Below are 227,220 nucleotides of genomic sequence, written 5' to 3' on the forward strand. Positions count from 1 at the left end.
ATCAGGGACAGAGAAGCCAAATGAAAAAAAAAGCGCATGCAGGAAAGGTGGTGTGAGCCACATCTCTGGTTTATAGTTCATGACATCTGAAGAGGAGACTGGAGCACACTTTGTCACTTAGGTGTTAAGATTACCATAAAGATACACACCATGAGTACACCCCTATAGTGACATATCCTCACACCATTTACCACAAGCAAGAAATTCTTTCCTCTCACCGAAATAAGAAACTGCTTATGTCACCTGGGGGATCCAAAGCCAAATGTTTGAAATACCCCATATACCTGAACTAGTCCTCTGCACAAAAGCACAGATACTTATAGAGTGTCCTATATGTTGACTTGTTTAGTATACAAAACATTTTATAATCTTTAAGATATTTAAGTTTTTCATTTTAGTTTAATTTCTGCACAGTTTTTTCTTAAATTCATGTGTAATTAATTATTTTATTCCGGAATATTTTTGTGATCACACCATGGTGGGTCTGTGTGACAGCATTTCAAGACACTGTATCAGAATCAGAAAAATGTATTAATCCCGAAGGAAATTGCTTATTCTATGTACAATGTATGTATAAGACATACAACCTTGTACAATGTGCGTACAATGTATGTATAAGAAATACAACAAGTGCACAGAGAGACCAAGAGACAGACATACATTTAAATAAGATAAAAATAAGCACTAAAAATAAGTATGTAGTAATGTAGTAATGCAACTGGATTAATTAATGGATCATTACAGTTTTTTGTATCGCTTAAGCACTATTTTTTAAAACCCAATTAGCAAAACACTACAGATCCTTTGAATAATTAAACACTCTTGTAAAAACTATACACTTATGGTTAAAAAACACACATTACCATAAGAAACACGTTTCACATTTACCGTACTCTGTTTGCACGAGTTACACTCCGCTGTGATAAATCTAAAACACTTCTACTTCCCTATGATTAGAGGAGGCTGCCCTCCAATGTTGCACACTGAAGAAACTCATTTATTTCTCAACATGCCCAAAATGTTAACATGGAGATCCGTAGTACTGTAACAACATGTCACTTTACGTATTGTACTGTAAGTTTACTGTTCCAAAAAAAAAAACTAGACATTGTCTCTTCGCCTTGCTGGATCCTGCCAGAGAATTTCATCAACATTGCAGGCAATGTTGTCATTAGCAAGACACCTTGGAAAGAAACGTTTTGAATGACGAATCCATCCTTGTATTGCTGCTACCTCCATCTGGTCACTGGCCTCCTCCATGGCTTGGATGAGGGGGTACCTCAGCCTGGAGATGGCGATCATATACCTTCCACCGCCATGCCGAGAAAAATTCTTCTATAGGGTTGAGGAATGGAGAGTATGGTGGAAGATATAGGACGGTGAAATATGGATGTTGCTGTAACCAGTTCACAGAGTGTTATATGTACTCACAGTCCAGTGTCCCTCAGCGCCAGGTCGTGGTTGACAACGTGGTCAACCAGTGTTGCATGGATCTCATTTGTCAGATTCGGTCCTGTTTGAGCACCTTCTTGTCTTCATCGTCCTCTGTTGATACATCTTCCTCCCCTTCCTCCTCCTCCTTCTTGTCCTCGTCCTCCTCCTCCTCGTCCTCCTCTTACTCTTTCTCTGACTCTTTCCATTTTGCTTGAAGACCGATGAACAGCGGCTCTTTATAGTGCTTACACACCTGATGTGTGCACATCTGATGACTGTGTAGAACCGATTGGTTGGACGGTGCGGTAATTTGACAAACAGTGCTTTGGTGTTGCAAGGAAGTGACTTCATAATAGATAGTGTAATGTACGTTAAGTGCATTTAGTGTTTTGCAAATCACTGTCTGTAGAGTTTTGCAACAAGTGTGAGGTTGACAATGTGCAAATATGGGCTGCTGTTTTGCTTCTTGAATGTAGGGTTTTGCTAATGGTGTACTACTTTTCATTTTAGTGTGTAAGCAATCCAAAAAAACTGTAATGCAACTGCAATGCAACATTTTATTTCAAAGATTTTATTCTTCATTGTGAATCCGAAAAGAGACATAATTATTAGTGATTTTAACATTCACATTGATGTGCCACAGGGGGCACTGGTTGTTTTAGCTGGTAAGAAAACAGGCCTGTAATAGGAAGGTTGACGGTTCAAATCCTGAACCATCAAGGTGCAACAGAGCAAAAGTACCTACCACCCTACTACCAACCACACATGATCCATATGTTCATGTGGCATCAGCAGCACAATCATTTAGTGAATCCTGTACCAGTTGTTCCTTTAATCCACACAGTGTACTGTCACTTTCTCAGCTCTCCATTTACAATCGTTCTTGTCAGAAGGATGAGGACGTATCAGGAGGTTTGTTTTGCCTTGATTGGAAAATTTAAACCCCTTTGTGCCCTTTCTAACCTGAGTGCCCCGGTTGTGTTGCATTTTACCCTCGACACTGCCGCTCAGTTTTTGGATCACTACTGTTCTCTCTACCTCAGATTTTTAAGTCTTAAAAAATATGTTGGCTTCTACATATAAATTAAACACTTCAATTATGTACATGTTACCTCTTGTGCTTCTGTGTTCCTTTGGTCTAAACTGAATGTTGGGTAATCTATTTCTGCCACTCCATGTCTGGTTCCTCACCTTAGCAACTAACTAGCGCACCCATTCATAGTTTTTAGATAGTTAGACGCAGTGACTGTATGTGCGTGCATTCAGCCCCATCCTGTTAGTTTCACCACTGGATATGATATATTTTGCGTGGAAAACCTACTTTTCAAACTTGACCGAAGTTTTTTTCAAATTTAAAGATGCAGCATTTTATTGTACCGTGACTCAGACAAACACTGAAGTGTCACTTAGCACATCGCTGATCCCCACCTTTACATTACCAACTATTGTTCTTGTTATCGGCATCCCGTACATTGTTAAATTGAATAACTAATCAGTTACATAATGTCATTATACAAGCAACACACTGGCCTCAAGTCTCATCCACACTTTTCTAACTGTTTTTAAATTGTCGTCTTAATTGCCACTTTGACCCAAATTCTGTCTGGAAGAGGGCCAGTTTACAACCTGGTAGTGATTCTTTCTTTCCAGTTGTCACCATTACAGGGGATAGCCAGGTTATTCTCATGAGAATGTTTGGTGACACAAGCCAAGCCTAAAATAAATCTAAAGTGAAGTGATTGTCACATGTGATGCACAGCAGCACAGCACACGGTGAACACAGTTAAATTTGTCCTCTGCGTTTAACCCATCAGCTTAAGTGAGCAGTGGGCAGCCATGACAAGCACCCAGGGAGCAGTGTGTGGGGACTGCTTTGCTCAGTGGCACCTTGGCGGATCGGGATTCGAACCAGAAACCTTCTGATTACGGGGCCGCTTCCTTAACCACTAGGCCACCACTGCCCCTCTAATACCAATTCATGGACTGTACTTGGTCTCTGTGAGCAGATTAAGTTCATTCTCGTTTGATCTGCAGAGCACATTTTCATACACAGTGCTTGTTGAAAGTTGTTCACATACGCAAGATGCAGCAGCAGTTAAAAATGAAGCCAAAACTATAGTGCAAAAAGGAAAAAAGGTTAAACGCAGCAAAAAATGAAACTCACACGGGACTTTTCTTTCCTTCTTCTTTTTTTAGACACACAACTGTGTCGTTTTAGTGAGTGAGGGGCAATCCTTTTCTCACTGGCGGGTAGATGGTGTGATGATACGGGGTCACAGGGGAATGTTTGACAGGCGTATCGCTCATCAAATCTCTTGACACCTAGAGTCTCTCGACACTTATGAGTATGAATCAAGTGCCTCCTTTTTCTGCCGAGTAAGTTACGCATCTCGTACTCCACACTTGCCCGCATTATGCACAGGAAAATGTGTATAAGGTTCTGGCGCCGGGGGGGGTTTATTTCGACCAGAAATCAAAGCAATACCTTTATTCAGCGCAAAGACTATTACCCATTCTCACACAACACTATCAGAACGGTTTACATTTACATTTACATTTACAGCATTTATCAGATGCCCTTATCCAGAGCGACTTACAATCAGTAGTTACAGGGACAGTCCCCCCCGGAGACACTCAGGGTTAAGTGTCATGCTCAGGGACACAATGGTAGTGGGATTTGAACCTGAGTCTTCTGGTTCATAGGCGAGTGTGGTAATGATCTGTAATAACAGATTATAATCCACAGTGCTGAGGTTGTGCGAACTTTCACTTTCCACAAAATCCATTCAGTTAGCGGGTGATAAAATCACATTTTAAATAAATCTGGAATGTTTTGGAGAGCTGGCCACACAGTCTTCATACTCCTGAGGTTGTGGGTTCAAATTTGAGTCTCTGCCTTGCTGGTCGGTGTGGTTTTCCATTGGGTGCTCTGGTTTCCTTCCAATGCCTTTGCACTATGCCCACTGTGAGGATTGGTGACTGCTCTAAAGTAAAAGTGTGCTCATGAGTGTGTGTGTGTGTTCACTGCATTGGAGTGAGTAACCAGGACCCCTTGCACTGGTGTCCTAGTTAGGATTAATCTGATATGTTAGTGAGAGGGTGAGAGAGGTGTCCAGCATGTACTCATAGCCATGTGCTGCAGTTGTTATGGACAGGCCTGCATCAGTCTCATCCTCTTCAGGGAGCTGAGACGTCTGGGCGAAAGATGTGTGTACACGGGTGTCCATCACATGCCCTTTCATTAATGTCATCCAGACTCAGAGCAGCAAAAGATAAGAATTTTACAAAGTTCTGTAAGGGGGAACTGCTGCAGTTTTGTTTTGTTTCCAACAGATGGCACCCCAGTGCTATGACCAGTGGGCCACATCTTTCATCTTTTTTTTTTACAATCCACATGCAGTGGATCGTTGGGTGTTAGTAGCCTAGTAGCCTGTTCAAACCCCACTTACTACCATTGTGTCCCTGAGCAAGACACTTAACCCTTAGTGTCTCCATGGGGGACTGTCCCTGTAACTACTGGTTGTAAGTCGCTCTGGATCTGGGGGTCTGCATAATACTGTAAATATAATGTATATGCATGCTTTGCACATGTACACTTTTCTATTAATAATACGATGACATTTGTTCAGCTGTTGTGAATGTTGTGCTGTGTATCTTTATCTCAACATCAAAAAGTGGCAATCGTGCCGCTGAGCTACTAATGAACAAATTTTCCTATTTTGAAAATCAAATTTTCCATATCATTCATATTTCACTGCACACCTTCATATAACCCTTCCGAGTAAGTCAATGACATGCTGAGTAATATTAGTCTACAAAAGCACCTTTCGTCTGGATGAGAGGCAGGAAGTTACAGTTTTGCAGCATCTAAAGATAAAGATCAGTCTGTGCATGCATCTTCATCTCAGCCTCATGCAGGTTATTACTGTAACGGCATATCTGTCAGCATGCTTATGCTTTAATGCCATTTTGAGGGGGGTCTCATTGATCTGAGATTACTGGTAGCTGCTCTGGTTATTAGTTTGCCAAGTGCCGTCGTCCAGGCTGGGTTGGAGTAGCTGGGAAGATTGAGTCTCTTTCCAGAGTTGGGTTCTTTGTGCTCTGTTGCTCTTTCCACTCCAAACTGGTTTTCTATAAATTTGACCTCATGGGTTTCTGTAGAATAAGATCCACCTACTGACGGATGTGAAATTGCTAAGTCAAGATAAGATCTCCTGCGTGTGTGTCTATGTGAAATACTTGTAGAAAGAGTATTTTGGTCACTCGCCCTTTGTCGCTACAACATCAGAACCCATGTCAAAATAACATAATGTAAAGGGATTCATTCTTTGTTTTATTTTTATGATTGTGGAGCCCCATCAGTGACATAATCATCATTTTTTAAGTTATTGCATTGTATGTAATGTGTATTGTGTAATATTTCATTTTTTGCTTATTTTCCAAATTATTGCTCTGAATCAGTGAAATCAGTGAAAACTCCCTTTCATATCTATAAACAAATAGTGGGTATTGTAATTAGACCAGGAAATGACATGAAACAGTCTGGCTCCCTCTGCTGTCTCTTCTTCCATGACAGTGGGACTCACGTATTCCATTTTTCTGTTTTTTTTCTGTTTTTACTGTTTGCTTTCTAATCATTGCATATACAGGTATATTTAATTGAAAAAATACATTTAAAGCAAGCGACCTGCATCCTTACTAAGGTCATCTTCTGCTTGCCATGTGTTCTCCATGGCTGGACCCACCTCCTCCTCCACCATTTCCGGTCTGCTCACACCATCCGAACTCTTTTGTTCCCTGTGGATTTTTAGACCGGATGCTGTACGCTTTACTTTCTTCATGTTTCATTTTTCTTTTTCTCCTGTTTTAATAAATCATTTTATTATATTTACTGCCCCTTACAAATTGTATGCATATAGAACGCTTTGGTCAGCCACGGATTGCTTTAACAGTGCTGAATAAATAAAATAACTAACTAACTAGCTGCAGAAGGTTACAGCGCCCTCTTGTGCAAGAGGAGGACAGCTGCAGATTCAGGCTTCAAGACGAATGAGAGACCATGCCAGCCGTGCCAGTTTCCCAGTCCTGCTCCACGTTTCTTATGCCCTACCACCTTCATTTTCAGACCTTTTTAAAAGACCAGAGGCTAATTGAGGTCACATAAAAAAAAATTGCAGCAAAAAAAAAAAAAACTTTTGACCCCTGACCCCTGGCAAAACTGTCTGCAATGGGAAAGTGATCATCCAGACTCTAGAGGGTGGCAGTGTGCCACTGTGAAAAGAAAAGGTTCACTAACATACTGAACCCAGTCATAGTACACTTTAATAAGCATGTATTTCCCAGCAGAGGTAAAGACTTTTGTTAAATTAATTAATACAACAAAGAACTTTCATACACTGTGTAGTATGAATTTTACTCACTGAATTTAACACTGATTAAACTCAGTGAGGCTACATAAGTAAAATTTGTATTGCTGCATGTTCGAGTATGAAACAACATGAAGTTGATACACTGAATATATTTTTCATGTATTAAATGAATATCATCATGTGTATTAAATATCCTTAAAGCTGGGAAACAATGGAAAGCATTCAAACTGAACACACGATGCTGGAGCCCAGATTCAAACTCATGACATTTACAGAATTTATCAGACACCTTTATCCAGAGCGACTTACAATCAGTAGTTACAGGGACAGTCTCCCTGGAGCAATTTAGGGTTAAGTGTCTTGCTCAGGGACACAATGGTAATAAGTGGGATTTGAACCCGGGTCTTCTGGTTCATAGGCGAGTGTGTTACCCACTAGGCTACTACCACCCACTCATGACCTGGGAGGTGTGAGGTCACATCGCTAACCACTGCACTACAGCCAAATCAATTGTTATTCCCAGTGATAATATTAGGTGTGTAAAAAAAATCAACCTGTGACATTTGACCTCTCGTCAGGTTGCCGACTCAGCACTGTGTATTTTTGGAATGAAAGATCTGCTAACGAAAAATCTCTGGAATTAAAAGTGAGAACCCTTCAGATCATTTCTCATGAGTCATGACTGTGGTCAGCCGAGATAGCAAGCTGCTGATAACGGCAGACATCGTATCATGTAAAGAATCCATGTATAAAGAGGACTTTTAGTGGGAAAATCCAAAGATAATTCAGATTTGATGTTCAAATAAAGAAAAGGGTTACTGAGAGATCCAGATAAATTATAAAAAGTTGTATTGGCTCTGAATGTAACCTTGAAATATTTTTTTTTAACTTAAAATCATCATCAGACTGGAATGTTACAAAGTCACAGGTTCAGAGAGAAGTTATTCATGGGTTCTCTTCATTTAGATGGAAATAGTCGGTCATGTCATAGTCATTGTGTCACGTTGGGGTGTTTGAAACCAGATGATGGATGGATTTGACAATGTTGACCCCTTAAAGTCATTAAGGTGACCCCTACACTCGCCAGGTTCCAGACTGAAGCTGAAATTGATGCTTGAAGAAAAGCTAATAGAGATGGAATTAAACTCTTGGATTAATCATATCTATTATGGTGGGTGATCCTCCAACATAATATTATTATTTTATTCGTGAAAATGTGATGCATGATGAAGTCCTGCCCCTTTATGGGAACAGTGTAGGTTTATCATTCTCAATTATTGCGTCAAGCAAAACATGAAAAGCCCTTAATTGGGTCTGACGGAGGTAGTGGTTTCTGTATCTCTTCATATCTTGAAGGTCTTTGCTCTGAGACACATGAACGAATGAGTCAGCAGTTGGGGACATCCTGCACCTTCATAAGGATGCACGCCTCAGACCTTCAGAATAAAGCTTCTGCTGGAGACCTCCTCACACCGCGGCCGAAACAGTTATTGAGATGATGAGAGCTGCAGTTTTCTTCTTGGCGTTTGTGCTGGTGGACATGGCTCCTACTAACAAAAGGGTCTGTCCTCAGCACCAGAGGCGCATCGCTCTCCGGGAGATCATTCATGAGACGGAGAACCCTCCAAAAGTGAGATCTGAGTGATTGAGAGAAGTTCAGATCAGAGGGGTTGCAGATGAAGGGACACTAACTGCTTGTCTTTTTCCCTCAGGGGGTGACCAAGCTGCTGAACACCACGTTCGTTCATAAGGTCATTGATGTATACAGCTGCCAGGTAAGGACCACTCATCAAAACTTCAGATTAAAGAGTTCTTATGATGAGTCCTTGTACTTTACCAATGTTTCTGCATACTGGTTATGTATTTCGGGAGTGGAGAACTTGATCTTCTGAGGGACAATCTGAATGTAGGTCCATAATATACCGATATAAAAGCATAAAAATGTCCATGGATCAGATCCAATGAGAACCTAGAGTATAATTTGATCTTTTAGCATCATAGAAACTTTTCTTTAGAGCTTGTACATGATCAAGGTTACGTAGAAAGAAAATAATAAATCACACATTCTATCATAACAGCCTGAAGACTTCTGCAAAGCCAGGAAAGTCATGACCGAGGCAATCCATAAGAAATTCCACAGATGGGCTCTGCCAAGACTGCTTAGCGATTTTGGGGTAAGAAATCACCATGAGATGAAATCATTAAAGAAAAGCATGACGATGACAATATGATGTCAATAGAAATGTCTCCCGTTTCCAGCAGAATAACTGCACTTACGCGAAACAGAATTCCTACACGCTGAACAGCCTCCTGTTGGACATCAAGCACTGCGCTCAGATGATGTACACCAGTCTAAACAGAACCACAGTGTAACATTTCTGATTTCAATTAGTTATTTATTTGCTTTATTTATATTATTTATTGTAAAATGTACTGTTATGCGCTGAATAAAGATTCAGTTGTAACTGAAACCGTTTCATAAATGCAATAAAAAGCATTGGTCAAATAATTTAATAAGTTACAGGCATACACAGGAAAGCACAGTTAAATGTAAACATATTTGAAAATATAATATAAACAAGGTAAAATGTCACATTATGACTACAGTGCATCATACAGTTAAAAAAAAAAAAAAAAAAAAACTGCCTAAAACTTCCTTAATGGCACTAAAAGAGGAATCTGCAGCATGCATTCCGCTTCCCAGAAAATCAAACTCAGTGAAAATGTGCAGTCGTCTCCATCAAAATCTACACGTCCACCCCCTTTCGGTCCATGTCCCCGCAAACAAGCAAATGACGAACGGGAGCCGCGGATTCAGCAGGCCGTCGCTCGCGTGTTCATTAGCCACCCACTCCCCATTGTACTGGCTTATTAATGTTAATTAACAGGTAAATACATCGCTTAAACGTTCCAGAAAGTAACTGTTCAGACTTAAGTCAGTGCTCCTCCGTTTTTACAGAAAACCTTTCACTGAAGCAGAGATTCGATCACGGCCTCTGGCTTCGATGACCTCTTCCTATCAGAAAAGGAAAAGAGCAAATCTCAGTGTGTTTAAACATCGATCGGCGTCACGATCGCGCAGCAGCGGTCTGATCGTGACAGATTGCTGCTTTATCTTTTCTTCTCTGAAAGTACCTGCGGCTAGTCTTCGGACGGGATTTTCCACTTTTGGACGTCCTGGGCCTCTCCAGTTTCATGAGAGACTGTCTCATGCTCTCTTCTGTGTAGGCAAGGTAGACGTGGGAAAGGTCCACCTCAAAGGGCTTCATCCGTGAGTAGAAATAAAAGAAAAGTGCAGAGCCACTGTCAGGATGGGGCTTAAACTAAACGTTCTGCTTCCACCCGGGAAGACTGTAGGCCACTCACGTCTTTTTCCTTTTTGTCCGGGACGGGCGTTTGCTTCCTCATATTGTTCCCAGTGTACGCCACACATTTCTAAAGAAGGAGATATTAAATTAAGTGCATTTTACAAAATGCACCATCCATATGAGTGTGCTGCTAAAGGGTCTGACTTCTCAAAACTGCAACTAGATTAAAACCAGTCTACTAGTGCACATCTCCAATAAACTAAAGCGTTTGGTAACAGTTGTGTGCAATGGTTGGCTTGAAAAATTCGGAATACTGCGGTGGCAGTGAGTCCGAACCAGTAAATAGTGAGGGTTGATTTTTCTGATTTGGAACAGGCTGATCTTCTGTAAAAATACCACACGGAGCTTGGTGCGATTGCACTTCAAACTGCGATCCATCAACACTTTGCTGCAAGTGACTGACATCTATACGGGATCACTTACCAGTTGCCACTCCCCAATGTCTTCATTCCAGTGTACATAGTTTTCAATCATCTCCTGCCAGGTCAAGCACACACAGTAACTCATCTAACAAGAGCGGCTATCAGAAATGCAATGGATCCTGGATTGGACTCTTCTCCTTGATCACGTGTGAACGCTAATCTCCAAATCGTCCGGAGTGGATGTTAAAGATACACCACAAGCACACACCTGGTACTCCTGAGGAATGAAGTTGTCAATGATGAGCATCTGCAGGCGGAGCTCGCGGCTCAGGTGGCGGATGTTCTCCAGCAGGCCCTCGATTTCCCTGTGGTGCTCCTGCTGCAGGTCCGCCATCTGAGCCAGAGCAAGCGGAGGAGATGGAGGAAGAAAGAAGAGTTAAATCAGCTGTGAACAGAAACACAAGGGCCAACTAGAGCAACAATTACAATTTTGAAACTCTGGAACAAGCAACTGTGTCAGTTGTCCAATCACTGTGCAAAAGGCGGAAAACCACATTCAGTCCCACGTACCTCTGATTTGGCAGCCATCAGCATGGTCCACACTTTCTTCAGCTTCTTCGTCTTCCCCTGCGCCTCCTCCTGCAGGCTTGTGTACTTCTCCTCGATGTCCAGGCGCTCTTGCTGCATCACAAGTCAAAACAAAGAGTCTGAACTATGCTCTGAGCTCTCTGCTCTCTCGGGTGCCCTTATACATTTTTACATTTTACATTTACATTAGACGCCCTTATCCAGACGTACAATCAGTAGTTACAGGGACAGTCCCATCCTGGAGCAAATTAGGGTTAAGTGTCTTGCTCAGGGACACAATTGTAGTAAGTGGGATTCGACCCATTTGACCCCCCCATATACAGCAGAAGACACAATAAGGTGCACATAATGTAGGAAAAACATTTTTTTTGTTATCATCACAAAAGCTACATACAGCTCAACAATATTAAATTGAACCTAATCCTTCATGGTGGGTTTATACAGCAGGTACATGGGATCTGGCAAAGGGTAAAAGACAGTATTCTGTGTGTCATAGTTGAGGTTAAAGTGCTGCTTCCTTCGTCCTCACCTCCTTCTCCTCCAGCTCTTTACGCAGCTGCTCGGCCCTCTTCCTGCGCTCCTCCAATTCTTTGTTGGACTCTTCCAGAAGTTTCTCCTGCTCCTCCGCTTTGGCCAGAAGGTCCACGCCTCCAACGATGACCTTCTTCTCTAAAGCCGAGAGCTTCTCCAGCAGAAGCTGGTGCTCCTGTCTGTCAGCAGCAACATCCAACTGTCATTTCTACTCAGGCCTGCAGAACTGCACCCACCATTACCGTTCGGCTTCCAGGATGACTGGGTCGCCATCGTGCAGGTCCTCAGCGGTTTACAGAGCACCAGATTACAGATTACCGCAGCAGTCCACATGAACCTTTCCACCTCAAACAGGAAGCTAAAAATCCTACTTCATGTTTCTTTGTGCTGGTAATCTAACACTGAAAGTCATTTTGAAGTCATGATTCTTCAATTAGTTATGATCACCACACTTACTGAGCCTTGAGCAGGTCCTTCTCCCTCTTCTCCAGCTCGGCTCGGGCCTTGTTCCTCTCCTCCTCCTCCATGTCCAGTTTGGCCTCCAGAGCCTTACGCTCCTCTTCGATCTTCGCCTGCATCTCCACCATCTTATCAGGGGACACCTTCTTCTTACCTTCAAGCACAAACAGCACTAAGAGTTAACAAAAAAAAAAAAAAAAAAGTGCCTTCTTTCTTCTTTATGATTTAAAAACTATATAACTTGTAGGATGAAGTGCTGTTCTTTTCTTTTTTCTTTCCTAGACATCACTCTGTACATTTTACTTTTTAAAAATAAATGCATGGAGTTGCTTCTTACATGATGATAACTCCAAAATGAAACAGTGCCTTGCAATTCACCCCATTTGACCTTTTACTTAGTTTGTTACATTCCATCCTGTAAGCGAAATGTTCTTTTAATGCGATTTTATGTTTTGGATCAATTAAAAAGATAAACTAACTGAATTGAAGGATTGAACAAAACTGAAAATTGGTATGTGCATATGTTTGACCTCCTTTGCTCATAAACTCTGGTTTTCTGGTGTAACCATATGCCTTCAAAGGCAATTAGTGAAATAAATTCCACCTATATGCAACCTAAGGGTCGCATGCTCTGTCAGTTAAAAAAAAAAGGCCCCAGAGGATGCAACACCATGAAAACCAAGTTATTAAAAACCATATCCAAAATATTTGATGATCCCAGAGCCCCATCAAATCTATCATCTTCAAATGAGAAAAATATGGTACCACAACAAACCGGCCAAGAGAAGGTCGCCCACCAAAAGTCAGAAACCGAAAACAGGAGGCACCACAGAAACCAAAAGGTGACACTGAAGGAGTTGCTGAGGTCCACAGCAGATATTGGAGTCTCTGCCCATAGGACAACAATAAGCTGTACACTCCATAGAGCTGGGCTTTATGGAAGTGTGGCCAGAAAAAAGGTGTTAAATCAATGTACACATAAATCAACCCCAAGCTCATAGAGACAGACTGGCAGATTTTAAAGTGATGTGATTGTCACATGTGATACACAGCAGCATAGCACACGGTGCCCACAGTGAAATTTGTCCTCTGCATTTAACCCATCACCCTGAGTGAGCAGTGGGCAGCCATGACAGGCGCCCGGGGAGCAGTGTGTGGGGACGGTGCTTTGCTCTGTGGCACCTCAGTGGCACCTTGGCGGATCAGGATTTGAACCAGCAACCTTCTGATTACAGGGCCACTTCCTTAACCGCTAGGCCACCACTGCCCCCTGACATAATTACTGCAAAAGGTGGCTCTAAAGTACTGACTGGACTGTTTGAGCGTTTACACCATTTCATTTACAGAACATGCCTAAAACGAAAAATGGCAAGGGGGGTGAATACTTCAGCAAGGCATTGTTGCACCTCTGCACTTTACACCTCATTGCTGCAGTTATGCTCATGCTGATATACGGACTACCTCTTCATGTTGCACTGAAACCAAGAATAAGAAAAATGTCGAGATTTACAAACTGTACTATCATTACTGTTATTTATTTGCAGTCTGTAAACATGTATATATCACTGATCACTTTTTAACACTTAATTTTTAGCTAAAATGTATATTTTGTGTCCTATTTATTTATATATTGTATTCCATGTGCCGCATCTATTTTTATGTTGCACTGTGTAAACTGGAGCCACGTCTTCTCGTCTCTCTGTATATCTGTACAATATATAGAAGAGATGACCAATTTTACTTTGACTTTGACTGTAAATGCCCCTGGTGTCCTGGTTTTTAGAAGTAATATACACATAGCTGTAACCATGAAGGGTGTACAGATGAATACACTGAGCAGGGTCTACATCAGCGAAATCATCTAAGAGGCTCATTGGGGAGGGGGGTTGTGGAGATTCTCACACCAACCTCTTTGGTCTGGAGATATGAGCATTTCAGACAGGCAGCATTTTGCAAAGAGAAGACACGCGTGTTGACACATGTTATGGTTACTGGAAAATACTGTTCTAGAAGAATCACAGATAACCAGTCAAGAGCTGAGACAACTTTCCTGTGCGTTTTCGAAATCTACACACTGCCAAAATGTCATCCGGATTTAAATGAGGCAAGATGCTTTGATTGGCTGATTACTGCAGTCATTCATTCATTTCAGATGGCAAAGTTCAGCCTGAAACTGCATGCCAGCAAGATCACGGAAGGGATGCCACTGCATTTCAGCAGAGCCACGCCACCAAAAATCTCTACAAACCAAGATAATCAAGGGAGAAATTTATTTGCACGATGACTCTTCAGTTCATCAGGTTCCTTCTTCTGACAGGGACTCTACAGAGCTTTTTAATGTAGCGCTTGAGCGCTGTTAGCTGCCTGAAGACCCTAGATAATGAAGATAGTGGAACACCTACACGGCTCTTCTGAAACTTTCTGGTGACGAATATTTTTATAACCGTCATGACCCAATTTTAGCCTGTGAGAACTACACTACCAGTCAAATGTTTGGACGCACCTAGTCTTGCATTTTTTTTAGAAAAAAATGAATAAAACTAAATACAGGACTGTAAAATAAGACACACAAAATTAGCAAACAAGGCAAAATGCTGAACAGTCGAGACTCCAAATTATGGGAGCTTTTGCTGTGGTGGCAGGATTTCACACTCCTCTGCACCACCTTAAGTTGGACAACGGGGACGGTTTATATACTATATACCTCTTATCATTCACTCATGTTAATGAGCATCTACTTAAGCGGCTTTTGATGATGACAACAGTGAACAAAGCAGCCATGAAGGTAAAAAGAGGCGACACTGAACAAACAGATTCATCAAACATACTTCACTTTCTCCTGATACAACAAATACTAAATATGTTTCTTGCCTTGAATTCTTCAAAAGGGCTCCATCTTATTCTCCATAACCTCCACAGAGTACATGCGTCCAAACTTTTGACTGGTGGTGTGTGTGGTGTTATAATGTTCATTTAAGGAAATGCACCGAAAAGCAGAATATTTCAAATGATGTTTCATGCAACTGGACACTATACAAGTGGACTTGACTGCCAACTAAATCAAAGCAATTCTATCAGAATTAACTGAAGTTCTCTCTGACATTAATAAAAAATGATTCACTACAGGGCCTGACCACTGACACGTCGCACATGCAGTGAGCCATGCAGAGAGGAGGGATGCAGTGTCAGGCGATTGCCTGAATAGGAAAGATGACTCTGGCCGCCACCACATCACTCATTACGGTACCTAGAAAATTCTACACACGGCTCTTTGTGGAAATGTGAAAAAATGGATGTCTTATCAGACATCTGCTTCCATGACTAGAAATGGCCAGATATACACGAGATATGTCCTTTTATTTAATAGGAACCAATTGATTGGTTCAGTAAAAAGACATCAAAACTCCAGTCCATACACTGCTCGTGTTGTAAATGGCTCTGGTAGCTGGAAATGTCTGTTAATGATGGAATTTCACACATGTGAAAAGGAACTTTATCAGCAACAATTAGTCTTAAGCTTCAATGGAATGATGCTGTGTTCGTTGACCTTAGTCTGTCTAAACAAGGTGTACATGTACAAGATGTGATGGAGAATAGAAAGGCAGATCGCGTTCACAGCGTGCCTGGCCGATCCGTACACATAGGAAGGGCCGGAGGTTGTGGGCTACAGGCCAACACTCCCTGTCATTAGTTGGGAATTTGTCCTCAATGTGAGGCTTTACAGGACAGGCAGAGACAGGCCAAACAAACACACCACAGATGGGGCCTGAGATGCGCTTATCGCACCTAAGTGGCTTTGAGGGTTTCGGTGACGGAGTGCCAGTGATGCAGGTCTGACGTCACGTGTTTGATCTCCGCTACCACAGGAAATGCTTCTTTGAAAATCTGAGAATTAATAGCTAATAGGTGGCAGAGGTGTGTGAAACTGCAAACTTAATAAAGCACCTCTGTGTTTCCTGCGACGCTCCCCTCCCTCTCCAACATCGTCACTTCCTTCGTCCATGTCCTCAGACCCGCTGCCCTCAGAGCCAGAGATCTCCTCCCCTGGACACAAGGTTATGACACAACATGGACATACAAACCAAGCTACAAATACCCAAAATCAAGATAAATTAACATGACGCTTTAATTTGAAATACCCTCTTCCAGCTTTTTCTTGAGCTCCTCGATTTCCTTCTGGAACTGTCGCAGCAGTGCGTCCTTCGGGTCCTCATTGATCCGGGCCTTATTCTTGATGTTCTTTGCACGGTTAGCATAACGCAGGGTGCTGATGGTCTCGTCATAATTATAGTCCGCTGGCCCAATGTTTGCGCACTAGCATTAAAAAAAAAAAAAAAAAAATGAGAGAGAGAGCGAACTACTTTATAAAGAATATTGGTCAGCATCTTGAAAATTATTACTGAGCAAAACACCGTCCCCACACACTGCTCCCCGGGTGCCTATCATGGCTGCCCTCTGCTCACCAAGGGTGATGTTTAACTTGCTGAGTAACTTGCCAAAACATCATGGCCTTACCATCATGGTCTTGGAGTTGCCACCCAGGGAGTCCTGCAGAAGTCGGGTGAGCTTGGAGTTTCTGTAGGGCACATGGGTGCTCTTCCCATCCACCAGTGCAGAGATGACGTTCCCCAGGGTGGACAGGGACAGGTTGATCTTTGTCGCCTCTTTCAGGCGCTGCCCTGTGGCCCCGGTCTTCCCTTGCCTCTCAGAGCCCTGGACACATTCGACCCATTAAGCCACTTCAACATTTTCTGGAACCAATGGTATTTAATACTACCACCATTTACACACACAATGACAGGCATGAAAGGATAGGATAATAGTAAAAGAAATGCATTTCTGGGGTGTTTTTTTTTCCCGCCACTGGTGAACATTAAAGTCTGACACGTGTGTATTCTGATACAGATTTTCTAAGTAATTATTCCTATATTTGAGCAGTTAAAAACACATAGAATGATGAAATATTCATTATAATTAGTAAATTATGAAATCTTGTATATGTCATACTTGCATAGTGCACTTGTATCTGTGCACATTGTGATGTAATGGAGTTCACTGCATGTAACCCTCCATTCCAAGAAAGGGGAACCATTTCTGTTTCCTCTGACATCACTGATAACAAACACGAGTGGAAAAGATCAGAGTGTGTGTCTTACTGCAAGATCGACCAGGTGCAGTTTTCCCATCCGTACGTGTTGGTTCCCATCAACGCCCTTCTCGCTGCATTCTATGGTGATGGTGAAGATGGCGTGAGAGCGAGAGCTGTGCTCGTTCATGTTGGTGGCACCAACAGAACCTGGGAAGGGGGAAAAAAATCCGAATAAGCTCTATGATGCCCCCCCCCCAGACACCAGATCTGAGAACTTACGGTTCTTGTGTCCCAGTGTCATGATTCGGTCCATGTCATCTGCATTGTTCACCACATAACCAGAGAGATCTTTGATGTAAACTCCTACATCTGGCCTTTCTTTGACCTATTGCAATAAGAAACTATTTCAAATTAACTATAAAATGTAATAATTAGAATCTGAACACACAATATGCAATATAATCAAATTTAATGCACTAAAAGCTAAGAGGTCTGACGATGAAGTGCTAGGAAGACACCACATCAAAGTGTCCCTCTAAAGATCGTTCAAGATGTCATCTCACACCCACCTCTAATCTCTGCATCTGGTCCTTTCCAAGGAGATCCCTCACTTCTTCATTGTATATCTCCAAATATGAAACCCTGACTAAGAACCTGGCAGGACATGACCGCATATGCATGGTTATTCCTCCCACATGTTATTCAATTTCATATAACGTGCGGTGATGACCCTATTAGTCTCACCTCGTATCACCCTCCGCTTTGGCAATGTGACCAAAGACATGGGCAAAAGAGTTTGGGATGATTCCTCTGAGCTCAGGCACCGCCCGGACTCCCTCCATGGTGAACGTCTTTCCTGTGCCTGTCTGCCCATAAGCGAATATTGTTCCTGTCGAGGAGAAAAAAAAAAAAAAAAAAAAAAAAAAAACCCGCAGATGAACAGAAGCGGGGACGGGGAATCAAACCACAACAGCACAAAATCAACGCACCGTTGTAACCTTCCAATACGGAGTCCACGATGGGCCTGGCCGTCAGATTGTACACGTCTAGCTGTTTGCTGTCCGGCCCGAAGACGGTGTCGAAGGTGAAGGTTTTGGGCAGCTCGTTGGGGGTCTCGTGTTTGTTGACCGTTATTGTCCCCCTCATCTCGTCCACGGCCACGGCCAGCTTGTGTCCCATCATCTTTTCTTTCTGGTTAAGGGGCCTGCATCGCACCACCACTTTGACATTGTCACTGACCTCCGCCCTCTCGGGCTTCTCTATTTTGTTACTCTGTTAAAAACAAAAAAGCAAAAATTAATTATAAGTAATAAAAAAAAAAAAAAAAGGATTCACAGCCATTCGATCGATAACCTCCATTGAGCCATTAGTACCATTTATTTAACTGGGAGGGTGACGGTGTAAAAATAACACTTTGGTGAAGTACTGTACAACACAAACGCAGCAGTCTGCAAAACACCAGAAGTAAAAACGTCACTTCAACACCACAAATGTTGAGAGGAGAAAAAAAAACACAAAAAAAGACTGTTCAGTTCTGTCGGTCCTCGGTGTTTACACGGATCATAGCCGCGCCGAGCGCTAGCCGGCCAGCTAGCCGGCCACTCCGTCCCTTCGTTCAAGTATTTCGGTCATCGCAGCGCACAAGCCAGGAGGTACGAATGGGGGGAGAAAACACGCTCTATTTCGCTGCACGTCCGCTTGGTGGGCGAGCCCGAACCCCACGGCGTGGATCGGTGGCAGACAGCCGCAGCTAGCCAGCCGTCGCCATGGCGTCTCGGCCCGTCGTCAGGGAGGAGCCGCCGATGCCCGTTCTTCTTTTTCCCTTTTGGTGCGGAGTCGGTGACTTACCGGCATTTTGTCAACGAATCGCCACGCGCGAATTCCCGACTGAATTCCCAGTTAAACGCGGAGCCGTTCCGTCGGTCCGTCCATAACCCGAATCCCGGATCCCGGTATCGACTCCCGAAACTGGGCGGCGCGTCAGATGGGAATGTTCAGGAATCCGGCGCGGCGCAGCGCCTCCACTCGCCCCGTCACCAGCGTACGAGCATTTGCAAGGAAAGGGGTCGTCACGTTACGGTACAAATATGCACATTTATAGCGCGGGACAGCTACACTGAACTCTCCTGTTATGTTGTGGGTGCCATGAAATAAAATGTTTCCTCGTTATATTGTGCATACAGATGCCTCCTATACATAAAGAATGTATACAGTACAGGCGAAAAAGTGTGGACACACCTTCTCATTCTATGTGTTTTCTTTATTTTAATGACGTTGGTAGATTCTCACTGAAGGCCTCAAAACTATGGATGAACACATGTGGAGTTATGTACTTAACAAAAAAGGTGAAATAACTGAAAACATGTTTTATATTCTAGTTTCTTTGCTCTGATTACTGCTCTGCACTCTCTTGGCATTCTCTCGATGAGCTTCAAGATGTCGTCACCTGAAATGGTTCTCCAACAGTCTTGAAGGAGTTCCCAGAGGTGTTTAGCACTTGTTGGCCCCTTTGCCTTCACTCTGCGGTCCAGCTCACCCCAAACCATCCTGACTGGGTTCAGGTCCGGTGACTGTGGAGGTCAGGTCTCCACTTTTTGTTAAGTACGTAACTCCACATGTGTTCACTCATAGTTTTGATGCCTTCAGTGAGAATCTACCAACGTAAATGGTCATGAAAATAAAGTAAACATATTGAATGAGAAGGTGTGTCCAAACATTTGGCCTGTACTGTACATTCACATAGCCATTCACTCAGCTTTAATACATTCGATTTAGAGTCGCCAATTCAAGATGATGCTTGAAATAAATGCCGTCCATCTGGACAATCTGTTCATCTGGACAATAAACCTACTACTAAGCTCACCTAAATATTTTTTATTACATGATCTAATATTTCACTTCCTGAAAATGTTTCACACAGTTGTTAATTTGTGTTTGTTTTCATGCTGACCCACAAAATGATAATCAATAGGTCATCATTAGAAGTCACATTTATTGTAACATTTACTACACATAAAAAGCCACCATTTAACCAGGGTGCACAAGACTGACAGACCAGACAACAAATGGAACTGAAACTTACAGGCTGGAGCTCTTCTCACAATATTCACACATTAAATCCTTTAAATACATTTCTGTTGAATTTGAACCATTCATAGTTTTGTTCTCTTACAGTTTTCATTGATTTCTCCCTAATATATATATTATAAACCCACCCAACTCACTCTGTTTAAAAAGTCTGCATAATGTTCCTTTAAGTTCATGTCACGTGCTAAAAAAATCTACTGCTTTCTGCACCTTAGAACAGGTCATTACAAAGCAACGTATGTACTGTACACAACCTAATCCAGCCCGGAATTCATACAAATGCGTTTTATTTCAAAACAAGCAAAAAAAAAAAAGTGTCAAAGTAACTTCAGGTTTCTCAAGACGCTGTTCTGAAACAACCCCGTCCTGCCCGTGCTCTCCTGCATCACCAGAACCCGTCCATCCTGGCGAGGCTTCTGGACCAGGACCATCTCTCCGTCCACGAGACTCATCTCTGCATCTGTCTTAGCAGCGTAGCCAATCACAACCCTGTATCTGGAAGATAAATGGAATGAGAGCTGTGAGCACTTCACCGTTTCGTACAGCTCGCATATATATATAAAACACTTTTCACCGACCTGCCAGGGCTGGGCGGGGGGCCGGCAGAGGCTGGAGTTTTAATACTGAACGCGCCGCCGTTTGAGGTAGCGTGCTCGTGCCCGGGGCTCCTTCTCTGCGCAACTGCCTTGGTGTCTTTGAGCACAGAGCTGTTCCCGTCTCGGCCCAAGATGGCAGAGGGGTTCCACAGTTCGAGGATGGCTGGGCCAGATGACGACGCGGGGAACAGCGGACCCCCAGAAGTCGGCGAGGTTGCCCATGTTCCTGTCTGAGGTGCTTCGTCGGTGATGAACCTCACCGACTTCGCAGGCTATTGAAGAAATTGAAATTGAAGACTGGTTAATAAAGCACTTTCGAAGGAGGTAACACGGTGGTGACTTGAGCGTTTTATACCTTGTCTATGTTGTTCTTGTGTGAATCAGGCTTGACCAGAATGGACTGAGGGGCTGCCAACGGCTCTCTAGGACCCAGGTCCCAGTCCACTGCCTGGTAGCCTCCAGCGGAGGGCGCTAATGGATCTGTTGTCCAGCCCTGCTGCCGGACAGGGTTTGTGAAGATGCCGTTCCTCCTTCGGGGAAGGACTGGCGACCGGCCGTAGCCATAAATCTGCCCCAGATCCTGAGTTGCGGGCTGCGGGCTGGTGGTCAGGTTTTGGGATCGATACGCTCCCCGCTGAACTGAACCTGGGGAGTTAAAAAAAATCAGGCACCGTATGGCATCTCAAAACATTTACATTTACAGCATTTATCAGACGCCCTTATCCAGAGCGACTTACAATCAGTAGTTACAGGGACAGTCCCCCCCTGGAGCAACTTAGGGTTAAGTGTCTTGCTCAGGTACACAATGGTAGTAAGTGGGATTTGAACCTGGGTCTTCTGGTTCATAGGCGAGAGTGTTACCCACTAGGCTACTACCACCCTGTAGACCATTAAATGTGAGAAAATATTTATTTATTTGCTTGTACTTTTTATGATTTTGGCCTCTGGCACCAATTCCCAATTAAAAGCATGTGTGCAACTGTATTTTTAATTTTATTTTACCAGATAGAACATGCCCCTGCCCCTTTCCCTGTTGTCACAGCAGCTATAAAGTTGATTCATGCAATTAGTCTCCAAATAGTCTCTACTATAACGTTGCTCCTGACACAAAATTATGTCCCCCTTTTTTTAGCCATGAGCACCTGGCCACCTGGCTTCTGGTTCTGTTACGGCCCTGAAAAGAGATTTTAGTTTGCTTCGGATTTAACAGAGAACGGGAAATTGCACTCACCCCTGTGTGAGGGATGGAAGGCGCGTCTCACCGTGTCCCATCTCTGCTTGCTCCACAGCTGCGTCGTCCTCGTGGCAGATGACGACGCGGGCTGGGAGGATGTCATGCCGATGGGCGGAGCCTGTCCAGCTGCAGGCGCTGTTCCTGCTGTATTTACTCTGTCAAGAACCACGGCCTGAGCCTTGTGGGATCCGTGTCTTTTTCCAGAGCCAGTGCTTAGTACAGCAGATGGAGGTTTGGTCTCTAGAAATTTTGCTGATGTTCTGCACAAAAATTATTTGAATTTTGGAAAGAGACTTCAGATACAGTATTAGAGAACAGATATAGAAGACCGATATGAAAGCAAAAAAAAAAAAAAGACCTTTAATCTTAAATCTTGCTATCATTTCAAAAATGAAGTCTGGAAAGAGACTCAAGCGATAATTGTACACTCACTTTAACTTTCATGCGCCACCTAAGTGAATTGTGCTTCCATTGCTTCGCATTGATTGTGGCAAAAAAATGTAGTCCACAGCATCCCATCCAATCAAATCCATTTATGTAATTTTCTCGATAGCAAACACCTTAACAAATTAGTTGTACTTTTTTATTATTATTATTTTTATTTTTTTTTATTGCGGGTTAAGTCTCTGTGCGGGGTCACAGAGCTACGCATACGTGAGTGTACAGACAATGCAGTAAACAGTAAATGCAGAAGCATTACCAGTATTAATTAAATATTTTAAATTAATCACAGTTCACTTTCCAATATTTCCTTCTTCACTAGCTCTCTTTAAATACGTATTATTGTTATGTATTTATTAGCTCTTATTTATTACCAGCAGATCTCATGTGACAATGGTGCTCACCTGAGGACAGGGGTGACATAGTTGCTGGGCAGGATGCCCACCTTGCCAGTCCTCAATGACAGGCCCCGCAGCCAGCCCTCCTTGAACTTGCCATAAACACCCACCATTTCGCCCTTCTTCAGCTCCAGCTCTTCAACACGGTGCGGCTTGTAAGAGTAAAGGGCTGCACACCTGCGGCACAGTTCAGAGCATCACACACACACACACACACACACCAGTACACTAAAGCTCCAACCCCCACAGATGAGACACTCACACACTAATGGAGAGGTGTTGCATGGAGGATAGTCGGTCCAGTGGCACAGCGTCCTGGGGGTTGATAAGCGCCATGGTGATGGTCGGTGGTGTCTCACTGCTCATCCTCCTGTCGGCCTATCACAATCAAAGAAATGTTTTAAATGAACGTCTCAGACAAACTTCTCAAAAACCCAACAGCCTACTTTCAGTGATTGTATTGATGGGATATATTCTTCAAATGGCTTATGAAGCCTGAAAGCTGCTTTCAAGCAGTTGTGCTGCAATGTGATGAGCCGCAGACAATGAGAATATTACAAATATTCGCATAACTTTTTTTTCCCCTTTTGCCACTGTGGTTACATAATGCAGAATTAACTGTCTCTGACAGGCACACATACACACACCATGTCAGCGCTGAGTAAGTGCGTGGCAGCCCCACCGCCGCCTGCTCCGAGGTGTGGTTGTAAGCTGTGAAGACGCGGTGTGGGATAATGATGCATAATTGCAGAAGGTGAAAATAGCCGCAGAGTCATCGGTGCTTTTCTGTGACTCAGGCATCGTCCTCGGTGTAAATTACAGGATGGCGTGATGAGCGCCACCGCCGGTCAGGTGTAGTAAAGAGGGAATGTCATCAGCACGGGGTCGGGTGGAAAAAAAGAGAAGTCTTCACTGGCTTTAAAATAACTATTAGTGTCTCATCACCACCCACCGCTGCCCCGCCCACTTTCTGAGCCTTCTAAGCCTGCCTGAGGGTAGTCATTTAAAACCAAATATATAAATAAGAGCAACCAAAACGCCATCATGTAAATGCATCATTTACAGTTGCTTGATATAGTTTATGGTGTTGCTATGAGATTTCATTTTAAAACGATGCATGTTTTCATGTTATTATTGTGTTACTGAAAGTTATAAAATACTGCAAGTTGCATATGCGACCGTGAATATCACATGAATGTGGGTGGGACGTATTAGGCAGCAAGAAGAGCAGAGACAATTGATGGCTACACAGCTGGGCCGTAGGATTGCCAACACTGTTCACTGTTGGGACCTACAAAAAGTGGTCCGAGAAAGGAAAAGTGCTGAGCCGGTGACAGGATCACTGATGCATGGTGGGAACACAAGTTGAAATGCTGGTTCTGACGGGAAAGTAAAAGAACCCTCAGGTGTTGTGTGCAGGGCTACGTATGCCCAGACCGGTCTGGGTTCTCATTCTAACCTTGGCTCCTGCCAATGGTGTTGGTTTTACTTTAAGTCTTCCTATCCACCTAAACATGGTCCCTGGCCACGCACGCCCATGAAAATGTCTACACCCACAATAGTGTGTCTGAGGTGTTGACTTGGGCCTCCAAGTTCTGTGAATCTTAATCCAAACAAGCATCTGTGGGAACTTCTTGAAAAACAAGTCTGACTCATGGAAGCACCACCTTACAACTTTCAGGATTTAAAGGACCTGTTTCTGACGGCTTGCTGCCAAGTGGAGTCCATGCAACAAAAGGTCAGGGTTACTTATGTGGAAAAGGGGAGGACCTACTTAGCATATATAATGTTATGGCTATTCAGTTTATAAATATATATTTTCAAGAAAAGAATGGTGGTGGTTTATTTTAGGGTGCACCGTGTGAATTTTGAATGCTAAAAAAGAAACCTTTAAAGGCTCAGCTGGAACGCTACAGACCCTGAACCGCAGCAGCACCTCGCGCTTGTTAAAACTCGGGGCGCCAGCGCCGCCTCCACTGGATGAAGCGCCGATGTTTTAATGATGCGACCTCGCTTTCTATTAATGGCACAGCTGATCCAACAGACATCGGGTGGGGTGGCGGCGGGCGGGCGGGCGGGCGGGGCGGGTGCGGAGCGAGAATCAGCGAGAGATTAAAAAAAAAAAAAGACCGCAAGAGAGCCGCTGCTCAGCCGGGAGGAATGAAGCTGCCTACTGGAGGAGAGGGACACTGTTACATAATCCCCACAATATGAGTCATGATGAGAAGGCACAGAGGAGGAGGCTTAAAAAAAAAGTACCAAATGAAGCATTAAATAAAAAAAAAAACAGGATAATTGTTGCGTTTTGTGTTGACAATTTTGGCACAGAGTAAGTTAAGATATTTGTCGCCTCATCATCGTTAAAATCACAAGCCAGGAATAAAAGCTCCTGTCCCTTCCCACAAGCTAAACACGAGACTCGTAAACGTAAAAAAAACACCCCGCAGCAAGCATCTTCCTACCTGGAGGTACAACAAGGAGCTTCCCGCTGTCGCATCCCACAGCAAAATCCTCTCAGGCTTCTATCTCCCCTGCTCCTGAGCCACGGTGTCAGACTAATAACCGTCCAGGCAGACATGCAGGCAGGCGGTCCCTCCCATCCCCACAAACGCTCGTCCTGACTCCCGCCCAGTGTTAAAGGGAACAACAGTAGTGACGCCGTCCCCGTCCTCCCCAAAAACCAGGTCCTCTGTGACTCATCCGTCGTCATCCAAACACAACCACCTCTTTCACGTCCTGCTAACATCAACTAAGCGCCTCAACAACGTAATAACAACGTTATTAACGATGATAAACACACGGACGCACCCCTCCTAAACACCTCGCTCACCTGAGGCCGGTTCCTGTGACTTCCTCGGGAGTGACGTTTGAGGAGAGGAGCCGCCCTGGTCGTGGCCGCGGGCACAGCGCCGACTCCGGGAGTTTGCTGACTGCGGGTGTGGCCGGGCGGCGCGACAGGTCCGTTCCGGCTGTTGGGAGAGGCGGCGTTGGGGGTCCGCGAGGAGACAGCGGGCCGGCTGCCTGCGTTCGCTCCGGCCCGCTCGCCGCCGCCGACTGCGGTCTGTGGGTGAGACTCTGACGCGTCGCTCCCTCTTCGCCTCTCCAGGAGCCTGCGAGCCACGGAGTTTGGCTAAAAGACACACACACACACACACACACACACACACAGACTAAGCGGGGAGAGTTCCAGAAAGAAGAAAGAAAGCTCTCGGCTGCTTCACCTGACGCCCCGTGCTCCCCCTTGTCTAAAAGTCGGGCTGCTTTTTTGACAGTGATGCGCCGCAGCGTTTCTGCGGCTTCTCGCCTCGCCGGCCAGCGCTGAGGCGGCGCGGGCGACCGAGCTTACACGGGAGAGAGAGGGAGGGATGGGAAGAGGAGACAGGCGGGGTCTCTTTTCCGATATAAATCCAGAGCTGGAGTAAAAGGGGCTAAATCAGCCCGACCGTCCGGCACCGGCAGCGAGACGGTCATTCCGGCCTAATTTAACGGCCGGAGAGCCGGGCAATACGCCCTCGTGCATTATGGATGACGGCGAGGAAGAGTGAAAGATTAGCTCTTGGTGTTTCGGTTTCCAGGGGACGTGAACGTCCAAAGAAAGGAGGCTTGAAAGAGAGACTGACCTCTGTGTACTGCAGGGGAAATATCCCCACTTTGTGTCCCAGCCTCCCCTCAATCCAGTCTCCGTCCACTTTCCTGATCACGGTGATGACGTCCCCCTGTGTGGGAGAGACGGGTTAAAAACATTTCTCTGCAGGACTCCCCCCCCCGCAAGCCCTGCCCCCCTTCCAACAAACACTTAAGCACAACTTCCCCTAATGGAGGTTGTGCAAGAGGCGCGTTGCGTAACGCTGCCCGCTACCCCTCACTCGCAGCGGGACGACCGCCAGACGTAAGGTCAGCGGTGGCTGAAAGCAGAGAGTCTTTGTTGCGGCCGCAGAATGGAGCCAGAATGTCCAGGCCCCGCCCGGAGAACCACGCGCGGCCAGGGACTGGTCATGTGGCGCCGTGGCGGCCCTGTCACAGCTTTACCCTTTACAGGCCTGAAAGCCACAGCGAGGTCACGTCTCGCTTATCACGTTAACAAAAAAGATTACAGCGTTGACGGAGGAGGACCAACCTTCAGGAAGGTCAGGCAGTCTTTGCTGTCCAAGTCTTTCGAGTCAAAGTCAAACATGGCCCTGCAAAGGGGCGGCAGCTCGGGTGTCTGCTCCAGTGATTGCGTCGCGTTGGCGGAATCGAACTTGTCGGCTTCGCCGGAATCAGCGTAATTCCAGCTGTCGTCGGCCCCACTGATGTATGGCTTCCTGTTCAGCTCCTCTGGGTCCGAAATCTCTCCCGGGTTGTTCACGTACCTGAAGAACACCTGTAAAAAAAATGTGTCCCAGAAAAAGAGTGGGCCTAAATTTCCTGACCACCCATCCACATAAAATTCACCCGCGCACACACACACACACACACACACAGCTGAAAGATGTTCATAAGATGATATTTACATCATAACAATATTACATATCTATTACAGTTGTCTGGGTTATTTGTCAGACATGACAGACCATGTATAATTTTACTCATTTTAAGCAGTTATATTTTTAAAGCAGTAATATTATAAGTTGTCATCCTATTCGTAATCACAATTTATCACATATTCAATAGCTTGACTGGGTCATTTGCACAAATGAGGAAGTAGACATCTTAATACATATGGGCAAGCTGACAATTTTTTACATTTCATTTTTGTGGCTAATGGGAGACAGAAAAGGTAATCAAATGTATTCATGCACTTTGCAGACAGTGAGTGATAAATTAAGCAAATTAAATTACTGAAATCTAAATCTGCTGGTGTCGCTTTGGATAAAAGCGTCTGCTAAATAAAGTAAAGTAAAGTAAAGTAAAACCAGGGCAAATGTGACTCTGTTTCTCTTGGTGCCGGTCCCAAGCCCGGGTTAAGGGGGAGGTTTGCGTCAGGAAGGTCATCCGGTGTCCTTTTGCCGAACCCATTATGCGAACAACCTGACCGGTTGATCCACTGTGGTGACTCCTAATTGGAGCAGCCAGAAGGAGATCAAACTGAACGTTTACGTTTCTACATCGTGATTGAGTAGTTTCCCCATTATAATTATGATAACTATGTTTTTTTACGATGTCAGGGTCTAGACAAGAAAACACTCCCCCAATTTTTGTTTTAATCATTCTCGAAAAGGAAAAGTATATTTAAACCAATGTGGCCCGCACTTTTTGTGAGCCCACGAGCCAAGAGTTACACAAAAAATACTTTTCACTCTTCACTCGGGCACCATTTTACCATCTCTGCTCCCACCCTTGCCACCTCCTCAACAGCAATCAGTCCACCCACTTCCCCTACCTTCACATTTATCACGCCAATAAAACTTGAACTTTACTCTGCTTTTCTCGCTGCTCCGTGGGAATGTAGTGGTGGAGGAAAATGACATTTTTCTCGCAGGGTGGAGGGACTTCGCTGAAATATTTAGAATGTTTTGTCAGTGCTGGTTTAGTTTTTAGTTTACTGCTGGACTGAAAGGGCCGCGGTTGGCACTGTTCCCTTCAGGGAAAGACGACATAATGGACACAATGTCCAGCAGACAACACCGCTCGGCAAATCCGAGTACAGGCGGCGCAGGATCAGTTTCAACCAAATCCCAGGATTCACAGGGCACGAGATCCATTTCCCATCACTATTAATAAATTATTTTTTCGAAAAGCCACCTTCTACTTTTACTGCACGTTATCTGTACTTTAGTTTTCTGCTCTGAAACATGTATGTAATATTTTAAAGATGAGCAATATTGTGTAAATGTCCCCTAATGTTGTATTAGTTGGTGTGATTATTATTGTGGAATCCTTTGTATGTGCGGAGCTTTTCGGGGACCTGCTGCGTGATATTTGACGTTTAAAACCGCACCGGCTCCCGCGTGTGCGTCCTCGGCCCGGGCTCCGTGTCCGTGCGGTCGGCGTATCTGCTCCAGCCGTATCTGGGGCTGCGACACAGACCCTCCAGCAGCCTGGCCAGCAGCAGGTTGGTGGGCAGCTCCTCCACGGGGCAGCCCGCGGGGGTCCGACACTCCGGGCACCGCAGCGGCGGGCTCTGCCGCGCCTCCTCGGCCCGCAGGCAGGGTCTGCAGAAGGTGTGCTGGCACGGCAGGACCTTGGCCGCCGCGCCCAGCGGTCCCAGGCACAGCGGGCATTCCAGCAAGTCCAGCAGTGTCAGGTCGTCCATTCCTTCAGCATCTCATTCGGCCGCGGGACGGCAAAACGCGGCCATTGTTCTGTTAAAGCGCGCCAGCGGTTCCGACGACAGGCTAATGGACCATCACCGGCAGAAAATAATAAGAATAATAATACAAAAACAGAAACAACATCGCAACCTTTATACAGTAAAACGTAGGCCGCCACTTCCGTAAAGTTTTCGCACCTGCTTTCTTCTCACCTGTCAGCGCGGCACCAGGGTTGCCAGGTCATGCGAGAGAAATGTGTCCAGCAGAAGTCCGCATACAAATGAAGACCCTACACCATTCCTGCGTTTAGTAAAATTTATTAATTATGGTTATATGACTAATACATCTAGCTAGCGTGCAAATATGCCACGACATTTTCCCAACCATGTACACTCTGACTGTGAACGTAAAGCCCAAAGTTTAGTAAAATCAGCGGACTTGGCAACACAAGGCAGTTCGGTTCCACCAGCATAAGATAGGATACTTCTGTGTGAAAAAGGTATTATACTGATTATGCTAAGGTATTTTTATTATTAAAGATACTAATAAAAATAATACCACAATATTGGTTTTCACTGTTGTGAAATTGTAAATAATGATTGTTATAATAGTACTCAATCACTCTGAAAATCTGCAACTGAGAGTGAAAGAATTTTAAACAACTCAACATAGTCTAAATAATTTAGGACGCACGTCAGCCTTCTATGTGACACAAAGACCTTTGGTTCCCTCTAGCGGTGAATATTTGTCATCACACACAAACGTCTCAAGTATTAAAGCCATTGAATGCTTGTAAATATTTATTTTACAGTAATTTTACTTTAATAAATCAATAACAGTGCAGCCAGAAAACATTTTTCAAGCCCAAGTATTTGATTTTCCTGCACCCCAACAGACTCAAAGACTGCAAATGAATTATTTATCTAGATTGGGTCTGGACACTTGCTTGGATTTTTTTTTAAGAAGCATTAATGTTTAATGTATTTTGCAGATCTCTTGAAAAATATAACAGTTTGTATTGGTTTAATTTCATGCATGACCTTTTACAGTACCTGCAGGATTGTAATTACATAATGGCAAACCATGTGAACAGACACCGGGTTATTAGTATTACAGCATCTAACGTCAGAAGCCAATTTCCAGATGATTGCATTTCTCTGACAGCATTTGCTGCCTGTAAACCTCTCATCTCTCAATGTTTGTGATCAATAGAGGGATATTAGAGAGGCTGATTGCCTTACTAGCATACTGTGTGTGCGTGCGTGTGTGTGTGTGTGTATGTGTTTTAAGATCAATTGATGTTAATGGAGTCCATGAACTCAGTTTGCTATTTGATTACTTGAAACAGTTCTAATGCTGCCATTAAAGGGGTCTCTCCGCTACAGAGATAATATGTGGGTTTAGCTCAGTCTAGACGATAATGTGCTGATAGCATGATACAGATGCTCGGTAATCTTAAAAAGAAGAGCACTTGAGTGTGGAAGGATTACCCTTCAAATATTTGAATACAACTCTGCAAGGGATGTCGTTGTCTTATTAAATAGAATGAAGAAGTGTCTATAGCACCAAGCCTGTACGTTTTTTTCAGACTTTTTTGAGTCCTGTTTCTGATTGCAGCATGTGAATGAGCAATTAATAATTTTGAGATTAAATATGAGCAAGGCAGGGTAATTAACTGCTTCCAAGGAAGTTTTCTTTGTCTTTATTACTCGCTGCCATTTCCTGCAGTGCTAATTGGCAGCACACATGGCATTATTGTCAGAAGTTATGAATATCCAAAGTCATGCCTCTGAGAAGATCAAGTACACATTACAGGCCATGAGCTACCCTGCCAAACAAGAATAACCCGAAAGTCCACTTTGTGTTTGCAGTGGCACAATTTAATTTTCTCTCTGTCTCAAAGTAAAGGATTTTTTATTAATTTGTTATTGCACAAATTGTCAGTTTGGATCATCTTAATTATCGTTGTCTTTGGGGCTTGAATCTAATTTGAAAAGCACATGTGTGCTGGGTTAGCAGCAGGTGGTCTGCTGTCAAATGTCCTTAACACCCATCTGCGCAGCACCTGTGCACCAACACTGCATGTGAGCTGCGAAGGGCTTTTTTACTGCATTCGCAAGTCTGTCTCCACAGCAAATAATTACATTTATACACACACACTAACATACCCCTTTCAAAGTGGTGTCAATTTTGAGCATTTTAGATGCATGTGTTTAGATCACGTGTCTAGGTGCCATAGTATGTTTTGTGACATCACTGCCTATTTTCACTCAGTGGTTTAGGCAGTCATTCCTAATATCTTTATGATTATTATTATTATAAACAAAAATTGTATACAATGTGTAAGATCAAAAGCAATTCATTGTGTTTAATTCCATGTAAACAGAAGATGAAGTGCAGAAACATTCAGCAGGCTAACCAGAAGATCTTGGCACAGAGCTGGGACAGGACTGATTGGGTTAAAGCTTTAAAAGCAATAAGAAGAGACATACAAGCAGGAAGGCAGCAATCAACTACATTTATTCTATTTCCATGAGGGTAGTGAAATGCTCTGTTTTTAAATGTGTGTGTGTGTGTGTGTGTGTGTGTGTGTGTGTGTGTGTGTGTTCTACAACTGGGAAGTATTATGACTGAAAGGGCAGAATCAGTAATAACAGTACTACCAGAACAACACTATGTTTCTAATATAATCTCAATATGTCCTCCCACTCAAATGAACTAAAAACGTTATATGTATCTAATAAAGAAGGGACCAAGACTCAGTCCTTGTAGCACTTCACATAAAATACCAAAACATTCTGTAACAACCCGACAATGCTCAACTGCGTCAGATTTGTCTGTTTACACTTTATTCCAGTTCCTCAGATTTGACCCCTCCCGCATTTACTGCATTGCCACATCTGTCAGCTTTTCTCTAATATGGTACATTATCCCTTGGAGATCATGGGTCACTGGTAGTTTGACTTGGTGTGTAAATCCTGAAGCTGGGGGGTGTGCGTACTGTGTACACTCTTTGTGTCGTACATGGAAGAAAGTGTAGATATATTCATTTATTATAGTGCAGTGATGAATGTTACTTATTGCTTTGAGTTATAGTGCTTATGTATAGCAGATGCAATCCTAATGGCTTAATGGGAACAAACAATTGAGTTTTAAATGGATTTAGTTGCCGGGAGAGGTATTCAGGGAGATATCAAGGGGATGTATGCATAAAAGCCTAAATATAGGACACATGTACTTCTTCCTCTGTGAGTGGCCTCTGCTCTCACTCTCTCTGAAAATAAGCTCACCATGGGTCAGGTAAAGGCAGGCCTGACCCCTCTCCTCTCATATTCTTCCTTGGTCTAGGCAAATTAGCCTGCAAAATTAGAAAACCCACCCACAATTAGCGCCGCACCAAACTGCTTTTAGCAGTGATTAATCTCCCTTGATCCCCCTCCTGCCTTAAATCCATCGATTTCCGATGAGTCCCAGTCTCCCTCCTGAGGTGCTTGAAAATGCAAAGGCGGGGGAATAAGACCTTCCCGAGATCACTTTACCCTGCCGTTAATTCCGGCAGGTGCCATTCGGTGTGTTCACAAGAGGACACAAGATGAGTGAAGCTAGCTGTCCACACAATTTCATGCCTGTGAAGTGGGCAGATGCGCCAGAATACTAACATGCCCTGTGCGCCCTAGTGATGAAATGCATAAGTATTCTGCATGCGCATGAGCTAAATAAACTGTCCCCTCCATTATTTCCCAAGACGCGCCACAAAGGGCGGCTCGCCCCACGGATGCACAGCCCCTGTGTGTTTGTGGAGGATGAAAGTGATGCACATCTGAAATGGCGCTGCCTGTGTTTGCCTCTCTTATCTCCAGCGGAACAAACCGGCCCCAGTCGGCGCTTTGATGTGCCTCTGCTCGTCTAATTCTCATTCCAACAAAGGCACATTTGTTTATTTCTGTCCGCTTTCCCCGTTTCATCCCTGCACATGCATCTCTTTTTTGAATTTACTTTATTTATTTATCTGTCTCCTATTAAAACCTGTGTCTTGCTGCCGTTCCCAAGCCTGGGTAAATGGGGAGGGTGTGCCAGGTCAGTTGTGTGGATAACCAGACTGGCTGATCTGCTGTTGTGACCCCCTAACAGGAGCAGCCGAAGGAAGAAGAAGAATGTGTCTGTCTCCTATTTGAATCTATGAAACTGATGTGTAAGTGAGACATGTTATTACCTTACTGAAAGTGTGCAGAAATGAGCGAGGTTTTCTCCGTAAGACTTCATGACTTTGTGTAAAAGAATAAGAAATCCCACTGCAGCCGCTTAACAGCCCTCTGGGTGTGAGCATCCCTGATGAGGCTGGAAAAAAGAATAGATAGATTCTATATGCAGTACAGGCCAAAAGTTTGGACAAACTTCTCATTCATGTGTTTTCTTTATTTTCATGACCATTTACATTGGTAGATTCTCACTGAAGGCATCCAAACTATGAATGAACACGATGAACTTCAAGAGGTCATCACCTGAAATGGTTTTCCAACAGTCTTGAAGGAGTTCCCAGAGGTGTTTAACACTTGTTGGCCCCTTTGCCTTCACTCTGCAGTCCAGCTCACCCCAAACCATCTCGACTGGGTTCAGGTCCGGTGACTGTGGAAGCCAGGTCTCAACTTTTTGTTAAGTACATAACTCCACATGTGTTCATTCATAGTTTTGATGCCTTCAGTGAGAATCTACCAATGTAAATGGTCATGAAAATAAAGAAAACACATTGAATGAGAAGGTGTGTCCAGACTTTGGGCCTCTATTGTAGATATATAGATAAATAGCATGTAGATTCTTGGTTTTTGACATTTCTTTCTGTCATTTTGTTATCTGCTAGCAATGATAAACACAAAGTGATGAATTAATGGAATCTAAATCTACCTTCATCTCTGAGGGCTTGCAGAGGCATTAAACAATAGCCTGTAAAAAAAATGGGATTTCTGTGATCAAAGACATATGGAACATTGTGCTGGTCTTATTAGGTTGCCGTTAATTTTGGAATAACATTTGGAATGATCTCTACCCACCTTTTAAACCAGCGTAAATTTGAAACCCACCCTAAAACCTATTGAAGAAACCAATTAGAAGAAGAAAACAAAGTAGTGAAGAAACCAATCTGCCATTATGATGGGTTAAGTACTCATGGCAATATTTGGCAACACCACATACAAGACTTGAGGGGTGTAGTAATTATTTATGTCTGGGTGACATAACAACAATAAAGAGGTTAATTTCTCCCGTTGAAGAAGAATAAGACTATCAAGTGCTTCTCTCTTGTTTTTTATCTCAGAATTTATGTAAATCCAGCCCCACCCACTAGGTCCATGTGAAAGATTTTTGACTCATCTCTCACCCGCTGTTCTTCATCGCCATGCGAGTTGTGAGACACGTTTCAGGATGATCTGAGGGCTTCTCTGCATGAATCACAGAACATGGAGAAGTGTCACTGACGGATCAGACTTCGGTCATCGCTGCAACAGCGATGCGCCTGGTTAGAAAAATGTCATGGGCACCCCGGGGGGTTTTCTTAAGGGTCACTTGCTGCCTCTGTCGAAGATATCCGTCTTTTTCCTTTGGATGGCCTCACCTCTTCATCTTCTCCCTCCCTGATAGGAGAGACACGCACCGGTGGAAGAGCTTTTTTCTTATTTCCTCGCGAATGTTTGTCCTCTGTGTGACCAGGTACTTTTACCCTGTGGCCGGCGCTCCCTCTAATCCCGGCAGCGGTCGAGTCGAGCTGCAGGGAAACCACGTAATCAGGAGGAGGCTGTAATTGATCCCCTGAGCTACAGAGGCCCAGGATGATAACCAGCTTATTGATACAGAAGACACCAGAGCCTTGTCTCGGCTCATTAAGTCCATTCCAGACGTATGTCTTCACCTCAGGCCGGTTTGCATCTCCATCACTGGGACGCCCCGGATGAACGAATCAGTGAGAAGCTTAAAATGCAGCACATCTGTACCAGGGGGCGAACAACATGCCGCGAGGGAATTCAATTAGGATCAAGGTATTTCTTCAACTAATTCCTTTAAGCGGACTGAGAAGGGAGAGGAGAGCATTTCCATTCGCCGGCTAATCACGTCAGTTTGGGATTTTTCTAAAGCTGCGCAGTGCAGCTGAGTGACAAATGACGTCTCGGTGTTTGCACCGAGGTAAATATCATCAGTTTGGAGACGTCTTTTTTTTTTTTTTAACCTCTGAGGCCTGGATAATAACTCACATCAGGGGGCTAAATGAAACTCACCGGGGTAGCTGAAGAGCAATTTACTCATCCTCTCATACCTGTGACACGTCAACCAATGGAGATTAATGAGAAGGCACTGATTGTCAAACCGACTGTGGAAAAAAAAAAATGAAGAGAAGCGCAGCGTTTATAATGAATGGACCGGCCTAATGATCACAGTCATTTTTACCAGCAGTTCTCAGCAGCAAACAGGAATGCTGCATATTCCCTCCAGCAGAACAGGATAGGATTTACTTACTCGCATTGAACATTAAACATTAATTGAACATGACGTGTGTCTGATGTGTCATCCATGGGGCTTCTACACTTGGTGATTAATATCTATGCAGCACCGCAGATAAATAAAATGGAAAAATAGGTATATTATTAAAAGTGACCACTCCGCAGGTGTCAGCTTTGTAACCAGTTTTATGTGTTTTATGTTTAAATGTCACCGTGACATTTAAACATGGGCGCTGATTAGGCATTCGTCATTAGAGCCTTGTGAAAGGAAAGCGATGGCAGCAGGACAGGGCTGCTGCATTAACGTGGTCACCTTGTGTTTGTGTTTCTGGTTTTGCTACTGACGTTAAGACACACGTCTACTGGTCAGTTTTTTCGTTCTCCCGTTTTCTGCTCTTTTGTGCCCTCGTGCCATTTTTGTGTTCTTAATAAATCGCTTTTTGTTACCCTGATGTCCTGCCTCTGCGCTTGACCCTCTCACCGAACCCAAGGCGTGACAGTCAGATTGGTGATCAAATATAACAGAAAGCATCACATGCTGGGTAGAGTGCACCAAGTCCAAGGGGACACGTAACCATGATGGGCATTCCTGGAAATGGATTTTGTGTCGACCAACCAGACAAGCAGTGAGTGAGTCGTGAACCAACTTACCCATCTGCATGGTTGAATCACAAATGGGAGTTGTAGTGTCAGATCCAGGAACAGCCAAAGAATGGATAAAACATTTCAGATTAAAGTACACTTAAATGCAAAATAAATACAAATGCAGACAAAATAAGATCTATACTGATGCCCATAATCTGATCTATAGTTTGATCTATGGATGAAGGATTTATTTTTACTTTATTATTTGAACAGTGATGATGGCATTGTTGTTATTGTGATGCTATTCTAAATTGGCGTGATATCATATTATAATGCTTTTTTATAAATGCTTTTTTGGTCCTCCTTTTTATAACATGAAAGATTTCAAAACTTATCAACACAGAACATGTGAACATTCGCATTCAGTGTTTTGCTCTGTGTATCTGTAACAGGCCAAGTAATATGATACTGCATGGTCACATGACCCTGCAAGAAGATTTATTTAATTGAACCTGCGTTGTTCAATAGCCCCGGAGTCAAATGAAAAGTTCTATTTCAGGACTGAGATTACATCCCTGCTCCGGAGCCATGATGTCTTAACAAAGCTTCCTATTTGCTGTGCCTCCAAGAGCCCCATCTCAACCTTTGCGGTGTTCCTTACCAAAACGAATTACTGAAGCTTCATAAAACAATCGCACCTCAAGGTGTGGCTCTCAGCACGCTCCTCTAATTGCACACTAATTCTACACCTCAGAAGGGTGATTACATTAAACGGAGCTTTATTAAGTAACTTGCAGATGTATACATTGTCCGATTGCATACATTGATAAAGAGTGGCAGAATTAATATAAAATATATCACAGGCTCCTATTAGAACAGAATTAGGCTGAAAAAAAAATCCACTCGTGAATTGATGGGACTGAACAGTGTGCAGCTGGATCACAGAATTGAGAATTATATTCTTCATAATTCAATACTTACCCAACGTGACGGACTTGCAAATCATCATGGAGAGAAAGGTTAAAGGTCAAAATGCTGGTGGCAAGTAGTTCATTTAAGTTATAAATAGTACAGTTTATAGTGCATGAGAGATCTGATATTTACACAATTAAATACATTAATAACTTTAAAACAGCCACTGGGGACGCAAGCCTGGTTAAATGGGGAGGGTTATGTCTAGAGGGGCATTCGGCGTAAAAATTTTGCCAAAATCAATTGTGGGGACAACCACCCACTGTGCCGACACCTAAAGGGGTAAGGCAAAGGAAAAAGAAGGAGAAATACATTGTTTTTGGTGTATTTGTGTGGTCATAGTTGTGCTGATGTGAAGACTTTACCTCCATTCTGATCCTGTCTCAACCAATCAGATGTTCCCAGCTAATGTAAGAGATGATTTTCTGTAAGTCAATAATAATAATAACTGACCTGTCACCTGGGCCAAAGGCCATGATTCACCTGAAATAATAATAAAATGATTTATTTCACCAGTGACCACATTTTCTGCCCTTCCTGCCCTGACCGTGTATGTTCAGTAGCCCTGTGGACCACCTGTACAGTTCAGATGAGTCACATGACCTCTTTGGGCCACTGTAAAATGAAATGCGATGAAACCTTATGAAACATCCAATTGCAAATAGAAGACTGGGAGAAATATAAAGAGGATAAAAGAAACAAGAAAATCTGAAAAGTGACATGTAGGTGGCAAGTGGGACGATCTCAGAAAAAGAAATTTAGACTGACACCACAGAAATCGCATTCTGGTCACTCAGAAATGACAGAAAAGCTCAGACAGCCGCACTTCTTCAGATTTCATATATATTTTTTCATTATAGCAAACTCTGCAGCGAGCGAGCGGACTGTCCCCTCTGCTATTCTCGGCTTCTACTGATTTTGAATCACATGCCCATAGAAGTGCAGCAGCAGCTCCAGGACTCGACGTTTGATTCATGGCCCACATTTCTGCCCATATTTGATACTCTTCTGTAAATCAGCTTCTCGAAACAACGCTCTGTTGGTACAGGCCGCTGTGGAAGCTGTGATTAGCAGCGCCTGAGCGTGATTCATGGCTGAAAGGGAGGCAGCAATGAAGGACTTCTGTAGTTTCAGAGGTTGGGCTCACAAGGTGATTTGGATAATGAGAAAGACCATTGGGTCAGAAGACTAACAGCACTGCACAGACTCGCTCCCAGCACTCCTACAAATCATGAATAGAGCCCGTTTCTGATTTTTTTTTTTTTTGTAAGCTTATACAAAATATAATATTTGCCCTTTTCCTCAGCTGCAAAGACCGCAGTAACATACTTTAACCAGATCCTACATCAAATGCCACGCCATTCAGTGGCAATGTTTACTGATATGGTGCACTTTTCTACTGGACTACGGTTAAGCTTCACTTGTTGTTTAAAAGTAATTGAACTAAAGGATATAAAAAAATTAAAATAAAAACCACCCAATCTGGCCACACTGGCTATCAGACAGAGCAGCTTCTTGAAACAGGCAGTTTCTCCTCAAATGACGCAGTCCGTGCTTTTTAAAATCTTTTTGCACTACAGTTGCACTTGTCTATTGTCTGGCCTTGTTTTTGTGTCATGTCTTCATTAAGTGTTGTGTCATTGTTCCACAGAAACATTATCAACTATTCTGTGTTTATGTGTATGGATGGGCTGAGAACAGTATTGACTCTTGAACTGGCCAGACCCATGACTAAATGTGTCTCTCTGTCCATCACCATCACTCACTTCCGACCTAATGACTTCACCAGACAGCGGAGATGGATATGGATGTGTTGGAATGGTGCCAATGTGCTTCTGCCAACGCCCACTGACCTTATCCCCCAGCAGCTTCCAGCACCTTTTTCCCAGTCAAGCCGGAAGTTAAGATCTCATTATGGGCTTTTTCACATGCCTCTCTGGCGCCGCTCTCCTCACTAAAAACCTCCAGGGATGAGGGGGAGTGCCGGGGACGAGGCCGAGTCGGACAGCTCTGCTGAGCCCAGAGAAAAGATAAAACAGATGTAGACACTGTGAGAGCCACTGTTCAGTTCAGAGGAAAAGGTGTCTCAGCATGTCCACAAAGTGGCAATAAAAGTCAGCAACGTTCAGAGGGGAGATTTGTCCCCGTCCTTACTACGACAAAATCGCTTTCTAACTCTATTCTCCTGGCAGATGCACTTCAGGCTTACTTAGCAGTGCAGCTTAACAGAATAAGGCCAGATAAAAGACACAGCACGGCTCAAAATGGCACTAATTGGCCGGAGCGTTTCTGAATCCTTCCCAGAAGGTTCTCCAGCAGTAGCCTGCATGAACCGGGACCCTGCGCTGGAGCATTTGCAGCTCATTTAATCAGCCTGGTGGGAAAAGAAATAAATAAATGGGCCTGCTGCACAGAAAGATTTTCTACTTTCGAACAAACTGAAGGGAAGGCCACTTGGATTTTGCCGTTAATTATCCGCCCTGCTAATCTCCCACGTCTCCTGCAGGCACTGAGCAAGACGGCGTCTTTGCAGAAAAACCCTGATATTTCAGGAAAGATGCCGTTAGCCAGGATTTAAAAAAGAGAAATGCTCTGGAAATAAATCTATTACATAATGGCACCTTTATGCAGTTGTTGATGACTGTCAGGCATCCGATGCATGCCTTTTGTCAGGCTTTTCATTAGGACAATGACAAGGGATCTTAGCGATGGTACGTGTAGGAGTGCTTGAGCATGAACTTTACACCAAATATTACATTTTAAATCAAATTACATTCGAAAAATCGTTCCATTGTGTTTACGAGCTTCGTGTATCTTTATATACGTAGAGTTTTGCTTCTCTGTAGTACTCTGTAGTAATGAATTGTGGAGTCATTGCAGTAAATAGTTTCCCCATCACATTTGTGTTCAGGATTTGGGGGGGCAGGGCATAAATCATGCATTCGTGTAATTTTTACTATATTGAATTTGTGTCAGTGGCCACTATGTGTTTTGTTTCATTAATTACTGAGAGCCTAAGTGTAGGTAATGATAGTTGTAATGGCAGTTGTAATAGAGACTTGAGAAAGGGGCATGGTTTCACCTCCACTTCACCTCCAGAGTTACACAAAAGATGTCCACTATTGATTGAAAAGGCCATTTAGAAGGCAGGTCCTGAACCTGGTGCTCCTCACATCGATCCATTTAGTAATTAAAAGTTGATGCTTTAAGGGGAATATTCTGGTTTGAGTTCTGGCAATAGGTCAGCAAGAAAAGGGAAGTCAGTTCTTTTGTTCCAGAAATATTCAACATGCTTATAATTAGTATTCTTGCGGCATTTTAGTCAGTTTGTGAGTCAACGTGGGCCGGGGCGCTCTGCCATCACACAACAAAGGGAGACGCAAAGTCGACGGAAATCCAACAGTTCCTCTTCTCATCTGGAATTGTTGCTACACACAGCCTCTGCATTTCAGGACAGTTCTGTGAGACTTTCATCCTCCCATCCATCTCATGAATACAGGATTCTGCACTAATCGTCTTGAGCAGTTTGTGTCTGTGATGTGCAATGTGTTTTCTGCATGTTTACTGGGTAGTACGGGGAGCACTGGAAAGGAATGGAATCTGAAATCTTTAAAAGAGAAATCAGAAGAGACGCTGCTCCTTTTGCTCCATAATTGTAACTTTGACTGTCATTTACCTCTCATGCGGCAGATTTCTCCCTGTATGGGATGGTCTTATGACTCTGCGTCTCTGTCACAGCGGCTGAAATATGGCAACACTGCAGATTTTCACTTTGCCTAAAAATAGGCTCCTCTAAAAATGGCCCGGGTGATGCATACATCTCTGGCTGCACTTCCTGTGAAAAAGTGATACAGCGAAGCCTCAACGGAGGTGGAATTTCCAGAGTCAATTCATCCAGCCTGCTGCAGAGAGGGAGGATTTTTTGCTTGGAGAAAGCGCTTAAAACTATAGAAGGACCTGAGAATGGAACCTTGCCATAAAATATTAATTCCCTATCTGCTGCTGTAGTTCATTTGAGCAGATTTCAGATTTTATGTTGTTGTTTTTTTTATGTTAGTTTTACAGTATACGCACCAGATACCCAGCATGCCTGATCCAGCTTATAAAAAGTTGACTATATATATATAAAGTCTTACTACACACACACACAGAGAGATACACAGATTCAATTTTTAAATTGTTTATTTAGATGTTACATTTGTGCAAATGTTTCATTGTTTTGTGTGTGTGTGTGTGTGTGTGTGTGTGTGTGTGTGTGTGTGTGTGTGTGTGTGTGTGCAGGGAAGTTTCAGTTGAACATGTGTTAGTATAGAAGGCCTTGCCAACTGGTTCATAATTAAATAAATAAGTTAACTGCCAGCATTCAGGTTCTCAGTCATTTGTGTCCCTATAACTAAATTTGATTTAATTCGATTTCTGTATCTTACATTTTAATATTCTTACTCAAAAAAGGTAATGCGGCCACTTATTTCTAATCGCTTCTTTACAGTGAGGATGTTAACACACATGATTTCTGGCTCTCCGAAAAATACTACACAACATCACCATCATACAAAAGAGCTTCTGTCAGTCAGACATGTACATCTTTTTTTTTTTTTTTTTACTGAAATCACATATAGATCCTTTTTTTTTTGAGCGCGAATTCAACAGGAAGCTGCACTGGAGCTTCTGACATGTGGACGGAATGCAGTCACAGATCCTGATCTGACAAAAGAGCTTCACTACTGAAAAGTTGTTTAGCTCAGAGAACAGCAACATTACCAACGCACATTAGATGCAGAGCGATGCGGTGAAACTAGTAGCGCCGCTACATTAACGGCTTGAAACGTCGCATTCGTTGGTCAGTGAAGAGTTTCAAAGATCTTGTGGGATCTTGTGAACAAGAAAGGGCTGCTCGCCAGGTAACTGTGGCTGTGAGAAGAGAAATTGCTTCATGAACGCCCTCCACATTAAGCACTTTCCCTTGCAGATTTGTCACAAAAGAGGTCAATCACACTATATTCCATTCTCAATAATATGATATTGCCTTAAGAAGGACACCAATTAGACATCAGTGCATGACAGACAGGTGATGTGTTTCAGCGTGACTGGTTTTATATTGTCACGTGCTGTATCACATACACACACGTCTGCTTATTGTGAACTTGGCGGGACCAGCGTCCATAAATTAAACCCCACTGTGTATTACGTCCTAGTGAAAAACATGCATGTCCTGTTGCTCACACTTCCCACTTCCACGGTGATGTTTTTTGTAAGACAGGAGGTCTATTCAGGGTCGAATGTAGAACCATAAATCCAGTGTCTGGTGGCCTGTTTTAATGGGTAGCGAAGGTCATGAGTGCTGGGACTTCAAGGGCAGTCGTTGTGCTTTCAGACCAGAAGATTAAAGACCCTCTTGATGTCCTGTAAGAGACATTTTGTAGATAATGGGGCATCTTTGTGAGCAAATCACAGTCCATAGATAAGACTGGAAACAATCTGTAAAAATACGCCTTGTGTCTGAGGTTTATCTCACAGCTTGTATTTCCTCAGCAGCTCCGACTGCCACATGTTCTTCCTCTCTGGGAAACGCTCGGGGATCTTGATGCGCCGGAAGTCCTGGATGCATTTCTGCAGCTCCTGCTCCACGGTCAGCTTCTCCTTGGGGACTTTCCTCTTCCTGGTCCCCACGTCTCGAGGACCGGCAGTCCGAGCACGGAGCAGGTCCGTCCGACGCCGCATCTCGGGCTGATGCATCATCTGGGCAGGGCCTTTCTTCACTGGCCTGCCCAGGGTCTGGGCGTTGAGGTGGCGGCCCGCCGGACTGCAGATGACCGTGCCCTGCGGTGAGCTGGCCTCAGAGTGGGTCTCCGAGCAGGAGGTGGACACCTCGTTGAAGGACGTGCCGCTCTCTCCCTCGCGTTCGCTTTTGTGGCTCTTGCAGCAGCAGTCGCAGTGCGAGGAGGACCAGCCAGAAGGACCACCTGAGACGCGAACAGACACAGGGTGAGGAGTACAGAAGAACAAGTCAGGAAATCCCGGGAGATTCACTGCACAGAGAACCGGTTTTGGGGTCAGGGAGCTTCACAGACTTGTAAATGCTGTGCAACACCCATGCCACGAAACAACAAGCGCTGCACCCAGACAGTGTGTGGGTGTGTGTGCAACTTCAGAGGTTTCAAGCATAAAACCTTTTCTTTGAGGAATGTCTACCATGCCTGGCATATTAAAACTAGCTTTGTTCTGATCTCAGCTGATCTCCAATTTAATTTGTCCGTCCCTTTAAAGGGGGATTAAGCCTCAGATTAAATGAGAAAATATGTATTTCCGACATCAGCTGTATGACATTTAGTTTGGTACGCTAACACAATCTCATCAAAGGAAGTCCTTAAAAAAATGATCAAAGCTAAAATCTGACTTTAAGTTTAAGCAGCATTGATCTGCATTGTGCGGCCCACAAAGCCACGTAGCATAGTCCTGGTCTGGATCTGATAACATGGCCTGAACACCATTTTTTGTTCTGAAAGCATTATTAATTAAATAACGCACTCATAAACATACAAAAGGACGTCACCTTTCAACAAGCTTCTGGACAAAAGCACTGTGTCAGCATTATAAAAATTATATTTTAAGAATTACACTTCAAGGTTTTTGCACAGCAGACAAAATTTATTCATGCAAACAAGGAATCTGTCTTGTGAGATCACATTTCTTCACATATTAACAGTATAAGGAAAATATATGACCAATAATCATAATCATACAATAATCACCTGTTGTAATACTGGTAGTATCCTAGTGGATGATGAACCAGAAGACCACAAAGTTCAAACCCCACTTTGTGTCCCCTAGCAAGACACCTCACCCTGAGTGTCTCGAGGGGGACTGTCCCTGTAAATACTGAATGTAAGTCGCTCTGGATAAGGGCATCTGATAAATTCCATAAATTTAAAATGAAGTTGGATTTGGATGGTGCAATTTCAGTTTTTGTGTTGGGTCAGGAGAGTGAAACCACGGCGTAAAGTCTTTTCCATCAAATCCCAGGTCGTGGCCAATCCATGTGTGAAAATGAAGTCTGATGCGCCATGAACCGTTCTTTCACAATTAGAGCCTGGTGAATCGCGACACTGTCATCTAGAAATAGAAAATTGTTGTCTGTCAGTGTTTTCAAGTAGTTTTTGTATATGGGGTGGTAGCCTAGTCAGTAACACACTCGCCTATGAACCAGAAGACCCAGGTTCCCTGAGCAAGACACTTAACTCTGAGTGTTATTATTGTAAGTTACAACATTATGAAATTATTCAACAATACAACATTATTGCCACATATTTACTGACTGAAATGCTGAAAAATATTAATACTGCACTATTCAACAAATCAAATGTTCTTGTCTGTTTTGCTCATGCATGTAGTATGTAAATTTTTTTGTGTTAATTCATAGTTTTGATCCCTTCAGTAAGACTCTACCAACGTCATTGGTCATGAAAATAAAGAAAACACTTGAGAAGGTGTGTCCAAACGTTTGGCCCGTACTGTGTGACTTTTTTTTGGTTATAAAGACTCAACCCTGCCTGGAACCTGGTGACTTCATTTATTAAAATGTAACAAATGTATTAATATTTTGGTTCCTTTTAAGAGTGTGCAGTTTATATCTGGTCAAACCCTTGAGCAATTCTGCTCTTCATTTTGCACAGCGAGGTTTTCAGAATTCTGCAGACTGGAGAAGCGGGTGTGAAGGCGACCGGGAGGGACCCTCTTCACGTCTAATTACCACAGCCGAGGCTTGGAGAGAAGGGCATCTGAGGGCTAATGTGAGGTTGTGCCTGGGCAACACTCATCGCTCTAATATGGCTGAAAAATGTGGGCATTACCCCGACCGCTGGAGCTAGAATATATCCAGATCAGCAAATCGCTCTCCCTCTCCTGTGTTAAGGCTATTATTTGTGGGGCATTCTGGCATTTTCAGCATGTTTAATAGTTGTCATAGTCTCAGTGCTACACACAGTATATCAGCAAAGGGCCGTTTGTCCTATTATACTGCATATATATATATGTCTCAAATCTGGCACAGGAATAGTTCTGCTTTCACCTCGGAGCATTACAGACATCAATTTATACTGAGAAGAGTTCAATAGGATGTGCCATAATGAGCTCACTGATGGCTGACTGATTGCACTGGGCTGATTGGTGGAGAGTATTACAGCTTTTTAATGGCTAATCCATGAGTGTGAGGACCTGAGATCCAGCAGAACAATTTCCCTTACAAAGAAATTAATTCAACTTCCACTTCTCAGCAGTCCCACGCTCTTACACACACTACCTCTCTGCATCAGCCTGCACAAATGAGGACAGAAGCCTTTTAAAGAGCAGGGTGGGGTTCAGTGGGTCTTTGTGTATGAGAGGTCGACACCAGCTATAGTAGCAAAAAAGCTGTAAGGTCTCTATACACAAAGAGGTGGCGCCCCAACCTGAATCTGTCGTTAGACGCCCTTCCCAGGTTTAGCAAGGACAATATGCAACAGGACAAAAACGAGGTCATGAGAGCAGCAGTTTTCACTCTATTTAAACATAAGCTCTAAACGTGAACGTTTAAAATCGATGTACCAAAGCCCCACCCACGCAACAGCCTTTAGGATGCTTACTCACACTGCACTGTGGGAATAGTCAAATAAATCTCTACTGAAACTGAATGTGCTCCAGGGCTTAGCAAAGTGACATCTAAAATGAGATTTTCACACATTATCTTTTCAGAGGCTATAGCATTAATATTAATAATAAACAGCTGATCATGATCAATGCAAACAAATTTGAATGAAATGAGGACTCGCTAAAATATGATGAGAAAGATTATGGAGCATGGGGAAGCAATTATTAAAAATTATAACAAATTTGGACCACTGTATTGAATGAATTAATGAAATTGATGCAAAATATGCAGCGGTGGGCTAGTGCCCCTCCCTGGGTGAGACCCCATCCTGCGCCTGATATCCTGGGATGGGCTCAAACTGCCATGACCCTGATTAGGATTTAATCCTTATGGATAGTCAGTGAGTGAGAAAGCGAAATACAGTTAATTTTGTGATTGTATTTAGGCCATAACACAATATTCAAATATCTGCCAATATTAATAAACCCTTGTGTGCCCACTCTGTACTGTATCTTTGTGTTTGTGCTTTATGGAGCAGGGTGAAGCTGCCTCACCATTAAGACTGCAGATTGATACACCTACACACTTACACTCTCATGATTCACAAAGAAAAAAGAATAAGAAACCCACTTTGTACTCTTCATATTGAACTCGGCTATTCTCCAGCCCAGCCACCCCATCCCACCACCGTTCTTCTCTCTCAAATCTCAAATGCATTTTCCTATTAAGCGTCCCAGTTTACTGGATGTCATGCATAAAAAGCAACTGGAAGAATAATCTGTTGTGTTTGCTGAAGTGAGTCGGCACAAAACATCCTTAACCACACAGATTTTGTGGCCTTATTTATATGCACATGGCTTTATTCCAGATATATATTTAATTCACTGAAACATACAGCGACAAAGCAAACTCTAACCGGTTGTTCTTCTTAGCCTGGGCGTGTACAGATCCAAGTCTTTGCAATAAAGGACCAAAAACAGATCTGTGCACACAGACGAGCCTGCAAACTGATACCATCTCCACGCTGCAGGCTGGCCGCAGCCTGCTATGCAGTCTAGCTATTTTCTCCCCAGCGTTGCACACATCTGGGTCTCTGTTTTACTCCCCTGTACTGCAGGGAGAACACAGAGGCAGCACAAGCACCATCAATTTGCAGCGATAAAAATAGTGTTCGCTCAGTACAGGTGCAGCAGCAACTTTCAGCACTGCCTTGTCTCAGAATCACACTTATCCCCCCAAAAAAAATTCAACCTGCAAGCCTTTCAATCACTCTCCCTTAGAATTATTCTAAATGGAGCTCTCAAAATACAGCCCAACTAAATTGTATGATTGTACATTTCTAGAGTATTAATGTTATATAGTATTTATTGGTACATTTGGGAGGTCTGACTTTAAAACAGTAATAATGGAGAATAATTTCTATAAACTTCTCCTACATGCAAGGTCCCCAAGGACCTTCAGTATGACCCAGTTGTAACAGAACTACACAACAGCACTTTTAGTTTTTGCTCCTGGGCTCCCCCTACAGGTGCAAGATGCCTCCGTAGAGACCCACCTCACGAACATGGCCGTTATTACAGCGGCATGAAGCAGATGGCGGGTCATTAAAGCCTAACATAAAGCTAGGGTTGAAAGGAATGAGGCCCACAGAGACCACTTATGTACGGGGCCCAGAGTTCTGTACTACACCCCTGGATATGAACACTCATTCGTTGGTGAGCTTTTGCCACCCAGGAAATCTTCAAATCACAGTGAGATAGCCATGGGATTAAGAGTTGGATTATAGTGATTTTGCGAGAAAACTGTGAGGATGCGGGTTTATCTCGCAGTGGTTTGCGCTGTATGTTTGAGAATGAAAATAAATGGCAATGAAGGTGACAAGCAAAAAGGAAAGGTAACAAAACCCAACCATGGACCGCTAATATTAATTATAGTAATACTATTTTATAATAAACACATTTTAAACCCTTTTAGGTGACATTGGATTAAAATGACGACCTCTTGTTGACGCCATATTAAAAAGGATCTTGTCTTTGCACTAGAGCTCTTAAAACCTAGTAAATTATTTTTGGCACTGACAAGGTCTAATTCAAGCGCATGTTCAAATAAAAATGTTGATTTATGTCTAAAAAAAGTACTGGGTCCCTAATCTCTGCCTTATCCTCATTATTTAAGCCATTTACTCACAACCGCCTCAGGAGGTGCATTGTTGCATCCCTTTTAATTCACAAATTAGGCCAGCCCGTCCTTCGAGGGCAATAGCATTTAAAATTACTGTCTTTGCACAATCATGGCACACAACCAGGAGCTTTCCAGGGTTCAGGTCAAAATGCACACCGACCCTACGGTGGTCGTCGTCTAGTTGTTATGGTGCCTGTAAAAATCTGCATGTACTTACGGACGTGCCAATTTTATCCTGAATCAACAGCAGTTGCAATCAGGCTGCATAATGAGGAAGGCTGGGCTCTTGGCAACCAACATTTGAACTGCGTCGGGGTGACTGAGGGTCCTGCCAGGCTGTATTTATTAAAAACTTGTTGTCCTAAATACAAGGACAAGTGCTTTCAGAGCCGAGCCGATGCTGCACCGGCAATAATTGCAACAATCCTGGCGCCTGAGTGGCACCTGAAGGATAAGAGCGTTGACCTCTTCTTCTAAGCCACACCCAACTCTCCGTGTAGCACCACCCCCAGCATGGAAAAAAGATGATGGATAGTGAAAAAGGCATGGTTGTTCCAGGGATCCCAGGAGGGCCTGTTATAACCAAAAATGAATTCCTTGAAGAGATGGCGCGAACAGCTCTCTGTCAAGTGCAGACCGAGGCGAGGACACTCGAGTGGAGAGAACTGCTTGGAATCCACGGCACAACTTTATACAGGTCGCTCCTGCATTTGTCTTGGAGACACAGTACTGCAGGCCTGCGTGATAATATTCACAATCTACTGGTCTTTTAATAAACCTTGTTCTAGATAAGTAGGGTTACACATTATTGTGAATTACTGTGATTATTGCTGATTTGCATGCCACACCGTGTGCATCCCAAGGGGCTGAAAAGTTTGAGGCAGCGTTGAACATAGTACCACATCATTGCAACATCACCCCACACTATATGAGCAGGGTACCATCCCCACACACAGCTCCCTGGTCGCCTTTCATGGCTGCCCACTGCTCACTGAGGGTGATGGGTAAAATGCAACATTTTGTAGGCTGTGTTTGCTGTGCATCAAAATGACAATAATAATCACTATTTCAGAAGACTTAATCAATATTAAGTCCCTTGAACTACACCTTTTTGGAAAAATGCACAGCAGTGTTTAAGTAAAGACTCTAGAAAGTATTGCTTTTTTGCAGCGTTATCTCCTGTTGAGACCGGAGTTTCTCACGGCTCCACGCCAGCCTCTCTCACGTTCACTGCGCCACATGCAGTGCAGAAAGCACCCAGACCTTGGTGAAAAAAAGCAATGGTTACAAGCCATTACTACAAAATGCACGGCCATTCCCACTATTCCTCTTGCAACTGCGCTGGTTTCCGCTCTTGTGCATTAGCCAGTTCCACGCAGCATCCATCTCCTGTCAGCCATGCCGCTCCACCCAGACGACGAGAGAGCAATGCGTCCAGCCTCGGGTCGGCCTTATCTCAGCCCCTATTATGTTGACAGGATTGATTTCCTCTCCCCAGCTGTCATCGCGTTGCCATTGTGCCGACTCCATTATGGCCACAAATCATCGCATTTGCAGGCATAATAAAAACTGCAAATACATATTAACCTCTGAGACGGCATGGGGACAAGCATCATTTTGTGCGCCGGCTGCATTCTGACAGGCTGTGTTGTATTTGCTTTTGTGCTTCTGTAAATGGAATTGCCCGGGTCACTGCAATGATTTCTGTTGTAGCACACAGACGCACACACATAATACATCTTTATGGGTGTATATGGAAGTTATAATCTGTTTTCTGAATATGTAGCCATTCATGACATTTATAAGCAGGTCTACTCTGACCTAGAAGGAAACTCTAACCCAGTTTGATCATTTAATATATGATTCTGCCTCTATTACCCAAAACCCTTCATTGATTATCATTCAAGATTCTCGGGCGCATTAGATAGAACGTACTATTTAGAACCATCTGATAGCTTTTTAATTAAAAGCATTCAAGCAGACCCGCAAGGTAATTAGCACTGCAGAACCAGTCCCAAATGTGTAAAAAAATAAGGTTAAAGCCATTAATCATTTGATGATGATGGGTTTTCATGTCAGTCTTAAAAGCAGCAAATTGTTTGTCTTTCAGCAACTGTCATTGCCTTGGGACCTTCATTTTTGTCTCATCAAATAAAACACTCAGACCCGCTATTTCTCTTTCCCATAAGGAGTGGTACACCTTTTTCTATTTTCTTAAAAAGGAAAAAATACCCACTGGCCTGAGAAACATTTATTTGGACCACAAGATCCAACCAGAAGCTGTGGATGAGGCACAGTACAGGCCAAAAGTTTGGACACACCTTCTCATTCAATGTTTTCTTTATATTCATGAGCATTTACATTGGTAGATTTTTACTGAAGACCTCGAAACTATGAATGTACACATGTGGAGTTATGTACTTCACAAAAAAGGTGAAATACCTGAAAACATGTTTTATATTCTAGTTTCTTCAACATAGCCGCCCTTTGCTCTGATTACTGCTTTGCACACTCTTGGCATTCTCTCGATGAGCTTCAAGAAGTCGTCACCTGAGGTGGTTTTTCAACAGTCTTGAAGGAGTTCCCAGAGGTGTTTAGCCCTTTGCGTCCACTCTGCGGTCCAGCTCACCCCAACCCATCCCGAATGGGTTCAGGTCCGGTGACTGTGGAGGCCAGGTCTCCACTTTTTGTTAAGTACATAACTCCACATGTGTGGAGTTTGATGCCTTCAGTGAGAATCTACCAATGTAAATGGTCATGAAAACTCAATGAATGAGAAGGTTTGTCCAAACTTTTGGCCTGTACTGTATTTGAACTGCTCAACGCTTGAGACTCCGCTGTACATTTACATTTACAGCATTTACCAGACACACTTATCCAGATTGACTTATAAACATTGAATATAGAAAGTTTCCATAAGAGCTCTTTTAGTCCAAATATTTTCTAAACACAAAAGGTTTTCAGTTTGCATTTAGTGCATCTAGTGGAGGTTCATTCCACCACATAGGAGCCAAGACAGTCTAGATGATTGCTTTCCTTGAACCATGAGAGATGGAGGTACCAGTGGAGCAGTGCTGGAGGATCAGCAAGATTGCAGTACAAAGTGAGGAGTGATGAGACAATCCTGAGGTAGGAGGGTGCCGACCCTTCCTTGAATTTGTAAGCAAGCATCAGTAATTTGAATCTGATGCATGCAGCTACAGGAAGTCAGTGGAGGGAATGTAGAAGTGGAGTTGTGTGGGAGTCATGCAGCAGCTTTCTGGATCAGCTGAAGAGGTCGAGTAGCACTAAGAGGAAGACCAGCCAGAAGTGAGTTACAGTGGTGGAGTTTGGCGATGACCTGAGACTGAACAAGTATCTGAGTAGTCTGAGTTGACAGAAATAGACAAATCCTCCTAATGTTGTAGGGAAGGAATCGATATGAATGAGAGACATTGGAAATGTGAGACAAGTGAGAGAGGAAATTGTCACTGGTTACCCCCAGGTTGCAGCTTGTGTAGTGATAGAAGGAGAGATAGCCTAAGGCAGTGGTGGCCTATTTGGGCAGTGGTGGCCTCGCGGTTAAGGAAGCGGCCCCGTAATCAGAAGGTTGTCGGTACGAATCCCGATCTGCCACGGTGCCACTGAGCAAAGCACCGTCCCCACACATTGCTCCCCGACGCCTGTCCTGGATGCCCACTGCTCACTAAGGGTGATAGGTTAAATACAGAGGACACATTTCACTGTGTGCATTCACTTGTGGTGTACTGCTGTGTATCACAATGTCAATTTTTTTTGAAGAATTGCCCAGGGAGATGTTAAGGTACTGTTGTGGGGAGGAATCAGCAGGGATGGATAGCAGTTCTGTTTTGCTGGGGTTGAGTTTCAGGTGATGTGCTGCCATCCAGGATGAGATGTCAGACAGGCAAGCAGAGATTTTGGTGGACACGTTTACACGTTTGGTGTCATCTGCCCAGCAGTGATAGGATAACCAATGGAAACATATAACCTCACCAAGAGATTTGGTGCAAAGAGAGAACAGAATGGGGCCAAGTACTGAGCTTCAAGAAGAGGGACAAGGTAAGAGGGATAAGTACAGCGAGGGCCAAACTGTCTTGAGCTGTTAGTGCAGCAAAGCGTGCACACAGGCAGAAAATCCACAGCCACTTCCAGGACTGCTCGTCCAGGCCGTCACAAACTACAGAACCACAACCTCAGCCTGTGACAGTGACGGCTCCCTACCGGATGCGCTGAATGACTTTTGTGCAAGATTTGACACACAGAACAATGTGACTGCGAGGAAAACCAACCCTCCTCCCAGTGATCAGGTGCTGTGTCTAACCACGGCAGGCGTGAGGAAAACTTTTTGCAGAGTTAACTCACAAAATGCTGCTGGACCAGACAACATCACTGGAAGATGCTCAGAGAATGTGCAGACCAGCTGGCAGATGTTCTCACTGACATCTCTAGCATCTCACTGATCATTGTCCTTGTTCCAGCATGTCTAGGCCATCTCTCCTTCTAGATTTCCAAGATGGCGCCGGTGACGTCGGCTGCCGTCGCGACTGCTCCTACCAAGTTTAGTTTGTTTTTGTTTTTTAAACCTTCTTTCAACAACCCTACACCGGCAAATCTACCACCATGGAACGCATTAAATACAGTAGAGACACTCTTGTTTCTATTAGTATACAATGCAATTACAATACGAAGACTTTGACTGCTTTTCCGGATCCTAGCTGGCCGAGTGAAATCCTGAGGAAGAACAAAGGATACGACGCGAAGCGGGGGAAACGAGCCGACGTCAGGAACAGACTGAGGGCCCGTGCACACAGCACACCTCTGCCTGGCATCCTGCTCGCCAACGTCCAGTCACTGGAGAACAAGCTCGATGACCTCAGGGCCAGGGTAAGGTTCCAGAGAGACATCCGGGACTGCAACCTCCTCTGCTTCACCGAGACATGGCTGAACCCAGCGGTGCCGGACCACGCCATCCAGCCGCCGAGTTCTTCTCGGTCCACAGCATTGACAGTACACGCGACTCGGGGAAGACACGGGGAGGCGGAGTGTGTTTGATGTGTTAAATAACAACTGGTGCAATTCCGTTGTCCCCCTCACACACTCGTGCTCGCCGAATCTGGAACTATTGTCCATCAAGTGGGGAAACTGGAGTCGCAACTCGAACAGAGTGACTCTAGGAGCCTGTGGCGGGGACTAAGGACAATAACGGACTATAAAGCACCAACATCCGGTCCGACGAACGCGGACGTGTCTCTGGCAGACGAGCTAAATACATTCTATGCTCGCTTCGAGGCTGCAGCTAAAGGCGCTAGCAATGCTACGGTTAGCGGCTCCAACAGCTGCAGACAGGAGGACACTGCCAGCACCGAGAACGCATTTGTCATCACCGAGCCAGACGTGAGGAGAGCCTTCAAGAGAGTGAACACCAGGAAGGCAGCAGGACCAGACGGCATCTCGGGGAGAATCCTCAGAGCCTGCGCAGACCAGCTAGCACCTGTGTTTACAGAGATATTCAGCCTCTCTCTATCTCAGTCGGTGATCCCCACATGCTTCAAGGAGTCCATCATTGTTCCGGTCCCCAAGAAAACCCATCCTGCCTCCCTCAACGACTACCGCCCTGCAGCCCTCACCTCAGTAGTGATGAAGATCTTTGAACGGCTGGTCAGAGACTTCATCATTTCTTCAATTCCAGATACACTCGACCCACTACAGGAATAATCCCTTCCACACTCACCACCAAGCTGGAGCACCTGGGACTCAGCTCATCTCTCTGTCAGTGGATCTCCAACTTCCTAACCAGGAGACCACAGGCAGTAAGGATGGGTGGACATGTCTCAGCCTCCATCACCCTCAGCACTGGAGCCCCCCAGGGCTGCGTTTTGAGCCCCCTGCTGTACTCCCTGTACACATTCGACTGTACAGCCACTACTAACTCCACCACCATCATCAAGTTTGCTGACGACACTGTCGTGGTGGGCCTGATCTCTGACAACAACAAGACGGCCTACCTGGAGGAGGTTGGAAATTTGGTGAACTGGTGCCAGAGGAACAATCTCCACCTGAACGTCAGCAAGACAAAGGAGTTAATAGTGGACTTCAGTACAAAGCAGGAGAGGACCTACCAGACCCCTGTTATCAACAGGAGCCCAGTGGAGAGAGTGGACAGCTTCCGTTACCTGAGTGTTAACATCACGCAGGACCTGTCAGGGTCCTGTCACATCAACACCGTGGTAAAAAAGGCCCGGCAGCGTCTCTACCACCTCAGATGCCTGAGAGACTTCAGACTGCCCTTCAAGGTGCTCAGGAACTTCTACTCATGCACCATAGAGAGCCTCCTGACAGGAAATATCTCAACTTGGAACTTGGTTCGGGAACAGCACTATGAAGGACAGGCGAGCCCTACAGAGGGTGGTTCGATCAGCCGAACGAATCATCCATACCAAGCTCCCTGACCTTCAATCTATCTACAGCAAACAGTGCTGTACCAGGGCCAGGAAGATAGTGAAGGACATCACCCACCCCAACAATGGACTCTTCTCTCTGCTGCGATCAGGGAAGCGCTATCGTTCCCTGAAGTCCAACACAGAGAGAATGAGGAGGAACTTCTTCCCGCAGGCTGTCCAAGCTCTCAACAACAACAGTACATAGAACTCCAGCACTTTCACTTTCACCTCCAATCACTCCGGACTCTTTTGCACAAAATCACTTTGCACAAAATCACTCTGCGCTTTTTACTTTACTGCTCTTTTTTTTAATGGCTCTTTTTCTCTTTTCTTAACACATTGTCTTTAACTCCTTTGCACACCTTCACCCTACCAGTTACACATATTTTATGTTAAAGACGTAAAAGTGTAATATTTGGTTATGTTTGCAATATTTGCATATTGGTTCATTGTATACTTGCAACATTTGCAATAAAACATTTCACTGCATATCATACCGTGTATGACTATGTATGTGACAAATAACATTTGAATTTGAATTTGATTTGAATTTGTCTCAAGGCCACCGTCTTCAGTGTCGTGTCTCAATGACTGCCGTACCGTTGAACTTAGACCCATCATGATGAAGTGCTTCGAGAGACTTGTCATGAAACATATGAAGACCCTGCTGCCCTCCACCCATCTGGACAAAAACAATAAGGACAAATGTACATGAATGCTGTTCATAAACATCAGCTCAGCATTCAATACAATCATTCCTCAGCACCTGGTCGAGAAGCTGAGCCTGCTGGGCCTGAACACCTCCCTCTGCAACTGGATCTTGGACTTCCTGACTGAGAGACCTCAGTCTGTCCGGATCGGGAACACTGGAGCTCCTCAGGGCTGTGTGCTCAGTCCAATGCTGTTCACCCTGCTGACATATGACTGTGCAGTGATTCACAGCTCCAACCACACCATCAAGTTTGCTGATGACACAACTGTGGTGGGTCTCATCAGCAAGAACAGAGAGGAGGTGCAACGACGGACGTACTGGTGTAAGGTCAACTATCGGTTTCTGAACGTGGACAAAATTAATGAGATGATTGTTGACTTCAGAAGAGAACAGAGGGACCAATCTCCACTGTGTTCCTCGGTGTTCATCTAGAGGAGAACCTCTCCTGGGCTCTCAACACCGGCTCAACAGCCAAGAAAGCCCAGCAGCTACTTCCTATGCAGGCTGAGAAAAGCCCATTTGCCACCACCCATTTTACCACCGCATTAGCAGCTGGTTGTACTCGTGGTCTTCAGGCTTGGATCGTTGCCCAGGAGTTTGGACACCAGTGGTGACACCAACTTCTGTAGAGGACTATTGAGAGCATTGTTACATGAAGCACCGGAGAAACGTTTTGTTTCACCATGTACTGTCTAAGATGTATGTAGCTGAAATGACAATAAAGCTCACTTCAATTTAATCTCCAGGGTACAATGAGCGTGCAATAGGTGTTAGTGCTGGGTTGGTAATCGTTCGTCCAAGAAAAACAGTTCGACGAGTGTAGCGGTAAGGTTGTTAAGAAAAAATGATCTAAGATCTGTCCTTGTTCAGAGGCACCCTACCCATTTATGGGTTTTGCATTTTTACATAGTAAAACAAAACTGAAGACACATGACTATGAAATGACACACATTAATATTATTATTATGTAAAAAAAAAAAAACTGAGCAAAAAGTTAAACATTTGCAACAATGTGAACAAAGGAGTCATGAAGGTAAAAAAGAGGTGACTCTGAAAAAACTGATTCATCAAAAATACTTAATTTCTACACAAATACTAAACACGTTTCTTGCATTGGATTTTTCAAAATGGCTCCGTCTTAGTGTCCATAACCTCCTCAGGGTAGGTGCGTCCAAACTTTTGACTGATAGTGTACATTCAGATTCATGCTGGGTCAGGACATGATCCGATGTAGGGATTATTACACTGATCCAATCATCAGCAGCCCATACGTCCTCAGGCCCCAGACCCGCACTGTCGCCCTCCTCTCTGACCTACCACCTGAGCTTTCCTTCAGGTTTCCACTGGGACTCGTTTGGAATAATGAACAAAGTGGTTTCAATTTCACCCTAAAAATGACAGAAATTACTGCTATAACATATACATATACAAATGCTGTCACACTCGTTTGACATGGCGAGGCAGGTGATCAGGAATGATGAAAAGACATGACAATAAAGAAGGATGTATATGCACGAAGTCACAAAACCGGGGTTTAATACTTGATGAACAGAACAGGGAAGACATCCTGTGACACTTAACACGTAACACTTAACAATGACTCCATGGTGAACAGACAAGAACAGGGCAGCTTTATACAATCAGACACAGGTGCACACGATCAGGAAACATGGAACATCAGGAATCAGGAAACAGGACAAACATAAATCTCCGGTCTGGATCCCGGAGTAACCCCTTCCAGAACGTCATATACATACATGTATATATATATGTAGAATAGCGGTTGTCAAAATAATGAAAAAAACTTTCTGAAAATAATGAGAAAGCTTTGCTGAATAAATAATAATATATTTAAATAATGACTAGGAAAGTCAAAATAATGTGAAACTGTCTCAAAATAATGACTTGGTCCCTCTAAATAATGAGAAAGTCTCTTGAAATAATGTCTGAGTGTTGCAAAAAAATAAGGACCACCCAACAAAAATCTCATTAGGAGATGGTGATCAAATACTTGTCATTTAGTATTATAGATTTTGTGTAGATTTGGGACTATAATCAGTATTATTTATTAGCAGTATATAATACCACATGTAAAGATTTTTATTTTCAGAAGAGTCTTTTTAAAATTCAAAGATATGTGTATAAAAGTGCATTTTCATCCAGCCCCATGGTTTGACGGTCTAGCAGAATCAATATTCTCAGTGATTGAGATGTTATAAGATATAACTGACTGCTTGGATGATCCTGCACATTCCAGCATTACTCACTGTGTGGACATCCATAAACCTCTTCAAGACCAAAATGGTCTGGCTTCACAGAGGACGAAGCCAGAGGTCACCCACAGCTGGACAGCACCTCAGTGACAGCAGCTCTGTTGAGAACTCCCCACTGTTACTGAGCATCATGGTGTTGCATTCATCCATCATGAGCTGCTTTGCAAGGTTCTCCGCACCACTGCATTCCCTCTGCCCTTCACCTGGATCCCTCCCATCCAAATAAAAAGGGGAGCTGCTCATTGATTTCAGTTTAGTAGCCCAAACAAGCTGAGAGGGAAGCTGAGCCTGCTGGGTTTAGCATCTTCCTTTTGAAGAATTTGCTCCTCCTCCTTTCTCCTCCTGTCTGGTAGTACGTTCCACAGTACATCCATGACTGTTCTTAAATAGTCAACATCTTTCTAAGATACAATCATCATATGTCTACAATACAGGCCAAAGGTTTAGACACACCTTCTCATTCAATGTGTTTTCTTTGTTTTCATGACCATTTACATTACATGATTACTGCTTTGCACACTCTTGGCATTCTCTCGATGAGCTTCAAGAGGTCGTCACCTGAAATGGTTTTCCAACAGTCTTGAAGGAGTTCCCAGAGGTGTTTAGCACTTGTTGGTCCAGCTCACCCCAAACCATCTGGATTGGGTTCAGGTCCAGTCACTGTGGAGGCCAGGTCTCCACTTATTGTTAAGTACATAACTCCACATGTGTTCATTCATAGTTTTGATGCCTTCAGTGAGAATCTACCAAAATAAATGGTCATGAAAATAAAGAAAACTCATTGAATGAGAAGGTGTGTTCAAACTTTTGGTCTGTACTGTAGACATCTGATTATTCTATCTTAGAGAGATGTTGTGCAATTAATCGACCATTTAAGAATCGTTATCGTTATATATTTTATCGTGATCGTGGACAACACGTCAGAATTCGGCGTTATCCCGATATTTTCTGAGATTCCAAGGGCTAGGAGGAGCACAACGAACCTAAAAGGAAAAGTTCCGTGCAACTTACGGTAAAAGACGTACTCGGTGTAGCTGCACCAGGTCTGCTCGTCCGCGTGGCGAGCCGCCAGCGACGCGGCCAGGGAGGAGTTGCACGCCGCGACGTGGAAGCCGCTCTCGGCCAGCATCTCGAACGCCCGCTCCGGGTGGCGGAACTTCAGGCTGAGGCGGGACGCGTAGCGCCCGGGTGCGCGGCGGTCCGCGTCTCGGCCCTCGGCCAGCGCGTCCCCGAACACCTCCTTTGCCAGGGCGAGCCTGCCGCAAACGTAGATCTTGGCGGCTCCGCGGGACTTGGAGCCGTTGCATCCCACCGTGATGAAGCCGTAGCGGGTGTCGCGGGGGTCCAGGTAAGACGCGGGGTACAGGTCGCTCACCTGGGACGCGTCGTCCGGATCCTGGTCGTCGGCGGTCGCCAGGATCCGGACCAGCTCCGGCAGCTGGAAGAACTCCGCCTCCCGCTTCAGCCGGCCCTTCTCGGGGAAGTGGTCGGGCAGGACGACGTGCTTGTCGCGGAGGAAGTCCAAGACGTAGCGGAACAGAAAGCCGTCCCGGTCGATGAAGTAGCGCCCTTTCAGGTCCCGGGCCAGGTCGTTGGGGTGCTCCTTCTTGGGGGAGAACAGCTTCCCGAGCAGGGAGCCGGGGACGCTGGTGAGGGTGGCGTGGCGGGTGTAGTACACCTGGCCCCCCACGTTCAGCTCAACCACGTCGCACGGCGCCTGGTGCGTCCTGCAGTTCTCCGTCAGGGCCATGGTCGCACCTCATCTGAGCCGATGGGGGGGTCTACCGGGCTCCCCGAAAGCGCGCGCGCTCCGAATGCCCAGGGCGCGCGGAGAGCCGGTCGCGCGTCATGCTTTCCACGCGTGGCATTTCATACTCAACAACAACAACAACAAAAAACAGTCTCAGAGAGAGAGAGAGAGAGAGAGACCCGACGGAGAACGGGAGAAGCCGGCTGGTCCGGAATCCGTCCCGGGCTGCGCGGTGGCTACGGTGCGCGCCGCGCCGCGCATCTGCCGGGAGAGGAGCGACTGTGATCCTGTAGGGCAAGGGGAGAGAGAGAGAGGGAGAGAGAGAGAGAGAATATACCCTGCCCTGGATTAAATTCTTACATCATCTTAAAGGCAAACCACTTCCAAACAACATGATCTTATTCGGAGCATCAGTAAACACTTTTATTTATTCTGGGATTTTTTTCTTTTTCTCATAATGAAAATGAAGCACTGAATTCGATTTACTTAAATTGCTTAAAAAGGGGGCTGAGGTACATTTTATAATACATTTTATCAGAGGAGCCGAGGGTCACATATGACACCTCTAATGGCAAACCTCTGTCAAAATTATAGACTGATATGACGTTTGCCAAGAACTGATACTGCTGCTGATTTCAGATCTTTCAGCACCATGGACAGCCGAGAAGGTGCGGAGTGCCCGGTTCTAATCATAAAATCCCCTTCCGGAATGTTTGTACCCGTAGGGCCGCATCTTTTGGGCCATGATATACCTCATAACACAATTGACCTGCCTCCACCTTCAATGACAGGCGGGAGGTTACCTTTACAGATACATCTGGAAAGTGCGGATCAGCATTCACTCAGTGAGACAGTAGCATAATGCAATTAATAATCTAACAATCTAATCTGTGAAGTGAATGCGGGCAATTTTTGGTCGTGTTGCAGACATGTTAGTTTTTGCTTTAATTATTTAGAAAAAGGAAAGCTGACTTTGTTCATGTAAATATTGCACTGGCCACTGCATCTCAAAACTTTAAATAATGCAAAGATTGGCCTTGGATAAGCTTCATAAGACTTTTTGCTGTAGAGGCATGTAACAACAATCTAGGACCTTGGTGCAAAAGACTCTAAACAATTGCCCGAACTATTAATCAATACTTCGCTGATAAATATTTCCTTTTGTCCGAATAGATCAAATAATCTGTAATATGTAAATATGTTACTTTGGGAGGGACGTAAATGACATCAAACAAAAACAATTAAAACACAAAATCTGACAAGATGGAAAGAAAAAAAACGTACACAGGTGTAAATAATTGCAAGTAAATGTGTTAATGAGGTATTACTGTGTTAATTGCGTTTTTTTTTTTTGCTGCTGCTGCAGTGTCGCCGCGTCGCCAACAGGCGTCGCCACGTGGTGTAAACAAGGAGCGGTGGTGGGTTATGTTGCCAAATCCGCATTTCATTACCGAACCCCCCACCCCCCTCACACACACACACACACACACACACACGAGATAAAGTTGCTTACAAGTATCGTCAGTCTCGGAGGACATTTGTTTTATGTAGATAACGCAGACGTTTATTTGGACTTGCTAGTCAGCAATATATATTTTTTTTTCTTTAACAGCTGCACGCAACCAGTCGAACTCCTCGCCTGATGCAAGTAAGCAGCGTCTCTATTTGTTTCTATCCTGCTTCGCTTGCAATCCAAACCGACGTGCGTGAAGATTCTCAGTCATCCAGGTGAATTTGTCTGAAAGTTGCGTCGTGGCAACTGGACTTTCTTTCTTTAATATAGAGACGTTTCATTCTGCACAATCTTTGTGTAATCTTTGTCAAAGTCAAGTTGCCATGACTCCACTTTCAGACGATCCAAACCCACGTTTTCTGTGTGTCCTTCTTGTTTTCCACGTTAGCTTATTTTCCCCGCGCGATCTGGCAACCATAGCTTCCAACCATGGATATCTACTGTAATCTCCATTTTGTGTGTGTGTGTGTGTGTTTATGACAGGTCATAGCCTGTTTCCCCCCTGCTAAAGACGGCGCTGCGTTCTTCCGACCACCCTGCGTGCGATGTTCATCGGAACCCGTCGTCTGCGTCCGCCGAGTGGGGTAACGCGGATCTCCGTTTCGCGCCGCGCAGACTACCCGCCGGAGTAGCGCGTGGGGCAGAGCGCGCAGCCACGAACCCGCCGCGCAAAACATGTCCGATCGCGCCTTCGACGACGCAGACAGCTCGGCGGTCGATCGGTAGGTACTCTCGCCCCCTCGCGTTTCGTCGGCGCGAACGACGACGTCGCACTTTTATTTTCTCGCGACGATTTATTTTTTTTGGTTTGTTTTTTTTGTTTTGTTTTTTATTGCGCTAGCTGGCTAACGGCTAACGCGACACCCGGAGCGGCTACGCGCCGCGCCTATTTTACCGCGACCCCTGACACCGGCGCTCGCCTACGCCGCGCCGAGCTGTGTTTACTCTTAACCTCTGCGTTGACCATAAAGGGGGCGCGGACCGTCGTAGTAGCGGACTGGCTCCCAGCACAAGGCCGAGGCCTGCTGCGGCTAATGTTAGCATCTGGGTGCGAGCAGGCCACGGCGGCGCCAAAACAAGCGCGTGAGCGGAGGCCCGGCGACCCCGTGGACTCCAGCGTTACACCGGCGTCGTAACACGGCGGCCACTCCGCTAGTACTGCTACTTTACTAATACCGGGGGGGGGGGCAGGTTCGGTGTTACGTGTCACTGGGTTTTCACAAACTATACTCAGTGTTGTGCATTGCGGCCGGAAGAGTGTCGCACAAGCATCTGACGCGAGTAGCGACACGGTCCCGGTGCGCAAATGCACGTGAATTCGTGTTGCATTTCCGTGACACTGGAGGTGGAGGTTGCGCCGAAACGTGACGTCATGGAGGGGCGGGGGGATGGAAGGCACTTTGACCTTTAGGCTTATTGAAAGGACCTGGGTCGCACTCAGGGAAATCATAGTTGTGTCCACTGCTTGATGCTTTTGAACGTTCCAAATAAACAGAAAGTAATGGGCATTTTGTAGCAAGGTCACGTATTTAGCATACACCTCTCTTACTGGTTGCATTAATTAGGATCAGTAATCCGGATTAAATTGATTTACAGTGCTTTTTTTATATTGTCATTGTTTGGATATTTGCTGAATGTGTGTGTTTCTCATACTTGTTAAATCATTGAAACAGCTCACAGAGATGGATCAAGGGGGAGTGAAGGGCAGCAAGAAGGATGAACACCTGATCGCCTTGGACTACAGCGATAGCCCATCTGAGGGAGTCCTGCGGGTGCGGGCGCGCACCATCATGTCCGTCGCCCCCACTTCTCTGGTCCCCTCCCCCAACCCCCTGCTGCAGCCTGTCTCAGGGGACATCGCCAATGGACTTAGCAACACCCCGCCCGAGGAGCTGACAGCAGTGGGCCTCTATGGGGACGATCAGGACTTCAGAATGGGGGGAAAGGAGCCGAGGGGCCAGGTGGGCTTCCAGCAGCCATCTTTGGGCATGATCACGCTGGACGATAGCTTCTCTCGCCTGGAAGCGAGCATTGCAGATCTCAACCGTAACTCTCCATCTGTAGACTCCATCATTGGTGGCGCAGATCCCAGTTTGTTCACATTAAAAACAGAGGAGTTTAAAGAGGAGATCGATCTTGATCAGGACTCCTTCGGGCCCATTGTGAAAGATGTGGATGTTGGCAACCACAAGCTCTTCCATGAGAACACCATGGACCTCCTGAAGGAATTTGAGCTGGAGGGGTCACCATCTGATTTCTACGTAGGGGACGACGAGTTCCTGTCACTGGCAGACGTCCTACCAGACGTCAACTCAGAGAGGGATCCAAAGCTGCCAGGGGCCAGTGTCACGAATGGTGCCCATCAAGAGCAGACAAGCTCCTCTTCCAGCAACCTAACCACCAGCATCACCACTGTCTCCATCAACCCCGTGGTGGTGAAAGTGGAGAAGGACGCCCTCCTCCAGCTTTGCACTCCAGGTGTCATCAAGCAGGATAGTGGCAGCAGTGGGAGGAGCTACTGTAAATTGGGTGTTTCAGAGCTCTCCAGGCCCATTACCACGCCCATCTCCATCTGCGGCGTCAGCTCCTCCAGCGGACAGAGCTTCCATTTTGGAGGCACCACAACCTCACCACTGGCCGCCAGTTCCCCGCACAAAGACCAGAAGCCAGTGTTCGACATCTACCCCCAGCTTGGCTCGTCCAGCGATGCCTGGAATCGCACACAGTGCTACAGTGACGCCGGCAAGGGCCTTCAAGACATTGCTGGCTCTCAGACATTCTTCGTCAGGTAAGATGACATCACGAAGGTCACAGCGACACCAGTGCCTACTTAATTGGTTGTTCATTTCAGTAACTTCTGCAAAAGCTTTCTCAAATGACCCAGGGTTTCATATATTAAACAATAAGTTGACTCTAAATGCAAAGACATCACTGTAGTAGTTACAGAGCAAAACATTATTTTGGTCTTGCAGAATTTTGATTAATGAAATGATTTGCACTCGATTCATTCTTATTTTCCGTTTTTTATTAACTAGAGCATACCCCAAATGCACAGTGATATTGAAATGGGACTTCTATGTTTCTATTATTGGAGTATTAAATTGGATAGTGGGAGGGAGGAAAAGAAAAAAAATGCATACATACTTGGATAAAAACCCTAGATAAAAAAGTGGTTTGCAGAATACATTTTATGCAATGGTAGAAACTGTCCTACCAACCTCAACAGTATTGCAGAATAAACAGTACAGTATTATCATCATCCTGGACTGCATATTTCAACATTTGACTGGATTCTCTCCTAGTGATTATCCTGTGATTTCTTTTAGGAAAACTCTGTTCTGTAATTTGAGCCCCAAAAAATGGCCCAACGGTGGATTGTTCTGTATTACGTGTCTTTGGTTTGGTCTGAGGTAGCGTGACATGCAGAGCACAGGAAATTAACCAAGATGAAACCGAAACAAGCCTGTGTCAAAATCGCCCACGTTTATTTTGTGCTGAGAGTCGGGGTGGGTGCCAGCTTAAGTGAGCTGTTTCTGTCATTGCGATACACAGCAAGCACAGCACACGGTGACAACAAAATGTGTCCTCTTTCTAAACTCCAGAGTCCACCTCAAACAGAAAGTGTGGTAGAAAATGTCCACCACACTTTGGAATAGTGTACATCTTTTAAAATGAAAGTGATTGTTTTTGTCATTGTGATACGCGGTGACACAACAAAACGTGTCCTCTGCTTTCTGTCACCCCTAGTGAGCAGTGGGCAGCCATGACAGGTGCCCGGGGAGCAGGCCGTGGGGACGGTACCAAGGGCACTTTAGTCGCACTTTTGTGGTTTGCTAGGCCACCATTCAATGGCAAGAATAAAGCTGATGTAACTCTGAGGCAGAGGTGGGTAGATTGGCCAAAACTTGTACTTAAGGACAAGTAGCATTACTCAAAAATTATACTCTAGTACGAGTAAAAAGTAGTCATCCAAAACGGGGCCCTAGAGTGTGACCAATTTCTCAATGGTGCGACTTAAAAAAAAAATTGGTGCGACCAGCTGTTCGAGGGGAATTTTTTTTCTGAAAACTCAGCGCGCTTCGTGCAACAAACACGTATTAAGGTCAGTGTCGGATTCTAAACCAATCAGAGATCATGTAGGGCGGGGCCAGCCTCTCATTGGTCCTGGTCCAGAGATTCCTGTGCTGACCCAAGCCCGACAAGTACAGCTTTTTGAAAGCTCGAACCCGACATTGTGGCAGCGGATGCTGGCCAACATGACTGTACCAACATGCTTTGCATATGTTACAAGCCTTTTATAAATTTTTTAACATAATTTTTCACACCTCAGACTTTGCTTTCGTAATCGGCAGAAGCTAGCGTCTGTATCACCGCCTCAGAGTCCATTTTAACGCTAATCAAAATGTGTATTCAACGCGTAACGCGTCCATAAACACGTAATAAAGCGCGTCACCTGGCTGCGCATTTACCGCCCGAGTAAAATGATCAAAACTAGACATTACATGCAGCAGTAAACGTACTTGCCCGGTCTCCCCTCTCCCCGCTGCTTGTTTGAATTTCAGTTCAGTGAATCACTTTCTTGTGGAATTGCGCTTCAAATAAACAACTTTTTGTTACCCAGATTGATATTTAATCATTTACAATTCAATATTGCCTATGTGCACAGTGATTTTGAACGGACAAGAAGCAAACCTGTACAACTGTGTTATTACATGTTTAGCCATAGAAAATTTGGTGCTAATTGGGGTATTTCATTATGAAAGCACGCTTTATAGTAATGAATGCACCAAATCTGAACACACAAACGATCCTATATATGTTAATTCTATGCATATATTAAATAAAACAGCTAAACACTAATTCCTTCCTGAAATTGTATAATCGTCTACTTAGTTTATGACAGTGTTTATCAAATGTTCAAAGGGTCTGTATGAAAGACTGGGATTCTGTATTCTTATTGTAAACCGTGTCTGAGCTACTTTTCACGTCGACATCTCCATATCTCTGCCTGACCCCTAACCGCATGTATGCATGGAACCGATCAGGCAAGTGGACGCATTGAATATCTTATTAAAATATGTACTCAAGTAAAGGTAAAAAGTATGGCTTTTACCTTTAAAGTGTAAACCTGCACTGAGTAATAAAAACGTTACTCAAGTAAATATAACTCGTTACTACCCACCTCTGCTCTCGGCATAATGACAGCTCTGCAGCCATACAGGAAATATCTGCATTGTGGAAGGTGCTGAGGTCGTTCTGGGCGTCTCCCTTTCGGCGTCCCTGTTGCATTTTGCCAAAAATAAACCGCAGCGGGGGACCCCTTGAGCCACCGTACTACAGTAGAGGTGGACAGAAGGAAGGAGAAGGGGGGGTCATGCAATAACAATGCCATAAGAGGAAGCAGTGGGGGTAAACATACATTCTCAGTGAAGCACACTGCTCTGTTTATCTGAAACAATAGGTTATGAAATCTGACTTTTATTGATAGCTTCCCTTTCATTTTTTTTTTTTTTTTTATTTCTAATCGAGAAAAGGACTGTTGATTAACAGATTACGGCCTAGACGGTGAGTTAGAGCCGACAGGGAAGCTGCGCGTCGAATACCATTTTTCTTTTTAGCGGATGGACACCAGGGACAGATGGCTGAAAGAGATGTCCTGTTGCAGCCCGGGGTTTAATTATCTCAGGCTTTGTGGCGAGGTTCTCAGAGGACGTGGCTTTTGAAAGTGCACCTCTCTGCCCGTGTGACCTTTAGCACCAAGCAGTGAATTTGCGCTTCTTCATTTTCACTTTCCACACCCGATATCCACTGCAGACTATGTTGTCACGCACGTGCTGGCCCCTGGTTTTTTGGGGCCACCTCGGAGACTCAAGATATCCGGATTCACAGCGATATTACGACCGTGTTTTTCCCTGGCCACAGCCCACCCACCCCCCCTTTTGAATGTATTTTTAACGCAAAGACAAGCAAGTTCAGCTGGACTTTTGTGAGGGACCGGGGACACACATTAAACGTCAGCGTTTGGACCACTGCTAATAAAGTAATAATCCGGATTTACTCAGTCGCATAACACGTACCCTCGCGATCCGGCCGCAAGCCGGTATGTTGTGTAGCGTGAGCTGCACTGCATTTCAGCAGCTGTGAGAGTTGCGTAGTGTGAATTGAGCCTTTGCGGTGGTTTGAACAGCTTGTTGAACAGTTGCTAGTTTTTTTTTTTTTTTTATTAAAAAAACAGCAGATTACATCCCACCAGAAAATAAATTAGGCTGCCAATTCCACCATCGTATTTACCAACGGCCATGTCCCTGTGAGCATGTTACGGAATTTGCACCCTGCTTCGTGACTTTGATTATGATAAATCGTTTGAAAAGTGTACGGGTGGATGTGAAGCCCTGCCCGCCAACAAAACAAACTGCAGCAAGGCGCCACGGTCCCACCCAAGAGTTGTGTCGAGACGCGTTGCGCCAGCCGGGCCTTTTTCCTGCACTGAAGCGCCAGATCAATTCCTACATAGCTGCCTACGGTTGGGCTTGGACCGGTGGTTTTCGGCAGAGGTCGCCTCCGGCCCGCTCAGCCTGGTTTGCGTTACGTCCTCAGATGGCAGGCGCAGGTACGCGAGGGCTTGGAAGACGTCCTGGAATGCGGGGCCCGTAGACTTGTGGGCACCGGTGCCAGGAAGAGGATGGCACCGAATGGATTGTCTGGAAGCAGCATAGAAATTTATATTAATATTGTTAATTTTTTGTTAATATTATTGCTATTATCAATGTATATCATAAGTATATAAGTGTATCACTTTGACAATTCTATATTTAAAATGTGTGTGTGTGTGTGTGTATATATATAAATATAGAGAGAGAGAGAGTTGTAATGAATCCAGCATTTCACAGAATGAAATCCTGGGAAATGATTGAGTTGCCTCCTCCTCCTCCTCCTCCTCCTCCACCTCCACCCCCCCCTCTTCGTGCAGATTAGCTGCTTTAGCGTGCAGGCGAGCCCGCGCCGCTCCAGCACAGGCCTGACCTACTTTCTGTTCTGCACCACAGCTGGGCCGCGGCGAACGGCGCGCCATTTCCTCGGCTCTAACCCACTGCCAGCCCATCTCTGCCTCCTCCTCCCTCCCTCCCTCCCTCCCTCCCCGCGGACGAAAATCACCCCTGCTTATACCCAAACATGCATGTCACCCGTGACGCGTAGGCGTCATTTTCACAGCAGAGAAGCGCGTGGGAGGAAGTGTGTTGTGTGGGCGCCCCAATCACAGCCCTCTCCAGCGCATGAAAATGCGTGTGGTCCACTTCTCTGATTTAAATAAAAGCGTGCTGTTCAGACACCCAAATTCTTCTCTTTCATCCCCGGGGAAGAGTCACTGCCCGCTCTCACGTTGCACTGTCAGCAGACGAGACTGTTTGATAGGCAGCACTTTTAAATGAATTACAGTCTTGTAGCAGTTCTGCTGTGATGGGATTCAATGGATGAGCAGTAGTGCATTTTGAGATTACGGGACACGTACACCGAACTTGTTCCAAATGGAAATGCAACGGCTGCTTATTGTGCAAACATAATATGCTGTGCACTTCTCACAAATATTTATCTACATGTCGTGCAAACTGTGGCGATATTAAAGCAGAGATCCAAACTTCTCACGCAGTGGCTCAGTTGCACTTCCTCAATGCTTCTCACGCACTTAACAGCAATGTTGGGCACCTTGCCTAAAAAAAGGTAATTAGTTTTAGTTACTAGTTACTTATTTAATAAAGTAACTGAGTAAGCAGGGAAAGTAACATTAAATGTTAAATATGTTAAAAAAAAAAAAAAGAAGAAGAAGAAATTGGACGGCGTGGCTCCTACTACCACGTTCTTGGCCGCTGGTTTTGACAAAGCGTGAGACGATGAGAGGAACTTCGTCAGATCTGAAATGCTCGTTTTCCGATGTGGGTGAAGTTCCTTAGTTCCATTTAATATAAACATTCTTACTTTTCATTCCAACGGGGGTATTGCGAGTATTTCCACTGTAAAAATGCTACCGTGTCTCTCCTGTGCATGTGTGTACCACTTGCTTTATATGAAATGTAAAAAAAAATTGAGTGGTCATATATATGAGCCCCTATACGCTTTCAAAACACACCTACAGTAATGAACCAATCAGCTTTGAAATCACACCTGTGCAGTCAATAATCTTCCTTACAACATTCAATCAGCAAGGAACAGGGCACATGAACACACGAGGGTCCACTGTTACTCATCATGCCAAAGACGAACAAAGGAGACCAAGTCTGTAAGAAACCAACCTGGCCGTGGCCACAAGTGCCCGATTTCAAGAACTATGGAGAGGAGAGGAACCTGGAGTGGAAAATAGATGTCAGCGAGGAGGCCCAGACATCTGCCAAGATGATTGTTGCTGACCTGCTGGTCTGGAGTCAAGCTGGAGTGAAGGAATACATTTGTGATGGCACTTCGTCATGGTTGGCTTCATGGCCGTCATCTCAGAAGAACCCTTTCACTCAAAGAGCTGCACATCAGAGCCTGACTGGGGTTTGCTCGGCACCGTTGGAAAGTTAAAGACGAGTTTTGGAAGTCTCTGCTTTGGTCTGATGAGACTAAACTGGAGCGGTTTGGACGCATGGATGTTGCTTATGTTTGGCGAAAAAAAGGGAGAGTTCTTCAACCCCAGGAACACAGCGGCTGTGGGCATCCTGCTGCATTCAGTGTATGCATTGTTCTGGGAGGGAATAGACTAAAAATGTTCAGAATCAGTGCAGCAGCACAACCGTTTTAATACTAAGGGTATGTGCAGCACATTAGAGAGACGTCTTACAGCAATAATCATCATCATGAAAACAATGTTCACAATGTGGGCATTAAGGAGTAAAGCACCTCCGCGCGCGTGTTTGTGTACATGTTTTTTTTTTTATCCATTTCAGGCACACGGAGTGTTTATGAACTCCTCCATCTTTAGCCTTCGCGTTTACCGCACATTCCCACTGTCCGCGGGGTCACTGACCGAACGTCAGGGGTTTCGCTCTTAACCCCCTGCTGTTCGAGCTTGTGCAGAGCAATCCTGCTGTCACGGTTTCCCTTGGCAACTGAGCGCCCCCCCGTCAGTTTCAGGGTAGCATGATGGGTCTTACATTTACCGTGTGGGCGTCCTAAGTGAGTATTGTAATTTGACCCAGATATGTCAGGCTGACTTTATTTTTTGTTGTGTGTGACTGGAAGCAAGTTAACCTGAACATGGCAATCCTGGATTTGAGCTTCATCTCGAGGTTTGGAATTTCAAAATTAAAGTACCTCAATCCAAATTTGATTTAAATTCATCAGCATCACCCACGGGGTTACTGGGCCTTTGGTGGAGGCAACAGACCAAACCAACAGACCAGCAGCTTTTACTTTCAGCCGAAGTGCAAGTGCAACCGAGGGCCCTTCCATCCTGAGCCTCTGCTGCTCTGAGTCGCCGTCAACCGCTAATCCCAACCAGACTCGACCCCCCCCCCCCACCCCGCTGCACCGCTGGCTGGCTCCCAGGGCCAGCGAATGAAAGCGGTCTTGTGCTTATATAACTGCACAGAAATGGACTAGAGGGGAGGAGGAAGAGGCACCATTAAGAACGGTTGGCTGTGGCTTTTTAGGTTTTTGATGTCATTATTTTTAAGCAGCAGGCTTCCGTAGGCGTCTTCGCATGTAAGCCACCCGTACTGTCCGAGAGTCTACGCTGCGCGTGGGCGTCCTCATCGGTGCCTGGCTGGCGGTGGCGGTGCAGCTCAGCGCTGCCCCCTTGCTGCAGCCTCCAGCTCTGTGGAGTCGGTGATCATGGTGTAATTCAAAATGCTTTACAAATATGAGACAAAGACAAATACAGGATCAATTTTATAGAAAAACTATGGAATTAAAACTGTTGGCATCAGTAAGGTTTTGTGTCTAGATTTGTATCCTCAGACTTGTCTGAGTGGATGTGTGGGGGTTCTGAGATGATTTTTCCTGCCCACTTCTTGAAGTGTGCTGATCCTTGTGGCAGGCAGGAGAGTTTCCCTTCAGTTTGATGCAAATGCTGAATAAAATCAAATTATTTCCTTGAATTTGAACCATTGGTTTTAATCAGATGAAACTTTCTGCCAACAGGCCTGAAACCAACACTACCACAACCACAGCAACAGGAAAGACCACACACAAGACCTGCCTGGTCTGCTCAGATGAGGCCTCTGGATGCCACTACGGGGTTCTCACCTGTGGCAGCTGCAAGGTCTTCTTCAAGAGGGCCGTGGAGGGTAAAAAGAACCCACCTTAACGTTTTCATAAATTATCTGAATGCAATCGCCTCATTTCTTGACCCGTTTTTGCATTTTTTCGCCATCACAGGGCAGCACAACTACCTGTGTGCAGGCAGAAATGACTGCATCATAGACAAGATCCGTCGGAAAAACTGCCCGGCCTGCCGCTTCCGCAAGTGTCTAATGGCAGGCATGAATCTAGAGGGTGAGTAAGTTTTACTTTGTTTTTTTTTTACTGGAAAACTGGAAGCTGTGAGTGTAAAACACACCCTCTGCCACCTCACAGCGCGAAAAGCCAAGAAGATGAACCGGGTCAACCAGAAGATGAAGGGCGTGCAGCAGCCGGCTATAAACGAGATTGCGCCCCCGCAGATGCCCGAGACGCGAGCGATCGTGCCCAAGGTGCTGCCACAGCTGGTGCCCACCATGCTGTCACTGCTGAAGGCCATCGAGCCCGACACCATCTTCGCGGGCTACGACAGCACCCTGCCCGACACTTCCACACGCCTCATGACCACCCTTAACCGACTGGGAGGGCGACAGCTCATCTCGGCCGTCAAGTGGGCCAAGGCCCTGCCCGGTACGCGCCGTTTACCTTCAGTGCCTTGAGTCAAGTCCACATGCCCGAGAGGGGGGTGCGCTGTGTATGCAACACACTTTTAACACACAACTCGTTGGCCCCTGGGCCCAGATATATAAAAAGCTTGTGCGACCCTGATCATCATTGTGTCCATGGGTGCAGTCTTAATTGTATTTTATCTTAAGTAATATATTATTACTTGATATGTAAATTTTCCTTCCAAATATACATACAATTTTTTGGCCTTGGCAATGATACCTGACTAAGATTACCTGTACTGCAGCAAGCCACAAGGAGGTGACTGCAATATTTTCTGTTTCTTATTTCAGGGCTGCACGGTTTGGGGACAAAGTGATATTGCGATTACTTAGTTCAATATTGCGATATGTGATTGAAATATCATAAATGGCACTTGCTTACGTATCTATAAAAACTCACATAAAAATACTCATTACGAAACCTTTCATAAGGCTGCAAATGTTAATTCACAATTCTGCATCTTAATAAAAATAAATAATAAATAAAGCAATAAGAATTTTCTCAAAAACTGGTACATTTTAAGAAAAATGTGCTAAATATAGTATATAGGAACTGCTGGATATAAATGGGATGTTTTATGTGCTCATACTAATTTGTCATGTTGTTCACCATCGTCCGACTCCATATCCATTCCCACCTCGGCTGTCATTGTTGACGTCACACATACAACTTGTAAAATGTGCAGGGTGCTTTAAGAAAGCTGCGCTTTTGGATAGGGTGGGTGTGGCTTTGAATGGCGAACAAAAGAATTGTGGTGTGGATAAAATCCTGTGAAAATTAATAAACCCCCAGCAATAATAAATTCTTGAAATATGGTATTCAGAAAAGGCACAAGCAGTGATCAGTGTTTTACTTAATTATCCACACCAATCTGGATATTGACTGGTTTGCTAAAGTAGTTTACTTGCCGGATAACTGTGTTGCCAGATAACTGATTATTTCCACTTTGTGCATTTGTGCCAGAGAGGTTTATGGTCATATACATTTCTTTAGTCTAAATCTAAATTACAGTTTTGTAATGAATGTAAGTATGCACACACACATATGACACCTATTAACACTTTTATTCTATGCTATTGTGGCCCAGTTCCAAATGGGCATTTTTACATCATATATTAATCCAAATATGTGAATGTACATTTGACAAATTTACAAAGCTGTTGTGTGCGTGTTATTTAGTGCTGTGCTATTTGTCTTCTGGAGGTTTTCGGAACCTTCACCTGGACGACCAGATGACCCTGTTGCAGTGTTCCTGGCTCTTCATCATGTCATTCGGATTGGGATGGAGGTCGTATCAGCAGTGTAACGGGAACATGCTTTGCTTCGCTCCAGATTTAGTCATCAATGAGTACGTATACACGCATCATACGTAAATTTAGGAAATGTGTTGGTTATGCAAATGGGAGCTTTATTAGGCACACATGCACCTCCAGGACAGCATCTCTGAACAGATATCACACCGGGCTGTCTGTTATGTACCTAATACAAAAAATTGATTGCATGAATATTTCCTACATTTAGAGTTGATGTCTTAACAGGCGCTTAACAGTCTGTCTGCTCTCTCTGGGGCGTGCAGGGAGAGGATGAAGCTGCCGTACATGGCAGACCAGTGTGAGCAGATGCTGAAGATCTCAAACGAGTTTGTGCGGCTGCAAGTGTCGAACGATGAGTACCTGTGCATGAAGGTCCTCTTGCTGTTGAGCACGGGTTAGCTTGAACTCTATTGAACTTTTATTACTAAAACGTGGGTAGAAATTGAAATGACAGTTGGTGTATGTGTGTGTTGTTGTTTTGTTTTTTTTTCTTCTTTTCTTCTTAGTGCCCAAAGATGGACTGAAGAGCCAGTCAGTGTTTGATGACATCCGAATGTCGTACATAAAGGAGCTGGGAAAGGCCATTGTCAAGAGAGAGGAAAACTCGAGCCAAAACTGGCAGCGCTTCTACCAGCTCACCAAATTACTGGACTCCATGCACGATGTAAGCTCTCTGGAAAAACAGCGTTTTAATGAAGCTTGCCAAGGAACTCGCTCGGAAGATTATGGGATTGACAACAGTATAAAGCAGAAAGACTGAGGAATGTGTTCTTAGTCCCCCTAATATGTTCACGTGCAGTGAACATATTAGATTCACTTCACGTCATAACGAATACTTTATTATTTTAGTCAGTATGTTTGAAAACGCAGTCAGATAAGGCAGAATTTACCGTGTGGGGAAAAAAGTGGGGACTTAAAAGCTTTGTGGTCACATGTGATTTCTCCATGCTTCACACTCCCTGGTCACATGAGTCACTGGTCACATGGGGGGAGGGGGGGGGGTACTTTTTATGCTATAATGGGTCGATAAAGGGTAAATCCACTGTCTAAATAAATAATATTTGTGTTTTATTAATTATGAATTGAAAAATGTCACATACATTTAAATGTATTCTAAAAACACCAGCAGCGTGTTTGACGACATGATGTGACGTGACTCTCCTCAGATGGTGGGCGGCCTCCTGAACTTCTGCTTCTACACGTTTGTGAATAAGTCGCTGAGCGTGGAGTTCCCAGAGATGCTGGCAGAGATCATCAGCAACCAGTTACCAAAATTCAAGGCTGGCAGCGTCAAGCCGCTCCTCTTTCACCAGAAATGACAGGCTCCCGAATCAGGAACACACAGCCTTAAATCTCCATTGGTCACCTCACTACACTCACGATGCACCATGACGTCCCCAGTGAATGACATGGTGACAGACTGTATGCAAGCCAGCAAGGGCCTCAGAGGCAAAAGAAATGCAAATTGTGCGGTGGGACCGTTTCAAAGACTCGAGGTGATTTCAAGCGAAGAGACTTTTGGTAACGTCACTTAAACATGCACCGTAACCATGGGACATTGCATAATTGCAATTAATAAGGAAAAAAATAACCATAGCTGTTGTCTCAGGTGTTTGAATATCCCGACTTTATGATTACATAGGCAGATATAAAAGCTATCCATATGTAGTGCTGACGTTTATACATTTGTACAACTTTGACATGTGCTCATTGGCGAATGCAGAACCATAGCACTATCCTTCAACAACACATTGTCAACCCCCACCCCCCATGTCTCATTTTTGTGCAGAGATCTCTCTTTTTTTTAAAGTAATTTCACAAATAAGTACAGCACGCAGTTTATTTTTTAGTTGAGCAAGAAAAAAAGTATATTGATCATTAAACAAAGTCTATACTGTCACCTAACCGTCGATTTATGTTTTTACTAACTGATAACAGGTGGGACACGTGCAGAAAAAGGGAAGCGATGTGCCTTTTTGTAACATTGTTGTGTAATTTTTGCCATTGTCCTAACTGTCCACGCAGACATCATGTTATAGCATACAACATTTGTGATAATCAGCTCATATCATGTTTGATTGTATCTTTGTATTTACTTGCACTGGCAGGTATTCCTTCTTCTGCTTCTTCTTCTTCTTCTTCTTCTTGAGGTTGACCATGTTAAGTTTCGGCAGCTCGTTGATCCACAGTCAAATTTCAAGTTAAGTGATCCTTATCCTCTGACAGTCATACTTCTACCATGTTGGTTTCATTGGATGTTTGTTTTCTTTTAAGATGCAAATCTAGCACTTTTACTGTTATTAAAGGCTTTAATGAAGAAGCACTTACGTGGCTGATCTTGATGTGATTTGTGCTGATGGAACCATCATGTGGAACCATCGCAGTTAAAACTGTTAACGATGACATGCAAAAAACACGAATTTAAACTCTTTAAAACTCTTTCTGGTTTCTGCATCTGAATGACGTGCAAAATCGTGACTACAAACTAAAACTCTTCCTGGTATGACACGCTGACATAGAAAAAAAAACAAAACAAGTGAAAACCATACAATCATACCTTTGCTTCACCAAACTTCCTCTTGCCCTGCAGCGCAGCATGACTCAGGTCCGGCCGGTCACCCCCTCGTGTTGAACCTCTTACTCTCAGCACCAGCTTTGATAAGCTTCCTCGTTTCTTTCGACCAGGCAGTTGTTGGTCGGAGGGAGGCGTGTGCCCCCTCGTGTTCTCTGGAATTCTGTCCACACTGTCCACGGTGGTGTACTTCCATGTGCCAAACGTTTCTGTTTTCTGTGTTTTCATTGGGTTTGTTTCGAGTCTGTGCTTAACGAATGATCAAATGTGTGTACGCAAGGATAGAATATTTTCACCTTTTCCTCTGTTCGAACCCATAATGTGTTTATGGTTCATGAATAAAATATCAGATCTGTAGAGCTTATGGTTGCTTGCACTTGCATTGTGATTCTGGTTGGGATTTTTTGCAACATTTTGCATTTATTAGGCTTCATGTTTAACCCCTTTCTGCCTCATTCGCTGGTATTTTGTCCATGACAAATACTAGGGGGAGATGCTCTGTGGTTTTTCTTTTTGTTGTTGTTGTCTTGTTTTAGTGTCGGTCTGCAGCCATTTCCACACTTTTTTCTCTGTGTGTGCTAGTAACAGAACAGAAACACTACAAGAACGTTGTGATTAAACAAATAACAAAAAATTACACAAATGTGCATGGGTGTGGCTTTATTATGGGGTCTCTCTGTATCCTTTGCATTTGGTGACATGAGACACCCCCACCTCCCAGTAATAAAATAATGTATAATGTCTCATATGAACAGTATAAGAGGCCACAGTTCGGTGACATGATTTGACATTTATAATTTTATGTCCACATTTTAAACACTGAACTGTCCCTGAATGACTTGTTGTTCAGCATATTACTCGGCATTGAGTTACTTTCATATTCACAGTTCCATTGTCATTACACAAATTCAGGGAGTATTCTAATTCCAGTATTCTTCTGGAGAAAAAAATTTGTATTTATTCAGGAAATTAATTAGGTTATTTCATGTATATTTCACAAGATATTGCTGCACCTTTATCTTAAAATAAATGTCAGTTTGGTATGAATGTGATCAGTTTATTTGCAGCTGATATCGTTGGTACATTTGATCCATTTTGTTTTAATTCTGACACACTTTATAATGTCTGTAATTAATAAATGGCTGACTTCGTTATAATCTCTCACTGGTACGAATAAATGTGTTGCTTCTTTCTTATAACTCTAGGGGGCAGTATTTCCGCAGAAAACTGTTCACGTCTCATCATGTGGAAACGTATTGATTTTTTGGAGGTGCTACATGTCAGGCAAATCACATTAGGGTTGTTCATAGATGTCAAGTTCGCTAGTTGGCCAATATGAGCTGCAGATTTAAACCTCTGCTTATCTATCCGTGTGTTCGGTTTAGTAGTGGGCGTGGCCCTGAGACGACGCCAAGACTTGTGGATGGGCGTGGCCTTGCGTCACGAGAACTGTCAGTCATTGCTATAGACTCCTCCCATTTTGAACTTTGTTCATGAAAACATCATTACTGTCCGCCTGTAATTACGTTTAGAGTTGGGGTATGTCCGATGGTTTTCACCTGTCCCACGTGTCATGGTGTAAGATCTATCATGCTGAGACCAGTGTTGTCTGAATCAGTGGGGAACTTTAGACCTGATTCTTTTCTAAGGGTCTGTTAATGCCTCTGGAGAAATATTGTTTTTATGCGAGAGAGAGAGAGAGAGAGAGAGAGAGAGAGAGAGAGAGAGAGAGAGATATATATATATATATATATATATATATATATATATATCGCATAAAAACAATATTATATATATATAACAAATGTTGTTGATCAAAGGGTAAGGCCGAGCCCCCACCTGCAGATCCTGCCGGACGGGGTCGTGGGCGGCACGAGGGGTGACGGCGATCCGCACAGTAACGACCTCTCAGTTCGTGGCCGGTGATGTCTGACCACGCCCCTTCGTAGATTATCTCAACAAACGCCGGGTAGCATTAGCGATTTTATCACTAGTTATTATGCACCTGTAATTACATTGGAGAGCTGTTTGCTAGCTAGCCTTGCCTTCTTCCCTGGATGCCAGAACAACTCTGTGTCCTTATTTAAATCATTACATGAAGCCACGTGGTATTTGGCTAACTTTGGCTAAAATTCCATTTCAGACCAGGTTGACTGTCATTTACAGTACAGGCCAAACATTTGAACGCACCTTCTCATTCAATGTGTTTTCTTCATTTTCATGACCATTTACGATTCTCACTGAAGGCATCAAAACTATGAGTGAACACATGTGGAGTTATGTACTTAACAAAAAGTGGAGACCTGGTCTCCACAGTCACCGGACCTGAACCCAATCGAGATGGTTTGGGGTGAGCTGGACCGCAGAGTGAAGGCAAAGGGGCCAACAAGTGCTAAACACCTCTGGGAACTCCTTCAAGACTGTTGGAAAACCATTTCAGGTGATGACCTCTTGAAGCTCATCGAGAGAATGCAAAGAGAGTGCAAAGCAGTAATCAGAGCAAAGAAACTAGAATATAAAACATGTTTTCAGTTATTTCACCTTTTTTTTTGTGAAGTACATAACTCCACATGTGTTCATTCATAGTTTTGATGCCTTCAGTGAGAATCTACCAACTTAAATGGTCATGAAAATAAAGAAAACACGTTGAATGAGAAGGTGTGTCCAAACTTTGGCCTGTACTGTAGATCCTCTGGTGTCGACTTGAATTCTGTCTCGGCCAGTTCGAAATTAATGGCTGTTCCCGTCGAATGAAGACAGAGCATCAACTCTTCAGCCCATAGTTGTCCTTTGAGAAAAGGGGCGTGGTTTTATTTTTTTATATTAAATTTTTTCCAAACTTGGTTAAGTGCATCTTCATGGTGTTATTTTCTTCTCCTTTACAATTACTATAGCATGCCTGATCAACAATAAATAATTACGAGCTCAACTAATTGCAGGTTATGGAAGGCCATGGGAACGTTTCTAAAAAGCAAAGCCCCAGTGTGAGGTGATGACATGATATGTGCGTCTGCTGCAGGTGTGCTGAGAATAAAAGCGGTGCGTACTGGACTCGTGGTCATCGAAGGGATTCAGTCGGGCCTGTACCTCTGCATGGACGCGGCCGGCAAGCTGTACGGCTCAGTAAGTAGCCCCAGTGCCATAGGTACAGAAGGTTTTCCAGGCGTGCCAGGGAATTACAGCCCTACTCACCTCTTCACCCTCAGCCTGCTGTATTGGACGAATGCTACTTCCTGGAGAAGCTTGAAGAGAACCATTACAACACGTACATGTCGCAGAAGTACAAGTGGTACGTGGGATTGAAGAAGAACGGGAGGCCGAAGGATGGCACCAAGACCCACATTGGGCAAAAGGGCATCTTCTTTCTACCACGTGAAGTTGCTGATCACTAAAGAAGACTTAAACGTGACATCAGGTGACCTTTGGCTAAGTTGTGCATGTTTAAGTACATAATTGACAGTCACTTCTGAAATATGACAATATGAAACTATCTAACTATTATAAAACTAAAAACATTTCCTGCTGATTCACACAACAACCACATGTGTGACCTTTATTTCCCTTTAAATAAATTCAGTGTTGTTTTAAATAGGGTGACATGCATTGTTCGATACAATAAGATCATGCCTTAATTAAAAATATATTTGCTGTGAGCTGAAGCTAATGATTTTTTATTCTAATGAATTGATTTTTTCAAAATTATTACATGTTTACAGGTAGCAATTACAAAACATTTACTTCTGCTTAAACCTGCAACTCAGCTATCTGTTGTGGACCTGATTAAGTCAAGACTGGGGTTGAAACGGGAGTGTTTGACTCATACAAACCAAACGTGACATTTTTCTTAAGCCCAGTTCATATATTTTCTTTCCGCTGGGGACCAGATGTTCAGTATAGTTGTTTAGACTCAAGAATACTCTACATCCATTCCAGACACAGAAGACGCTATGATACGTTCCACGTATTTCGACCACATATTCTGTTTTCTTTTCCATTTTGTTGTAAAGAAATTACGCACAAATATCGCTTTGTCGTTTTCTCCCGGCCAACAACATTACATTATACATTTCAATATTACATTGCACATCTCCTTTTCTCCCTCTACACGAGATCACTTGGGGAGGTCATTTCCTCACATGGATTATCCTTCCACTGCTATTCTGATACTGATGCTGGCCTACAAAGCCAGACATGGAGTAGCACCATCCTACCTCACAGCCCTTATTACACCTCGCACTGCACCTCGTATACTCCGAGCCTCCAGTACTGCTCGCCTGGTCCCTCCATCTCTGAAGGTAAAAGGAAGACACTCATCTAGACTCTTCTCCGTCTTGGCCCCTCGGTGGTGGAATGAACTTCCCTTCGAGGTCAGAACAGCTCAGTCACTGAGCACCTTCAAACGGCAGCTCAAGACCTTCCTCTTTAGAGAATAAGTAGATTTACATTTACAGCATTTATCAGACGCCCTTATCCAGAGCGACTTACAATCAGTAGTTACAGGGACAGTCCCCCCTTGGAGCAACTTAGGGTTAAGTGTCTTGCTCAGGGACACAATGGTAGTAAGTGGGATTCGAACCCGGGTCTTCTGCTTCATAGGCGAGCGTCTTAACCACTAGGCTACTACCACCAATTAGATTAAGATGTAACCTTCTTATTGTCTGACTAGAAACTACAACACTACAATAAATAGGTTGTATTCATAGTTGGGGGTCCTAATGAACCAGAACTGATCACTTCATCAAAGTGAATGTAAATGTTACAGCTGTCTTCACATGACCAGAATTTTCTGTCTGGTCTCAACCTCATCACGTCCATCACGGTTCTTTGACAAGCATATTTCATCATAAAATTCTTTGACAAAAACAACACTAAATTGTCCAGAAGTGCAAATCCGCCATCATGTCATATGAATGGTTAAAAAAAAACGGTCTTTGAGATGCTTTCAAAGTAGTGGTTTAATTTTTTTATTACTTCCTCCCACATGCGCAGGCTGGGATTTCTTTTTCCTTTTTGAAACCGCCGTTTTCATTGGCGTTGAAAATACTCGCCCGGACAGCGAAAACTGATTTTTTTTTTTTTTTCAAGGATACTTTAATAAGCATTATTGCTTCTTCCCTTTTTAAAGTGCAAAGGTGACGTGGCGTCGTAAAAACATGAAGCATACGCCTGTTGTGTCCTGCGTCCAGGACAGCCTCCTAGGGCTCCACCAATTTATTGTGGACCTGCATCAGACCTGCAAAACACAACCATTCCCGAAATCAATCCGTGTTACGGTGGAAAAAGGGGAATTGGCTCTTCAGTCGGTCCGACCGCTCGGGTTCACCTTTAAAATACTTCACGGTTTTCACGCGCAACTCGAGGGTGGCGTCGTCGTCGCACACGAAGACGGCCTGGGGATGCTGCTGAAAGGCCGACACTGTCCACATGTGGTTCACGCCCTCCTCTATCGCCTTGTACAGCGCAAATGCCTTGTGGGCTCCAGTGATGAGGACCAAGACCTGTGGACAAGGTCAAACAAAGTGTCAAAAATAAAAATAAATCAGATTATCACCGGCACGGCGTAGGCAAATTTAAAGCCTGACCTCCCGGGCGTCCATGACTGTTCCCACACCCACGGTAAGAGCCATCGTGGGCACCTTTGACAGGTCACCGTCAAAGAACCGGGCATTGGCCAGTATCGTGTCCATGGCCAACGTCTTCACTCTGGTCCTCGACACAAGACTGGAGCCGGGCTCATTGAAAGCGATGTGTCCGTCCGGTCCAATACCTGACAAAGGTCTTTAACATTCAATAATTCACACATATTTATATACGTGCAGTAACATTCAAAATCTTACGACTCATTTAGAAACTTCCTCATTCTTACGTGAAAAATGCCATAAATGTAAGAATTATGCAACAGACAATCTGCTATTGTGAATTTTTTTTCTAATAATAAGAGAACTTTTAAAGTGCCAGAGTTGGGTTAATGAACTTGACGCTGATAAAGTTCCCCTCTACGTGTATGAAGATAGTCCGTCTTCAATATCTGGCCTGGACCGTTGACCTATTTGACCTCTTTTTAAGGCACCAAACGTTTGCTTCCTATCAAAAACAAGGGAATTCATAAATGGCCCTAAACATTTGAATGGAGACCCGTGGATGGGTCGAATCCCACCTCCCACAAACAGTTCGATTCCTCCAGCCGCCCTTATCTTGTCCTCGAAGGCCTGGCACTCGGCCTGAAGGTCGGGGGCATTGCCGTCCAGGATGTGGGCGTTCTCCGCCCTTATGTCGACGTGCCTGAAGAAGTTGGTCCACATGAAGGAGTGGTAGCTCTCCGGGTGGTTCCTGGGGATCCCTGCGCGGCGTTGCAGAGACAGAGACATGAAGCACTTGGCACGCCCGCGACAAGCACGAGGCGTCCACACCTACCGACGTACTCGTCCATGTTGAAGGTCTTGACGTATTTAAAGGACAGCTCCCCGCTCTTGTAGTACTCTATGAGTTTCTTGTAGCACCCCAGAGGTGTACCCCCTTAGAAACACGTTATGAGGGAAGCACGTGATTTATGGAGGAAGCACATGATGATCGACCATTGTCTCCCCCCCCCGCAGAGCCCCTACTCGCCTGTGGGGAGCCCCAGAGTGAAGAGCCGCTCCGGCCCGGGGTTGAACTGGATTATTCTCCTCCGGATGAACTTGGCCGCCCACTCGCTGGCTTCGTCGTAGTCCTGGAGGACGATGAGCTTCATCGTGGGGTTCCGCTCTCTGACTCGGACCAGCCGGACTCGACTTTAACCCGCCATAAAACGCGCAGTGATTCACGGGATTGCAGTAGCGCGCGTGGGCCGGACTTTTTTTTTTTTTATTATTATTATAAAGTGATCGATTGGAAAAAAGAGAAATGAAATTGCACGCCCTGCACGTGACTACGTGGAAGCGTCACGTGACCCGACCTGGAACGCGAACACGCGCAACAAGAAGCACGGAACGAGAGCGCGTTTCTCTTCGAAAATGCGCGATGTTTTATTACAACCCAAAAGTTTAACAAAAGAAACGTGAACACGTAGCAGGAAATAAAAGAAGGCGGAATGCTGCGGTGTGATTTTAATTCATTAAAAAAAAAAAAAAAAAGACAGAAAAAAAAAAACATGCACATCTGCAGGCCACCACGGGGACAGGAATCAGCACCATTGAACCGCAGCACCGCTCTAGTGTTGCATTAACGTTGGAGGATCGGTGGCCCTCAGTCGAGGTCCATGTCTGGCTTGGGGCCTGCCGCGTCCGGGCCCTCCGCGGCCGGCTGCCCGGAGCCCTCCTGCCCGTTGACCGGTCCGTTCTGCTCCGGGGACGCGTCCTCCTTCGGCACCTCCACCTTTGGCTTGGGTTTGGTCACGACGGGGTTGCAGGTGTTGAAAAGCTCCTGTGGAGTAAATCCATGCGAGTTACTGCAACAACCACTCGTGTTCTACTACTGTACTACTTGAGCAAGTCCCCACACGCTGCTCCCCGAGCACCTTTCATGGCTGCCCACTGCCCACTAAGGGCGATGGGTTAAATGCAGGGGACACATTTCGTTGTCTCACAATGACAAACCACGGTTTACAAGGGTTGCATTTGATTTAAATCGCTCTAGTCTCGTGGGTAAGACACTCTGCTATGAACCAGAAGACCCACGTTCAAGACCCACTTACAACCATTGTGTTCCTGAGCAAGACACTTAACCCTGAGTGTCTCCAGGGGGGGACTGTCCCTGTAACTACTGATTGTAAGTCGCTCTGGATAAGGGCGTCTGGTAATCACTGTTGTAAATGTAATGCTCTGGGTAATTTTTGGTGTATGTTTCTATAATGTCGCCACCGGTCACCTTTGTTTTGGACTGTATTTCTGTCACTTTCACGGCAGGCTCCTCAGCGAGGGACTGTTTACTCTGCTGGTTCATTTTGCTGTTCATCCAGATCATGACCTCGTTCACCATCTTGTCAACCTTGTCAACCTCGGCTTCCTCCAAATGCTCATACTGCTCCTCCTGGGAAAAAAAAAAAAAAAACATCTTATTTCAATATAGCCTAGCAGGTAAGGAAGTGGGCGTCTTTCATGGCTGCCCACTGCTCACTAAGGGTGATGGTTAAATGCAGAGGACACATTCCGTTGTGTCACCGTGTGCTGTGCTGCAGTGTTTCAAAATGACAATCACTTCTCTGACTAGTTGGTGACTAGTTGAGTGTGTTAACTTTCCCCCAGCACTTACCACCGAATTTAGTCTTGGATTAGATCTACAAAGTGCGCTACCTTTGTTTTGTAGGCCTCCACTATCTTCATGTACTGCTGGATCTGCTTCCCCAGCTCGTCAAAGGCCTTCGGTCGCAGCTCCGATTCAGTGTACCGGTTCTGGATGGGCCGCCCCAATTTCTGCAAAGCATCCACAGATTCATGCCCGTGCCCCCCGTGTTAACAAAGCATGCGGACCATTTCAAATATAGCAAATATACCTTCAGATCATCCAGCTTCTCTATGTACACTTGTTTCGGTTGGTCCTCGCCTTCCTCGTACAACCAGTTTTCTGTGTTCTCCAGCTTTACAGAGAAGGCATCTCTATCCTGCGTTTATTTTACGACATCTTTCAATTAATACGATGATTACTTCACGCTCAACACATACAAAAAGGTCGAACCTTGAGCTGTTAAATCATTAACATACTCACGTTTTCATCAACAAACTTTTCATAAATGCCGTGCAGTTTGTCCCTCATGTCATACACATACTCCTCGACATAATTCTTAGCATCGTTTCGCTCCTTTTCCAGCTTGTCCTGCATGATCATCTTGCCCTGTTGGAACATGGTGTGGTTACCACAGATCTGTACACACAAAACTAGTTTGAAAATGAGTTTGTGAAAAGTGTAATTAAAAAAAAAAAAAAAGGACTGTACCTCATTCTCAACAAACAGATTCAACATGTCATTAGCCAACTGCCACTGGGGGCTGTTCTCAATGGGAAGCTCCAGTATTTTCGTTTTGACTTTAGGCTTCTTGGCCTGTGGTGGCTGGTCAGTCTTCTTCTCCTGCTTACCCTCTTCTGCTGAAGTCTGGCCAGAGAATAAAAAATTATATATCAAAACTGTCTGAGACAAAAGATCTGCCTTGCAGCAACTGTCACCACTGTTTAAAATGGCAATGAAATGGTTCAGGTCTAATACCAATCCAATCTTCTAACCTACACTGCTTCATCAGTAATGCATGAAAGCGTAGTCCTTTCTTTTATTTTTTGTTTTAAGACAACAGGCACCCCCAACAGACCCGGGTTCCAGTATAGTACAGCTAAGATAATGGTGCAAAAAGTCATTTTTATTTCAGTCGAGGAGGAGGACCAGAACCAATTCCTTACGATGACCATGATTGTTTCGTTCTGACAGGGCTATCTTTGTCCACTTACACCTGAAAAACTCACTGTATTCAGATTATTGAGCCTAAATCTATTCTGATTACCTCCATTTCCTCGGCCTCTGATCTTTTTTCCCCGTCTCCTGTCTCCTTCGACCTTCTGTTCTTCGGCCTCTGTCTGCATGTCAGAGAACAGAAATGAATAAATTGATAGAATCAGAGCTCTTCTGATCATCTGAAATGAAGGATGTTTGATGTGTGTCGGACCTCTCCGCCCTTCTCCGCCGTCTGCTCGGTTTCCATCAGCTCCTCACTCTCTTCCAGCTTTTGCACCTCCACCAATGACGCACTGGACACGCTGAAGATGCCATGGATGTTCATTCGCACTTTTACCTTTACCTTGGAGCTCTCGCCGGAGGCCTGAGGAACCACATTCTGGATCACATACTGACCTATGAGATATAAAAAAAAAACAATCAAGTGTAATTAAAAATGAAAATTAGTCAAAAACTACAGGATAAGTAAAGAAGCTCACGTCCTTGCCTATTGTAGGATCTGGATAAGGCAGTTCATCAGGACAGTTGTAGTATGCTTCGAGGGAGAAAGGCTCCTTCCGGTAGAAAGTCAGCACTTTGGAGAAAGGAACAGCATGGTTCTTGGGGAACACCTCACAGTCGCTGGAAAAATGAAACGGCACATGATGCACCAGCACACGAGTGTTTAGGGCTGGAAAGATCCTATGAAATATTCGCAGCCCATACCTCACTCCTTCTTCAGCAGCAGAGCTCCATTTCAGTGAAATGGAGTACGGCACCACATCCGTAATGGAAAACTCGCGCACTTTAAAAGCAGGAGACCAGATGGCACACTGGAAGCACAAAAAAAAAAAAAAAAACACAACGAAACATGTGATGTCAGGACAGGAATAAACATGACGGTCATAAGATCAGTTTCTACACACAAAAACAATCCCAACCAAGTACAAACTTTTAAATGTGCTGCGTGCTGCATAGACCTCTTACGCATAAAAACAAGGCCCCATTTAGGAAATAAAAAGTGCAGCTATGTGACCTGCAGGGCACATCCTCTGGCCACCGCCTCGTCAGCATTGAGGGTCGTGCTCAGCTCCTTCCCGAAGAAGCTGCTTATCCGCTGTTTGACCGAGGGGATCCTGGAGGCCCCGCCCACGATCTCCACAGCATATACGTCCTCGCTCTTTAAGTCTTTGAGAACATAAAAAACACTTTTCAGATAGTGACCCTGCCTACTTGCACGACTTTGATCAATATGTTCACCTTTGTACAGGTTTGTATGTGGAATGCCATTTCATTTAATTTAACTTCTACACCTAAATGACAAATTAAGGAATTTAATCTATATGGATATGAAATGTTCTGGAATATCTAATCCCACACAATGCAAAGAAAAAGACAAAAAGAAAAAGCCCTGAAGACAATTTCCACCACCTACTTGCTTGTTCCATTAGACGGCGTAGAGGAGCCTCCACCCTGGATAGAACGTCGGCACACATCTCCTCAAACTGGCCTCTGAAACAGCGTTTGTGACAAGTCAGAACCTCATCGCCTCCCGCCGCCACACCCAGGAACACTCAAACCGCCACTCGCCTGTTGAGCTGCCCAGAGACGTCAATGTCATTCATGAAGCACTCGATGTTGAGCGGCAGGTCGGAGGAGTTGGCGCTCATCAGCTTCTTCAGCTTCTCGCACTCCTGGTAGAGGCGGACCAGAGCGCGGGGCTTCGACCTCACGTCCAGCTTGTACTTTTTCCCGAACACGTCGCAGAAGTGCTGCACCAGCAGCTCGTCGAAATCTTTACCTCCCAAATGCGGGTCGAAGGCTGTGGCAAGAACCTGGAGCAACAATTCCTTTCAATCTGCATATTCATAACGACACAGCACGAGCATTTATTTGACCTTCCCACTCAGTGCATACCTTGAGCTTCCCTTTGTTAAAGGCACAAACTGACACCTGGTACCCAGAATGGCCCAGGTCAATAAACACCACTGTTCTGGGCTTCTCCTCGGGCGCCGGGAGGTCCTGCTTATAAATCCCGTAGGCCAGTGCCACTGCAACATGTACATGCACGTTTAATGCGGCCAAAACCGCAAGCAAATTATCGACATGCGGATGTAGAGGTCAAAGCTCCACCCACCAGCAGTCGTTTCATTCATAAGCCGCAAGCAGTTGAGGCCAGCGATCTGCGCAGCGTCCATCACTGACCTCCTCTCTGCATCAGTATAGTAGCAGGGGACCTGTAAGAATGAATAAACCACATAGAAGGCGAAAATAGATGGTAATAGGATGTTTTTTTTTTTTTTTTTTTTTTTTAAACCAAACCGATAAAACCCCAATATGAACAAAAAAACTGAGTAGTGAAACGCCCTGTAATTACACGTGTATACACTTGCAGTGACCGCACAATGACGATCAGCAGAACTCACCGATATGACGCAGTCCACAACAGGCTTTTTCAGGGACCCTTCCGCCGTCTCTTTCAGCTTGGTCAGCAACATGGCTGTAATTTGCTCAATGCTGAAAACCTTCTCCTCTTCCAAGTACATCACCTACGATGACAACGAGAAAACGGATGCGTTCGTCCCGCTGTGTAAGCGTTCACACGGGATCCGTCTGGCAGCTCCAGTTTCCTCCCGTAATCCACATACATGAACTGTTGCTATCTACTTTGGCCCGTGGGTGGGTATCAGTGAAGGCTTTTTTCTAGCTGGGATAGGCTTTGTGTACAGGCCGGTTTTACTCAGACTCTGCTTGACAGAAGAGTGCACAGACCACTGGACAACACAGAACATCATTCAGCAGACTAACTTCTGAGATCGATGGGAGGTGAGCATCAACGACCATGAGAAGCCACTGGAGGCTTATTGGCTGGCTGAAAAGCTCAGCCTTGTTAGCACGGTCAGTTGTAAGATTAATGTTAATGGCTGTTTAAAGACAGAATCTTAAAGAATCTTTAGCTGTAGGCAAAATGTGTAATCTGAGAGATGAGCCAAAATCTGTGCCGAGACTCTCGGAACCTCTGGTGGGATTGACTGATGTGAGTGGACAGTCGGACCCGGGGAGGTGCCTCATACAGCCGGTTTGTTACCTTAATGCCAGTCGTCCCAGTAGGCATCTGCGAAAGGTCGTAGACGAGGCTGGACCGCACGCCCTGGACGAACGGGTCAGAGAACGCCCGACCGTGGAAGCGCTTGAATCCCTGCACAGTGTTCTTGCAGTTGGTCACCATCTGTTACCGTGGTGAACATTACACACTGTTAACACCAGGAGTACCAGCGTGTCAGGAGTATGACATCATTCCAATGGGAGCTCCGCATTTGGCGTATTAATCATGACATCCCTCATCTGCCAAAAACTGGGTTAAAACTATGAAAACGTATTCCATACGTCTTACCTGGCTTTTTGCAGCCGCCCCAATGGAGCGATTTCGTGGGCCAAAGGAAACGCATGACCTGAAACCAAATGTCATTATTGTGACTAATCAGTCGACCCGTCAACGCACCAACCCGTTGCCTTTAATCCATCCATCAAATGGTGAACATTAACCGATTCATTCTTTCGTTCCTTCCTCCCACCACCTCTCATCCACCCAAATCCCTGCAGATATCATGCACCCTACGAAGCCCGGCTTTCACACCAACTGGCATCACAGTCCGGCAACGTCCGTGGCACCACTGAAGACCAACATCGCCAGTTGTGGACTGCTCGGCTCGAATGGAACGTTTCCCATTGTACTCACGGCGTGCACCGGTCGCTGTACTCGTTGGCCGCGGTTTCGATGCCCCCGGCACGGGCTACGGCGACGTAGCAGCTCTGGAAGCCCACGTCGAACCCCACCACGGACATCCTGCGGCGGCGGCAGTAGAGCTACGAGGCGCAAAACCCGCACTGGTTCGCGTGAGCCGGTCAAATACTGGAGTCGAAACGCCGAATGAAACGCCGAACGCCTGGATTCATTAAAACACCCCGTCTGTCTTGACCCTGCTTGGTTGCCAGATTCTGTAGCGCGAAACGAGCAACCTCGTGCCGGCAATGCGACAGAAAATATATTTGTTCAAAGCATTTTATCAGACATGTTTTTCTTTCCGCTGGTGTCTAACATCATCAAAAACTGAAGTTCATTAACAACTGCCATAATCGCGAAATCCTATGTGAATAAAAGACAAGATTGTTGTACCAGGCGTAGAATCGGCTTATCTGGCAACGTCAACATCTTCCGGCACCTTTCGCTTCATAATAAAAGCCCTTCCATTATAGCCGGATTTAAAATGAGCCAACACACCAAGCACTGAGCATTATTTCCCCAATAAATATGATTTCGTCGTATTAAAATATTTTATCTGCTTTATCTACGTAGTCTAAGCTTAGAGTAATTTTTCAACAGTGCAAAATGTATATTACCATCAAAATGTTTTAAACCAATGCTACATTTATCAAATTGAGAAACTTGAATTTGTTTAATTCAATTTGTGATCAAACCAAAAAATACAGATGTTTAATATATGTGGATAGTGGGTAGTTTTTTCTTTTTTTACTTTGTCATTGTCCAGATGTAAGATTGAGGACTCCTATTGTTCCTTATTTTCCGAACATGACAAACAATTACAGGAGGCACACAGTGCTGAAGCTTATTAGATGGATCTGACAAAACGGTCATCTTTATTGTTACTCAGTACAATTTAGCGGTATTGTTTATTATCTTAATGCTCAGCGTGGTTAAGATATTTCAACACTAAGAGGCAGTCAAGAGCGTAATCGGTTGTGCACATGTATTGGGACACTCAATACATTTTTCAGGTTTTCACATAAATGTCTTGTTTATTAAGTACAGAAAGAGGGTGGCACATTACACAGACAACGAATACATAAACATAATTCACTCGTGTGCCACGGCACCCTTCTTCTTGCTTTGTTCGTGGACACTGTTGCCCCATGTGTATGTGAGGTACATCAGGATCATTGCTGAAACACAAAAAGTAAATAAATAAATAAATAAATGAAACCAGTTTGCACAAATTAGCCAAAAAGACAAATTTCACTTGTTAAAATACTCTTTTATCAAACCAAAATATCACAGTGAAGCATTGCTTACGAGGTGCAATCTTGAAAACTGAACTTCGGAACCGTCTCCAAACATTGGGGATGCCCTTTGCAAAGTAGTTGGGAAAGGCCCTCTGCTCAAAAGGGGAGATGCTGTAGGTGACGACGTGCCGGATCTTGGCGAGGTTTCCGAAGTGCATACCCATCGTGATAGCCTGTAAGGCAAAACGGGAAACGAATTCCTAAATTAAAATATATATGTTTTAATAATAAGTTTAATCGTGTCATAATAACTATTACTATTAAAGTCATATCAATAAAATTTCTGTAGGTAAATCCTACATATTCAAACCATTTCACTATTTCTATTTCTAAAACATGCAAATATGACAGCAAGTCAGATCTCTAAGCGCGTTTTCTTTAAACATACCCAGACAGTGCAGGCAAAGACATGAAAATAACAGCTATAGAAACAGAAAAACAATAGCTATAATAATAACTAAAACACACGGGCAATATAAAACACACATTTGGCTTTAGCCAGTTAGCGCCCTACATCATCCCAGCCGGACGAGCTCGATGCTAAGCCAGTTTAGCTAAAAAGAAGACCTTGTCTGACCTTCACACGTAAAATACCGACGTTAACGAGACAGGAAACAGCCGGCAAGACCTTCACTGCGCCTACTGAGACTAAACAGACGGACAGACGAACGTCGGCCTCCTGAAAAAGAAGAGTCTCGTCGCGATTTCACGCAGGCACTAGCCGCTGACCTTAACGCTGCTCGCCGAGCCGGAATTTCGTCTCGACTTTTTCGCCGGAAGCCGAGAAGGAGAGAGACTACGGCGGCCGAGAGGGAGCGCGGCGCCAAACAAAGACGTGCAGAAATAACTCAAGAAAAGGCGCAACGCGGGCAGCGGGAAATCATAGATGAAACAATCATGGGATTTTTTTGGCTCTTAAAAATAGACACATTTCAGTAGGTCAATTGAAAAAAAAAAACACATTAAACGTTTCATAAAAGATGGAGAAATTCATGCATTGTTTAAACAGATATGGTTACATAGAGAATAAGGTTGCATGACAGATTACATGAATTTAATCTTCATGTCTGATTTTTTGCCACTTGTGTATTGGGTTTCATTTAAACAATATAAAATATATTGTTACCGTTGACCTGGACTGCTAGGGTAGTATTTTCTTTACACAAGGAGTGAAATAAAGACTTTTGACCCAATACTTTTGTTTACAACACAAACAATTGGTTTTTGGTCTCAAAATTTACCACTGGCTTAGTTCTGTAGTTCTGAGGATTTTTGAGATATTCTTACTATTAGGAATATGAATTAATACCTGCAATGATGCTCAATAATTCTAGTTGTTGAGAAATAACTTGTGCAATAATATTATTGCAAACTAGAATTGCACAAAAATGTACAGTACAGGCCAAAAATTTCTCATTCAATGTGTTTTCTTTATTTTTATGACCATTTACGTTGGTAGATTCTCACTGAAGGCATCAAAACTATGAATGAACACATGTGGAGTTATGTACTTAACAAAAAAAGGTGAAATAACCGAAAACATGTTTTATATTCTAGTTTCTTTGTTCTGATTACTGCTTTGCACACTCTTGGCATTCTCTCGATGAGCTTCAAGAGGTCGTCACCTGAAATGGTTCTCCAACAGTCTTGAAGGAGTTCCCAGAGGTGTTTAGCACTTGTTGGCCCCTTTGCCTTCACTCTGCGGTCCAGCTCACCCCAAACCATCTCGATTGGGTTCAGGTCCGGTGACTGTGGAGGCCAGGTCTCCACTTTTTGTTAAGTACAAGTTTGAAAAAACCTTCACGTCAGAGACTTCATTCATTATTAGATGAAACTCATCCAGGGTGTCACTGTCCCAGAAATGGACATGCCGTCAGGCCAAACAAACAAAAACAAAGCCACCCTGACTTCTGAAGAATCCCAAGAAAACACATCTTTACAAAACAAGTGCTTTAATATGCCTCATATTTCCATTATTGGTGCTACAATACATCTAACATGCCTTTCAGCTGCTTGTTATCACAAGAAAAGAACATTCTTAACCAAAACTAAATTCATCAAATGATGAAATTCAATTTTAAAAATTCTTTGCTAAAAAAAGATTATAAACCTTGTTCTAAATATTTTGACTAAATGTTAAAAAAATATGTTGACCATTTTCCCTTAGTCAAGTTTCAACATCCAGAGACATTAGAAGTTAGAATACAGAGTGAGTGCCTGAGTTTTTTTTTAGATAATGCTAGGAAAGTGATTCCCAAAGAAAAAAAACTACACATTTTAGTAATTACTAAAAGAATAATAAATTAACTATTTAAAAAACTATTGACGGTTCTACTAATATCACTGAAAGGGGTTTTCTAATAATGAATGGATGAAGCTTTTGAAGTGATGAGCACATCACTCCACCGAGGAATTGTCGCTGATAAAGCTCCTCTCTACATGTATGCAGATATTTCATCATGAACAGACATTACAGGGGCAGGGGTGGCCAATGGGGTAAGGAAGGTTGCCAGTTCGAATCCCGAGCCGCCGCTGCTGCCCGCTGCTCACCAATGGTGATGGTTAAAAGGAGGTAGTTAAAACCTGTTGCACAGATAAGGCAGCACCGTGTGGATTTACACCCATGTTAGTAAGTACGTAAGTAAGTAAGAGTTAGTAAGAGATCTCGTCCTCTCAGTCAGCTGAAGAGCCGGGCGTCGCGGAGGCGGTGGGGCGTGGCCGGGGCTTCTTCCTGTGCCCTGTGTGCGGGTGAAACAGCCGACTCAGCGTGTTAAAGCCTCTTTGGAGGTCTGCTGGTCGGCCACCGTCCCCCCCCAGATGCGCCCGGGCTGCTGGGTCTCCGAGCATCCGTCGCACTTCAGGCCTGGCCCCGGCGTGCAGGTAGTGGCGAGCTTTCTTGCCGCCGTTGTCCCGGACGTCGCAATCCGCCCCGCAGCCCCTCACCAGCAGGGCGATGACGGCCTCGTGGCCGTGGATGGCGGCGAGGTGTAGGGGCGTGTAGCCTGCGTGGGTCTGAGCGTTGACGTCCACCCCGGCGCCGCTCTGCAGTATTTCCCTCATGACGGCGCCGTCGCCGCTTTTGGCAGCCCAGTGCAGGGCGGTGTAGCCGGAGATGAAGTCCCTCCTCCCCGCCAGCTGGGCGTGGCGCCGCAGAAGGCCCAGCGCCTGACCCCAGCGCCCCGCGGCGCACTTCACCAGCCACTCGTGCTCCTCCCCCCTCCCGGGCGGAGGCTCTCCGGCCCCCGAGCTCCTGGCTGCCTGCAGGTGACGCCGCGACGGGTCCTCCCGCGACTTCACGGCGACCAACGCGAACACGGCCGCAGCTTCCCCGGGCGTCACACTCCTCCACACCGAGGGCCTGGCTGCGTGGACATCCGCCAGGCTCTGGTGGGTTCCCACGTTCTCCGAGCAGCTGCCGCTCCTCCTCCTCCTCCTCCTTCTTCTGCTGCTGAAGCTGCTGCTGTTGTTGTTGTTGTTGTTGTCGTCTGCGGTGAACATCTTCCCATCTTGGAACTTCTTCTTCACCACGACAAACTTCACGTCGTCGTCGGCCTTTTGCACCACGGCGACGCTGTTCACGTGCGCCTTGAACAGCTCCCGGTTGCGCTTCTTCTCGTCCGGATCTCGGCAGTTGATGCTCTCCTTGAACCTGGCGACCAGGTCGGAGTTCCGCGCCCTGCCGCCGCGCTCCAGCAGGAAGGCGAGAACCGCGTCCTGGCTGAGGGACATGGCCCGGACGCGCGGACGTGGGTGCGAGTGGACGGAGGCTCTCCCCTCGTCCGACCCGCCGCTTCCGGCGCGTCCGAGTCCGGCCGAGAGCATCCGCGGGCGCGCGGATCGGCGGCGCGCCTGTCGTTGCGCATGCGCAGTCGGGGGCGCGTCGACACAATGTGGCGAAACCCACTGGGACCGAATGCGATGGTTCGCGAACCCCTTTCAGCCTACATTCAACCTACATTCTACCTTCAACAACAAAGGCGAGGCGTCTAAAGTTGAAACTAATCAACTTTATTGGTTTTAATTTCTTTGCAAATCTTCACTCATTTTGAACGTGACGCCTGCAACACGTTCCAGAAAAAGCGGGGACAGGGGCAGCACGAGGAGGGAAAGTTGGGGAGCGCTGATTTGAACGATCCACGGGTGAACAGGCGTTTGTCGTGATTGGGTGTAAAAGGAGCGCCCCCACCAAAAGGTTCAACACTTTGTTGACATCTGCGTGGGCAAATGGTCCAGTAGCCTAATATCAACGCTTCTCAGCGTACAATTGCAAAGACTCGAGGGATTTCATCATATACAGTCCATAATATTATCAAAAGATTCAGAGAATCTGGAGAAATCTCTGTGCGTAAGCAGGGAAGGCCGAAAACCAACATTGGTTGCCCGTAAGCTTCGATCCCTCAGGCATCACGGCAATAAAACGGCATCATTCTGTAACGGATATTGCCATGTGGGCTCAGGAATTCTTCAGAAAATCATTGTCGGTTAACACAGTCCCGTCGCTACATCTGCAAGTGCAAAATCTACTATTTGGTCTTATGAGTTCACATTTAAATGGTTTCTGGAACCGATGGACGTTGTCCTCCAGGACAGAGAGGAAAAGTACCATCCAGATTGTTATCAGCTCAAAAGACAGCATCCATGATGGTATGGGGGTGTGGCATCTGTGAGTGTAAGTGAAGCAATTCTCATTGGGAAACAAAGTGTCCTCTGTATTTAACCATCACCCTTGGTGAGCAGTGGGCAGCCATGACAGGCGCCCGGGGAGCAGTGTGTGGGGAAGGTGATTTGCTCAGTGGTACCTCAGCAGTTCTGGGATTCGAACCAGCAACCCTCTGATTACGACAACGGAGACCCCAGTCTTTTGAGCAACTGAAGTTGTTCATCAGGCAAGAATGGGAAAGAATTCCATCTACACAGCTTCAACAATTACTGTCCTCTGTCCCCAAATGCTTACTGAGTGTTGTTAAAAGTAAAGTGGATGTAAACAGTGTTAAATATATCCCTGTCCCAGCTTTTTGGAAGGTGTTGCAGGCATGAGTTAAGTAAATGCAAAAAGATAATTTAGTTAGTCAGTATGAACATTAGATTCTTGGTAATGTATTCAATTGAATTATGTGTTGAAAAGGATTTGCAAATCATTCTATTCTGTTTTGATTTACGCTATTAAGTGGTACTGAACCACTGCATTATAATGAATTGAATAAAATTTATTGCAGTCTGAGGAAAAACCTTTTCTCCGTAACAGAACACCAAGAAATGAATCAACTCGGTTGCATACCAAAATATGAGCAAATGCTGTTTATTTATTGTTTACATACTGCACAATACGTAAACATGTGTAAAAAAAAAATTATATCAGCAATAATACAGCAAATACAGCCTGTATGGTTTAAATGCATCTTAGCACATCTACTCTCATCCACACCATTCGCAAGGCAAGGCCAGCAATAAATATGAAATAAAACAGAACTGCATTCAAAATTCAGCAACATGTCATTAGCTACATGATCCTTCATCTGTCACATCTAGAAGAAACATCCTGTCCTATTAGGCAGGGTCATGGGTCAGGGACTGTTTCATAAGGCAAGTATATCCACAAGAAAGTGCAAAGATCCTGGATCTAGAGTTCTGAACGTCTTCACAATTGCTATACAATTTCATTCTGCTGGTGCATCCCAAGTTTTCCAAGGTGTTCCTAAAAGCACGTCATAAATGCATGCTGATTTGGCTCCCCATGGCTGTAGCTGGAAATAATTAATGCAGTAAATTAACATGTACATGGGAAATAAATAAATAGATGTAAAATCCTGTAATTAGTGATGTACAATTCAGGGGCAACAGATATGTTCGTATTGTCGCCCTTAGAGCTTCCAGAACTTTGGAGCAGCTTTTGGCATTTCAGCATAACAGCCAATCAGGATCAGTGGCAGCATCTTTCCCTTCTTTGGAATGTGTAGTGCAGAAATGCAGCCGTATGACTGCACGAAATGTGTGATTGGCACCAGATCAGCAGGTGTGATCAGCTTCATGGCCTGATCATGTTAACTCTATAAAGTAAGGCTTCTATTTGAATTCAGCACTACTCAACTGTTGAACTGAAGCTATTTGGACATATAAATCTGCACTTCTACATTCCTCATCACAATAACAATTTTAAATAAGGCTATATAAATACTCTTTGTATTAATATTACACAATAATACACAATTTTTACTCTATTTTGATTGTTTTCATTACATGAAACATTTACAAAATAAAAATTTCTCAATACGGGCAGATTTTTATAAAATCTTTGGATGGACCCTCCCTCCTCTCAATGTCTTTGTCTGTTCCTATTTGGCAAGTAAAAATAAAAGATAGAAAAAACACTGCCCACCCTTAATCAGACCAGCCAGTATAGGAGGGAAATGAGAAGGGCGCTGAACAACCTGGAACAGATGCCCCGCAATGAAAGCTTCAGCTGGGTCAGGCTGTTCACACACAGACGTCAAGCCCACTGTGTGTTGGAGGGACATGGGGAATAATATTTAAATAATATTTACATTTTAAAAATAAAATTGGTACAATTAAAAGCACTGCGAGGCACTGAGGTACAGCACAGACGTTTGAAAATGTGCTGGACGCACATCAAACCAACTCCTCCTCGCAGTGGGCGTCGCCCACCAGCAGTGAGTGCTTGTCTGGCTCGCTAAGGGCGATACTGTTGAGCGAATGCTTGTCAGAGCGCAGGGAGTTGATCGATGCTCGGCTGTAGTTCACAAATCGGTCCAGCAGGCTGAGCTTGGGTGAAGGTCGGCGCAGCTCGCCCATACCGATGTGAACGCTGACGTCTCCCAGGCTGCCTTGCCTCCTGTGGGTGCCCAGCTGCTGCTCCAGCTTCTCAGCTGTGGGTTTAGTGTAACTATAGAAACGGAGGACAATGAGAGTGATACGCTGCTCGCATTAAACTACAGCAGAATGTTTACACAAAATGTACTATACAAATGTACTGTGTATTCAAGCGCATCCATTTCTGGAATGGCCCAAATATTCTTACATAAGTCATTCTGTATGCCAAACTGGACAGCAAACCCTGCCCGTAAAATGAGGGACTCACTATGTAAAAAAGGAACTCACCATTTAAGTAAGAGGGAGGACAAGACCACCGACACTGATGAAGCAGCCATGGCAGCAGAGCCCATCCATGGCTGGAGAACCATGCCTATCGGCATGAAGACACCTGAAGCGAAAACAATATTAGAACAGTTCTTGTGAGACACTGACCAACTATATTACATGAAATAAACAGGGCTTTTAGAACGTACCCGCAGCAATGGGAATCCCCACCAAGTTGTAAATGAGAGCGAATATAAAGTTTACGCGGATTCGTTTCACGGTTTTCTTGGACAGGTCGATGCTTCCGACCACATCCAGGAGGTCGTTCTGTGGATTTCAAATAGAGTGTGGATGTTAGTTTAACCAGTATCACCTCAGTTTAGAGCTGCACAACGTATGCAACAAATGTAAAGAAAAAAAACAATTCTACGTACAGGCATAAATGATTCAAAACATCTGAAACTGGAAATGAACTGAAATTGTCAATTTGCACGATGCTCTGGAAAGCATACAGTTTGCATCCCACTAAAAGATTGTGAATGCACAGAGCTCATTGTCAGATGTAGCTGTTATGCTATAACAGGTTCAACCATTTTCTCGTTATTTGTTAACAGAATAAGCTCAAATTTAACCTGTAGGAGACATGCTTATAGAAGGTAAAGTCATGACTCACCCTAATCAGCACTACATCTGCAGCCTCAATAGCCACATCGGTGCCTGTTCCGATTGCAATGCCCACATCTGCCATGGCTAGTGCTGGAGAGTCGTTCACACCGTCGCCAACCATCGCAACTCGCTTTCCTGACTGCTGCAGCTGCTCCACCTTCGCCACTTTATGTGACGGCAGCACCTCGGCAAACACTTTCCTGATTCCCACCTGAAAAAAGCAATTTCACGAATTCTCTACCACCATATATTTAATTCTAATCAAATTACATACTTTACAGGAATATCTGCAAACATTAACGTACATTGTTTATTTCAAATCATGTGCAGTTGTTTAACGTCAAACATAATTCTGATGCAGACTGGACTTTTGCTAAGCTCCAATGTTACTGATAGTGGAGAATGATGATTGAGGAGTACCTGGGCTGCAATGGCGCGAGCTGTTTTACTGTTGTCTCCGGTCATCAGGACCACCTCCAGGCCCATGTTGGTCAGTGTGTGGACAGCCAATTCTGCTTCTGGTTTCACTGTGTCTGCAATCGCTACCATGGCACAAAGAACACCTACAAAACACACAAAGCCATACATTTTATTCCCCTAGATAATTCGTTTAAATGATTTGATATTAATTTAAAAGGAAGCTTTCATCATGCCAAACGGCGAGGGCAACAACATAGCACATAGCTACATGCCGCTTACCGTCTACAGCCACCAGGACAGCAGTGCGTCCTCTGCGCTCATGGTCAGTCATGGCCTCATCCACGTCGGCCCAGATCTGCAGCGCGTTGCGGCGCATCCACTCCCTGTTTCCAATCAGCACAGTGTAGGATGCAGACTGCACCAGAGCTGAAGGGGAGCACAGAGAATAAATAACTGGAAGAACACCACATCAGAACCGGGCCTGGTAACTGAAGGTAGGAAACGCTTTAAACTAGGTTCCAATTCATATTCCAATTGCTATTTGTATTGACCCTTATAAATAACTGGGATCAGCACATCTAAAAGCAGCTTCGATATCTGGGTTAGGTCCCTTACTGAGAGGCTCAGGGCTCATGATGAGAGGATGTGAACTGCTGGAGCTCATCCTCGAGTCGCTGATCCGCACCAAGATGGAGTTGTGCTGGTTCTCCTCACCATCGCTGTCCTCGTACTTCAGCACGCTCTCCACGTTGCTCACCTGGCATCTGATGCCACACCCAGGCACTGTCTGGAAATCCGTACAGGCTCCCAGGGACTCTGTACCCAATTCCTGTGAACAGACGTAAAGATAAATTAACACATTAACCCTTAACCCTTAACCTAATGAAGTTACTTTAGAAACAGACATGGTGAATCATTTTCATGCACATTTGGGGGTGGGGGGTTGGTATAATGGAAGGAGAAGCATTGGCCTATATAAAATAATAATACAACTGATTAATCATTCCAAAGTTGATACACTGAAAGACTGACTGACTGTATCTGACATCACCTGTTTGCAGAATTTGGTGATGGCAGCACCGAGTGGGTGCTCGCTGCTATTCTCTGCTGTTCCCAGAATAGCCAGCAGCCGAGACCGTGGCATCCTGTTCCCCTCCACCAGAATCTTCACTTGAACCACTTTGGGCGCTCCGTATGTGATGGTGCCCGTCTTGTCGAACACAACGGACTGAATCTGTGCAAAGAACAAACAGCATGGTAAAAAAAGAATTTTTCATATACATGTATTATGTCCATGACTCGATAAAGGGTAGCAGGATCACTGTTACTTCACCATTCCTTACCTTGTGCGCCATTTCCAGAGGCTCCCCGCCTTTGATAAGTATGCCATTCTGTGCACCCACACCAGTGCCCACCATCACAGCTGTTGGTGTCGCCAGACCCAGGGAGCATGGGCAAGCAATGCAGAGCACAGTGATTGAGGCCTGGAATGCAAAACGAATGACTGCCTCCACCTTGGAAATGCTGTGACTGTAGCCCTGCCGGTTGTAAACAAAGAGCACATATCTGTTCATTTACATGTGACTGCATTTACAGGCTCAATGTGTTAAACAAGCAGACCAGATATTAAGGTGGTTGTAGCCTAGTGGGTAACACACTCGCCTATGAACCAGAAAAGTCACAGGTTCGAACCCCACTTACTACCCTGAGTGTCTCCAGGCAGACGGTCCATGTAACTACTGACGATAAGTTGCTCTGGATAAGGTGCGTCTGATAAACATCATAGTCGAATAGTAAAAATCCCAAGTGGAAATGTTAGCTGGTTTGATAGGAACAATGTGCCTTCAAACGACAGCAGCAAATAAACTATCCTGGTACCACAAGGACAACACAGACAATATACGTGTACTGGTCACTCACCGGGAAGTACTTCTCCACCAAAGAAAAGTTCAGAAATCCGATCACAATCCACACAACCAGGGTCAGGACAGAGACTCCGACAATGAAGGGGACAAAATAGCCACTGATTTTATCTGCATACTGCTGAATGGGAGCCTACAGAAGCAGAAGCAGCTTTTTAGCTATATTGCAACAATCCATCGGTTCCACACATTCTGAAATAAGGTACAATTGTTCCACAATACGTTTCATATTTAAATTGGCTAAATTAGAATCGCCTACATTTGAAATCTAAAGCTACTCATTTATGTGACAAAGGAAACTTCACAAGCAAAAATCTGAAGCACCTTTGATGTCTGAGCCTCCTCCACCAGTTTGACGATCTGGGAGAGTGTGGTGTCGGTGCCAACGTGGGTCGCTTTGATCAGCAGAGAGCCGTTCTGGTTGATGGCACCGGCAATCACAGTGCTGCCGGGCTTCTTCGTTACTGGCATGGCCTCGCCTACTCGTATACGAACACAGGTGAGCAACGTGAGCCACCAAAAAACAGGAATGAGGAACATTTGCAAATTATTAAATGCACTGATAAAGCTTTGAAAGCCTTTCTGCACGCAACCCACCCGTGATGAGAGATTCATCTGCCATAGAGTGACCCTCAATGACGCGGCCGTCCACTGGAAACTTCCCCCCAGGAACCACCTTTACCACGTCTCCTCGCTGCACCAGCTCAACATCCACCTGCTCCTCACTGAGAAGAAAAGGGCGGGTCAAGATGAAGGAGCAGACCACCTTATTACTGTCTGCCAAAAGGTTTGTGAAAAAAAGGTATGTCTCTTTACCTCAAAACTGACATGTCGCTGTTTAGCGTTACAACAGTGGCTTCTGTGGCCTGAAGGGACATGAGCTTGGACAAGGCCTCTGAAGTTTTACTCTGTGTGCAGGAGACACCCAGAACATGAGCACACACGTAAACCCAAGCACCCAAAACGTTGCTGCAAACTCTTATGATTGCTGTTTTTAAATTGACAATGATAAGAGCAGTAAACATGATTCTAACATTCTTTAGAATTTTTTATGAAACATCCTACCTTGGCAATCTGCTCCAACCACCGGCCCAGAGAGATGAAGACAAACAGCATGGGCGGAGTGTCAAAAAAGGTAATGGGATTGACCTTCGCCCTTTCCACCATTGCAACCATCAGGACGATTACAGAGTACACAAAAGCTATGGTGGTGGCCAGCACTATGAGGACGTCCATGTTGGCCGTCTTGTGTTTGACCGCTTTGTAAGCTTGAGTGTAGAAGTAACGTCCTCCAATGAACTGCAGAGACAGAACACCAGTACTGAGATGCTAATAATCAGCTAAAAGGAACTAGACACATTTTGAATGCACAGTGAACAAATCACAGAAGCAACGAGACAACACTGTTCTAAAGCCGTGGAAGTGTTACCTGCACAGGCACGCAGAAGATGAAAGACAGCAGGTTCATGATGGAGAGGCCGGGAAGCAGCTGTTTCTCCAAGAACATGGTGGAATGGTATTGTTCCCTGTCTCCTGCCGAGGTGTTGTAGTGGTGGGCCGTGTCGATCTGATGGTCCACTATCATCATGTAGATCATCATGCCCATGACAGGGACGCAGAAGAACAGACTGATGAGGAAGGATTTTCTCCACCTAGAGCCAGATAAGAAGATGAGAATTAGTCACTGTATTTCTCTTTTTTTATTGTAACAGTCAGGGAAGATGGATAATGGAGCATTGGTGAGCAAGAATCTATTCATATTTTTTGTTCTCAGACAATCCTGAGGACAAGCACCATCCTATTACATGTCAGACACCAAATAAAGAAGCCCCACCTCGGTCAGTTCAGGTGCGACTGCTCATGTTATTTGAACTTACTGCTGAATCTCTTGGCTGTGATCAAGGTGACTAGCTGAACGATCCTTCTTCACAAGAGATGCCTCAAACCCCAAATTCTGTTCAACAGAGATGTTCGTGTTTCAATGACATATTATTTCAATTTGATTATAGTGACGTATTTCTAATTAGTATAAGGAATTCTATCAAGGTTAGAATCATTTTAGATGATCACAAATACATTTAGCAGATGCCCTTATCCAGTGCAAATTACAAATCAGTAGTTACAGGGACAGTCCCCCTGGTGACACTCAGGGTTAAGCGGCTTGCTCAAGGACACAATGATAGTAAACATTTGACCGTGGTCTTCTGGTTCATATTAGCCTAATGGCATATCACCAAGGTCACAATCCATGTAACACCCAGGAAAAACTCGCCTCAATCAGCCGGATTACATCACGCGGTCCTGTCACTTCCGGGTCATACTTGATGTGAGCTTTGTTGGTTGCTAAGGCAACAGAGGCATAAACAACACCTTTCTGTTTCACCAGGCTGGACTCAATCTTGTGGACACAGGAGGCGCACGTCATACCCCTGACCTGTAAAAACACAAGAACGCAGAGTTCAGAATCACTAACTATTCATAAATCATCCATTTCAGAGTTATGCCTTTTAAAAAACGTAACATACACACACATTGCAGGCATTGCTTCACTTACCACAAGCTCAAGCGTCCCATCCGAGCTGTCGTAGTTCTCCATGACACACGCAGTGAAGCCCAACTCCCGAATGCACTCTGCAATCCTCAGGGGGTCGATGACGTTTGGATTGTATCGCACCTCTGCTTTACTGGCCATCAGCGCTACCAGCACTGAATAAATGCCTACAAGTGGACGAAGAGCTTACTTTCACGTAAACACCCCATAAAAAACCGACACACATCACTAGTCAATGTTCATGCAGGAAACATGTAGGGTAAGCTACATGATTTACATTGGTTTGCAAAGGAACTGAGTGCTACTGAGAAGATTTAGTGAACAAAAGATACTTTAAAAGGCAAAAGTAAAAAATAAAACAAACAAACAAATAAATAAATAAAGTCACTAGAATTTGATGCATGATTTGTTTTTCTTTTGTAGTTGTCAGGGAACTTTCACAAACAGAATAAATTATCTGACTCCTCAAGTAGGCAGCTAAGCATATTCAAGGTTCAAGATCAAGCCTCAGGGTAGTCACAAAAATAAATCCAAATGATGAGAACATTAGTGAAAATGAATTTAAGTAAAAAAAAAACGAAGTAAATAAATGCAGGAACAGGAACACAAGCGCAATCCATGTCTTTTTTCATTTCTTTTTACCATGCTCGTTTTTCAGGTTTCTCTCAATGTTGGAAACACATGAGGCGCAGGTCATCCCACCAATCTGGATGAAGCATTTGGAATGTGACTGTGTTCCAGTGACAGGACCAGAATCCTCCTCCTCCTCCTCCAGGTCTTTCTCTGTAGTGTTTTTCGTGGTTTGGACTGGGGTCAAACTGTGTGCAGGATCTGCACTGGAAATTGGCTTTGACACCAGAGAGTTTGATTCTAGAAAAAAAAGGCAATTTGAGTAAACACTGACATTTGGTCTAAAAGCTGTCAGCAAGATCTACACTCACAGCCTGTTTGATTCAAGTTTAAGGATATGTCTCACCTGGAAGGAAAGCATCAAAGCCCATATCTTCTACTGCCCCGCGCAGCTCCTCCGGCGTGGTAACCAGAGGGTCGTATTCAAATGTTCCTTGGTGATTCGCCAGCGACACCTTAGCTGACCTCACCCCTTTCCTCTTCGAAATTGTTTCTTCAATGCTCTGGACGCAGGAGTTACAAGTCATCCCCTCGATGCGGATTTCCGCATTTCCAGAGAGAGGTTGGGTGAAGCTGGGCTCGAGTTTTAGTGTCTGACTCAAGGGAGGCGGCTCATGAAGAACTGGCTCACCGCTTGGCAACTGCACTCTGAACTCTCCTGGCGGGAGAGCTTCAATGACCTTCTGGAGATCCATCACAGAGACCAGCTGAGGGTCGTACTGGATGGTCGCCCATTCCATTTCCAAGGACACAACGACCGACTTCACACCGGGTATCTGGACAACATTGTCCTGTATGTTGACCACACAGGACTGACAGCGCATCCCTGTCACTCCAAGCCGGGCCGTGGCTTCAGGGTTAGGAGCCTCGGTGCTGTCCTCAGCCGAGGAAGAGTTCTGGCTCTTAGTGTTCAGCAAACGCTCCACCTCGACGGGAAGCTGAAGTTGCCGAGGCTTCGATTTGACAAAGGCCTTGAAGCCAGCGACAGCGATCTGATTGATAATTTCGTCCACAGTTATCAGGTAAGGCAAATAAAGCACCATGGCTTCCTGGGAGTCAAGAGACACTGTAAAAAAATAAAAAGTCTTACAGTGGACATAAAAAAAAAGTGTACACATCCCTGTTAAAACACCACAATAAATAATTTCTAAACTTTATTATAAGGTGTGTGTGTGTGTGTGTGTGTGTGTGTGTGTGTGTATATATATAAAGCTGGTTGTATAACTGTGCACACTCTTAAATTAATACATTGTTGGGCTCACATGTTGCTTCAGTCACATGATTCTGAGAGATAGTTAGCTGAATCAGCAAAAAACTATATTTCCCAATCACTTGACTCATGTGCAGCATATTTTATATATATATATATATATATATATATATATATATATATATATATATATATAGAGAGAGAGAGAGAGAGAGAGAGAGAGAGAGAGAGAGAGAGAGAGAGAGAGAGAGAGAGAGAGAGAGAGAGAGAGACAAAAAATAAATAATGTTACCAAAAAAAAAAAAAGGACAAACATGCCTATGGCATTTTGCAAATGATCTATTAACTAAATATAATTTGTAAAACTCTGTCCTGAAGGTTTTCCGTTCACAGCACTGATGATACTTTTACGGCACATGGCCCAGACAACTTAACAGGTTTCCAGATGCTCACCTTTGATCTTTTCAACCCCCTTCAGCTTCCCAATCTTCCCCTCGATCGTTGTGGTGCAGGACAGGCAGACCATCCCTTCAATGCGAAACTTCACCGGCTCCGCCCCAGCAGGGCCTCGTACGTACCCCTCTGGGTGAGCAGGTGAGGGGCTGATGGGCCCTGAGTTGGTTGGTGTGTCTACTTTCAGTTCGTCCAGCGCCTCGCTGATTTGCTCGGAACTCACCACAGAAGGGACGAAGGTGATGGACACTCCCTTGCCCCCCGGCCTCTCCTGGGTCTCCAGGACACCTCTCAGCAAGGCCAGCCTGGACCGCACAGACTCTACAGACACGTCAGCGGTGTTAACAGAGGTGGTTTCCGTAGGCACTGGAGCTGCTGCGGTGCCATTCGGCAAGTTGGACTCAAAGCCCATGTCCTCAATCGCTTCTGCCAGTGACTCTGAGCTCTGCAGGGCGTGGTCAAACACCACAGTGGCGTTCTTCAGTTTCAAGGACACCTGCAATATATGACAAAACATCTCAGAGAGAGCATTTTTAGCAGTACACCTACTAAATTACCCCATTGCGCAACCACAAGCAGTCCTGAGGAACCATAAAGTACACGCTGACACAACACGGCTATTATCACACTCAAGACACGATGAGTGGGCCGGCATCACCATGAACCCGCTGCTCTTATTTACTATGCATTCACACAAGCCTTCACGTGCTCTCTCTCTCTCTCTCGTGTGATCCTTGTGATCCACTAGTCATATCACATGACCCTTAAGCCCGGAACCATAGGAAAGGGCCACAGCGGGAAGCCTTGCAACACAGCGAGAGTCTGCAAGGCCTTGGGGCATAAAGCAATTATTACTCCTATTAGAGCCCAGACAAAAAAAAAAAGGAAAACTAGTTACGCATCTTTGGATAATGCCGTAAACTCATTTCGTGTCTGGCTGCATCACCCCAAATTAGCGAGAGCATAATTCACAGTCGGTTTCCGAAAAGGCCAACCCTCTGCGCAGGAGCGCATTATTACGTTACCGCCTCCCCCTGACCCCTGCCTGAAGGGAAAGGGAGCGATAAGGGAAAGGTCAGAACAAATAAACAGCATTTGGAGTGCCGTTAAGAGCCGTACAGACGTATGGTCTCCCTCAATTACGCCGCTGACCCTGGAGGGGACAGCGTAAATCAGGCTTTATCGCTCTGGGATCGTTGAAGTGGGCTTATCGCCGGCACACCCCGGCTTCTGCAGCAGGGAGAAAGCGAACACTTTACGGCGTCCTCACAGCGTTGACCATTGCCGGAACGCTCACCTGAACGTGCACGACTCCGGAGAGCCCGCGGACCCGCTGCTCGATGGACTGAACGCAGGACACGCAGGTCATTCCCTCAACCCCGAGGGTGACGGACCGCAGATCGGGCTTCATCACTGCCGGAAACAAAAAAAGTGTAGACATATTTATCTGGGGTCTGGTGGAGAATAGATAACACGTAAAAACCATTAGGAGACAGATTAAGGGCTTCGTGAAACAATGGAGCGCGCGCGCGTGTTCCGTCCACATTGACCCAGGAACTTCGCAAGCGGCAAAGCAGCTTTCAGAGTGACCTTCGTGTGATCATCCACTAAGCTTGATAAACAGGATAAGCAACAATATTTGTCGCTCGTCGGTGCTGTTAATAAAGAAAACGTCTCCCCTTTCATCGAGGTGCCGCTCCTCTAAATCAAGGAAACATAACTCGGGAACTCGAACGCGAAGATTCCGTGCAGCTCAGCCATAAAAAAAAACAAAGAACAAAAAAAAAAAATGTGGAAACCAGAGAGGATCCCAGAAAACTGTAAGGGCGGTGGTTTTATCTGTAATGGTGGAGCTTTCGGCTTTATCCTCTGTGCAATCTGAGCTGAGAACAGAGCAAGAAAAGACGGTCATCCTGAACAAGAGGACCCAACTGGCAGAATCGCCTTTTTCGGACGTTCAGAGAAGTTGCGTGATGGGTACATTTACATTTACAGCATTTATCAGTCGCCCTTATCCAGAGCGACTTACAATCAGTAGTTACAGGGACAGTCCCCCCCGGGAGCGACTTAGGGTTAAGTGTCTTGCTCAGGGACACGATGGTAGTAAGTGGGGTTTGAACCTGGGTCTTCTGGTTCATAGGCGAGTGTGTTACCCAGTAGGCTACTAACACCGGTACAGGCGAGGACGAACTTGCAAGGCGATCTGAGTTACAGTCTAATGTCGAAATCCATCTACCGTCTCCACACTTTTCCAGATGTGCAAATAAACTCGCAAAGGTCCTTCCCAAAAACGAACCGTAACTTCCGACGAACCGTCACCGAACACGTCTGTGTTCAACAGACGGCGCCCGGAGTTACGACTTTAAATTATACGTTCAGAACACACACGGACGGGAACTTTAAGAGGTGGGTGTCGGTGAAAAAAGAGGGAGACGCGGCGCTGACAGGACTCGCGTCACGTACTCCATCCTACGTGCCGAAGACAAGGTTTCTTGCTGCTTATTCGAAGAACGCTGAAACCTTTCTGTCGTGCGCACAGCAACAGCGGGCAAAAAAAAAAAAAAAGCACAAACCACCGCCGACAGGCAGCGTAGCTCAACGCGGCGCACTCACCGGCTTCGCCCGGACAGCCCTCCACACGAAGCGGGGCCCCGGCGAGAAAAGGCACAGACTCCGCGTCGCCTAGCCGACTAGCCTGCCACGGGCTAGCGCTCCGCACGGACCGGGCGACTTCACAGCGGAAACCATGGCCGGCGGAGCTCCTGGTGTCAACTTCAGACCAAGGGCCGAGCAGAAAGAAAACCTCATCCTCCCCCCATCACCAGTCTCCAGTTGCGAGAGAGAGCGAGAGAGAGAGAGAGATCCAGCCCAGGTCGAACGACGCAATTTCGGCGCGACGTGATGACGTCACGACACGTTGGCTGTTATTATTTTGGCTTGAAAAGCAATAATCTTATTATATTATGTTGTTTCTTGATTTCTTCAATCAATTAGAAGACTTCATCATTTTGTGTAAGACGTCATAATTGACCCTCTGATTAATTGTCATGTAGATATTTTGTTCCACATTGAACATTATGGTTACATATGTTATCCATATTTGTTGATGGTATATGTCCACGAATATTTTTGTAAATACCTGTCTAATATAATAATATGACATCATTTTTAGTATGATATTAATTCAGATTTCTTTATTTTATATTTTATGGCTAGTTGAAAACAGTTTAGATATTTGCTGAATTGGGACATAGCCATTCTTCTCTACCTAGAATGCAACGTCGAGCACTATGTCACTGTCACAGGGCTGACTCTGTTTATGTTCAGGTTCAAGTTTAAGTTGAGCCTTATTGTCATTTCAGCTACATACATGTTAGACAGTACATAGTGAAACAAAACAAAACTCAGATTTTTCTCCGATTTCATCACCATGCCAGCATGATGATCCCTCACTGTAGTGTCACTTCTGCTAGTGTCTTTCAGGTGAATAAAGAAGCATTTAAGTGAAATGACAAGAGAATCAGAATATGAGACTTGTTCCACTTCTGTAATTCTGGTTTTAAAGGCAGAAACCCCTCTAAGATGTTAAGCAGCAATATTTCACAAAAATAGGAATTCTGTTCGAGAATCAGGACTCGTCGGGGGCATGAAGTCACTTATGGGTCCTGAAACTGCTTTGGTTCCCTCCTCAGGGCAACAGGTTACACCTTCTGTGCAGATAGTTTACGACTCCACATAATATCTCATCACGCACAAAACGTATGTATGTAACTTTTTGTATATTGGATATGTTATATTAAAGTGGTTCTAAGTGGTTTTATTACTAACTGGGTATCTATCTATCTCCTACCAGAATGGTGCAGTATTATTGGTATGATAGGAGTATTTAATTCAATATAATCTATAGTTAAGACAGACAATGTATCATATAGATAACGCAGTTCATATGAGACCATTATTATACATTATTACCCAATAATCCTGTTGGACAGTCCTGACCTTCTCTAAAACGACCGATATGACGTATTTTAACACGTAAAGAGCTCTGTTGTGAGTGTAAGCAGCAGCAGTTTCAGCATAAACACACTTATTTACCAAAAAAAAAAACCCTGCTGACCTGCAGTGCACCCTACATTCCCAGATGCTGTCACTGTTGCTGGAACTTTCTACCATTGTGTTCTACCTCACCTACTACCATTGTGTCCCTGAGCAAGAAACTTGACCCTGAGTGTCTCCAGGGAAGACTGTCCCTGTAACTACTGACTGTAAGTTGCTCTGGATAAGGGCAAAGAAAGAAAGAAAAATGAAAAGAAAGTGACCAAGGAGGACCAAGAGACAGAAGGCCACCAGGCTTGGCTTTGTGCCCAGTGTGGCCGGCTTGACTTGGAGACCCGTGGAAGTCTGGGGCAACCTGCCTCACCACGTAGTCCTGGTGGACGTGCCCGAGCTTCTTCCGTGTGCTGCCGCTGCAACGACATCTTTCACATCCTAGACCTGTGGCGCCAGTTCGAGTTTGAGCTCAACTAGCCGGCCACTCCGTACCTGAAGTTCACTCCCCCGGATATGAACCAGCAGTTCATCAAGACACATGCGCAGCACCTGAAGTACGTCAGCTTCAAGGTACATGAGGAGAAATCTGGCCGTTCCTATTGTACTGGGTGCTTTTAAATGTTAGAAGTTGTGCAATAATTTATTACCTTCCACATATGTTAACCATTTTGGTCAAATGGTGCTACCAGTAGCTAGCGTTCTGAGCAAAGCATTGTCCCCACACACTGCTCCAGCCTGTCATGGCTGCCCACTGCTCACCAAGGGTGATGGTTAAAAGCAGAGGACATGTTTCGTTGTGTCACCATGGGCTGTGCTGCAGTGTATCACAATGACAATCACTTCACTTTCACTTTCACGTTGGAGATGAAAGGAACAACCTGTAGCTGTTAGTTTAGTGTCTTCCTCTGGATTCTCCTGATAGGGGTCACCACAGCGGACCTGGCCAACGTTTCATGCCAAACACCCGTCCTGACACAACCCTCCTATCCCAACATCCTCTCCCAGCTGGCCAGCTGCACCATCAAAACTCTGGCCCTGATCTCAACGGCGCGTTCCAGCTTCATGGACTTGTCACAGGTACCACACTGGACTGTAGCCTCTCTAAAATTGATGGAGGGGAAATTACATCTTTTTTTTGTCTTTTGTTTTAATCAGTCACACTTTGTCTCAGCCCTGACAGTAGTGTTCATCAACTCCAAGTCCTTGTCCTCGATAAAAATTGCTAGCTCCTCCTTGAGTTCAAGCACCTTCAGATGTTACATAATGAAATACCAGGATTATCAGGAATTATTAACTCATTACAATTTAATTTAGTTAAATACCTTCATAAATTACACTATAAATTACATGAGCTGCCAAACCAAACACATTTATTTAGGCCTTTTTAAAGGGTTAGATTTTCATTTAGATATTTATAAGACCAACATGATATGCACAATACTGTAAAATGTGTAGCTATGACACTAATGTGAGTTATCCTAAATCAGTGGTTCCAAGGCTTTTTTTTTCTTGAATCCTCTGCACCAGGACCCCCCATCCCGACCCCTGTAATAAGCAGCAGTTGTAGATTTATTATTCTCCTTGTGGAATTTAATGAATTTAAATGGGAAACCAAAAATATGTTTTAATTTGTAATATCCAGAGATTTTATTATCCTATTGGGTGCGTTTTGGGGATTTTATGAATTTAATGTTAACAAATGTAATTTTTGTAACCTCATAGCGTGAGCACAGATGAAATTGTGTGGACCCCCCTGCAATCCCCCCACCAGGCTGGGAACCACTGGCTTAAATATTGAGTGACCGCTTAAGTGTAGAAATACAGCAAATACACAATATCTAGATACCTGAGAATACATAATATCACATGACCGCATATTTCAGTAAGACCATACCTCACAGTCTTTAATTGTGCTTGTCTTGTGCCATTGCTATCCTGCATGTGGCGGATAAGTTGAGGGAGCTGGCGCTGAACTACCATCTGCTGAGTGACGAGCTGCTTTTGGCACTTTCCTCTGAGAAGCACGTCCACCTGGAGCACCTGCACATCGACATCGTGAGTGAGAATCCAGGCCAGACGCAGTTTCACACCATCAAGAGGAGCAGCTGCGAGGCGCTGATCCGTCACTCGCCCAAGCTCAACATCGTCATGTACTTCTTCCTGTACGAGGAGGAGTTCCTCCACTAGTTCCTCTCCTACTACTTCGGCTGAGCCGTCAGCAAGGAGATGCTGGGCCACATCGGGTAGAACTGGCCTCGGCTGGTGGAGCTGGTGGTGTGCGCCAATGGCCTACAGCCTTTAGACGAGGAACTGATCCATATTGCCGAGCGCTGCAAGAGCCTGACCGCCATCGGCCTGGGCGAGTGCAAGGAGTTTGTGAAGATGTGCGGTGGACGCCTCACACAGCTGTCCATCATGGAGGAGGTTCTGATGCCTGACAGCACCTACAACATGGAGCCGATCCACAGCGAGGTGTCCAAGCAACTGGGCCGCATCTGGTTCCCGTGCATGATGCCTGTCTGGTAAGTGTGTGGCCAAAGTGATGGCGTCCCTGAGGACCACCTCAGAATTTAGGTGATTGTGGAGTCTACTTGTTGACTTGATGTTTTAAGTTTGATGCTGTTCACTACAGTCAGTAACCATTTAATGTGTGACTACGCTGGATGTTCTTTAATTTATGTTGATGTCATGTTTGTTCTTGCTGGGACATTATTAATAAAAGAAAAAGCATATTTTCTACTATGTTTAATAGACATTGCTCTCCTCTTAAAACATGCTGTGAAGTAGTTTTGCACAACGGTTAAGGCCACAACCAGAATTCTGAAATATTCTGTCCAAAAGTGATTCTCTGTCTGACAGAAGACACTTCAGTCTTTAATAATGAACAGTTTTTTTAATATGTCTGTCTGTATGTCAGTTACTCCATTACAGGCTGTTGCTGGAGGCCTGCGTCAGCTTCTGCATGAAAAAAGGATTCAATGTCACGTCTCCGATGTTAAGCTACGACCATAAGTCGTCTTTTTTTTTTTTTTTAATAAAAAAAATTATTTACTACATAATAGAATAAATGTTGTGCCTTAGTACAAAAATGGAAATGGACTGCTTTGTAAACAGGTCAGGTCTTTCAAACATAGACGTTTTCTCTGCTGAACCCTCCACTTTGAGTGCATCTCTGCAGTTCCATTTTGTGCCACTGGAAGGCAGTATTACCACAACACGCAGGGCTGAGGTGTCCTTACGTAAACATGCAATGAGCTCTGCAGACAGAGTCAGGGCAGTTTCCTTCTTAATACAAGCCAGATCTGCAGAGGACAGTTACCCAAATGCAGGAGTGAAATAGAAAAGATAGTGGAGGAGGCTGCTGGGGGCTCATCATTGTTCTTCTTCGGGCGAGAAGAATGTCCGGCATGATGAAGATGTCTGGTGAAGGGGCACTCATGTCCGTGCATGAGAACTGGAACACCACATGTGCACTGTCACTCTAGACACGGAAAAGCACAAATCCCAAAATGACAGAAAACTGAAGATCTGGTCCCCCAGGCAACCTGCACCATGAGCGTCTCTGCCTGTCACCGTTATTCCCCACAAAGCCCTCAGTATGGATTCGTGGACCAAAAATACCAGAATATTATGTAACATCTGCAAGCCACAATTATTACGCCAGCTGATGGAGCAGCAGCGAATGCAAATTGACTCTGCGCGTGTCCACACGAAGAAAGGTGCATTTCAAACTCGACACACGAGAGACGGATCATGTTCTGATTCCATTTGGGCACAAATCAGGATTGTCAGTAGTCAGGATCAAGGAACAGGCTTGATTAGGATTGACGGTGAAATGCCTCTTTCTTTTTTAACAGATAAAAGGACAAGACCTACCAAATTAAATTAATTCATAAATAGTGATATTTAGAAGGGATTTCGTTCATGTTTTTGGATGGCGCAAGCACAAATGTGCAAACCAGTTCAGGAGTCCACCAAATGAAACACACTGCTGAGAGCTTCCCTCACAGCCTTCTGTCACTGAAGGGCGAATCTGGCTCCAGACTGATGGGGTCTGAGCTTAGGGGTGGAGTCGGCCGGCCTGTCTGGCCAGAGACGGAGGGGTGCCAAAGACTTTTCCACTCTCTGATCCATTGCTGCCTCTCAGGGGGGGCCAGCCGGTCCACTTTCCGGGCCCAGAGATGGAGGGACTCTGCATTCGTCCCCCTCAGGGCGTGCACGATATACCTGAGCAGAAGGGAGAAAATTATGCATTGGAAAATTCAGCGGGTGAGAACTGCTAATGAGAACATTTTCTGTCAGCAGAGCTATGCTCACATTTGCCTGACGTCCTGACTCAGCATTTTCTGCTCTGCACATAATTAAATTGACAGTAATGGGTCAGATATGGAGCAGATAACGTTACCTGCACAACTCTCATATCTGACTAATCAATAATGCACATGCATAGGTTTGTTGCATTATTAAAAAACTGAAAAGTACATGAAAGTGGAACCAAGGGATCATGCTGAGTCATGTCAGCACAAAAAAGATTTGTTGACAGGAAATATCCATCTACAGAAAATATTGTTCCCTGTTTCATATGTAAAAGATGCCCTATTTATGCAACAAACATCATCTGATGAGACGTATGATACACCTTAGATCATAATTTCACAAGTCTGATAAAATATATTACCTTGGCAATAGAGCCACAGCAACAGTAAGGATGCAGACGAGGTAAAATACAGGATCGTTCATTTGCTGCTGCATGATCCAGTAGGGGTTGGCGGGCGGGTTGCAGCTGACGCAGAGGGCGCTGAAGACCAGAGTCATGATGAAATAGACCAGAACACTGCCCAGCATGATCACCCAGTGCACCACAGTCTGACCAGCAAGGAACATGAAACAAACGTTTATTCATTGGCGTGTTCATCAAGCACAGATGAACTGGTATTAATCACAGTACATGAGAGCCTGAGAACCCGTATTTGGGATATTGGACCATAGCCCATTGTCAATTCTGTAATTCAGCTGGCCCAACCCACTGAGCCCTATTCAGGAGCATTTTACAGAAGTGCACAACTACAACTCACCCAGCTCTGAATCTCAATGGCCAGATGAAGGGTTATAGTGAAGAAGGATGCCGTGTTTATCGGGGTTCCAAATGTAAAGATGTCAATGTCTGACCCCTGGTAGGTCTGGAAAGGCATGAAAGACACTGAAGACAAAAGGATCAATTCTTCCCTCAGGGGGGAAACTGAGACACCTTACGATCAATCTTATCTTACCCAGTATGGGATAAAGAAGCAGACCAGACTTTGATAAAACGCATCCAGCATGGCGATCCAAAACGTTCTCCGCTTGTATCCCTGTACAAACAAAACACACACAAAAATAAAATCTAAAGTAGACAACGCAGGTTTTGTTTAAACCAACTTGTCCCCACGAAGGCTTCCCTGACCTCGGAGTGTTGTCCACTCTTGTACAGAACTGGCATGCAGAGGAGAGTTTCGGCAGACAAGGTTTTATCCATGATTCCAAACATGATTGGTGGCGCGGAGGTGAAGAAGAGGTTGAAAAATATCATGATCCAGTGATCAATCATGGCCGTGCCTGAGAAGCCACAGAAAAACTGGTAGCAAAAAAGGAGGTTCACATAAGCCTGCAATAAATAAAAAATGATTCATGTTTAAGGATGTGTGAAAAAGATTAAATAGAGTAGAGTTAAAGTAATATTAAAATGTGCTACTGAATACACTAATGCACTAAATCATTTATAATAAATTACATATATGAATAGTTATAACTCATAGCAAACCATTCGTCTGCAAGAAATGTATCTACAATTTCCCATGAGCATTCCAACATAAAAGTTTTCCTTGATGCATTACTATAGAATTCACATTCAGTAATTTAATATGTAATTAGTACCCATAAAAATGTTTATATAATATTAAATAGTTAGCAGTATCATTGTTTAAACGCAAACCATATTTTCATATTGTTGCAACGCAAATTTTTTTTTCTGAGTGCAAGCGTTTTTTTTTTATTATTTGTCCAAATTAGAACCCAGAAAGTGCGGGTACATGCAGCCACCTGGGGAAATGAAAAACCTGCACGTGGCTTTTACCGTATCAAGTGTCTTAAGTTGTCAAGCAAATAGTACAACAAGAAGATTGATGTTAGTCCGTCCGACAATACCAGTATGTTATCAAGATATTGTTGTCACAGAAACAAGAAAAGCTCACTTTTCTATTAAGTGGCCTGTGTGGGGGGAGAAGAAAGAACGTTTTATGTCCATTTGGTTACAGTTTCCTTTTGATATGGATTTGCACAACGGAATTGGATTTCGGATGCCAACATAACATGTTGTTTCTTGCAAGGTTAATACGAACAAGAAATTGCACAGCGCTACCAATTCTATTTCTGGCGAATAGCTTGCAGTGCATACCTTTCATGCACGTATTAAATGGTGTGAGAATAATGATGACCGTGATAAAGTAGGTCACAGTACTAATTCATCTAATATTATGTTGGTCATCTCTGATGTGTGTGTTTCTAGAACCATCTGCAGATTCCAGTGCTCACCAGGTTCTTATAGAAGAAGTAAACAATCATGTTGGACAGTCTGTTGTAGCACCAGTGTCCATGAACCAGCAGCAGCTTGCTCAGATGTTTGAAGCGAGAAATCGCAAAGTCGCTGGCCATGACAGCCTACCGACGAGGGGCGAAACATCAGAATCCATCATCCACATAAAGCCTCACTGGTCAGGTGATGCAAGCTTTCCAATACAATGAATACCGACCTGCATACCCTCTTGCCCTGATATTCCAACACCAACGTCTGCAGCCCGGATCATGTTCACATCATTCGCCCCGTCACCTGCAAATCAACAGGGGTACAGGGGTTCAATAAAAGGTAACCATCATAACACAAACAGATTTGTAATGTTAAATACTGTTCACCTATAGACAAGGTCATGACCCCCAGCTTGTCTCTGACTAACTTCACCACTTCGCTCTTCTGTAGGGGTGTGACTCGGCAGCAGAGCACGGAGCGGCAGTGTTTGCAGAGCTCCACAAACTTTGACCTGAGGTCCTCGTCCATCACCAGGCCGAGCGTGCGTCCATCAATCACCAGACCGATCTCCTCACTTCTCTCAGGGGGTCCATATCGCTTCACCTCCTCCAGGTGGTTGTTTAGAGTGGAATTACACATAGCCTGGGAAATAAGAGTGCATTGGAACACTCTTGAATTCTATCAAAAGATCTTACATATCAGATTACATTTCATAGTTTCCAGATATGTACCTATATTGTAAAATTATTTTTTTCCAGGTCTATGATCAACATCATTTTGAAAAAATTATTTGTTGCACAGCTGCACACAGAGATTCCTTTTTAAAATCATATGCATAGAATGTGGTATGACGATGTAATTACATAAGAACTATCAAACTGATTCAATTAGACCCCCCTCTTCAGCAAACCAAACAGGAATAAAGTCAGTTTGGATGAATCCAGGGTTGTTTTCTTCCCTCAGATCTATGAAAATGCAATCAGAGTTAAAAAAACAAAAAAAAAACAAATGATGCTTCTCTTTGATCTATCCTCCTTATTCTGAATAAAACAGATTTACTGACTGGTATCAAGATCATCAATGGTCCTCAATGATTATTTGTGGTAGTTAATCGCTCTTTTAACTAGCCTGCTTGACCTGTACAACTTCAAACACAAGGCAGCCAGAACAGACGAACATGGTGTGCCGATGAAAGCAGAGTGCTGTACCTTGTTGTGAGCGTTTAGAGTGAACAGCAGGTCCCTGTGGTCCAACAGTTTGCAGGAATAAGCGATGTTGACGGCAGTTTCGGGTTTGTCTCCAGTCAGCACCCACACCTGGATTCCAGCCTCCCTTAGGGCCTGGATGGTTTCTGGAACGTTCTCCTGGAGGCGATCCTCAATCCCGGTAGCTCCTGCAGGGGACAGTTTTATGTGTGCATCACAAGACACGTTAAAAGCATTCACATAAAGAAAGGTCGATAGACATTACATTTATATTTAAGGCATTTGGCAGACGCCCTTATCCAGGGCGACTTACAAAATCCTTCCATGTTACCATTGATGAAGTGATCAATTCTGTTTCACTAGGACCCCCTACTATGAATACAATCTTTTTATTCACTCTGTTGTATAAGCCAGATAATAAGAAGTTTACAAGTTCATCTAAATATTCTCTCAAGAGGAAGGTCTTGAGCTGCCGTTTGAAAATACTCAGTGACTGAGCTGTTCTGACCTCAAGGGGAAGTTCATTCCACCACCGAGGGGCCAAGACAGAGAAGAGTCTAGATGAACGTCTTCCTTTTACCTTCAGAGATGGAGAGACCAGGCGAGCAGTACTGGAGGCTTGGAGTATACGAGGTGCAGTGCGAGGTGTAATAAGGGCTGTGAGGTAGGATGGTGCTACTCCATGTTTGGCTTTGTAGGCCAGCATCAGTATTTTGAATCTGATGCATACAGGACTAATATATTATTCTTCTTGAATCTGTCTCTACCACATGAAACTGGTTTTTGCATTGGAACTTACGGTTTTCTATAATTGCCAAAGGCATTCAAACAAGGTTAGATTAGTTACTCTTAACTGATTGAATGATAGATAGGTAGATTTAATTATTTACCCAAAAGAGTGAACTTTGTTTCCAGGAAGACCGTGGTGTCCATGAGAAGTTGTTCCCTTTGGTCAATGGCAGATATTGCTTCCTGTCTTTTCTTTGACCAGTCCTCATATTCCTTTTGACTCAAAATCTGAAAAGGAGCACGAATTTAATTCAGGACCACATGAAATAACTTGTTCATGTTGCTTGTGTAATGCACCCGCATATGTAAATACCCTTTTGGCAAAGCACAATGTGCGCAGTCCGTCTCTGGCATACTGATCAAGCTGTTGCTGGGTGTTACATTTGACCTGTTTCTCTGTGAAAGATAAAAATGGGATGTGTAACAAATTTTTAACCTAATTTAACCTAAAAAAGTTCATGATTATATGCATTTATGTTTTTTATCCTAATCCCACTAATCCCAAATGTTCATTAATGTATTCAATATTGAATTGTCTGGTTTAATATAGACTATGTATTTCTTACGTATAAATATATAAAGGCTTATTAAGATTCTGTGTTATAAGGGCAAAAGGAACCAGAAGAAGACAAGAAGATTGGTCACTAGTAATAGATTTGATTACCAAGTAAAGGCTGCTCCAGAAGGTCCATGATAGCTGAATCAGCTCCTTTGGTGTACATGACAATCTCTCGGCTGTGTGGATGGCGTACCAGCACCGACATCCTCTTCCTTTTGGCATCGAATGCCAGTATGTCCAGCACCTGGAAGGAGAGCATCTGTCCACTGGGCAACCTGACGGCCACCTGGTCAGGGGTACGCTCTGCCAGGGTGAAGCCATAAGCTTTGGCTGCATGCACCAGAGCTGCCTCATCCGGACTCTGAGACTCATAGTGGACCAGGCAACCAAGCTGGGTCTTCTGAGTCTGTCCTGGGTTAGGAGTGACCACACCCTGGTCTGTGCAAATATTTGTCATGTCTTCTCCGCTGAAGACGTCAGGTAAGTCATTGGTCATCTGTTTCTTTGAGTTTGAGGGTCGCTCTTCAGCCTGTAAGAACAATTTATTTCTTACCAATTTAAAACATCTCTTACATAAAACACATATTTTTTTAAAGACCTCAGCTTTCTTCCGTCTTGCACTTTTATTAAACTTAAAATCACAAAGAGCTAAATGGCCCCATGTGGCCCCAGCCGGAAAAGGACAATCATTATAAAATTTTTATGCCTCTACTTTTACCCACTCAGCTGGACGGTGCTTCAAATCTGTTTGTTCGGTTCAAATGAAGTGATTTAATCATCCCCCACTGGAAATCAAATTAATTAGGGTTGACCCTGGTTCCCTCTCCGGGTCTCTCTGCAGCTCAGGTCACTGGTCAGGAATAATCCCTTCCCAATGCAGGCCGACGTGGACTGAGGGCATTCGCAGCGACCAGCAATCAGAGGAGGTCGGCGCGCACAAAATCATTTACACTGAACTCCTGTCCTGGTGGTGATGAAGAGCGAAAGCTGTAAAGGCCTTTAATTTAATTGCTGAAATTGTTCGAATCCAATCATCATCTGCTACTGTGTGCGTCACGCCATGGAGGACGAATTTAAAGTGACTTACAAAGCGTCCAGCAGAAAGTCGAGTTGAATTTGAAAGTGCTGTGGTATTATTATGCTGACTTCAGGGGCTCTGTGGTGTTTTCTTGTTCCCTCATTTATTCACTTTACTTCCTTTTTTTTTAGATTATGACTCACTGCCTGTGTCCCTAACCCGACCCCTGTGATGTTGAACAAGGACAGCGAGGACGCTCACCTTCCTTCGATGGGCCGGTGCCTTGGAAACCACCACTGTGTTGCAGATGGCAAGAGCCAGGAAGAAGTCCAGGTAGTATCCGCTCTCGTCCTCCGCCAGAGAAGCACCCCGGAGGACCTGCTGCAGCTTCTGGTCCGGGGCCACGTCTGTCTCCTGCACGTGGGACAGGAAGAGTCAGGGGTCACGTCAGATCTCATGAAACGTCCACAAAAGAGGCATGAAACATCACATGACCGTGTTAGAAAACGAAGGGCGCAGGAGGCAGTGGGTGCGCTATCAGTGGCCCCTGTTTAATGCACCCCGGCGGGTCCATATGTCAGCTCACAGCAACATCGCAGCGCTCATCACTGACACCAAACTGCTCAGCCATCTGCAGGGCAGGCTGTGAGCTGACGGCATCGCGCACCGTCTCACAGACGAGCTAATCACAGAGCACCGCTCAGTCTGATGGATGCACACACATTCTGTTCTGTTTATTATTTCCACCTCCCACTTTTGCCGATGCAAATAGTCAACCAGACCAAAGTCGCGTGTTCTTTCATTTCATTTGAAACTGAGGAATTGTGGAATAAAAAAGTACGCACGATTCAACACACAGAACAATGTGACTGCGAGGACCACCCTGGACCCACTGCAGTTTGTCCAAACCTCTCCACAAACAATGCCATTGCCATACCCTGAAGCTGACCCTCACAATAAGGACACATATGGATGAATGCCGTTGATAGACTTCAGTTCAGCATTCAACACCATCATTCCTCATGTCAAGAAGGTGTCCTCAGCACCTTCTATAGAGTGACTTTTGAGAGCATTCTGATGTGGTGGGAATTTTCCCATCTGGGGAGCTGCAATAAAGAAAGTCAATTGAATTTATCCAAGTTTAATTCACCATAGGCATGGGGGGGGACTTTGCAAGAAGAACTCCCCCAATTAGTAAGTTCACAAGCATATTTATACCACTGTGGGTAATGAAGGGTAGGAAAGCAGAATCACAGCAGCTTCATCATAGGTCCCTGGACAAGGACACCAGAATCTGTTTTGTGTCCAGCATAACATGCTTGTTTGGAAAACATCTTAGCCTTGTACATCACCAAGGTTTAAAGTGAGATACAGTTGTGTTTCATGACCAAAGGTGAAACACGTGGAGTGTCCACATTTCTTCCCTCTACACTGACCAGCTGCATCACTGTCTGGTTTGGGAACTGCACTAAACACCCCTCACATGCAGTCTTCACCCTCCTGTCATCTGGAAAACGGTACCGGAGCATCCACAGGCCATCAGACACCTAAACACTGAGGGACTTTCATCTTTGGACTGACACACACACACAAACTACCTCTGTTATATTGAGTATTATTATATATTATTGCACTGTTCTGTTTTGCACAGCAGTATTTGCACTATTTTTACTTTGCACATTTATTATACATTTCACTAGTTTAGCGCAGTCTGTCTCATTTTTGTTAAATGTTATTCTTGCACTGACTGTGTCCCATGTTTGCACTTTATGTAGGCCAGTTTGTCTTTGTCACACTAGTGCACTTTATGTCAGTATGTAACTTTGTTTAATTGTGTAAATGTTACATGTAGCACCAGGTTTCGGAGAAACGTTGTTTTGTTTCACTGTGTACTGTCTAACATTAAACAAAAGACAATTTTGTTTAATGACTAACCTAGTAATGAAAATAGACCCAGGAAAAGAGTCCAAGGGGAAGGTGCAGACGAAGAACTGTGAGATAAATAAGGGGTATGAAGAAGGACAAAACATTTCATTTGTCCTTCAAGAAGGGACGATGGAATTGAGTTCACCTAAACCCCGCCTCAGCTGTGGCAGGGTTTGTCCCAGTGATTGTTACTACATGTCTATATCATCAATAACTAATAAGGAGCTGCCTTGTCATTGCACCATTAAACACGTAATCATGAATGAGAGTGTGAGAATTTCATCAGGTGGAGCTGTTAAGCCGCATGGAGTGAAGAAACAGAATGCAGGTGTGAGCGAAAGAAGAATCTTTAATAAACAGGGGAAGGCCTGAGGCAAAATCAGATTGGGAGACATTTTAGGAAAGGTGCTGGGTAAAGTTCACATTACACAAGGACGTTGAGACACAAAGAACAAAGACACAGGACTGCCTATTCAGGGAGAGGAATAGAAACAAGGGATATATATTACGCTAATCGCTTTTAGTTGTGGCGCCCCCAGGAGGCCATATTATAGCCATTTCCTTATTAAACTAGATTTTCTGTTGAATGACATTGGAGCATTATAAAATTAAAACAGCTAAGAATGGTATCACATTGCAAAAGTCCTTGACCAACTCAATTAAATGTAATGGGTTAGTTTCCATAATACTATTTAGTGATGACATTCTGTACCTAGAGTGATTAACCCTTTTGGGCTCATTTTCCCTTCAGCTAAACTTGTTTGATCCAACGACGAATGACAAAACAAAAAATATATTGGTTTAAAGTACACACCAATGGGCTGCTGAAGGCGCGGTCACTTGGCTTGGTAACTGTGACCCTTGACCTACTGACATTGGCCCTGGTGCTCTGACGGCGGCTCTCCGTCTGGTCATCAGGGAAAAGGGGTGACGCCTTGTGCTGCTGCTGAAACAGAATGAATTCTTCTTCGGATTCCGTCTCGCTAAGGACAGCCAGGCGCACCGCTGTGGGTCAACAACAACAACCAAAAAAACATCATTGTTCACATAAAGACACTTGGAGAAAGGCCCACATGAAAAGCCTGTGTCAGCCCTGACCGTTCTCTGCGTGGGAGAATTCAGTGCCCCTGACGCTGCAGCGCCGGAACACCATTTTGTTTTCGGTGAGCGTGCCGGTCTTGTCCGAGAAGACGTACTGGATCTGGCCCAGGTCTTCCGTAATGTTGAACGAGCGGCACTGAATGCGCGTGTCCTGCTTTTCATCGTACAAATCTATGTCCTGTGTGATGAAGAAGACCTGGCCCATTTTCACCAGCTCGATGGACACGTACAGTGAGATGGGGATCAATACCTTGTGGGAAGCACAGATTGTGTGAGTGGGAGCCAGAGATCCTGAGAAGTGCCCTTCCTGCAGTTCCTACCTGCAGAAGGATGATCATGGTGAAGAACATGTAAAAACCCGCGAGAATCGATGACGTGTACTGCCCGTTATTGTCTGGAATGAAGTATTGGGGGATGCTCTGGAACGTCTCCAGCCAGATTGAATGACCTGTTTGAGACAGAAGAATGGGGCACGTGAGCATGAAAAAAAATGATACAAAAGAGCGAGCTATTCTGGGCACCAATGATGTCTTTCCTTGACTTCTGCCACAGTCGGCTACAGCATAAAACCCTCAGCTCAAGGACACTGAGTCCCTGTTCACCAGTCCAGCCCCTCAATTAGGCACACTGAGAAGACTGGGGCAATTGGCGTCAGTCGATACTGGCACGTTGCGTACATCTCTAGCTAATCGGACTAATACCAGAATCTCCAGGACAAGCACAGCTCATCTCATGACTACACTGTAAAAATCACTGAGTTGTTGGAACATTCTGGTCAACATTCACAGACAAATAAGATTTAAATTTATTTTGGATTATCCTCTCCAATGTGTGAATTAACAATCAATTCTAGCATTGATTCATCAAACGTTTACCCATTAATAAATTAATAATCATGATTAAATCATAAGATTTAAATATTTAAATGTAATTCATCCTTCTTTACATTGATTTACTGTTACAATAGAGATACCCACATATCTGACTGCAAACTGGAGCTTAACAAAACACAGCTGACTGTTCAGAACTATATATTAAGGACATTTTTTTTGTGTGGGGGGGGGCTGCGTTAAAATGGAAATAATGTAAGGTTGTGCTATGTTTTTGGGTCTAGTGCTCATTGACACAGCACACCAGAGCTCATGAACTGTGATGATGAATCAGAGCATGAATTATGGCAGGATTTTAACATCTGAGTCCTAGTCATTTCTCCCTGGCCCATACCAATGGCTCCTACAAGACACAGGCCGAAGAGCAGCAGGACGCAGAGGATCACGTCGGAGTTCATCATCCTCTCCAGCTTGCTGCGTTTGTATCGAGGCCCGCTGTTGTTCAGCATGGACTTGGTCTCGTGCCCTGCAAGAAAATCATGAATAGCGATCCTGAGAGAAAATAAATGGTGCTCTGGCACCATTTGTCTTGGTACAGAGATTTAAAAAGTAATTGTACTGTTGAAAAGGGGGGATTTGGATATTTAATTTGTGTGTAGTTCTTAAAGTTACTGTGACTTAGCTTTTATGTTTTACCCTCGTCTATCCTGCTATAGGTAATTTTTGGTTCATAGTGGACTGTTGGAATGAAAAAGGGTCTGGAGGTACGTTCATTTGCTGAACCAAAACCACTTTTTTTCTTGCAACACTACTCTCAACTTTGCACACTTAACTGATGAATGTGAAGTGATTGTCATTATGAAACACTGCAGCACAGCACACGGTGTAATGTGTCCTCTGCATTTAACCATCACCCTTAGTGAGCAGTGGGCAGCCACGACAGGCCCGGGGAGCAGTGTGTGGGAACGGTGCTTTGCTCAGTGGCACCTCAGTGGCACCTGCCCACTGCTTACCAAGGGTGACGGTAAAAAGCAGAGGACACATTTACTCGTGTGCACGTGTGCTGTGTTGCAGTGTTTCACAATGGCAATCACTTCACTTTCACATTCTCTGGTCCAGCCTGGTGAGCACAGGCATATGTGGGTGAATGGATGAGACTGATGCTGAGTGTCACGCCAGAAGCATGACAGTTGGTAACCCTGTTCTTACCCTCCTCACAGCTTCGGCCAAACAGCAGGTAGCGTCTTCAGCCTGAAGACATTATGGAAAACTGCACCGAGTCTTATTGGAACAAAGCCCAGGATATTGCTACTGTACCTGCATAGACCACGATGCCAGCAGATTCATCCGTGTTTCTGGCTGTACTGCCACGCAGTAAGAGGCTCTCGACTCCAAAACCCGTTTTGTTCTGATCATCCTTTTCACTATACAGAAATTATTATTTTTTTAAATAATTGAATTTAAATATTTATATAACTTTTACACTGTGCTGTAAAAGCGGTGGATGTTGGGACCAGCAGCTCTGTTCTCTACTCACATGTAACCTTTGAAGTGGTTCAGGTCACTGTTGGGCTTTTCACAGACGACTGCACCTCTGAAGTGGCGTGGCTCGAAGGGAGAGTTCTGAAACAAACAGAACAAACACACTGAGATACATTAGTACATTTACATTTATATTTAAGCCATTTATCAGACGCCCTTATCCAGAGCGACTTACAATCAGTAGTTACAGGGACAGTCTCCCTGGAGCAATTTTAGGGTTAAGTGTCTTGCTCAGGGACACAATGGTAATAAGCGGGATTTGAACCTGGGTCTTCTGGTGTGCTACCCAGTAGGCTACTACCACCCTAGTAGGTTACAGTGACATGAATACACACATACACACCTTGTTGTTTATATTAATATTTTTCGTACACAGTTTCTTAGACAGCATCCTTCCAAATAATATAAAAATAACGTAATATTTCTTTTTCCCTTGAAGTGCATTTAACCAACACTATTGTTAGCACAAATGGCAGCTCCCTTACATTTGTCAGATCAGTGGAACGATCAAAAGCTACATGGCATGTCAAGTTGCTTTCCAGGAAACAGTGCAGTAAAACGGCGACCAAAAAAAAGGCAGAAAAGAAAATAAACAAGCTGATGAAAAGCTGGAAACTGGAGACAGAAGCCTGCATTTCGAGAGGATCTCATTACAGGGCATCAACACTGATTGCAGAGACGACGATGGAATGCAACCCTGGTAAATGTTCACAGTTTGTTTTCACAAACACGCCTTTAGAAGTAGCAATGCATTATGGTAATAATTGCTGAGTTCTGCTCTGAGTCAGTGCTGCAGTTTAATGCCGGTGGTTAGGGTGGGAACACACCTAAAGTAGGTATTTCCAGCCCACACAAAAATGTTACATGTTGCATTGTTGTCACAAAGTATGAATATGTTTGTATTGAAAATTATATGTGAAATAGATGTTCAATGTAATTACTAAAACAGTGATATATGTATGTTTGTTCATGTACACACACACACACACAAACATACATATTTGTATATGTATATATATTCGTTAATGTCCATTTTCATATATTTTACAAATGTGTCTATGAACAGCCATATTTCTCACCGGGTTAAAGAAGCCTGGCACCACCTTCCTCTGTTTTAGGTTGGTCTCTCCGTCCAGGTTTGCTGTCTCGATGTGACACACTCCATTGGGGTCGGACGTGTGTAAGAGAAGGATGTCGGCAGGGATGACCTCGTTGGACAGCACCTTGACAAAGTCTCCCACATGCAAGTCCTTCCAATGCTTCTCCTCAAAGCTCTTTGTTTTCCTAACCAAGATATCAATGATGTATAAATCCAAACGTCATCGGATTTCAGAAAAACGCAAAGAAATTAGGGTCATTTCACATTTAGATTTTGAATTGATGCTTGGCAGACCCTGTTGTTATGAACAAATTTCTGGATTATTTTCAGAATGAGGTTATCATGCCTTCATTAGTGCCAAGAGTGAGAGAGAAATATCAATTTTTGGAAACTTTAAAGATCCCCCGACATGATTTTTTTTTTTTTGCTTTTAAATCCCCTAATACTGTATCTGAAGTCTCTTTCCAAAATTACAGCCACTTTTAACAAGTCCCACAATGAGATTTCCCCTGCATGCGCCATTTCTGTGTGTGTAACTATAAATGCTAATGAGGAGGAGAGAGGCGGGCCGAGGAGGAGAGCGGCCTATAGAGGTTGAGGTGGCATTCACGGAAATGATGTCATCAACACCGTTCACTAATAAAAATGTTTGGCGCAGACAGGAAAACGTGTCTGTGTTTTTCCAGAAAAAATACTTAAGTGTATTCTAGATCCAGATCATAATAAGGGACCTTTAATGTTAAATAGAAAGTAGAAGAAAGAAAGTGAAGTGATTGTCACATGTGATACACAGCAGCACAGCACACGGTGCACACAGTGAAATTTGTCCTCTGCATTTAACCATCACCCTGAGTGAGCAGTGGGCAGCCATGACAGGCGCCTGGGGAGCAGTGTGTGGGGACGGTGCTTAGCCCAGTGGCACCTCAGTGGCACCTTGGCGGATCGGGATTCGAACCCTCAACCATTCTGATTACGGGGCAGCTTCCTTAACCGCTAGGTCACCACTGCCCCGCAAATCCCACAAAGTGAAATTTTCATGTCAGGGGATGGTTACATCTGTGAATTATGACTTTTAAAATTTTCTTTTAAAGCTTCAGACAACTTCAAATTATTATAAGGTCCCAAGGGAATGCCAGTGTAATAAAAATATTGTTAGAAATGCTGTCCAGGTTTTATGTGTCAAGTCTTGCTGACAGGCGCCTAATGCACCGTCAAACCACGGCCGCGGCGCCGTGACAGACGGTGACACATGGCAGCAGGCATCCCGTCCTACGTGTACGACAGGCCTGTGTGAGTTCCACAGTGCTGTACCAGGGCTGTGTCAGGACGACGCCCTTCACCAAACACAACCGAGAGGCGAGGAATGCTATTTTTAGCAGCCATGACCCCCCCCCCCCCCCCCTTCCTTTAAAAGCGTTATTTATCTTTCTCTTACACAAGCCTCCAGTAGATGGGGGAGAAGACACTGGTGTGTTGCATTTACCTCACCAGCCATTGTTCATAAGAAGTAAATGGTTTCTCCCCATGTTCTACGCCTAAACTGTAACATTGAACAATGACAGACGACATCTGAAAATGGATTTTTGTCAAATGTGTGTGAATCCGGGCCTGTTGGAAATTCTCCAAATGGGTTAAATGTGCGATGTCTGTTTCAGATTATGTGCTTCTAAATGTTTCCGATCTGTCTGATAAGCAGTCCTTCAACCCGTAGATAAGGGCTGTGTTGTCACAGCAAAGCTCAAGTGCTCAGAAGTGACCGATAAGAAACCACTTTTCTTATCGCCGTGAAAAAGGCATCAATAATTGTGGGCCCCTCCTCAGTCTGATAATCGTACATTAATTTTAAACGTTTGGCAGCCCTGTTTGGGATTCATAACTCCGTCAGGATGATTAAAATATCGTGCATTCTGGGCATTTTTACACGCATTGTACAGTAGCGACTTAATGCCTGCTTTGTGAAGTTTACAAGCAACGCCTTCGCATGCTTTTATGCTGCAAACGAGCCGCATTCCTGACGAACGCGAAAATATGAATGGGCATTAGCATATGACTCAGCTGTCATGGTGACATAACGCAACGCGCGCCGGAGCCTCTTCCTGTTACATGATGGTTGCATGCTAATGTTTGTGTTTCTCTCCATTTGAGCACCAGGTCTGGAGCCTCAGCATGCCCCGCAGCCAGGTGATCTGCACTGATAAAGCTCACACACAGATAACCGGCTTCATCTGTCAAACTTGAAAAGTCACAGTGACAGCGCGGATGATTGAGGCACGTGCGATGATCGGCTGCTTCGCTTTGGACATGGTGGCAACAGAAATCATGGTTGCATGCCTTAAAAAGACAGTTCATTCAGGTTTGGTTTGCTCTGCGTTGTCATTATCCACCAACATTTACATTTACAGCATTTACCAGACGCCCTTATCCAGAGCAACTTACAATCAGTAGTTACAGGGACAGTCCCCCCTGGAGCAACTTAGGGTTAAGTGTCTTGCTCAGGGACACAATGGTAGTAAGTGGGATTTGAACCTGGGTCGTCTGGTTCAAAGGCGAGTGTGTTACCCACTCGGCTACAACCACCAACAATGGGAATCTGAAAGAAAAAGGACTTGATGGGTTCATTCTCAGGCAGAGCTTCACTGTACGTCCTCCTGCAGGATCAAAGCCACTGAGCAAAACCCCCCAGCTGGTCTCCTGTCTCCCCTAAGGCTCATTAGCAACCTGCCGCTATCATCAGCGTCGTCTGTTTCTGTCCAGCCTCAAAAATCAGCATCACACAATGAGATAATGCGTAGGGCAAAAAAAAAAAAAAAAAAAAAACAGATCAACAACACAGAGCTTCTCTATCGAATTCATCTACTGCCTCCACCAGTCGGTGTGGAAGTGACGGAGATGTGGTGTTTACTGCACTGCGGAGTGAAATTTATTTGTCCTCCAGTTATTTCCTCACTCTCTTCCCAATGATGCAACGCAGACACGCGGATTTCATCAATGCGCTCCCAATGCGTTGGATGTCGGATGTAAGACATTGCGGGTCTTTTCAAAAGGGGAGAAATCTCCCACACACGTTTTATTTCTAGGTCAAAAATTCCCGCGAGGATTTAATACACACACATATCCTTATCCCTAACATCATGGGGACTTGATGTTATAAATGTGCCTCAGTCCATATTCCACATGGTTTCCTATTTGTAGTGAAATGCCCTTTGATGTACCCTAACCCTGAACCAATCCCGAAGTGTGACCATTTTAAGTTACACCAAGCCGAATGTGGCCAGGCCTCTTCAGTTTAAATCAACCGGCATGAAACCTTCATGAAATAATAATTAAACCATGGGAATAACACGAAAATTGTGATTCAAAAGTAAACCTTCATATACGCTAAATTCATTATGTATAAGGTCCAATATCCAGAACATCAAATTATTACTATTATCAATAAAAAATAATTTATGGTACAAAATAGTTCAAAATTCCTAGTCAGTACCTGGTTGGGAGTGGTTTCAAAGTAAAATAATTAAGAACATTTTATTTATATATATATATATATATATATATATATATACACACACACACACACACACACACACACACACACACACAATGTGTGTGTGTGTGTGTGTGTGTGTATATATACACACACACTGGGGTCACCCAGCCGGCCCCGATTCACATGTGTTCATAAGAGCAACAGAAGACACCATTGTCGTTCTGCATTTGATGACTGATGTGTGTTGTAAGTGGTGTGCAATCTTTGAGTTGACAGATGTTCTGTTTTTGGCCTTCTTTTCATTTATTAAACCTCACCCTTTTTCACGAGGTTGAGCGCTTGTGCCTATCCCTTCTTAACACTGCATGGCATGACAGTCTGCTTTTGCTTACAGTTTTGTGTTTTACAGTACAACTCACTCACTACATATATAAAGAGAGAGGGGGGTACATTATACTGTATAATAAATATTAATACATTTCCTTTGTTTTGCTTTTTTTCACGCACGTTCTACAGAATATATTTGTGGCATAAATTCAAATTCAAGCAGTACCTGCTGTAGATGAGGCAGGGAAGGTTGTTGAGCTTCCGGTCAGTCTGGAATCTCCTTATGTCCTCCCAGGCGTCCTTAATGGCAGTAAGTGCCAGGATAACACATAAGGGAATGATGGCCACCCCCGGATGGAACGCGTTCATCACGGGGATAAAGTTCAGGATGACGATGCCCAGGAAGTAGATGTTGGCCACCCGATGAAACTGCTCCCAGAGGTTGACGATGAGGAAGGACCATGGTGTGTACTTGGTGGTCTTGACAGCGTTGCCTTTGTACTGCCTGTTCGGCTGCTCCTTCTTCTTCAGGTGCTCATAGAGCAGGTTGGAGACGACGGTCCTCACTGTATCCTCGCTCTCCCTCTCTTTCCTCCTGAACAAGGCCAGGGGGTTTGTCCACTTCATGGCTAATCAGCTCTGGGCCCATGTGACGTCCATCCAGCAGCCTCTGTGGATCTTCTGCTAATTGCAAATCGTGGAGGGCCTGAGAGTATATCAGCTTCCTTTAGGCCGCCGTGACTGCACTGACTGCACACGAGGAAGTGAGTTTGATGGATGCGTCTAAGCCGTCCTCCTGAACCCACGTGTGTCTCAGGTATGCAGTCAGAGCACTGCATACCACTGAGGGCTTCTGTATTTTTGCTTGGACAACGCAAACCAGACCGGTTTCCTGTGCTCAGCCACACACTTCCTTGCACAGCGTGATGTGAGAATCATAGTTTCACTGCATGGTCACCCGAACTTTTAACAGATTTAATGAATGTGAGAATTTCTCACAGCAATGTTTATCGTTGCCATTATTTTTTGTCCAAACCCTCCCAATGCACGTTACGCACCTGATGTGTCTTGTTCCACAAAGTTTCAGCCTTTGTGGCTAAATTTTGTGTACCTCCAGACTATGAAATCTTTGAAGAACAGTCATTTACATTTGTACTGAATTTCTCGCAAATAGCAGCATATTGTTAACATGTTTAGAAACAATTTTTAAAAAATCAGAAAGTAAGCCCAAACCTCTGTGCTAGGCTTTATATATATATATATATAAAATTGATTTATATATATATAAATAGAAATCAATCATTATAAGATTTAAAAATAATATGATTTTATTATATTCCTTTTGGAACAATAACATTATTATAATGAGCTTAGATTAGAAATCGTACTACCGTATTAAATGCTGCATGGATGTTGCTGCTTTACAATCATCTGCCTGTTGGCACTTGCTGGTCACATGACCCCGCAGCACCAAGAGAAACACAGATGAAGGCGTCATGTTCTGCTGAATCTGCCTCGCTCTCTGCTCGTTTCATCACATCTTTAACTCGCTCGTCTCGCTCCACCATCTTTTCTCCTTCACCTACCTTCTGTCTGCCTGTTTAATTACGACAGTCATGGAAGCTTTAAAAAGGCTCAAAGCTCGTCTCTTCTTCTTCTCTTTTTTTTCATGTCAGCTCAAAAAGCCCTTGCGGGTTGTAGGGGAACATGGCCTCAGCTTCAGCAGATCGGTGTTGTGTTGCGTGAGAAATGGCTTCTCTCACCACCTTCTGCTGATGGGTGGGCGCTGTTATAGCTGACCTTATCTACGCCTGGTTAGACAGGAGAACACGGAACACTTTATAAAGAGGAGCAGGGGGTAGCATCAGCATTAAAGAGCGGTTGGAACTGTGCAGTACCGAGTTCCTGAAGCGACCTCAGACATCATACAATGATGATTAGTCTTAAAACCCAACATGCAGCTTTTTTTTCTCTCCGTTTTCTATGTTTATCTATCTGTCTGTCTGTCTATTTTATCTATTTTACACACAGCAAAATCCATTAAGGATTGAAAAATATGGCGTAATGATTAATAAAAAAAATGAAATAAACATATGAACTGTGTTAGCACTGTATTTGAAAAGTTCCAGGAATATTTTGGAATTCACCAGGCAGGAAAAAGCAGAGCCCTCGGACGAGCTGAATAAATCAAGAAACTCTGGTGGGTCTCTCATGGTTAACTGAGCGGTGATGTGTGCGGTGGGGGGGTTTAAAGCTCTCTCTGTTCCCGCCCGGCTTTCGTGCTTCAGTCTCTGTGGCCTACAGGGCCGTTCCCGGCCCCCGAGTCCGGAGTGTGCCGGAACGTTCATGCCTTTCTGCTTTAATGTCCCCTGTGGCTAACTGACTGCCGACTACAACTCTTCTTCTTCTTTTTTTTTTAAGCACAGAGATGGATACGTAGCCTTTCATCCATTATGCAGTCTCTGGAATCCATCTGCATTCGCCCAGTCAGTCATGAACAAAACACCCCACAATAATCAGTATTCATGAGTGAACTTCCATGAGCAGACCTCCACCCCCATTCTCCATCTCACCTGCCCTACCCTGTATCCTGCCCGGAAACAGAAGGTATGGATTTACTGTAATTAAAAAACATGCAGCACTTTGGGCCACAGAGTGATGGTAATCAGATTCACTTGGAACACTGTTATTGGAAATGTCATTGAAATAAATGCATAAAATTTCCACCAGATCACAGCGGCAGGCCGATCGATTCATCACATGTGGAAATTACCTTAATCAAATCCAAAAAGTCGGGTTTTTTACTTCCCACAAACAAATCACACACTTTACATTGCAATGAATCCAATAAAACATCCACAGAGAAAACCTGTGAAGTAAAACCAATAAAATTCCACGATTGGAGGGTTACAGTTTGAGTTTGATTTTAATTGAATTTAGATACATCATTGTAATTTGCTGACAATCGTTACACTGCTTATTTACAGGTCATTATGAAACCATAATTTACAGAAATGTACACAAAAAAAGCCTTCCAGATGCTTCTGTGTCCAGATCCCCACATGTTTTCAGATTTGAATTGATTGTTTTGACAAATATGTACAATAAATTGAAATCACTTGATAAATATATGCTATATTCTCAATATACACTCACCAAGGCCTTGAAAACAAACAAAAATAATTCATCATTGGTCTGGTTTGTGATCAATACTGTACTTTTTATATATTTATATTAACCAAAGAGAACTAATACACTCAAAGTACTTTAAATAATAGTTCATAACATTAGTATTTTATAATAGCTACAATATAATAGCTTTATCTACTGTTAAAAATTAAAACTATTGATAATGACAATGGATATACAGATATGCCAGATCTTTCTTGACAAGAGCTTGTTGTTGTCAGGTGGTAATCCAGCACGTCCATCTCCAGTGCGTTGCATTTTTTTTTTTAAAAGGTGGAAACGTGATCATTTGGCCCTCAGCTGGTTCCCAAACTCAAAGAGTCTGTTTAAAAATCATCAGGAAAGCCAAACAAAAAGCTCAACTGGGTTTCGTGTCCAGACACCAAAGTCAGAAGCCAATCTCAAGGGCTCTTCATGGGTTTGTTTAGGTACAAAGTCGCCAAAGTTCAGATCGAAAACACATCCGTCCCGCATCGCGATGTTGCCAAAAATCGACAGTAAATTGTTTAAAGCGGAGAAAAATTTCCCCGGCCAGAACATGGCCTTACCCTGTGTAGCCTTGGTTGATAAGGTATGACGTCCATGAAACTCGCGTGAAAGAACACACCGACTGTTTACTAGTCCAAACTAAAATGCATTGAGCTCCAGCTCAGTGAGCAAGATGTAAATAATATCAAACCGAAGCATGCGTTAAAACTCGTCCGATATAATTGGTATAATTAGAGGAGATCAGGCTGTACAGTGATGGCCTTCTTTCAGGTCATCTGTAAAGCTGTCCTGGATTCAGTTTTTGTCTACAAAGTAAACAGATACACTACCCCAGAAAAAAAAAAAAAAAAAAAAAAACCCAGATGCAAACACAAGCATTAACATCTGAACCACGGAGTATGCTATGAATGACAAATATATGCGATACTGATTTCTGGAACAGGCTCCATGTATTGCATGTCTGCTGAACTCACTTTTCCTTCCATAACATTTCTTTTTCTAATGAGAATTAAGTGTTCCAAAACATGAAATGGCCAAAAAAATATGCGATGGAATCCATTTGTTGCCTTCTGTAGTTCATGAGTCAACTGGCCAGAAAAAGGTACCCTGTTGTTTGGCTCGGCGGGTCGGCTTCTAATGGACGTAGTAGAGCCAGTAGACTATGTTGAAGAAGGAGAAGACGGTGGGGAAGATCATCCTCGACCACTTGTCGATGGAGTTAACGTCGGACAGGTCGGGGATGTTGACTTTGAGCTGCGAGGCTCGTCTCCTGAGCCGGCTCTTCTTCTGCGTGCTGTGGCGCTCCAGTGCACTGTGGCCGTAGTTCTGACGGGCCATGGCCGCCCGGCGGTACTGCAGGGTGGAGCTGTCGTAGGCCAGCATGGTGCTGCGTGGGTCGCCCAGAGCGCGGGACAGATCCACCGGGCCCATTTCGTTCTTCATCTCCAGGGTGCCCAGAAGGATGTTGTCGTCTGGGTTCATCTACAAACAGAAAGAGAGATTCTGATTGGTCTTTATGAATCTCAACTTCTGGTGTCACCTTCATTGGCACAATATAATTCACTTTTTTTTTATTTAGCCAATGAATAAATACTGAGATTCTGCATTACCGAATTTCAATCAAGTTGAAATTCTGTCTACATAATTATAAAATAATGCAAATAATAAGGCAAATAAAGGCTGAGATGGGAAAAATAGGGTCAAGGATTGGGAAAAGAGGGATATTTGTGAATGTTCTAGTCTTACCCTGCCAAACCCTTCAACACAGTAATAAAGCCGTAACTTTGACTAGCAAACAGTACGTCTGGCTTGATCAGGCTTGACGTATCTAACGGGTGTGGGATCAGGGAAAGGCTGAAGGTGTGAACCAACAAAAGGTGAGAGAACAAAACGGTGAGGAGGATGATGATGGAAGCCATCGTCCAAAATGTTTTTTCTTCTGATTGGAAAAGCGATGCAGATCCATCACACGGTCAGTTTTGACTTTCAGTGATGTTATAAGTACCTTATTTCTTTGCTCGCCTAGTCCTAATGCCGCTTCCTCAGCAAAGATCGGATCCCACATCGAGTCATACGCGTCAATTTCCCTCTGTTTCATTCTGGCATAGAGAGCATCATCTCTCTGAACTACATTTCCCACCAACCACTGCAAGCATACAAAGTCATCAGTCACTTGAAAAAAAAAAAAAAAAACGTAGGCTTGCAACAGAAAGGATCTGGCACATCTAACTTATACAAATAAATACGATTATTATGAGAGGCGCTTGAACTGCTGCCAGCCATGTTTCTTTTTTATCCTTCCAGAAATTGCCCTTGGAGAGAGAGAGTGAGCGAGAGCCCGCTGTTTTATTTGCTATTGAGTATCAGACTGTGGCCTGTTCTGTTCTGGTAGAAGAGAAGGGGAAAAAGTTCCATTCAGCCAAATGAATTAAGAGAGCTACGAACCACAGACATTACGAAAATCTGGAGCGGTGTGCTCGCCAAAACGGGAGTAAAATGGAGTCGTCAGGGACGCGGCGCCGTACCTTGTTGGGGTCGGGCCTCAGCTTCTCGTTGTTGGCGGTCGCAGCTTTCTCAGCCGCCTTCTTCTGCCGCTGCGGCCCCCGGCCAAAGAAGATGTAGTTGACGAAGGCGTACTCAAGCAGGGCCAAGAACACGAACACAAAGCAGCCCATCAGGTACATGTCTATGGCCTTCACATAGGGGATCTTGGGCAACGTCTCCCTTAAATGTGTGTTGATGGTGGTCATGGTCAGTACAGTGGTGATTCCTGGAGATCAGCAAAAATGCCAAAATTAAACATATCAAACTGTGTCCCCCCGCATCTCTTTTATTCTGCTTTTGTTCTGACTACGTGGCGCGGTTCATGCTTTCATAAAAAATAAAAAAAAATCTATAAAAACGGTTGAGCAGCATACGAAATAAACACATTAAGGGGAGGCAGGCGAGTGTGAAAATCGAGTGAACTGATTTGCGCGCAGCGGACGACTGAAACACGTGCTGTGCCAGAGAACAGCCGAGCGCTCATCTTGCACCTGGAGACCCGCCGCTCATGTCACAGGTTACGACTCGCAAAGCACAGTGTCATTCAGGCAGCAGGTTAAAATAAAGAACAGCGGTTGCAGCAGAACCATGAAATAATGGATCTTTTATGGCCCAAAACATTTCAGGAAGCAGTGGAAGGTTTTAAGGAAATTGCCTGTGGCATTATGACAAAATTCAGAATACAGAGTCCTGTTTGAACCTCTTAACTTTTTCTTACAGATGTGTCAGTTCTGTACCCTCTTTGAATTAATGACTTTTGAACTGGTTCTACTTCAATTAATCTCATGCTCATTGGCCGAAGGAATAATCAATTTTACAACTACTGTAAAAAAGAAAAATCCCTCAGTTTAACGCACTACAAAAATGCAAAACAACCTTCTGAAAAAAGAAAAGTTAATTTCACGCCTATGGAAAGCTGGAAAAAACCCCTGAGAACCAAGGTGGTCTGGTAACATTTGATTCAACAGAAACATCTGAGCGGTAGAACGTTATCAACAAATTATTTCATTCTAATGACCAACTCCATACCTGCGTTATTTCTCTTCCTTAGTTAACCAGTAGAACAACGTCGCTCGGCATCATAAATAACCCAGACCTGAACATCCTGGGTCCTCTGCCATTTAGCTGAGGCGCTGCCTCACCCCAACATCCTGAGATCATTATATTTCCACTGGTTGTATAAATGTCAGCGAACGTTCTGGTGTTTATTGCAGTGACACTGTCCCATCAGACCCAAAAAATAAACAAATCAGCAATAAACATCTGGGGGAGGGAAGACAAACCCAGACAAGATGCATCACTGTGAATCAGGGGTTCCTTCCAATCCTCCTAATGAGACGTAACGAGGAGGCATTTGTCAGTGTGGTGCTTTGCGCTGGAGGAAACACCATCAGGGACTAGAAATGTGATTCCCAGCCCAGAAGCTGGTCTATTCTCAGACTCACCTAATGCCACCCGGGCGGCAGAGGCGTCGTAGTTGATCCAGAAGGAGACCCAGGAGAGGATGGTGATCAGGATGGAGGGCATGTAGGTCTGCAGGATGAAGTAGCCAATGTTCCTCTTTAGTTTGAAGCTGAGTGACAGGCGTGGGTAGGACCCTGCAGAACATACAAGCGTAAACTGGAACCAAACGTAGCATCTTTGTTGCTAGTACCAAAGCTGAACAGAACCCACAACTACAGGGTGGGCCATTTATATGGATACACCTTAATAAAATGGGAATGGTTGGTGACATTGAACACATTTTATACGTGGTCAGAAACTTGTAAATAACTCATGAAAGAATAAAGTTAATTTAAAACCAAGCACACCAAGCACACATGACCCTCTTCCTATTGAAAAAAAAAAGTTGGATTCAAGATGGCCAACTTCAAAATGGCCAATATGGTCACCACCCATCTTGAAAAGTTTGCCCCCTCACATATACTAATGTGCCACAAACAGGACGTTAATATCACCAACCATCCCCATTTTATTAAGGTGTATCCATATAAATGGCCCACCCTGTAGAACCTTTAGTACTGGGCCATAAACTAATGAAGGTGTGCAATGCAAGACAAGATCTTTGGCATGTGGAGTAAAGGGTGGAACAGACACTGGTGGAAAACGCGTGAACTGCACCTGTGGAGAAGACCACGTTCTTGGAGATCAGCTTGTAGTCCACAATGGAGAACTGTGGCAGCTCGATGCGCTCCACGCCAGACACCGCACCGTCTCCCCCTCGCCAGTAAAACTCAATGTCGTCCGTGGTGTAGCCATCTGTCGACAGCATGCATACGTCATCAAGAGCTTCCAACTACGATGAGCTACAGGGGTCTCTTTTGGGGATGGTCCAAACAACAAAGAAAAATGTCACACCCAAGCCTGGTAGGCACTCCAGCCATACAAATGGGTCCCATGTGTCTGTGTCCATCTCTTAATATTAACTTGCCTTAAAGTGTCACGTGAAATACTGTTTCACACGAATGGCGAAATGAAGTCAGACTGGTCGGTCGAGTTTTGACATAAAACATCACAAACATGTCAAATGACATGCTGTAAACGCATCCATTACATAAGCAGAATGTAATTACTGATTTGTGCTTACTTTCTTAAAGTAAATTTACATCAGCTTTAGCAGAACGGCTCACCGGATAACCAGCTAGTCAGTTCTGATTAATTATTAGCTACAAGAGAGGTTGTCCAGCTGTTCAAAAGACTATTTCCTCAGCAGAGCGCGTGATGAGGTGTAATTATGTTTTCTCCGAACATCATACTAGGGTCCCTTCTATAACTTGTCTTTGCCTGGTCCTTCGTTCACAACCGTGACAGAAATACTTTCCGAAGACTGGAGCGAGATGGTGTTGGGCTTGATAAACTATTTAGTCCCCTATTTAGTCCCCTTTCCTCTCCTCCCTGCCAGAAAACAGTAAGTTTCGGTGCTGCAGAGGTTGCAGGACACCATTTTTTTTCACCGCTTCAGAGGAACTACACAGCACTTTCCCTCTCACTCTGTATCAGTTTGTCAGCTTTAGGCTCGTAATGAGAACCAGTGACCTATTTAGTGCCATGAATAATTAACAGCGAGGCAGCATTTTTTTTTCTCGTTCTTTTTAAGATAGTTATCTACGTACAGCTCGCCAGTGAAATGCCAATATCACATGGAGACCCATTTGAGGTTAGGATAAGATGTTCTTCATCTAATCCAAGGTCAAGTCTAACTACACAGGTTCTACTGCTGTTCTCAGTGGATGCTTGGTGTATCCATTGTATTGGAAATGGTAGGATTCTCAAGTAATTTAAATTAAGTTTTGACAAGGAGAATTTCCCCTGTAAAAGTCCCACTCTATGAGGAGCTCTAAAACAGAACAGGTTAGATTCTGTTTTCCATATAGCACGGCACACTGAATAAATTAATAAATATCTAGCAATAAGATAGTATTACAAACCCCCCGCCCCCCACCCCCCACATCTCTTCAATAATTAACTCAGTTCCAATCAGAGCATCCTCTCCATCATCCTGCTTCTCGCCTCTTCTCCCTCCATCCTCCAGAACACCCAGCAGGAGGCCCTCATGCAGCTGTTAGGGACTCAGGATGTCTACGTTCCGCAGCATCCAAAACGGGGTTCTAAAATGAGGATATTCGAAGCACTTCTGGAACAAACTGACATCCAACACCTGTCAGTAAAGATGTATGAGACCAATGCTGTAACAGCATTACTGTCCCATAACTCATATTTTCATTCAGTAATAAGAAAATAACTGTAATAAGAAAATAAAAAAGGTTCAAATGACAAAGAAAAAGAAAATGGGCCGCCATGGCGAGAAAGAGGGAGTAATGAAAGAAGAGCGCAGTGTGTGGAGAACGAGGGCGAGGGAGCAGCGAACTCGGTGGGTACGAAGCCGGCCTGACCCGCTCTGCTTCTCCGCTCCTGGCAACGCGGTGATCAAACGGCGGCGGGCCGCTGCAGCAGCACATCACAGCGTCTAATCCGTGACTCCGGGGACGGAGATAAAACGCCGAGTAGACCTCTCATTTCTCTCCCACGTCTTTCATTTTTATTACCAGACTCTTCCTCCCCTCCGTTACACACAATTACTCCACAATAACGGCAAAAATAAAAAAGCCATTCATCTCCATAAAGTGGGAGACACCGGGCTTTCGTAATAACATCATTTACCATCTCGCCGTTTGTTAAGAGACTCGGACCAGACGCTTGGCAGCTGACAGACGCGGGTCACCTCATATTTATTTTGCACTCACAGCTCTCGATCTCCAGCGTGCAGTTCTGTTCATCCAGCGGGTACCGCCTCAGGTCCATCATGCAGGCGGCGGTGGTGGTGATCCTGCGGGTAGAGGGAATAAAGAGGACGTGAGAGGAGCTTCAACCCTCTAGGTCCCCCCATCTCTTCTCTCTCCATCAAATTTGAAATAATAGGGACAAAGAAAATGCTTCCAGTGAAGCTGGGTGTCTCATCAGCTCATGTTTCACAATAATGAACTTTTTGATAATTATGAATGTGAAGATCAAGGGGTAATAATAACAAATTATGCCAAATTGATTGGCAGGTGATGAATTCTAATGGAAAATTAACAATTAACAAATATCAAAGCATCAATACTGTTCTGGTGCCGATGCTCAGGAAAAGGTATATTAAGTAACTAAATACTTGTTTTTCAGTGGATTTTTTAGACGTTTTTCTCTACTTCTATGGTGTGAATTCATCCTGTGGAAAGCTTATCTTTAATAATTAAGAGCGCTAGTTAATTAGAAAGCCCTTCACATAGAATCCTCTGCTCCCATCGGCGCCCGGTGAAAGAGTTTAGACTTTTATTTCCTGCAACATTTAAAACGGCTTCTTGCGTCGTGTCCTTATATAACAGGTCTGTTAGTGGGCGGGGGGTTTCATTGTCCTCGATCACCCTTTCCTGGCCATCCATCAACGGGCGCGGCCCCTAATCCGCCGTTCAATAATCACACTACTGGAGAAATGGGGAAATTAGGCCAAGACGGCAGGGCTAAAAATAACAGCCTATTTATAGGTGCCTACGTCATCGGCGAACTGAGATCGGACTGAGATGTCAGAGGGAGAATCTGGCCCGGGCGGACCCCTGCCACGCCCCGGACCAGCGCTCCCCTTTATTAAACCATTCGCAGCGATGCTTTTAGAACGCAACCTGCTTTCAGAATGCCTCTCTCCCACCGCCCCCCCCATCCTTCGCCGGTTTACGCCGGGCTTGGGTGAAGGCCCCGAGGCACCGTGTGCACCTTTATTCTAAATGACCTTGTTTACTGTGGCTTGTGCTGTGGCGCAACACGAAAGGTTTCCGACTCCCGTTTCATTAACTGGCGAGAGGATAAGATACCTGATAAAAATAAAATAAAACCGAACACAGATACTTCGAGGATTACGACTCGCAGACAACGGAACGCAAGCCGAATCACCCATGACAGCAGGTGGAACTGTCCCTTTAGAACCTACTGAAGGTTCTGATTACTGTTTGCAGGGTCCGCAAACTCACGTCTAGACCAAATGTCTAAACATGGTGAGATGAAAACTCAAATGTCATTCCTGTCAAACCATCACAGCGTCAAATAATTCCGACTGAGGAGCGAAAAAAAAAAAAAAAAAACGTAAAGAATTTGAAAAAAATGCCTCGTGGTCCCAGTAATTCCCTTTATGAAAATGATCTAAAAAGAGCTCCTTGCTGTTTTATTCTACACCGCAGGAGTGTCATAGCACAGGAATATTTGCGGGACCAAATTTAGCTGCTGCTTCACTCTTCCCTGGATTTGTTGGTGGAAGCCCTAATCAAAGCCGATTCTTCTGCGCTTCTTTTTCCGACGACGGTGAAAACCTGTTTTTATTTGCAATTTTTTATTTGCATTTTTTTTTCCCCCAGTAGATGGGCCGGCTAATTCATTCACAAGTTTGGGGAAGCTGAGGTGAAAGACTTGAAGGGAAACTGTAGCGATGGCATTATAGAGAGATAATAATTTAAAACGCACAGCCTCTCCACACCAGCTGTCCTATGAGAGCCTTTTAAGACAACTGGACCGTAATATCTAACAGATTTTTATTTTTTTTTATCTATCTATTCTTACACAGGCAGTGAAGAAAAGTGCCAATGTACGTTAAGAGTTTAGTGAGCGGAAGACGAATTTATCACCAATCTGATGAGCAGAAGATGAACCGATCCCTGTATCTGTCCACCCCCTTTAACAGTTTTTTATTAAAACAAATCATTGCAGGGTTTTATTGTCTCTAGTTCAAATTGCACATTACCCAGTCAACAACACATGGCACGTTTAGTAGCATACGTTTTCATCACTGTGCCATGCAGCTGCATTTTAGTTCAGGTAGGCGTTGAAAATCGGCCTGGTGTTAAAAGAGTGTGGTCCCCAGACCACCCCGGGGGCCTCTGTAAAAGCACACCTACAGCTTGTCGCTCGACGGAAAACCATCCCGCTGCGCCGCGGCTGTCGGCAGGCCGCCCCGTGCAGCGGCACGCGCCTGCGCCGCCTCTCTTGTGGGCGCTCATCTGGGTCTCGGCGGCGTCTCGGAGAGAGCCCCCACCTCAACACCCGTTTCCATCTTTCCGTTGTTATGTAAAATATGTGTTAGCTTATATAATTGGCCGCTTACGTAATGAAGCGTCAGAAATGACACTTTATTGATTTTTGTAGCGGAGCGACAGCGAATTACCTGCTGCCGTGCAGATATAACATTTTTTTAACCAACCTTCTGATGCGTAAAAGCCGTCAAGCAAGAACAAGGAAAGCACAGCGACACTCGCTGATGGTTTTAGCAACAATAATCTTGTCCCCCTAAATATAGCAACCGATGTGTCATTTGTACAAATGTAATACAGCAACACACACAGAAGTGTACAGGAAGGAGCCTGAGCATCGGATAAAAGACAAACAGATCCGCGCGCGCACACACCCACACCAAAGGGTATCTGGGATTCTCTAGCAATGATGTGTAATGATTCTTGGGGTCACAATGGGATCCAGAATCAGGTTTTGGTTGAGGGGGCTGAGCGGAGTAAACGTTTATAATTTGATAGAGAATTTTTTTATCAGGCCATGCAAATTAGTATTTCACCAAAAATAACCACCTGTTCTACAAAAAAAATAATTGACCTATTATAAAACCCGCCTTATATACTGGATTTTATACCAGTATATATACCAGTATATACTGGTAGGGTGGTAGTTGCCTAGTGGGTAACACACTTGCCTATGAACCAGAAGACCCAGGTTCAAACACCACTTTCTACCAGAGAAAGACACTTTCCCTCTCACTCTGCAACTTAGGGTTAAGTGTCTTTCTCAGGGACACAATGGTAGAAAGTGGTGTTTGAACCTTGGTCTTCTTGGTCTTCTGGTAAGTATATATAATAAAAAACTTTCATACTGGAAAAGAAAAATTTGGATACTACAGAGTATTCATTACAATGGTCTGTTGGCTCCAGAAGCCACTGCAGCTTTTCCATTCACCACAAGTTGACAGCCTACAGCTAGCAGGTTCCATTTGCTTCACTGCAGGCTTTTTCCCCCCAATTCGTAGCTATTATTATAATAAATATATAAAAGCATCGTTATTTAATACACATATTGATAGGATACAATATCAACACATAATGATATAAAGATTGGATATTTGCAACTAACATCTTATTGGTGTCCTGTTTCATGTGTCATGATATCACAAAAATATTAACGTCTGTAATATGTATGTTGAGCATTGAGCCTGCATCCTTTATGTGTTTTCTTCATAGACAGAAGTTTTGCCCTCGAAGGTCCCTTACCTCAGTCCATACAGCACCGTTCCATCGGGATGGAGGCGGATCATCCTGTTTTTGACGGTGACACCGTGTACAAAGGACTTCTTGTCATTTAGGAAGTAAGTGTCAGGAACCCAGAGCTGGTCAGCAACCCGGTTGTCCAGCGTGAGGTTCAGTGGGATCTCGGAGTAAGACAGGCGCTTGTCTCGCCAAGCTTGCTGGAAATACATCGTCAGTGTATAGTCCTAGGGAGCGAATGAGAGGAAGGCCAGTGAATTTCATCTCTGAAAATGCATTCTTTTAATCATTACAGTGTGGCAACCAACCTTCAGAAATAATTTTATTTCTCAGATGTTGATGGAGAATCGTCAATGTGGTATGTATTTATCCTTTGTAAGAATGTACTCAAATGTATTTAGGGCCAATCTCTGGAAAAATGAAACTAAAATGCCATAAAGAATTCAGTAATATTTGCGCTTTGTTTTTGTCCTAATATTTAACATGGGAACTCGGAAAATGTCATTTAATTTGAATATATTAAAAAACTGAATGTTTTGCAGACATATGAAATTGGTTATTTTAGTTGCATGTATTGGTATTACATAAACATTATTTTATTGAAGTGTTGCACAGTTTTGACACCCATTATACATTGAAATATTTGGTGCAATAGTTTTGTCTGAATGCTTATAGAGTTCACCGAATTTTATTGTGGAAGTTTGTTTTAACAAGTGAGACTAGTTTTCTGTGTCCTGTGCATCACATGGCAAAATTTCAAACTGTTTGTATTGCTTTTGTCATAACCTTATATTGAACTAACTAGTAGTAAGGCACAACAAGTACTACATACGTGTCACACTTGTTCATAGTTTTGACTAGTTATGTGAAAAAAGTAACTTGAGTTATCAAAATGTCCCATGTAATCATCCATTATTTTTAATGATATATTATGTAAAGAGATAAAAAAATTGAAATCTTATTAATATTCAAATGTTTCAGGTGTGTATTAATAATTTCAGCTTTGTTCTTTAAAGAATTAAACAGAAATATAACAATGTATTTTGGATAATACAAAAAAATTTGAAACCCTGTGAAATGTAATAAACCCCCTGCTATAATAAATACTCTGTATATTGCGGTCACCATCACCTGGCAATGTCAAATTAACATTTAATACATTTATTTATTAAAATCAGACTGGGCAGCCGATGTCAGTTTAGTCAGTTGGTAAACTTAGAAACAATTACATAATATTTTGTTGCTTCAGTCCAAGAACACATAATATAAATCGCATCGTTTTTGCGATCATGTAATCGCACGATCTGACATCGTGATTGCACGACACTGCACTTGTGAAGTCGGAAGTGCCAGAAACAAGACAGTTAAAAGGCTTTATTCATTTGATTCAGAACATACTCTTCCCTCCTCACTAGGCTACTCCTGGTTCAGTAACATCAGAGAAAATGTTAACATAAGGAGAACTCCTACTCTCAGAACACTGGTCACTGGGAGAACCTGATATTTATTTATTTACTTTGCAGCCACGTAGGTACGCCCGGAAATCCGTCGCTATCCGCAATGATAATGACACTGGCATTAGCATCTATATTGGTTATGTTCAAAAAAATTTCAGAAAACATTTTGTGATAATGTAGTTTTAGCGTAATGTTGCTCAGCCCACAGTTGAGAGCACTCATTAATGGAGATGTCTGAAGAGGACAATAAAACAAAGAAAAACGTATTTTCCTAAATTGTTTCTAAATTGATCCAGAGCCGACTTCCTGTTTTCTGTTCCAACAGTGGAAGGGCAGTCCTAAAACCACCTATCGGCCCCTGCCAAACATATCGCTTCACACCCGATAAAAGTCACTCAGGGCCCTAAGAAGTGGAAGGCGCTTTCGATTTTCTAAGACCCTCCATCTGCACTGCTCCTGCTGTTGTGCCTCAGTGGCCAAATAATTCAGCACCGGCTCCATCACGAACAGTCACACGCACACACACACACACACACACACACACACACACACACAGAACTACAGTACACGCATAATGCATCCACCTTTACCCTGTGGCAGGCAGGCCGTAGTCTGCCCTAACACGTGTCACCAGGCACCGCGGGGCACGGATCTCATGAATGCGGCTGCGGAAGACTTTTTTTTTTTTTTAGGTCACTGCGGGACCCACGGAAATGCTGGAGAGCGTTGGGTCGGAGCTTTTGTGTGATTTCGGTTCGTTTCGTAACACGCGCACAGTTTCGTGGGACGAGCTCGGAGAGGAGCGGCCCGCCGGTTTATTTATTCTCGCTGTATTTTTTTTTTTTTTTACAGGATGCCGTTGCCAAGTGACTGGGCGAGGAGCACCTGGGCCTGGAGCCGCTCACCCCCTCGTTCGGGCGCGGGGCGCTGAGCGTAATTACCGTGGTCACAGATGGCGGCAGATGCCTCTTTGGGGGCCTGTTTGCTCTCCATTGACACCGATGGGTTTGGAAACAGAGGCAGGAAACACAGGGCCGCTGCTCTCGTGCGCAGAACCCTGCTCTCCATCCGCTGCCCATCTGGGGCCCGGGGCTAACTGCTAAAAGGAGCGCTAATTAGCTTCCATGCTAATTCTAGCATCCTCGCTCATTTCTGTCAAGAAGCTTGCATCGCATTTCTTTTTTTTTTACATTTCAGCTACCTCTGTAACATTTGTTGAAGCAAATGCTGATCAAATAGAAAAATTGTGACCTAACGGTACTCAATAAGAGTAATAAAAGAGTGATAAAAGTAGTCTTATAAAAAAAAAAAGGTGATAAAAGTAATGGGTGGTAGTAGCCTACTGGGTAACACACTCGCCTATGAACCCCTGAGCAAGAAACTTAACCCTGAGTGTCTCCAGGGGGGGACTGTCCCTGTAACTACTGATTGTAAGTTGCTCTGGTTAAGGGTGTCTGGTAAATGCTGTAAATGTAATGTAAATGTAGTCTTACCTAGGGTCTGGATTGCACAAAGTTCATTTTCGTGTGCCACATTTTTTTTTTACAGGTAAATCACTATTCGCACTAGCTGCTTTTTGCACTTATTTTGCACTTTTCACACTACCCCCAAACACTGCTCCCAAAGCTCTGCACAAATTACTTGTCATTTGAACTACGTGTTGGGCAGAATACCTCAAAAAACAAATGGAATAGAATTGGAAAATGGAAACCACATGTTATGTACAGTGTAACATGGACACCATTCTTCTCATGGAATTAAAATAACTGGCACGTCTTCTCAACCACTGACACATCCAGCTCATCTTACTTCTGAAACCCAAAAGACAAAATAATTTGATTGATTATTAGATTTGTTTTTTTATCTTATACCTCGGTTTTTGGACCACAGTTTCAGTTTGTCTTCTGTACACGTTTTGTGCGTAGAGAGAACAAGGCTTGGATTGCTTTCTTGTGTTTATCTGATGTGCCACATTCGATCTGTTCAAGAGCATTTACGATAGTTGTCTATCACCCAGTCGCTCGACTGTTCTTCTTCGAACCTTTGTCTTTCATCTCCTCCGCTAATGCTCGCCATGCCTGTTTGCTTTTATTTTCTTCCTGCATCTATGTTCAAGTCGCACTTCCACCTCAGCTCCAGTTACAACAGTACGAGAGGGGGAGAGTAGGTGGAGGCACAACAATGATAGGACAGGCCCATTGGCACTCACAGGACATTTATACACCAATTTCAAAGTGAAAAGCCAAAATCCCACAATCCATAAGGAAGTATTGGACCATGCAGAGCTGACTGAATGGCTCAACCGAATGGCCATTGCAACCGTAGTACTAATAGTCAGCATATATGGTGTTTGATTTGGTGTTTGAACAATAATGAATGGTTAGAAGGACATAGATAGCCCCTAAAATCTTTCACATCATAATGAAAATAGAGTCACTCTCGACAGTTTGGAGTAGAAGTGGCGATTGCAGAGATTACACATTTTCTGAGGAGGCATCACTAGGAACATCCGATGCTGGGTGCCGTATGCCACCCGCCACTGACATCTCAACACAGTCTGCCAAGGCTACAGATGGCACAGCGACACAAAGTGCATCCGACATCAACACACCATTAGCATTTTGACAGTACACCGTCAGACCCTTTCTACATCCATATTTACTGACACCAGGTGGGTGGTATAACCCGACTCGTGACAAATCAGCCGTCCTACAGACGCTCGTCCCAGCAGGATGGCCTGCAGCCTCACTTTAAGGGGGGGGTTCGGGTTAGTTCCAGTTTTTTGGGGACGGCGGGCAGATGAAGCTGGTAGGAGGCGAGCGGGTGGCCCGACATGTCAGCACCCGTGATCTTCACACGGGTGAAAAGCTGGACAACAGCAGACTGGCGGCACTTGTTAATTTGCCATGACAGGGAAGCCATCCGAATGACTGGTTAAGTAGATGCCTCTAAACATCAGAGGTCATGAGGGAGATGATGTTAAGAGCCCCACGGCCTAAACCCTTGGGTGATAATGTCACGCCCATTTTGCCACACACCCCAATGGGACGTTTTTACAGCTACTTAAACACAGACAAGGAAGAAAGACTGACAGCTGTGCTGGGACGACTTACCAACCAATTACTGCGCTGCGCCAACTAGCAGGAAATCTGGTTGTAGCCGTGATAAATAATTCAGCCCATTGTGCCTTAGATCTACTTCCACAAGATCTCGTTAGTGCCCCGATTTCGGGGAGGTCAACGTCTCCCTGTTTGCTGCCTGTACGGGAATAAAAACAGCAGGGGACTGGCTGACCACCGAAGCCGGCGCGTGTCCCGTCAGCGATGCTTTAAACGAGGAAGATGAAGGGCAGTCGAGTATCAGACAACACAAAGCAATTATGGCAGAGGAATTCTGCACCGGCCTCCAGAATCCCGCTTTTCTCGCCTTATTCTTTCTTTTCTGCACGCAAAAAAAAAAACCCGGATCGTGGCAGGTTGTCATGGCAACGTCGCATAAAAATAACAGAAACCTCCGTTCATGGAAAAAGGGAGGAGGCTGTTAAAAGGCACTAATTAACAAAATGTATATTTACACACAGCAGTGCAGCATCTAAAGCTGTGGTGCTAATGTGATCTAATGCGTCCCTGTCCCCAGTCCCCTCCTGCAAGCTATCAGCGGCCTGCCCCCGCCTCCCCTTCATGTTGCCAACTTAATGCCCGACAAGATAGCGGTCATTAAAAGAGCAACGTTTCCGCCCGCTAATGACTTCCCCGTGAGCCGGCAGCGGGCGCATTGCACTCACATTTTCCCAACAAACAGCTGGTCTTTACAGCTGCCACGTAAAGGAACCGAGAACAATCTCGCACGATAAAACGAAAAAACAAAACAAAACAACAACAACAAGCGTTGGCGGGGAGATACATTTCATAATTTCCTATTTGCAGCACGTCCGTCTTTTCCTGAAACGCTGTGAGTCATCGGGTCAGACGCAGCTCCAGTCCACACTTCAGCTCCGTCCCCCGAAATAGCAGGAGGGCTTAATGTCAAGGCAGAATGGCACGTCAGCCACACTCCGACCCAAGGATTTCCATCGCCAAGCGGCACAAGCGACCTTTGGACGTCCCGGGCCACCTTTGTCAAAGTGAAGCCATTCCGCTGCCGAATACCAGAGTGCACTTTTTCTCTTTTTTTTTTTTTTTTTGAACACCTGGGGCGTTTGTTCAGCTCTTTTTCTGCAACGGCAGTCCAGCTGTCCACAGCCAGAATATCCCACCGGACTAATGAGCTCACGTGGGGCGGGAAGCCGAGGCGCCGTGTGAGACGAGAGCGGGGCACGGGGAACTCGGCTTCTGCCTTCTAATGAAGGCGCCGGGCCCTTTAAAAGACTCGGGGTGACGTTTCCTCTACTGACTGGGAGTCTCCATGCTAATTAGTCGGGTCCATTTAGCTACGAGTGGGGAGAGCAGCATTTAGATGTGGGAACAGGAAAAAAAAAAACCTCTACATTTCAACTCTCACATTTACTCGTTAATTGCGCACCAAAGTTCGGCGGATATCAAAAGTCAATAAATTACTTATTGTAAATAACAACTGCATGTAAAACTCTTTATTAACTGTACTCGACAAATATTACCGTTGGGGTTTTACCCCCTTGAATTTGGATGTGCTGATGTTACAATGGCAGAAAATGTTCACAATAATTATAAGTTTTAATGAAGTGAAATTTTGGATTGGATCTCACTCTGTTTCTTCTGCCAGTTGTCTGTAGCTTGGGTCAATGTAAATAGAAAAATCCACTAATTGGACCTGGATACTGGATCACGGTCCATTTTACTTTTGGCATCCATTTCCCACACATATCATTTGAGGATTACTGCAGCACTTCAAGGTCTAAACTATATCAAACCCTCAATATTAGTTGTCGGTTCAGTGTTGATATTTTTGCAAATGAACTGCTTTTATCTAAGACCCAAAAGTTCAAAACATGCAAACAGGACACACTGCAAAGGACCATGCCTTTTTTTAGGTTCTGTAAGTATAAAACCAGATCATGTTCTTGTGTTTGTGTGTGTGTGTGTGTGTGTGTGTGTGTGTGAGAGAGAGAGAGAGAGAGAGAGAGTGAGAGAGAACGTTAACACAGCCACAGTGATCTGATTAAAACGGTAGACCATTTTCCACGAAAAGAACACAAAAACACCTTCAGGGCCACTGAATGACGTAAGCACCAATTCACCACCGTGCGTGACGTCACGCCTTTCCCACGTGAAGAGTTCAGACGTCATCACAACACCAAGCGTTTTTTTTTCTGCACAAAACGGACCCCTTCCTCTCATTTAAAGGCTACTCATTGCAAATTAGTCTACAAGAAAAGCAATTATGTCATTTTCGAAATGAAATGAGAGAGAGAGAGAGAGAGAGAGAGAGAGAGAGAGAGAGAGAGAGAGAGAGAGAGAGAGAAAACACACTGCAATAGTAACGTTGCACGGGATCTGTGATTTGATCGTGAGACCCCGTCCAAATGACACCTTTGCGGGGTCATCGTCACCGCTCTGCTGCCATCGGCGGGTGGGGACCTCGCACAAGCGCCAGCCAATACAATAGATTTCATGGCAGGAAAATGCGAATGTTGCGTCTTTCGTGGCCATCTCAGTCACGTCACGTCCTGTCCGCGCTCAGCTCCTTCGCCGCCGAGGGAAACAGTCACCTTGAAATGGACGCACGGCGTCTCTCCTCTCTTTTTTCCCCCCAACCCACCCACCCTCCTTCGTCCGCAGGCTCGTGTGCGTGACCCCACATGCGCGCGGCCGCGACGCCAGCGCGCGCGTGTGTTTTGAATCCCCAAAAATGCGGCTGCCGTGGCCGTGGGCGGGGAGGCGTGTGTGCGTGTGCGTGCGTGCGTGGGGAGGAGAAGGGATGTTGGGTATCGAGGAGGACCGCCACGTACCATGTTCACCTCGGACACCATGTCGATGCTGGCGATGTCTATGTTCATCCCCACGGCCACCGGAGCACCTAGAAAACGGAGGAGAGAGGGAGGGATGGGGGGGTGAGGGCAGCGCCTCTTCACGTGGCATTGCGTCCCCGAACAGCCGCTCGTTGGTCCCCGGCAACTTAAAATCCCGAGCGGAACGTTGCAATTCGACACTGTTGCTCTGCGTCTCGACTGCAATGTCAGTACAGCTTAAAAGCGCGCACATCTTCGCGCATTAATGCAAAGGGTGCGTGAGATAGAGAGAGAGAGAGAAAAAACCCACCCGGAGCACGTACGAGATGAGATATGCATTTACATAAATCGCGCGGTAACGAAAGATGCGTCGCCGCGCTGGGAACGTGGAGGGTCGCGCTGCGGAAGGGATGCGCCGCGTCCCCGCCTTCCTTACCTCCGAAATCCGGCCTCAGTCGGATGTCGTATCCTTTCATCAGCCTGTCCACCGTGTCTTTCACCACTGGCATGTTGCTCGGGTCTCTGGGAACGAAAGGAGACGCGCGATCACGTAAACCGGCTGCGAAACGTCTTGGTGCATGTCCCCCCCCCCCTTTCCTTTTTTTTTTTTTAAATTCACGCCGTATAAACAGCGTCCAGATTTACCTCTGCGCGCACGCCACCGCGAGCAGTAAAAGGCACATGGAGGCGACGGACAGGCTCGTCCCGCTCCGCTCCATCGCAACAGTTTTGACGGGGCTTTGGCTCGGGCGAAGACGGAGCACCTTCAACTTACTCCCAGACAGCGCAGCGGAGCCGACGCAGCGCGCATGCGCGCATCCTGCCTCCACATCAAAGAGCAGCTGCCGCTGATGGTGGATGAGCGGTTCTCCGTCGCGGAGGGAGGGAGGGAGGGAGGGAAGAGGGAAAAAATTAAAGGGAAGACGTCCATTCGAACCGGAATGCGCCTCGGCGAGCGACGTCAAGGTCAAAGCCCAACGCCACCAACGCCGTGGAACCTAAGGCCCGGCGACGAAAATTTACACAACTTTCAGCGTGCGGCGTCGTGCAAATAAGTTGACTTCTGAGAATAATAGGGTGTGTGTGTGCGATGCATGTACAAGACACGTGAAACCCAACGTCAGGAAGATACTTTATTATGGCGCAGAGATGCATGCTGAATGTGCAACATGGTGGGCTTGTTCGCAACCTTCACACAGTAAGCCGACGGCCGGGGAGAGACAATGACGTGCACAGATCTTTCTATAGAAAGTGGAGCAGAATCCTTCAGAGTCACGTTTTCAGCCGACTACCACACAGACGTGGATGTGAACAGGCAGGGTGCATAACAATCCGGCCTCGCGATTACGCCGCTTCACACCGAAACTCTTTGAAGCAGCCTGAGAGCATGAAGCCCCCCGACCAGCACTTTTGATCTTGTGCAGTGAGCCGGCTGCCTCTGTGGAGGGCATGCATCTGAAACCGTTGCATCACTGCTTACAGCTGCACGTTATATCATCCGGTTGCATGTTCTTTTTTTCTTTCCGTGCCCACGGAGGCGGCGGTCCGGGGAGTTGCCCGGCACCCAGTCCGGAAAAACGGCAGAAGGGGTCTGCAGCCCTTGACCCCTGTTGACACGTGGCCCGGTGGAAGCGTGAATGGATATTAGGCCGAGGGTGGGTGGTGGTTAAGTGGGGACGAGCGAGTCCGAGTGGGTTGTCCGCGGAGCTTTTCACTGAGGTGGGAGAATCGGAGATGTTGCTGGAGCGTCTAAGCAGAAGCTGACACAATGTCCCTGCAAAGACAAAAGGACACATGCACAAGCAAAACACAATATCACAAGGGTCGGTGCAATACGTTCACATGAGTTTAGCTCAGTCGTAACGCTGCATGCGCTTTTCAGCACACCCTGTGCCCTGGCCTTTTCAGAATCAGAAATTATTTATGCATTACAGGCAACATAATCGTGCCAGACAAGCAGCGAGCAGCTACTGTTTATTAAAGTTTGAACAGTTTCTGTCCTTGCAGCCGCACGGGCGAGAGCATTCCCAATTGTGCTGCTGGGCGGAACGTACACAGCAGCATGGAAGTTCTGCAAAAAAAACCATCACGAACTACAGGGCTGTACAGGCTGAAGGTGGGGATCACGGCAAATGGCGCGTTGTGATGGAACATGGTAACAATTGCATCAGATTATTGTCACATTTGACACGAGGGCAGTGGTGGCCTAGCGGTTAAGGAAGCGGCCCCGTAATCAGAAGGTTGCCGGTTCGAATCCTGATCCGCCAAGGTGCCACTGAGCAAAGCACCGCCCCCACGCACTGCTCCCCGGGCGCCTGTCATGGCTGCCCACTGCTCACTAAGGGTGATGGGTTAAATGCAGAGGACAAATTTCACTGTGTGCACCGTGTGCTGTGCTGCTGTGTATCACATGTGACAATCACTGCAGTTCTGTGATCCCGTACAAGCTCAAAGGGCTGAATTTTCATAGGCATCACTGCTATGAAATAAAATTTTTACACTGACGTTGAGATAATAGATCACAGTCGGTTGCCAGATTACGTTTTCGTCCCACGCCCCACCCCCCCCACCCCCAGTACGAACCTGGCCTCCTCCATGGTGTCCTTCCGCAGGTACGCGATCCAGTAGAAGAAGTTGAACAAGCCGTAGACCAGCGGGAAGAGCACGCGGGCGTACTGGTCGATGGGACTGGTGCCCGTCAGCGTCACGCTGGCCGGGAGGGCCGAGCCTTGCTGGAGGAACATGGGCAGTCGGGTCGGGGGCTCCGTGCTGAGCGAGTTGATCCTGCGCTTCAGGCCGCTGACCCTGCTGCTGCTCCCGCTGTCCGGCTGGACCGGCAACAGTGTGGACAGAGCGCAGGGTCAGGGCTGTTCGTTTGCTTAATTAGTAAATACTAATGTGCTCCGCATTAAACGGTCGCATTAACCGATGCGTCTGTAATGGCTTTTTTTTTCCGTGGCGTGTGCTCGGGGGCGCGGCTGCTAATGCCATCAGGGTTTACTGAAACGAACGGATACAAAGAAGAAAGGACTGCTCCTGGAGAGGGGGAACTCGGCCCCTGACACACAGTACTCAAGTCCCCTCCCTTCCTCCACCGTTTCCCCTCGTAATATCACCCATGGACCATGTCCTCCTACCACACCGAACATGCAGGAAAGATTAGCTCCATTGCGACTGGCGAACTAGTAAATGTGACATTCGTGAACACATTCGGCACGCGACGTCTTACGCAACACCTCCGAAAAATCCCATAATATCTCAAAACCCTTTAATATTTCAATAGTTTCGCCTAAGCTGCACAGAGAGCAATATGAGAAAAAAAAACTTGGGTACTAAGATACTTATTCTTCCTGCTTCTGTTTTTTCTTTTTACCAGAAGACCTCATGTATGTCACACAATGAGGTTCAGCAGAGATCTCAACTAGGTCACACACCGTGCTCGTTCAACAAATCTCTTTTTCTGAATCTCGAGCCCTTTCTACTAAGCAGGTTTAAGAGAATCTCCATTGAGTCTCGTGAGCAATGACTGTTCGTCCTCTCAGCAGTACCGGTTTCCTAATCAACGTTTATTCAAATGACGGTGTACAGTACTTTATTCCAGTGCATAATTTTTCATTAGGGTCTCGGACCCAATCTCACTGGGAACCTTGTAATTCAAAGTAATGAGCCAAGCAGAACGTGTTTAGTGCTTGTACAACAACATTCTTGACAATATTCTCACATCATGCTGTGAGGACAGAGCACATCAGGTTCTGCTACATGCAACTCGGGATTCTACTTTTGTCTCACTTTGTTCAGCTGATAATATAATAAATAATGGTGGAAAAAAAAAAAAACACAAATGAACAAAATTGAAAATTAGAAGCAAATTCACCAGTGCTCTCAAGACTCTTGAACCCCATTGAATTCTAAAACCAATTACAGTGCCATTAACGCAGCATTGTTTTTACGCTCTCTCTGACAACGAGGGAGGTGGCAAATGCCCCCAGTTTACAGTACAAATGCGACATGCCCATTCGCCACAATTTCCGTTCCCATGGATCACACAGCAGCTGCGAACCGCAGGCACTGCATGAGCGATATAGGTGACAGATTATGCGAAAAAACGAGCCATGGAGCTTGGTTGTAGTACTGAGGCTATTTTTAAAACGCCAACTGTGTGCTGAGCCACGTGGCTGGGATCTCGAGAGACACCACATGCCTGCAACATTAGCATATTTACGTCTGCATGAAAGGTAAGATCTGCTTGTGTTCAGCGAGGACTCTGCATGGCAGTTTGGGCTTTCACCACCAATTCCTTCACCAATCATGGGGCATTTGTTGTCCTCCCACCACTTGAGAAGCATCTTTGTCTAAAGCATTTTTCAATCAATTCATAGATTACATTAAATCCATACTTTTTTTGCATGTATTGGAATTCTCAGCAATCAAATTAAATTAATCATTATGGAAGAGATAATTTTTTCAACTCACATTGTCAAATAAACGTAATGTAATTTAATGTATGAACTACATAAAATCTTTCTACAGCTTTCTAGACTTGAACTTGAACTCACCTCACTCATCTTCACCACACCCACTGACCCAGCATGGGCCTCTCTAACTCTTCCTGTGATTCTATTTTCTTGACGTTCTTTAATAATTTAATGTGTTTTTTCCATTTCCAACAGATCAGAAATACTTGTGTCCCAGAGGGCAGATAGGTGACTGTCACCACTGTCATGTTGGGGTTGTCGATGGTGAATGTTAAATGAGGCACACTTACCGTGCCCACTTCGTCATCGCTGCCTGTGGCGACCGACTCTGGCCCCGACACCCTGGAGCCTCGGCGCTGGAGCCTGCGGGCCTGCAGCGTGGAGAAGTAGTTCACCGCCGCAAACTCCACCAGGGCCGAGGCGACAAAGGCGAAGCTGACGCCAATGAACCAGTCCATGGCGGTGGCGTAGGACACCTTGGGCAGGGACTGGCGAGCGCTCATGCTGAGGGTGGTCATGGTGAGAACGGTGGTGACCCCTGTAGGGTTACAGTAAGTCTGTGTATTTAGCTCTGACATATCTGAACTGTCAAGGTGCAGTAGAGCTCTACACAGAGCGGACATGTCTCACCAGCAACGACACGTGCAGGAACTGACTCCTTGTTGATCCAGAAGGACACTTGTGACAGCACCACCACCATAATCAGCGGGATATATGTCTGAATGAGGTAGTAGCCCAGCTTTCGTTGCAGGAAAAAATATACAACTTGAACAGAGTACTGACCTGGAATTAAAACAACAGAAGGAGATGCAGTGAGTGTGATGTGGCCAGTTTATTAGAGACCACCTGACCTGTAGCTCCACCTTGTGTGTATAGTGTGGTACAGCTGATGATGTACAGTTTGCATTGGCCATCTTCATTTTTGTCCCACAGAGACTGACAGAAGAGTGATGCATCTAGAAGATTGATGTGGAAATATACCACCAGAATAATGATTTTCTCATGACATATAAAGTTTTTTTTCTGAATAATTTTTACATAGAATTACACATTGAGCCATATTTTTTTTCCATGAAAACTGATAGTGGCGTTGTCTTACATATGGGTAAAGGTACAATACAACATTGCATAACAAATGCTTTAAGGTTGCCAGATTGGAATTAATAACACTTTTTTCCACACTAAAAATACACATTCATTTATCTATGCTACATAATTTAAATGTGTTGATTTAATTGATTTCATTATGTTCAGACAACAGGATAATATTTTTGAACATGATTTCTTGATTTTAGTTATTTTTGTCAATAATTAATCCTGAAAGGGAGGGTTTTCTTAACATTTTGGGTTTTCATGTGTCCCAGTAATTGCCATATAATTTTTGCTGTAAAATAAAATTTCGATCCATGAAGCAGTAATCACTGAAGTGGTTTACACACAATATACTGATGCATCCAGATTTTGGGATGCGGGAAATCCTTCCTGCTCCACGGGGGGGTAAACCTGGTGGAGATAATGCTGTCAGTGTAGCTATTTTCTTTGGTATCTGGAGTACAGTATAATGCTGTTGTACAGCTTATTGTGTTTGCGGCACTTAGTTCGCTGCGTTCTCGTACATGATCAGAGTGGGTCTGTACATGCTGTCATCTAAAAAAACTGAAAGATCAAACACTGACACTTGTAAATGCATAGATAAGTGGGAGGCAGCGGAAGAGGGGAAAAAATGCACACACAGACACACACACACACACATATATACACATATGACAAAGGGAAAAACATTTTCATCGTTACATCCGTCTCATTAAAGAACGTCAGTGCAGCCCCCATCAGAAGGCCCTGCTAACAGAGATATGAGTTCGGTACAAAGAGAATTTGTGTGCGAGCGAGCGAGTGAGCGAGAGGGAGAGATTCTCTCTCGTCTTTGACAGGCTAACTGGGCCACAAGCCTATCTTTTGGGTAGCTGCCTGATCCACTCTCACCCTGCTCTGCTGAGCTGATGGGTCCTCAGTGGGGGACCCTGCTTTTTTCCCTGTCCATAATTCTCGCCTCCGCGGGCCCCTGGTGCTCAGCTATGCAGTTGGGGAGTGCAGCAGACCCTCCGTTCTGCATCACGGCCTTTTTTTTTTAAGGCTGACCAGTCAAGCATCTTAGGCTCGTTGCTCAAGGGGCAGAAAAATCACCGCTGCAGAGAAAAAGGCCAACGTCTGCAACCACAGGTTGCATCATTAACACACAGTTTTTCCTGTTTGTTTGATCACTCAACTCATCAGGAATTTTCATCGGCATTTTTAATCTATTTTTATTCGTCATGGTGTCATGGTCTCAATTCTAATTGTCACAGCAGAAGTGCATAAAAGGATGTACCTGTGTTGATTTTAAATGTCTCGGTGGACAGTGTCTGTCCTACCAGATCATACTGCAACAAACTTGAAGACTCTTTCGGCACATCAACAGAGGCCTCCAGTCCTTTCCTCCAAGTGTACACGATTTCTCGGTTTGTGTATGCGTCTGCATTTAACATCCAAGAAAAATATCATCAATCGTTATTCAAGAAAAACCCCAAAATACCCGAGACAACGTACTTACAACTTCCGAACAATAAAGGGCATGCATGTCCGTCCATTGGAAAATCCTCAAGCTTCATTGGACAATCTGCACTTATGGTCAGTCTGGGATGATAAACATAGAATTGGTGACCGAATCTTGTACTTTTTTATATTAAACACAATTCAGGATCTACCTCATGGTGTAGAACACGGTGCCATTCTGCATTATGCGGAACAACCTGTTGGGAGTGGTCATATTATGAGCGATGGCCTTCTTTGAGTTGCGGAAAAAAGTGTCCGGCGTCCAGATCTTGTCCACCATGAGATTGTTGAGAGGCAGGATCTCAATTGGGCCTTCGAATTTCAGCCTCTCATCCACCCACATTTGTCGAAAGAACATGTCAATTGTGAACTCCTTTGAGCAATATAAAGATTACAGTAAAAACAAATGAACTATGACATTCCACATTTATAAAACATTAATACGCGTAACTGCTCAGTACTGATTCCCAATCAGTATCTAAATCCACACAAAATCCATTTTAAATGACATCCAGATATTGCTTATGAGCACACAATAAAAATAATGATATGTGAGCGGGAAAGGTTATAGACGTCAGACTAAAATTGTCCTGAGCCAGGGTCTCCCTGCTGGAACTCGGGACGAAAATGAAGCTCATTAAGGCTCCTCTGTTTAGCGGACTGAAACCAGCCATGGCTAATTTGGGAGGGTAACTAGCAAAACATTTATTAACACCCCAGTGCACACACACGAAAAAGCAGGGCTATTAAAAACTGGGCTTACCATTTCGATGTCCGAAACCGGGCCGAAGCTTGTGACAAAGATGTCTGTTTTGACTTCGGTAACACCAACTGAAATCCATTTCACGTCAGTCCGTTAATACTGACGTCTGCGCAGGTGCACTACCAGTCAAAGGTTTGGACGCCCCTGCTCCGTGGCCCTTATGGAGACTAAGATGGAGCCGTTTTGAAGAATCCAACGCAAGAAACGGAATTGGTGTTTGCTGTATCACGAGATATGTTCGATAAATTTGTTTTTTCAAAGTCGACTCTTTTTACCTTTAAGGCGGCTTTTCTCACTATTGTCATCATCAAAAGCCGCTTCATTAGATGCTCATTAATATGAGCGAATGATAAGAAAGTGTTCAGCATAAAGCTTCAGGACTGTTGGAAACCGTCCCCGTCGTCGAACTTAAGATGGTGGAGAGAAGCCACGAGTGGCTCCTCGGTTTTGAGAGAGCCAAACGTTAAATGTTTTGCCTCGTTTGATATATTTTTGATATATTACATAGCCTCGCGTGTATTATTTCCTTCTCCCATGTCTTCAGTTTTGTTCTTGAATGTAAAAGATGCAAGATCCATAAATGAGTAAGTGCATGCAAACGTTTGACTGGCAGAGTATTTCAAGTGTTCCATTCCAATATTAATATATGTGTAAAGTGTCTGTAAAATGGGTAATTCATCAACTGTGGTCAATTCTGGAGCACTAAATTAATAAAGCTGAATAGCTGTTGTTCATTTATTTACATACACATCCAGAGAGTGGAAGTAATGAATATTGAAATATGTGAATAATATACACATAATATATATTCATTTGACATTTCAGTCTAACAGAGAGAGAAACGCCAGGGAAATGACTGGTGCAAATGACACAAACGAACCTTACCTCCAGATCCAGGACGCAGACGGTTGTCGTATCCATCCAGTAGGGCGTCCAAAATACGTGTGATGTTGTCGGCGTTCACCTTCTGGTTTGCAACTTCGCCAGCGCTGTGAATTGAATTTAAGAGAAAGTCGGGACATGTTGTCTGGTCTAGCCTGCGTGTAAAGAGTTGGTTCTTTTAAAGCCAACCTGCTCAGCAGCAACAAAGAATAAAAAACAATCATCGTATCAGCGCTGAAGGGTGATGATTTTCAGGTCAGTTGTGCGTAAATGTGATTTCGGAGGACCAGTCGTGGTTCTCGCCATACGGGTGGACATGGGAAACTTGAGCTGAGATCTTGTACAGTAATCGAGTTAGGGGATTAGACGAAATCCTCACACTTCTGACCTGCCACCAAACGTCGGGACACAGGCCTATAAGTGGCAGATAAGTCTGGATGTCTTTTCATAGCCACGGCCAGTTCCTGCGTTGTTACAACTCAAACCACTGGACACGAACAGCCCACAAAACGAATCATTCACTACGATGTGCTTTATGTAACCGCGCTCCAAGTTTCATCTTCCCATTTCTCAACAGACAGGTTATAAATAAACACAGACATCTGAGCTGCGAAGATGTTGTTCAACGTGCCATTCCTTCTTGTCTTCTTCATAAGATGTCACACAATGCCTCCCCTAATTTTTCAATCTGGTTACCAGAGGTGCCTCAGGAGTGAAAAATACCGATATTCAGTCCTTCACTCGTCTCATTTTGTATTATGCCCTCTGTGCTTACGGTATAGGCAGAGACCGTATTTATACACGTGAATTAATTCACGAATTAAACGGAGCACGGTGTAATGTGTTCTCCAGAACGCCAGGTGGCGGTAAACGCTAGTGTCGTCCGGCCACGCCGAAGAAGCAGAAGCAGCCCCGCGCATGCGCACTGCTGGCGAACGACGAGTGCGGGCGGCGGTGGGGACGCGGCATGACGACTTCGTGAGCGTTTGGCATGTCGGTCCACTTTGAGGAGAGGAGCGGGGTCGTCCCCTGCAAAACCCCGTGGGGCTCCTGGTACCAGACTATGGAGGAGGTCTCCATCGAAGTCAACGTTCCCCCGGGGACCTCGGCAAAGGAGGTGAAGTGTGAACTGGGAAGCCGGCGGGTGGAGCTGGTCGTGCGGGGACAGCAAGTATTTAAGGTCGGAACGTTTAACAAAATAATCCCTATTCACCTGCCCATATGTGTCATGTGTGAGATGTAGTTTATACGTAACAATTGTGTTGTTCTGGTTTTGCTTCTAGGGAAAATTATTTGGTACAACTGTGGAGGATGAAGCTACCTGGACGCTGGGTATTACTCAAGATCGTTTAACTTTTTCTTCACTTCACACTGGACACTTCCAATGCCGGGGATGTAATGCACGAATGTGTTGCTATTCCTTCAGAGGACAAGTGTCTGATTCGTATTGTACTGATGAAGGCCAACCGTGAGGCTGGGAACTGCTGGGGCTCGCTGCTGGACGGCCAGTACAGTGCTGACCCATGGGTCCAGGATCAAATGCAGAGGAAGCTCACGCTGGAGAGGTTCCAGAGGGAGGTGAATATCTCGCAGTTCTGAAACTGCCGTCCAGGATCGGCAGAGCACGTTGGTTTTATTGTTACTGTCCAGTTCCTTGGACTAGTTATTAAATGACATTTCAATTATGGGTTGGCGGTTCGAATCCCAATCTGCCAAGGTGCCACTGAGCAAAGCACCGTCCCCACACACTGCTCCCCGGGCGCCTGTCATGGCTTCCCACTGCTCACTAAAGGGTGATTGTGTGCACCACTGTGTGCTGTGCTGCAGTGTTTCACAAGAACAATCACTTCACTTTCACTTATTCCACGCCAACGCACATCCAGCGGCCAGGGGTTTGCATAGCGGACCACCAGGGTTGGAAACTTTCAGGTGAGATGGAGAGAGGTCCGAATGATCAAGCCCTGGACCGTTGAGTTAGAAGTTGCTTCATGAACAATTTCATGACAGTCGGGGAGTTTCACAAAATAACTCAAAAGGATCCAAAATTACTTTCAGCAACCCTTTTAAAGTCATGACTAATTATATTTTACTGACAAGAAAAATATAATTATTTAATATAATTATTTATAATGTATTTAATGAACAGTATTATAAGGGTTATATTAAAGTATGTATATTACCCAGCTTGCCTTATGTACTAAGAACATTTTAAATCTTGATTGCATGACCAACATTTTCACTAAATACGTTTTTGTTGTGCTGGATCTCCCACAGAATCCTGGGTTTGACTTCAGCGGAGCAGAAATCTCTGGAAATTTTGCCGGCGGAGGGCCAGACTTCTCAAATCTTCAACGCTAAAACTACATCGAAACGCCAGGCACTGGACTAAGCTCCATGGTTCCAAGGATTTGATGAAAGGAAGAAATCCTTTCAATTGTTGATATTTGCTAATTCAAGCTTCTGTCTGGGAACAGATAACTTTTCAGTTGCCTTGAATCTATTTGGTATTTGAGGGGACTATTTGTTTACATTTTGTACAGCTTTATACAATCTTTCAAATTAATTCACAGAGTACAAATGTCATTTCAATAACATTTTATTGAAAGGTGCAAGTAAATATCATAAAACATAGTCTTTCCTGCTGAAAACACTATGCTTAAGTCCTACATTACCACTTAACACGGGAAGAATTCACCACAAAGTGATTATTCAGTTCCCCAAGCTAATGTGTCACTGGACTTCACAAATCGTTTTTAGTAACAGAAAGTAGTGTTTAATTAACGTATGTTATCCAGCAAGGAAAAAAAAAAAAAAAAAAACTTTTTTTTTTTTTAAGTCACCTTGGGTAGGAGTGTGCATTTAATCAGATCGGCAACCTAGGGTGGAAGTTAAGGGTTTTGGGCCTGATTGTAGTTATTCATTAAAAAAAAAAAAAAAAAATTCTCAAAACCCTGCTCCCTCCTCTTCCACATAGTGGACTGAGGACCTAGGTGGTTCTATACTTCATTGCTTTAAACAAAAACCAGCGCAACAACAGCACCGATTCAGTAGAGCATACTGTACACATGCATGCAAATCCCATCCTTGAGTTTGTGTCAGAAAATAAATAGCTTTACTTCAAAACAGATTAGAGAATCGCTAAATCCTTCTCGCTCACTCTTCTTCCACTCCTGGAGTGAGATTAATGGATTTATGAATCAAAAATAAAAACAAATTACCAAAAAAAAAAAAAAAAGTTAAAAATGAAGGAGAAAATTAAAACGACAAAGAGAAAGACACATGGTTAGTCAGGATTAACTGGCCGCTTCTGGGATAGTTGGCAGATGTGCAATCTTGTAGTAGCTGTGCTTCAGCTGTCGGGCGGTCCTTCCTGAAATTATCCAGCGAAGCCTTTGGCTGTTCTGTCTTGAGCACTTGGCAGTAGAATATTCACTCAGGCACTTGACTACAAGCTCCCTGACACACACCAAGTCTCCATCTTTGACCTGCAAAAACATTTTATTTATATATATATATATATATATATATATATATATATATATATATATATATATATATATATATATATATATATTTATTTTATTTTTTTTTTAAATATCCCCCCCCCAGATAATAAAAGGTACAGTGTGTACTAGTTCACATTTTCTCTGTGGCGGACAATGTTCTGGTACACCCTGAGCCGGCGTAATATAAACTCTCCCCCCCCATTCTTGCTTCGAGTGCGCAAACACACCTTTAATAAGGATTAAAAAGAAAAAGTTCTCACACTCAAACGCAGCTGGATGTCCTGTACAGCGTCAATTAAGGGTTGTCTGTCTTCAGCCTGCTCCTGTATCTCCAGGGCCAGCAATGCCAAGGCAAGAAGTGAAGGCTGCGGAGAGAACCACCACGGTTAAAGACTAAAACGTCCCAAATGTCACTCCCCAGAAGTTCAGCAGTGCAGGTACAGGCTTCTCACCTTGACTTTTGAAAAAGCAAAGCAGCAGTGGCACGCCTTCAGCTGAGCCTCAAGTCGGTCCAGGTTTAACGCCTGACTGTTAAAGGGAAATGACAAAATCCATGTACGAAAACATGAAAACTAGAACCGTGCAATTTGTTAAAAGCGTGGAGGATGGCATGTACTCACCTGCGATCACTCACACGCTCCGTGACGAACGCGTAAAACAGTCGGAGGAAGTGAAGGGCAGTTGGACCCTTCAGCTTCCAGTACAGCTTTTCCAGAATGATCTTCTCCATCCTAATCATGTCAGATACTGTGAAGCGATTTTGGCTGATCCTGATCAGGTCGTTGGCCAGAGGAACGTTCCTGGCCTCCTCTAACGACTTCACCGCAATGTAGAAGCAACAGAGTCCCACGCAGGACAGGTGTTTTGGTTGAATCTTAACACACAAAAAAAAAAAATTAAGAAAAGGTAAAGCATGCACTGCATTTCCTTACTAAATCGATAAGAACAGTATTTCTTCTGGCACAAAAATACCTTCATGACTGCAAGGAAGCGATCCAGCAGGTTGACCGTAAGGGAGAAGGTTTCAGCGCTGAACCCAAAAAATCGAGTCAAGGACAGGAGGTCCTTCACCTCAATCTCCCGAAGCTTAACAGTCATTCTGAGCCCGTTGTCATTTGCGGACTCAATGAGCCTCAAGCCCGTTAACTTGGGCTGGTACCGGACCTCCTGGTCCAGAAGGGCTTTCAACTGCACCGCAAACGCTGAGGCTTCTGGTCCTGGCACCGTGTCGATCATCTGATGGGCGCAAACACATTTAGAATGGGCTACAGGAACAAAATCCACAACCAAATACATTCAAGATTGGTTTATTGTCAGTACAACAGTATACTGTGTATTGAAATGTTTCACACAGGCCCCCATAAAAAGAAAAATATACACACACTAAACTATACTAACTAAAACTTAAATACTGTACAGGTTACCTCTAGTAGAGAAAAGTAAATAACGAACAGGACATAACTAGACAATCATGTAGGATGCTTGTAACTGGAAACGTTGGATATTTCAACCAGGACACAAAAGACAACGACAAACAAGTGCAAAAAATGCAGAGATGCGTACAAACACATACAAAACAAGAGCACACCCGTTCTAGACAAGAGCCGGCTACACCTTGACGATTTCCATTTTCCCCACACGCTAGCGCTGAATAAATTTAGTGACAACTGAAAGCACATCTTCAGAGGTTAAGAATTAGAAAAGTGCATCGTTTGATGGCCTTTCCAACCTGGAGTCTGGTCCGCCTGAGTTAACAGCAGGTGCTAGCGAATTAGCATTAGCCGAATAAGCAGTTACCAACGTGAACACTCGAAGGTTCTTTTTTTTTTTTTTTTTTTTTTTTTTTTTTTTTTTTTTTTTTTTTTTTTATTTGTAAAGAAATGTCGAGAAAAGTTGTACGTAATACGGTCTAGAGGAGTTGCTGAATATTTATTTCGGTGGTTTTGACTGCTTCTATCCGCCTGGCTTTCCGGCCCCGGTCCTCCGTTTAAACATGCCTGGACACGTCCGACTCGGACGAACCAGTCAACACGGTCACAGGTTTTCTTAAATAATAATAATTATAATAATAATAATAATAATAAAATCGTACAAACGACTTAAATGAACGAAAGGCAGCGTTTTCTGCGATCTTACGATTACTTTATGGTTAACTAACATAACTAATACAGACTAGGCCCGGATTATGTTATCGATGAAACAGGAGTCACGAAACCGGTATCTCGCGTGCTTCATATACGATTCAAACGCAGCTCAGCGAACAATCCTGCGTGATTTCACTTTTAATCGTCCACTAATTAACCCGAAACAAGCCTTACAACTACAAACCAAAACGCTCGATCAACAACTTACCTTGCCGATAAAATTTAGTTTCAAAAATTTTCTACTTAAATAAAAAGAAAAAAAGACATGTGCAAATATGCCCCCTCGTTTAAAGCAAACGCAATTTTTTTTTTCAGAATACCCGACCCTGCACACCCCTAACCCTTGGCGTCAGGAGACCGGGCAGTGAGATCTTGGGCGTTAAATACGAGCCCGACCATGACCAAAAGAGTAAGACTTCCTATTGGTCAGCAGGGAAGTGACGTCTCAGTCCGTCAGGCTGTGGTTGGTTGCAGGACGGTCAGTCAAAATGGGGCCTGCCCTCCACGGAAAGAAAAGACTTGGAGGAGGGGCTTGCGGCTGAAAAGTAGGCGGGTCGTTCTTCCAACATTGTCGAATACGGTCCTATGTCGGGGCATGTACCCTCCGTTGTCATCATGGTTTGGAAGGACATTTTGTGAGCTTCATCTTTATTTAAAAGTAATATAATAATATAAACGTAATGAAAATTCATTAATTAAGCTTCTACAATATAAAAAAAAATACACCTCGTATTTTGTATCTTTAAAATAAATACCATTTGCGTAGTAATATAAGGACATAACTGTAAGTGATGAAAGTGTATAGTACTGTAATTTACATTTAAAACATAAAACCATGCAGGTCAAGGAAGACTTTATTCAGGACAAATAAAATTTTTTTAACTGACACATCATTTCTTGATCAAATGAATATTTACAGTGCTTTCTGGAAAGTACCAGTAAACTCAAATGCAGCACCGTGTGGCTTCACAGTAGGGTCCGATTTTTCACTAGCCAGGGTCGTAACACAGGAGAGATAATAGCTAAGAATTACGGTCAAATCCAGTAAAAACAGGGCCACCCAGTTCCTGGAGCCCCTCCAACAGAAGAATGTCTGCACTTTGGTGATGGTCATTAAGGAACAGAATTGGAAGGTTACAGATGTTTACAGAAATGCAATTTTGCTCAAACAATAAAAAAATTTAAAAGGTAGTTATCTTTTATCTGAAGGATTATTTTTAAAAAAAAGAGAGAGATTTGTTTCTTTGATCAGACCATAATCCTTTTCCCTGGATTACATCTTCTATTTTAAACTCCTTCCTCCCGATAAGGAACACGCTGAGGGGAGAGTAAAGAAGCTACAAGAGAAGAAAATGGGACATTTTTTTTCACTCAGCACACAGTTAAACCTTTTCAAGAATTTTTGGTGCCCTAGCAAATATATAGCATATAAAAATCTATTATATAATATACTATATAGTATACATTTGTGCATTTTCTCCATTATGCATCAAATCTGTTCTCTGGTTTTAAGACCAAAATAATTCATATTAACATTCTGAGAGCTCATTAATTCATTTCACCAGGAAATATGAATACGTACATGACTACAGTCTTGCTGTATTATATAATATTCCAGAATCATTCTTAACATTGCTCACAATTTAGTCCAACCTAAAGCTTACTTTTTTTTTTTTTTTCTCCATGAAGTTTTACTGTTGCGGGCACCAACAATTCTAATCATGTTCCAGCAGATTATTGTCCAGTAAACATGCGAAGCCAAGACACAATGTCAGTGTATATGAAGAGCAGTGAAGCGATGAATGATTGATCATGTATAAACCAAAAGAAAACAAAAATGCAAACGATGATTCATTATCATTACAACCGGTTTATTTTTTATCATAAAAAGGGCACAGGAGGTTTATTATTATGCGTGAAAACAAACCTATTCCTCTACCTACTTCCAGAATGTATCAGTCACTAATCACATAACATTCAGGGCATTTTTGCCCTGTTTAAATTATTGTTAGCAATTGCCCTAATGCAAGCTTGTTTATTGCCTGCAAATTACCTTTGCTTTGTACTACTGTTTTAAAGGCTAACATTCTGTGCATTTGTACTGAAAAATACAAATTTGTCCAGTAAAAATAACATCCCCGGATCACCTCCGTACCCATTAGCAGCTCTGGTCCTGTTATGTACACTCCCTGTACTAAACCCACCTGTCTATGCATTAAAACAGTTTATGATAATTAATGATTGTTTTCTTATTAATCATTAGCGCATTCGAACATCTCATTATGTCTCATTGTTCCTGTTAACCTGAGAATACCAGCTCTCTGGACTGTCTGCAGACAGTGGCTTGAATGCAGTCACACAAACATACACACACGTACATGCACACGTGTTTCCATGGAGATGCAAAACAAATCCGTTGATGCTCCTGCTCGCTCTCCTACAAAAGTCAACTGAAAGCAAAAAAAAAAAAATCACGTATTGGTGGTGGCCATTTTTAAGAAAATGAACTCATTTTCATCCCATGATGAACAAGGGCGGGGCAGGACAGAACCCATGTGCTACAGCAGGCAGGCCTCCCAGCAGGCGGCGATATGAGCATCAGACAGATCCCAGCATCCCCCGCTGGCCCTGGGAGGCCACAGGTCTCTCTCAATCTGTCTCCATATCATGTCACACCAGGTGGTGGCTGCAAGGAGCTGTGCAGCTACATTATTAGTTCTGTCCTGCCCTTCTCGACACAAATAAAAACTCAAAATGATGCTGAGAAAATAGTGAAAATCAAGGTGGCAGATACACAGACAGAGAAAAAGGCAGAGGACAGTCAGAGAGAAATAGATGTAAAACACTCACTTCTTTTTGTCTTTGTCCTTCTTGATTGACAGCTGAGCCGAGCTCTGGAGTGACTGGCCCTGCTGTAGCATCTCGGCCGCCACCTTCCTGCGGTTGAAGGAGTTCATGTCTTCTTCCAGCTCCCTCCTTTTCTCCTCCAGGTTCCTCTTCTCCTCCTGGTGCAGCCTCTTCAGCTGCTCAAACTTGTCGTGCAGCTGATCACCGACAAGCACAAACAGCGTCACCAAGAACTTTTCTTCATCCACAAACATGCTGAAATACCTTGTTTGAAAGAGTTTGCTATGAAAATCCATATTAACAAGCCATTTCAAATCAATAATTTTCAATACTAATAATTTTCTCAAAATCAGTCCTCAATCCTAAATTATTTGTGCATATATTGCTATATATTGTGCCATGGATAAAACATAACTTTGACATTGTTAGACGGAAAAAGATACTAAGTACGTCCATGCATTATTAGTATATTATTATTTTTTAAAGATTCAAACAAAATTTGAAAGCTGTGTTTCTTACTTTTTCTCAGTATTCGTCTAATAATACTCAGTATTCACTAATAATAAAGTGGCCCAGCCTCTTCTCACCTCTTTTTCCTTTTCTTTCAGCTCCGCCTCAGTCTCCTTCACCCTGTTCACGAACATCTGCCTCATCTCCTCCTCCTTATGCTGCAGGTCGATGAGAAACTCCTTCCTCTTGGCCTCATAGGTCTCCTGCAGACTGAAGCCCACGTGGAGAGCACTGAGGACTCTTGACACAAGTGACATGCCTGTCCCCATGTGATCTGTTTGCAGTGGTTTTACATTTACATTAACAGCATTTATCAGACGCCCTTATCCAGAGTGACTTACAATCAGTAGTTACAGGGACAGTCTCCCTGGAGCAACTCAGGGTTAAGTGTCTTGCTCAGGGACACAATGGTAGTAAGTGGGATTCAAACCCGGGTCTTCTGGTTCATAGGCGAGTGTGTTACCCACTAGGCTACTACCTCCCAGGCGATACCTGAAAGGCTCGCTGTCGGGGTCAGTGTCCTTGAAGCCCATCTCTTCCAGTTTACAGCGGCGATAGAGCTCGTAGTGCCTGGCGTGGGTCTGCTCCCGCAGGTCCTCCATGTTCACCCGAAACATCATCTCTCTGAGACGGACAAAGTCGCAGTGGTTCTCGTTTTCCACTTCGCGGAAAACAAAAAGAAAAGCATCATATAGTTCAGTGCTCTCCAGTTAAAGGGGCTGGAGTTGTGAGAATAAGGACTTTAGCAATTGTTGAGAGGTTGAGGTTTAATCTTGCATGATGAAAAAAAAAAATCGATCTCTGACCATGCTGCAGCGCAACGTTTTTAACAGATAAGGTATACGGTCGCAGAATGCTGATGTGTAAAATACCGCTTACCCTGCACAACTCCCCACGGATACAGCCTGGCCCTCACCGTCTTGTTGCCGACTTTCACTTCCTCACTGCTGCCCACCACGGCAAAAGGGATATGGGCCTGCAGAACAGCCACGGGGTCACTACTGCCATTCCCCAAGCATGAAGATGAACGGGACAGCGGCTCTCCTTTCATTCCCAAAACTCACGTTCATCGATGAGTTGATTCCAGTGATGGTGTCATCGTCCGTGGGGAAATGGTAGATTTGGACGCCATTGCTGACCAGTTCACTCATGATCTTTATCTTGAATTTGTGGAGCTCGTTTTTAGAAATCGTGTCTGCCTTCGCAATGATGGGAACAATGTTCACCTGTGTGAGGTACAGAAGTAGCATTAACAAAGTTAGCTGCATTTACGGAAACATCGGTTCTAATTAATGCGGATATTTTAATCTACCTTACTGTCCAGCTTCTTCATGGTAACCAGGTCTAGAGACTTGAGCGAGTGGCCCGTGGGTGCGATGAAGTAAAGACAGACGTGGATCCTGGTATCGTGGTAGTTGAAGAGGGATCGCTTGATTTTCAGCTCTTCTTGGAGGTAATTTTCGAACTGAGTGTCAATATAGTCAACAATGGGTTTAAAGCTGCGTGACAGTGGGGGAAAAATGTCGAACCTCATTAACCAGGAGACTGTTTCCCTAAAATCAGTACTCTCACTTAACAAGTAATACAAAAATCTCATATTTCTTTCACTCTTCTAAGCCTGGCCGACAGCCTACGCATCCCAATCCACGTAGCGTGCGGGCCTTTGGGGCGGCAGGAGGAAACTGGAGAACCCGGAACAAACCCACACCAACACGGGTAGAGCAGGCAAACTCCACACACGGCCCGGGATTCGAACACACAACCTCGAAGGAGTGAGACCACGATTGTCTGGTTGACAGCTTCATATCCTGCAATTTCCAGCTGAATCCGTGAAGGTTCATTATGGGTTCTACAGAGCCGCGTCCTAATTTCTAAACATGAGGCACAAGCTACGTTGGCACGAACATTTCAAACAGACTGTAATAAAAGGATCAACAGTTTGTGGATCTGCCCAGTTGAAAGACGTCCAGCAGTTCAGACACTCATCTTCTCCAGCCTCCAGTTTCTTTCTCTTGAAAGCCTAAGCACAAAGACCCAACTAATCGCCAGAAGGAATCCCATAAATTCTTCTGCCGAAAGACCACCGGCGCGGCAGCACAGGCCATTACCTCTCATCTTTGTTGATCTGGTCCCCAAATCCAACCGTGTCTACGACAGTTAACTTCAGCTGCACGTTGCTCTCCTGCAGTTCGTACGTCCTCGGGCGCAGATGCACATCCTCCTGGAAGTGACAGGCCTCCTCGTTCTCGAACGTCGTGTTGAAGAGCGTGTTCATCAGCGTCGACTTTCCGATACCCGTTTCGCCTGCAACGAGCACGTGCATCACAGCCCATCGACGACAACTCGGCCACTGATTTAAGTCAAACCCGTTTACCGCAAGTCGACACTCACCCACGCACAGAATGTTGAAGCTGAAGCCCTGCGTCACCGACTTACCCACCAACTGGTCCGGAAGGCTGTCGAAGCCAACATGGCCACCGAGGCTGAGGCTCCTCTTCCCTTCACTCTGAGCAGAGCAAACAGCGAGTGAAGCACAAATCTCGCAGACGTTCACCTTGGAGTGGTCTCCATTTACAGAAATAAACAGATGAAAACTGTGCCTAATTATGCAAGGAGTTCAGCTCACGACTGTCAAAAAAAAATTTGCCAAAACACATAAAAACTACCTTGACATACCTACTGAATATACTTAATAGGGCTGTCAGTCAATTCATTAGTCAAAGTTAATTGCAATTAATTATTGATATTAATGCTTACTATAACCGTGATCGTTTATTCTGACACGATAAATATTGACATTTTCAGTTATTTCACAATTCAAACTCAAATCTTTAACTGGGTAACTATTGGTTATTATGAGGATATAAAAGACATTGAGGGGTTCTATATGTCCGTGCATTAGACCTGTAGCGTTTACTGATTTAATAAAGTAAATGACGTCGCTACGCGTGGGGACAAGGCAACATTTGATGTAAAAATCATTAAAATCGTCAGCCAGGTCAATTCAGTTAATACACAGCTGAAGGAAACAGACACACAACCGTTTTCATAGGGGGACTTGAGGACGGGTCCAGACCCCCCCAGCCCAGGGTCTCTCAGGCAGAAAATCGTGCACAAAGGAGCCTTTATCTCGGGCTAATTTCACAGGGCCTTAAACTGAGCCCTGCAGCCAGCAGCATCACTTACTACAAGTACCTCAGATTTACTATGCAGGCCCACATTAGCCTAATCTAAAAGGTTTTTTAACACGAAACATCAATAATAGCTAATAATTAGGCTAGAGCTTAGTACGACTTTCATCAGCTTGGTTCCACAGCTCTGCAGAACCCGTGATGGGTGTGTTAATGTAATTCCATAAGACTATGGTGAGTAACCCAATGACAGAAAAATGATTTGATGGCATACATAAAGCAATTTACAATCTCGGTGCAGATTAATGGTGAGGAGGCGGAAGCCTCGTGGATCGTCCCGCAGATGCCTCACGCCCCACAAGTTCTCAGTTTTTGTCGATATCGCGACCCAAGACACCTAGACATCTCTATCTGGCCCTCGCCCAAGAAAGACACTCCAATCCTCATGCTCCTCACGCTTCAAGGACAAAATGATCGCTTGCTGCCTAAATGTATCCTGGGTAAGGAGATGATCGATGATATTCACATCACCTGGCTCATGCGGCGTACAGACACACAGATGAAATGAGGAGTCCAGGGAGCAGAGAACAGGTTGGGTGAAATTCCCAACTGCGTTCTTCAGTCAAACCTGCCCCGCCCCCTGACGCGAAAATATCATCCTTGAACATGAACAAAATGAACAAAATTAAATCAACGGGCCTGGTGCGGTGAACCTGCCGCGTTCCGCAGCCCTGCAGCCCACCTCCACCTCCACCTAATCCGGCTAATGTCCCCTAATCTCGGACTGCCGCCGCAGACTCGCGCACGAAGGCGACGCTTCCCTGCACGGTTCACTCACGGTGGACACGTCACCGTCCGCGGCTGCCATGGCGACGTGTGGGTGCCCCGGTCCCCGCGGAGACGCGCGATCTGCTGCCGCTGCGGCCTCTGCTCGCCGCCGATCGGACTCTTCAATATGGCTCCGGCGTGGAGACTCCCCCCTCCGCGCGGCCAGGAACCCTCGAGCGCGCGCACGTGCTGAGACGGGAGCGCGCGCGCGCGCGCCCGCCCGCCCCACGTCGGCACGAGCAGCAACATCTAAAACATATACACATTTTCATGACCTGATTCTCACTGAAGGCATCAAAACTATGAATGAACACGTGTGGAGTTATGTACTTAACAAAAAGTGGAGACCTGGTCTCCACAGTCACCGGACCTGAACCCAATCCAGATGGTTTGGGGTGAGCTGGACCGCAGAGTGGACGCAAAGGGGACAACAAGTGCTAAACACCTCTGGGAACTCCTTCAAGACTGTTGGAAAAGCATTTCAGGTGACGACCTCTTGAAGCTCATCGAGAGAATGCCAAGCGTGTGCAAAGCAGTAATCAGAACAAAGAAACTAGAATATAAAACATGTTTTCAGTTATTTCACCTTTTTTTGTTAAGTACATAACTCCACATGTGTTCATTCATAGTTTTGATGCCTTCAGTGAGAATCTACCAACGTAAATGGTCATGAAAATAAAGAAAACACATTGAATGAGAAGGTGTGTCCAGACTTTTGGCCTGTACTGTATTTCTATATATTTATATAAATATATCAATAAATGTAAATATTTATAGATATATCACTAATCACCCACCTTGAGTGTCCACTATGATATCCGGTTTAGTGTACAGCTTTTTCATAGTGTTTACGTTTACAGGCTTAAATTTAGTTTCAGTGCAATCTCCCTTAAATTCATATAATGTGTAATCTTATATCTTATACATCTATCTTGTTCTATCTGTCTTTTGTACTCGAACTATGGTGGGTCTGTATGAAACAGCATTTCATGGATGGATGGGTCTTGAATCTAGGAAAACTTCTGACTCCCTAATCAGATGTAAAAGTCATAAAACTCAAAATTGAGCTCAGGTGCCTCATGTTCCCCTGATCACTGTCGAGATGTTTCTGTAGTTTAATTGGAATCCACCTGTGGAAAAAACAGTTGATTGGACGTGATTTGGAATGCCACACCCCCGTCTATATAAGGTCCCACAGTTGACAGTTCATGTCAGAGACAAACCAACGATGAATTCAAAGGAATTGTCATGAGGCACACATCTGGGGAAGCTTATCCTCCAGCGTTCAAAAGTGGAAGAAGTTCAAAACCACCAATCAGGCCTGTATGGTAGAGTGACCAGATGGAAGCCACTCCTTAGTAAAAGGCACCTGAAGGAGACTCAGACAAAAATGAGTAACAAAATTTCTCTTGCCTGATGAGATGAAGATTGAACTCTTTGGTGTGAATCCCACACCAAATTTGGAGGAAACCAGGCAACGCTCATCACCAGGCCAATACCATCCCTAGAGTGAAGCATGGTGGTGGCAGAATTATGCTGTGGGGATGTTTTCAGCTGCAGAAACTGGAAAACTAGTCAGGATAGAGGGAAAGAGGACTGCAGCAATGTACAGACACATCCTGGATAAAAACCTGCTCCAGAGCGCTTTTGAAGTCATACTGGGGCGATGGTTCATCTATCAGCAATGTTGTGGAAAATAAAAATTCCAATAACCTAACCCGGTGAGAAAAAGGTTTATTGAGAGCCTCTGCTGCGCATCATAAAAACTGTGTCAGACTAAGGTGCACACATGCATTTATAGCTCATGACTTTGGCCACTAAGGTGCACTCATGTATTTATAGCTCATTCTGTGGCCAGCTCGCAGAGCTTCAAAAGCACAAATGGATTCAAAACACACCATTGTACGTACATAGAAGAAACACAGCAATTTTCCCGTCATCCTCTTAATAAAATCCTGCAAGCATAGGAAACATTATAATTTTTTCATTACAGCACACAGCCGCAGATCTCAAAGGAGTGGTTTTTCTACAAATGTCCTTGACTGGGCGAAACTGGCCAAGGGTAGGTGTACCAAGCTTGTGGCATCATATTAACTTACATTTACATTTAAGGCGTTTGAAGGTGCTCAGTGACTGAGCTGTTCTGACCTCGAGGGGAAGTTCATTCCACCACCGAGGGGCCAAGACAGAGAAGAGTCTAGATGAGCGTCTTCCTTTTACCTTCAGAGATGGAGGGACCAGGCGAGCAGTACTGGAGGCTCGGAGTATACGAGGTGTAGTGCGAGGTGTAATAAGGGCTGTGAGGTAGGATGGTGCTACTCCATGTTTGGCTTTGTAGGCCAGCATCAGTAGTTTGAACCTGATGCGTGCAGCTACTGGGAGCCAGTGGAGGGAACGTAGCAGAGGGGCGGTGTGGGAGAATTTGGGAAGGTTGAAGATCAGTCGTGCTGCTGCATTTTGTATGAGTTGTAGAGGTCGGATGGTACATAGAGGTAAACCAGCTAGAAGGGAGTTGCAGTAGTCCAGTCGTGAGATTACTAAGGACTGAACCAGTAGTTCGGTGGCCTGTCTTGACAGATAAGGACGGATTTGTCAGATATTGTAGAGAAGGAAACTACATGAGCGGGAAAGATTGCTGATGTGAGTGGAGAAGGAGAGTTGGTTGTCTATTGTTACTCCAATGTTGCGGGCTTGACTTGAGGCTGTAATTGCTGCCTATGGTGCATTAACGAAGTATTGAGCAAAGGCTGTGAATACTTCTTTTTTTTTTTTTTGTAATAAACTTGCCAAATTTCAAGTAAACTAATTTCATGTTGTCATTATGGGTGTTTCTGTGGAAATTAATTCAGGTATAAGGCTCTAACATAACAAAATGTGGAAAAAGTGAAGTGCTGTGAATACTTTCTGGATGCACTGTATGAAGCTGAAATGACAGCTCAACTTCACCTTCAAGTGACTTTAACAATGTGTTTTCGAACAACATCTGAGGTCACTTCTGAGAAGCAACAAAAAGACACAACGCAGCCAAAATCCATGTCTGAGAAATATTTATTTCATCCAGTTCTTCTACACACCACGTCATATCAACAGTATAACGAGAATACAGCTTTTTAAAATAAAATATCCAACCGTAAACCGTCCGTCATCAGTAGACTTTTTGAGCAGATTCGATATGTTGGCAGAGACATTTTGCACTACTGAACAGTGTGTTTCATATCCATATCAATTATGACTTAATTAAATGAAAGACTAATACAGTCAGCATCAGGTGTTTCTTTGCGGCTTACAGTGTTAAAGAATGGGAGAGTTGTGCTCTTTCATCTGGACTTGTGAGAAGCAATAAAATAAAAGTGGTTTTTATTTGTTCACATAACAAGAGTGAATGGAAACACAGATTCATGTGCATTTGTCAACCTTTTGCCAATTTTTTCAGTCACAAGAGGGACTATATGCGAGAAAAAAAAGGAAATAAACAACAGTTCGTTCTTTATTCCCTAACTCTGATGCTTTGTACGCCAGTGTGCACTGGCTGCATTTCGTATGCGAGGTCGGCGTCTCCTAAATATCAGGTGTCAGTAGGGGGACACGCTGGTTTCATCAGCATCACCTGAGATCCTGCATGCGTTCACTGACAGCAGGAGGCCGTGAAACGTTTTACCTGAAGTCATCGTTTGTATAAGAAGAGGGGTCTGCAGTGGATTTCAGCGGTCCACATACAGCCCTTTTTGATCTGAAGAGCTCCGTCGCATTAACGGCGATGCTCTGTTGTTCCCGGCTGCCGCGTGCTGTACAGATTTTACTAGCGCATGGGCTGTGTATCGGGTGCACGCTGTTTTTCTGTTGCTCTCCCGGACATTGATGCATGTTGCAACCACACACGCAAAATGTGACAAATCACCACGCCTAACACGGCCGTTAGGGTGTGTGGGATAGGACTATTTGAATCTGTTTGTTAGAGGAAAACACAGATTTTTACATAGTATTCTTCACATTTGTATTCTGTTCAGGGTTTTAGGAAAAGTCTGTCCTTAACCCCGCTATCCCGGCACTGTGTGCTGCATGTACAGCAACAAATAAACATGAAAGAACACAGGGGTGGAAGTTGTGTTATCGCTCATGTTTGCCTGGACTTTGTGATTCGGCAGTTACATACAGACATTAAAATATGACCCCGTATAGTAGCTTTCTCCTTAACCAACCATAAGGAATACTGTAGGTTGTTCATGCATGGTTGGCAAGCAGAATAAATCCTAAAAATGTTTTTTTATATATATATATATATATATGCGCACACACATAACTCTTTACAGATTTCATACAGCACCAGAATATTGCAATTATCCGACCACAAGCTGTTTTCAAGTGTACTTTTTTCCCCTGCATTTCCCCCCCAATAACAGAAATAAATTTATTAAACATAAAATTGCACATAAAACGTGAGTCATTTCCATTTGGCAAAAGGAACATTACATATCTTTTTTTATGGTTCTGAGTTTTGGTTATATTCCATTCTAAGCAGCTTTCCTCTGGTTGATGGAAGAGAATACTGATTACTGCAATGCATTAGACACAGATACAGAGAAAACAAGACAGAGAGAATATCAAATCTGCCGATTTGTTCTTCACTGAGTGGCACATGACTGAAAAAACACACTTATTATTAAGTAATAATAATTACAAAAAACCTCCAACAAAACACAGCTTGACAATACAAACGCCTACATCAGTTACCTCCATGTTATTCCTTAAACTAGAACAGACCCTGCTACGCTTTTTTCTAAAAAAAAAAAAATCAACAGGCACAAATAAATCTTGTCTGAGTCGGCAATGGCAACGCTCTGTATCGATAAAATCTAGGAAAAAAAAAACGAATGGCACGATGAAAGAAACTTAACTTTGGCATGTAGGATTCAGGGGACTCTCAGAGTCCTTTGTTGAAGTAGACCCGCTCCACGCCGGGGTGACTGGCCCGAATTTTCTCCTGCAGCGCTGGCTCCAGGCGGCTTATGGACATCGAGCTAAGAGCACACGCGGAAAAAAAAATGATTCGAAATGATTTGCGTTATATTTCAAACAAATGTAACTGAGTGGTTTTCCTCATTTGAAAACACGTGTGTGATAAAGTCAAGAGGTTGTTGTTTTCAGCTGCACTAACAATAAATTATGTGATATTACACTCTTAAGACTAGTCAGTTACGATGTTTTTAGTATTTCTAATGTTTCCTGGTAATTGTTACAATTTGAAAGAGGGGTTCGAATGCCGAACCATTTTGTGCAGTGTTCTGTGCTTTCTGCGTATTATAATGACAAAAACAATCACTTTTACCTTAATATAGTGGAAACCTAAACTTATTGGTATTACTTTATGAGCTTTCAAACACGTTTAGTTTGAAATGTTTGTCTACCAACCTCTTTTGTGGAAACAGTGCACAGCACAGTGGGGTCGCAAACACCAAACTGCAAAAAAAAAAAAAAAAATCAGATAAACCTAATGAATCTAGTGTTAATGAGGTTCTTAGTCTAACGTCATAAAACAATTCATTCCCAGTCACTCACCAAATTCCGACCAGGCCAACCTGAATAGGCGCATTCATCCACGGGAATCTCTGAAAAAGGTTGTGTTTTTTTATTATTATTAGATAATTAGTTATTAATAAATGCTGATCTAAACAAACCTTCAGGAATGCTTTCTTCTCCAGACTGTTCATTAGGAAGGGTGGAATGGCTGAGAAATAAAAACTGGAATTAGAAAACTAAAGAAGCTGCTAGATGGGGTGTACATAAATTAGCACAGACAGGATAAAAAAAAGAAAGAAGACAAAACCCACCCATCCCGGGAGCTGCCATGAGAATTCGCGAGATCACCACTTGCGTAATAGCCTGCTGGGCAGCATTCGTCGACTCCCCTAACCTGTTGTCATTCTCGTCTGTGACCGGAATGCCGTGTTTCAGTTCGCTGCATTAACCGAAACAAGTAGCAAAAAAAAAGTTTATTTCTTTGATAAAGTTCGACATCGGCAGAGGGGCGGAGCCAAAATGTAATCTTACCGCTGCCTCATGAGGGGAATGTTGATACAGTTAGCAGCGGCAACAGCAGCGAAAGGCACAAAGCGTCCTATGAGCGGAGAGATATGCTGGGAAGGAAAAGAGAGATTTCTCAGCATCCTCAGCCTTTCTAACAGTAAAATAATTAAAATCGCCACTTTCTTCTATAATTACATTTGATTTGTGACAATAAAAAAAATAATAATAAAACTTAAAACTTGATTTGTAATCAGTTACATGACCATTTCACCTTGGAAAGAGCATTAAGTCCTAAAGCAGTGACGACCGCCCCTGTGGTGGCCGACACATAGGCTGTACCCAGCTGGCTGTGAAGGGGACAAAAAGATTGAATTATCCAGACCCTAATACAAGACATAATAACAATTGTACAATAACAGTGGCAAGAGAACATCTCCACTTACTTAACTGTAATGGGTGCGTCCCCACTGCGGTTGGTGTAGTTTACTATTGCGTTGAACGACTGGTTGATCCACTGCCAGAAGACGACTGCTGGAGTTGTCCTGGTGAAAAGTAAAAATGAACCTTAAATAAATCAACTGAAAACCACGACAATTTCAATCGGATTCAGATAATGTCGGTTTTAACTCACTTGTAGAAAGTCATCATGCAGCCAGTGATCGTCATGTTCATGGGCACCTGAGCAGACATTCGACCAATCAGAATCATCTTCTCCCCGGTGTCTGGATGAAATGCAGAGTCAAAAACATACTTGGCCCTCCACAGCTCATCCTCGGTTAGACCAGGAGAGACAATCCCCTGTCTGGAAACGAGAGGAAATCGGTCGCCGTTGTTATCTCGCGCAGATCTTATTGGTTAAAGAAAAAGTGTAAAATGAAGACTTGCTTGTAGTCATGAATGATTTGATGGGCTTTTTCCAGTTGTTCGTTGCTGAGAAGGATGTTTCGGGGGTCCGTCACAGTGAAGAAGTGTTTGGCTCTTCCCAGAAACGTCCCCTGGTCCCACCGCGGCTCTTTGATGTTTATGGACGTGGAAAGTTCTGCTGCCATCGTTCTCTGAGAAGGAGGGTGTTCGATACCGTTACAAACTTGCACACGGGGAAATTGTATCACCAAATTAAAATCATGGTTACTTGTTTTGCTACGGTAGCTCTCTTTTATATGTGGATATAAATGAATCTTGAAGAATATATATACAGTGGGTACGAAAAATATTCAGACCCCCACTCTTTGTTGTATTGCAGCCATTTGCTAAAATCCATTGTCCATTTCTTCTGATCGTCCTTGAGATGGTTCTACACCTTCATTTGAGTCCAGCTGTGTTTGATTATACTGATCTGACTTGATCAGGAAAGCCAGACCCCTGTCTATATAAGACCTCACAATTCACAATGCATGTCAGAGGAAATGAGAATCATGAGGTCTGAATCATGAAAAATTAAACTGAAATGAAAATAATTTTAGAAAATGTATGGGGGTCCGAATACTTTCCACACCCACTGTATATATATACGTGTGTGTGTGTGTGTGTGTATATATATATACACAGACACACACACACACACAGTACAGATCAAAAGTTTGGACACACCTTCTAATTCAATGGTTTTCTTAATTTTCATGACCATTTACATTGGTAGATTCTCACTGAAGGCATCAAAACTATGAATGAACACTTGAGGAGTTATGTATAGGGCGGTAGTAGCCTAGTGGGTAACACACTTGCCTATGAACCAGAAGACCCAGGTTCAAATCCCTCCAACTACCATTGTTTCCCTGAGCAAGACACTTAACCCTAAATTGCTCCAGGAGGACTGTCCCTGTAACTACTGACTGTAAGTCGCTCTGGATAAGGGATATACACACACACGCATACATATATTTATGTTTTATAATTACAAAAATTAATGAACATGATTTATTCATTTTGGCATAGTGAGATAAAATGGAACACAAGATTCTTGACCTTCATTTTGGAAACTGTGGCCTGTATGGCACTTCTAAAAAAACTAATAATACGACATATCAGTATTAAAGAACCCAGAATTAAGCTTTTGCATGTTAACTAGTGGGTAGAGATGTGGTACGATGGTAACAGTCACTGTTCAGAATCCACCCGCTCACTAACGATATTTTAATCAGTGAAATGCAGGAGTCCACCATAGACACCGGCTGACCTCATGACCGCGAAGAGCGAACACTGACCTCGGCGCTTCAGAAAAAGAAAACTGCCTGTTCAGCATGAACTTGAAACGGCACCCTGTAACTCACTTTGGACACGCCCCCCCCCACGCCCCCTCAGCCAATTGCACCATAGATCTCTCTTGCATGAGTGAGCCTGGTATAGACTATACATTAACCCCCTCCAGCACACACAGCTCTGGCCTTGCCATTTGTGCCCGGCATAAGACGGTCGGTGCTGTACACCCCGAGAGTGTAAAACAAAGACAGTTTGTTCAGTCAGGTCGCCACCATTCAGGAGGCTGTAAGCCACTGGGCTGTAAAGGAATGAAGGGGGTGGGGTGGTGGGACTGTAGTTCCCTCGAGCCTCATGCAAAAGCAATACGAACTGGTTTCGTTCAGTCTGCCGGGGAAGAAGAGAGAGCTGGAAACCCGTACGTCAATTTGAACCAAGCAAAAGGAATCGATATGTCAGGTGGAAAAATGCAACTGCCATGCACAGCAGCCTAGCTTCAGCGTCCTGAAACGCAACCGAACATGGCTGCAGGAAACACTTCAGTCTCTTCCAATTCAATGAAGGTCCTGATTGTCCACACGAAGGGTCTCCCCCCTACAATCTGCCGGCCCTGCATCCGCCTGCTTTAGTGTTTTACAACAACCGCATCTACTGCACCATTTTACACCATTCATGCATTCATTGATTCATTCTTTGGCTCTGACACTGAGGATAGAAGAGTGGGAAATCAAATCAGTGACAACCTTTAAAACGAACTTTGAACGTATCTGCACCATCCCCCCCTCCTTCCTTACTAATTTTCACCCTGCCTGTGCCATGTATGGCTGCAGATTAACCAAAAGACAATGTGCTCACACGAGTCACACGTTTTGAGTTATAGATCCGTATGACAGAGACGCGGCATTTCCAGTCACGTGCGCTTTCATTTTCAAATGACACGGAGAATTATGGCACGGAAGCATCCTCCATTCTCCGACAACGCTCGTTTATTATTATTATTATTATTATTAATATTTTGAAGCAGACGTGTATAAAAAAAAAAAGCGTAAACGTCCGTCCAGCCCAGCCGCGGCCCCAGCTGTGCGCGTTCGCCGCTGCTCGCCACATCCACAGACGGAGAGGAGGACGTCAACCCGCGGATCAAAATGAACGAACGGACGCCGTGGGGGGACGGGACGTAATTGTTTTTTTTGTTTTTTTTACTCACATCGCTACGCTTCCGCTCCGTCCCAATCTCGGCAGCGCAAAAAAAAATGATGAGGCTGGGTCGCCAGACAGCGGTTTTTTTAAGAGGCAGACGTGAATCCACCGTCTTTCAGCACGATAAGGTTACTTCCGCCTAGAGAGAGACTTGGTTTCAAAATAAAAGTCTCAACGGAACATGTCCGTAGGGTACGAATCGACAACGAAACGTTGAAAACTCGCAGATGGCGACTCGATGAAGAAACAACGGGCGTGTTCACAGGAAAGCGGAGAGGCGCTCGTCCTTGGTTCAACCGCGAACCGAGCGTGTTCGTGCGCTTGTTACGACTTTTATTCTAGAGTGTGCACATTTTTGTGGCGCATCAGCAAGGACAACTTCACGTTTCCAGTCCCATAACGATCGGAGTAGGCAGCGTGTCGCTACTTTTTTAAAGAAATTACAAATATTTTATTGCAAATACATCACGCCAATACATGAAAACATTTAATTTGCAATTGCTGAACGTTGGTTGAAAATGTCTATCTGCTTATGTGTTGGCATGTTTTGTCTATATGTGACAAAGTAAACTGTCAATAAAAATTATATATTCTAGAACCCTGTGGACCAAACAGCTGTAAGAGATCTCCTGAGGCCGGTACTCATTAAAAGAAATTGAACTGAGCCTGACACAGTACAGTTCTGTGTTCAGAGAATGATTTAAATAGAGTCAAAGCATCGGGTTTGATAAAGTTGAGATAAGGACATTTTCAGACGTCACCTTGAGGCAGCAGGGCCTGATGTACAGACTGGAGTTTGGCTGGGCTTTTAGTCGGAAGTCCAGGAAGTACGGTCTACAACTGAACCACATTGGCACCTACCAGGCCATTTTCTGAGTATCTGGATGCCAGTTAAAGCCGGTGGTTAATTATTACGCTTCAGTTTCTTATTATGCTAATTATTAAGCATAGCTGCTGTTATTAATAATTACATAAGTTAAATTACTACGGCAAGGGTTTAATGCTGTTTTCCTGGGTTCCCAAAATGTAGGAAAAAAATGCAAACTAGCCAGGAAAAAGAGCTGCAAATGAATGCGACCTGTTTTTTTTTATAATAGCTGAAATAGCATTCATAATCCATGATTCTTGCTGCTGCCACGTGCACGAAAATATAACCTTCTGCTTCAAATGTTGAATATTTTCCGTCTGAAGACAAGGCGAAATTTTAGCATTTTTTTTTTTAGACTGAGGCACACCACAATATACAAGTCACATAAAATCCACACATTCAATCTTTCAGACGTAATGTAAACTTTATTGATTACTCAAAGCCATTAGCCTCTAAAACAGTCTTAGAAATAATGACGCCATTCGGACCTTTCAGGTCATTGATTATCTACACATCTTAACTGAAAGTAAAGCAAAAGAGGGAATCAAAGCTGCAGCATTAGTTAAACATAAAGCCACATTCAGTAGTCACAATTACAACTCATAAAGTGCCAATGAAACGTGACTGAACGTGGTCCCCTCCTTCGATCTACAAAAAAATTGATAAAAAAAACAGTTTATGCTCTCAGAATTAAAGCCATATGCATGACGAACGCAACTTAGCACAAAGTTCAACATTACTCAGGCATAAACATTCATCTAAAAGCACAGCAAAAATGTGCAGGAAAACATTAAAAGAAAGAAAAATCTTCCTCTCGATGGGAAATGAGCTTATTGGAATAAGATTCGATGGCCTGATCATGCAAAGTGCAGCTGGAACGCAGTGGTCGTCTCGCATGTTGGCTTTTGCAGATGTGAAATGAACATGGCACGCACTCTGGTCCATGGGAATAGTTGTAAAATAATAATAGTAGCAGACTTGCCCCGGGAAATTCAAGTGCATTGATGGCAAATACTTCAGGCATTCCCATCTCAGAGGAAATAGTCAGGAGTTCGCCGGGTCACATGAGGCTCGCCTCGCCGAGGCGCGGGGTCAAACTGCAGGCTGTGGACATCGGGAAAGCACCAATCACAGAGGCATCTATTTTGTCACTCTCTTTTTAAATTAACTCTTGGATCTTGGGCTGGATTCAGTGAATTTGGCAATGAAGCATGTTGTGATTAGCCCAATGAATGGATTCAACAGAATATTTATCACTATTGAGCCTCAAAGGATGAATTTCACATGTCAGCATATAATGTGATCCAATGTTCTTATGAAACAACACTGAGAAAAAAATACTACACTACAAATACTACAAAAAATGCCAATAACAAAAATAATAAGAACACTAAAAAGTGCACTATTACAAAAATATTATAACTCATTTCCAATTATATTTTTTCCTCAATCGTATGAGCTAGAAATTAAGTAATTTTGCACTATTATTCACATCTACAACACAAACTATATAAATCAGGTAGACATAAAAGCCATTGCCCAAAAATGGAGCCTTTTTCACTGAAGAATAAAAAAACAGCATACAAGGAATACTTAAGCGTGTCGTCCAGCTCCATAATGGCTGCCTGGTTTCCGCATCGGTAGCAGTAATTCGGTGCACTGAAGATTGTCACCACATTTCGCTCATGGCACCAGTTGTAACCCTGTTTATTACACATAACGCCATTGCAATGGTGGCCAGCAGTTGCATATTTACTGCTTTCTGCGCAAATATTGGCATGACTTAAGCTCTCACCTCCATGACAAGCTGGTGAGCTCTAGAGACGAGAGTGAGGCAGTTGGCATGGTTGAAGGTTTCAGAGATGTCCTGTCCAAAGGTGTAACCTGCGCCACGAGGCGATATTCCCCAGCCTCCACGATCATCGGGGTCAGACCACAGAAGGTCACACATGGGACCCTAGGAACAACACGGACGCGTTAATAGAGTCATGCTCATGAAGGACACCTGGCAGTAGTAGTACCTGGGTGCAAAAAGGTACCTCATGAGGAACTTCCTGTATACGATCCAGGGCTCGGATGTGATCCAGTGTATCTATTGAAGGGGACAGTCCTCCGTGGAGACAGAAAATCTATAGATAAACCAGTAAATACACATTTTAATTGATTTTGATATTCGTCACCATTCATTCCTTTCCAGTAGACACAGTAGACACACAGGGGTTCTTGACAAGTCCCTGGAGAATGTGACACAGTGTTTTTAATACACAATCCAGCTTCAAATCTCGTACCTGTGTGTCAACCAAGGCGGTCAAGGGCAGATAATCGAACAGATCCGTGAAATATTTCCAGACGTTCGCATTTCCATATTTCCTTAAGCACTCGTCATAAAACCCGTACACTTGTGTGATCTGTCGACTTTCATGATTTCCCCGAAGGATTGTGATTCGCTCCGGGTACCGGACCTGCAGGGGGCAGAATAGCAGGTTTCACTTTGCTGACAATTGTGTCTACAGCGTATATTACTCGTCTCAAAGGTCTAATGCGCATTCCAATAAAGGACACAACCATTTTTAACACCATCATCACCTTGAGAGACACCAGAAGTGAGACCGTCTCCACAGAGTAGTAGCCCCGGTCTACGTAGTCTCCCATGAACAGGTAGTTGGTGTCTGGCGATTTACCACCAATCTTAAACAGCTCCATGAGGTCGTGAAACTGACCGTGGACATCTCCACACACCGTGACTGGACACCGCACCTCCTGGACGTTGGACTCCTTCGTTAGAATCTCTTTAGCCTGCAAGAACGGATTGTTGGACAATGCAAACGTTCAAAAGCTTTATGGTAAACTGGTACCAGGATACTTTTTTTTATTTTCCAAACTAAACTATACATGAATTCAAGCATTTTCCAAACATTCTTCTGTAATCTCAATACAGAAGGCACATCAAGCATCTAATCATGTGTTTCAGGACACTGAGCTAAAGTATTAACTAGATCAATAAACCCCTGTGCAGGAGACTGGCAGGAAATGTATATATAACCATGTCGAAGAATTGTATTTCATAAGACACTAATTAAAGAGCAACTCTATTTCAATTTAATATTAGAGCCCAGAAACCTCCTTCTTGACATATGCAATATATTAATTATATGTAATAAATGAAAAGTTCTTAATTCTTGTTATATCAATTTGTATCATATCTTGATTATCATGTTGCTGTTATTTAACACAATTATGTCATAATCGTGGCAGTGGTGGCCTAGCGGGTAAGGAAGCGGGCTGCGGGTTCGAATCCCAAATTGCAAGGGTGCCACTGAGCAAAGCACCGTCATCACAAGCTGCTCCCCGGCGCCTGTCATGGCTGCCCACTGCTCACCAAGGGTGATGGTTAAAAGCAGAGGACCCATTTCGTTGTGTCACCATGTGCTGCGCTGCAGTGATTCACAATGACAATCACTTCACTATTATAATTGTTCAGAAATATTTAATACTCGACATAATGTATATTTTTCTTTGTCCTTTGTGCTCTTATTGGTGCTAATCCTTAATCTACAAATGCCCTTTAAAGTTAGTGTGTCGCGTTTTTATTGCATCCATCGTGGTGAAATTCACGTGAGTAATAAAAACTTTTGTTTTTCTGAATAAAGTTTAAATGTCGCGTATCCCCAATGTAAACATAAACGTCGCCACATAATAACGGGGTCCTGGCACGCGGGGGCGCGCTTCAGTTGCTGACTGAACTCGCGACCCGACAGCCAATCGGCGCCTTCGAGGCGGAGGCGACAGCCAATCAGAAGAGCCGCCTGCACCGCCATCACGGGATCCGGCCGGCCCGAGGTTCCAAAGCGAGAGACTGTCGACGCGACGAAGGCCGCGGGGCGCGCAGTGGCGACGTTGCGTCTTGTTGTGCGCTTGTAAAAGACGACCAAAGAAATAAAGAAGTTACCTTCTCACACAGGACCTTCACTTGGTTTTCGGACAGCTGCTTGCACTCGTTCAGCTGCTCGATCCACTGATCCAGCTCTTTGGCGAAAGCCTTCTCATCCATGCCTTGTGAAAGTTCTGCTTGGCTGTGTCAATATTTACTCTGTGTTAATAAAGGCTAGTGATCAATATCGACTTTCGTCGCACGTTTGCAAATTGCGAAATCAATCATGACGCGAGAGAAGAGGGAAAAAAATCACGCGGTAAAAACGCCGATTACTGGCGGCGTCACATGGCAAAGTGAACGGCCGGCCAGTGGAAACGGCGAGTCTGAAGCTCCGCTCGTCGGCTGTGGAAGTAACAGCGGATCCGGGCAGTAGAAGCGGGGAGCGTGACGACGGTCATGCAGACCTGCGTCAGCAGCAGCAGCAGCGGCGGCGCCGCCGCCCGCCTCCTGCAGGGGGGGCTCTGCTGCCACCTGCCGACGAGAGGCGCACGTTGCACAGGACAATAAAAACAATAGAACAACGTAGTCTCTTCATTTAGGCACATTATGTCATTATTTCAGTAATATAAGGAAATTCGGCTTAGGTAAATCAATATTTGAACAATGGTTGATATTCGTTTTTTTTAATGTTGGATTAATAGAATTGCTTGGAGCTTCACTGGTTTGTGCAGAAAATTTTATGGTCACTGTAATTTCTCTAAATGTACAGTACAGGCCAAAAGTTTGTACACATCTTCTCATTCAATGTGTTTTCTTTATTTTCATGACCCTTTACATTGGTAGATTGTCACTGAAGGCATCAAAACTACGAATGAACACATGTGGAGTTATGTACTTAACAAAATAAAACATGTTTTATATTCTAGTTTCTTTGCTCTGATTACTGCTTTGCACACTCTTGGCATTCTCTCAATGAGCTTCAAGAGGTCGTCACCTGAAATGCTTTTCCAACAGTCTTGAAGGAGTTCCCAGAGGTGTTTAGCACTTGTTGGTCCAGCTCACCCCAAACCATCTGGATTGGGTTCAGGTCCGGTGACTGTGGAGGCCAGGTCTCCACTTTTTGTTAAGTACATAACTCCACATGTGTTCATTCATAGTTTTGATGCCTTCAGTGAGAATCTACCAACGTAAATGGACATGAAAATAGATAAAAACACATTGAATGAGAAGGTGTGTCCGAACTTTTGGCCTGTACTGTACCTCTTAATTTTGTCACGTCACTCAACGATCACATGAATGCAATCGATTCGTGTTTTTCTATAAGTGTAATGCGCCCGTGTCGACTGCAGATGGCGACATGGGCTCTTAAATGGACTCACGCCTCTTTATTTTCAGACGACCCGGAAGTATCTACGTTTTTGCCACGACACGCGCTCGCCTCTTTCGCGATTCCTCACAATAAATGGGACGAAACGTGCATTTCAGCAGTCGGCCGGGGCCTGCATCGGGCTGTCGTCATAATAAAAAAAAAAAATGCAGGACCTCGGATCGTGATTTAGGCCTCGCGTAACAGCCTCCCAGGTTGAAGCAAGAGGCGAAGAATCCTGCTGTTTAATGAACTGTAGTAAAAAAAATATATCCTTTTTATAGGAAATACGTAGAAACTAATTGTATTTGCCGACTGGGACCTATTGAACCAGGGTTGGTAGCGGCCTAGTAGGTAACAGACTCGCCTGTGAACCAGAAGACCCAGGTTCAAATCCCACTTACTACCATTGTGTCCCTGAGCAAGACACTTAACCCTAAATTGGTCCGGGGGGGGGGGGGGGGGGGGGGGGGGGACTGTCCCTGTAACTACTGATTGTAAGTTGGTAAAAGCTATAAATGAAGCACATGATGGATTTTCAATGAACGTGATCTTGAAGCATTTTTTAAAAGTTAATGCGAATAAGAGCGTCTGCCAATTCATCCTGTTCCCACAGAAGCCAGCCAACAGAAACATATATTCATACCTCTTGCATACATACACCAGATATTTTTTCAAACGTGTTCTTAGACTCCATCCCCAGAATATCATGTGAATTTTTCTGTGAAACTGAAGACCAGCCACGAGGCCTTCAGATGTCATTACATGAAGGTATTATGAAGTGAAAGTTTTATTGAATTGTGTCAAAGTATTATGTGAATTAGTCAAATTTGATCAGCACATTGCAGCACAAACGTTGTTTAATCCGACTAAACGCGTGTTGCAATCGTCAACGCAGACGCATAAGTGGATCTTTTTTTTTTTATTAGGAGGATTAGAAAATCACAGCGGATCGTTCGGTTCTTCTTCTACAAAACGCGGCTTATTCTGATATTGGAAATGCATTTCGATTGCATGAGATTTCACGTATACCGAATGGGAACATTCCCAGGGGTGGAAATACTTTTGCAAGGCACTGGGCGACAGACCTCTGAACTGTGTTATAAAATATGAATAACAGGAAGTCTCCATTTGTGACGCGCCTGGGGTCTCTTCGGCCTCGACCGTGACCAAAATGCAAAGGTAGCGAGCTTTCGTCGCGGAGTCGGTCGCGTTCAGGCCGAAATTCGCTGTTTTTGTTTAAATCCATCGTGCCTTTTGCGTCAAGGCACGAATTTCCTCCTCCGGTCCCGCGCATGCGCGCCGCTCCTTCCTACAATATTCGGGTTTTTTTTTTTTTTTTTTTTTGAGCGAAAATGTCTGCCCCTCGGATTTAAAGCCGACGGCACCAGGGGGGCTGAACGCGGGCCAAATGGACGGGGCGAAGCCGCGATCTTCGGCCGAAACGCAGCCGTGAGGTTCCGCGGTGGGCCGAGCGCCGTCGTGCATCGGAAAATGGTCGCGCTGCGCGGACGGGAGCCCAGTTTCACACTTGACCCCCTTCACCCCGCGATCTGCGCGTCGTTGAGGTAAAAAAAAAGAAAAGAAAGAAAGTCCCTTTCTTTTGTTTTTCCGTTTTTTTGTTTTTTTTTGTTCTTTCTCTCTGACGCGCCTCCCCTCCCCGCGGAATCGCTTTGCGCGGACGCGGCCTTGTGGCGGAAATTCTGCAGCCTCGTACCCCGCGTCGCTCGAGTCGTCGTGCGTTTCGTCCGTCGCGGTTTTTTTTTTTTTTTTTTTTTTCCCCGCACGCGCGAATCCACGCAAAACTAAGAAAACGTGGACCGACATCGACACGCATTACGTAAAGCTCGTCTGTGCGCAAAGACCCGGTTTACTGTGCCGGGTGTGGGTCTTTGCTTTGTTGCATCCCGCATCCTGCAAATATATTGAACTTCTCTTGCTAAACCAGTTCCATTTATTTAATAGTAAGTAATAAACTAACATTTTTACACCATGTATAGGAACAATATATATATTTATATATATGGCGGAAGTGATGCAAGAGTGTTGCTTTTGTAACGTAAAAAGCTTGCTAGAGCAACCACTGCCACAAGAGTTTCCTTTTTTTATATATTTGCATGTTTTGTTGTTTCTCTCTACGATGCATGAATAGTATGTTCTTTAAAAAAAAGGCCCAGATGCATATCGCATTTACATTTGTCACTGTATTCTTTACAGAAAATGATGCACCAAGTGGCCAGCAGCAGTGACTATGGTCTGGGTGGCCTTTCCGAGGAAGTCCCGCATCCCACCAGTCACTTTGAGCTCTGCACCTCCCAGTCCAGCAAATTCTACTCCCCGCCGCCCTCTCTGCAGCTGCCTCTGAGCAATCTGCCCCCGCTGCCCCAGAGCATGTTGAAGCCGATGTCCTGCCAGATGCAGGACGCCCCTGCCGACTTTCATCCCCAGGCGGTGAGGATGAGGAGCGCCGAGGCGCCCGAGAGCTCCAAGAAGAAGAAGGGCGCTGGAAAGTCGGGAAGGAGAGGCAGGCCCTCGGGCACCACCAAGTCTGCCGGCTACCGGACGAGCACGGGCCGTCCGCCGGGCACCACCAGGGCCGCGGGCTTCAAAACCAGCCCGGGGAGGCCGCTGGGCACCACGAAAGCCGCGGGCTACAAGGTCAGCCCCGGCAGGCCCCCCGGCAGCATCAAGACACTGGCGCGACTCAGTAAACTAGAATACAGCCCGTGCAACGGCGCGCCTTTCTCCTACGCCATGATGCAGAAGAGAAGTTTGTGCGAACCTGCTGACAAAGAAAAAGACACTAATGAGTGACGCCTGTTCTTTTTTTTTTTTTTTCCCTTCTTCTTCTTTTTCTATTTATTGTGAGCGAGGAGGGAAGGCTTTGGCGAGGGAAGGGACTGACTTTTCATAGCCAAACTAACACTACGTGTAAGCCTCATCGTAACATCGCCGCGATTCCTTTTTTTTTTTTTTTTTTTAATCTATCCTTTTATCCAAAGAGCATAACCGGGTTCTCTTTATCTCCGTCACGTACGTTATCTCGCCGTACACGCGCGCATGATATTATCCTCGAGAAACAAAGCCACGATATCTGAGCATAAACTTTTTTTTTTTTTTTTTTTTTTTTTTTCCGTTGCCACAAAAACTCGGCAACCCACTTTTCTCGACTAAAACGCTTTAACGTACGGGGGCTTGTTTGCTGACCCGTGGACATCCTGGGCAAAACTGTGGGGGGGGTGGTGGCGGCACTGGAGCATCCACGAGCATCTCTCTCCCCCTCCCTCCTTCTTTCCATAAGTGTTTGTGCCTGTGAGGTATTTGTGACGTCTTTATGCCCATTAAGTGTCGTCCCTAATTTGAAAGGGTTATAAGTGTAAACGGTTGGGTGTGCATAGGCCCGTTTTAAGCGGAGGAATTTTTTTAATGGAAAAGTGTTGCTGTGTTGCTGACATGTTGTAAATACACAAGTTTTCTCTCTTTTTTTTTTTTTGTGTTAAATATACTTTGCACCTAATTTCTTGAAACGTGTTCGCCTTCCTCGGTCGGCTCCGATTTCTTTCCCAAAACTTGTGTTCCTGTTTGCTTTCATCCAAATAACCTGTCAAAAAGTGTTATGGGCAAATGACCACGTGCATTAACCAACAACTTAACGAATAAACGTCATTCCATGTGCACAAGCGGTGTCCCTGGTGCAACAACAAAAGAAAAGTGTCCCTTTCTCTATAATGCCTTTATAACACGCGGAGCGACGGGGGCAGGGATGCCCGCGACCGCGTCCTGAAGCGGCGGGGGGCAGCAGCCGCCTCCGGTACCCGGGCGGCCCGAGTCCGCGGAGCGTCGGCGCGAAACCACACCCGCGACAGGTAACCGGTCGCTCGGGCGCGGAGGGACCCGGCACGGCGCGAAATGTCGGCGCGGCCCGGTGGCGGTTTCGGTGGGGAGGGGAGCGAGGCCTACGCTCATGCGGGGCGGAGGGCGACGCGCCTGCCGGTGCAAATGTCGCTTTTTTAAAAAAAAACACACACACACACACACGTGAGACTTTGTACCATGCGTGGCTGTTTCGGCCCGGGGGGGTTTAATGCTCGTGTCTTTATTTGCGCCGTGGAGCGTGGGGGGGGGGACTGGCGCGTTTCCTGTTGCGCGTCTCCTCGCCTGCAGCGCTGTCGCTTTTCATTCCGGTGTTCCGGTGTTCTGTTTCTTTTTTAAAAAAAAGACTAAAGACACCTCGCCACCCCCCCCCCCCCCCTAGTCGCACGTTTACACGACGCCCCGCACTAAAGCTGTTGGCGTGATTCGTGTTTTATAGTAAAATGCCTCGTTTGACGCTGTTTTCTACGTCGACGCGCCGCGTCGCGGCCTGCTCGTGGAAGCCGGACAACAATGTCCACGTCCGGGCCCATGAACTCGGGACACGCGGCCCCAGGCGCGGCGTGCGTGTCCCCTGGCGGCCCGCACGCGACCATTGCTACCGTCCCACTCCCGTCCCTCCATCCCCGGAACGACCTCGCTCCGTGGGCGCCACGGTAAAATGGAGGAAGTTGCGGCGCCTTTGTTAGGAGAAGGAAACAAATGGCGCGGCGGCGGCGCACCGGGACTCCCCCCCCCATCCCCACACACACACACACACTCCCCGCGCGCCAGGAACCCGCTGGAAACGGTACCGGGCCGAGCGGCTCGTCGCCCAGCGGTACCGTGGGATGGGGCGGGGTGGGGGGGTTCTAACCCGGGCGCCGGGCCGGGGGCACGTCGAGCGCCCCGGTGCACGCATGCAGACTGCGGGGTGGGTGGGGGGAGCTGGTCGGGTCGGGTGGCGATGCCGATTGGTCGAGGAGGGCTGCTCGCCAAGCACCAGTCCGGGGCTCGTTTTAACGCGGACCGGGGGGGCAGCCGACAGCACGCAAACAGTCATGCGTGCTCCGTGGGTTCATGGTTGCAGATGATTTTTTTTTTTTTTTTTTTTTAATTCTTCTATTTTCACCGCACGCGTGAGGGGGGGGACGGGGACGTGTTCCCTTTACAGCACCGGTGTATTTATATAAAATCTCTATATATAAATAGAAGAAAAAAGAGAATAACGCGCGCCGTCGGAAGGCTTTTCTTGTTTCCTGCCGGAGAGACGATGGGGCTGTGAGAGGGGAAGAATGGGTGCCGAGGCCGGGCCTAGTAGAGCCGCCGCCGCCGCCGGGATTTCTGGAGATCCGCTTTCACAAACCGAGAAAAACGACCGCGGCGCCGCCGAACGCCGCCGAGCACTTTTGCTGTCAGCGGCCTGTAAATGGTAAGATTTCGGCGGCTTTTCGCCTTATTGTCGCCGGGCTTCGGCGTGTCGTCGTCCCCCCCTCCGTCTCTCTCTCTCTCTCTCTGTCTTTTTTTTTTTTTTATTATAAACCGGACCGTCGGATCGTCTCCGTGGACGTCGAGCGTGCACGTTTGCCCCCGCCACGGACCTTTATTGCCCGTGGACCGCGTTTTTAATTCATCGCGAGGGCCACGGACGTACGCAGGGCCGTGGATTCGTACCAGATTTCCTGTCTTCTCGTTTCCTCTGACGGCCTGGCCTTGGCTGCTCATTTGTGTTGAGCTAACGAAGCTCAACACATATGGTCATCTTCAACTTTACACACACATATATATATATATACACACACACACACATATGTACATATATACACTTTATATATTTATATACTTTATGCTTTGTTATAGACGACTTTGCATTAATAGTACATTAATTCGAATACTTTCGGTTTAATGATGCATTTGTGCTATTTCTATTAGGACGGAGCCATGACACCATGAACCAGTCGTACAAAGTGGACGTGAGAGATGGCCCGGCCTGTCGCTCCACCCCAGAAGAGCTGCAGACGTCTGGCGGTCGCGTTCGCGGGAGGCAGCCCGGCGGTGCCAAGCGCGCCGCAGGTCGCCCCTCCGCCACGCGCCCCCCCCACCAAATCCGTCTTCGGACACGCGTCGCCCTACGCGCCGTACAATCAAAAGGGCGCCCCTTCCGGCTACAGCCCGCTGAGGCGGCTGCAGGCCCTCACTACCATGGTGAACAGGCCTGACCTTGGCTTGCCGGCAGACAAGGACTTCCACGGCCGGAATGCCGTGCACCTTCATGCGCCCATGGGGCCCGTCGACTTTGGGCCGGCGCAGGTCCACGGTTCCATGTCGTCCAGCAACAACAACCACCACGCGTTGGCGTACGTGAACGCCCGGGATTTAGACAAGAACGGCTTCTCCTCCCTGAGTCCGGACTGCTTCGAACATTCACTCCCGGTCGCCAACGGCGACTTGCATTTTGAATCCACCTTGTTCGACAGCGGCGACGACGAAGACGACGAGGATCGGGAGGAGATGCAGTCGTTGGCAAAGCGCGCGGCGGAGAAGGCAGCTCCCAGCGGCGGGGTTAACTCAAGCACATATAACCAGGAACCCGCTGCCTCTGGCATAGCTGCTAAAAATATGGCGGAGCCAGGCGCGCTGCCCGGCCTCGGCCGGGTCACAGCGGTGGAGCCGGACAGTACGGATGATTTCTCCGACAGCGACTGCGACCTTCCCAGCACCGAGAGGATGTGTGGCTCGGGCCGCGTCTCGCCTAGTGACTCGCATGCAACTCCCGTAAGTAGCCGCCGCGCAGTGCCCGGGCATCCCATAATTCCCCCCGTGCCTGTTTTTTTTTTTTTTTTTTTTAAATTTCGGCACGCGCCAGATGTGTTGTGTCGGGGATTTTTTTATTTTGTTTTTTTTTTTTTTTTTCAATGTTAATTCAACCTGTTCTGAACATTTTAGACAAGTAGTCCAAAGAAGAAGGCCCCCCCTGGAATAAAATACTCAGTAGGCGATGCTGTTTGGGCTAAATTCAACCGAAGACCCTGGTGGCCCTGCCAAGTGACCTGTGATTCACCAAATGGCACCCACACAAAAATGAAAGGTTATTACGCTGTTCTAATTGTTACTGTTAATTGATGATGATCAGTGGCATGAATCGCAGACAAACTTTTAATGTATCTCAGTTCTGGCTGGTTTTTAAGGGCTACGGTAACCGTGCCGTCACGTCTTGTGGTCTTTCAGAGCCCAGTCGGCGACCGTGCCGCCTTTACTTCCTCAAGACTTTTGGGAAAATTGTAGACCACGCCTGGGTCCCGGGGAAAGCCACATATCCGTTTGAAGGAGGTCACCAGTTCGAAAGCCTTCCGGTGTTGAGACGTAGAGGGAGGCAGAAGGAGAAAGACTACAAATACACTGTAATACACACCCGCAACGACGTTGCCACCACCACCACACACATTGTGATCACCCGCTTCCACAGGATACCGCCGACGGGGCCGCGGGGCGAATGGAGCCTCGGAAAACCAACCAGAGAAACCATGTCGGCGTTATAACGCCGTGTGTGGTGCTATGTAGTAACGAGAGGAGAAAAAAAATAAAAAGTTCCAATTCAGTCCGCATACAGAACCATGTCAGGGCCAGGCTGTCTTTTTTTTTTTTGGACCGCGGCTCTGGACGCGTACGCGCTAACGGGACATTTTCTTATTTCTGTAGATACCCAAGCGTCTCGTGGACTCGTGGAACGCTAGCGTGAAGGAAGCAGAGTCGGCAAAGAAGGACCTTCCCGCCGCTCCCGCGTGGGACTGTGCTTCGGTCTCCCCATCGGCAGCCGACGAGACGGTGGACCCCCCCGCGCCGGCCACCGCATCTTGTACAAATTTGTTTTTGTGCAACGGAAACGAGCTGTCCTCCAAGATCCTGGCGCCGGCGAAAGACGGTCGAAAAAAGAAGCCTCAGAACCACCCGAAGTTGTCGCGCTCCAAAGAGGACTTCCGAAGGACCGCCGTGCCGTTGGACCTGACGAAAACGGGGCCCTCGGACGGTCCTTACTCCGACATCGATTCCGTACCGAGGATTCTTTGCCCCAAGCGCTCGGAGGAGCCGCCGCCGTGTGCCAGTAAGAAGCCCGGCAAAGCGCCTCGTGCGGAGGACGCCGCGAGGAGCTGCAAGGGCATCTCGCCGGGCCTCACCGACATAGTGATCAAAAAGGTCGCCCAAAACGAGAGGAAGGCCAACTCCGCGCACTTCCGAAACGCCGCGAGCGCGCACTCGCAACTCCTCCCCGCCAGCAGCGGCCTGATGACGAGGGCCCTGAGAGCCACCGAGGGGGCGGAGCTCGGCGACGAGGCGCTCCCCCCGGGCAAGGGGGACGTTTCGCCGCCGAGGGACGCACGGCACCGGACCGGCAGGAACCACGTCCATAACGGATCCTCGGTCAGGGCCGAGGAGCGGCGCGTGAAAAAAGAGACCTTCTTTTCCTCCTCGTCCTCCTCGTCCTCCCCATCGCTGCCCGTCTCCCCCGTCGGTTCCTACGAAGACGCCAAGGAGCTTTCGTTCAATTCCTTCGTTAAGGAGGAGCTGGACGCGGAAGAGGCGTCCCCCCGGCCCGAGTCCAGCTACCACTTCAGCACCTTCCTGATGCTCCTCAAGGACCTGCACGACACCAGAGAGAAGGAGGGCAAACCCCTGACCCTGCCCCACCCTCCCGCCGCCACGCTCATCAAAGAGGAGCCCTCGCTCATCCCGCCGGCGGACGACTGCGCGGACCCGAGCCTCGGCGAGGCGGACTGTGCGCCGGGGACCAAAGAGCAGAACGGCAAAAAAGCGGCCGGGTCCAAAAACCCCCACCCCAAAGCTAACAGGGTCAGGCCCGCGGCCAAAAGGGACGCCCCGAACACCGAAGGCCGGGCGGTCTCCGGCGCGGGCAACCAGCTGAACGCGCAGCAGTGTTCGGCAGCGTTAGATGCACTCGAGCTGGGACCGTCGCTTCCCGGCGGGCCGTCCGGCTCTCGTGACGCCGCCGAGAAGAGCGCCCTCGCCAAGGTGGCCCCGAAAAAGCGGTGGCAGACGTTCGAGCCCGTGGCCGGGAAGCCTTTGCGGCAGAAGGGCCACGAGCCGATTTTGCCTACTGACCAGGCTCTGGCAAAGCCTCCCTCTGAGTCAAACGGGATTTTCAAAGAGGGCCTCCAGAATTCCCAAGACTCGGAAACGAGTGAAAAGAAAGAGGCCTCAGGTGAGGTTACGGTTGTCAGCATGTTTCGCGATGGCCGGTGGTGTGTTGAACGAAACAAAACGAAATATATATATATAAATATATATATATATATATTCGTTTTTTCTTTTTTTTTTAGAAAACAAAAGACTTCGGAAGCCGAGTAAAAGGCTTCTTGAGTGGACCGAAGAGTACGAACAGATTTTCTCCACCAAAAAGAAAGCGAAGAAAGCGCAAGAGCCAATCAAAGCGGTAACGTATTTGTTCGGGACTTTTCCTTATGAACTGTCCACAAGCTTTAATGGAACCAACCTTAAAAGAGCCAAATTTCACATTTCGTGAATGGTTTGATAAGCAGTTGGGGTAAAGTTCACAATATTGCTCACTTCCTTGTGATGAAAATCAAAAATCCAAACTTGGAAAAGGCTGTAATGGTTTGAACGCCGCCATTATGAACTCATATGCAACGTGACCAAACGTTAGTCTTACTTTACTCATTTTCTTTCTTCTTTTCGCGTCACGACGCAGGGGCTGTTAGACGACACTATCGTGGGCCTGCAGACGGCGGGGCAGGTGACACCCGACTACCTGAGGTCAGTGTCTGTCGAGCAGGCCTCACCGTCGGCAGATCAGGCTTCTGAAGAAGCCGATGTCTTTTCTGAGCCACTGAGCCCTGCAGCGGAAGCTCCGCTGTGGGACGAAGATCCCGCCGTGAACCAGGAGGCGTGTAAGGGAGCATTTCGTTGCCTGAAAGTGAAATTTTTGGTGAAATTAGATACTGAAATATTTGCCGATTTTTTTTTTTTCTTCAGTCGGCTCAGACAGAAAAAGGCAAAGGAAACTGTCCCACAAAGTTCTTAATTGCACCATTGACGAGGAGCCCATTAGAATCCAAAAGAAGAAGGTAATAATTTTGGCCAGAACATGCAGACAAGAAAAGTTTTTGTTTTTTTTTTATGGTCTTGGTCTCAATTACTTCTTGTCTTATAGAAGTCTTTAAAGAAAGACCCTCCTGTGTCCAGCCAATCCAGTCATTTTCCCACTTCAGGTGAGCACTTCTTCAGGCGCCTGTTTTTCAAACATTAAAATCTCTTCAGTTGCCTGGGTGAATTCAGACCAGGGAAAAAAAAAAACCAGCGATCATTTGTCCTCCTCAGCCTTCACACATCAGCACTTAGAGCCAGAAGAGGGGAGTGATGGGACGGCGTCGTCTCCCATTCCGCTCAAGGCCAGCGCGTCAGAGGATGTGGAGGAGCAAAGCCTGGACAGAGCGAAGGACGAGGCTGAGCTACATGTGAACGGAGATGAGGCAGGGGCGCTTTTTATATTGCTTTTTACCAAGGCAATGTAATCTGTGAATCGCCCTTGAGCATTTATCATCCTAACTGCATAAATACAGGTTCCTTACATAAGTTCAGAAACGCATAAAGCTGCAAAGCCACTTACATTGAGCCTGGTTGTCAATAAATGTCGTTTAATGTCGTAATGTCATTCCAGGCCTTCGCCATGAGCCTCATGTTATCTCAGGAGTCGCCTCCCGGTGATATGGCGACATCCAGCAAGAGGCAGCTTGGCGAGCGAGGCGGCGGAGCCTCGCTGAAGGAGAATGTTTGTCAGGTGAGTTTTTCGCTTCACAAGTGCTGCAATGTTTGACCCCTGAAACGCCCATGTGGCTTGGTAGCAGCCTGGATGGTAACACACTCGCGTACGAACCAGAAGAACCCGAAAAAAAGTCACATGTTCGGGATAAAGGGTCTCCGCTAAGTGCCGTAAATGTGATGTACGCGTTTTGGTTGCAAACATTAAAACCCGCACGTCAGGTACACATTACATTTCACGATGGTATACTTTATCTTTCAACCCGCTATACATGTGTGTAACAAATAGTGAATAACACTCACATTAACTTGTTGCAGAAGTGACATTAAACTATGACATCATACAGAATCGGAAATAAGGAGAAACGTGTCTTTCTGTGTCTATTTGGTTTACTATAGTCTTACTATACAGTCTAGCTCTCACATATTTAAAGAGGATGCGTAGTTGCATTCAGTGGAAACTGAAGAAGACCCTTCCTTGCAGTAATAGGACCAAGCGTGTACAGCTCTATACTAGCAAATGGGCGAAGCAGTGTGGCATTTTGTGTTTTGCCATTCACAGATTTGTGAGAAACCCGGGGAGCTGCTCTTGTGTGAGGGTCAGTGCTGTGGAGCTTTTCACCTGCAGTGTATCGGCCTCACCGAAGCCCCCAAGGGACGTTTCATCTGCCACGAATGCTCCACCGGTACAAGTCGTCTAATCATCTGTCCACTCTCCTGTGCTTTCAGACGGTAGAGGACCTTGTTAGGTTATGTCCTGTGTCTGTATGTGTATAGGTAATGTGTATGTACGTGTTCTCTCCAGATTTGCACGCCTGCTTCGTGTGTAAGGAGAGCGGTGAAGATGTCAGGCGCTGTATGATTCCCGTCTGTGGAAAGTTCTACCACATGGACTGCATTCTCAAGTACAGCCCCACCATTTCCCAGAACCGTGGGTTCCGCTGCTCGTTACATGTCTGCCTGTCCTGCTTCATCACAAACCCGGCCAACCCCTCCGTCTCCAAAGGTGGGTGACAATGCTGCTTGTGTGACGTGTAAGTTGATCGTTTTACTGGGACAGTCCCTGAATAAGAAGTGGATGAAAAGTAGCACACAATATACAATATATGATATATTATATTTATGGTATATTCACAATAATGGTGAACATAAGGGGAGTCGCAGTAACTTGGACCCGGGCGTGGCCAGGGGGGGACTCAACTGCTCCACCTAACGCATTATCGCTTCTATTGCACTCACACCTTCACCTATCGCCGCAAAATTGTGCATCTCATTACGAGCAACTCATGAAACCATCACAATCAACAGGTCTGCCCAACCGGAAGTGGGATAATGTGAATTGTTTAATTTTCTCCTAGCGCTGCCGGATTCATTCCAAATTTGGCCTGTATGTAGTTCACCAGGTGAATTTTTTTTTTTTATAATGGAAAGCTGACAAAAGGTACATGTCATTTTTTGGTAGATAAAAAAATTAGGAAATTACACTAAATTGTCATGTTGAAAGAAAAATTCTGTCTCCTTATAGGATCACATCCACTTTGCACTATTTTGGAGTAAGCAGCTTTTTAAATCCAGTTCAATCTACATACACCAGACTTGGTAAACATCTGTGTGATCTCAAGCTGAACATATTTCCAATTCACACGCATAAGCAAAATTGCACAGGACATGGTTTTGCTCATGTGGTCATGGATAGCATGCTCTGGCTTTGCGTGTTCTAGTGTCCCCTTAACATTGTCGTGTATACAGGGTGTCCCTGAGATGGAAAAAAATGTTTATGGGACTTTAGTAGGATGTTCATTTGTTTGCTACGATATCAGATGTCTGGACCCTGTTTTGTTCCTCACGGCAGGTCGTCTCACCCGTTGTGTTCGATGTCCTGTGGCGTACCACGCAAATGACTACTGTATGGCTGCTGGGAGCGTGCAACTGGCCAACAACAGCATCCTCTGTCCCAATCATTTCGCCCCACGCAAAGGCTGCCGCAACCATGAGCACATTAACGTCAGCTGGTGCTTCGTCTGCTCCGAGGGTCGGTTGCTTTTCCTTTTTTGTTTGGCTTTAGTTTTTACTTAAGCCAGCACATTTGTTAAAGCACATTCTAAGTCACTCTGGCTAAGGGGCGTCTGCCAAACAACACAAATGTAAATGACGTAAATGTGCTTACATGTAAGAGGTCTCTGTCTTGCGTGATATGAGCAAACCCTTGTTTTGCTGAAGGGGGGAGTCTTCTCTGCTGTGAGTCTTGTCCTGCTGCCTTCCACCGTGAGTGTCTCAACATCGACATGCCCATGGGCAGCTGGTTCTGCAATGACTGTCGTGCTGGGAAGAAACCCCATTTCAAGGACATTTTGTGGGTCAAAGTTGGTCGATACAGGTCGGTGAGCCTCCAGCACTGTATCTGCTGGGAGAACAATTTTGCGCTTTTTAATATTTTTTCATTGGGTGTTGCTGTTTCGTTTTTTTTTACTATTTCTCTGTCCGCCTCACAGATGGTGGCCTGCTGAAGTCAGCCACCTTCGTAACGTTCCTGAGAACATACTGAGGATGAAGCATGAGGTTGGAGAGTTCCCGGTTCATTTCTTCGGCTCCAAAGATTATGTGTGGACTTACCAGGCACGGGTCTTCCCTTATATGGAAGGAGATGCCAATAACAAGGAGAAGATGGGGAAGGGTGCTGATGCCATCTACAAGAAAGGTACTGGTGCACACTGGGATGACAGAAAGGTTCCCGTGTTCCAAAGTGTCTCATCCAATGAATGGCCGGTTTGGACCATTTGGAAGGACAGTTAATCATTATCATCAACATTATCTATGACAAAATCGCGTCTTATATGTGTTGTATTTGATTCCTGGCTTTCTTTGTTTTAGCCCTGAATGAAGCAGCTGAGAGGTTTCGAGAGCTGCAAGCAGAGAAGGAGCTGAGGCAGCTTCAGGAAGACCGGAGGAACGACAAAAAACCTCCTCCGTACAGGCATATAAAGGTAGTGTCACAGGCTGCCCGGAAACGGGACTTGGAGCATCAGTGAAGCGTTAGATGGTCCAGAAGACCATCGTTTTTTAACGTTCTGCTCATTCGCTCCAGGTGAACAGGCCGATCGGCAAGGTCCAGATCTTCACGGCGGACTTGTCGGAGATCCCGCGCTGCAACTGCAAGGAGACGGACGAGAACCCGTGTGGCGTGGACTCCGAGTGCATCAACCGCATGCTGATGTACGAGTGCCACCCCCAGGTGTGTGCGGCGGGGGAGCGCTGCCAGAACCAGTGTTTCACCAAGCGGCAGTACAGCGAGGTGGAGATCTTCAGGACGCTCTCGCGGGGATGGGGGCTGCGCACCGTTGCAGGCATCAAGAAGGTACAACCTTCTCCTTTTGGGTTCGTTTTGAGGCTTATTAAAGGTATTTAAATAAAGGTTAATTTACCGAATTAATCGCTACCCAGGCAACAAGACACGCACATTCTGTGCGCTGCATGCATTTGAATAACGCGGTTATGCATTTCCACAGGGGGCTTTTGTGAACGAGTACGTGGGCGAGGTGATAGATGAGGAGGAATGCCGGGCCAGAATCAAGCACGCACAGGAAAATGACATCTGCAACTTCTACATGCTGACGTTGGACAAAGTACGCGCAGCGCGCGTGTCTCTATTCTTTTTTTCTTGCCGCTTCTGGATTCACACCCCTTCTGTGTTTTCCTCAGGACCGGATCATAGACGCCGGACCCAAGGGCAACCAGTCTCGCTTTATGAACCACTGCTGCCAGCCCAACTGTGAGACCCAAAAGTGGACAGTGAACGGGGACACTAGAGTGGGACTCTTTGCCCTAGAGGACGTCCCAGCTGGTGAGACACGATCTTGTTTTTTTTTCCGCTTTTCTTCTTCTGACTTTTTTAACTTACTACTGCTTTTAATACTAAAGGTCTGGAGCTCACCTTCAACTACAATTTGGAGTGTCTGGGAAACGGGAAGACCGTGTGTAAATGTGGAGCATCCAACTGCAGCGGGTTCTTGGGCGTTAGACCAAAGGTATTACTCATGTGTGAAGTTGGCTTAAAGTGCACGTCCTTTCGATAGAATTTAGCAATGTTGAACACAAAGCAAGTTTCGATCGATCGGCGCATTCTCATCTGCTGCAGAACCAGCCTTCTGCCGAGGACAAGGGCCGCAAGCTGAAGAAGAGGCTTCCCGGCAAGCGCAAGAATAGGTTGGAGGTCACTAAAAAGCGCGAAGACGAGTGCTTTGAATGTGGTGACGGGGGACAGATCGTGTCCTGCAAGAAACCTGGGTGCCCGAAGGTCTACCATGCGGACTGTCTGAAGTTGTCCAAGAGACCTGCAGGTCAGAGACCAAATTTTCAGAAACTCGACGTTTGTTACACTCGACACAAGAAGAGTCAAATTTAGCCTTCGCCAGTTGTGCCTTTGCAAAAAATAATGTCAAATTTGTGTGGGGATTAGTGGCACTGTTAAAATGACTTTAGTGTGTAATTCATGGTCTGTGGAATATAAATTGACTGGGATCGGTGACCTGTCCCACATTCTCACTGTGTCCTACACAGACGTACTACTTATCCTACATTTGGTGTGTTTGCATCTTCGCCCATTTCTTGTCTTTTTCTTTCCTTATTATGATGACATTAGTAAAAACCTGGATGCATGAAAATGTGATTTGGTCATTGTTTTACTTCCAGGCCAGTGGGAGTGTCCTTGGCACCAGTGTGACGTCTGTGGCAAGGAGGCAGCCTCGTTCTGTGAGATGTGTCCCAGCTCCTTCTGCAAGCAGCACCGCGACGGCATGCTCTTCATTTCCAAGCTGGACGGCCGCCTGTCGTGCAACGAGCATGACCCTTGTAGCTCTGACCCCCTGGAGCCTGGCGAGATCCGGGAATATGTCCCCGCCCCCGCCTCTTCCAGGGCGATGGCTGGCACACCCTCAACTCTTCCGATCCAAGCCAGGTTAGGCCAGCCAGCCTTAACGCCCACCTCCAAAATCTTCCTGCCCAACGCTGGCAAACCCACTTACAGACCTTCCGGGGTGCTTGTGTCCAGCGTGGAGGACGATGACGCGGTGTTGTCACCAGCGCCCCCCTCCAAAGACAATAAAGATGAAGATGAGGAGGACGATGATGGAGAAGTGATAGAAGGTGTGGTGGATGAGGATGATTTGGAGGAGGAGGAAGAAGAGGAGGAGGAGGAGGTGGAGGTGGTGGAGGAGGAGGAGGAGGAAGATGAAGACGAGCATGACTATGAAGAGGAGGGGTTTGATGACGAGGACCAAGGGGACTTTGGGTCAGATTGGGATGACTTGGAACTGGCACCAGACTTGGGGGAAGTGGAGAGGCTAGAGCAGGAGGAGTGGGAAGAGGTGATTGAAGGAGGGAAGTGAACTCTTGTCTCCATGGCACCGGTCAGGCGAAGCCCCGCCCATATGGGTGAGAAACAAACGCAGCCCAGATGGACGCACAAAGCTTTCACAACGAGTCTGCTGGTACCACCTTGCCTTCTTTGCCCAAATCCATTTGGGAGCATCTTCTCAAGGGATTGGAACTGGTGCTACAGGACTGACTGTACAGTCCTTTAGTGAAAACGACTTGGTCTGGTGCTGTTTTGCGTGTTGGTTGTTTTTTTGTTTTTTTTCTTCATCTTTTTCCTTCGCAAACCTGTTTACATTTTCTCTGGAAATCATGGAAGTGAAGAACCTCAGCCGGGTGTCGGGTGCAGACGGAACCATCCTCTGGCTAACACTGCACACAGTGTCTTAAATGTCTGTTGTCGTTTGGTTTTTTTTTTTCCAAACTATTTTTCATTGGTTTTTCATTGATCGGTACAGTATGCAGTTTCCCTTTAGTTTTAAGAAAAAGCAACGTTCGCAGTTTGCGCTGCTTGTGCATTCAGCACACAAACAACATTCCATCTGACGAGTTTCTGTCGTATTACCATCTTTTTAAATGGTTTAGGTGCTATGCTACGATTAACATGACTACTGCGTATGGAGAGAATTTACGTCGCTCATCCTAAATTTGTCCATTAATCATGAATTTATTCATCATTCACGAAAACACGGTTATTTGTTAGGGTCTGCACTTTTGCCCACAGTGGTTTACAGCGGTTGAAAAAGAGTTGTGCAAACTGTGTATGATTATTTATTATTTTGGGCCATATTCAGGAAACTCATCATGCACAGAATAAGCCTGTACTGGTCACGAATGTACGCTGCTGTATTGATTTCACCCCAGATGAAAATGTTTTTCAAATTTGAGTTTCAATGCACTAAATGCTATAATTTATTACAAATCACGACTCCCTTTCATCATGAAGTCTCTCTTAATCATAAGCTTTGTGAAGAAGAAACCAAGATTTGAAAAAAAAAAAGGAAAATTTTAGTCATTTTAAAGTTGTGACTCTAATGTTTTTTTTTTTTTAGGTTTTCCTGGTCCCTTTTTACTGTTTGGACATGATTTTTGGGGATCAACACCGTTTTTGGCACCCGTTGTATGTTAAGGCATAAGTAATGAAACCTTGCAGTTTTGTATTCCACTCATAAAGAAAATGTAGATTTTATTACAAAAAAAAAAAAAAAAACAGTTTTTGCATTCTTAGTTATAGTTCAAATGTACATTTTTAATGGAACAGAATTCTCTTCCATGTCTGTGCTCTGTAATCTTCTCCTGTTTTGTTCCGGTTTTGTGTTTTCAGACTTTGTCCGCCTGTGGGCCTTACTATCACCAACACTCACGTCTTTTTTTTGTTCAGTGTGTTTTTCTCTTTTTATAGTCACAGTGTCAGAAAGTCAGCCTGCTTGTGGCAGAAACACACTTGGGTTCGTCTCTGTATTTATGAATATTTTAATATCTTTCCTCCACAGATGTTTTTATTCATTTTTATCGTGTTTGTGGTAAATCAGCTGCTCTACTTCAGCATCCGTTAGCCCCGTTGTTCCTTTTCTGGGGAAATAAGAAACATGAAAAAAGATTTTCAGAGGGAAGTTGGGAACAAATTCTGTTGCCATGAACTGTACTGTACTCCCCTCTGTATGATAAATATTAAAAGTAAAAGTTTATATATATATACGACTATCTCGAGTCCTTTTTTTTTACCTGACCATCATACCCGTAAATACTTCTTGTATTGTCCTAACTTATACGTACTTTTCAGGTTAAAGGAAAAGTGTCACTGTTTTTTTGTATTTTTTGAAGACATTCTTGACATTACATTAGCAAACACTCCCCATAACTATTATTGTTTTGCCATGGATCTTGGGTCCTTGTTGGGAGCTACACATCAGCAAGCTTATGTACAGAAAAATACAAAAAGAATACCACATTGAGTGCAGTTGCGATGCTGTAGGTGTTTTTAGCGGTGTGACAGTTCAGCGGCTGGGTCGGTGATGGGAAAGAAACTGGTCCTAGTCTGCAGCCTCGTAGGACTTAAGTGAATGCAAAATTTCACCAATGCTTCATTCCCGCTGAAATAGATGAATACATGAGTCATTAAATAATAAAATATGTCATAAATTACTAAACAATATTCTAATCAAAAGATAAATTAACTAATATGATCAATATGACATGAATTACAAAAAAATAAAAGCATTAATTAATGTGTCATGTTGAAATATTTCACTATTTATTTAATTAGGGGTTATGCGTCAGTATGAAGCCAATACGCTGTCGTATTCAAGTCATACTGGTTTAAATTAAAGGTGGTTCATTTCTCCATTTTATTGTTTGATTATTGACGTACTATTGGTTTAATTGTGGTACTTGTAGCCCTCCATATTCCTCTCGCGGCCTGCTCGCACTCCACCCAGCCGCCAGAGGCGCCGTAGTCCCCGCCAGCGTGGATGTCGCCCGCCGCGCCCGCCGCGTCCGCTTCCGGCCGGCAGACTCGGACGAGCCGCGGCGTCGACATTCTTTCCCAGGCCCCGGTCCAGGTTAAAACAGGGCGCTCGGAAATCCGGTACGTGGAGACTGCGGGGGACGTGCTGCCGTTTGCGTGCGGCCTGCGCGGTGCCTGGTTCTCGGTGTTCGCTTCAGCCTCGTACCCTCTTCGTTAGCTTCGCCCGCTGCGCTGCAGCTAGCCTTAGCCGCGATGCGCTATCCGGGTGCATTAATAAATAATACGAAGGTTTCCCGATCCCGTTCGTTTTGGGGGGCGTTTTAGCGAATGCTGATACGGGTTTTCACAAGCCGGTGTCATTAAGGAAGTCTAAGTTTCAGTGGGTGTAAAGCTGATTGCATGCGGATATCTTTTTTTTCGTTTTATATGAAGAGAAAAACACAAACACAGTATTTTGTTAGTACTGACTATTGCAGCTCTTATAATTATACAGATAATATAGTAGAGACCCAAAAGTTTGGGCACACACTCTCATTCAATGTGTTTTCTTTATTTTCATGACCATTTACTTTGGTAGATTCTCACTGAAGGCATCAAAACTATGAACATTCATAGTGGAGTTATGTACAAAAAGTGGAGACCTGGCCTCCACAGTCACTGGACCTGAACCCAATCCAGATGGTTTGGGGTGAGCTGGACCGCAGAGTGAAGGCAAAGGGGCCAACAAGTGCTAAACACCTCTGGGAACTCCTTCAAGACTGTTGGAGAACCATTTCAGGCGACGACCTCTTGAAGCTCATCGAGAGAATGCCAAGAGTGTGAATAGCAGTAATCAGAGCAAAGAAACTAGAATATAAAACATGTACATAACTCCACATGTGTTCATTCATAGTTTTGATGCCTTCAGTGAGAATCCAATGTAAATGATCATGAAAATAAAGAAAACACATTGAATAAGAAGGTGTGTCCAAACCTTTGGCCTGTAGTGTGTGTGTGTGTGTATATATATATATAAAACCCAAATCTACATTCATTATCCATCTCCTGCTCTTCTCCAGATCTTCCTCATTCAGTAATTCCAGACTCAGTACCCCCTTCAGATAAATGTGTCGATCAGGAAAACAATGGTAATCACAGCACACGGAAGTGTGGGTTCATTTTGATTATTATTTTTTTAACTACTGAGCTGTTCTGTACCTGTTGACAGGTGACTTCAAAAGTAGAGAAGATGTCCGGTCAGAAGAGGCCGTGCGACCTCAGCAGCTCTTCGGGAGCGCCACCAGAGAAGAGGAGGGAGAGGGAAGGAGGAGAAGGAGGGGCAGGAATGAGCACAGCGGTGGAGACTGTCATCAAGTTAGGAGGCTTTTCCAACATGGTGAGATGATGTTTTTTTTTTTTTTTTAACATACGTATTTCCCTTTGCCCTAATAATCTCACGGGTCAGGGAATTTCAGTAAACGTGTTCCAGACAGGGAAATCGGGTAATTTGATCATTTTGGTCCCAAGTCAGGGAATTTTGTTGAATCATATTGTGCAGTAAAATATACCTAATGTGTATTTATGCATATTTTTTCCCCAGTGATTTTTTTTATTTTTTTTAATATATATATATTGTAAAAATGCACAACACTCTAGAACACAAAATCTTTGCAAAGTCTGTGTCTATGTATGTCCTTATATTCCTTTTATTCAACAACAATGATGTAAACAGAGTTTTGAATTCTTTTTGAATCACTAAATCACTCTTTTCTGCTCAGCAACTAAACTAAACGTTACATTGGACATTTATTTATACAGGTGGTCATGAAATTCTCCTTTTTGTTCAGGGAAAGTCTGGGAATTTTAAGTCTGACGTAGAGTGGGAAGCATGATATTTGTTTTTATGAATAGGGACTTTTTTTCATAGGCCTTTCATTCTTTCATTTTGTGTCATTATGATATTTCACTTGAATTTTTCTAATCCGGTCCATCTTTCTCTCAGGAGGAGCAGGACATAAAGGCTCTGCAGATGAAAAACAGAAAGCTGGGAGAGGCTCTGGATCAGAGGCAGGTATGTACGGGGTATGTTGGCATTATTGCAGAGGTGATATGTAAATATGTCACATTATTTTTCTGAATGATGTGTGTTTAGGTGATTGAGGATGAGCTGAGGGAAAGAGTGGAAAGGCTAGAAACGCGGCAGGCTACTGATGACGCGAGTCTCCTGATCCTCAATCGATACTGGAATCAGGTAAGCCAATTAGCTTTATAGCGCTGCATTACTGCTGTTTTCATATGTGTCTGTATTGCTACTTACTACCAACGTGTCCCTGAACAAGACACTTAACCCTGAGTGTCTCCAGGGGAAACTGTCCCTGTAATTACTGATTGTAAGTCGCTCTGGATAAGGGCGTCTGATAAATGTATTAGCAGAAGCAGCACAATTATTTGTCTCTGTATTCCGGGGCTCTCAGTCAACAGCTGCCTGTCCATTTTTCCTTCTAGTTCGATGATAATGTTCGTCTGATTATACGACGCTACGACCCACCAGGCAGTGAGCCAGTGGAAAGCCAACCTGTTGAGGGTCGGGGCTTGAAGCCTGGAACTCCAGAGCCTGACGGTGACTCCAACCAGGAGAGAGCAAAAGACAGAGGTACAGATGACAATGTTAAAATAAAAAAGTTTTTATGTGGGGGTGTGTAGTAGCCTAGTGGGTAAGACACTTGCCTAGTCAGAAGACTACTTACTACCATTGTGTCACTGAGCAAGACACTTAATCCTATGTTGTTCCAGGGGGACTGTCCCTGTGACTACTGATTGTAAGTCACTCTGGATATAAGGGCGTCTGCTTAATATGCCATGAATGAACTAGAACTCCGGTTGTCCGACCTCAATTAGTAATGGTATCAAATGTAACTTATGTTTGCTAAACTTAGGTTTTAGTTTTCATGATTGTCTTATTTGAAAGATGGGTAACCAGTCTGTATTGCGAAATCTTTTTCAGCTCAGCAGGGGGAGACTGCTAGCTCATTTCTGGCCACACTGGCCAGCAGCAGCAGTGAGGAGATGGAGGCGGAGCTCCAGGAGAGGGTGGAGTCCAGCTGTAAACAGGCCAGTCGCGTGGTGGAGATCTACAGCAATCTAAAGGCTACTATTAACCAGCTGAAGAAAGATATGGACAGTGGAGCTGGTGAGGGGGGCAGAACCTTTGAATTTCTATCAGTGGCAGGCCAGGTCAATACAAAGATTGTTGCCTCTCCTTCTTATGTGTACAGATGGAAGCTGCTGGGAAGCTGCTACCCAGCTCAACAACCTCTTGACCGCAGAGAACGAGCTTTTACGTCAGCTGACGGATGGACTGAAACAGAAGCACAGTCAAATGACCAGTGAGGTGTGTGCAATGGTGTGTCTGCAGCACCGTTTCTTGTTGCCATGTGGACTCCGTCTGACCGCGAACGTTTGTGCGTAGTCTCGCTCACTGGGCCGGGCGGTGTCACGTGCTGATAAGCGGATAAGCGAACTGCAGGGTCTGATTGAGGAGCTGCAGTGGGACATGGAGAAGATTCGCCGCCGAGAGAACAGACTCAATGCTCACTTGGGAGAGGTGCTGGAGAGGGTAAGTGACGTTTGTGTGAGTAGAATTGCATGGAAAGATCTGATTGGCCTTTCAGTTGTATGTGGGTCTAATCATACGGTTTTGTGTTTAGGTGAATAGTAAAGGTTATAAAGTCTGTGGTGAGGCCAGCAGTGTCTGTGGGACCATAACCATCAACAAGAGGAAGGTGGGTGACACTAAGTGAAATTTCGCATTGAACAAAAATGCACGACAATTTTATAATAGTGTCGAAAAGTTATTAAAAAAATATCTGCCCAAACTACGTACTAATTCATGGTGGCCCGGATTTTCTTACAACAGTTTGAGGACATGAACAGTGAGATGGAGGAGAACCAGGAATTGGCAGAGAACCGACTCATCGAACTGCAGAAACTGCAGCAGATTTTGCAGAGTGTGCAACAGGAGAACAATAGTATGAAAGTGAGGCAGAAAGCACATGTGCTTGAAATAGTCTGTCTTTGGGGAAAAATGTCTCTTATTAATTTTTTCTTTTTTTTTTTTTTTTCGAGCAGATGGAGCTGCTGAGCAGGGCGGAGGGCGTGGTGAAGGACAGTGCCGAGTATCGATGTTTGCAGTCACAGTTCTCTGTTCTTTATAATGAGTCTCTGGTTCTGAAAGCCCAGCTGGACGAGACCAGAGCCAGACTAAACACAACCAGAACTGCTCGCCTGCGGCAGCTCGACCACATGGAGGTACGTGTTAAAATCCCTTAAGGAGTTTTATATATATATATATATATATACACACACACACACACACACACACACACACACACACACACACACACACATTTATTTGTTTGTTTTTTTAAGAACGATGAAGTGTCTCTGCAACGTAAAGTTCGCACCGAAGTCATACAGCTTGAGGACACCCTGGCCCAGGTCCGGAAGGAGTATGAGATGCTCCGGATTGAGTTTGAGCAAACTCTTGCTGCCAACGAACAAGCCGGTAAACATTTTCCCCTTATTCTCCTTTACTTTCCATTACTCTCTCCACCCATCCTCCTGTCTTTATCCTATTCGGTTTAGGTCCAATAAACAGAGAGATGCGTCACCTGATCAGCACCCTTCAGACCCACAACCAGCAGATGAAGGCGGAGGTGGTGAAGTATAAACTGCGTCTCAGGGAGACCCAGCAGGACCTCAGCCAGGTTGGTTGGTTGAGGCTGGAACTAAATACTATGACAACCATGATAATCATGCTAGTTACGTGGCCTTAGTTGCCTTAAGTGTTTATTGTGAATGAGTATTTATGGACCATTCACTCAAGGGGGAAATGGTGGGTTGGTATTCAAGCCAGCATTTCATGTCGCCTGCACTGTAGGCTCGGGCTTCAAAAGGCAGCGCTGTCCAAACACAGCCAAACGCAGAGATCGAGGTTAAGGAGGAAACAGTCTCCCCTCTCACACTTGCCCCCACGTGTGATGTCACAGTCAAGGTGGAGACTGATAATGGCTCGGCCACACCCACCATCACAAGTAGGGCTCTTTTTTCTTTTTTTTTTTTTCCCCTGTTAATTTTAAATTGTAGCAGTGATTTGTCCTGACGGACCCTCATTTGAACTCTCTGTACCTCTCTGCAGGTACCTCAATCAAGCTTGAGCCAGGAACAGAACCAGAATCGGTGGTGAAGGAGGAGGAGAAGGAGAAAGAGAAGGAAAAGGAGAAAGAAAAAGAGAGAGAGAAGGAAAAGGAGAAAGAAAAAGAGAGAGAGAAGGAACGAGAAAAGGAAAAAGAGAGAATGACCCGTGGTGGTGGGGTGGCGAAAGAAGAAAGAGAGAGGGCCGGGACCAGCAGCAGCCAATCAGAGGAGATCTCATCCGATCGTTCTGCTGTGGTTGTAGGGCCGAAGAGGAAGGAGATGGAGCAGCTAAAGATTCTCCGAGCTGAACTGAAGTATGATGTTTTTTTGTTTTTTTTATTCTTTATAATATATACAGAAGTACTGGAGTCTCATGTCAGTCGGTCCCATCTTCTCCCATTCTCCTTGGCTTAATCAGCAGACATCACAAACATGATAATCTTAGCCACTTCAAAACCAAACATGTAGAGGTACATTATGAACACTTTAATTCTTGAATTCTGATTGGCACACTAGTCAATGTGAATGTGAATGTTTCCACATGCCATGAAAATACTGCACATTCATGTGAAAAGAGCACGTGGACTTGTTTAGAAGTGATCTTCTCTGATTAATGTTACTGCAGGAAGGCACAGGAGTCCCAGAGGGAGATGAAGCTCTTGCTGGACATGTATCGCTCAGCGCCTAAAGAGCAGCGGGACAAAGTGCAGCTCATGGCCGCTGAGAAGAAGGCCAAATCTGAGGTACACACTCTTGTGGGCACCGGCTTGTTCTTCAGAATTTCCCTCATCTAAGCTGGCCTTAATTGGTATTAAAATACTTTAATGGTTTTCCAGATTTTTTTTTAAATTCAACCAATATTTGATTCAGGAAATAATACTCAATTCTGTTTCCTTCTGTTCATATGTTTTTCTGTTATGTGTTTGTGTACATATGTTTTCTACAGCTGTATAATACTATTATTTTACTGCACATTTATATTTTGTAATACCTGTCGCGTTCAGTACTTCTGGTCTGCGGTCACTGATCCTTTTCACTGGAATGAGTTTTTCTTTGCTCTACGTTTATTTTCGTCCTTTTTATGTGCTGCTGTTCTTTGGTTTCTTCAGGCTGAGGAACTGAACCAGCGTCTCCGGGAGCTGGAGGAGAGGGAGAGGCGGGAGGGAAAGAAGATGGCTGATGAGGAGGCGCTGAGGAAGATCCGCGCCGTGGAGGAGCAGATTGACATTCTGAACAAGAAGCTGTCCATTGCCAAGCAGGTGTGTGCTGCGCTGTCCGAGGTTATGTTTTTGTTTTTGTCGCTGTTGTCTTGACACAGCCTAACGTATCACCTTGCTCGCATCCAGGAAGAGGACGCCCTGCTGAGTGAGATGGATGTGACAGGACAGGCTTTTGAAGACATGCAGGAGCAAAACATCCGGCTCATGCAGCAGCTGCGAGAGAAAGATGACGCCAACTTCAAACTCATGAGCGAGAGGATCAAGTCCAACCAGATCCACAAGCTCCTGAAGGAGGAGAAGGAGGAGCTTGCTGACCAGTTACTGACTCTGAAAACACAGGTTTGTGCATTTCTGCAGAAGAAATGCCAACACGTAATTCCAGAACAGTGATCTAAACATTTCTACTGAACCTGGAGCATATAATTAATAGCACACATTGTTGTACTTTCCGGGTAGATGTCTTTGGATAAATCCTGCATTTTCTGTGAATAAAAATCAATTGCTATATAATTAAAAGCGAGTCTCTGAATGAAGAAGGGATGTAAGGGACAGTGACATATTACAGAAAATTCATCATCATAATGTAATCACAGCACCACAAAAAAGGGTTTTCTAGTATTATATAGCATCATGAAGGGTTGATTGGTGTCCATTGTGCACATTTTAACACTAAGGGAGGAATTACAGGAAGTTTTCGCCAGACTGCAATGATGAATGTATACACATAGTACCTTTCTCTTCAATATATCTAAAAATGCATGATTTATGACAAAATTCAGTATTTTATGTTTTGAAATTCTTGTTTGGGGGTCATAGAGAGATATTTGGCTCTATATTATTGTTGACAACATAACAATATTTTTATCTTAATACCATATTCGTGAACACTATAGGCTAATCTCAGTTTTCAAAATTTAGAATGCAGTCACCCATATGTAAACTATTTAACTGCTCTTGTGTAGGTGGACGCTCAGCTGCAGGTGGTGCGTAAACTGGAGGAGAAGGAACGTCTCCTGCAGGGAACCATCAACGCCGCTGAAAGGGAGCTGGTGCTCCGCTCACAGGCTTTAGAGATGAACAAGCGCAAGGTGAGTTACAGCGTTCACTCTGGTTCCTCCCTTCTCTGTCCCCGTGTGACCGCTGGATGGTCTGCCGTAGGCACAGGACTACGCTCTGCTCTCCGAGGAGGTCCGCACGCAGCTGGAGTCGGTGCAGCAGCGGCTCGGCTCTGTGAGGGAGGAAGTGATTGAGAACAGCATCACTCGTGAGAAGGAATCATTCAATGCCCGCCGCGCTCAGGTAAGCGCATGGGGTTCCACCTGCCAGACCCACACAGCATACAAGCTACCAGCTTCATTATTCAGCCTTTAAGGAACACCTGAGTGAAGGAAGGGTGATAGTAGCTTAGTCTATGAACCAGAACACCACAGTCACAGGTTCAAACCCGTCTTACTACAATTGTGTCCCTGAGCAAGACACTGATTGTAACTACTGATTGTAAGTCGCCCTGGATAAGGGCCTTTTGATAAATGCTGTAGATGTAAATGAGGCTAAGGTCAGGCTCTGGTTTCTTGATGGGGGTGCACAAGGAGCAGGACTGAAAACCTCTCAATTTGCGGAATGAATCCAGATGTGCACTCTTCAAATGCAGTCCATAAATATGGCCCTCTCAGGTGGAGACTCCTTTGGGGCAGAGGTGGCCGAGCGGGGTAAGGAGAGAGCACACCCGTAATCGGAAGGTTACCGGTTCAAGTCCTAAACCGCTGAGGTGCCACTGAGCAAAGTACCATCCCCGCACACTAAATGCAGAGGACCCGTTACGTTGACTGTGCATGTTCGTCTCTGTGTGCTATGCTGCGGTGTCTCACAATGACAGTCGCTTAACTTTCAATCTGAATTCAACCCTTCACAGTCCAACCTATTCAAGATGCCACAAAGGAGACATTGGCCCACAAAGACGCTTTTAAATTGCGTGCTCATCCAAAATAAAGTGCTAAAAAGAAAGTGCATGATTTTATGCCTCTTTGAAATAGTATTTATTGTTTTCTGGTGGAGGGGGGGTGTCATGAGATATTGTAATATGACACATTCTTGTGGTTTTATGAAAGAATTGGAAATGACTCCTTTCTTTTCATTTGGCAGGAGGACATTTCAAAGTTGAGAAGGAAGCTGGAGAAATCTAAGACGCCAGCCGAGAACATCCGCAATGGAGATGAGATTCTTAATGAAGAAATCAATGAGTATAAGGTCCACATGTCCTCTGAATTTATTCCACTGGTGGGATTATTGTGTAGTTGTTTTTTGAGCTGTGTTTTGAAGGGTTGTATGTTTTTTTTTTCTTCTTAGGCCCGTCTTACGTGTCCATGCTGTAACTCCCGGGTGAAGGATGCCGTGTTGACAAAGTGTTTTCACGTCTTCTGCTTCGAGTGTGTTAAAACTCGTTACGACACGCGTCAGAGGAAATGCCCCAAATGCAACGCAGCCTTCGGGGCCAACGACTTCCATCGTATCTACATCGGTTAACTTATTTTGCTGTGACTGTCTAATCCCAAGGCATTAAACCTGGACTGTTTTGTAGAGTTTTCCAATTTTGGCGGTAAATGCCGTCTGAACCTGCCTTTGTACATTCCACACGGAGCTTTGCAGATGTCCAGATGTCTGCGAGCTCTGACGGACCAGCCTTAGCCCAGCTCTGGTTCTCCTGTCTCTGGTGCTGCCAGCCTGTGGGACCTGTGCAGCTCTTGCCTGAAACTCAGTTGTCTGCTGCCTGCAGACAGGGAGACGCCAGTGAACTTAGTGATGATCGTAGAAGAAGCTGGAGAAGCTTGTTGTTGGTGCTTTGTGTTTTTTTTTTTTTTTTTTTTTTTTTATTATTTCCATTTTGAATCCTGTGACTTCTCTCACTAAGAGCACAGATGCTGGTGTTGTTGCTTTGCTGCAGGGCAATAAAACGTTGCCAGATACCTTTCACTCATGCCTATGTTTTCCTGCGAATTTCCACTGAATGTCTTACCTGTTATCATCTAAATTCCTCAGCCCCACACGCACGTATAAAATTGAGCTGCGCTCATGCTTCCGACCATCACATTCTCACATTTCTATTGCAGGATTGATCTTCCACAGCAAATCTTTAGTCGTCCAGCATCATCACTTGTTTTCCAGTCATTCATTTGACATAGAACGTTTTTCTAAAAAGTAAATTGTAATTAGCGGTTCGACAGCTTTTCTTTTGGTTACTGTGATGGATTTCTCTGCTGGATGGAAGCGTGCACCCTCCTGCACCAGTAAGGGTTTGCCGCTCTTGCTGGTGTTCATGTTCTTTGTAGTGGTGTCATCTGATGGATCGATTCTGCCGAATTTTGATCTGAGTGAGTTTTCATCATCGCTCCAGTCTCTGGCCAAAGATACTGGAGACGGATTGGGTCAATATCTGGAGTCTATTGCAGGAATCAGTGTTGTCCAGGTAACGTTGGAGGTGAGAAATTAACTAATGTCATTTCTATCTTTTGTTTCTGCTCCCGTGTCTACTGGGATTTTGTGAAATTGTGATTTGAATTGTTGCTTTTATTCAATAACAAAAAATAATTTTACATTTTCTATAGCTATATAAAAAAATACACTATATAAGATAGTAATTGCTGTGTGTTATTATGCTGGGGAAAGTACTTTTTAACATTTCTAATTCATTGTACAGGGCCATCTTTTTTTTTTTATTCAGTTGAGGGATTGCATTTTGTCTACTCAGACATACAGAAATGAATGCAATTATTACATGATGCATGCAGAAATTACTGTTTTAAAACACGTCACAAGGTTTAATAATCAAAGGACTCTTTTAAAAATATTTTCCCAGCAAAATTGACTGAAACACACCCACACACACCCAATATTAGAACTGTTAGAACTATTAGAACCTTTGAACTGTTTTGTTTGGAATATCTAGTTAGACGTCAGCTAAAATGATAAAACCTCTGGCCAGTCATTATTTAGGATTTTTAACTAATTAAAACACAAGGAAGCGACCCCATAATCAGATGGTTCGAATCCCGATCCACTGAACAAATCATTGTCCTCACACACTGCTCCCTGGGTGCCTGTCATGGCTGCCCACTGCTCACCAGGAGTGATGGTTAAAAGCAGAGGGGACATTTTGTTGTGTCACCATGTGCTGTGCTGCGGTGTTTCACAATGACAATCACTTCACTTTCACATGCGTTTGCCTATTTGTTGAAGAGTGCTTACCATTACCTGTATACCTGTTTACTGGAGTAGACGCGTGCTGCCGGTGGGGTTCAGATTTTAACTCTGCTTCTCCATCCTGATCCCCCAGATGCTGCAGAAGAGAGCAGTAAAGGTCTTGAATGCTGTTGTGGACTACCTTTCCAAGGTCATGAGTATGGCAGGAATGGATGGTATGTATCTCCTCCAAACAGGACTCACAGCTCTAACAAGAAATGTACTCACCCAGTCCTGTGCAAATGAGATATTAGATCATCTGCTTTCCATGGGGTTGTGTGTGTGTGTGTGTGTGTGTGTGTGTGTGTGTATATATATATATATATATAATCACACACATACATGAAGCTGTTGTGCTGTGGCAATGCAGTTTACACAATATAACACAGCAAACATAATAGATACTTCTCTAGCTATAGTTACCATTGATAAGTATAGATACTACTTATTATATACATATTATATTTTCTTTTTTTTTTTTGTTATTTGCATTTTCTTCATGCACCTTATTTGTTATAGTAATGAACTTATTTTGTAGGAGGTAAGAGGAAGTAATATGAAACATGCCAAACTAATAGCTTTTTCTGAGCACAGACTGGTTCATTTTTTTAAGGAATCTGTGTGTGTGTGTGTGTGTGTGTTTGTTTCTCTCTTGCTCTCTCTCTCACAGTGATCCTTGTTCTTTTCTCTCCACCTCAGCAAATGTCCTCCTGCCTCGCTTCAGAGCAGAGGACATCATCCCCCTTGCTAAGTGGGGACTGATGCCACTGCTCGGCTACTGGAAGCCGTCCTTACTGCTGAAGCTGGGGAAGGTATTGCTCAGCTGGAGCATCTGGCTGACGAAAATCATCACATTGGGCCCTTTTTCTTTTTTTTGGAAGTTTTTTCTTCAATTTCTCAAAAGGCTGCTGAAGTCAATTGGCACTTTTATTTTCAGTTCTCTCAAGCCAAATCTCAGCATCAAGAAGGGCCTGTTTAAGAAGAAGTCCTAAACTGGGCTTGTGCCTGAAAGGCAAGAATAGTTGGAAGTGGATTTGTCTGTGATTTGCTGTATTATCCATTGTATTAGTATTTTAGTAAGCAATTAATGTACCACACACATATACATAAGTACATGTTATGAAGGATAAAATATTGTGCTCTCTGTGGTTCATCTTGGAGAATGGTAAATGGTTTAACTTAAATCAGATTTTTAAGATAATTTTAGCCAATTGCATTATGCAAAATCTTTGTAGACACCTTATCAGCAGTTTACAAAGTCTGCACAATGGTGGGTGACATCTTCGACCAAATCTGATTAATATTGCCACTGCACATAAATAACAAGTCAGTCTTGATATTGTCCAAGTACATAAACAAGTGCATAATTAATATTCTATATTCCATTTACTTTATTCATTTATTAGAAGTTTATCCCATGACACTCTATAAGGGGTGTTCAATTTACTCACTCTCACTCACTTTCCACAACACTTCCACCTTCACTCACACTCACCTACAGACATTTCACAGCCTCTAATTAACATGGTATGCATGCCTTTGGACTGGGAAGAAACTGGTTCGGAATAAGGTTAATATTCGGTTTGGTAGTTAATTTGAGTAGTTGAGGTTATAGTTCAATTGTTCAGTTACGAATTTAAATTATGTTACAAGGTTTGCTGTAATGTTTAAAACTGTTACAGGTGTCAATGGAGGAGCATCTCATTCAATTTGTCCATGCAACAAGACATTTAAAAAAAAAAAAATAATTCATGGCAGTGGTGGCCAAGCGGTTAAGGAAGCGGCCCCGTAATCAGCAGGTTGACTGTTCGAATCCCGATCCGCCAAGGTGCCACTGAGCACTGACGACAAATTTCACTGTGTGCACCGTGTGCTGTGCTGCTGTGTATCACATGTGACAATCACTTCACTTAAAAACTTATCGTGTTAAGCACACACTTGTCTCCACCTTACAGTTGGACTAGGTGATATAATGACATTCATTCAAATTCTGACAGACAAACATCTTACATTATGGACCAATGAATTTATTGCTCGTTTTATAGTGCTCAGTGTGCTCTAGTAGATCATTCCAGTCCCTGGCCGTAATTTTGTCTTCCATGCCATGTGTGTCAAACAGTTCAGTTTTTAAGTGCCTGACACAAACATTCATCATGGTTGGTATGTGTGATGCCCGCGCCCTTCCCTTTTACACCCCAGCTGCTGCTTGTTTATCATCCATTGTGCATATTGCAGACCCCCCTGTCAAACTGCACAACTCATTACACGTAAACCTGGATTTTTTTTTCGCATGTGGGAGTCAGCCATACCTTCTGAACCTTTCAAAAGTGCAACCTGGATTCATTTTTATCAGATACAAATCGAAACATCCCCATGTGGCACATTATTCCCCAGACGGACACACGTATGGAATCAACTGAGGAGGCGTTTCACACTCTCGGCCGTCTTTAAGTTAAGATGCTTTTCCAACACTCCTGAAAGAGTCACAGTGTTGACACCTTGATGCTACATCTCCTTCATTCGTGTTCATGATATGATGACAGCAGCATGCAATGAGAGGCGAATGGCCAATGCGATCCATGCAACATACGTTCTCCTCTTCTGTTAACAAAAACGAAAGTTAATATGGGTCCTGTTTTAGATTGCTCTGCAGACTGGAGGTGTAGATGGTAAAAAACATCTAGTTTCAGCTGGTCTAACTTGCAGGTCTAAAAACATACCTCAAAGCTGGCCAAACTAACCGGTCAACCACCTTAAGCCGGTCATGCTGTTTCTCCAGGCGTGGAAGTCCTGGAATACTGCATGGTTTAAACTAAAGTCTGCAAAAGCAACCAAGCACTTTCAGCTCAATGCACTAAACTCGTTAACCACAAGTCCCGTCGTGCAAATCCTCGAGATCCGTGCATTCCTGCACCAGTCCAACCAGCTCGGGGCCGCGCGCTGCGTGCGCACGTAGCAGGAGATCGTGCTGGTCTCACGAGGAGCTGCAGCAACGAGCTGCTGGGACTTATCGCTCTCTCTCCCTCTCCCGGATTTACTGCCGTCCCCTCGACCGTACAGGACAAGGAAAACTGGAGCGACGACTGCGCTGGGGATTCATAGCTGTGGTGATTGATATGTGCATATCGAATTTCATCTGAATGAGAAAGAAACTTCATCTTTTCAGCACAGCCTGCAGGGTCAAATCTAAATATAGTCTGAGGGAGTTGCTGCGTGCTCACGACTGCAGATTTATTCAAGACAGGTCAACACTGTGGATGTATGTGTTAAAATCCAGGCATTCATAGAAAGATTTATCATTTTTAGCATAAGCACCTGGTTTATTGTCCAAATGGATCTGAAGCTCAGTTTTAAGCATGCGTCCTCATGCACCGATAAGGCCGCCGTTGTCTTGCTGCTTTACGCTCTGCTCGCGGTTGTGGCATCCGACGTGAAGGTTGAGGCTCCAGCTTCACCCCCAGCTTCATCCAGACTTCAAGCTCTGCTCTCGGACACTCGAGAGGGACTGGTTCACTATGTGGAGGCCATTGCAGGAGCCAGTGTTGTTCAGAAGAGCCTCGAGGTGAGAAGGATCCACTGTGAGCAGTTCAGGGTGGGCATTGGTGTGGAAATAAGTGCATTTTAGCAGTTTTCAGGTTTGCTTATGCTTCTGAACGGTACTGCAGCCACTGACACTTGTTGAACTTGGCAGCCATATGTGAAGGCATGCAGTGACAGGTGCTCAACACTTGTTCTCTCCTTGACTGACGCAAGACAGAGAGGACCTTTATATGGCTCTGAGCGCGTTGGGCATGTGAATGAGTTATGGGCCCGGGCTGCGCAAACACACACCCTGTCCATCAATCTCCACCATAAAGAAATTTGTGAGGACAGTGAAACATTGTCTGTTTCGTCGCTGAACAGACCAGTCATGTCAGAACTTGGTCACTGAAAATAAAGGGGTGATGCCATCATCTTTTGATAGTTTTTTTTTTTTATTTACTGTATATGTAATTTCCATTAAATGTATCATTCACTGTGGAAATGGAAAGAAGTGTGAAGCAATAATCTATTTCTTGTTCAACTTGTTTTCCCAAAGGTACTGGAGACGCTCACCCAGGTGGTGGTGGAAGGTGCAGCCAGTGGCTTGAACGTTATTGCTGTTTATGTTGCTGAGATCCTCAGAGCCTTAGGAGTGGATGGTGTGTATCTACCAGCAGAACGCATACGTCCACATAACCTTTATAGCGATTGCCTCAGTCCAGGACACATCAGAAATGCTTCATATGTATGTAGGGTGGTGACCAAACCCCATATCAGGTCAGACACTTTGGCATTTTAAATGCTGTTCCCCACACTTTCTCTGTGACAATATTTGACAGCATAAAAACGTGCTGTTGTGTCCTCGGGCAACCCTCATATCCAGTACAACAGCAAAGTTCCCTCTGAAGAGCGGTTTGTCCGGGTGTAAGAACGCACGGCATGTTATTACAAGTCATGAGACTTAACATGGCATGTCTTTAGATTTCCTTAAAGAAAATCAGAGATGTCAGAGTATAAAGTGAAGTTTGGGATAAACTTTTATTCAGTTGTGGGGAATCTTCCACCATGAATGCAGTCCAAAAGTCACATGTCCTGTAAAGCTGACTTAATGTTGTTCAGGAGACCAGCCTAAACTGTGCCTAAAAGTCTTTACTCAACCTCAACCCATCGGCATTGAGAGATCATATTATTATTGCATGCCATTTAAAAAAAAAAAAAGGTGGGACTCATTCAAGGTTTCTCGTGTTTTTTGGGGGCAGCGGTGGCCTAGCGGTTAAGGAAGTATCCCCATAATCAGAAGGTTGCCGGTTCAAATCCTGATCCGCCAACGTGCCACTGAGCAAAGCACGGTCCCCACACGCTGATCCCCGGGCATCTGCCATGGCTGCCCACTGCCCATTAAGGGTGATGGTTAAAAGCAGAGGACACATTTCATTGGTTCACGGTGTGTTGTGCTCTAGTGTATGGCAATCACTTCATTTTCACTTTTGTTCTTGTGAAAAGACCATTAAAATGAAAAGACAGAATAACAATTTTTGCTTCACTACGTGGACCTCATATCATTGTAATACCATTGTAATTCCCACTTAACCAGATAGATAATACCAATGTGATCCCAAGCCCCATATGGTTATTGTTAACTCAAGCTCGGCTATAAATAAACCAAATGATCTATTTCTGACAAATTACACCCCTAAAATGAATTGAAACTTGAATTGTAGTTTTATATTCATGTGAAATGTCTGTAATGAGATTAAAAAAAGGTACTTGAACTTCATTCCTTCCTGTGTGTGTACTTTATAATGCACTAGAACTACAATTATTAATAGCTTTTTATTCCCATCTTGGTCTCTCTCCACTCCAGCTGAAGTTCCTCTCCACCACTTCACACCAGAGGGCATAGCCTGTGTAGCTAAGTGGGGATTGCTGGCTCTGATTGGCTACTGGCTGTTGTCTGTGTTCCTGGGCCTGGCCGTGTCGGTGCTGCGCCGCCTGTTCTGGCTGCTGAAAGCCGCCTCCGCCCTCTGGCTCTTTGTCCTGATCATCAGTGACTCCACCGCCTCCTCGGACACCACGGCCCTCCGGCTGGCTGGGCTGGTGCTCGGTTGCGCTCTGCTGGGCCTGGCCTCGTCTGGAGCCGGCGGGCAGGGGGACAGTCTGCTGGAGAGCCGTCTGAGCACACTGGAGGGCCGCGTTAAAGTGATCGAGCGGGGTTAACGGCAAAATCACGAGCAGAAATGTGTGTGAAGTGACTGGGTGTGGGTCTGTCTGTGATTTAATGAGTTGAAATAAAGCGACGGATTGTTTAAATTTAATATGTGCGCAAGTTCTTTTGTCAAAATGTTAGATACCAATCAATAAAGCAACAAGGATGGGGAGGTGTTAACGAAAATGGGTTTATTGTCCAAAATAATACAGATTACTGTATTAGCCCGATTATAAGACTTTTTTTTTTTTAACCCCCTTGAAAATGCATCATATTATATTTGGAGTTGTCTTAAATGCAGGCCAGTACAGTACATTACATGAAATCATACAATCAATTTAAAATATATATATATAATAAATAAACCAAACTAAGTTACAAACACAATCCATCTGAGCCATTACAACTCACAGAGCGGTACACAAAAGAACATAACACACAGAACAATAATTGGACTTATAGTCTCCCCTCATTCGTCAACAAATTGTATCCTGCTGCCAACCACACCCTTGTAAGTGGTGGCAAAGGACCTCCCAACACAACAGAAAAAAGCTAATGGACCTTGCAGATTAATATATGCATAGAATGGATTTCACTGTACAGAAAATACAGTGAATACAATTACATAAGACAATAAACACTTTGAATCCTTGAACTTGCAAAATTCTGTGTGGAAAAGCTTTCCGGTTTTAATAAACAACTGGTTGAGAATAACACATCGAACCAATGGAGAAGCTGCTCGATGCAGTTCCAAAAATTCAACAAAGCCCGGACCTGAACCTGGGCCGCATGGCTTGATGCACCATGAAAATGCTGATACCAGAACAACGTCCATGGAATGTTTCGTATGTCATGGCCACTTTGGAAAAGTTTCCCAAATTATTCCCAATGCTGAAAAGTTATTAAATTATTAAGAACATTTTAAAAATTGTAACATTTATTTATGAATATTATTTATAACTTACCCTACTTGAGCCTGCACTGGTTAATCACAGAGTAAAATAAATGTGTTGCAGAGAGCATGATGTCGCATGATGTTCTGTGGACTAGTTCTCATTCATCTTCCATCTACAGCTTCAGTGTGGGGAGCCTCACCAGTGCGGAGCAGGGGACTCCCATGTGCCTTGTTGCTTCACTCACTCGACTGCACCTAGGGCGCACGCCTCTGGATGGCAGGAGGAAACCGGAGAACCCGTAGGAGACCTATGCCAACACAGGGGGAGGAGCTTGTAATCTCCGCACAAGGTCCGAGAGAGGGCATAACCTCACAACTTACTGTGGTCACAGCACGATGCATGGGAGCAGAAACGGAACTTGGGACGCCTGAGGTTTGGTCAGTATCGTATCCGTGTTTTACACCTTTTATTCTACAACAAAGGTCTGGATGTTACTGAGGTGGTTAATGGATGTCAAGGAGGTGTTTTTTTTTAAGAACCTTGCAAAATGTTGTACTCGACGACTACATCCCAGCCTGGCCGAGTTCCTGCGCGCAGGAGCTGTCCGTGGGCTTCGTGGCCGAGCCCAGGTCTGCGCGGGGGCTGTCGGGAAGGGTCTCTGCGTTCCCCTGCGCAGGCGAGGTCCACTTCTGACGCTCACCTGCCCACTGCAGGCGCTTCCGGCGGTGGACGGGGATGACCGTGGGCCCCCTGGCCGACCTGCGTCTGCCCAGCCCCATGCGCAGCAGGCTGCGGTGCACCGTGTGTTCCGACACCTTCTTCTCGTGGTCGGCGTTGAGGGTCTCGGCGATCTGCGCCACGGTGGCTTTACCGTCGGACTGCACCAGGAAGGCCAGCCTCCGCTCCTCCTGCTCGTCGATGAGCCTCGGGCGCCCGACGCCCTGTCGCCGGTTCACCGGTTTCCCCTCCTTGCACCACTTCTGGTAGGTGCTGACCACCGCGAACCGGGAGCAGCCCACGAGGTCCGCCGTCTGAGAGATGCTCTGACCCAGGCGTCTGGCCATTACGATCTGGCCCTTTTGAAAGTCGCTCAGGTCCTTACTTCTGCCCATTTTTATTGAGGCGGGTCGAAGAAAACGTGCACATACGCAGGCCCGGGCCGAACCGCCCTTTCCTCTGAAGACGAACCGGAGCTCGGTGGGCGCCGGAAGGGGAGATCCTGTAACGACCCAATCCAGTACCAACGTGCTCAGTCCAAGCAAGTCTTGAGCAAAAGTTACCGGCGGGCTGAGGGGCGTCGGACCGCGCACTTTCAAAACGAGCCGGATGAAGACGCCCGGAGGTCCGCGCCGCTGCCTGGTGGGCGAGACGCGTCCGCTCAATGTGCGCATGCGCAATGGCCAGGACGTATCACGTGACTTTCGGAGTACGCATGCGCTGTCCAGCTCGGGTAGCGACACCACGCACACTGGCGGGGAATGTCGTCCTAGTGAAGCTCTTCTCAACAAAATCTCTTCATTCGGAGCACCCTGCAACATCGCCCGCACACACGCACAACGTCTCTTTTTTAACTCATTTGTTCTTCTTTTTGAAGGTTCTCAGTCATCCAGGTCACTGTGGTCCAAAACATTGTTAAATAGTTAACGTTGTACAATTTGTGATTTCCCATAAATTCTTTTTTTTTTGTATAAATAATTTTAATTTAAACATGGTTAATATGGTCATTCTTGTTGGTAAATATCATATTCACAGTATGAGAAATTCTAAGCCCTCAATTTAAATGTTTTATTTATTAATTTTTTTACAAAAAGTAAAAGTATCTGCTTTCGATTGTACAAGCCTCCACACCCCCTCATTTTTATTACATTTTTTTTTTGTTTAATTGTTCATTCAATTTATAAAAATTTTATTAGTAGATTAGTTGTATTTGTTTATATTTATATTAGTACTGTTTCATCCACGAGATACTGTATTTTTTCCATTTACATGTTTGGTAGACACACCGGGTTCCTGCTGCTGCTGCTACAGCGTAAAATTGGCTGATGAAATATAATAATGAATACAAATATTAAAAACCAAGAGCTCCGGAGAACGACCCCGAGCATAGCAGCCTATGAAAATTATTACTCTTCTTTTTTTTTCCGCAATGACCGATGGGTGTGTTTAATTTATTTTCAACTTCCGGCGACGTGATGAGTCGCCATGTGCTTATGCTGCGTCCTGTATTCCGTTGAAAATAAACAGTATTTCCGGCTCCCAGTGGTATAGGAATGTTAACTTGTGGAGTCTTAATCAACAAATTCCAACGAACACCCGCTGCAGCTTCTCTGGAAATTCTGCAAGTGAAGCAAAGTCGTAAAAATGGTTTATGAATTTACGGTGAAGGGATAAACTGTTGTTCGCATGTAGTTTACTACCTACGGTCTAGAATCTTGACACTGGTGACTAAATAGAGGAGGATCGGAATTTGGGAATCACAAGATCACAAAAATCTACAAATCTGGCTGTCAAGACACGATATTTGTCATATTTTCCCCTCCCTCAGAAGCTAAAAGATTAAACAGCACACGCTGAACAGGTTCACACTGTACCGTAAGATATTGCAATTTATTTGAATAAATAAGGACGTCTTATAGTAATTTCTTTTTAATAAAACTTGAAAAAGTGTCACACCCACTGTTCAAATATTTCCAATTTCCATGCATTATTTTAAAAATAAAAGAACTGACCTTCCCATGAGCCTTAAAGCATGGGTGCAGTGGTGGCCTAGCGGGTGAGGAAGCGGACCTGTAATCAGAAGGTTTGAATCCCGATCCGCCGAGGTGCGGATCGTCCCCACGCTGCTACCCGGGCGCCTGTCATGGCTGCCCACTTCTCACCAAGGGTGATGGTTAAAAGCAGAGGACATATTTCGTTATGTGCACCGTGTGCTGCATTTCAAAACGTCAAAGGCATCACTTCACTTTCACTTGCATAGTTATCTGTTCTCCAGACCACTGCACTAGTAATTTCTTTGTGTGTTAGACCCCTCTGCCTGTACGTTAGCATGTGCTTCGTTTTCCCTTGGTAGCACCCTTCCTTCGGCTGCAGTGTTGTTGTTTGGTTGTGCATATTTAATGGTTTGTTCTGTTGTAAATAGTGTCACTATAATTAAAAGCACACTTTGTACATTTCTGTTAGTTCTCGTATGTCTCAGCCTGTTACTCTCTCCACACATTGTCATGTTTCTCACAATCACTACATGAAGACTTTTCACATTGTAAAATGTTGTACTCGACGACTACATCCCAGCCTGGCCGAGTTCCTGCGCGCAGGAGCTGTCCGTGGGCTTCGTGGCCGAGCCCAGGTCTGCGCGGGGGCTGTCGGGAAGGGTCTCTGCGTTCCCCTGCGCAGGCGAGGTCCACTTCTGACGCTCACCTGCCCACTGCAGGCGCTTCCGGCGGTGGACGGGGATGACCGTGGGCCCCCTGGCCGACCTGCGTCTGCCCAGCCCCATGCGCAGCAGGCTGCGGTGCACCGTGTGTTCCGACACCTTCTTCTCGTGGTCGGCGTTGAGGGTCTCGGCGATCTGCGCCACGGTGGCTTTACCGTCGGACTGCACCAGGAAGGCCAGCCTCCGCTCCTCCTGCTCGTCGATGAGCCTCGGGCGCCCGACGCCCTGTCGCTGGTTCACCGGTTTCCCCTCCTTGCACCACTTCTGGTAGGTCCTGACCACTGCAGCCCGGGAACAGCCCACAAGTTCTGCTGTCTGCGAGATGCTCTGACCCAGGCGTCTGGCCATTACGATCTGGCCCTTTTGAAAATCACTCAGGTCCTTACTTTTGCCCATTTTTCTTCCTGCGTAGAAAAAAGTTTTTTTGAAAAAGATTAGAAAAACAATAGCACATATACAGACCACCCTTAAAGTATAGCCCCAGCCGACTAGTCAATGAACTACTGCCTCATCTATAATGTTCAATA

General features: G+C 44.8%; 24 protein-coding genes across 34 annotated transcripts; 9 read left to right on the forward strand and 15 right to left on the reverse strand.

Moving 5' to 3' along the window:
* Positions 1 to 9,298: 9,298 nt before the first annotated feature.
* On the reverse strand, positions 9,299 to 19,233 carry kif3a (kinesin family member 3A). Its single transcript, XM_028960150.1, has 17 exons — positions 19,049 to 19,233; positions 18,190 to 18,472; positions 17,945 to 18,089; positions 17,770 to 17,854; positions 17,480 to 17,585; positions 17,268 to 17,407; positions 16,627 to 16,824; positions 16,251 to 16,425; positions 16,057 to 16,155; positions 12,109 to 12,265; positions 11,651 to 11,831; positions 11,104 to 11,214; positions 10,802 to 10,927; positions 10,595 to 10,648; positions 10,170 to 10,238; positions 9,939 to 10,066; positions 9,299 to 9,819 (listed from the first exon to the last, which is right to left on the reverse strand). The coding sequence occupies exons 1-17, from the start codon at positions 19,052 to 19,054 to the stop codon at positions 9,771 to 9,773; spliced, it is 2,112 nt and encodes a 703-aa protein (XP_028815983.1). The 5' UTR covers positions 19,055 to 19,233; the 3' UTR covers positions 9,299 to 9,770.
* A 939-nt stretch (positions 19,234 to 20,172) lies between these two features.
* sh3rf2 (SH3 domain containing ring finger 2) lies at positions 20,173 to 29,395 on the reverse strand. The gene is made up of 10 exons (XM_028960149.1): positions 28,877 to 29,395; positions 27,074 to 27,319; positions 26,577 to 26,672; positions 25,787 to 26,086; positions 23,219 to 23,334; positions 22,963 to 23,133; positions 22,115 to 22,377; positions 21,239 to 21,528; positions 20,866 to 21,155; positions 20,173 to 20,782 (listed from the first exon to the last, which is right to left on the reverse strand). The coding sequence occupies exons 1-10, from the start codon at positions 29,189 to 29,191 to the stop codon at positions 20,605 to 20,607; spliced, it is 2,265 nt and encodes a 754-aa protein (XP_028815982.1). The 5' UTR covers positions 29,192 to 29,395; the 3' UTR covers positions 20,173 to 20,604.
* A 12,424-nt stretch (positions 29,396 to 41,819) lies between these two features.
* Positions 41,820 to 65,972, reverse strand: kctd16a (potassium channel tetramerization domain containing 16a). Its single transcript, XM_028959987.1, has 3 exons — positions 65,912 to 65,972; positions 58,478 to 59,503; positions 41,820 to 43,197 (listed from the first exon to the last, which is right to left on the reverse strand). Exons 2-3 carry the CDS (start codon positions 59,214 to 59,216, stop codon positions 42,746 to 42,748), a joined length of 1,191 nt encoding a protein of 396 aa, XP_028815820.1. The 5' UTR covers positions 59,217 to 59,503; positions 65,912 to 65,972; the 3' UTR covers positions 41,820 to 42,745.
* On the forward strand, positions 61,156 to 75,862 carry nr3c1 (nuclear receptor subfamily 3, group C, member 1 (glucocorticoid receptor)). 2 transcript variants are annotated; one of them, XM_028959986.1, is made up of 9 exons: positions 61,156 to 61,451; positions 62,403 to 63,517; positions 70,846 to 70,991; positions 71,083 to 71,199; positions 71,281 to 71,574; positions 72,817 to 72,961; positions 73,190 to 73,320; positions 73,433 to 73,590; positions 74,093 to 75,862. In XM_028959986.1, exons 2-9 carry the CDS (start codon positions 62,412 to 62,414, stop codon positions 74,243 to 74,245), a joined length of 2,250 nt encoding a protein of 749 aa, XP_028815819.1. In that variant the 5' UTR covers positions 61,156 to 61,451; positions 62,403 to 62,411; the 3' UTR covers positions 74,246 to 75,862. The 2 variants fall into 2 exon arrangements, with proteins under 2 accessions (XP_028815819.1, XP_028815818.1); XM_028959985.1 differs by having other exon boundaries at positions 61,157 to 61,313.
* Positions 75,863 to 77,071: 1,209 nt separating this feature from the next.
* fgf1a (fibroblast growth factor 1a) lies at positions 77,072 to 89,166 on the forward strand. The gene is made up of 5 exons (XM_028960907.1): positions 77,072 to 77,076; positions 77,319 to 77,395; positions 78,518 to 78,621; positions 78,705 to 78,913; positions 88,501 to 89,166. Exons 1-4 carry the CDS (start codon positions 77,072 to 77,074, stop codon positions 78,888 to 78,890), a joined length of 372 nt encoding a protein of 123 aa, XP_028816740.1. The 3' UTR covers positions 78,891 to 78,913; positions 88,501 to 89,166.
* gnpda1 (glucosamine-6-phosphate deaminase 1) lies at positions 80,459 to 82,340 on the reverse strand. The gene is made up of 6 exons (XM_028959988.1): positions 82,108 to 82,340; positions 81,913 to 82,014; positions 81,656 to 81,838; positions 81,081 to 81,265; positions 80,822 to 80,996; positions 80,459 to 80,731 (listed from the first exon to the last, which is right to left on the reverse strand). The coding sequence occupies exons 1-6, from the start codon at positions 82,229 to 82,231 to the stop codon at positions 80,694 to 80,696; spliced, it is 807 nt and encodes a 268-aa protein (XP_028815821.1). The 5' UTR covers positions 82,232 to 82,340; the 3' UTR covers positions 80,459 to 80,693.
* On the reverse strand, positions 82,638 to 89,073 carry hspa4b (heat shock protein 4b). Its single transcript, XM_028959983.1, is given in 18 exon segments — positions 82,638 to 82,902; positions 83,347 to 83,508; positions 83,772 to 83,891; positions 83,972 to 84,079; positions 84,184 to 84,309; positions 84,412 to 84,567; positions 84,968 to 85,314; positions 85,406 to 85,539; positions 85,624 to 85,730; positions 85,934 to 86,085; positions 86,333 to 86,409; positions 86,488 to 86,732; positions 86,815 to 86,948; positions 87,035 to 87,134; positions 87,324 to 87,446; positions 87,986 to 88,126; positions 88,292 to 88,349; positions 88,637 to 89,073. Coding segments are annotated over 18 exon segments (2,574 nt in total). The 5' UTR covers positions 88,744 to 89,073; the 3' UTR covers positions 82,638 to 82,725.
* Positions 89,167 to 89,686: 520 nt separating the features above from the next.
* Positions 89,687 to 90,782, reverse strand: uqcrq (ubiquinol-cytochrome c reductase, complex III subunit VII). Of its 2 annotated transcripts, none has more exons than XM_028960640.1 (3): positions 90,709 to 90,782; positions 89,990 to 90,152; positions 89,687 to 89,859 (listed from the first exon to the last, which is right to left on the reverse strand). In XM_028960640.1, the coding sequence occupies exons 2-3, from the start codon at positions 90,141 to 90,143 to the stop codon at positions 89,774 to 89,776; spliced, it is 240 nt and encodes a 79-aa protein (XP_028816473.1). In that variant the 5' UTR covers positions 90,144 to 90,152; positions 90,709 to 90,782; the 3' UTR covers positions 89,687 to 89,773. The 2 variants fall into 2 exon arrangements, with proteins under 2 accessions (XP_028816473.1, XP_028816474.1); XM_028960641.1 differs by lacking the exon at positions 90,709 to 90,782 and adding an exon at positions 90,557 to 90,702.
* A 1,183-nt stretch (positions 90,783 to 91,965) lies between these two features.
* On the reverse strand, positions 91,966 to 93,808 carry sowahab (sosondowah ankyrin repeat domain family member Ab). The gene has a single exon (XM_028960652.1). The coding sequence runs from the start codon at positions 93,799 to 93,801 to the stop codon at positions 92,653 to 92,655; it is 1,149 nt and encodes a 382-aa protein (XP_028816485.1). The 5' UTR covers positions 93,802 to 93,808; the 3' UTR covers positions 91,966 to 92,652.
* A 1,454-nt stretch (positions 93,809 to 95,262) lies between these two features.
* On the reverse strand, positions 95,263 to 107,818 carry atp7a (ATPase copper transporting alpha). The gene is made up of 23 exons (XM_028960527.1): positions 107,540 to 107,818; positions 106,224 to 106,339; positions 104,927 to 105,422; positions 103,610 to 104,329; positions 103,276 to 103,503; positions 102,637 to 102,800; positions 102,355 to 102,516; positions 101,960 to 102,036; positions 101,512 to 101,734; positions 101,148 to 101,381; positions 100,899 to 100,990; positions 100,680 to 100,807; positions 100,407 to 100,561; positions 100,081 to 100,215; positions 99,504 to 99,698; positions 99,212 to 99,394; positions 98,776 to 98,989; positions 98,440 to 98,586; positions 98,161 to 98,303; positions 97,748 to 97,951; positions 97,284 to 97,401; positions 97,096 to 97,198; positions 95,263 to 96,880 (listed from the first exon to the last, which is right to left on the reverse strand). Exons 2-23 carry the CDS (start codon positions 106,335 to 106,337, stop codon positions 96,607 to 96,609), a joined length of 4,509 nt encoding a protein of 1,502 aa, XP_028816360.1. The 5' UTR covers positions 106,338 to 106,339; positions 107,540 to 107,818; the 3' UTR covers positions 95,263 to 96,606.
* Positions 107,819 to 108,944: 1,126 nt separating this feature from the next.
* Positions 108,945 to 111,502, forward strand: LOC114768552 (F-box/LRR-repeat protein 3). Its single transcript, XM_074933607.1, is given in 5 exon segments — positions 108,945 to 108,949; positions 109,354 to 109,568; positions 109,911 to 110,053; positions 110,132 to 110,289; positions 110,860 to 111,502. Coding segments are annotated over 5 exon segments (1,164 nt in total).
* Positions 111,503 to 111,854: 352 nt separating this feature from the next.
* Positions 111,855 to 130,159, reverse strand: atp10b (ATPase phospholipid transporting 10B). 2 transcript variants are annotated; one of them, XM_028960138.1, is made up of 22 exons: positions 129,648 to 130,159; positions 125,588 to 125,792; positions 124,504 to 124,589; positions 124,284 to 124,390; positions 123,361 to 123,492; positions 122,457 to 122,584; positions 122,134 to 122,386; positions 121,850 to 122,040; positions 119,371 to 119,523; positions 118,197 to 118,620; positions 117,846 to 117,928; positions 117,634 to 117,760; positions 116,747 to 116,931; positions 115,925 to 116,180; positions 115,765 to 115,841; positions 115,547 to 115,672; positions 114,420 to 114,620; positions 114,247 to 114,327; positions 114,052 to 114,156; positions 113,655 to 113,842; positions 113,294 to 113,327; positions 112,973 to 113,203 (listed from the first exon to the last, which is right to left on the reverse strand). In XM_028960138.1, exons 1-22 carry the CDS (start codon positions 130,046 to 130,048, stop codon positions 113,120 to 113,122), a joined length of 3,627 nt encoding a protein of 1,208 aa, XP_028815971.1. In that variant the 5' UTR covers positions 130,049 to 130,159; the 3' UTR covers positions 112,973 to 113,119. The 2 variants fall into 2 exon arrangements, with proteins under 2 accessions (XP_028815970.1, XP_028815971.1); XM_028960137.1 differs by lacking the exon at positions 113,294 to 113,327 and having other exon boundaries at positions 111,855 to 113,203.
* A 2,169-nt stretch (positions 130,160 to 132,328) lies between these two features.
* Positions 132,329 to 151,180, reverse strand: gabrb2a (gamma-aminobutyric acid type A receptor subunit beta2a). Of its 2 annotated transcripts, XM_028960496.1 has the most exons (10): positions 150,961 to 151,177; positions 150,752 to 150,837; positions 150,316 to 150,383; positions 142,939 to 143,159; positions 139,387 to 139,469; positions 137,264 to 137,401; positions 136,588 to 136,740; positions 135,124 to 135,368; positions 134,604 to 134,744; positions 132,329 to 134,080 (listed from the first exon to the last, which is right to left on the reverse strand). In XM_028960496.1, exons 1-10 carry the CDS (start codon positions 151,032 to 151,034, stop codon positions 133,733 to 133,735), a joined length of 1,557 nt encoding a protein of 518 aa, XP_028816329.1. In that variant the 5' UTR covers positions 151,035 to 151,177; the 3' UTR covers positions 132,329 to 133,732. The 2 variants fall into 2 exon arrangements, with proteins under 2 accessions (XP_028816329.1, XP_028816330.1); XM_028960497.1 differs by lacking the exon at positions 134,604 to 134,744 and having other exon boundaries at positions 133,733 to 134,080; positions 150,961 to 151,180.
* Positions 151,181 to 151,434: 254 nt separating this feature from the next.
* Positions 151,435 to 159,352, reverse strand: gabra6a (gamma-aminobutyric acid type A receptor subunit alpha6a). 2 transcript variants are annotated; one of them, XM_028960499.1, is made up of 10 exons: positions 159,217 to 159,352; positions 159,031 to 159,134; positions 158,146 to 158,213; positions 157,535 to 157,579; positions 157,381 to 157,463; positions 157,159 to 157,302; positions 155,421 to 155,573; positions 155,081 to 155,328; positions 152,899 to 153,143; positions 151,435 to 152,089 (listed from the first exon to the last, which is right to left on the reverse strand). In XM_028960499.1, exons 2-10 carry the CDS (start codon positions 159,064 to 159,066, stop codon positions 152,065 to 152,067), a joined length of 1,047 nt encoding a protein of 348 aa, XP_028816332.1. In that variant the 5' UTR covers positions 159,067 to 159,134; positions 159,217 to 159,352; the 3' UTR covers positions 151,435 to 152,064. The 2 variants fall into 2 exon arrangements, with proteins under 2 accessions (XP_028816332.1, XP_028816331.1); XM_028960498.1 differs by having other exon boundaries at positions 157,535 to 157,755.
* Positions 159,353 to 159,963: 611 nt separating this feature from the next.
* nudcd2 (NudC domain containing 2) lies at positions 159,964 to 161,677 on the forward strand. The gene is made up of 4 exons (XM_028960501.1): positions 159,964 to 160,207; positions 160,311 to 160,359; positions 160,454 to 160,605; positions 161,302 to 161,677. The coding sequence occupies exons 1-4, from the start codon at positions 160,019 to 160,021 to the stop codon at positions 161,383 to 161,385; spliced, it is 474 nt and encodes a 157-aa protein (XP_028816334.1). The 5' UTR covers positions 159,964 to 160,018; the 3' UTR covers positions 161,386 to 161,677.
* ccng1 (cyclin G1) lies at positions 161,608 to 165,047 on the reverse strand. Its single transcript, XM_028960500.1, has 6 exons — positions 164,886 to 165,047; positions 163,506 to 163,769; positions 163,154 to 163,407; positions 162,986 to 163,061; positions 162,794 to 162,898; positions 161,608 to 162,512 (listed from the first exon to the last, which is right to left on the reverse strand). Exons 2-6 carry the CDS (start codon positions 163,767 to 163,769, stop codon positions 162,321 to 162,323), a joined length of 891 nt encoding a protein of 296 aa, XP_028816333.1. The 5' UTR covers positions 164,886 to 165,047; the 3' UTR covers positions 161,608 to 162,320.
* Positions 165,048 to 165,513: 466 nt separating this feature from the next.
* Positions 165,514 to 172,171, reverse strand: LOC114768105 (septin-8-A-like). 5 transcript variants are annotated; one of them, XR_003743014.1, is made up of 11 exons: positions 172,004 to 172,033; positions 170,426 to 170,540; positions 170,143 to 170,338; positions 169,347 to 169,533; positions 169,099 to 169,260; positions 168,914 to 169,010; positions 168,527 to 168,695; positions 168,112 to 168,244; positions 167,528 to 167,721; positions 167,056 to 167,127; positions 165,514 to 166,014 (listed from the first exon to the last, which is right to left on the reverse strand). XR_003743014.1 is itself a non-coding variant. In XM_028960217.1 (10 exons), the coding sequence occupies exons 1-10, from the start codon at positions 172,031 to 172,033 to the stop codon at positions 165,960 to 165,962; spliced, it is 1,338 nt and encodes a 445-aa protein (XP_028816050.1). In that variant the 5' UTR covers positions 172,034 to 172,170; the 3' UTR covers positions 165,514 to 165,959. The 5 variants fall into 5 exon arrangements, 4 of the variants coding, with proteins under 4 accessions (XP_028816050.1, XP_028816051.1, XP_028816052.1 ...); XM_028960217.1 differs by lacking the exon at positions 167,056 to 167,127 and having other exon boundaries at positions 172,004 to 172,170; XM_028960218.1 differs by lacking the exons at positions 167,056 to 167,127; positions 172,004 to 172,033 and adding an exon at positions 171,697 to 171,846.
* Positions 172,172 to 175,023: 2,852 nt separating this feature from the next.
* sfxn1 (sideroflexin 1) lies at positions 175,024 to 181,558 on the reverse strand. Its single transcript, XM_028960151.1, has 11 exons — positions 181,421 to 181,558; positions 178,903 to 179,072; positions 178,649 to 178,819; positions 178,461 to 178,559; positions 178,289 to 178,364; positions 178,042 to 178,127; positions 177,822 to 177,949; positions 177,669 to 177,718; positions 177,550 to 177,599; positions 177,403 to 177,450; positions 175,024 to 177,011 (listed from the first exon to the last, which is right to left on the reverse strand). Exons 2-11 carry the CDS (start codon positions 179,064 to 179,066, stop codon positions 176,915 to 176,917), a joined length of 969 nt encoding a protein of 322 aa, XP_028815984.1. The 5' UTR covers positions 179,067 to 179,072; positions 181,421 to 181,558; the 3' UTR covers positions 175,024 to 176,914.
* A 1,128-nt stretch (positions 181,559 to 182,686) lies between these two features.
* On the reverse strand, positions 182,687 to 186,677 carry LOC114767883 (serine/threonine-protein phosphatase 2A catalytic subunit beta isoform-like). The gene is made up of 7 exons (XM_028959745.1): positions 186,231 to 186,677; positions 184,868 to 185,077; positions 184,570 to 184,743; positions 184,321 to 184,410; positions 184,077 to 184,238; positions 183,866 to 183,984; positions 182,687 to 183,385 (listed from the first exon to the last, which is right to left on the reverse strand). The coding sequence occupies exons 1-7, from the start codon at positions 186,330 to 186,332 to the stop codon at positions 183,313 to 183,315; spliced, it is 930 nt and encodes a 309-aa protein (XP_028815578.1). The 5' UTR covers positions 186,333 to 186,677; the 3' UTR covers positions 182,687 to 183,312.
* A 2,200-nt stretch (positions 186,678 to 188,877) lies between these two features.
* LOC114767949 (UPF0461 protein C5orf24 homolog) lies at positions 188,878 to 191,188 on the forward strand. Its single transcript, XM_028959914.1, has 2 exons — positions 188,878 to 189,089; positions 189,739 to 191,188. Exon 2 carries the CDS (start codon positions 189,742 to 189,744, stop codon positions 190,333 to 190,335), a length of 594 nt encoding a protein of 197 aa, XP_028815747.1. The 5' UTR covers positions 188,878 to 189,089; positions 189,739 to 189,741; the 3' UTR covers positions 190,336 to 191,188.
* Positions 191,189 to 192,081: 893 nt separating this feature from the next.
* On the forward strand, positions 192,082 to 205,232 carry LOC114767947 (histone-lysine N-methyltransferase, H3 lysine-36 and H4 lysine-20 specific-like). Its single transcript, XM_028959910.1, is given in 24 exon segments — positions 192,082 to 192,214; positions 193,306 to 193,481; positions 193,483 to 194,148; positions 194,320 to 194,461; positions 194,602 to 194,774; positions 195,073 to 196,591; positions 196,710 to 196,822; positions 197,099 to 197,297; positions 197,383 to 197,474; positions 197,561 to 197,618; positions 197,728 to 197,879; positions 198,068 to 198,187; positions 198,731 to 198,854; positions 198,974 to 199,174; positions 200,021 to 200,200; positions 200,389 to 200,545; positions 200,661 to 200,866; positions 201,040 to 201,152; positions 201,254 to 201,523; positions 201,675 to 201,791; positions 201,868 to 202,009; positions 202,087 to 202,193; positions 202,304 to 202,505; positions 202,858 to 205,232. Coding segments are annotated over 24 exon segments (6,042 nt in total). The 5' UTR covers positions 192,082 to 192,096; the 3' UTR covers positions 203,553 to 205,232.
* A 792-nt stretch (positions 205,233 to 206,024) lies between these two features.
* rnf20 (ring finger protein 20, E3 ubiquitin protein ligase) lies at positions 206,025 to 215,233 on the forward strand. 2 transcript variants are annotated; one of them, XM_028959911.1, is made up of 23 exons: positions 206,037 to 206,125; positions 207,064 to 207,132; positions 207,213 to 207,380; positions 207,987 to 208,055; positions 208,137 to 208,235; positions 208,490 to 208,637; positions 208,989 to 209,174; positions 209,260 to 209,375; positions 209,454 to 209,600; positions 209,692 to 209,766; positions 209,901 to 210,020; positions 210,113 to 210,292; positions 210,413 to 210,548; positions 210,629 to 210,750; positions 210,924 to 211,077; positions 211,182 to 211,494; positions 211,806 to 211,923; positions 212,290 to 212,439; positions 212,527 to 212,739; positions 213,363 to 213,488; positions 213,559 to 213,699; positions 214,543 to 214,647; positions 214,747 to 215,233. In XM_028959911.1, the coding sequence occupies exons 2-23, from the start codon at positions 207,130 to 207,132 to the stop codon at positions 214,921 to 214,923; spliced, it is 3,066 nt and encodes a 1,021-aa protein (XP_028815744.1). In that variant the 5' UTR covers positions 206,037 to 206,125; positions 207,064 to 207,129; the 3' UTR covers positions 214,924 to 215,233. The 2 variants fall into 2 exon arrangements, with proteins under 2 accessions (XP_028815745.1, XP_028815744.1); XM_028959912.1 differs by lacking the exon at positions 207,064 to 207,132 and having other exon boundaries at positions 206,025 to 206,125.
* A 266-nt stretch (positions 215,234 to 215,499) lies between these two features.
* LOC114768553 (uncharacterized) lies at positions 215,500 to 217,628 on the forward strand. The gene is made up of 3 exons (XM_028960908.1): positions 215,500 to 215,875; positions 216,731 to 216,812; positions 217,336 to 217,628. Exons 1-3 carry the CDS (start codon positions 215,642 to 215,644, stop codon positions 217,626 to 217,628), a joined length of 609 nt encoding a protein of 202 aa, XP_028816741.1. The 5' UTR covers positions 215,500 to 215,641.
* A 1,943-nt stretch (positions 217,629 to 219,571) lies between these two features.
* On the forward strand, positions 219,572 to 222,473 carry LOC114768627 (transmembrane protein 109-like). Its single transcript, XM_028961006.1, has 3 exons — positions 219,572 to 220,198; positions 220,715 to 220,817; positions 222,023 to 222,473. Exons 1-3 carry the CDS (start codon positions 219,968 to 219,970, stop codon positions 222,373 to 222,375), a joined length of 687 nt encoding a protein of 228 aa, XP_028816839.1. The 5' UTR covers positions 219,572 to 219,967; the 3' UTR covers positions 222,376 to 222,473.
* The last annotated feature ends 4,747 nt before the right edge of the window (positions 222,474 to 227,220 follow it).

The sequence above is a fragment of the Denticeps clupeoides genome, chromosome 18 (assembly GCF_900700375.1).
Source record: "Denticeps clupeoides chromosome 18, fDenClu1.1, whole genome shotgun sequence".
In the NCBI taxonomy this organism is placed as follows: Eukaryota; Metazoa; Chordata; class Actinopteri; order Clupeiformes; family Denticipitidae; genus Denticeps; species Denticeps clupeoides.

Excerpts from the sequence above, each read along its gene's own strand:
- kif3a (XM_028960150.1), bottom strand. Across the intron at positions 17,855-17,944 it reads AAAGCGGAGGGTGATACGAG|GTTCTTAGTCAGGGTTTCAT; the intron begins GTGAGACTAATA and ends ATGTCCTGCCAG. Across the intron at positions 10,239-10,594 it reads ACATTGGGGAGTGGCAACTG|AAATGTGTGGCGTACACTGG; the intron begins GTAAGTGATCCC and ends CTCCTTCTTTAG.
- sh3rf2 (XM_028960149.1), bottom strand. The coding sequence starts at position 29,191 with ATGGACGACCTGACACTGCTGGACTTGCTGGAATGCCCGCTGTGCCTG. Across the intron at positions 27,320-28,876 it reads GGACGCACACGCGGGAGCCG|GTGTTCTTCAGGTACGTGAA; the intron begins GTGCGGTTTTAA and ends TTTTTTTTACAG. Across the intron at positions 21,529-22,114 it reads CTTCCATCCCTCACACAGGG|GTTCAGTTCAGCGGGGAGCG; the intron begins GTGAGTGCAATT and ends TTAACTCCCCAG.
- kctd16a (XM_028959987.1), bottom strand. The coding sequence starts at position 59,216 with ATGGCCCTGACGGAGAACTGCAGGACGCACCAGGCGCCGTGCGACGTG. Across the intron at positions 43,198-58,477 it reads CACCGAGTACGTCTTTTACC|GTGGTCCTTCTGGCTGGTCC; the intron begins GTAAGTTGCACG and ends TTCGCGTCTCAG.
- nr3c1 (XM_028959985.1), top strand. The coding sequence starts at position 61,275 with ATGTTCATCGGAACCCGTCGTCTGCGTCCGCCGAGTGGG. Across the intron at positions 63,518-70,845 it reads TCTCAGACATTCTTCGTCAG|GCCTGAAACCAACACTACCA; the intron begins GTAAGATGACAT and ends TTCTGCCAACAG. Across the intron at positions 71,575-72,816 it reads GTGGGCCAAGGCCCTGCCCG|GTTTTCGGAACCTTCACCTG; the intron begins GTACGCGCCGTT and ends TGTCTTCTGGAG.
- fgf1a (XM_028960907.1), top strand. Across the intron at positions 77,396-78,517 it reads GGGTGACGGCGATCCGCACA|GTGTGCTGAGAATAAAAGCG; the intron begins GTAACGACCTCT and ends CGTCTGCTGCAG. Across the intron at positions 78,622-78,704 it reads CCGGCAAGCTGTACGGCTCA|CCTGCTGTATTGGACGAATG; the intron begins GTAAGTAGCCCC and ends CTTCACCCTCAG.
- gnpda1 (XM_028959988.1), bottom strand. The coding sequence starts at position 82,231 with ATGAAGCTCATCGTCCTCCAGGACTACGACGAAGCCAGCGAGTGGGCG. Across the intron at positions 81,266-81,655 it reads AATCGAACTGTTTGTGGGAG|GTATTGGACCGGACGGACAC; the intron begins GTGGGATTCGAC and ends GACCTTTGTCAG. Across the intron at positions 80,732-80,821 it reads AACCGTGAAGTATTTTAAAG|GTCTGATGCAGGTCCACAAT; the intron begins GTGAACCCGAGC and ends TGTGTTTTGCAG.
- uqcrq (XM_028960640.1), bottom strand. The coding sequence starts at position 90,143 with ATGGGTATGCACTTCGGAAACCTCGCCAAGATCCGGCACGTCGTCACC. Across the intron at positions 89,860-89,989 it reads AGTTTTCAAGATTGCACCTC|CAATGATCCTGATGTACCTC; the intron begins GTAAGCAATGCT and ends TTTGTGTTTCAG.
- sowahab (XM_028960652.1), bottom strand. The coding sequence starts at position 93,801 with ATGCTCTCGGCCGGACTCGGACGCGCCGGAAGCGGCGGGTCGGACGAG.
- atp7a (XM_028960527.1), bottom strand. The coding sequence starts at position 106,337 with ATGAAGCCCGATCTGCGGTCCGTCACCCTCGGGGTTGAGGGAATGACC. Across the intron at positions 103,504-103,609 it reads CTTTGATGCTTTCCTTCCAG|AATCAAACTCTCTGGTGTCA; the intron begins GTGAGACATATC and ends TTTTTTTTCTAG. Across the intron at positions 102,037-102,354 it reads ATGTAATCCGGCTGATTGAG|AATTTGGGGTTTGAGGCATC; the intron begins GCGAGTTTTTCC and ends TCTGTTGAACAG.
- atp10b (XM_028960137.1), bottom strand. The coding sequence starts at position 130,048 with ATGAAGTGGACAAACCCCCTGGCCTTGTTCAGGAGGAAAGAGAGGGAG. Across the intron at positions 124,391-124,503 it reads AACCACTTCAAAGGTTACAT|TGAAAAGGATGATCAGAACA; the intron begins GTGAGTAGAGAA and ends ATTTCTGTATAG. Across the intron at positions 116,181-116,746 it reads CTCTAAACGCTCACAACAAG|GCTATGTGTAATTCCACTCT; the intron begins GTACAGCACTCT and ends CTTATTTCCCAG.
- gabrb2a (XM_028960496.1), bottom strand. The coding sequence starts at position 151,034 with ATGGAGCGGAGCGGGACGAGCCTGTCCGTCGCCTCCATGTGCCTTTTA. Across the intron at positions 139,470-142,938 it reads ACGGTGCTGTATGGACTGAG|GATCACCACCACCGCCGCCT; the intron begins GTAAGGGACCTT and ends CTCTACCCGCAG. Across the intron at positions 134,745-135,123 it reads TGAGGCCCGACCCCAACAAG|TGGTTGGTGGGAAATGTAGT; the intron begins GTACGGCGCCGC and ends GTATGCTTGCAG.
- gabra6a (XM_028960498.1), bottom strand. The coding sequence starts at position 159,251 with ATGATTGTTTTTTATTCTTTGTTGCTGCTGAGCAG. Across the intron at positions 157,464-157,534 it reads ACCGTGTTCTACACCATGAG|ACTGACCATAAGTGCAGATT; the intron begins GTAGATCCTGAA and ends TTATCATCCCAG. Across the intron at positions 153,144-155,080 it reads GCGATGACGAAGTGGGCACG|CCGGACAGCGGGAGCAGCAG; the intron begins GTAAGTGTGCCT and ends TTGCCGGTCCAG.
- nudcd2 (XM_028960501.1), top strand. The coding sequence starts at position 160,019 with ATGTCGGTCCACTTTGAGGAGAGGAGCGGGGTCGTCCCCTGCAAAACC. Across the intron at positions 160,208-160,310 it reads GGGGACAGCAAGTATTTAAG|GGAAAATTATTTGGTACAAC; the intron begins GTCGGAACGTTT and ends TTTTGCTTCTAG. Across the intron at positions 160,360-160,453 it reads TGAAGCTACCTGGACGCTGG|AGGACAAGTGTCTGATTCGT; the intron begins GTATTACTCAAG and ends CTATTCCTTCAG.
- ccng1 (XM_028960500.1), bottom strand. The coding sequence starts at position 163,769 with ATGATCGACACGGTGCCAGGACCAGAAGCCTCAGCGTTTGCGGTGCAG. Across the intron at positions 162,899-162,985 it reads TTGCTTTTTCAAAAGTCAAG|CCTTCACTTCTTGCCTTGGC; the intron begins GTGAGAAGCCTG and ends TTCTCTCCGCAG. Across the intron at positions 162,513-162,793 it reads ACATCCAGCTGCGTTTGAGT|GTCAAAGATGGAGACTTGGT; the intron begins GTGAGAACTTTT and ends ATGTTTTTGCAG.
- LOC114768105 (XM_028960217.1), bottom strand. The coding sequence starts at position 172,033 with ATGGCAGCCGCGGACGGTGACGTGTCCACC. Across the intron at positions 167,722-168,111 it reads TGAAAGAAAAGGAAAAAGAG|CTGCACGACAAGTTTGAGCA; the intron begins GTGAGAAGAGGC and ends GTCGGTGATCAG. Across the intron at positions 166,015-167,527 it reads AAGGACAAAGACAAAAAGAA|CTTCTTTACTCTCCCCTCAG; the intron begins GTGAGTGTTTTA and ends CTTCTCTTGTAG.
- sfxn1 (XM_028960151.1), bottom strand. The coding sequence starts at position 179,066 with ATGGCAGCAGAACTTTCCACGTCCATAAACATCAAAGAGCCGCGGTGG. Across the intron at positions 178,128-178,288 it reads GACTTAATGCTCTTTCCAAG|CATATCTCTCCGCTCATAGG; the intron begins GTGAAATGGTCA and ends TTTCCTTCCCAG. Across the intron at positions 177,719-177,821 it reads CATGGCAGCTCCCGGGATGG|CCATTCCACCCTTCCTAATG; the intron begins GTGGGTTTTGTC and ends TTTATTTCTCAG.
- LOC114767883 (XM_028959745.1), bottom strand. The coding sequence starts at position 186,332 with ATGGATGAGAAGGCTTTCGCCAAAGAGCTGGATCAGTGGATCGAGCAG. Across the intron at positions 184,411-184,569 it reads CCGCCTTGGTTGACACACAG|ATTTTCTGTCTCCACGGAGG; the intron begins GTACGAGATTTG and ends GTTTATCTATAG. Across the intron at positions 184,239-184,320 it reads TACAGGAAGTTCCTCATGAG|GGTCCCATGTGTGACCTTCT; the intron begins GTACCTTTTTGC and ends TGTTGTTCCTAG.
- LOC114767949 (XM_028959914.1), top strand. The coding sequence starts at position 189,742 with ATGATGCACCAAGTGGCCAGCAGCAGTGACTATGGTCTGGGTGGCCTT.
- rnf20 (XM_028959911.1), top strand. Across the intron at positions 209,601-209,691 it reads TGGGAGAGGTGCTGGAGAGG|GTGAATAGTAAAGGTTATAA; the intron begins GTAAGTGACGTT and ends TTTTGTGTTTAG. Across the intron at positions 211,495-211,805 it reads ATTCTCCGAGCTGAACTGAA|GAAGGCACAGGAGTCCCAGA; the intron begins GTATGATGTTTT and ends ATGTTACTGCAG.
- LOC114768553 (XM_028960908.1), top strand. The coding sequence starts at position 215,642 with ATGGATTTCTCTGCTGGATGGAAGCGTGCACCCTCCTGCACCAGTAAG. Across the intron at positions 215,876-216,730 it reads TTGTCCAGGTAACGTTGGAG|ATGCTGCAGAAGAGAGCAGT; the intron begins GTGAGAAATTAA and ends CTGATCCCCCAG. Across the intron at positions 216,813-217,335 it reads GAGTATGGCAGGAATGGATG|CAAATGTCCTCCTGCCTCGC; the intron begins GTATGTATCTCC and ends TCTCCACCTCAG.
- LOC114768627 (XM_028961006.1), top strand. The coding sequence starts at position 219,968 with ATGGATCTGAAGCTCAGTTTTAAGCATGCGTCCTCATGCACCGATAAG. Across the intron at positions 220,199-220,714 it reads TTGTTCAGAAGAGCCTCGAG|GTACTGGAGACGCTCACCCA; the intron begins GTGAGAAGGATC and ends GTTTTCCCAAAG. Across the intron at positions 220,818-222,022 it reads CAGAGCCTTAGGAGTGGATG|CTGAAGTTCCTCTCCACCAC; the intron begins GTGTGTATCTAC and ends TCTCCACTCCAG.